We start from the raw sequence: 276,509 nt of genomic DNA, 5'->3' as shown, positions 1-276,509 counted from the left end.
TGCAGCGTGCTGTGCCACGCCATACTGTGCTGTGCCGTACCGTCCGTGCTGCACCGTGCCCCATAGTGGTGCGACAGGGGGACGGGGAATGGGCCATACAGGGGTTGTCTACCTATAGGAGCAGTTCCCATATAGGGAGTGCTGCCTCCAGGGAGGGGCTGGGCTGCGGAAGGTGTATGTATATAGGGGTGACACGACGTGGAGAGCGGGGCTGTGCTCTAGGGCCCTGTGCGTGTGTCGGGCTGTATAGGGGCTGTGCTCTATAGGGGGGTGATGTGTAGGGGGTGGGCTCTATAGGGGCTGTGATATGTATAGGGGTGTGCTGTACACAGGTGTGATACGTAGGGGTGGGGTTCTATAGGGGCGGTGACTGATCTATAGGGGCGGTGACTGATCTATAGGGGCGGTGACTGATCTATAGGGCCGGGAGGGTCCAGCCCTGCCCGCGGCTCCCCGCCCGCCCGCCCGGTGGCGCTGTTGCACTCCCTCCCGGGAGCGCGGCGGCGGGTGTTCGCGCATGCGCGCTGAAGGGGGGGCGCACCCGCGCATGCGCCGCTAGGCCGGGCAGGCGCGCGCCGAGCGGGCGGGGCCCTGCCGCCGCCATCTTGCCCCGGGCACGGCCCCGCCGGTACCGGGAATTGGGGGGCGCGGTGTGCTGAGGGGATCCGGTGGCTGGGAGGGGGGATGAAGGGGCCCTGAGGAGCTGCGGCACCCAAAGGACCGGGGGGGGGGAGGGGAGGGACTTGGGCGTGTTGTTGTGACGTCGGTGAAGGAGCGCTGTGGGGCAGCTGAAGGGGCTGGGGGACGGGAGGAGTCTGTGGGGCTCAGGGTGCCCGGGGGGGTGGGGGGAGTACCTGTGGGATCAGGATGCCTGAGGGAGTGTGGGGGGCACCTGTGGGGCTCAGGATGCCGGGGGGCGGCCCTGTGGGACCCTTGGTTGGCGGGGTGGGAGGGGGGCGATGGGGTCTGGGGGGGGCCGTGGGGGCAGGGTTAGAGCTCCAGGCCCAAGGGAGCTGTGGGTCCGGGGCTAGACATGGGGGGCTGTCCTTGGGGCTGGGGGCAGTCAGGAGGGGCAGTGGGGCTGGCAGAAGAGGGGGTGGCCCTGGGGTGACACCACCACGCCCCCCCCCAGCCATGGAGCCGAGCGCGGGGGGGCGGAAGGAGAGGCCGAAGCCCCGGGAGCCGACGGCTCGCCTGGAGAAGGCCAAGCAGAAATCAGCCCAGCAGGAGCTGAAGCAGAGGCAGAGGGCGGAGGTGAGCGACCCCAGGGCTTGAGGGGGGAGGAAGGACGACGGCAAGGCTGGGGCCGAACCCGCCCCCATCGCCTCTCTCTGTCTCACCCCCCCGCCCCTCGCAGATCTACGCCCTCAACCGAGTGATGACAGAGCTGGAGCAGCAGCAGTTTGACTCCTTCTGCAAGCAGATGCAGGCCTCTGGCGAGTGAGGCAGCACGCACAGCCCCCCCAGACAACCCCAGCCCCCCTCGCCATCTGCCGCCCATCTCCTTTTGTAACCCTTTTGTTATTTATTATCGAATAACCACTCTTTTTTTTTTTTTTTTTTAAATAAAATCTGTGGTGGTTCCACGTTTCTCCGGCTCCTGGTCCCTCAACGGCGCCGGCAGCTCTGGGCCAGTGCTGAGTGGGAATGGCGCGGGGGTGGCCGGATTGGGGCCGGGTGCCAGAGCAGCTGTGGCCGCTGGTCACCAGCTCCGGCCCTCCTCACACCGAGCCAGACCTCGGGCCTGCCAAGGGACAGGGTCCTGCCCTCCCAGTGCCTGGATTCGGCTGCACAAGGGGGGGAAAATGGCGGGGGCTGCATCCAGCTCTTGCAGCTGCTCGCGCCGCAGGAACCTCCCCGGGGACCCCGAGTGTTTCTCTCCGCCACTCAGCGCAAGGTTTGACCTTCGCTTCCTTCCTCCACCCACACGCCTCCTCTTTCCAGTCACCACTGTCCGGCATCCTCCAGCTTTCCAGAGAGCTCAAATCACCAGTTTCAAATCCCGCTTTCCCCTTCTGTCTACCCCCCCCCCCCCATGCCCCAGAGAGCAAACAGCGAGAGGGGAGGAAAATAAAACATGTTAGAGAGATTATTTCCCTACAGCGATGGGTAAAATAATAAATACCAAAACACTGCTGGTGCGTTGGGTTTCAAAACCCCTCTGGAGATTTGATCGGCGGCTTCCTTCCCCCAGGGAGGGGGCGTCCTCGTTTTTGGGGGTGTAAACCTCCCCCTTGTAATAAATTAACACTGTACAGTGGGAGAAATCCCTAAATTTCACGTTCCTCCGCGCAGGCAAGGGTTTGGGGGGGTCTCTGGAACGGGGCTGTTCTTGTAACAGGGGATGGAGGTTTGCTCACGCCCCACCCCTACGAGGGACGGGGTGTGGGAAGGGAATTTTGGGGCTCCCCTGAAGCGGAGCCTTTCCTACTGCTCAGTTACTTCCCTTTTCTTTTCTAAACAGGCTCCTGCCGCAGGTCGGATTTCTTGAGAAGAGCGAAGGGAGATCCCAGTGGAGGAGGCGGCACCCGAGAGCGAGGAGGAGGAGGAGGAGGAAGGCTTTACTAGGCGTTAGGCAAAGATGGGTTTAGGCTTTGCAGCTCCAGACAGCGAAGGGGAAGATGATGTAGGATGTCGACCAGGCGAGGCAATAGACGGAAGCCACCGCCATCGGTGAGAAGAGGACGGCCACCACCCCTACGGATTGGGAAAAGCCTTTGGGATCTGCTCCTTCCTCCTCCGCCGCCAGCTCGGTGGGTTTAATTACCCCCCCGCCTTGATTTTGTCCCCATCTTTACCTCCAGCGTAAACCAATTTCTTCCAGAGCTGGGACTCCAGCACCTTGTCGTGGGGGTAGAAACCCCGATCGACCATGAAGAGGATCATGACGATGGCGGCGACATGCAGCAGGGTGACGTTACCCCCCGTCAGCAGGAAGGTGCCCGCCAGCAGCGAGGAGGCGTAGGGACAGGGCAGCCCCCGGTAGGTGAAGGGGATCCCTGCTGGGTGCCAGATATTCAGCCGGGGAGGGGGAAATCACCCCAAAAAACCCACCCCGATGCGCCTCCTAAAAACTTGGCTTACCGCTGGAGAAGAAGCAGAGGCGAGCGAATACGGCCATCACGTAGGCGATGGCCAGTAGCCCATCCAGGACGCCCTGCGGCTGCAGCAGCAGAGCTGTGGCCAGCCCGAAGGTGGTAAAATCGGCAAAATCATCCAGTTTGGCACCTGCGGGCAGTGAGCGAGCAGCTGCCAGATGGGTTGGGGAAGGAGGGAGAGCCGGGCGGTGGGTTGCCGGAGTGGCAGGATGGACTCACCCAGTGCCGAGCAGGCGTTGAGCTGTCGGGCGACGGCTCCGTCAGCCAAATCGAGCAGAAATCCCACCAGCAGCAGCCAGCACGAGTGGTGGTATTGCCTGGGGTGGGGTGGAGAGGGCGAAAATGGCGTGACCCCACTTGACAACCCACCCTGGTTTCACCCCATTTTCTCCTTTTTCCCCACCTGTTGATGCTGCAGAGGATGGAGGAGAGCCCTGCCACCAGATTGGCCACGGAGAGCCCGTTGGCGGCGTTTTTCCGGATGAACTCCAGCGTCCGGCCCTGGCCCGCTCGCTCACTCAGGAACAGCTTCTTTGTGGACTGGAAAACACCTGCAACGCGCCGAGGTGGCCGGTGAAGGGCAGGACCGACAGCCGCTTTCCAGTCGGGGAGTTACTTAAACCCTCCCCGAGGTAGCAGGTCGGTGCTGGGGAGGGGGGGACAAAGCCCTGCAGCTCCCCTCACCTCCTCCAGCGCTGAGAAGGGGCTGGAGATTTTGGGGCCTGCTGCCAACAGTGGGAGCCTTGCTGGCTGTTCCCCTCCTCAAACCGAAGCCCCCAAAAGCCTTTTTAGCAAGCGGCGAAGTTTGTTGGGGTTTATTTATTTTTTTTTTGTGAGCCCTGCGTCTTAACTACCCACTGGAGGCGAAAATAAAACCAAATAAACCAATAAATGAAGCACAAAAACAACAACAACAAAAAGAAAAATAAAACCAAACCCAAGCTTAGACTAAAAGCCAACCCCGGTTTTAAGCTCTATTGATCTTATATACCTATATGGCTAAGCTTTAGAGAAAGAGTTTAAGGGTCATGTCCTACTAGTGGGCTTTGCACCCTGCCTTTGCCGTGGTCCCAAAGCCAGACAAGCTGGTGAGATCCTTCATCTGAAAGAAAACAGCACGTCAGAGCAAAACAAAAGCCACCCCCTCCCCTCCCCTCCCCCCTTTACCCGCTCCCGGCTGAGCCCGGGCCAACTCATTGCCGTCCCGGTGCCGCAACGCCACCAAAAACTGCTCCCGAGGTGTAAAAAAAAAACCCAACCAAAACCAAGCGAAAACCAAACATCGGTTGCAAGGGATGAAAATATATTCCTGGTTTGGGGAATCTTGATGGGGTCAGCGGATCTGTGTGCCGGCAGTGACCTTTGGACACCGCGCCCCGAGCCGCCGGTGCGGGCTGAGCTGGGCGGCTGGGGATGGAAAATCCCCCTCGATCTGCTGGTCTGGTCACTCCGCCGCCTCCGATTTTACCGGCTCCGGTGGTTTCTGGGGGGGCTGAGCATGTGCCTGGTGCCGTCCCCCCGGCTTTTTTACCTTGGTTGGGGCTAAGCCAGTTGGGTTTGGGGTCTCCAAAGGCAAAAAGAGAGGAAAGACGGTGATCTGGGGGCTTGCCGACACCCTCCTCGCCCTCCCCAGCACCGGGCAGGATCAGGCCCCCGGGGGGGTTATCGGTGCCGCTGCTACACCAGATCCAGGCACCGACGAGCATCACGATCTCCAGGCATCGCCACGGCACCCAAACTTTGCCGTTCTTGACGCTTTGAGCCCCGAAAGCAAAGAGACGGGGTGGGAGGGACTCCCCAAATCCACGCCACTGCCTGTGCATTTTATTACTACTTCTGGGGGAGAAAAATGCGGGTTTGGTTCTCCTGTTTGATCCCATATGCGTTACGGGGGGTCTCTTCCCCACCACGGCGGTCTCACCCCCCCAGGGCTGAGGGAAAAAGGGTGTTCAACTGGTTAGGTGCAGAATGAACCTATTGGGTGGGGGGGAGCTGTCTGATGTTTTTTACGCTTTTCTGCCCCAATTCACAGGGCGGAGCAAGCGGTGCTCACCTGCTGACCCTTAAATTTCCTCTTAAACCCCCCAAACCAGCAATTTTTGCGAAAGGACCGAGCGGCATCGGGGCGTTGAGCTGGCACTTACCGACCGGCGGTGACACCATCCACATGGCTGCGGTTACGGCGACCGTGACACCCTGGTGAGGGGAAACTGAGGCAGGGGCAGTTGAGCAGGCGCTGGCCCGGCGTGGCGGCGACGCCGCGTTATATAAGGAAAAGCTTGGCTGGCTGAGTCACCGTGCCGGGGGTGGGTCCGGCCAGAGGACACGGGGGTTTTCGGAGGCGGTTGGCACCACCGGCGAGGGAGGAGCTGCCCCGGGGGGGGCCAGGGGGCCATGCCAGGCTCGCAGCACCCGTGCCAGGCTCGTACCACCCGTGCCAGCCCCAAAGGCCCTGTGCCAGGCTCGCAGCACCCGGGCCAGGTGTGGACCACCCATCCCACACTCGCAGCACCTTTGCCAGGCTTGCAGCACCCATAGCAGGCTTGCACCAGCCCTGCCAGGCTCACAGCACCCATCCCACGCTCTCAGCACCTGTGCCAGGCTTGTAGTAACCACATCTGGCTCACAGCACCCATGCCATGCTGGTAGCACCCATGCCAGTCCCACAGCACCTGTGCCAATCCCACAGCACCCATGCCAGGCTCACAGCACCCATGCCAATCCCACAGCACCCATGCCAGGCTCACAGCACCCATACCATGCTGGTAGCACCCATACTATGCTGGTAGCACCCACACCAGTCCCACAGCACCCACACCAGTCCCACAGCACCCATGCCAGTCCCACAGCACCCATGCCAATCCCACAGCACCCATGCCATGCTCACAGCACCCATACCATGCTGGTAGCACCCCTGCCATGCTCACAGCACCCATACCATGCTGGTAGCACCCACACCAGTCCCACAGCACCCTTGCCAGACTCGTAGCACCCACGCCAGTCTCAGAGTACCCAGGCCATGCTCACAGCACCCATACCAGTCCCACAGCACCCATGCCAGCCCCCAGCACCCTGCTGCCACCGTGGGGCATTTGCGCCCGACCCCGGGCCGTTTCGCCGCCAGTTCACACCGCCAGTGCCGCCGGGGGTCACGGCTGGTGCTGATAAGAAACCGCTGGCTCAGCCGGGTGCTGCTGGGTTAGGCCGCCCCTGTTCCCCCTCCCTGGGGCCCTCAGCAGACAGCACCCACTTGTGCAAGGGTGTCACGAGTTGGGGCGGCCTCAGCTCCCCCTCCCTCCTTGAGCGAAGGACCCTTGATAGCGGCGGGGCCGCAGCATGCCGGGGCGGCACTGGCGGACAATGGCGGCGACACCGGGCCACCGCAGGGAGAGCAAAGGTCCCGCGGGACACAGTGACAAGGGGCCAATAAAACTTATACAGCCCCAGTGCCCTGCAGCAGGAATTTTCCATCCAGATCTCCAGGGGGAACGGGGGGTGCTTGCAGCACCCATCGCTGCGGGGTGCCTGGCTCGAGTGGGGGACCTGGGGTGCCCCAGTTGGGGGGTCCCAGGGGTGCTGGCCGCGACGGGGTCACCGGTGAAAGGGCTCTTTGTTCGCCGGTCACGCGCCGGTGGCGGCGGTTGCGAAGCGACGGCTGGGCCGGGAGGGCAGGAGGCGGTGGGAGAGCCACAGCCATGGCTGGCCCTGGCCTTGGGGCGCCTGGAGGGGGCCATCCCCGGGGCCTCGGGGCGCCTCAGGGGGGGCCCATCCCTGTGGTGATAGGGTGTCACCAGGTGCCCATCACTATGGCATCAGGGCATGTGGCTGAGGCCACCCCTTGTGTCCTCAGGGCCCATCCCTGTGGCATCAGGGTCTCTTGGGGTACCTGTCCCTTTGGCATCATGGTGCCCATCCCCGCGGCTTCAGAGCACCTCGGGGTGCTTGTCCCCGTGGCACCTGGGTGTCACTGGGTGCCCGTCCCTGTGGCATCTGGCCACCTATGGGTGCCCCTCCCCATGGCATCACGGCTCCTCGGTGCAAACCATCACTGGATGCCCATCCCCGCAGTATCTGGGCACCTGTGGGTGCTCCCCACACCTGCTTGGTCAGTGGCACCTGCCACCCCCACGCGTGCCCCCACCCCAGCACAGGGACACACATGGTTGCCAGCGCTCTGGGTTTATTTGCCCGATGCCGGGCCGGGAGGTCGCTGTCACCGCTGTCGCCGCACTCAGTTCTTGTTCATGGTCTGGAAGGGAGAAGCTGCTCAGGGCACCCCGGCAGCACGCTGGTACCCCGGTACCCCAATACCCTGGCACCATGGCACCCCATTGCTCAGCACCCCAACACACCCAACACCCTGGTACCCCAGCACCCTAACACCCTGGCACCCCATTGCTCAGCACCCTAACACCCTGGCGCCCCAGCACCCTGACACCCTGGCACCGTGCCACCCCATTGCTCAGCACCGTCGTACCCCAGCACTCCAACATTCTGGCACCATGGCCCCCCAGCACCCTGAGCAACCTGACACCTTTGACACCCTGGCACCCTTGTCCCCTGGTGCCCCAGCACCCCATCATCCTGGCACCCCAGCACCCTGTGCCCCCCGTCCCCCACCTCAGCGATCCAGTCCTCGAAGGCAGAGACGCGGGTGAAAACCGTCGGCTTCTTGGGCGCATTGCAGCCCAGCCCGGAGACGAAGCTGGCGATGCCGTGCACCTCCCACTGCCCGTCAGCCGCCTGGCAGTTCAGGGGACCCCCCGAGTCGCCCTGGGGTACAGGATGGAGTGGAAGCGGGGGTCAGCACTGGGGTGGGGTCCCAGTGTGTGTGTGCCCCCCCGCCAAGGCCCGGCATGGCACTCACGTTGCAGCCGGCCTTCTCGGCGCCGCCGGCGCAGATCATGGTGCGGCGGATGGCGAGGGCGCCCCACCAGTCGGGCTGGGTGCAGCGCTCGTAGCCCACCACGGGCAGCAGCGCCTGCTGCAGCCGATTGGGCAGCGCCCCCCCCGCTGCCAGACGGGTGTTAGGGGGGCCGGGGGGGGCTGTGCCCGGTGTCCTACTGCTGGCCCTGACCAGCCATGGCTGTCCAGCCAGCTGGCCATCCACCCATCCACCAATCCATCCATCCACTCATCCATCCATCCATCCATTCATCCATCCATCCATCCATCCACCCGTCTGTCCGTCCATCCATACAACTGTCCGTCCATCCATCCATCCATCCATCCATCCATCCATCCATCCATCCATTCATCCATCCATCCATCCATCCATCCGTCCATCCATCTGTCCATCCCTTCGTCCCTGCATCTTTCAAGCCCTCCATCCCTCCATCATTCCCTCCTTTACCTCATCCATCCTTTCTCCATCCCTCCATTCCCCCATCTTCCCCCATCCAGCCTCTCATCCATCTCCCCATCTCCCATCCATCCATCCATCCATCATCCATCCATCCATCCATCCATCCATCCATCCATCCATCATCCATCTCCCCATCCATCTCCCATCCATCCATCCATCTTCCAACCATCTCATCTGAGCAGGATGTGACACCATCCATCTCTCCCTACATCCAACCATCCCTCCATCTCCCATCCATCTCCCCACTATCTCCCACCCTCTCCCCTCCATCCAACCATCCGCCCATCTTCCAACCATCTCCCCATCCGTCTCCCTCCCTCCCTCCCTCCCTCCCTCCCTCCATCTCCCCATCCATCTCACTCCCTCCATCCAACCATTCCTCCATCTCCCAACCATCTCCTCCATCCATCCATCTCCCTCCCTCCCTCCCCCCCTGTGTGCCCCCCGGACGCACTGGCCAGCCGCCCCCAGCCGCTCAGGTAACAGGGGTACCCATCGGGCAGGATGGTGCCCGCCGGCGGCAGCCGCCCCGTCTGCACCTGGGTGTTGAGCACCGCCGGGCGCTGCAGCTTCAGCAGGGCGATGTCATTGCTGCCACAACACAGGGACACGTGTCACTGGGAGGGAGGGGGGACACACAGCGTCCCCAACACCCCCCTCTCCTGCCCAGGCACCCCGCTCACCCGCAGGCCACGCAGGAGCTTCGCCATTTGGGGTGGACGAAGATGTCAGCGGGGTCCACAGGGATGCGCTGCTCGGGGCCCTCCCCAGCACCCATGTCGTACTCGCCCAGCACCACCTCGTAGGTGCGGGAGGAGCTGCCCGCGGAACGGGGACGTCAGGGGAAACAGCGCCCGCTGGCACCCCGGGGTGCTGCAGCCCTGCACCCCCTCCCTGCACCCTGCACCCCATTTATGCACCCTGTACCCCCTCCATGCACCCAGCACCCCCTCCATGTATGCTACACCCCCTCCAGGCACTCATATTGCACCCAGCACCCCCTCTGTGCACCCTACATCCATCCTGCACAGTATATCACCCCTGCACCCCTCCCTGCACCCAGCATCCTCTCCCTGCACCCTACACCCCCTCCCTGCACCCATCTTGCACCCAGCACCCCATCCCTGCACCCTGTACCCCCTCCATGCACCCAGCACCCCATCCCTGCACCCATCCAGCACTGTACATCACCCCTGCACCCACCCTGCACCCAGCACAACCTCCATGCACCCTATATCCCCCTGCACCCCCATCCCCTCCCTGCACCCATTCCTGCACAATCTCTATGCACCCAGCACCCCCAGACCATTCCCTGCACCCCCTTACCCCCCTTCTGCACCCCACATCCCCCTGTACCCCCCTGCAGCCCTCCTGCACCCACCCCTGTCCCTCTGCACCCCCCTGCACCCCTCTGGCGCCTTACACCCATCCTGCACCTTGCACCCCCTTGCACCCCCCTCCCTCAGCACCCCACACCCCCCCCAGCACCCGCCGTGGGTCTCGGGGGGGGTGTCCCTCACGAGATGCAGTGCGCGGCCGTCATCACCCAGTCGGGCGCGATGAGGGAGCCGCCGCAGGTGTGGCGGAAGGTGCCGTCCCGCTCATACTGCAGCGAGATCTGCGGGGACACCAGTGGGTGCCACAGCACCCATGGGTGCCCCCCCCGCCCCCCTCCCTCACCCAAATCCCCCTGCCCACTCACCTGCCAGGGCCAGCTATAGGGTTTGGCATCCTCCCCGTTGACCACCCGTGAGTCCGGCAGCACCGCAGCCCGGCTGCCTGCGGGACAGGGCACCCGTCACCCACCGGGCACCCATCGCCCCCCCCGAGGTTGGGGACACGGAGGGGGGCTCGGGGACACGGCGGGGCAGGGGGGGGCTCAGGGACACCTTACCACCGGCCACCAGCAGGAGGAGGAGGCTCAGCATCGTGATCCCGCTCAGTCAGGGCATCCAGGGGCGGCCGCCGGCTTTAAATCCCCCCCGGTATCGGGGGCGCCCAAGGGCACCCCTGGGAACGGGCACCAGGTGCCCACCTGGGTGCTGGGGGGGGCGCCGGGGTGGGGAGGTTAAACATTAACCTCGGCCTTGGGGGGACGTGGCACCCGGCACCCCGCCAGCCACCCCCGGCAGAGACCCTATAGAGCCCTGTGCCCCATAGCCCCTGGCCCCCCCCGTACCCCTACAGCCCCCATACCCCCTCTGGCACTGGTGCCCCCATAGTCCCTATAACCCCCCCGTACCCCTACAGCCCCCATATCCCGCTGTCACTGGTGCCCCCATAGTCCCTATAGCCCCCCCATACCCCTACAGCCCCCATACCCCCTGTCACTGGTGCCCCCATAGTCCCTATAACCCCCCCGTACCCCTACAGCCCCCATATCCCCTGTCACTGGTGCCCCCATAGTCCCTATAACCCCCCCGTACCCCTACAGCCCCCATATCCCCTGTCACTGGTGCCCCCATAGTCCCTATAACCCCCCCGTACCCCTACAGGCCCCATATCCTGCTGTCACTGGTGCCCCCATAGTCCCTATAGCCCCCCCGTACCCCTACAGCCCCCATACCCCCTGTCACTGGTGCCCCCATAGTCCCTATAGCCCCCCCGTACCCCTACAGCCCCCATACCCCCTGTCACTGGTGCCCCCATAGTCCCTATAACCCCCCCGTACCCCTACAGCCCCCATATCCCCTGTCACTGGTGCCCCCATAGGCCCTATAACCCCTCTGTGCCCCTATAGCCCCCATACTGCCCCATGTGCCCGCGGGCTGCAGGGTCCCAGGGGGGCTCTCTGTGGAATTTCCCAGGGGTGCTCCCCCCCAGCACCCCCCGGTGTCCCCACGCCCCCTCACATCCCATGGAAGTTCCCAGGGGACCCTCCCGGTGTTCCCCCGTGTCCCCGTGGGCACGCACAGAGGTGTCCCCTGTGTCCCCACGCCCAACTGTATCCCCGTGGAAGTACCCAGCGGTGTCCCCTGTCCCCCACGGCATTCCCACGCCCCCCCCCGTGTCCCCATCAAAGTTCCCAGAGGTGCACCCCGGTGTCCCCACGCCCCCCCGTGTCACCGTCACAAGTTCCCAGAGGTGTCCCCACGCCCCCCGTGTCCCCATCAAAGTTCTCAGAGGTGCACCCCGGTGTCCCCACGCCCCCCCGTGTCCCCGTCACAGTTCCCAGAGGTGTCTCCCGGTGTCCCCACGCCCCCCCGTGTCCCCGTCACAGTTCCCAGAGGTGTCTCCCGGTGTCCCCACGCCCCCCCGTGTCCCCGTTACAAGTTCCCAGAGGTGTCCCCACGCCCCCCGTGTCCCCATCAAAGTTCCCAGAGGTGCACCCCGGTGTCCCCACGCCCCCCCGTGTCCCCGTCACAGTTCCCAGAGGTGTCTCCCGGTGTCCCCACGCCCCCCCGTGTCCCCGTCACAGTTCCCAGAGGTGCCCCCCCGTGCCCCCCCCGCAGAGGGCGCCCTCCCGGGTGGCCCCGCCCCGCGAGGGGCGGGGCGGGGCGGGGCGAGGCGGGGCGGCCCCGGGGCGGGCGCGGCGCGGAGCGGAGCGGGCCGGGAGCGGAGCGGCGGGGCCGGAGCGGGGCGATGGGGCCGGGGGGAGCGGCGGCGCTGGGCGCCCTCCTGCTGCTGGGAACCCTCCTCGGAGTGAGTGACCCCCCCGCCCCGGGTCCCGGGGGGTGTCCCGAAAGGAGTTGGGGTCACCTAAAGGGGTTGGGATCTCTCTAAGGAGTTGGGGTGTCGTGTGTCCCGTCCCCCCCGTGTCCCGTCCCCCCCCCCCCCCCCGCACTTGGGATCCTTCCGCGGAGTTGGGCTCTTGCGAAGGAGTTGGGGGGGTTGCGCTGTGCCTGGAGGGAATTGGGGTTCCCCCTTCCCCCCCCCCCTCCCTAGGCCCCGAGCGGAGGTCCCCGGTTCGTGCTCGGGTCGATAAGGGAATTGGGGTTCCCCCCCGCCACCTCCCCGGGAGCTGAAGGGGTACAGGGACCCCAACGTCCTGCCTTGTCCCGCCAGGGGATTGGGGTCCCCCTGGGCACCAAGGAGAGGTGGGGTCGCCATCCCCTAAGGGTTGAGGGGTTCCCCCCCCGTACCGGTGGAATGTGGGGTCCCTGGCACCCTGCCCCAGTCCCTAAGGGATTGGGGGTGTCCCGTCCCGTGTCCCCCCCCCGCCGTTCCGGGGGCATGTGGGGACCCCAGCATCCGGCCCCTAAAGGGAATTGGGGGGTGTCCCATCCCCCCTCGGGCATCAGGGAGAGACATGGGGTCCCCATCCGCTTGGGAATTGGGGTCCCCCATGAACCCGGGGTGCGTGGTGTCCCAAGGCCTCAAGGGACTGCCCCCCCCCCCCCAGGGCTCAGGAGCACGCGGGGTCCCCATGCCCTGTCCCTTCGGGAATTGGGGTCCCCCAGGCTCCGGGGTGAGGGGTTTCCATCGTCCCCCAAAGCCACCCATATGCCCGTGACCCTGGGGGTCGAGCTGTGCCCCCCCCCCGGGACCCCACTGCCCCCCTCGTCCTGAGTGCGGGCCACGTATAGGGGCGCGTCCAGCTCTTGGGGTGCTGCCCCCCCCCGCACCCCCCATCCCCCTCTCCTGCCCCCGGGCTAAATTTAAAGGGTGACGGGTGGCGCCGGCCACCCTAAAAATAACTCTTCCAAAATTCCCCCTCTAGGGGGGGCTGTGTCTGGGGGTGCCCTGGGGCGGGGGGGCCACACCCAGGTGAGGTGCGGGGGAGGGAGGGTGACACCTCTGGGTGCCCCCCATGAGGGTGCAGGATGGGTTTGTGCCGTGGGGCAGGGCACCCCCTATTTGGGGGGGGTCCCTAAGGCGGGTAGGGGGGCTGGTGGTGATATGGGGGGGGCCCCCCCGTGGCGGGGGGGGGCAGGGGGGTGGTTTGGGGCTGGGACGGTGCCCGGGGCTGAGAACAGAGGGGGCCTTGTTGCTCGGGGCCATGCTGGCAGGGCCGCCCCCCCCCTCCTCCGTGGGGCTCCCACCCACATCCCGGGGGGGGCTGGTGGGGACGGAGAAGGCAAGGGGGGGGAGTGTCCCCACTTTACACCACCCCCCCCAACCCCATTCCGCTATGGGACAGGGGGGATTTGGGGACACTCTGATGGGGTAGCACCCCACTATTCCCCCCCCCGGGATGCTGAGGAATGTGCCGCCCCCTAAAAAAAAAAATGCAGGGGAGGGTCCACCCACTCCCACGGGAGGGGGGGGGAAGGTGTCTGGCGAGGGGTGGTGATGGGGTGCCCCCCCCCCTCCCCGAGGTCTGCGAAGGGTTAATGTTGGGGAGGGGGAGCGAGGGCCAACAGGAATGTGCGATAAGATCGTCAGGCCTGGGGGGGAAGGGTGGGGAGTCGGGGGGGGGGCCACGCACACGCGTGTGCACGCACACGCAGCCGGCCCCCCCTCCCCGCTTGCACCCACGCTCTTGCACGCTCGTGTGCGCGCTCGCGCCAGCTTCACTCGCGGGGAGAGCGGGACACACACACACACGCACACACACACACTCGTGTGCCCCCTTGGGGGACACTTGGGGTCCCCGCAGGGCCCCCCCAGCGCACGTGGCCCCGCGCGCTCCCTTCAGCTCTTTCCCATGGCCAAAGATGGCCTGGCCGGGAGGAGGAGGAGGGGGAGGAAGAGCAGGGGGCGGCCGGGCCGCCCGGGTCCCCTCAGCGCCCCTGGGGCGTTCCCGTCCCGTGTGCCCCCCCCGCTCCCCCCCCCCCGGCCCGAAACCCGTCTCTTTTGGGATAAATTAGGCAATGCCAGCGGGGAGGAATGCAGCGGGCGGGGGCACACACATATTTTGGGGGGCCCCCCCTCCCCCTCTTAGGAGCGACTTTGACCCCGCAGCTGTTTTCACCCCCAAATCTCCGGGGGAGGGCAGCAGCGGGGCGGGAGGGGGGGGTTAGGCAGCTGCCTGGACCCCCCTGGGGACCAGCATCCCACCAGCTGCGCTGGCAGCCCCCGCCCCCCCAAAACCCGGGGGTGTCCCGGCCCCCCTTAAACCCGGGGGTGGCTCAGCACGGCAACAGGGTTCCCTTGGTCCCGGGGGACCCCCGGGGAAGGCAGAAGGGTTTTTTTCGGGGGGGGGAAAACACCTTTTAGACACGACCTTGGGGGAACAATAAGTCGGGGGGGGGGGCTGCTATTAATAACCCCCCCGGTTATTATTCCTGCTGTGCGTCACCTCCTCTTCCTCGCCCGGATGAAGTAAAGGGGGGGCACATCCAGATTTGGGGGGGCACAGCCATATTTTTTTTGAGGAGTGGGAGGCACAACCAGATTTTGACAAAGGGGCACATCCAAATTGGCCGGGGGGGGGTGCTGAGGTGTCGGGGGGGGGGGTGTGTGTGTGTGTCCCAATTTGGGGCGCAAGGTTCATCGAGCGAAATCGCACGTGGGCCAGGGTGGTGCTTCCTCACCCTCCTCTTCCTCGGGCTCCCCCCCCGCCCCGTTTTCCCCAGGGTGCGGGGCAGGATTTGGGCCGGCGAGTGGAAAATGTGAGCGGCGGCAGCGGCGTCTCCGGCCGGGCGCGGTGCCCCGGCGGCGGCGGCGGGGGGAACCCGGGCGTCCGGGTGCGGGGCCGCGGCGCGGGGAGGCTTCCGGTAACAGGAGAGGGGTGATTGTCCCCTCCCTGGCCACCGCCGGTGACAGGACAGGCAGCTGCCCTTCCGCCTGCCCGCCGTGGGGCCCGCTGCCGGCCGGAGCTGAGCACCCGCCCGCTCGGTGCATGTGTGGAGAGAGTGGGCAGAGAACCCACACGCTCGGTGCATGGATGGGGGAGCAGCGGCAGAGGACCCGCAGACTCGGTGCGTGTGTGGGGGCAATGGCAGAGCCCCCACGCGCTCAGTGCACGTGTGGGAGCCCCAGCTGAGCACGTACGCGCTCGGTGCATGTGTGGGGGGACAACGGCAGAGCACCCACACGCTCAGTGCATGTGTGGGGAGCCCCAGCGGAGCACCCACATGCTCGGTGCGCAGTTGGGGGGGCCCGTAGCAGAGAACCCACGCGCTCGGTGCATGTGTGGGGGCAATGGCACAGGACACACGTGCTCGGTGCGTGTACGGGAGTGATGGCAGAGCACGTACGCGCTCGGTGCGTGTGTGGGGAGCGACAGCTGAGCACCCACACGCTCGATGCATGTGTGGGGGGCAGCAGCTGAGCACCCACATGCTTGGTGCATGGGTGGGGGGGTGGTGGCAGAGCACCCCACCGCTCAGCGCACACGTGGCCTCCTCTGTGCCTCAGTTTCCCCGTCCGCACCCCACTTTCCACCCCCCCCCACCCCCCCAAGCAGCCGGGGCTGGGCTGGCACCCACGGGGTCCCCCCTCCTCCAGAGCCAGACTCCCTCGGGGTGCCGTGTCCCCCTTTCTTTGTGCAGGCGAGTGGCCACATCCCCCCCTGTGTCCCCCCCCTTGTCCCCCCCCCCTTGTCCCCCGTCCCCAGCGCCCGCTTAATCCCCCCGGCGCTTGTTTGCACAGCAAAGTGCTGCCCCGACGGATTCCTCGCCCCGGCGGGCGCCAAGGGGGGGTGAGGGGGGGCACCCGCCAGGGCGGTGCACACGCGTGTGCGCAGCTGGGGGGGGCGAAGATGGGTGTGCAGGAGCGGGGGCTGGTGCACACACGTGTGTGCGTGTTGGTGGCGTCGCCAAGGGTTGGTGCGTGGCAGCGGTGGGGGTGCGGGCGCGTGTGCGCGGTCACGTGTCAGGGTGGACACGCGTGTGGTGGTGTCACACGCACGGGTGCAGCCGCGTGTCAGTGTGCGCGTGGGTTTCCGTGTCTGCATACGTGCTTAGCAGGGCACACGCATGTGCACAGCTGTGTGCCGCTGTGCACCCATGGCCCCGTGTTGGGGGATGCATGGGGTGGTGCAAACGTGTGTGCACAGTCACGTGGGTGTGTGCGCATGCATCCCCGTGTTGGGGCACACCTGTAATGGTGCAAACACATGTGCACAGCCACGTGTCAGGCAGCATGCACATGTGTCCCCATGTCAGCACACACATGCAGTGGTGCAAACATGTGCACAGCCATGTGTCAGTGTGCACACGTGTCTTCATGTTGGTGCATGTGTATAGTTGTGCAAACACGTGTGCACAGCTATGTGTCAGTGCACACATGTGTCCCTGTGTTGCTGTGTGTGTAGCGGTGCAAACGCGTGGGCATATCCTCGTGTCAGTGTGCACATGTGTTCCTGTGTTGGTGCATGCATGTAGTGGTGCAAACGTGTGCACATCCATCTGTCAGTGTGCACACATGTCTCCGTGTCAACGCACACATGTAGTGGTGCAAACGCATGTGCAGAGCTGCATGTCAGCGTGCACATGTGTGCCCATGTTGACACACACGTGTAGCTGTGCAAATACGTGTGCACAGCCACGTGTCAGCGTGCACACATGTTCCCATGTTGCTGCGTGCATGCAGTGGTGCAAATGCATGTGCACAGCCATATGTCAGCGTGCACAAGTGTCCCTGTGTCGACGCACATGCATGTAGCCGTGCAAACGCGTGTCCACATCCACGTGTCAGCACACACACACGCGTCCCCGTGTCGGTGCACACCCAGAACGGTGCAACCGCCTGTGCACAGCCACGTGTCAGCACGCACACGCGTCCCCGTGTTGGCACACGCGTGTAGCGGTGCGAAAGCGTGTGCCCGGCCCGCGCTCCCCTCACCCCGCTGCCCCGTGTGCCTGCACACGCGTGTGCCCGCTGCCGTGGCGCCGCAGGAATGCGGTGGGTGGGCGATGAGCTCATCCCCCCCCCGCGCCGCGCTGACTGCACCGCACAGCTATGCGGCCGCGGCCCTGCCAGCACCCACCCGTGTCCCCCCCCCGTGGCGGTGACGTGGCCTGGCACCCAGCGGGGGGGTGACGGGTGTCCCCCAGGTCACCCGCGGCACCCGGGGCTTGGCCGAGACCTCCTTCCCCGAGGACACGGTGGCCGATCACGTCGGGGGGACGCGGGGACGCCGGTACTACGAGCACCTCTCCGATGACGAGGACCTGGTGGCATCTGGAGGTGAGGTGGCACCGGGGGGGGGGGGCTGACACTGGGCGGGGGGGCTCACACTGTGGCTGGGTGCCACCATGGGGGGGTGCCACCACGGGTGCCACTCGCATCGTTCCCATTGCGGATGGCACTGGGACCTGGGGGGATGGTGGCACTGGGTGGGTCTGTGCCACCCTGGGAGGGTGGGTGTCACCAAGGGTGGGTGCCAACATGAGGGAGTGCCACCACGGGTGCCACTCGCGCTGTCCCCATTGCTGGTGGCACTGAGTGAGTTTGTGTCACCCTGGGTGGGTGTCACCCTGGGTGGATGCCACCGTGGCTGGGAGCCGCTTTGGGGGGTGTCACCATGGCTGGGTGCCACCATGGGTGCCGCTTGCGCTGTCCCCATTGTGAATGGCACCAGGACCTGGGGGGATGGTGGCACTGGGTGGGTCTGTGTCACCCTGGGTGGGTGTCACCGTGGGTGGGTGCCACCATGGCTGGGAGCCACTTTGAGGGTTGTCACCATGGCAGGGTGCCACCAGGGGCGCCACTCACGCCGTCCCCATCGCAGATGGCACCAGGACCTGGGGGTATGGTGGCACTGGGTGGGTCTGTGTCACCCTGGGTGTGTGTCACCGTGGGTGGGTGACACCCTGGGTGCCACCTGCGCTGTCCCCGTTGCAGATGGCAGTGGGGAGGACGGCAGCGGTGTCACCTGGCCACCGGCGAGCACTACCCATGTACCCAGTGTTGGGCTGGCACCCACCGGTAAGGGGACGCCCTGGGGTGGCACCTGTCCCCTGGGTGTCACCCGTGTGTCACCGCTCTCAAGCTCTGTCTCCTCTTCATCCTCCTCTTCCTCTTCTTCCTCCTCCTCCTCCTCCTCCTCGGCGGGCAGCGCCCGGGCCCCCCCCCGCGCCGGCGGGCATGGTGGTGGCCGAGCCCGAGGACGACCCCCCGCTGAGTAAGTGACACATTTTAGGGGACACCCCCCCCCCTCCTTGCTGCACCCCCACTTTTTTCCCTCAGTGCCTTATACTGGGGGGGGACTCAAATATTAGGGGGGCATCTGGGTGGGAGGGTCACAGCTGGATGGGGGGGTCACAGCTGGATGGGGGTCACAGGGGGGTATTTTTAGGGAGGTGCAGGTGCCACCCCCATCATTTTTGACACCGGCCCCCCCCCCCCATTTTTGACACCCCCCCAGTTTATTTCCGGGCGCTGGTGAACTTCACCCGCAGCATCGACTACAGCCGGCAGCTGGAGGACCCCGAGTCTGAGGAATTTCGGGAGATTTCCGAGGCTGTGGTGGATACGGTGAGAGGGGGGTCACGGGGAGGGGGGCTGCTGGGGGTGGGGGGCACCCAAGGGAGCACCCTGACACCCCCATTTTCTGCTCCCCCCCCCCCATCAGCTGGAATCGGAGTATTACAAGGTGCCAGGGGAGCAGGTGGTCAGCGTGGTCTTCATCAAGTGAGCTGAGGGGGGGTTGGGGGGGCCCAGGGGGGTTTTGAGGGAGCATGGGGGGGTTTGGGGTGCAGGGGGGGGTTTGGGGGGCGGGGAGGTTTGGGGTGCTGGGGTAATTGGGAGGATGGGGAGGATTGGGGCTGATTGGAAGTTGGGGGAGCAGTGGGGAGGTTTGGGGGGGCTATAGGGGGGATAGGGATGATGGGGAGGTTTGGGGGTGCAGGGGGTTGTGGTGATGGGGAGGTTTGGGGGGGCTATGGGGAGGTTTGGGGTGCAGAGGAGGTTTGGGGGTGCAGGGGGAATTGGGATGGGGAGAACTGGGGGTGATGGGGAGGTTTGTGGGGGCTGGGGGGAGGTTTGGGGGTGCAGGGGAGATTTTGGGGGTGCAGTAGGGAGGTTTGGGGGTGCAGTAGGGAGGTTTGGGGGTGCAGGGGAGATTTTGGGGGTGCAGTAGGGAGATTTTTGGGGTACTGAACCCTGTTCCCACACCCCCCAGAGAGCTGGAAGGCGACGTCTTCGTGGAGCTGGACGTGGGCTCGGAGGGGAACGGGGACGAGGCGCAGCTGGGGGGGGTCCTGCGGGACCTGCTGGCCGCCGGCTCCATCGCCTCCTACCTCACCTCCCCCCACGGCTTCCAGTTCCGGCGCTTGGGGGCTGGTGAGCACCGGGGGGGGGGTGGTCTGGGGGGGCTATAGCAGGTTTGGGGGGGCTATGGGGTGGGGGGGGTTTAAACCGCCCCCTGTATCCCATCACGCTGCTTGGTCCCACGTCCCAGCGCATCTCGACACCCCTCCTTCCCCCACCACTCCAGCTTCTGGTGGGTGGGTATTTTTGGGGGGTGTCACCTGATTGTGCCCCCCCCTCCAACCAGTGACCCCCCACCCGCGCGCCTGCACCCCCTCGGAGTTCACCTGTGGCAGCGGCGAGTGCGTCGCCAGCGAATACCGCTGCGACCGCCGGCCCGACTGCCGCGACGCCTCCGACGAGGACGGCTGCGGTGAGACCCCCCAAAAACCCCCGGCACCCTCATTTACCCCCACAGCCCCCCATACACCCCCCCTGCTCCCCCATTTCCCCCATAACCCTCCATATGCCCCCCTGCACCTCCATTTGCCCCAATAATCTCTCTATAAACCCCCCGCACCCCCGTTTTGTCCCTATAACCCCCAGAACTCCCCTACATCCCCATTTTCCCTCAATAAAACCCCATAACCCCCCTGCACCCCCGTTTCCCCCCATAAACCCCCTGCCCCCCATTTCCCCCAATAACCCCCATAACCCCTCCACTGCACCCCCATTCCCCCCAATAACCCCCCATAACCCCCCAGCACCCCTATTTCCCCCCAATAACCCCCCATAAACCCCCCACTGCCCCTGAATTACCCCCCATAACACCCCCTGCCCCCCATTTCCCTCAATAACCCCCTATAACCCCCCACTGCACCTCCATTTCCCCCCATAACCCCTCAGCACCCCCATTTCCCCTCCATTACCCCCCTGCCCCCCCATTCCTCCCAATAACCCCCCATAATCCCCCCACTGCACCTCATTTCCCCCTATAAGCCCCCATATACCCCCTCGTGCACCCCCATTTCCCACTATAACCCCACATAACACCCCCCCCACCACCTCCATCCCCACAGAACCCCCGACGCGGATGCCCCCCACCACCGCCCGCCCTGCCACCACCCCCCCCCGCCCGGTGAGCACCGTCCCAGCCGCCGTCACCCCCTCCCTGCACCGCCCGTTCACCCCGCGCCCCCCGAAAGTTCTGGCGGGGGGGTGCCGAGCGGGCGAAGCCGCCTGCGCCGACGGGCGCTGCGTCCCCCGCGATTACCTCTGCGACGGCGAGCCCGACTGCGCCGACGGCAGCGATGAGGAGGCTTGCGGTGAGTTTGCGGGGACGGGGCGGGGCGGGGGGCACCCTGTGGGTGCTGACACCCACCCCAACCCGCCCCCCGTCACCCAGGCACCCCCTCCCCTTGCGAACCCAATGAGTTCAAGTGCCGCAACGGGCACTGCGCCCTCAAGCTTTGGCGTTGCGACGGCGAGAACGACTGCGGGGACGGCTCCGACGAGACCGATTGCCGTGAGTACGGCCGGCTTGGGGACACGGGCGGGGGGACACGGGCCCTCCCGGTTGACACGTGTCACCGTCACTGCTGCAGCCACCAAGGCACCCGGCGCGGCTTGCGGGCCAGCGGAGTTTCGGTGTGTGTCAAGTGGGAGCTGCATCCGGGCCAGCTACCAGTGTGACCGGGAGCCCGACTGCCCCGACCGCTCCGATGAGGTCGGCTGCGGTGAGTGACACCGGGAGGGGACATCTCTGCCAGGCACGGGGACGTGGTGGCCGGTGCTGGGGACCCTGTGGCGTGGCTGCGTGTTGGGGATGCTGCGCCCAAGTTGTGCTGGGGACGTGGTGCCATGGCACCGGCATGGGGGCACTGCACCCAGGGACTCTGTCCCGTGACGCCAGGTTGGGGACACCGTGGGGGACACTGTGCCCCATCCGTGCCGTGCTGGGGACCTTCTGTCATGGCACTGTGCTGGTGACAGTGCTGGGGACTCTGTGTCCAAGCGATGCCACACTGGGGACCCTGTGCCGTGGCACAGTGCTGGGTGACACACTGGTGACTTTGTCCCCAAGCGGTGCCATACTGGGGACCTGGTGCCATGATGTGGTGCCAGGTACCGCACTGGTGACCTTGTCCCCAAGTTGGGCTGGGGGCCCGGTGCTGGTGACCTTGTCCCCAAGTGGTGCCATGTTGTAGACCCTGTGCCGTGGCACAGTGCTGGGTGACATACTGGTGGCCCTGTCCCCAAGCAGTGTCACACTGGGGACCTGGTGCCATGATGTGGTGCCAGGTGCCACACTGGTGACCTTGTCCCCAAGCCACTCTGGGGACCTGGTGCTGGTGCTGGCGGTGCCACGCGGGGTCCGTCGGGGTGGTGACGGGGGGGTGCGGGCAGTGCCCCCGCAGGTGGTGACGCTCCCCCGGGAGTCGGTGCGGGCGGTGCCGGGACAGACGGTCACCTTCACCTGCGTGGCCACCGGCGTCCCCACCCCCATCATCACCTGGCGCCTCAACTGGGGACACACCCCCAGCAGCCACAGGTGGGGCGGGGCCTCGGGGAGGGGGCGGGGCCAGACGGGCATGGCCCAATGGGTGGGGCCTGAGGGGGTGGCCAAAGGGAGCTGGCTGTGGGTTCTGGGGGTGGGGCTTGGTGGGAAGGGGCGGGGCCTATCATTGGGGAGGAGCTTGCACTTGGGGCGGGGTCTGCGGAGGGGGCGGGGCTTGTCCTTTGGAGTGGCGGTGGTGGGTGTGCTGGGGGTGTGGCCTGGAATGGTGGGAGGGGCTTGTGCTTGAGGGAGGAGCTTATACTGAGGGGCTCTCTGGTGGTGGGAGGGGCTTGTGGCAGGAGAGGGCTGTGGTGGGAGGGGCTTGCACTGGGGGGAGCCCTGCGGTGGGAGGGGCTTGCACGGGGGGCGTGGTTTCCAGGGTGGGATTCCCAGCAAGGGGGGGAAGCTAAGAGCCAGCAGAAGCTGCGCAGTGGGCGGGGCTTGCACTTGGGGGCGGGTCGGTGCTCCCGCCTGGTGCCAAGCGTGCGGCGCAGGGTGTCGATCGTGAGCGAGGCCGGGCAGGGCACGCTGACCATCCGGGACGTCAAAGAGGCCGACCAAGGCGCCTACACCTGCGAGGCCATCAACACCCTGGGCATGGTCTTCGGCATCCCCGACAGCGTCCTCACCGTCACCCGCCCCGGTGAGCGTCCCCCGCCCTCCCCTCCCCATCCTGCCCCCCCACCGTGGCCCCGTGTCACTGTCACCCACTGTCTTCCGCAGGGCCGTGCCCCGAGGGCCACTTCCAAGTGACGGGGACATCCCGCTGCCTGCCCTGCTTCTGCTTCGGCGTCACCACCGCCTGCCGCGCCACCGCCCGGCACCGCCACCGCCTCCGCCTCCGCTTCGACCGCCCCGGCGACTTCAAGGGTGAGTCCTGGGGACAAGGGACGGGGGCACAAGGGACAGACCAAGGGCTGAGCATCTCCTCGCAGGCGTCAACGTGACGGTGCCAGCGGCGCCGTCCTCGCCGGTGCTCTCGGCCACGCAGCTCCACGTGGACACAGATGCCGAGGAATTCCAGCTCCTGGATCTGTCCCGCCGCTTCCTGGCCCTCGACGCCTTCTGGGCACTGCCGGACACCTTCCTTGGGGACAAGGTGACACCAGGGTGGGGACAGGGTTGGGGACGCCAGCGGCACAGCTGCTGACAGCTCGCTGATGCTCACAGGTGGATGCCTACGGGGGAGCGCTGAGTTACGGGGTGCGGTACCGCCTGGGACGGGGACCCCCCGAGCCCACCACCCACCCCGACGTGGTGCTGCGGGGCCACGGGCGGCAGCTGCGGGCGCACGTCGGGGCCACCCGGCCTGATGTCCTCAACTGGCGGCACGTGCCCTTCACCGAGGTGGGTGGGAGCTGGGTGGTGGGTGATATTGGTGCACATGGGTGGTGGTGGTGGCAGTGGGAGGGTGATGGTGGGTGGGTGGTGCTGGTGGTCGTGGACAAGTGATGCTGGTGGAGGTGTGTGGGTGATACTGGTGATGCGTGGGTGATGCTGGTGATGCGTGGGTGATGCTGGTGATGCGTGGGTGATGCTGGTAATGTGTGGGTGATGCTGGTAATGTGTGGGTGATGCTGGTGATGGGTGGATGATGCTGGTGTGGTGGATGGGTGATTCCGGTGATGGGTGGGTGATGCCAGTGATGGGTAGGTGATGCCAGTGATGGGTGGGTGATACTGGTGATGGGTTGGGTGATGCCAGTGATTGGTGGGTGAAGCTGTTGATGGTGGGTGAGTGGTACTGGTGACGGCAGTGATGGGTGGGTGATGCTGGCGGTGATGAGCAAGCGATGCTGGTGATGGGTAGGTGGTACCAGTGGTGGCAGGCAGGTGATGCTCATGGTGGCAGCTGGTCATCCTGGCATGACACTGGTGTCACCGTCCTGGCAGGACCACTGGGAGGATGAGGAGGGTGCCCCGGTGAGCCGGGAGCTGCTGCTGCTGGTGCTGCAGGGGCTGGAGGGCATCTTCATCCGGGCGGTCTATGATGGGCGAATGGCCAGCGTGGGACTCAGCGACGTGGCCATGGACGTCACCAGTTCCAGTGACACCAGCCTGGGGCCAGCTGGGGATGTTGAGGAGTGCAGGTGACTGCCGGGAGTGAGGTCGTGGGCTCGGTGTCACCACTGCCGCCGCGATGCCACCATCACACCGCTGTGTCCCCAGGTGCCCCGTGGGCTACACAGGGCTGTCGTGCCAGCGATGTGCCGCCCGCTTCGAGCGGGTGACGAGGGGACTCTACCTGGGGACCTGCTCTGGTTGCGGCTGCCACGGCCACTCCAGCACCTGTGACCCTGTTTTTGGACACTGCCTGGTAAGGGGGGGTGCGGGGTGACAAGAGGACAGGGATGTGGCACGCTGCCACCCCCCTCCATGCCACACGTGTGTGTGTGTACCCCAGAACTGCCAGCACAACACGGAGGGGCCCCAGTGTGAGAAGTGCAAGCCCGGCTTCTTCGGCGATGCCACCAAGGGCACAGCCACCGCCTGTCACCCTTGTCCTTGTCCCTACACTGAGCCAGCTCGTAGGTGAGTGCCAAGCCCAGGGGAACCCCCCCATCACCCCCCCAAAATGTCACAGCCCCGCTGTGTCACTGTCGTTGTCACCCGCAGGTTTTCGGAGTCGTGCTTTTTGGACACGGATGGCCAAGCCACCTGCGACGCCTGCGCCCCCGGTTACGCCGGCCGCCGCTGCGAGAGGTATGGGGGGGTGTCCCTATAACCTCCCCCCACCCGAGACCCCCCACCCATCACCCACCCATCCCCACAGGTGTGCCCCGGGCTACGAGGGAGACCCCATCCAGCCGGGTGGCAAGTGCACCCCGATTGGTGAGTGGTGGGTGCTGGTTGTGGGATGACCCCCCTCCCCCGCCACCCAGGGGTGCCCCCACCCTCACCCTCGCTGCCCACAGGCCAGGAGCTCGTCAAGTGTGACGCCCGCGGGGGCAAGGATGCGGCCGGTGGCACGTGCCGCTGCAAGGTGGGGGCAGGGCCCAGGGGTGGGGGGGCTGGGTGCTCCCGTCCCTCACAGCACCCAGTCTGATCCCCGAAGCACCCAGTGTGACACTCCCCGTGGCACCCGGTGGGATCCCTTGGGCACCCAGTCTGACCCCTGCCATGGCATCCTCCCCAGCACACATGCCAACCCCCCATGACCCCCAGTCCGATCCCTGGGGCACCCACTGCCACCCCTGCCCCCAGCACCCATTCCACCCCACCCCATAGCACCCAGCCCAATCCCCCCCCAGGACCCAGTCTGATCCCCTGTGGCACCCATCCCAACCCCCCCATGGCACCCAGTCCACCCCCCACATTTCCACTCCCTGGCAGCGCCCCTCCCCCTACCCCAGCACCCCATTTCCCAGTCCCTCAGCACCCAGTTGATCCGATCCCACCCCCTGGCACCCCCCACCCACGACACCCACCCGCCCCGCAGCCCAACGTGCGGGGACGGTTGTGCGACGCCTGCGCTGCTGGTACCTTCCACCTGAGCGCGGCCAACCCCGAGGGCTGCCTGCCCTGCTTCTGCATGGGCGTCTCGCGGCACTGCGCCAGCTCCGCCTGGAGCCGACACCAGGTACCCCCCGCGCCGGGCCATGCCAGGCCATGGAGTGCCATGTAGCGCCATGTTATGCCCTGCTGTGCCATGTTATGTCATGTCAAGCCATGCCATGCAGTTCTACGCCGTGTTATGCCTTGCCATGCCGTGCTGTACTATGTCAAGCCGTGCCATGCCGTGTACTGCCGTATTGTGTCATGCCAGGCCATTATATGCCGTGTTGTGCCATGGAGTGCCTTGCCGTGCTGTGCCATGCTGTGCTGCGTTACATCATGTCAAGCCTTGCCATGACATGGAGGGCCATGTTGTGCCATGCTATGTCATTTCAAGCCATGCCATGCCGTTCTATGCCATGTTATGCCTTGCCATGCCGTGATGTACTACATCATGCCGAGCCATGCCATGCCGTTATCTGCCATGTTTTTCCATGCTGTGCCTTGCCGTGCTGTACTCTGTCATATCAAGCCATGTAGTGCCATGCCAGGCCATTATATGCCATACTGTGCCAGGCAGTGCCTTGCCATGCTGTGCCGTACTACATCATGTCGAGCCTTGCCATGCCATGTTGTGCCATGCTGTGCCGTACTATGCCATGTCAAGGCACACCATGCCATTATATGCCATGTTGTACCTTGCCATGCCATGCTGTATTATGTCATGTCAAGCCATGCCATGGAGTGCCATGTTGTGCCATGCCTTGCCATGCTATGTCATGTCAAGCCATGCCATGCCATTATACGCCATGTCTTGCCATGTCATGCCATGCTGTGCTGCGTAATGTCAGGCCACATCATGCCATGCCGTGTTGTGCCATGTTGTGCTGTGCAATCCCATGTTGTGCCATGCTGTAACATGTTGTGCCCTCTTGTGCTATGCTGTGCCACACCGTGTAGTGCTGTGCCACTCCATACCATGTAGAGCCACGTCATGCATTTCTATGCCATGCCATGTAGCGCTGTACCCTCCCATGTCATGTAGAGCCGTGTTGTGCCGTGCCATGCCTTGATGTGCCGTGCTGTGCCCTGTAGTGCCCTGCCATGCCTACGACCAAGTCCCTTTCCACTCCCCTTCCAGGTCCTCCTCACAGCTGAAGAGACACCGCCGTTGAGCCTGGCCAACCTGGCCGGCACACGGACGGTGGGCGAAGGCGCCCGCTTCTCCTCCCCGCGGGAGCTGCTCTTTGCTGCCTTCCAGACGCTGCCCCGTGATGTCTATTACTGGGTGCTGCCTGCACCTTTCGCCGGTGACAAGGTGCCAGCGCCGGGGCCGGCTGGGGGACAAGGTGGATGTCCCCAAGCCTGGCTGAGCCTTGCTGTGTCCCTCCCCGCAGGTGACATCGTATGGCGGTGAGCTGCGGTACACGGTGACACACCGGGCGCCGGTGGGTGCCCAACCTTTGCCGCGCCAGCCTGACGTCCTGCTGCAGGGCAACGGCATCCTCCTGGAGCACTTCTCCGATGCCAAACCCGCCTCAGGTGTCCCCACCACTGTCACCGTGCCCTTCCGCGAGGTGAGGACCTCTGGGTGTCCCCCTGCCCTACTCTGGGATGGGGTTGGGGACACGGCAGTCACCCCCCGCCTGTGCCCACAGCGTGCCTGGCGCCGGGCAGACGGGCGCGATGCCACCCGTGAGCATCTCCTGATGGCATTGGCTGACGTCGACCTCTTCATGATCCGGGCGTCCTACTCCGATCAACCAGAGGAGAGCAGGTACCAGGGATGGGGAGGGGACATGGGGGACACGGGGACGCAGGCGAGCAGAGCAGTGGTGACATCCCGTCTCGCCCCGCAGACTGGCCGATGTCAGCCTGGACGTGGCGGTGCCACATGCCACCGGCCGCCCACCAGCACTGGAGGTGGAGGATTGCGCTTGCCCAGCCGGCTACCGCGGTGCCTCCTGCCAGGTGAGACCCTCGGTGTCCTCTCACCCCCGGCCTTGGGGACACCGAGCAGTGGCTCACCCTGCCTGTCCCTGTGTCCCCTCCGTAGGACTGTGACACCGGCTACACCCGCAGCACCTCTGGGCTCTACCTGGGCACTTGTGAGCCCTGCCAGTGCCATGGCCACGCCGGCGAGTGCCACCCCGAGACCGGCGTCTGCCAGGTGAGCTGGGGACGGTGAGGGGACACCACAGGGATCCCCATGGCAGTGTCACCAGCACTGTAAACCCTCTCCTTTGTAGGGCTGCCGGGATCACACGGAAGGTGCCCAATGTGACAAGTGCGAACCTGGCTACTACGGCGATGCCACCCGGGGCACTCCGGATGATTGCCAACCCTGTCCCTGCCATGGACCACACGGTGCCACCCAGTAGGTGCCACCCCCTTGTCCTCTACCTCCTTGGGGACACCAACAGGGGCTCACTCATCCCTTTGTCCCCTCTGCAGGGTGACCAAGACCTGCTTCGAGGACACGGATGGGCAGCCCACCTGCAGCGCCTGTGCCCCTGGACACAGCGGGCGCCTCTGTGAGAGGTGCCAGGGGAACCTGGAGTGGGGTGGGGGTTGTGTGTTTTTGGGTGCAACCCCCCCCTCACTGGGTTTTTTTTGGTGCTCCCCCCATAGGTGCTCGCCCGGCTATGTGGGGGACCCGCTGCGGGGAGAGCCATGCCGAGGTGAGTGTCACAGGGAGGGGATGAGGCAGTGTCTCCCGCGGTGGCACTGGGGGGCGTCCTGCCCAATGGCTGTCATCCCATGTCCCCCCACCCTGCCCCACAGAGCCGGGTGTCCCCAGCGGGCAGTGCCAGTGCGACCCCCGCGGCAGCATCGACGAGGGCTGCGACGCCGACGGGCAGTGCCGCTGCAAGGTGAGCCCTGTCCCCCTCCTCCTCCCAAGCCCTGGGAGGGGACGACAAGGCAATGACACCCACCTTGTGTCCCTGTCCCCTCCTCCAAGGCCAACGTGGAGGGTCCCCACTGCGCCACTTGTCGTCCCCACCATTTCCACCTGAGCGCCAGCGAGCCGGCCGGCTGCCTGCCCTGCTTCTGCATGGGCATCGTCCAGCACTGCGCCAGCACCACCTACGCCCGTGGCACCGTGAGTGTCCCCGACGATGTCCCCAGGGTGTCCCCAGATGTGCCCCGACCCCGCTCACCCTTATCCCCATCCCGTAGGTCCGGACGCCCTTCGCTCCCGGTAATCCCCAGGGATTCGCCTTGGTGAACCGGCAGCGCAGCACCCGGGTGGGCACTGGCTTCCGGGTGGAGCCGGGCACCCCCCAGCCCCGACTGACCTACGACCGTTTTGGGGAGCTGCCCCCCGACTCCTACTACTGGCAGCTGCCGCCCCCCTACCAGGGGGACAAGGTAAGGGGGTGTCTCCCTCCCCGGGGGACAGAGGTGCCTACAGGAGCACCCAGCCTGCACCCGCTCCCTGTGGGCACCCCTGGGTGCTCGTCCTGTGGCTCTGTGGAGGGGGAGGTGGGCACAGCCTCCCCCATATCCTGGCTTTTCCTTTCTCCTTTCTCCTTCTTTTTCCTTTCTCCTTTTTCCTTTCTTCTTTCTCCTTTCTCCTTTTCCTGTCTCCTTTCTCCTTTCCCATATTCTTCGCCTTCCCCATCCCTATCCTATTCCCATTCCTTTCTTCATCCCTTCCTCTTCCCTTCCACTTGCTTATCCTCATCCCCATTCCCTTCCTTCTCCTTTCTCCCTTCTCCCTTCCCCATCCCAAACCCTATCCCTATCCTTACCCCTGTCCCATCCTCTTCCTCTTCCTTTTCACTTTCCTCATCCTCATTCCATCCTCATCTCCTTTCTCTTCCCTTCCTCATCCCCATTCCCCATTCCCCATCCCTGTCCCATCCCCATCTCATCCCTATCCCATCTCCTTCCCCTTCCCTTCCCCACCCCACCCATCTCCCCACGCAGGTGGGCTCCTACGGCGGGCGCCTCCGCTACACCCTGACCTACACCCCAGGGGGGCAGGGAGCCGCCCTGCCTGACGCCGACATCCAGATCACGGTATGGGGGTGCCTGGGTAGGGGGGGAGGGACAGAGTGACACCAGGACCCCCTCTGACCCCCCCCTATCCACAGGGCAATGACATCACGCTGGTGGCGTACCAGCCCGACCTGCCCCCGCGGACCCCCCAGACCTTCGAGATCATTTTTCGGGAGGTAGGAGGTGGTGGGTGGCTTTTGTCCCCAATGTCCCCCATCCCCACGGTGTGCCAAGCTGGTGTGTGTCCCCCCTGCCTTGACACCCCTCTCTGCTTGCAGCAATACTGGCAGCGGCCGGATGGGCAACCGGCAACGCGGGAGCATCTCCTGATGGCTTTGGCCGACCTGGATGAGGTCCTCATCCGAGCCACCTACTCCACCAGCACGGCTGCATCCAGCATCGCCGACATTGTCATGGAAACGGCCGTGCCCCCCCAGCCCGGCCTCCCCCCGGCCGCTGAGGTGGAGGAGTGTCGCTGCCCCCCCGGGTACCACGGGCTGTCCTGCCAGGTGAGCCCCCAGCATCCCCCCTCAGCATCCCTGTCATCACCCCCCCACTTCCCACAGATATTTGCTGGGGGTTGTCACAACACTGAACCCCCCCTTTTCTTCCCTCCTTGGCAGGATTGTGCTCCCGGTTACACCCGCACTGGGGGGGGGCTGTACCTGGGGCACTGCGAGCTCTGTGAGTGCAATGGGCACTCGGAGAGCTGCCACCCCGAGAGCGGCGTCTGCTCCGTAAGTCTTGAGATTAAGCAGGTTTTTTTGGAGGGGCTGGGGTCTCATCCCAGCTGTGACCCCCCCAATTTGTGTGTGTCCCCCCCAGGGATGCTTGCACAACACAGCAGGGGATTTCTGTGACCAATGTGCCCCTGGTTTTTACGGGGATGCCACCGCCGGCACCCCTGAGGACTGCCAACCCTGCGCCTGTCCCCTCCCGTACCCCGAAAACCAGTGAGTGCCAGAGCCGGAGCAAAGGGGTGCTGGGGAGGGGACACCCCCCCACCTCACCCTGTCCCCGCAGGTTCTCCAGGACCTGCGAGAGTTTGGGAGGCGGCGGGTACCGCTGCACCGCCTGCGAGCCGGGCTACGCCGGGCAGTACTGTGAGCGGTGAGAGCTGTGGTGGGGTGGCTGACACCCCCAAAACCCTACCCCGATGGGCTCACCCCGAAAGGCTCACCCTGATATACCCACCCTGATGTGCTCACCCCCATGGGCTCACCCCAATATACCCACCCTGATGTGGTTCCCCCAATATATCCACCCCAACATACTCACCCCGATGGGCTCACCCCCATATACCCACTCCAAAGTGCTCACCCCAATATACCCACCCCAAAGTGCTGACCCTCATGTCTCACCCCAATATACCCACCCTCCTATACTCACCCTGATGGGCTCACCCGAATATACCCACCCCAAAGTGCTCACCCCGACGGGCTGACCCCAAAACCCCACCCTGATGGGCTCACCCCGAAATGGTCACCCCAATATACCCACCCTGATACAGCCATCCGGATGTGGTCACCCCAATATACCCACCCCAAAGTGCTCACCCCGATGGGCTCACCCCAATATACCCACCCACCTATACCCACCCCGATGGGCTCACCCCAACATACTCACCCCAATGGGCTCACCCCCATATACCTTCCCTGATGGGCTCACCCCGATATACCCACCCTGATGTGCTCACCACCCTGATATACCCACCCCAAGGTGCTCACCCCAATATAACCACCCTGATGGCCTCACCCTGATAGTCTCACCCCGATGTTCTCCTCCTATACCCACCCTGATGTACTCACCCCAATATTCCCACCCCTATGTACTCACCCCGATATATGCATCCTAAAGGACTCACCCCGCTGTATGCACCCCAATATACTCACCTCAATATTCCCACCCGATGTGCTCACTCCAATATACCCACCCCAATAGGCTCACCCTGCTATACCCACCCTGCTGACTCGCCCTGCTATATGCACCCCAATATGGTCACCCCAAAACACCCCCCAATACCCTCACCCCGATGGGCTCACCCCAATATATGCACCCCAATATACCCCCTGTGCCTCCCCCCCCATTACGCTCACCCCCTTTTCCCCCGCAGCTGTGCACCTGGCTATGTGGGGGACCCCACAGCACGTGGCCAGGCGTGTGTCCCCGGGGGGTCCCCGCCCCCCCTGGCTGTCCGTGTCCACCCGCCACGCACCACGGTGGCCCAGGGCAGCGCCGTCACCCTGCGGTGCCAGGCCAGCGGCGACCCCCCCTTCTATTACCACTGGGCGCGAGAAGATGGGCGACCCCTCCCCGAGGGCGCCCAGAGCCGGCAACAAGGTATTGGGGTGCCTTTGGGGGACGCATCGGGGTGTCCCCAAGGTGGAGGGGACGCGGGGTATCACCCGTGTGTCCCCCCCTCTAGGCGAGGAGCTGCACTTCGCCAGCATCCAGCCCTCTGAAGCCGGCGTCTACGTCTGCTCCTGCCGCAACCTGCGGCACAGCAACGCCAGCCGCGCCGAGGTCATTGTCACCGGTAGGTCACTGTCACCGAGGTGGGGGACAGGATGCACGGGGATGAAGCGGAGGGGGCTCAGCTTTCCCGTCTTGGCACAGAGACTCCAGGCAAACCCATCACTGTCACCGTGGAGGAGAAGCGGGTGCAGCGGGTGAAGCCTGGGGCCGATGTCACCTTTGTCTGTACTGCCAAGAGCAAGGTGAGCCAAGGGGGGTGTGGCATGGCGGGGGGCATGCAGGCACCCTTGGGTGCCCATGGGGACGTACAGGGCACAGAGATACCTTTTGGTGCCCACAGGGACACGCAGGGTGCATAGGGACACCCCTGGGTGCCCGCCTGATCACACAGGGCACATGAGCACCCTTGGGTGCCTGTGGGGTCATGCAGGGCAGAAGGACACCCCTGGGTGCCCACCTGGCTATGCAGGACATGCAAGTGCCCCTGGGTGCCCCTAAGGCCCTGCAAGACATGTGGATACCCCTGGGTGCCCAGCTAGTCCCACAGAGTAGAGAGACACCCCTAGGTGCCCACGGGGCCGTGCAGGGCACAGAGGCACTCTTGGGTGCCCACGCAGCCCTATGGACCCCCCAAGCCCCCTTGTGTGCCCATGTAACTGTGAGACACATCAACACATCAGTCCCGGAGAGTGGTGGTCAGTGGAGCTAAATCCAGCTGGCGGCCGGTCACAAGTGGTGTCCTCAGGGCTTGGTGTTGGGACCGTTTCTGTTCAACCTCTCTACTGATGATCTGGGTAAGGACACAGAGTGTGTCACCAGTGAGTTTGCAGATGGCACCAAGTGAAGCGGCAGTGTCGATCTGCATGAGGTCAGGGAGGCTCTGCAGAGAGACTGGGATAGATTGGATCGGTGGCCAACGTCAACGGGATGAGCTTCAACAAGGGCAAGTGCCAGGTCCTGCCCTTGGGCCACAACCACCCCCTGCATGGCTACAGGCTCAGGGAGGGGTGGCTGGAGCTGTCTGGAGGAGAAGGATCAGGGGGGTCTCATTGACAAGCAGCTGAACATGAGCCAGCAGTGTGTCCGTGGCCAAGAAAGCCAACGGCATCCTGGCTTGTATCAGCAATAGTGTGACCAGCAGAAGCAGGGAGGTGACAGTCCCCCTGTGCTCTGCACTGGTGAGGCCACACCTGGAGGGTTGTGTCCAGGTTTGGGCACCTCAATCCCAGAGAGATCTCGAGGGGCTGGAGCGAGGGCAGAGGAGGGCAACGAGGCTGGGGAAGGGCTGGAGAATCAATCCTGTGAGGAGCCAGTGAAGGAGCTGGGAGTGTTCAGTGTGAGGAGGAGGAGGCTGAGGGGAGCCCTCATCCCTCTCTGCAGCTCCTGACAGGACATTGCAGAGAGGCTGGGGCTGGGCTCTGCCCACAGGGAATTAGTGACAGAACAAGAGGGAACGGCTTGAAACTGTGACAGGGGAGGGTCAGACTGGACATGAGGAAAAAATGTTTCCCAGCAAGAGTGGTCAGAGAGTGGAACAGGCTGCCCAGGGAGGGGGGAGTCCCCATCCCTGGGGGTGTTTAAGGGCTGTTTGGATGAGCTGGGGGGGGATGTGGGGTGGGGGAGAACTTTGTAGAGTCAGGCTGAGGGTTGGACTCGATGACCCCGCGGGGCTTTTCCAACCTGAATGATTCTGTGATTCTGTGAACACCCTTGGGTGCCCACCTCTCCCCTGTGGGTACCCCCTGTGCAGCCCCTCCATCCCCAGCAGCTCTTCCCTCCACCAACTCCACGTGCCCATCCCCGTGGCCTCAAGCCTCTCCCTCTCTCCCCGCTAGTCGCCCGCCTACACCCTGGTGTGGACGCGGCAGAACCACGGGACGCTGCCGCCTGGTGCTGTGGATTTCAACGGCATCCTCACCCTGCGCAGCGTGCGGCCTGAGGACGCCGGCGTCTACGTCTGCACCGGCTCCAACATGCTGGACATGGATGAGGGCACGGCCACACTCTACGTCCAGGGTGAGCCCGCGGGGCGCCCCGATGCTGGGGGGGAAGGGAGGGTGACGGGCACGCTTGGCGCCCAGACGCCAGGGTGATGGGCACGCTCGCCTGAGACTGGCGCCTTCTTGCAGCCCCCTCGAAGACGCAGATGTTTTACGGACCCGTTGAGTTTATGGAGGGGCACAGACCAGGTGAGTCACCGCAGGGGGAGTCCGAGCGGGGGGGTCAGTCCATGTGCTCCCCCAACCCACTGCATGCTGGGGCTCCACCGCACACCCCGCTGCCAGCCGTGCCGCACCACTCCCCCTTCCCTGCTTCTCACCGTCCCCACCACCTGGGCCCAGCGCCATGGTGGGGGGGCCCCGGTGAGCCCTGAGCACACCCCCCCCGGGTCTCACCGCAGCCGGCACCGCCGCCGCCCCCACCGCCGCCGTGGAGCCGGCGCAGCTGAGCGTGGCACCGGGGCAGCCGGCTGAGTTCCGCTGCGTGGTCACCGGCAGCCCCCCACCCACCCTTGAGTGGCTCGGTAGGTGCCTGCTGGGGATGAGGGGGTGCACCAGCTTGGGGACACGGCAAGCGGGAGTGACAGTGGGCCGTGTCCCCTCAGGCACGCTCCCGCCGCGGGCGGTGGTGCAGGGGGGGACGCTGCGTTTTGGCGCCGTGGAACCCGCCGACGAGGGGCACTACGCGTGTCGAGCGCGCAGCAGCGCCGGGCAGCACACGGCACGGGCCTTCCTCCGCGTGCAAGGTGAGCGTCGTCCCCAGCGTCCCTGTCACCCCCTTGTCCCCATCGTCCCCATCCTCATCATGTACATCATCATTGTCACCCCCCATCATCCGCATCCTCCATTTCCATCAGCCCCGTTGTCCCCACCAGCCCCATTGTTGGCATCACCCCTGTCACCCCCATCATCCCTGTCACCCCCATCATCTCCACCACCCTCATCAGCCCTGTCATCCCCATGACCCCCACATCATCCTCATCATCTCTGTCACCACCACCTCCATCATCCCCTTCATCCCCCATTGTCTCCATCACCCACATCACCTGCCTCATTCATGTCACCCCCATCATCCCCATTGTCCCCACCATGCCCCATCAGCACCCTGTGCCACCCTGACCCCCCACTTCCTGCAGCAGCCGGCACACCCCAGGTGCAGGTGAGCCCGGAGCGGACGGAGGTGCAGGAGGGCTCCACGGTGCGACTCTACTGCCGGGTCTCGGGGTCGCCCACTGCCACCATCACCTGGGAGAAGCAGGGGGGAACCCTACCGCCGCAGGTGAGCAGGGTGCTGGCACCCTTGGGTGCTCCCAGGGGGATGTGGGTGCACTGTGGGTGCTGCTCACACCCACCCTCGTGCCGCAGTCCCGCGCCGAACACGCCGACATCGCCACACTGGTCATCCCCGCCGTGACAGTGGCCGACGGTGGCATCTACCTCTGCGTGGGCACCAGCACCGCTGGCACGGCCCGCGCCGCCATTGAGGTGGCAGTGGTGCCAGGTGAGGCAGGTGGGGGACACCAGCAGGGTTCGGGGACAGTTTCAGGGGGGCTGCAACCCACCCGTGTCCCCCCTTTTCCTCCTTGCAGGGACAGCACCACCCGTCCGCATCGAGTCCTCGTCCCCATCCGTCACCGAGGGACAGACGCTGGACCTTGACTGCGTGGTGGCAGGATCCAGCCCTGCCACCGTGACGTGGTACAAGCGTGGCAGCTCCCTGCCCACCGGCCACCAGGTAGGGTGCAGGCAGCACAGGCAGCGCGGGCAGCACCCTGAATCCTGCCCTGTCCCCTGCGATGTGACACTGTGCATGTCCCCAACCCCAGGTTTCAGGGTCCCGGCTCCGTGTCCCCCATGTCACGGCAGCTGATTCAGGGGAGTACGTGTGTCGGGTGAGCTTGGGGACCACTGTCCGGGAGGCATCTGTCATTGTCACCGTCGTGGCCGGATCTGGTTCATCCTACGGTGAGACTGGGCTCAGTGGCACTGGGGGGGACATGCTGGTCACAGACAGGTTGTCACAGCTCTGTCTTCCCCCCCCAGGGCCACCAGCTTCAGGTGTCCCCGTCCGGATTGAAGCGTCCTCATCCACAGTGGCCGAGGGACAAAGTCTGGACCTCAACTGCGTGGTGGCTGGGCAGGGACAGGCCACTGTCACCTGGTACAAGCGTGGGGGGGCCCTCCCGGCCAAGCACCAGGTAGGGGACAACGGAGGGTCATGTGCCCAAGGCGGGTGGTTGGGGTTGATTCACAGACCCATGTAAGCTTGGGTGGCCTCATGTCAACCCAGGTGGCCCTGTGCAAGCCCAGGTGGCCTATGCAAGCCCAGCTGGCACTTTTGCAAGCCCAAGTGGCTCTATGTAAGCCCAGATGGCACTTGTGCGAGCCTGAGCAAGCCCAGTGTCCCCCGTACAAGCCCAAATGGCCCCATGCAAGCCGCAGCAGCCCCATGGAAGCCCAAATGGCCCCCGTGTCCCCTCCCTGCAGGTGTCTGGCTCCCGGCTGCGGCTGCTGCAGGTGACAGCAGCCGACTCGGGCGAGTACGTGTGCCGGGTGACCAGCGGGGCCACCACTAAGGAAACTGCTGTCATGGTGACAATCCAGCCCAGCAGCGCCAGCGCCTACCGTGAGTGGGGACGGGGGGGTGACAGTGCCACAGCAGGGGGTCCCCATGTGCCACGGCACTGAGACAGCTCTCCCATGCCCGTGCTGGCAGCGCTCTGCTGTGGTCACTGGTGTCACCCTCTTGTCTCGGTCCCCAGCGCCGGGCAGCGCGACTCCCCTGCGCATCGAGTCGCCATCCTCTGCTGTGGCCGAGGGCCAGACCCTGGACCTCAACTGCGTCATTGCCAGCCCCACACAGGCCACCGTCACCTGGTACAAGCGTGGCGGGTCCCTCCCGGCCAAGCACCAGGTAGGGGACATGGAGGGGGATGTCCCCAAGGTGGGTGGTTGGGATTGACCCACAGCCCTGTGCAAGCCTGAGTAGCCCGTGTAAGGCCAGGTGGCCCCATGCAAGGTTAGGTGGCCACATGTAAGTTCAAGTGGCCCCGTGCAAGGTCAGGTGGCCTGTGCAAGCCCAGGTGGCCCATACAAGCTCAAATGGCCCTGCGCAAGCCCCAGCAGCCTCATGGAAGCCCAAATGCCCCGTGTCCCCTCCCTGCAGGTGTCCGGCTCCCGGCTGCGGCTGCTGCAGGTGACAGCGGCTGACTCGGGCGAGTATGTGTGCCGGGTGACCAGTGGGGCCACCACCAAGGAAACCTCCATCGTGGTGACAATCCAGCCCAGCAGTGCCAGCGCCTACCGTGAGTGGGGATGGGGGTGATGGGGGAGGTTACCCATGGGTGTGTGGCACTGCCCTGCAGTGTCCCCACGTCTGGGATGAATCGTTCCCTGGGGAAGCCACCCATGGGTGTGCCCATTGCGGCTTCCTGAGCTCCTGGTGTCCCTTGGAGGGTCACATGTGGTGATGGCCACAGTCTCTAACCCATCTTGGTCCCCAGCCCCGGGCAGCACGACCCCCCTGCGCATCGAGTCCTCGTCCTTGTCATCCCCCGTGGCCGAGGGCCAGACCCTGGATCTCAACTGTGTCATCGCCAGCCCTGCACAGGCCACTGTCACCTGGTACAAGCGTGGCGGGTCGCTCCCGGCGAAGCACCAGGTAGGGGACATGGAGGGGGATGTCCCCAAGGGGGGTGATTGGAGTTAACCCATGGCTCTGTGCAAGCCCAAGTAGCCCAGGTGGCCCCATGGAAGCCCAGGTGGCCTGTGCAAGCCCAAGTGGCTCCATGCAAGCCCAGGTGGCCCTGTGCAAGCTTGAGTGGCCTTGTGCAATCGCAAATGGCCCTGTGCAACCGCTGATGGCTCTGTGCAAGCTCAGGTGGCCCCTGTGACCCCCATGTCCCCTCCCTGCAGGTGTCTGGCTCCCGGCTGCGGCTGCTGCAGGTGACAGCGGCTGACTCAGGCGAGTACGTGTGCCGGGTGACCAGCGGGGCCACCACCAAGGAAATCTCCATCATGGTAACGATCCAGCCCAACAGTGCCAGCGCCTACCGTGAGTGGGGACCAGGAAGTGACAGGGGACTGGGGGACCATGCCATGGTCCTTGGGGTGACCCTCCCATCTCTGTCCCCAGCCATTGGTGTCACCCCCCCGGTGCGCATCGAGTCTTCGTCCTCCTCCGTGGCCGAGGGCCAGACCCTGGACCTCAACTGCATCGTGGCCAGGCAGGGTCAGGCCACCGTCACCTGGTACAAGCGTGGCGGGTCCCTCCCAGCCAAGCACCAGGTAGGGGACACCAGATAAGCATTTTGGGGTGGAAAAGGGATTTTTTGGGGGGGTGAGGGCTTTGTGTTCTCTTTCTCACATGTGTCACTTCACCAGGTATCAGGCACCCGCCTGCGCATCCCCCAGGTGACGGCGGCTGATTCAGGGGAGTACGTGTGCCGGGTGACATCAGGCGGTGTCACACATGAGACGTCCCTCATTGTCACCATCCAGACCGGCGCTGGCTCCTCTTACGGTACTGGGATGGGTGGGAGGTGACATGGGGACACGATGGGGCCATGGTGCCTGCCCTACTGACCCCATTGCCACTCCCAGCCGTTGGTGTCACGCCACCAGTGAGAATTGAGACCTCATCTGCCACCGTCACCGAAGGACAGACCCTGGACCTCAACTGCATGGTGGCAGGACAGGGTCACCCCCACGTCACCTGGTACCGGCGTGGGGGGGCTCTGCCCCCCAACAGCCAGGTGGGACGCTGGGGAGGTGGCATCACCCTGCAGGGCACAGCTCCATGTCAGACACTGATGTGTCCCCAACTTGTCACCTCCGCAGGTGTCAGGGACCCGCCTGCGCCTTGTCCAGGTGTCGGTGGCTGATTCGGGGGAGTACGTGTGCCGGGTGACCCTGGGAACCGTCACACAGGAGGCATCTGTCATTGTCACTGTGCCCGGTGGAGCTGGCACCTATTACCGTGAGTGCAAGCAAGAGGGCAGCGCTTGGGGACAGATGGGTGCCACCGTCGTGACAAATGTCCCTTTTCCCTGTCCTCCCCCAGCCTCTGGTGTCTCCCAGCCCCTCCGCATCGAGTCCTTGTCCTCGGCCATCGCTGAGGGACAGATCCTGGACCTCAACTGCGTAGTGGCGGGATCCGGCCCCTCCACCGTGACGTGGTACAAGCGCGGTGGCTCCCTGCCCGCTGGCCACCAGGTAGGGTGCAGAGTGGGGTCACCCTAAATTTGTCCCATCCCCTGCTCTCTGGTGCTGACTTATCCCCAAATTGTCCCCTCCAAGGTGTCGGGCACCCGCCTGCGCATCCCCCAGGTGACAGCAGCTGATTCAGGGGAGTACGTGTGCCGGGTGACATCGGGTGGCGTCACGCAGGAGACATCCCTTGTCGTCACCATCGATGATGGAGCCAACCCATCCCACCGTGAGTGTCACCCTTTGGGGAGTGGGTCCTGGTAGGTGACAGGGACCCGTGGGGACGTTTACCCTTCACTGCCCACGCAGCCACCGGCGTCACGCCGCCCATCCGCATCGAGTCCTCGGCGTCCTCTGTCACCGAGGGACAGACCCTGGACCTGGACTGCGTGGTGGCCAGCCAGGGACAGGCCACCATCACCTGGTACAAGCGTGGTGGGTCCCTCCCAGCCAAGCACCAGGTAGGTGGGGACACCAGCAGGGTGAGGGATGGTGGCCATGGGTGGTTTGGTTGATGCCACCATGCCCTGCCATCGTGTCCCCAGGTTTCAGGGTCCCGCCTGCGGCTGTCACAGCTCTCGGTGGCTGATTCAGGGGAGTATGTGTGCCGGGCAGACACGGGCAGTGTCTCCCGTGAGGCCACCATCGCTGTCACCGTCAGCTCCCGTGACAGCTCCAGCTACCGTGAGTGTGGCCACAGGGTGATAGGGGACGCCGGGGAGGGAGATGGGGGACATGGGTGACTGGTGGCTTCTCTGGCCCTTTGTCCCTGCAGGTCTGCAGAGCCCCATTATCTCCATTGACCCTCACAGCATGGCGGTGGCACCGGGCGAGGATGCCACCTTCAAGTGCCGTGTCCATGACGGTGCCCGGCCCATCAATGTCACTTGGCGGATGGGACCTGGCCAACATCTCCAAGGTATGGTGGTCCCCAGGGTGGCCCCAGCGCGGTCCCCAGGGTGGCCCTGGTATCGACGGCTCCTTCTTGCCCAGACAACGTGAAGATCAGCGCCAACGGTTCGGTCATATCCATCACCGGTGCCCACGTGGGCAACCAGGGTGCCTACCACTGTGTGGCCTCCAACCGCTTTGGTGTCGCCAGCAGCGTCGTCAACCTCCTGGTGCAAGGTGCGAGGTGGCCAGAGTGGCTCTGTCCCTGTCCCCATGCGCTTCAGATGCCTCTGGCATGGTGGTGTCCCCGTCACTATCTCTATGTTGGTGTCTCCCCTGTGCTCCAGATGCCCCTGGGGTGGTAGTGTCCTTGTCCCTGTCCCCATGCTGGTGTCCTCTGTGTGTTCCAGATGCCCCCGGGGTGCTGGTGTCCCTATCCCCGTGTCCTCTCCATGCTTCAGGTGCTCCTGGAGTGGTGGTGTCCCTATCCCCACGCTGATGTCCTCCCCCTTCTCCAGGTGCCCCCACGGTGTCGGTGATGCCACCAGGCCCTGTGACAGTGAAGGAAGGCAAATCCCTCAGCCTGGAGTGCCTTGGCCGGGGCGAACCGCGGCCGCTGGTGCGCTGGAGCCGGTTGGGCTCCCGGCAGAAGGTGGAGCACCAAACGCTGCTGCACATGGACAGCCAGGCCATCCTGCAGGTCAGCAGGGCACCCTGGGGTGCTGTGGGGCGCAGGTGGGTGCCCAGGGCTCACCACCCACCCTGGCCCCGCTCCACCAGCTCTCACCAGCCAAGCCGGAGCACGCCGGGACCTATGTCTGCACGGCACACAGCGCCTTGGGTTCGGCGCAAGCCCGGGTGGACGTCAACGTGGAGACGGCCCAGCGGCACCCCGGTGCCCCTGAGGTCACCGCACCACCCACCGTCACCGTGGTGGCCGGGGACACCGCCACACTGCACTGCATGGCCAGAGGTACGGGGAGGATGGAGGACGGTGGCAGGGGAGGGTTCTACAGCCGTGGCACCCTGATGCCACGGTGATGGGCACCTGTGTTGTCCGTAGGAGAGCCGGCACCCCGGATCGAGTGGTCGAAGCTGCGGGCACCCCTGCCCTGGCAGCACCAGGTGGTGAACGGCACCTTGGTCATCCCCCGCGCTGCGCAGCAGGACTCGGGCCAGTACATCTGCAATGCCAGCAGCCCTGCCGGCTTCGCTGAGGTCTTCGTCACCCTCGACGTGGAGTGTAAGGGGGTGGGGGGGGGTTGGGGTGCCCCTGGGTCCCTCCTGCCATCTCCGCTGTTGCCATCACCCATCCTTGGCTCCTCTCTGTCCTTCCTCTGCACGTGGCAATCTCCATCGCCGTTCCCGCTCTCCCATCCAGCGCTTCCTCGTGGACCCATCCTTGCTCCATCCCAGCACTCATCCTCATCTCCATCTCCTCTCGAGCTCTGTCATCCAGCCCTTCCCATGGGTGTGTCCATCCACTTGTCCCGTCCCCATGCACATCCATCTCTACTGCTCTCTCCTCCATCCATCCCCTGTTCATGGATCCATCCATCACTCACCCATCCCAGCTCACACCCATCTCTCCGTCTCCTCTCACACCCCTCCATCAACCTCTTCCTTGTGGACCCACCCATCTCTTGTCCATCCCAGCTCACACCCATCTCTCAAACTTCTCCATCCACCCTTTCCTTGTGGATTCATCCATCGCTCATCATACCAGCTCACATCCACCTCTCCATCTCCTCACACCCCTCCATCCATCCCTTCCTGGTGGATTCATCCATCTCATCCATCCCTGCACACACCCATCTCTCCATCTTCTCCCAAGCTCCTCCATCCATTCCTTTCTGGTGGATCCATCCATCACTCCTCCAGCCCAACTCAAATCCATCTCTCCATCTCTTAACTCCTCCACCCATCCCTTACCTCGTGGATCCATCCATCTCTGGTCCATCCATCTCCACCCCACCCTCCCACCGATGATCTCCTTGCCCTGTTGACCCATTCATTGCCCCATCCCGGCCGTGGCCGAGTGCTGACGGTACTGGCTGTCCCCGCAGCGCCGCCATACGCCACCAGCCTGCCGGAGGAGACGGCGGTGCGCGCCGGCGACGCGCTGCAGGTGCAGTGCTTGGCCCACGGCACCCCGCCGCTGCTCTACGCTTGGAACAAGGTCAACGGCAGCCTCTCAGCACGCGTCATCCACCGCGCCGGCCTCCTCCGCATCAGCCCGGCGCTGCCCGCTGACGCCGGCACCTACCGCTGCCTCGTCACCAACCGTGTCGGCACCGCCGAGACCTTTGCCCACGTGGCTGTCCACGGTGAGCCCCGCCCTGCCACGGGGCTGCCACACGCCGGGGATGCCTGTGCCAGCGGGGGTACCATCAGGGTTTTGCATCCTGCCCAGGTGATGCCGGTGATGGTGGGGATGCCAGCAGTGGTCCCTTGACAGTGCGGGTGACACCGGGGACCCTCATCAAGGGGGTGGGCGGCACCGCTGAATTCGCCTGCACCGTCTCCGGAGACCCCCGGGCACGTCTGGAGTGGCTGAAGGACGGTGGGGAGCTGCCCCCCACCCACACTGTGCGGGATGGGGTGCTGCGGTAAGGAGAGGGGGACAGGGCGGTGGGATCCCCCCTGCCTGCGCCCCCCGTGGTGTCCCACACCCCGGCTGTGTCCCCGCAGGATGCCGGAGCTGGCGTGGGGGGCGCAGGGGGTGTACGTGTGCCGGGCCAGCGCCCCGGGCGGGCAGGCGGAGGACAGGGCCACCCTCACCGTCCAGGGTAGGAGTGACACCCGTACACCACGGGACGCAGGCACCCCCTCACCTGCACCCCAGGAACACTGGCACCCTGGGAGCCCCCATCTCCCCAAACCCAGGGGTGCCTGTGACCCATCCCCTCATGTCCGTGGGCACCTCGGGACCCCCCATCTCCCTGCACCCATGGGCACCCTGGTACTCCCCATTTCTCCCCACATCTCAGAGGGCACCTCGGTACCCCCTGTCTCTCCCAACACTCGTGGGCACTCCAGTACCCCAAATCTCTCCCCATGCCCACAGGGACCCCAGTACCCCCAGATGCTACCCATGCCAATGGACACGCCAGTATCTCCCATTTCTCCCTATGCCCATGGGAACCCAAACACCCCCAGTCTCTCCAAATGCCTGTGGGCACCCCAGTACCCTCAATCTCTGCCCACACCCATCAGCACCCTGGTGCACCCCATATCTCCACATGCCTGTGAGTACCCCAATACCCCCAGTCTCTCCCCATGCCCATGGGCACCCCAACACCCCCAGTCTCTCTCCATACCTACAGCCACCCCAGTGGTCTCCCCATGCCCATGAGCACCTCATTTCTTCCCACCTCTCACTCCTCTGATTGGCACCCCAGACTGCAATGTCTCCTCCATGCCAGGAGGGCACCCCAAAACCCCCCTGTCCCCCCTAAGCTCTCCCCAGGGCCCTGATCAACATCCGGACGGCGGTGCAGACGGTGCTGGCAGGGACAGCAGTGGAGCTGGAGTGCCTGGGTTTGGGTGAACCCCGTCCCCACGTCACCTGGAGCAAAGTGGGGGGCCGTATCCGCCCCGGGGTGCTGGTCCGTGCCGGCACCCTCACCATCGAACGGGTAGAACGGGCGGACGCCGGGCAGTACCGCTGCACCGCCACCAACGCTGTGGGCACCGTCCAGTCCCATGTCATCCTCCACGTTCAAGGTGAGGGTGGGGACACAGAGCTGGGGACGTACAGGTGGTGGCACTGCAGGGTGGTGACACCTTCGTGTGTCCCCAGCCGCCCCCCAAATCGCCGGGCAGCCAGAGGTGAAGGAGGTCTCAGTGGGTTCAGCAGCTGTTTTGCCATGCTTGGCATCCGGCTTCCCGGTGCCGGAGATCACCTGGAGCAAGGTGAGATGGAGGGATGCAGGGATGGGGGTGCAGGGGATTGGGGGACACCCTATGGGTGCTGATTGCTCTGCTGCAGCTGGAGGGAGAGCTGCCGGCGGGTGCCAGGGTGGAGGGGAACATCCTGACGCTGCCGGCCGTGCACCACGAGGACGCTGGTGTCTACGCCTGTGCTGCCGCCAACCGCCGCGGCCAGGAGACAGCTTACTACATCCTCAAGGTCCGAGGTGAGGACAGACAGATGGACAGATGGACGGGGAGGGTCGTGGGGGGCAATGTACCCCCACCCCTCCTGACCCACCCTTCCCCACAGACCGCCTGGTCCCCTATTTCGGGCAGACACCCCACTCCTTCCTCCCCCTGCCCACCATCAAGGATGCCTACAAGAGGTTCGAGATCCTCATCACCTTCCGACCTGACGCTGCTGACGGTGAGCGCCAACAGGACCCCCGTGTCCCCTCATGTGTCCCCCCCTATGTCCCCTCCGTCATTTCCTCCTCCCTTTGCTCGCCCTCCCTCCCTCCCTCCACCCTCCCCTCTCCCTCCTTTAACTCTCCTTGATTCAACTAAGCTCTCCCCCAACTTGTGGAGGGGTTTCTCCTCCATCCTGGGGGTATTTTGGGGTCCCCATGGATGTACCCCCCCCCTCCCTGCCCGGGGTGGGCACCATCCTGCCTGACCCGCTGCCACTCCACAGGACTTCTCCTTTACAACGGGCAGCGGAAAACCAGCGGCGCCGACTTCATCTCCTTTGGTTTGGTGGGCGGCCGCCCCGAATTTAGGTGAGAGCCATGAGTGGGTGCTAAAGAGGGTGGGGCAGGTGGGTGCCAGCACCTACCCACACCTATTGTACCCCCCAAAAAAATAAGGTTTGACGCTGGTTCGGGCATGGCCACCATCCGGCACCCGACGCCGCTGCGGTTGGGCGAGTACCACACCGTCCGCCTCCTCCGCAACCTCACCCGGGGCTCGCTGGCGCTGGATGGGCACCCCCCCGTTAACGGGACCTCCCAGGTACTTTTTAGGAGAGGGTTGATGTGTATTGGGTGGGGGTCAGGGTGCTGGAAGTGGTGCCCACCCACTTGTGCCTGCAGGGGAAGTTTCAAGGGCTGGATCTGAACGAGGAGCTGTACCTGGGGGGGTACCCCGATTTTGGTGCCGTGACTAAGACAGGACTCAGTCGTGGTTTTATGGGTGAGTGATGCGTTTTGGGGGGGCACCGGTGGGGGGATGAGCATCATGTCACCCCCCCAACATTTCCATCCCTCCACAGGCTGCGTGCGCCAGCTCCGCATCCAAGGGGAGGAGGTGGCCTTTGGGGACATGGACCTGCAGGCGCACGGTGTCACCAGTTGTCCCACGTGCCAGGACCGGCCGTGCCAGGTGAGGATGGGGTGAGGTGTGATGCCCACCCATCCCCACCCATAGCTGACACCCATGTCACCCCCCCCCCCAGAATGGTGGCGTGTGCCAGGACGCCGAGAGTGGCACCTACATCTGCCGCTGTCCCCACGGCTTCACCGGCAGCAACTGCGAGTACTCGCAGGCTTTGCATTGTCACCCAGGTGGGTGCCCGTCCCTTGGGGATGTCACTCTGATGTTCCTCCCTGGATGGGTGCTCATCACTTGTCACCCTACAGAGGCATGCGGGCCTGATGCCACCTGTGTCAACCGGCCGGACGGGCAGGGCTATACCTGCCGCTGCCACCTGGGCAAGGCCGGGGAGCGGTGCACGGAGGGTGAGCGATGGGGACAGCGGGGTCGGGGGACATGGGCATGGGGTGGGGACCATCCCGGGGAGATGGGTGCAGGACTGGGACCATCCTGGGGAGATGGGGACATGGCTGGGGACCACCCTGGGGACATGAGCATGGGGCTGGGGACCACCCTGGGGAGATGGGGACATGGCTGAGACCATCTTGGGGATGTGGGGACATGGCTGGGGACATAGGCATGGGTCTGGGGACCACCATGGGGAGATGGACACAGGGCTGGGACCACCCTGGGGACATGGGGACATGGCTGGGGTCCACCTTGGGGACACAGGCATGGGCTTGGCACCACCCTGGGGAGATGGGCAGGAACTGGGACCACCCTGGGGAGATGGGGACATGGCTGGGGACACCCTGGGGACACAGACGTGGGTCTGGGGACCACCCTGGGGAGATGGGCCCCGTGGGCTGGAGGAGTCGTCCCCCCGGCGCGCGCTGACGCGGGGGTGCCGCAGGCGAGGCGGTGAGCGTGCCGTCCTTCGGCGAGGCGGGCGCCTTCGTCTCCTACCCGCCCCTCACCAACGTCCACCACGAGCTGCGGGTGGAGGCCGAGTTCCTGCCGCTGGCCCCCGACGGGCTCCTGCTCTTCAGCGCCGGCAAAGCCGCCCCCGTCGAGGACTTTGTCGCCTTGGTCATGGCCGGTGGCCACCTCGAGTTCCGCTACGAGCTGGGCTCAGGTGGGCTGGCACGGTGACACTGGGGCAGGGCTGGTGGCACTGGGAACCCCAGGTAGAGGTGGGGTGGCATCGGTGGGGTCTGCTGGCAGTGTAGGGGTCCCTGAGCTGCAGCAGGAGCCACTGGGGTCCCCAAGTGTGACAGAGGTCCCTTGGTGTCATTGGGGTCCCCAGGCATCACCCGAGTCCTTTGGCACTGCTGGGGTCCCCAAGTGTCACCGGGGTCCCCTGGTGTCACCAGGGGTCCCTTGGCATCATGGGAGGTCCCCAGGTGCTGCCAGGGTCCCTGGGCATCAGTGGGGTCCCCCTTGGCATCCCTGGTGTCCCTTAGTGTCACTTGGGTCCCCCTGGCTCATCACTAGGGTCTCTCAGTGATGCTGTCATCTCCAGGCAGTGCTAGGGTCCCTGGGCATCACCAGGGTCCCCAAATGTCACCAGGGTGTCCTGTCATCACTGGTGTCCCCTGGCACTGCCATTGTCCCCAAACATCACTGTCACACCACGCCTGTCCCCTGGCATCACTCTGGTCCCCAGATACTACCAGCGTCTGTGGACATCAGTGGGGTCCCCTGGTGTCACGGGGGTCCTCTGTCACCACTGGGCGTCCCCTTGATGCCACCCTCCCGTCCCCACAGGCCCGGCGGTGCTCCGGAGCTCGGAGCCGGTGACACTCGGCCGCTGGCACCGGGTGACAGCCGAGCGGGTGCACAAGGACGGGACGCTGTGGGTGGATGACACCCCCCCGGTGAAGCGCTCCTCGCCCGGCAAGAGCCAAGGCCTCAACCTCCGCTCGCCCCTTTACCTGGGGGGCACCGAACCCCCCCTGCGCCCCCCAACCAACGCTTCCTTCCGCGGCTGCATCGGAGAGGTGAGACCCCCCAAGCCCCCCATCCCGGGCATGGGGGTCCCCTGCGGAGGCGGAGGGCAGAGGTTGAACCCGGCCCCCCCTTTGGTGCCCCCCAGGTGTCCATCAATGGGAAGAAGGTGGATCTGTCCTACAGCTTCCTGCAGAGCCGCGGCGTGGGGCAGTGCGGGCAGAGCTCGCCCTGCCTGCCGGCTCCCTGCCTGCACGGGGGCCGCTGCCTGCCCCTGCCCGCCGGCCCCCCCGCCTACCGCTGCCTCTGCCCCCCCGGCTTCCGCGGTGAGTCCCGGGGGGGCAGCTCACACGCGTGTGCGGTTTGCACGTGGGCGCTGTGCCTGTCAGCGTGTGTACGCGTGTGCAGGGCATCTGCAGAGACCACGCATGTGCGCAGCGTGCGTGTGTGCGGAGCACGTGTGTGCACTGGGAGTGGAAGCGTGTGCGCTGTGAAACACACGTGCTGCGTGTTGTGTGTGCTGGGCATGCACGTGCTCTGCATGTGGATGTGTGCACGTGTGTGTTGTGCATGTGTGTGCCCTCTGCATGCACCTGTGTGGTGTGCACACATGCTGTACATGTATGTGTGCATGTGTGTTGTGCACGCGTGTGCACTGTGTGTCTGTGCAGTGCACACGTGCTGTGCATGCATCATGTGTGTACACTGTGTATGCATGAACATGTGTGTTGTGCGTGCGCACACCCTCTGCGTGCATCCCTGCAGTGCACACATGTGCCATACATGTATATGTGCACGTATGTGCTGTGCATGCGTGTGCACTGTGCATGTACGTGTGCTACAGATGCATGTGTACGTGTGCATGCATGTGCCCTGCGAGTAGGTGCATCTGCTGCATGTGTCCGCTGTGCACGCCTGTGTGCATCGCGTGTGCACGCATGTGTATCTGCCGTGGGTGCGTGTGGTGTGCTGGGGGGCATCTGCCACCCATGTGGTCGTGCCTCTCGCACACGCGTGTGCTCTGCGCCAGGTGCAGTTTGCACGTGGGTGCTTCCGCTGCCACAGGTGTGTTTGCATGTGTGCACGGGTGTGCTCTGGGGGTGCCGTGGGTGCACACGTGCTCACACGCGTGCGCTCGCCTTGCGCATGCGCGCAAGGACAGGCCCTGGGGGCGGTGGGGGTGTCTGACCACCCTCGCGTCACCCGGTGTCCCCCGCCGTGTCCCCAGGGCCGCGCTGCGAGCAGGAGGAGGACCGCTGCCTGCACCGCAACCCCTGCCTGCACGGCGGCACCTGCAAGGGCAATGCCTGCCTCTGCCCGCAGGGCTACGCCGGCCCCTACTGCCAGCACAGTGAGTGCGGGGACACTTGGGGACACTCTGGGGACACGGCGGGGGGGGTGGGGACACAGGCCACCCTGTCCCTAACCCCGCTTCGCCCACAGGCTTGGCGCTGGCAGAGCTGGAGCAGGACTGGCAGGAAGGCAGCGGGGGAGGAGGTAAGTCCCTGTCCCCATTTCCCCCTTTTTTGCACCCAAAAGCCATGTCGCGGGGGTGGCAGCTGCGTGTGCCCCCCCCTCACCCCCCCACCCCCCCTCTTCCCCCCCGCAGACGCCCCCGGACAGTTCAGCGCTGCTTTCCGTGACGGCGCCTACCTGGCCCTGCCCGGTCACCTCTTTCCCCGTGGGTGAGTGACACAGGGGACGGGGCACCCCCACTCGTGCCGTTTCACCCTGCCCAGGGTGCTGCGCCCCCCCTCAGGGTGCTGCACCCACCCAGCTCGGCCCCTCTTCTTGCAGCCCCCCCGAGGCACCCGAAGCCATCGAGCTGGAGCTGCGGACAGGCAGCGCCGACGGGCTGCTGCTGTGGCACGGGGCGGTGAGCGGGGCGGGGGCACCGCCAGGGAGGGGACCGGGGTGCTGAGCGCCCCTTAGGGTGGGGGTCAGGGTGCCCCCCACGTCGCTCATCACCCCGCTGTGCCCGCAGGAGCCCAGTGAGGGTGGCAAAGCCAAAGATTTCATCGGCCTTGGCTTGAAGGATGGGCACCTGGTGTTCAGGTGAGCGGGGGGAGCTGGTGTCACCCAAGGGTGCCCTGTGCCACCCGAGGGTGCTCCCTGAGCTGAGCCCACGTCACCCCTGCAGCTACCAGCTGGGCAGCGGCGAGGCCACCATCGTTTCCGAAGACCCCATCAACGATGGGGAGTGGCACCGGGTGGTGGTGACGAGGTGGGTGGGGGTCAGGGTGGGGGTCGGGGTGGGGGTCAGGGTGCGGGTGCTGATGGGTGCCATGCAGAGAGGGACGGCGCGGGTGGCTGCAAGTGGACGGGGAGGAGCCAGTGAGTGGAGAGTCACCAGGAGCCAACATCATGGCCAACACCCAGGGCAGCGTCTACGTGGGTACGGTGGCACCCAGGGGACATGGGGGGACACGGGGTGGGACGTGGGCTGGGACATGGGATGGAAACTCAGTGGAACAGGGGCTGGGACAAGGGTGGGACAGATGGTGGGACACAGGAGGGGACATGGGATGGGACACAGGACATGGGACACAGGATGGCCATGGGGTGGGTCATGGGAGGGGTTACATGATGGCACTTGGGATGGGACCCAGGAGGGGACATGGGGTGGGACATGGAATGGACACTAGATGGGGTGGGGACATGGGAAGGGGACACATGGTGGAATGTGGGAGAGGATGTTGGGTGGACATGGGGAGGGCACGGGGTGGGACATGGGTAGGGGACACATGATGGGACAGGGCACAGGATGGCCACGGGATGGGCCATGGGGTGGGCACTGGATGGGACACAGGATGGACATGAGATGGGACAGATGGTGGGACACGGGATGGGACATGTGGGACACGGGACGGGACACGGCATGGACATGAGCTGGGACCACGGAGCAGACGCGGCGTGTGAACACTGATTGGATGTGGGATGGGATGTGGGAAGGAGACCCAGGACAGGCCACCGGGCGAGCCCGGGCGGTTCCCCACCCCCACGTCCCCCGTGTCCCCGCGCAGGCGGTGCCCCGGACCCCCGCAGCCTGACGGCCGGCAAGTTCACCTCCGGCATCACCGGGTGCCTGCGGGGGCTGGCGCTGGCGTCCGCCGGGGCCCCCCGACACCCCATCGACCTGCGGCACGGCGCGGTGGGGGGGTCACCTGCTGCCCCCTGCCCCTCCTAACGCCCCCCCCCAAATGTATTTTGGGGGCAATTTGGTCAATTTTATTCTTTTCCAAAAAAAAAAAAAAGTCAGGAGGAAACGGTGCTTTGCTGCCCCGGGATGACTCCGGGGAGGGGGGGGCCGGGACCCCCAAAAATGTTTACACCCCCCTCCCCACCGTCCCCCCAAAACTGTGCCGGGACGGCCGGGCCGCCTGGGTGCCCCCCCCCAGGGTGGTGGTGGGGTGGGGGCGCGAGGGACAATCGGGGTGCTGGCGGGGCCCCCCCGCGGGGACAGCTATTAAAGGAGAGAGACAACCAGCGCGGCTGCCGTGTCTGGGGGGGCTGCGCCGGGCGGGGGTGTGTGCTGGGGGGGGGCATGGTATGGGGGGGTGCAGGGGGGATTATGGCCTGAGGGGCCAGGGGTAGGGACCGGCTATGGTATCGGGGTGCGGGGGGGTTCTGGCACGGGGGGTACGGTAGGGGGTGCGGGGGTATGGAAGGGCTGCGGTACTGGGCTGCGGTACTGGGCTGCGGTACTGGGGTGCGGTTGCTGGGGTGTGTGCGGGTTCGGGGGTTACGGCAGCACACCGCCCCCAGCCGGGCCCCGCTCCGCTCCCGCCCCGGGCCGTGCGGAGCCGCCCAGGCCCCGCCCCCGGCGCGTCGCGCGTCGCAGCCCGTTGTCGTCAGCGCCTCGCGCCCGTCTGGGCGTCGCACTCGTGACGTCACTGGCCTTGACGGCGGCGGCGGCGGCGGCAGCGGCGGGAGGGGCCGGGTGCGACCGGGCAGGGGCCGTGGGCCGGGGCAGGCCCGGGCCGGAGGAGGCGGCGGCGGTGGCGGCGGCGGCGATGGCGCCGCGGCTGCAGCTGGAGAAGGCGGCGTGGCGCTGGACCGAGACGGTGCCGCCCGAGGCGGTGGCGCAGGAGCACATCGAAGCGGCCTACCGCGTCCGGCTGGAGCCCTGCCAGCGCGGCGCCTGCCGGTACCGCCGGCCCTTCCCTCCCCTTCCCTCCCCCCGGGCCCTCTCTCCTCGCGGGGCGTCCCGCTGCCTCCCTCCCGCCCCATATCTACTCCCTCAGGACTGTAGGGGACTCCTAACCTCTCCTCCACCTCCCTATTTAGGGTCTGGGGGCTCCCCCGCTCCCTTCTCTGGGGTCCTCGCCCCCCGGGGCTGGGGGGACCCCACGTTCCTCCTCCCTCCCGTGAGGTTGGGGAAGCACGCTGCGCTTTATGGGTCCCTCAGGGTCGGTGGGGACCCCTCATATTCGCTTCTTTGGGACCCCCATGCCCCAGGGTTGTGAGGGGCCTCTCTCCCTGCCTGGTTTCCTAGATGTAGGGGACCCCCTTCTCCGTGCCTGTCTCCCCAGATGTCGGGGATCTCCCCGGGGTTGTAGGGGACTCCCCTCTCCCTGTCTGACTCCTCAGATACAGGGGGCCTCCCTGGGGTGGTGTGGGACCCCCCTCTCCCTGCCTGTCTCCCCAGATGTAGGGGACCTCCCTGGGTCCTGTACTCTTACTTGGGATCCCCTTTCCCCTCCCCCCAAGTCCTCCATCTCCTTGTTCACCCATAACCACTGTTTAGGGGGGGACCCATGTCTCACCCTGGTCACTCTGTTTAACATTATGGGGTCCCCCTCGTTGTCCTCATCCCCCATGATTACACCCCTCCAAGGGACAAGAGTGTCCCTTCCGCGGGGGTGACAGTTTGGGGCGGGTGCTGGCTCTACAGGAGGAACTGCCGGGGGAACCCCAACTGCTTGGTGGGCATCGGGGAGCACGTCTGGCTGGGAGAGATAGACGAGAACAGCTTCCACAACATCGATGACCCCAACTACGAGCGCCGTAAGAAGGTATCGCTCCCCTCAGAAGCATCCCCTGCCCTTCCTGGTCCCCAGGGAAAGATGGGGATGAGGCGAGGTGACACCTCGTGTCCCTCCTGTAGCCAGGGAGTTTGGGATGTGGCTGTTTGTACGATGCCGGAGCGGCGTTTTTCCGACAAAACAGCCTTAAAGTGGCCGCCCCAACTGCTGGATTTCTGCTTGCTCCTCCACAGCGACGAGTGACGACTGTTGCTTTCTCTCTTACGCCAGAACGCGTTCGTGGGCTTAACGAACCTCGGCGCCACGTGCTACGTGAACACTTTCTTGCAGATGTGGTTTCTTAACTTGGAGCTCCGGCAAGCTCTCTACTTGTGTCCCAGCACCTGCAGCGAGTACGTGGCCGGAGAGGGCATCCCAAAAGACAAAGGTGGGTGAAAGGTCATCAGCTGCAAATGGCAGTGGTTTTCCTCATTTTCTCCTAAAATTTTTCATGCTGGCATTAGCTTTGGGATAATATTTATTGGGAGAGTTGATGGGTGAAGCTACAGTCGCTCATCCAGTCTCCACACCGTTGTTTTTGAGTCCCTCACCCAGCTTCTGGGTATGAACTAACCTTTATCCAAGTTGTTTCTTAAATCGGGAGTGATCTGATCTGCTTGAAAAATCCGATTTGGGTTTGTTTCTTGTCGGGCTGCTCCCCACACTGGTTCCCACTTTAATGATGGTGGAAGCATGTGGGTTGGGGCTGGTCTGCGCTACTGTGGGGCCACACTCATCCCAGAGGAGGATGAAAATTTAGGTCCCCAGTATGAATGAGGCTCCCAGTTGCCTGCACAGTGGACATTACAGCCTCTGGTGAGGTATGGTATGGTGCTATAGGTGCGCTCTGGGTCAGGGTGGCCCCCTGATTTTTTCTGTTCCAGTTTTTATGGTATTTTTAAATGGCATTTCACCATTTTGGGTAAAAAAGCTGTTGCTACAGGGTAATTGGAGCACAGTGCTTAAACCCTTCACTCCCAGCTTATGCTTGGACTGTGCGATACTTAACGTTGGACTTGGTGACCTTAAGGGTCTCTTCTGACCTAAATGATTCTGTATTTGGCCTGTGCTAAGACTTTGCTGTCATCACTGACATGAACCTCTTCAGAGCTCGTGATAATTTAAAACAGCTTTGAAAAACATACCGTTTCTGATCGTTAAATTTACCCGTACGAAGGAAGAATGAGCAAATTACTTGGAACAATTACCTCTTGCCTGAAATTACTTGCTGTAACCTGTGCAACTTGTTGTTTTTAATAGACTATGAACCTCAGACCATTTGTGAACACCTCCAGTACTTGTTTGCCTTGCTGCAGAACAGCAAGAGGCGATATATCGATCCCTCTGGCTTCGTCAAAGCACTGGGCTTGGACACGGGGCAGCAGCAGGTAGGTTTGAGGCATGCTCCTCAAGTAATTACCTTCTTTAAAGCAGCATGAAACTGCCCTTTTATGTTGTTTTAGCATCTCTGAGCTGGGTTCTGCTGCTTGGTACAAACACAACAGGGAGAGACGGTGGCTGCGGGCCCTTCCTGTCCGTGTGGGAGATCGGGAGGAGCTCAGGGAGCAAAGGGCTGGGGATGGGAGCGGTGTTAGTGCCTGATCGACCCCGGCACTGTGCGGGGTGGGAGCTGAATCTGCCGTGAAGGTCCTTTTGTGGTTGTTTTATAGGCTGCTCCTCCAGGTGGGTGGTTTAGCAGGGGTTGAAAGGCCCTTGCAAGGTGAGAAGACGTTCTGTTGGGTCACCAGGAGCCAGACAAGGTTCAACGTGAACGTGTGGGGCAGAGAAAACATGGTTAGAGATGGGGGAGTGCTGCAGATGGGCTCTGAAGCCAGAGAGGACTTGGGAGAGGGGCACGGCTTGAAAATACACTTTGAGAAGAGGGAGATTATTGGAGGAAGAGCCTGACCACCAGCATGCATTTCCTCGGGAGGATGCAGGAGGGGAAGGAAGCGGTCACTACCGACCAGTGATACTAAAGGACAGCTGGGAGAGGCCAAAGCCTGTTTGTTTTCAGCAGAGCAGAGCAAAGGAGAGCCAGGGTGGGAGAGGAAGGCCCTGAGATGAGTGTGGGGAAGCTCCCAAGCCTTGCAGAAGGGGACAAATCCACAAGGCAGCTTGTCATTTTGGGGGAGGTTTTTATTTTTTTTTCTCGTCTCTAACACAAGCAGGGCCAGCTTGAATTGCGTACTGAGCTTTGAAAAACAAGCGTTAATGGGATAGGAAGCTCTGCAGGAGTGAGGGTTTTTTTATTTCTTCAAGAGCCCTGCGAGGAGCGGGGCAGAAGTCAAACCACCCGGCGCGGCTGGCTGGGAGCCAGGTTAACTCCCGCCGTGGTCTCACGCTGGGGGCCTCGCACTCCTTTTAGGCAAATTCCTCTTTTTCTTTAGTTCTCCTGACTGGTCTTTTTTTCTATTCAGTGCACGCAGGAGCCTCCGTGCAGCCTGTGTGTAGGGCTCCGGGTAATTTGCAGTAAATTAGCGACAAGGTTGTGATTGGGCTTTGTGACGTGGTGTATTGTTAACGGACTTGGCTTTCTCTTCTAGGATGCCCAGGAGTTTTCAAAGCTGTTCATGTCACTGCTGGAAGATACTTTATCCAAACAAAAAAACCCAGATGTTCGAAACATAGTGCAAAAGCAGTTCTGTGGAGAGTATGCCTACGTCACGGTGTAAGTATTTGGTCTTCAGGAAGAACCTTTCTGTAAATATTTACACATTTTAGAAGAATTTAAGGGGGAGGATCCGGAGCAGGCAGGTAAGCTTCTACTGAAACATTTTATAAGAGCTTCTTTAGCTTTTAGGTTTCCTGATTCTGCGCACGTGGTGTTGCAGTTCTCCAGTTGCGTTTAACCCCTTAATGAAAATTTAACAATTAAACCTGCAAGTGAGTTGATGGAACGTAAAGTCCTGTAGCCAAAAAAAAGCATACTCGGGTGTCGTATTTTCATTCCTGTGTTCTCAGAGCTGTGGATTTCACCTCAAAAGTGACATAAAGTGGTGTATGCAAGTTGTAAGCAGGTGCTCCTGTTTTTCGTGGTAAATGCTATTATCCTGTTTACACCTTCTTGCAGAGTTGTTGTGGTGTAGAGGTGTGAACTGCATTAACTGTGACTTTTTTCTCCTGGTTTTATAGCTCAAGGAGCAGTTTACTAGTGGCTGGGGAATTCAGACCCATGAACCAGCGACCTGTCCTCATGTGGTTTTGTCTTTTTTTTTTTTTTTTTTTTTTTTTTTTTAAATTCTAGCTGCAACCAGTGTGGCAGGGAGTCCAAACTCGTGTCTAAATTTTATGAGCTGGAGTTAAACATCCAAGGGCACAAGCAGTTGACAGACTGTATAACGGAATTTCTTAAGGTACGAGCTTGTTGGTTTTTGAGTCCTGCTATTCTTAGCAAGATGTTTTAATTCCTTCCTTCACTTAACAGCCTTGGAGTGAAGCAACTGAGTGGTCTCACTGAGATGCATCCAATAGGAAATGTTTTTTACTCTGGACTGGAGCTTAGCACATATGAGCATGTGCTTTAAAAAGTACTTGAAGGTCCAATGCTTAGTTAAAATACTTTCCCAGCAAAGTTGGGGAAAAAGTCCCTGGGTGCTTTGTCATGGATAGCACCGGGAGAATGGCTGCTTTTTGTGTTTCCTATGTCCGTGCTCATCTGCATAGCAACAGGAGACATTCCCCGCTATATGATGTGCTCTCAAAAATACTAGGGAGGGCTGGGAATAGCTGCAGGAACAGCTGCAAGTGCTCTTAATTCGACTTGAAGATTTGCCTAGATCTCAAGTTAAGATCTGGCATGTTACAGGTTCGGGGTGTGGATTCAACTAAAAATATTTAGGACAGAACTAACCTGAAACGTGACTCTGTACCTGAGCTGTCTGGCTGTTGGGCAGCGGCTCCGCTGATGCGCTCAGCAAACCGGTTGCTCGGCTTGCAGAAGGCCTGCTATGAAAAAAGACTGGTTTGTGGACACGCATTAAAACCCTGAAATGGTGAACTTCAAGTTTGTCTGCTCCTCCTGCAACTGAAACAACCCAGTGACCTTGTTTAGGGCAGTTGGAGTTCTCTGGCCTAATCCTGCCACTGGATCAACTTGGGTGTAGACAGTGGCTCTTACATGGTGATGTTTGTGTGGCTGAGCACAAGTAGTTTCCAGGTTAAAATGTGGCTTTACATTAACTTGGTCCACGTGAGCTCATAAAAGGGTGATTTTCCATAGCCCTCGTTGGTATAAACCAGCTCAGTCAAGCGGGGAGCAAACCTGCTTAAGCAACCTGAGAACTAGGAATAGGGCTTGAGGTGGTCTAAAATTTTTCTTAAAGTGAGATCCACCTGTTATGGCCATGTGATAAAATACATTTATTAGTGTGCATTTTTAACTAGATTATTTTGGAAAGCAGTTGGATAGAGACTTAAATGGTTAAAATAACTTTGGTGCTTTTCAGTCTCCAGCTGTTGAGTAGCTTGTACTGGTTGACTTTGCAGTGGTAACCTCTTCTCAAGACTTTTCTTTCTGTCTCCCCTCCCTGCTCAGGAAGAAAAATTAGAAGGGGACAATCGTTATTTTTGCGAAACTTGTCAGAGTAAGCAGAATGCCACGAGGAAGATCAGGCTACTGAGTCTTCCCTGCACGCTCAACCTGCAGCTGATGCGTTTTGTGTTTGACAGGTAAGCCCCTCACTGCAGTGTGTGCTGGGAAAGCGGGAGTGCCCTGGGTTGTATGGAAGCTCCCTGGGAAGTCGTCTGCTCTGTCTGCATTAATTTAAGAGACTGAGGATTGAGTGCTTGCATGAGCTTCTCTGGGGATGCTGGGTGGGTTTCAAGGAGTTATTTTGAGGGGTGAGCTGTTATTGCTCTCCCCTGAAATGAAGCTTTGCCTCCACACAGACAAACTGGCCATAAGAAAAAGCTGAACACCTACATTGGCTTCTCCGAGTTGCTTGACATGGAGCCTTTTATGGAACAAAAAAGTGAGTTTTGTGCAGTGTGTTTCATTAGTGGTACCCACCTCCCCTCAGCAGACAAGAGATCTGAATACTCTTTTTGTTGGAAAATTATGTCAAGAGTTGTTTGAAGCCTGCATTTCAAATAACTGCAGTCTTTGTCTGCTGCCTTGCAAAAACATTAAGTGCTAGGAAAGAAAAAGACGGGTGCTGTTTCATCCAGAGCGCTGTGTGACTGCTGCTTTCCTTCCAGACGGCGTCTACGTGTATGAACTTAGTGCTGTCCTCATACACCGAGGCGTGAGCGCTTACTCCGGGCACTACATCGCCCACGTGAAGGATCCGCAGACGGGCGAGTGGTACAAGTTTAACGATGAAGACATAGACAAGATGGAGGGGAAGAAACTGCAGTTGGGGATTGAGGAAGATCTAGGTAAAACCTTTAAGTTGTGAGTGCCCTTTTAAAATAACTCTTTTCCCCAAAAAAACATGGAGGCTGAATACATGGAGGTTCTGTTACTCTTAAAACAAAAGTGCTCCTATGCATGCTGTCGCATCTTAGGAGGAATGTGTGAAATGGCAATTCTGTTAATGGCAGCCAGATTTTCTTCATTTCAGCCCCGTGTGAGTGTGTGCACACACCTCGTGATCAGTTTTTCTAGTGTTTTCGCTGCCCGAGTTATCAGCATCTTATCGGGGTGAAACAGGCGATCTGCTGCTTCCTTGGCTGGTGTGTAAAAGGAGGCTTAGGAACAGATAACGAGATTACTTTCAGTTTCCTTAACACGTTATATTTTTATTTCCACTGAGGTGTTTTACTTGGAGGCAGTAAAGAGTCTCCATAAAAAAAAACTTGATGTAAATAATGGCGTGGAAGCCAAAGCTGCCTTTTTTACTTGGTACTTCTTACTGCTCCTTTGCACTCTTCTGTTCTACACCAGCTCGTCTTGTGCTGGTGTCCTGGTGCTGCCCAGATAACCGTGTTCCCTGGGCGAGACAGGGTCTTGACTTCTTGGAGAGCTTGGGCTGGGGCTGGAGCTATGGGTTTCTCAGTCTGCAGTCGAGATATAGGAGTGGTTCAGCATTAAATCAGCATGTTGAGTACTCGGATTTGCAGCCGTTTAGTGTTCCTTAGCACAGGACACTTTGCAGTACCAGGAAATGGGGAAATGCCTTTCTTTAAAGCACCCTTAAATAACAGCTTAATGAATAGACACCCTCAGACTTACTTGCTCTTTTAGTTTGTTGTAAAACCACGTCAGCCTGAGCACACCCTTGAGCAGGCACAGGCCTAGCCTCCCTCTCCCAGTTCCTTCCATGCACTCATCTGTGTGATGCTGCTTTATTTTCAGCTTTTGTGCTAGTAAACACGTTCTTGCACTTCATCACGATGTACATAATCGCTGTCTGCCACTGGAGCAGCTTTGTCATCCTGTTAATGTTTGACTACCACTCGCTTCCAACCAAATTGTGAAGCTGGCTAGACATCTAGTGGTGTAAGACAGAAAAATAAGCCCTGAAAGGAAACCAGAGCTTCTCAGCCTTTCTTTTTAACCTCCTGCGTCACCCAGTGTAGCAAAACAAGATGTAAATAAACTGCTGTGGCCTCGATCTTGTAAAGGTTTATGCTTAACCACCAGTAAGTGTTCTTGCTGTAATACAAGACTGCTTGAAGAATATAAGTAAAGTGTGTTTAGAAGCCTCTGCAGGCTGGGAGGCTTAATATATTTATCAATATATATTTACCTACTCCGAGCAAAACTGAGGCTCTTCTCTGTTACAAATGCATGCAACAACAGAAGATTGCTAACATAAAGCCAGAGGTCTGCTGTGGGGAGAGTCCTGCAGCTTGGCCACACAGATGGGAACAATTTAGAAAATATTTGGAGAAAATGCAAATAAAGAACGTTTAGGAAGTCCCCTAGATGGTGTGGTGGGAGAGGCATGTGAATTTTCCAGGATTTGGGAAAGACAGACACTTTTCTTAATATTTCAGTGTTCCATTTAGAGTTAGACCTATGGAGGTATTTTCCTTTTTTTTTTTTTAAATTAAAAAAATGGTTGATTTTTGAAGCTGCAGCTGTAGATAAGTGGTATTTCCTTGCCTGGCAGCATGTCTGGAAACAGCAACTCTTACAACACAAGTTTATATCGCACCACCAGCTGCTCTGAAATGACCATTTCTGTGGCTGTTTGCTCCATAAAAGCTTTGTTGTCCCAACAGAAGGGCACGTGTTTTTTCACATACTTGTAAATAGGATTTTTCTTCCCTAAGGATTTGACTGTTCTTTGGTGTCAGGATACCAGGACGAGAGGCAGAGGGGAGAAAGGATGTTTTTGTAAGAGCTGCTTTTGGCTTGGTGAGGTTTAATTGGGGAGAGAAGAAAGGCTCTTGTAGAAGGGTGGTTCAGAGCAGGCACCTAATTTTGGTCCCTTTGAATTACCCTGCCTCCAGACGTGCTGGAGGGATTTGGGTCTTGCTTTGGGATACAATTTTGGCTCATGCCAAGCCCAATGCTTGGCAAAAAGAGGCCTGGCAGAGTGCAGCGGGGAGAGGGAAGCCGGCTAGGTGGCAAACTCGTCCTGTTAATGGAGAATCACTAAGCGAGCTTGTGTGTTTATTATGTTTTGCCTTCTGTACCGCAGCGGAACCTTCTAAATCCCAGACTCGTAAACCTAAGTGCGGGAAAGGAACTCACTGCTCACGCAATGCTTACATGCTGGTGTACAGGCTGCAAACCCGGGAGAAATCTCTGACAATCGAAGTACCAGGTAAGTGAGCTTTGACTCTCTAGGCCTCTCCGTCTCGTCTGATGATGCTCCAGGTGGGCCAGCAGTCGGGGTTTTGCTCGAAGGCCCTTTTGTGACCACTGTCCACGAGCCCCCAAAGGTGCCGTATAGCAACTCAGTGTCATGACCAGTGAAACCCCTGGGCTTTCTTAGCACTTCAGTAATATTAACCTGCTGATCCCACCCCGTGCCTGCTCACACCTCACTGTCATAACCAGATGGGAAGGGGTTAGGAGGAGATCAGCCCACGTGCAGTGGCAGGAGTGATGGGATTTGTAGCCGGGATCCCGCAGGAACTGCTCAGGTTCCTGAAGGCGAAGGAGAGCAGCGTGGTTAAATGTCATCAGCAGCACATGTACTGTGCTGGAGGTGAATAATCCTGACAGGTGTCAGGTTTCTTCTGCGAGCGCTTAATCTTTGCCATATTGATAATAAATGGCATGAAAATAAGAGGATGCAAGCCCTTAACAGGAGTTTTGTACGAGCGCCTTCGTGTCTTGCTTTAGAATGACTGGGGGTGGCAGAAATCCCTGTAGGTTTGGCCTGTGGATTTAATGATGCTTCACGTTTGCATGCTACTTGATTAGAGAGATTAATTAGGTCCCTGGTGCTGATGGGGATGGCGGTGTGTTCCACCTTCTTCCCTCCTGTAAAGCGGGGACAGCAGAGGTGACATGTCCCCTTTGGACCTCTGCTGTTTGTTTTGGTTATCTGGATGGGGAGGGGGTAAACTGTACAGCTTTTTCCCTGCTAATAACAGCACCAAAACTTTTGCTTATACCCCCCCCCTCCAACAAAACCCACCCTCTGAGCCGCACAGCGTTGGGAATTCGTGCTAATTTCTGCCTCTGTACTGCATTTTCAGTCTGTTTCCTGAGCTCTCTTGCGTTCACTTTCCTCCTACCACTGCCCGAAACAATAACTCGGCAAAAGCCTCTCCACCCAGCTCCAAATTCCTGCGCAGCCCCGTGGTTGCCTTTGTTTCATGTGGAAGCCTGCCAGGGAACAGGGAGCGAAGGGCAGCAGTCGAGCAGTGTGGTTGCGGGGAGGTTTCATGCAACTGTAAATTTGAGGCATTTTGCTTTGATGCTGTTAAAAGCGGCTTTTCCGGGACAGTGGAGAGACGTAACTTGGCTCTGACCTCAAGAGAGTCAAGCTGGTTGTTTTTTAATACTGTATATTCTTCCAGGGTGGGTATTGTGCGCTCTGGCTGCACAAGTGTTAACTTTTCTGGAAATATTTTAGCTCTTCAAAATACTGCTAAATAGCAAAACGCTTCAGATAAGCAGTGTTTTCCCCCTCCCATACACCAGCCCTGCGAGGGAAGTGTTTTATCTTCTATTTTCCCCTGCTGAGCTTTGGTTTGTTTGGGTTTTTTCCATCGCCGACAGCAAAAATTCCCATTTCCCTCACTGTTCTGTCGACACCAGGATCTGCCCTGGCTTATCTCTTGTCTCCTGAGGGCTTTTTGTCCTTGGGTTTGCAATGTGCTCAACCCCTCTCGCTGAGATCACGTGTACCCGTGGGGCTGCGCGTCGGGACAGGCTTCAGGTGTATCCGTAGGGTGAAAAGCTCTCGCTTCTCCCCTGGGAACGACGGGTCCTTAGCAGCACAGAGGAGCTGCTCTCGGTGGGAGGCAGAGGAACAGCTGGAGCAAGAGGAATAGCAGGGAGGGACTGAAGCAGGCAGCAAGGTGTTCTGCCGCGCTCCTGCTCTGCAGCCTCTCACCAAACCCCGTCGCACTTTGCGCGACCGCCAGCGCTCAGCGTAGGCTTGTTAGCAAGCACAGGATTTCTCTTAACACCAGCAGCCAACCTTGAGTAAATTATTTTCTTTGGCGCTGTTGTGTTGTGCAGGACAGTTGCATTTAATCATCTACAACCACAAATCTTGGAGAGAGCGACGTCCATGCACTTGGCTTTCAGAAAGACCTATGTCGGTAGCTGCGTGAGGGAATTTTTAGGCTTGGTTGTTATCCCCAGATAACCAATCGCAGGGATAATTAACATAATTGGCATTTTTCCTCGAAATGACCGCTTTTTCTTCTTTCCCAACAGCTTTTCTGCAGGAGCTGGTAGAGCGTGATAACTGCAAGTTTGAGGAGTGGTGCAACGAAATGGCCGAGATGCGCAAACAGAGCGTGGCCCGAGGCAAAATCAAACACGAAGAGGTGAAGGAGCTCTACAAAAGGTTACCCGCTGAAGCTGGTCTGTAAGATATTGTGGTAGTATTTTGTAGTAGACTGTTGTTAAGATTAGTAATGTTTTGTTACTAACCCACAACTCACTTGTGTGGCCTAAACACTTTGCTGGAAGGCATCAGCTGTAGCCCTCTCAAAGAGGAAAGTGATCGCTCTCTATTGTTGTCTGTATGCTTGGGATCTGCTTTCTTGCTCTTGTTTTTCTGCCTTAACCTATTTTTCTCCTTTTTTGCTCGTTCTGATGCCTTCTGGCGTCACTAATTCCCTCTTGCTCCTTCCCCATCAGTCAGTCTCCCGTGTGCTTCCATGCATTGTGACTGTTTTCTTCTGCCTGGTGAGCAGCTCGTCTCGTTAGCGGTTAGTAGCATCGAGGCAGAATAACTGGTCGGTCTCAGATTGCCAAGTTTGGGGAGCTGTTGATCCAAATTAATCAGCAGGTAACAGTACAAGAATGCCTGACCTCCAGCAGAAAATGACTTGATTCATCCCCACCAGTCCTTCAGAGCTCCATGTCTAAGCTTCGTAGTCTGTCCAGTGAGTGACTGAGGTTAATCCTTTCCTACTGTTCCTTGTGTTTTGTCACCTTAGCATGTCTGAGCACAAGGATTTTCATTCCTCCCCCTTGTTTTTCTCTCCTGTCTCCCTCAAAACAAGCGTAGGGGCTCTTGCTCTGCTCATCCAGCAAGGGGAATTCCTCTCCACTGTGTGCAGGTCGTAAGGAAATTTGTAATTAAAGCCTTTAAAATGTATTTAATTGTGTAGCCTGTCAGGCAGTTTGATGTTTAGCTTTTAGTATTCGTTGCTCGATGCTCAGAACCAGCAGTGAGATCCAAGCAGCTGAAGAGCAGACTCCTTGGCTCCTCTAAATGTCTGCCTCTTCAATTTATGAACCCTGGTTTGCAGACAATGGGCGCTTAACTCATGAATAGGAAGGTGTCACAGCTCATCTTGCTGAGTCCCCACAAATCTGAGGGGTGTTAAAATGTCACCGTTAAATCAAAGCTGTAGTGGAGGTATGAATCTGCCCTGAGTCACCATTAAAAAGGAGCAGCAAGCACAACCCTGGTGTGTTTTCACTCCCCCTTAGCAGAAACACAATAGTTTGCTCTCGGCATTTCTAATGCGACAGTAGAATAAATCTCAAAAAGATGTTTTTTACAGGTACAGGTAAAGCTCCTCTGCCCCAATTTGAAGACCTGAAGCTATGCCCTGAGGGCACCCACGACTCATCAGCTTGCCAGCGCAGTTGAAGGCAGCGTTATCCCAGAGCTGCTCTGGGTCCCATCCCACAGGAGCTAGGGACTCTCTCTGCAGCTGTGCAGACACATTTTCTGCCAGCTTCGTGTAGCCTGCCCCAGAAAAACGTACTTTCTGGGGGAGGCAGCTTTCATCCCAAACTAGCAAACCATTTCTGACAGTGTTGCAATTCTCTGGAGGTCATGGCTGTATATCTCTGATGGCGTTGCATAAGATGAAAATACTGCTGATTTGTGCTGCAGAAGGGAAGTGGGTTTGAAGCCCAGCTTCACAAAGATCCAGTGCAAGCTGGAAGACAGAATATTTTCCTGTAGCTTCTCTGTTCCTTCATGTGAAACATTAAGAATTTGTGTTAATTTGATAAATGTAACTAACAGCTGCATTTCACCTCGGTTTCAGAGCTGCTCTCCTCACATCAGCACAAAAAGTTTAATTGCCTCCTAAATTCCCACTCATCTCACGGAAGTCTCAGTATCAAGATATGAAACACCCAAAGCTGCTTCACTCCTCATACAGACACTGACCTGCTCCTGAACCTTGGCTTTGTGCGAGGTGTTTCTCCTTTAGCAAACAAGGGTGGGCTTGGTGCTCTGTTTCAGAAGAAATTCGTGCTCATACTAAAAAAAAATTGAGCAAGTGTCTGTTTGCACTGTAAAGCTTAAAAAGTGCCAGTGTTTTTCACCCAGAGTAACAGTGAGTCAGAGTAACACTGAAATTTTTGGCACTGAAGGGACGAGGTGAACACTGACCTTGTCTCTTTGCTGTTGTTGCCTTTTATTTTTCAATTTACTCCAGTGAGCTCGTTCTGTTGTAGAAAGAGCATTTAATGTATGATCATAATTTAAATATTATTATCTGTCCCTCGATGGACAACTGGAAAACCTTCTCCTTTCCTTAACTACTCTTCAGTAAGCCCCTAAAGGTTTAGCAGTCAGAAAGCAAGTGCTTTCAAGGTTTAGCAGTCTGAAAGCACTTGCTTTCCTACTTGGAGTGCTCTGCTGTTTCATATCGATTACTTGAATTAGAAATGACTGCTTGTTCTTACAGATCTTAATTTCACATAGCTCCTGTCTTCTAAATCTGTGATCCAGAGATGAGAATTGGGTGAGGGAAGCTGGATCAGATGTTTGAAAACTTGTACTGCAGAGATTTGATCAACAGTGGTAGCCTGTTAATTTTTAAATGTACCATTGAATATCAGACTAATTATAAAATACCATCTGCTGCATTGTGTATTAGCTGACACGTACGGGCTTGTTTCTCTTTGTGGTTTTTTCCCCTCCCAGGTTCCCCGTACGACTTCATCTCTCTCGAATGGCTGCAGAAATGGCTGGATGAGTCCACTCCTCCAAAACCCATAGATAACACAGCCTGCCTGTGCTCACATGGCAAACTCCATCCCGATAAAATATCCATTATGAAAAGGATATCGGAGTACGTGGCTGACTTCTTCTACAGGAGATACGGAGGAGGGCCCCGGCTGAACGGTGAGGTGTCAGGCTAGAAAATGCCCTCTCTGAGTCATGTTCTCATGTGCTAAACATGTTTTGGAGCTGTGTTCTGGTCCCAGACCCATTTTGAGCTGTCCTTTATCATCATAACTTTGTTTCTATGCATGGCTTTTGTGCTGCACTGTTATTTCTGGATGATTTTTTTTTTTTAATATCACCTAATTACGTTAGCATTCAAACAAATACAGTTAGTCTGATTGCAGAGTCTGTTTCATAGAGTTCTGCTCTGTCTAGGGAGAGCTGTGCTTCGTGGAGGAATTTCTGAGAAAGCAGTGGAGCGCTTAGGTTAGGAAACAGAATACTTGGAAGGTTTTATGAAGTTGATTCTATAAAATAAAACTTGCACATGCAACCCCCCCCAGACTCTTGAAAATGATTTTCCATGCCTGCAGCACCTACAGATCCTGCGTGGGCAGCGTTTCATGGAGCGTGCGGATCTGTGCTGCCTCTTGCCAGCAGCCTGCGCTCCAGAGCAGCACGGATGTGTGCGGGCCAAGAGAATAATTTTACTTACTGTCTTTCACCTTTTAGCCTGTCCCGAGCTGCTTCATCCGAGGGAAGCGTGTACCTGCTAGCCTGTGTGCTTGTGTTGCAGGCGTCTGTTGTGCATTTTGATTTTTGGGGTCAGCCCAGCCCCTACGGTCTTTGGGCTTCCCTTAATCGAGCCCCAGGCTTAGTTTCTTTTATAAAGGAGCTCAATAACTCCCACTGAGACCAAATTAGCTCAGCTCCTGCTAGGAGCTTATAGGGAAGAAGCACAACCAGCAGAAGCTGCTGTGACGCAGGCAGCCTTTGTAAAAAAAAAAAAAAAAAAAAATTCCAACAAAAAAAAAAAACACCAAAAAACAAAAACCAAAACAGGTCAACATTTATTAGGCAACTGGAAGATTGCCTGCAGGTTTTTTTTTCATTGAATACGGCTGGGAGGGATGGATGGACACCCTTGTCCTCTGATTTGCTTCCCTGGATGTGACCCTCTTGCTCCCAGATGAAAATATATGCCCAGCTGTAGGATTTCCACTCCCTGTTGGTCCAGTGTAGCTTTGCAGGAGGTGGTTTTGGATTCATTTTCTGGGTTTAACTGGCAAAGTGCCATGATACAGGTTTTTTCCTTGCATGTTCCTTAACTGTCCTACCTTTTGACTCTAAGTGGCTGTGTGTTGGCGTGACCTGCCTGGCAGCTGTAATTGCAAACTTGATACCAGCCGCGGAGAGCTGTGAAACTAGAACAGCTCGCACCTCATCTGAAGCATTTTACACTTATTAAGCTTTAAATGTGGCCTGATCTGCCAGTAACCCCAGGAATCTCCTCATTTACATGTGAAATCTCCGGTCTTGAGTCCAGGGTAGTTGGTACATACCTGTCTGAGCACTTTCAAACCAGCCAGAAGCTCAGCCATGTGTGCAGGAAACTGTAATAAATTGTGTTTCTTTTTCCCCCCGCCCCAGTCAAAGCACTTTGCAAGGACTGCGTGGTAGAAAGGTGTCGAATCCTGCGACTGAAAAACCAGTTAAACGAAGACTACAAAACAGTTACGAACTTACTGAAGATAACAGTCAAGGGGTATGTAAGTCCTGACACTTCCAAACCTTGTCAGAGATATTTTTTTTTTGTCAGAAGGGCTTAAATTGATTTTTCCTAAAGATGTTACTGTTTGGGCTCCAAAGGAGTTGTGATTCACGTTGCCAACGCTGTTCTCTCTCTGCAGGAACGACGGATTTTGGGTTGGAAAGGCGTCCTTGCGGAGCTGGCGTCAGTTGGCTCTGGAGCAATTAAACGAGCAAGATGAAGACACAGAGCACAGTAATGGCAAAATGAATGGAAATGCACAAAGCAAAGGTAGTTCTGCTGCCGTTGAGACCCACCAGCTCTGATGATACCTCCTAACAAAAGACACGTCAGGTGTTCTTGTGGCTGTTTTGCTTCCCTGTATGGGTAGGGAGGAAAGGATAACAAATCAAAAGCTGCTTAAATGAAGGAGCTTTTTGTTTGATAAACTTCAAAACTGCTGGGTGATCTTTGCACCCAGAGAGGAAGATGAGGTAATAAGTAGTTTTACAAAGCTGTGTAAAATTACCCCCCCAGACACGTGATTTTTTCCTCTGCTTTTATCTGAATGAAGAGCACAGGGGAGGAAGAAACATGAAAACTATCTTGGGGAAGGGGTGAAGATGTTTATTGCGAAGGTCTATGGATGAAACGGTGCAGCTGGTAAAGCAGCACTGGCAAAATACAGCCTAGGGGAAAAAAAAAGTCATGAGTTGAACTCTTTTCTATGGCCATATCATGAGCCTGTGAGATATTTTAATTTGCTTTTTGCTGTTTAAACCTTTGGAAACTGGGTATTTTGTTGAGCTTTTTGTTTTGGAAGTGAGGGCAAGAAGCTTGTTTGAATGAAAGTGGAGATGATGGGCTAATGGCGTTGATCTTGGGCTTGAAAGCTCTAAGAATGCCACAGCCCTCCTGATAATATCTGTAAGCTGGTGCTGCTGGTGGAGCATTCATTGAGAAAAGGGTCTTTCTCTGCTGAGTTACCACACCGCCTTCTTCCTTCCTGGTGACCTCGGTTTCACAACAGGTTGCAATTCCCAGTAGTACATCTGAATGGCTCACAAGCCAACTCCCTCGTTAGACGACTTACCGACACGTTACTATGTTTATGATACTCCAAATCCAGCGCTTCTGTCTGTGGAGCTACAGTTCTTAATTATAACTTAGACATTAATGTGGGGCTGGTCAAACCCCTGGCAGGCTCCCCCTTAGTTTGTCAGACAGCATCTGGTTTAGATCAGTATCCTCAAGGCAAAGAGCGGACTAATATTTTGCCAGGAAGGTTTCTGCTCCCTGCACTTTTACCTAGGCTTGTGTTTAGGTTAAACTTGAGATCTTTGGGAGCAGTGAACCCCTGTGGTGTTTGAGCCATAACAAATGCGTCCTTTGTAATCTCACAAAGGACGGGCTTGTGCTCCATGCACTTCAAAGCACTCCTACGTGGCCTGTAGGCTGTAATCCCGCCTGCCCAGAGGCCAAGACATTTGAGAATAACAAATTTCCTCCCCAAAGTCTCCCTTGGGTTAAGGGTTTTGCTACAATTTGAAAGGCAACCATGCTTCTTTCCCCCCAAGATTTTTCCTTTCCTTGGGAGAGGAACTCTGTGCAATCTTCTTGTATTTTTCTTTATTATTGAATTAGATGAATCGAATGAAGAGAAGAAAGAGGAGGAAGAGGAGTTAAATTTTAACGAGGACATCGTTTGCCCACATGGTAAGTCTCTGTGGGGGATGGAGCTGAATATATCTGTTGTTGCCCACTGCTCAAGACATTAACCTTGTAGCCTTTGCTCTATCTAAGGCCGTCATGAATAGTTACTGAGGAAACGTGCTTAATTCTCATCTGCCTGGTGTTTCTCAACACTCAGACTTTGAGCTTTACTTGTGAGGGCTGTTCTGTTGCAGTCCGAGTTCTGTAAGGCAGCAGACGGGCTGTAAATGTGGAGATGCTTGGAGATGCTTGGATGGGGCAGGAGGTGCTGGGCTGTGGAACCGAGCGTCTCTTCCTCGCGCTAATGAAGCGGCGTGGTGGAGCGAGGGCAGCACCAAGGATCTGCAGCCCCTTGGCAGCTCTGGAAGTATCAGGAGAAAATAATGGTGTAAATCAGTCAAGGTGGGAGCTGAGAGTATCCATTTATTCTCTCAGTTTACATAAAAACAGGAGCACTTACCTAACAACTGTGGAAACACGGGCTTATCTGCAAGTGGCTGGGACCACTAAGGATATCGATTTACCAACCTGCTGTGCTTTGGTGTCCATTTACATAAGATTTTGACCCGATGTTAGTTGTTTTGCTAAGTGACGGTTCGTTAGCTACATCCTTGTCTGCCCTGTTGTTGAAATTTCACTTTTTTTAGTGTGTGTGTCGCTCCCAGACATAACTGTTCTAGTAAACTCCTGTTTGTACGCATCAATTTCCCTGCCAGGGATGCTCGATCTTGTTCCTAGTAAGAAAGAATCATGCCATAAATTAACAACACACCTCCTGTCGTCAAGGCTAATCAAGGACGTAGAGTAACGGCTTGATAAAGCCTCGTTTTAAAGCAGGGTGTTTAAGCACTTTGTCACAGCATTAGCTGTTTTTCGGAGCCTTTAACGCTGTATTTCCCATTGCTGCGAGGCTGCTGCTGTTAAATAGGAGCAAGCAACGTGGTGATGAAAGATTTAATGTAGCCAGACACGATAAAAATAGGCCTTTGAAAATATTATGCGGGTAAATTGCTAGTTGATCTGTGACTTTGGGTCATATCAGAATAAATATTAAATATGGGAGCTACTGGCAGGTCGGATTTCATCATCTTGAGCTAACTCATGGATTACTTATGGAAAACAACATTTCTACCTTTAAAATTTCCCTCTGGAGTATGTCAGCACATCTGTAGTCTCGGTCCTACAGCCTTGATTTTGCTGTGGAGGAAGTTCCTGCCTTCATGGTAGGCTCTGGAAAAGCCAGTGCTTTATCTCTGAGGTCTGGCTGGCCTCCAGAAATGCCATCCGGGCGTTCCCTTAAGAAGTCCCTTTGCATCTTTGCTTCAATTTCTTGCTCTCCACTAGCTGCCTGACCCCAGCAAATATTTTTTTCCAGATACTAAGTTAAGAATTCTTTGATGTCTGTGCCCAAAACATGTCCCTGGATGGTGGGAGGGGGAAGCAGGGTCAGCAGCAGTTAGGCTCATCATCTTCCAGATGGCAAAGCACTTGTTCCCCACACACCCAGATCTGATTTTTTCCACCTCTTTCACGCAACAGTGTAGTAATCTATGTTCATTAATCATGCGGTGTCAAGGCACTTATTTGTACAAGCTCTTATTTTTTTCCTCATCCTTGCTGGCTCTGGTCCTGCCTCCTCATATGGTAAAGCTGGGCCACTTGGTCATGTTTGATGAAGAACAAGTGGCCAAGTGCCGCATCGAAGCAGTCCAGCCCGACCTTTGTTTATTAGAGGAAAAGCAGGAGGGGAGCATTGCTATTTTTTCCCTCCGGGGCTGGCAGAAATCCAGGCTTGGCTGGAGCGAGGAAAGCTGTCGAGTCCGTGGGCCTGAGGAGCGGCTTGTAATGTTAAAGAGCTACCAGAGGGGGGGGAGGAAGGAGCCTTTTCTCCCATCTCCTTTCTGTAGCTCCTCAGGCTGTAGAGAAGCAGATAATAAGGTATCACCCCCTTTGGTGGACACTGCTCAGCACCATGACTTCGCAGTTGCTGTTTTGCTTCCCTCTGGCTGGTGAAGTCCCCACCGAGGCCTGAACATTCCCGTGCCACGTCCAAATCCAGTTTGCACCTCGGTTGTTGCAACAACTGTTCCTCTTATCCCTCGCCGTGGCGGCAGTGTGTAGTGCCACCAGGCCTTGACTTCCCAGCTGCTGTCTCGCAGTGAGATGTGCTGGTGTTTTTCCCCTTGGCCATTATCACCCCTGCCAGCGGGTGGCTGGTCAGATCCCCGAGCCCTTGTCTTCCCCCCTTTTCCCAGGCTCCCAAGGAGCTCGTGTCGCCATGTGGGGTCCAAATGCATAAGCATAACCTCTCCGCTGTGGCTGCTGCTAAAACAACAAATGCCTTGCAACTAAACCCTTCTTCGGGGTTTTTTGGGGTTTTTTTTTGAGCTGCTTGAGCATCAGGATAAATAATACAGCAGGCAAGATGTCTGTGGGACAGCTGGTAAATCTTGCTTCAGATGTTCACACCTCAGTCATTCCCTGGAGCAGATCTAGAGCACAGAATCTGTCCTTCCCATATTTTTGAGGTGCTTAGAGACGGCACGCAAAGCCATCTGAGGTTATCCAGCCCTAACTTTGTTTTTCAAGGGTGTGGAAAGCACTCGACTCCTGTTTCATTGGACTTGGAATTAGTCATTGGTAAATGGAGTCACCATAAAAATGTAGCTATGGATAACTAAGATCAGAAAACAGCAGCCCTGTGCCCTCTTCAGCTCGTCCTTGCTTTTCTGAGCATCTCTTGGTCACCACTTGTATTTGATCAGCTGCTTGGGTTCATGAGCTTGGAAATCGAAAGGACATTTATAGGAATTAAAGTAATTGGTGGTTTGTTTTTTTTTTCCTGTCTAAACAGGGAAATGATAAAGAAGTTGAAGGTTACTTTGTGTATTAGTTGCGCTCTTTTTTGCTGACATGGTGCTGGCTGATAAGTGCATGGATACCTTCCCCCCTGTTTATACTCCGTAATCTCTTCAATCTAGTTAGGGCTGCAAAACCTCACTGAAGGCATCAAGAGCAAAGCCCTTCCCTTGGCTCTCTCTCTGCAGGTGACCTGTGCATCTCCGAAAACGAACGGAGGGTGGTTTCAAAGGAAGCCTGGGAGAAACTCAAGCAATATTTTCCAAAGGCCCCTGAATTCCCAAATAACAAAGAGTGCTGTTCCCAGTGCAAGGTATTTGAATGCCAAATGACGTTACCCTTTTGTTGACTGTAAATACGTGGTCATGTTTCTGGTTTTCTTTTTAAGGTGACCCAGTGTAGCAGGGGGAGGTAATGTCACCTTCTAATAGCAGCTAGGAACTGAAGCTGTGGTGTAATTAACTGTTTCATGCAGATTTTGGAGCGCGAAGGGGAGGAAAACGAAGCTCTGCATAAGATGATGGCCAGCGAGCAGAAAACTTCTCTCCAGAACCTGTTTCATGATAAATGCAGACCTTGCCTGGGCAGCTGGCCTCAGGTATGGGAAGAAGGGCAACCGGGACAAGGTAGCAGGTCTTGAGGGAGGTTTTTATTAGGTTTTATCCCTCTCCCTAAGAAATTTTATTTCTCCTGCAAGAGAGGCGACCCAATAATCATTCCCTCGGTCCAGGCGAGACGGTGCCTGCGCCGGGAAGCCTGTGCCAGCGGCACTTACACGTGTGTTGTGCCGAGGTGTGATTTCCCCCGATTAGCTGTGCTGGCACAAAGCCCTGCTAAAGATACACGAGAGTGGCTCGTGTGCCAACATAGCTGTCGCTGGCCCACTGTCAGCTTGATAAGCAGCAACAATATTGCTGCTGTGGTTACATCTGCCCCTAGAAGGACCGAAGAAGGGCTTTCCACCGCCCTCCGTTTGCCTTCACGGCAGGACAAAATTTTGCTGCTAGTAGGACAAAATTCACCTGTGCTCCAGCATCCTACATCCCGAGAGCTTCAGGGGGAGCTTCCCTACATGCTGAAGCCCTGCAAATAGGAGCGATGATCATGCAAGACCTCTTGTACCAGCTTCTCCCCGGTACGAGCATGCAGCTCTCCAAGACTTTTTCTGGGGCTTGAAGGCGGCTCAAAAGAAATGGCACAAGCTGTTGGCTCCACGCCTTGGCTCCTGGACGTCTCGCAGCGCTGATTAATGATTGACTCTTCGATCCTGCCAAGCTGCTTTGGCAGGTGTCTGCCTCGGTTGCTGCTACGTGTGAGGGCAGCTTGCCACTCTCGGGTGCCTTCTCCAGCCGTGGATAAATATTGAGGTCACCGCGGATCCCTTTCTCGGAACCGGGGAGTCCCAAAAGGGTTTAAATGGGAAACGCTCTGTGCTGAGCTGGAGAGCTGCCAGGTATTGCCAGCTACCAGCAGTATTTAAGGGCAGTATCCCGTTGGGTCTGCTTTTGTAGCTGGAGTAGGTGATAGAAAGCTGGAGCTCATCACTGAGTCAGCTTGTAATGGAGGGTCTTTCCAGGGAATGTCCTCCACCCTTTGAATTTCCTAACAGAGCATGATAAAAAAAGAGCTGAAGACCTCTCCCTCAAGCTTTGTGAGTTTTCCTGATCCAAGACAGTTGAAGTTCTGGGGAAAAAAATAAGCGCCGCAGTTTAATCTGGAGGAGATGAAAGGAGATTTAAAAAGCAATATATATATATATATATATATATAAATTCCTCAGGTATTCTGAATTTTCTTGCGTAAAGGTGGAGCAAGCCCTTAAATCTGTGTTCAGGACGGTGATGAGGATAAGTGAGCACGGAAGTTATTTTGTCACCCAGCCCTTAGTATCTCAGTGATTTCTTGTCCAGGAGCAGACTGTCTCATGGTAAATCACTCAGGACAGGAAAACGGTGGTTTGTCCTAAAACCGCTGCCTTGTGAGGGTGCGTGGCCATGGTTTTGAATCCGTGCTGCTGCCAAAAGGAGAAACTTCTGGATTTTCATGGGTGAAGCAAATAAGGCAGGTTGGGGTGGTCTCACCCCACACCCACTGGGGTGCAGAGACAAATCTGCTTTAGACCCCAGGTACTCAGTGAGAGAAAACACAGTGCTGGGGAGTCCGTAGGTGCTCCAGGGGCATTGAGCGTTTCCTGCTGTGAATTACAGATAATTGGATCTAAAGCTAAACTAACTTCGTAATAAACACGAGATTAGTAATGTAAGTGCTTAGTACTTGATCCCGAATTATTTTACTTGGCTTTCCCAGCGCGCTTGGATGGAGTTGTCATGGCAAAAACACTGAGGTCTCAAAAGAGAATGAGCACTGCAGAAAAACTGAACAGTCATTGCTTCTCTATTGTTGGATTAATTAAAAAAGATCCTTTTTTTTTTTTTTCCCTTCTCTTTTTCACCTCCAGGAGACAGATGAGCTGTATATTGTTTCGCAGTTCTTTGTAGAAGAATGGAGGAAATTTGTCAGGTAACTTGGCTTGAGGTTTTTGGTGCTTTTTATTCCTTCTTTTGGGGGTTGTAGATAATGATTTTGCTTTTGAATCCCGGCGTGGTGTGTAGTTACCTGCTGTTTGCCTTTGTGGAAACAAGGAAGCTGATTTTTACAGGGCTCGTATCAGTTGTAATACATTGTAAGAAACTGAATTTCCTTGTTTACCATGTCTTAACCAGATGGTTGGATTAGATAGTAACCTGATTAGTTTTTTCATCTGTCTGGAGCTGTATCCTAGGCAAAGGTCACTGCTCAGTCCTGTTTCTACGGGCTGCTGGTGGTAGGAGATGGAAATCTTTGCTAGATAGGAGAGTAATTTTGCAGCGTGCAGGAACGCAGATCTGATTTCCTCATCGGCAGTAGTTTTTAATATTCCCTGTTGGAATGTCTCCTGTACACATTCACCTGTGATTTCTCCTTGGCTGCCTGCAAGAGTTGTGGGTTTTGTGAAATAACCTGACCAAGCTTTGCAGACCTCTTTCCTTTGCCCGCGCAGGAGGCCGACGCGATGCAGCCCCGTGTCCTCGGTAGGAAACAGCGCTCTTCTCTGCCCCCACGGGGGCCTCATGTTCACCTACGCTTCCATGACCAAAGAAGATTCCAAACTGTGAGTTTCTTCTCTTCACGTGTCTGCCAGGTGCCTTTGTCTCTCATGAGCTTTGGGGAAACGTTCCCGGAGGCTCGCTGAGCTGCAGCAAGAAGAGGAGCAAATGCTTTCCCTTGAGCAGAATTAACAGATGCGCTTTCTTGAGCCCACCTTAGCCTTCGTGCAAGGCAAGATCTAAATCGTTGAAGGATGCTGGGTCAGGAAAGAAAAAAAAGAGAGCTTACTTCAGCTTGGCTAGTTCCTAACAATAAACTACCCTGAATTTGACCGGGGCATAGAAACATCCGCCTTCCTTACAATTTGCTTTCTGGGAGACTTGCCCCCGGAGCGCTGGGTGCTGGGCTGGAGTTCATGCTCTGTAGCGTTGGTTCTGCAGTGATGCAGAACTAAAAGTAGTAGATCTTCCACTCCTCTCCAAATCCATCCTCCCTCCGGCATGACCGGAGCAGTACAGTGTCATTAATAACACGCTACTCTTGCCCTGTTATCTTGGGCGTACAGGCCCTCCCGTGTCGCTGGAGTTAGGGATTGATTTTGCAGCTTTTCTGTCATTAACAGACCGAAAAGAAAAGGCAAAGCTGTTCAGGAGCTCAGGGCTTGGCTTTTCCATGTCATAAAGCACGTTCTTGTTCCTTTGCACAGTATAGCTCTAATATGGCCCAACGAGTGGGAGAGGATTCAAAAACTCTTCGTCGTGGATCATGTCATCAAAATTACCCGAACCCAAGCTGCCGGAGCGGACCCCGAGAGCACACTTTACACCTCTGAGCCCCGTAAGTGAACTTTTTGCCACTGTCTTTGTCCTATTCTTTTGCTAATTGCTGCAGACTCCCTGGGAAATGGCTCTTTTTCAGGTAAAGGGTCAGATCCAGGGGGATCAGTGGTAAACAGCAGCTTGGCAGAGGCCCCTGGTTATGCGATCCCCTCCGGGTTAGCGGTGAGAGGCTTTGGGCAGGTGTAACCGAGGAGCTGAAGCAATTAAATGCATTTTCCCTTTGTGCCTCCCCAGAACTCTGTCCAGAATGCAGAGAAGGGCTGTTATGCCAACAGCAGCGGGACTTGCGTGAGTACACCCAAGCAACCATCTACATCCATAAAGTGGTGGATAATAAAAAGGTATGGGCTCTCTCCCTCGGTCTTTACTCATCCTGGCTTCGTTTCATTTAAGGGAGCCTGCACCGAGTACCCAAATAATGGCCCAAACACAACGGCTGTCACAGCCTGTCACATCCCCGCAGGGCTGGGACGTGCTGCTGGGGCTGCTGGGTGGCCTGTGGTGGTCATTGTGGGCAAAAAGCACCAGCTCTGTGGCTTGGGGAAGCTGTCCCTTCTCCTCAAGGCTTCCTTTTGCCAAACAGATCCTTTGTGTTACTGGGTATCTTCACAAATGTTCCCAGCTTTGATTATTTTAGGTAATGTTGTAACCATTTCTGTCTTCATAATGTGTTACCAGGCTCTACCTATTCTTCTCTTCCTCCAGTATTTGTCATTTCCTTTCCTGGTTGCAAAAGTGACAGAAATAAGCTCCTAACCTCCATGCTGAAATAGCAGTGGACTTAGAGATGGTTTTCAGGATCCCTTATGAGGCTGTGAATTACGTCTCTGCTTTACTGGTGTCTTAAGGGATCAGTGTCAGGTCTAGAATTGGCTTTACAGGTACCCAAAAGCTGGTTACAGTAAGCCTTCCTCCTTAGGCCTCGTTTTATGCTTTAAGGAAGAAACAGAGGCTCGTTCGCAAGCTCAGATAAAGACGTTCCCCTCACCTTCCCAGCGTGGGGTTTGGGGTTTTTTGCCTCTTATTGATTTTCCACCTCCCTGGCAATCGAAGGGAGGGACTGGAGCCTGTAGAACCGCAGGGCGCCAGAGGCTGGAGGGGTTTCTGCCTTGGTTGTGAGACATAAAACACGCAGCACGGTCTTGAGCCATCAGCGATGGGTTTTCAGCCTGTCTCGAGGCTGAATCCCAAGGCTGTATCTTGGCTCTGGTGCAGAGGAGGGTTGTTGTTTGGTTGGTGGTGTTTTTTTTTTTTTTCTGGTGCTGGACAGGACCGTGCTCACATGTGGGGCTGGCAAAAAACAGGCAGCTATTCTTTGCTGAGCAGCTGGAGTTAGAAAGAGGGGGCGAGAGCTTGCCTGCAAGCTCCCTCATTAACAGGGCGGCCTCGGCGCGATGCGAAGCAGCGATAATGCCCCGCCAGCAGTGCGGATTGCGGACGGCAGCACTCCAAGCCACTGCTTTCTTCCCTGCTGCTTTGGATTTGCAAAATGTCGGGGAGTATTTCCCATCCCATCACCCCTGCTCTTCCTCCCTCTGCAACCCCCAGCTCCCTCCTTCGGCTGACGCTGCGAGAGGGGGAAGCCACGGCCGTGTAAAATCGGCGTAGGGCGGCACTGCTGGAATCCGGAGGGCTCTGGGGAGGCTGCGGTTGGTGCTGGATGTTCGGGAGCTGAAATGGCATTGTTAATTGCAAATACATTGATGGAGAAACGAGTTCTCAGGCATCCAGGATGGAGAGCGTGCCAGTCTCCTGGGCTCCTGCAAACCCCAGCTCCAGCCAAAGCTAGCTGTGAATTCACGTCCGGCAGCTCCATGCCTCCTGGAGTGACTTACACAGAACTGAACATCATTTTTATTTATCCGTTTGTGTAAATTATTTAGATTTCATTTACTTACAGCCTCCAGACCCATAAATAATGGTGCTGAGTGCCTCTGTCAGTCTGCTGCAGGGATGGATAAGTGTCTAATTTACAGATAATATTCCTTTCTCCGTGTTAGAGCTTTTGTAATACACTTAGATGAACCAGAGAAGCAGCCAGCTAATGGGAAAGAAATCAGTGCAGGCCCCTGGAGACTTTCCCTTTGCCTAGAGAGGAGGACAGGTCCTGAGCTACAGGAAGCACCTGCAATTCAGTAGAGAAGATTGTTCTCCTGAGCCGAATCCCCCCATGGCTCCATGCAGCTGGGGAGGAGGGGGAGGAGAGTTTGCAGAGCACGTGGAACAGATCCCTGGGTTATTCCTGCTCTGCCTCGGTTCGTTGGATCGAGGTGACATCCTGGGGGTCTCTGCAAGCTGTTTGCCATGATGTGACAGTCTGGGTTGATGCTGTTGGCTTAGTTACGGAGAATGATTTTTGTGACTTCAGGTAATGAAGGATGCTGCTCCGGAGCTGAACGTGAGCAGCTCAGAAGCTGAAGAGGAGAGGGAGGAAAACAAGCCAGAGGGGGAGCAAGACCCAGATTTTAACCAGGTAGAGATCAAAAATACCACCAGGTCCCTTGGTTTTGCATCATCCTCTTGAGTCAGCATGATGGGATAGCCCTCCTCCTCTGTGTACTGCTAAAATCAGGTGTCTTAAATTGTCATTTTAATGGTTGTACCACCCCATCGCTTTGTTTTTGGAGAGGTCAGATACTGACCCTCTCGTATGCTTGGCTGATAATCCACCCCAGGCCAGTGTTAGAAGCAGGAACTGAAGTTTCAGGGTGAGTCCTTTGGTCCTACTGACCCTTGCACGCGGTGGTTTGCTTTCACAGAATCATTCAGGTTGGCAAAGACCTTCGGGATCATCGAGTCCAACCCTCAGCCAGACTCTACAAAGTTCTCCCCTACCCCACATCCCCCACAGCTCATCCAAACAGCCCTTAAACACACCCAGGGATGGGGACTCCCCCCTCCCTGGGCAGCCTGTTCCACTCTCTGACCACTCTTTCTGGGAAACATTTTTCCTCATGTCCAGTCTGACCCTCCCCTGTCACAGTTTCCAGCCGTTCCCTCTTGTTCTGTCACTAATTCCCTGTGGGCAGAGCCCAGCCCCAGCCTCTCTGCAATGTCCTGTCAGGAGCTGCAGAGAGGGATGAGGGCTCCCCTCAGCCTCCTCCTCCTCACACTGAACACTCCCAGCTCCTTCACTGGCTCCTCACAGGATTGATTCTCCAGCCCTTCCCCAGCCTCGTTGCCCTCCTCTGCCCTCGCTCCAGCCCCTCGAGATCTCTCTCGGATTGAGGTGCCCAAAACTTCGAAGGGGCTTCTCAGCACTTCATGCCTTCCCTCGCATGACCCATGCACCCGAAACGCAGTCCGGGGTACAGGGGAGGTTGTCTTTTTCCACTAATCCCAAACTTGGGCCCTTGATTTTTGCCTCTTGTTTCTAGACCAACGGTGGCGCGAAGCGCCAGAAAGTCTCACACCAGAGCTTCATCAGTTACCAAAAGCAAGGCATCAGGCGAAGCACCCGGCACCGGAAGGTCAGAGGGGAGAAGGCACTGCTTGTTTCCGCTAATCAGACGCTGAAAGAGCTGAAAATACAGGTAAGGTGGTTTTCCTCCAAGGAATGAGTTGTCTCGAGTAAGAAAACACAGAATTAGGAGCATGTGGCTGGGAGGGGATGGAGGGAAAGAGTATAAAAATCCCACGTGGCATCGAGAGGCGCGTGTTGCTCTTCTAAACGTGGTATTTTTGTGTAGCTTGGCGGTATGTTTTTTTCCCTCCGCACAAAATCAGCGTGTCTCATTCTGTTGGCACAGATCATGCATGCATTTTCAGTTGCTCCCTTCGACCAGAATTTGTCGATCGACGGGAAGATACTGAGCGATGACACCGCAACGCTCGGCAGCCTGGGAGTCATCCCCGAGTCTGTCATTTTATTAAAGGTAACGTGAGAGTGTGGCTGCTAAAATCAAGTCAAAGCAGAGAGTCGAAGTGATTTTTGTACCACCAAAGAGAAACAACGTCGTGGTGTGTGTGAAAACCGCTGTGCAGAGGACGTGCCCACCCGTGACTGCTCCATGGCCTAATTTAATGAGTTCTGCTTGGAGGAGGAAAATCCTCCTTTTTCTTTTTTAAAGAGCATTTATTAACTGTCCTTTTCTGCCCAGCTGTGTGCGTACCACCCCAAAATACAGCTAAATTAGAGAGCGAGTCCTCTCCTCTTGTTCCCAGACACTGTTTGAGAAGGAGACCTGTTCCCCGCTGCCTTCCCGAGCAGCACCATGAACTGCTCAGGCTGTGAAGTCCCAAACGAGGTTGTTTGCTCGTTAATCCCCCGCTCTGCTCTGTTTCCCAGGCTGATGAACCACTTGCAGATTACGCAGCGATGGACGACGTTATGCAAGGTGAGGTGGGGGGGTGGCCCGGAAGGTTCAGGGGTTCAAGGAAGGTGTCTCACTACTGTGATTGTGGGAGACGCTTTGGTGGCCAAGGATTGTGTTGGATTTGGGTTGTGAAGGTAGCAAATAGAGATTTTTTGAAGGTTTCTTGTCGTGGTGAATGGGAGATTCAGTGGTGCATCACCACTAAGACCAGAGATCCTTTTAGAAACTTCTAACACCCTGCCTTTTTCTTTCCATCCCCAGTTTGTATGCCTGAAGAAGGATTTAAAGGTGAGTCTGGGTGTTTTTGTTTTTTTTTTTTCCTCCCCTTTATGTAAGCCCATGTTAACTTAATCTCCATCCCATAAGCGTCATCATCTTCTGGTGGTTGTTTTTTCTCCTCAGGGACGGGTTTACTTGGACACTGATGGTTTTTCTAAACGCTGGCAACAGAGGAGCAACCGGAAGGGAAGAGGATTTTGACGTGGTAGGGCATTAAAAGTTAAAAAAGGTGGATACAGGACTGAACACTTTGACTCTTCCAGAAGGCAGAAACCCATCCTGAAATGACTGCACCCCTCCTTCCCCACCCACCCCCCAAAAATGCCTTATGTCAAAGCAGATTGCACTGAAGGACATCCTGCCTTCAAGAGAGCGTTCCCGATTTTATATTTAATAAAGCCACAGGAAGGTTGGAAAGTTTAGCAGCAGTAAAGAGCGTATTGTGTTTACAGGCAAGGGAGACGGAGGCATTCTCGTGTATTCCCTGACTCGAATCCCACACCACGCTCGTCTGTCCGGCAAGGGGTTGTAATCCAGTAGATCAAAAACATCTTGATCTGTTCTCGAGTAACTCTTAGGTGTAACCTGCTTACAGATAATCCTGTCTTTGATCCACTATTACTCTTTCAGTACAGCATGGAAGTAAAGAAATTGTTACTTGTGAGGAATGTCTAGCTCTTTCAAAAAAAAAAAAGAAAAAAAAAAAAAAAGAAAAAAAAACCCACCAAAAAAAAAAAAATCATCTATTTAACCCAAAATGTAAGCTGTGGTCTGCCTCCGGAAGCCTTCCATCGCGGGGGGGACAGGGAGCTGTCTCCCTCGCCCCCCCCGCCGGCTTTTCAGCCGCTTGCCTTCACTTCCAAACGTTTGATGATCTTTCAGTAACCACCTGGTCTTTGTCAACTGTGTTTTTTAGAAACGTGGGGTATTTTAATGACTTTTGATAACATCTTTTCCTCCAGTCTTGGGACTGCCAGGAGCGCTCGGGCCCATGGCTTGGGGGGAGCCTGAAACGGAGATGGCGAAGGGGGCGCGGGTGGGTGCTGTGTTTCCCGTGGGAAGAGGCTTTTTTTCACCTCTATTCTCCTCCTTTTTCAGGAATGCACTAATAATTACTTTTTTTTTTTTCTTTTTTACATCTGTAGCCCTCAGAAAGGATCTCTCTCCGTTGCCTATTAATAGCAGGAAATTATGTGCCACTTCCAGACTTTAAAAAAAGGGCACTGTCCTCTTTCTTTTCAGCCTTTTAACTTGTTTCCGTGGCAAAATGTTGATGCGGAGAGTCCAGTTGCTGCCACATCAGCTTTATTTTTTAAAGGATTTCAGGAGTTTGGGGCTGTGAGAAGACAGGATTGGGGGAACACACACACCCCCCCCCCATCCCAACAACCCCGGTAGCATTTATTTTAAATGTTATCTTTTATCTGAAGAATTACAGCTGTTCTCTGCCGAGCGTGGGGCCTCCGCATCCTCCTCCGTCCCTGGTGGGTTTTGGGGCGAAGCAGCCAGCATTTGGGGGACCGTGGAGCTCTTAAAAAATAGTTTTGGGGAGCAATTTGGACCCGCGTATTCTTTCCCAAGGTAAAGACAGCGACAGGAATTCAGTGCGTGGAAGCTGCTCCATCCTCTGGGAGCAGGCAGGAGGTTTTATTCTCAGACTGAAGCACTCGCTTGTGTACATATTTCCTGGAAATTCCTTTTTTTTTTTTTTTCCTTTGTCGATTTGCTGTTAATTTTTTTTAATGTTACCAAAACAACAACAACAAAAAAAATCTCTTCCTTGAGCTTATACTGTTGCAAAATTGAAGTCTCTAAACTCAGCGGGGAAGGAATGAGGGAGGGCCGGGGGGGTGGTTCTGAGAAGTGATGTACGGCCGCATCCCTGTATCCCGCGGAGCCGCAGGTACAAGATGTGATCAAAGGCCCAGTTACCGTTTTTGTCTGTTATTTGCAAACATTATTGGATTAAAATTGTCATTTGAGCTGTGGAAGCCTTATTAAAGCGCATACACGTGGTCGCTCTGGTCTTTTAACACCTCGCCTAAAGGAAAGTGTGTGTGGGGGGGGGTTTATTCCTCCAGCCCAGCCTAAAAGCGGGGAGGGGAGGGAGCGGGACCCACGCCAACCTTGGCCCGCTGGAGGGTTTTTCTCGAGGAGAAATTGGCGCCCGCCGCCTGGGCCGAGGCAGCTGCAGGGCCGCTTTTGGTGTCCCCGTGTCACGTCGTGCCCTGTCCCCCCGCTGGCACGTCATCCGGGCGGCCCTATCCCTGGGGGGGTGCCGGGGGGGGGCTGCGTGGCCCCGGCTTGGTGCCAGCACCCCCCCCACCCCCCCCCCCCTCGCTCCTTCCGCCCTGGCACCCGCAGCGGGGAGCCGGTGCCCCGCGATTCTGGAGGGCCCCGGAGCGGGGGTGTCCCCCGGCCCCCCTCCGTGCCCCGGAGGGAGGTGGGTGCTGGGGGGGAGCCCCATGGGGCGGGGATGGGGGGGACCTGGGTGCTGGGGAGCGGGGGGGGCGCCCTGGGGGACGACACCAGGGATGGAGGGGGGGTTCCCAGGCTGGGGGTGACGCCGTCCCCAGCGCCAGGGTCAGTTCCCCAGGCCGGACCCCGGTGGCCGGTTCCGGCGGCGTTTTCCCGGTGCCGTTTGGCGGCCGTCGGTTGGCCGGGGCCGGTTCCCGGTTCCGGTGCCGGTTCCCGGTGCCGGCCGCCCCCGGAGGGGCCGCCCCGCCCCGCCGCACGTGACGCGGCGCGGTGGCTGCGAGCGGCGGGGCCCCGCTCCGCTCCGCTCCGGTACCGGCCCCGCTCCGGTACCGGCCCCGGCCCCGCCGCCCCTCCGGTAAGTGCCGCGCCGCGGGCACCGGGAAACGGGGTCCCCCCCCGAGACACCCCCGCACCCCCAGTGTGTCGTGTCTCCCCCCCCCCCGCCCCGCCGCAGCACCGTCCCCCGGTGACCTTCAGCTGATGCCGGTACCGGCAGCGCGGGGGGGGAGTGGGGGGGCGGGGGGGGACACCCGGGAAGGGCGGGGGGGGACAAGCCCCCCCCATGTACCCCCCCACCTGCCCTTCCCCAATATATCTCCCCCATGAATTGCCCCCCCCTAAACCTGCCCCCCCTATATCTCCCACATTAATTACCCCTCCTCAATCTGCACCACCCCCCCCAAACCTGCCCCCCCCCCGGCTACCCCCAAAAATCTCCCCCCCTCTTCAGCCTCCCCCATCCTGGCCCCATCACCCACCCCCCTCCCCGTGCCCCCCCCTCAGCCCAGTCCCCTCAATCCGCCCCCCATGTACCCCCTAACCCCAACCGCCCCCCCCAAAGCCTTGCCCCACATTTAGGTCATAGCCCCCCCCCCCGCTGTGTGCGTCCCCCCCCCTCCCCGGCACTGCCTCCCTCGCCTTGGGTGTTGGGGGGGGCGATGAGGGACACACACACCCCCCCCCCAGGAGCCCCCCCAGCCCCACTGCCCGGTGGGGGTCACGCTGCGGCCCACGGGTGCACGGGGATGGGGCGCGTTTACTCCAGGGGGGCGTTTGCACCAGGGTGATGTTTACACCAGGGTGGTGTTTGCACCAGGGTGGTGTTTGCACCAGGGTGGCGTTTGCACGAGCGTTCGTGTTTGCACGAGGGTCGCCCACGGCCGGGGTGTGTTTTTTACACGGCGGGGGGTGGGGACCCGTTTACACCACGCCGGGATTTACACCGGGGCCGGTGTCGCCGTGTCCCCCCGTCCCGCGCGGTGCTCGGCGCTGTCCGTGGTGCTGCCCCGCGCGGCGCCTCCTCCCGCCCGCAGAGGGCGCCCTTCGGGGGGGGAGGGGGTGTGAGGGGGTGCGATGAATGGAGGGGGGGGGGGGCCTCAGTAGCCGGGCACCCCCATGTGGTGACCCGACACCCGCTGCTTCTGGCCCGCTGGCTCCTCACAACCACCAAGGTGGTGCTTGGCTTCCTGCCATCAGTAGGCTTCAGGGGTAACGCCACTACCCGAGCAGCCAGGCGTCACGGCCAGGGGCTGTTGGGGAGCCCTCGTCACCCCCAGAAAGCGCCATGGACCCCCCTGGACCTCCCCGCACCACCTAGACTTGTTTCCAGCCACCCCCTCAGTCACCCCACCCTGAGGTAAGCCTCCATGGGTGCTCCCCGCCCCAGGGTGCCCATCCGAAGGCAGGGCGACAGGCACCCACAGCCCCCATCTCCCGCAGGGCAGCAGGATGGCCCAGCAGCGCCACACCGTCCCCCCACCGCTCAAGGTAGGCGGCGCTGGGGTGGGGGCACCCAACCAGCACCCATGGGTGCTAGCGTGACCTCCACCCGCCCCAGCACCCATGGGTGCTAGCGTGGCCTTCCCCCTCCCCCGTTGTCTTGCAGACAGAGGAGGACTACATCCCCTACCCCAGCGTGCACGAGGTAGAGCGCCCGCTCCCCGCCAGGGATGGGTGCAAGGGCAGGAGGGCAGGGGGGTGCCAGAGCACCCACCTCGGCTGTGGGTGCAGGTGCTGGGCCGGGAGGGGCCGTTCCCCCTCATCCTCCTGCCGCAGTTTGGGGGTTACTGGATCGAGGGCACCAACCACCAGCTGAGCGGGGCACCCGAGTCCCCCCCCACCCCGGCACCCGGCACCCGCGCAAGGCTCGAGGGCAACCACACGGCCAAGCTCTACCGCAAGCACTTCCTGGGCAAGGTGAGGCCCCGTGGGTGCTCGGGGTGGGTGGGTTCCCCATGGGGGTGGTCATGGTCATGGAGACCTCATAAACACGGGTGCTCCTGCATATGGGTGCTCATGGAGGAGGGTGCGGGTATCTATGGGCACGGGAGCTCTATGGGTATGGGTGCCCCGTGACATGGGTGCTTGTACGTATGGGTGCTCACGGAGGTGGGTGTGGGTATCTGTGGATGTGGGAGCCCCGTGGCATGGGTGCTCATGGACATGGGTGCCCTACAGCATGGGTGCTCATGGACATGGGTTGCTCATGGGTGTGGGTATCTGTGGGCATGGGTGCTCAGGGACATGGGTGCCCCATGGGGATGGGTGCTCAGGCTTATGGGTGCTCAAGGACCTGGGTGCCCCATGGCATGGGTGCTTGTAGACATGTGTGTCCACGGACAGTGTGTAGGATGGGTCGCCCATGGGCACGGGTGCTCATGGATGTTGGCACTCGTGGGGGTGGGTGCCCCGTGGTACGGGTGCCTGCCAGCGTGAGCACCCATTGGCGCGGCCATGGGTGCTTAGCCCCCTCCCCACAGGAGCACTTCAACTACTACTCCCTGGACCCGGCACTGGGCCACCTCGTCTTCTCCCTCAAGTACGACGAGCAGGAGCACCTCCACCTGCTGCTGCGGTGAGCAGGGTGCCAGGGGGCACCCATGGGTGCTGGCTGAGGGTAGGGGTCCGCCCTGACCTCTGCCTCGCCCCGCAGCACCCGTACCCGCACCCTGCATGACGTGGTGCCCATCTCCTGCCTGGCCGAGTTCCCCAACGTGGTGCAGATGGCCAAGGTGGGTGCAACACCTCCAGCAGCACCCATGGGTGCCCCCTCACCCTGAGCCACCCATCGCATCACCCATCCTTCCCGCAGCTGGTGTGCGAGGACGTCAATGTGGATCGCTTCTACCCCGTGCTCTATCCCAAGGTGAACGGGGGGGGTGGGGGGAGGTGGCAGCCACGGGCACCCATGGGTGGGGGACACCCCGGGGTGTGCCCGCCACCCAACCTCCGTCCCCTCCCGACCCCGCAGGCGTCCCGCCTCATCCTCGCCTTTGACGAGCACGTGCTCAGCAACCACTTCAAATTTGGGGTCATCTACCAAAAACTGGGGCAGGTATGGGGTGGGGTGGGAGGGGTGAGGGTGGGTGGGTGGGGTGGGGGATCCCAGCTGGGTGCTGGCACCCATCCCCACCCCACCGCAGACCTCCGAGGAGGAGCTTTTCGGCACCACGGAGGAGAGCCCGGCGTTCACCGAATTTCTCGACGTCCTGGGTCAACGGGTGCAGCTGCGGGACTTCAAGGGGTAGGTGAGGGGGTGCTGGGGGGGGCACCCATGGACCCCCCCAGGTTCAGGGTGCCTGTCTCCCCACCCACCCAGGTTTCGGGGGGGTCTGGATGTGACCCACGGGCAGACAGGCAGCGAGTCCGTCTACTGCCACTTCCGCGACAAAGAGATCATGTTCCACGTCTCCACCAAGCTGCCCTACACCGAGGGGGACGCCCAGCAGGTGGGGCACCCATGGGTGCTGGGGGGGGAGGGATGGAGGGAGGTGAGGGGCAAGGGGCAAGGGGGAAACACATGGGTGCTTGGGGACAATGGGGGGGTGTAAGGGGGCCTGGGGCACCCCCGTGAGGTTTAAGAGCTGGTGGGGCACCTATGGGTGCTTTGGGGGTGTCTGTGGGGTGCAGGGGCTTCTGGAGCACCCATGGGTGCTGGGGAGGTGTCTATGAGGTGAAAAAGACCCAACAGCACCCATGGGTGCTGGGGGGCATCTGTGGGGTGCAGGGATCTGGCAAGGGCACCCATGGGTGCTGGGGTGTATCTATGGGATGCAGGGGGCTGTCAGGACACCCATGGGTGCTGGGGGGCATCTATGGGATACAGGGGGCTGGCAGACACCCATGGGTGCTGGGGGGCATCTGTGGGATACAGGGGGCTGGCAGACACCCGTGGGGTGTTGCCGATGGTATATAAAAGCTCCAGGAGCACCCTGGGTGCCCGTGGGCACCTCTGGGGCACAGGATCTGCCATTCCCTTTGCCCCCCTTGGTGTGACTGACACCCCCCACCCCCACCGTGTCCCCCTCTCTGTCCCCACAGCTGCAGCGGAAGCGTCACATCGGCAACGACATCGTGGCCGTCGTCTTCCAGGACGAGAACACCCCCTTCGTCCCCGACATGATCGCCTCCAACTTCCTCCACGCCTTCGTGGTGGTGCAGCTGGAGCAGGGCGGCCCCCAGGGGACCCTCTACAAGGTACCACAGGGTGCTGGGGGGGGGCAGCGGGGTGCCCCGTCACCTCTCCCACCTGCCCACCCGCCGCAGGTCTCCGTCACCGCCCGTGACGACGTGCCCTTCTTCGGCCCGCCGCTGCCCGACCCTGCCGTCTTCAGGAAGGTGAGCACCCATGGGTGCTGCTGGGGGGGTGTCCTTGGGTGGCACCCACCCAGGGTCACCCTTCGCCCTCCGCAGGGCCCCGAGTTCCAGGAGTTTCTGCTGACGAAGCTCATCAACGCCGAGTACGCCTGCTACAAGGCCGAGAAGTTCGCCAAGCTGGAGGTGGGTGCAAATGTGGGTGCTGGGTGCTGAGCACGGCGTTGCTGAGGGTGCTGGGCATCTGGGGGGGTGGGGGGGTGCCTGCGAGGGGGCTGGGCATGCGGGTGCTGGGCACAATGGTGCTGTGGATGTGGGTGCTGTGCCGGTAGGTGGGAGCCATGCATGCCGTGGGTGCTGCGCATGTGCCGGGGCCGTGCGTGCGGGGACACACATGTGGGTGCTGTGTGTGTGTGGGTGCTGTGCAGGTGGGTGCTGCGCGTGTGGGTGCCATGCACATGGGTGCTGTTGCTGCTGTGGGTGCTGTGCACGATGTGGGTGCACACACGTGGGTGCTGTGGGTGCTGGGTGTGTGGGTGCTGTGCACGCCGGGGGGGTGTCGCGTGGGCTGGGGGTGCGGTGGGTTAGGGGGTGTCCGTGTGTCCCCAGCAGCAAGGGCAGGAGGGCGCCTTGGGGAAGGGGGTGTCGCGGGGGGGTGTCGCGGGGGGGTGTCGCGGGGGTGTCGCGGGGGGGCCGGTGCAGCGCTGCGGGTGCGCAGGAGCGGACGCGGGCGGCGCTGCTGGAGACGCTGCACGAGGAGCTGCAGGCGCGCAGCCAGGCCATGCTGGGGCTCGGCCCCGACGACGAGCGCCCCGACAACGGCGCCGCCGCCCCGGGCTTCTTCGAGTCCTTCAAGGTGGGGCACGGGGGGGGCTCCTGCCCCCCCCACACCCCCTCCCTATAAAAACCACCGGGGGCGGGGGCGCCCGGCGGTACCGGGCGCTGCTGACGGGGCGCGGGGGGGCCTTGCAGCGGGCGCTGCGGGGCCGCAGCCCCTCCCTGGAGGCCGTGGGGCTGGGACCCCGCCGGGCCCCCCCAACGCCCCCCCCCAACGCCGCCAACGCCGCCGCCGCCGCCGCCGCCGGACCCCCCGAGGGCGCCCCGGGGGCCGCCTGCGTGAGTGCCCCGCCCCTGGACACGCCCCCGCCGCGTTGGCCACGCCCCCCCCGCCCCGCCAGCCCGCCCGCGGGCGCCCGGCTGAGGCCACGCCCACATGCGGGAAGCCACGCCCTCACAGGGAAAAACGCGCGCCTAAAGCGCTCTGGCCCCGCCCGTTCCCCTCAAGCCACACCCTCAAGCCGCCTCGCGCGAGCTCGAAAGCCACGCCCCAGTCGCTAACCCCCGCCCCATCCGCGGAGGCCCCGCCCCCACTCCCGCCCCTCCCCGGCGCCCCGTTCACCCGCGCGGCCCCGCCCCTCCCGCTGGCCCCGCCCCTCCCGTGCCGCCGGTGCCCCGGTGCCCCCCGGGGCCGGTGACGCGGTGCCGCCCCCAGTCGCTGCTGGTGCCCGGGAGCCGGCGGGGACGCCGCGGCAGCGCCATCGGGCTGGGCTCGGTGGAAGAGGTGGGTACCCCGGCACGGACCCCGCCCGGTGTCCCCTCCCGGTGTCTGTGTCTGTGTCCCCACCCCGCCCCGCGGTGTCCGTCCCCCCGCCCCGGTTCCCGGCTAACGGCGACCCGCAGGCGCTGCTGGTGCCCGGGAAGAGCCCGTCGCGGCGGCGGCCCGGCCCGCTCGGCTCCCGCCGCTCCAGCGCCATCGGCATCGAGAGCATCCAGGAGGCGCCGGCCGGCAGGTGAGCGCCGGTACCGGGACGCGGGGCTGGCAGCGGCCGGGGTCCCCTCCCGGTGTCACCTCACCGCCCGCTGCCTCCCCCCCACCCAGGGACGGCCCCGCCGCCGCCCCCGAGGGCGCCTGCTCTGCACACAGCTCCCCCGAGAGCCGCCGGCACCCCGACAGGTCCCGCACCGGGATGGGGGCACGGGCATGGGGTGACACGGGGACTGGGATGGGGCAGCGCAAGGACCGGGTGCCACTGGGATATGGTGGCGCCGGGATGGGGTGGCACTGGGATGCGGTGGGCCAGGGTGGCAGTGGGATGGGATGACACAGGGACGAGGGCACTGGGATGGGGTGGCAAGGGGACAGGGTGACATCGGGGTGACACAGGGACTGGAGGGCTCTGGGATGGGGCAGCGCAAGGATGGGGTGGCACTGGGACATGGTGGCACTGGGATGTAATAGACCAGGGTGACACTGGAATGGGGTGGCACCAAGATGGGGTGACACTGGGGTGACGCAGGGACTGGAGGGCACTGGGATGGGGTGGCAGTGGGATGGAGTGACATCGGGGTGACACAGACTGGAGGGCACTGGGATGGGGCAGCGCCAAGACAGAGTGTCACTGGGACATGGTGGTACCAGGATGGGATAGCACTGGGATGGGGTGACATAGGGACTGGAGAGCACTGGGATGGGGTGGCAAGGGGACAGGGTGACATTGGGACATGGTGGCACCAGGATAGGGTGTCACAGGGACGCAGTGGACCAGGGTGGCACTGGGATGGGGTGACACAGGGACTGGAAGGCACTGGAATGGGGAAGCACACAGATGGGGTGGCACTGGGACAGGGTGACACTGGAGTGGGATGACACTGGGACAAGGTGGCACCAGAATGGATGTCACAGGGCAGCAGGGGGCCAGGACAGCACAGGGATGGGGTGTCACAGGGACAAGGTGTCAGGGGGGGTGGGGTGGCACAGGGATGGGGTGGCACTTGGGTGGCCTGGGCACAAGGTGGCTTGGGGTTAGGGTGGCATGGAGGGGGGGTGACACAGAGGGGGGTGGCATGGGGACAGAGTGACACTGGGATGCAATAGGCCAGGGTGACACTGGGATGGGGTGGCACCAGGATGGGGTGACTTTGTGGTGACACAGGGACTGGAGGGCACTGGGATGGGGCAGTGCAAAGACTGGGTGGCACTGGGACATGGTGGCACTGAGATGGGGTGGCACTGGGATGCAATGGGCCAGGGTGGCAGTGGGATGGGGTGGTGACAAGGGACGTGGGGTGGGATGGCATGGGGCTGGGACATCAAAGGGACGGATGGTGTGGGGACAGGGTGGCACGGGGATGAGGTGACACGGGGATGGGACATCCCAGGGGCGGGAGGGTGTGGGGACAAGGTGGCACAGGGATGAGGTAACATGGAAGTGGGACATCCCAGGGATGGGATGGCATGGGGACAGGTGACATGAGGATGGGACATCCCAGGGATGGGATGGCACGGGGACAGTGTGGCATCGGGATGGGGTGGGACAGAGATGGAACATCCTAGGGACAGGCTGGCACGGGGATGGGGTGACACAGGAATGGGACATCCCAGGGACAGGATGGTGTGGGGACAAGGTGGCACAGGGATGGGGTGGCACAGGGATGGAATATCCCAGGAATGGGATGGCATGGGGACAGGGTGACACGGAGATGGGACATCCCAGGGGCGGGATGGCGTGGGGACAGCGCATCCCGGGGACAGCGCGGCATCGCGGTGGGCCATGGTGGCGGCCACATGGCGCGGTGCCAGCCTGTCCCCGGCTTTGGGGACTGTCCCCTGGCAGGGCCGAGAAGCCGGAGCCGCCGGATTTCTCCCGCTCCTCCTCCAGCGCCAGCAGCTTCGGCAGCGCCACCGAGGAGCCCAGCGAGCCGGGCAGGGTACCAGGGTGCCAAGGGGGGGCGGCTGGGGGCAGGGGGGCAGCACCCCTTTGACCCCCCCCTTTGCACCTTAGGAGAGCCGCTCGCCCTCGGGGACCCACCACGACGCCTTCACCGACACCCCCTGGCCGGACGACCCCCCCGGTATCCCCCCAGGTAGCCCATCACCGGGGTGTCAGGCCACCGTGGGGCTGCGGGACCCCCCTGGGGTGCTCATGGCCCCCCGTCTGTTTGCCCCCAGGCCGCCGCCCCCCCGAGCCCCCCTGCCCTGAGATCAAAATCCAGTTGGAGCGGCCCCCCCCTAACCCGGTGAGGCTGTGTCCCCCCCCCCTCCCCAGCGCACCCCAATAGGGGGGCACCCATATTGGGGTGCACCCACTGATTTCCCTCCGCACAGGGCTCGTAGTCACCCCCCCCCCAACCCTGGGGGGGGAACAGTCGGCACCGCTTCGCCTTCCCCCCCTCCCCCCCCCAACCCCGTGTGCCACCCCCGTGCCAGGAGCTGAAGCCATCGTCCCCGGTGCAAGATTTGGGGGGACCCCACCCTCAAAAATGGAGGTGTGTCCCCCCCGACAATCTCCGTCCCCCAAATACCCCTTGGGGGGGTGATGGGCCACGAAGGGCCCCCCACTGCCCCATGACCCCGATGCCACACGGAGGGGGCTCCCCCACACTGAAGAGTGGGTCCACCCGGAGCATCAACCCCGCCCTAAACAAAAGGGGGGGCTCAAATCCAGGGTAAACCCAAACTGGGGCTCCCCCCGCCCCCTTCCCCTTTTATTTTAAGGGAAAAAAGCTACGGAATGGGTTGGATGCTGCAAATGGGGGGAGGGATGGATTATTTTTTTCAAGCCCCCCCCAAATGGTGTTTGTGTTTCCCATGAGGTCCTGTATAAAATAAAGGTTTATTTATCGCTATGGCTGGGGGGTTGCTGGAGGCGGGGTCCCCCATATCTGAAGGGGGGGGGGTGGGGTGTGTGACCCCAAAACCCCAAGCATCAGCAGGGACTGATGCTCTGCACAGCCTTAAAACCACCCCAAATTCACCCTTTTTTGAGGGGTCACTTACCCGAATTTTGGGGCTTTTGCAGCAGCCAGGCTGAGCAAAGCCTTTATTTGATTATCCATATTTTGGGGGAGGCTGTAGATACCCTAAAATTTGGCAGGCGATGCCCTCACACACACACCCCCCCACACTCCCCTCAAACCCACTTTTTCAGCTCTGGTGGCCAGCCCGGCGTCGGGAGTGGCCTTTGGCCAGCAGCCCCGGTGGCCACCGGCTTTGCGCCAAATCCCTGGCCAAGAAAAAGTGGTTTATCCCCCCCCCGAACCCCCCAAAACCACGAAGCACCCCGGGACTGGTTAAACATAGCTCGGTACCGCCTGATTTCTGGGAAGCCCCAGTGCCAGGGTTGGGTCGCGGTTGGGGGGTGCCGGCGCGGGCACAAAGGGTGCTGAGCAAAGTGGGGGTGTCAGACACACCACCCCCCCCCCCCGAAATGCAGCGCCGCTCAGGTCACCACCTTCGCCCGTTCCAAAGTTTGCCGGTTTAATAAAAAACCGGAGTGGAGATTTATTTATAAAGCTGGTAAATAAATAAAAAAAGAGGGGAGGATTGGATGGGCCCACTGGGATTTTTAGGGGGTGTGGGGGGGGTGTGTGTGTGGGGGGGTGTTGTGAATGCACGCTGCAGCTGGAGTGTGCAAGGGGCTGCTCGTGCGCAGAATCTGCACGTGCGCGGTGGCGTTTGCACAGGCACGGTGACGTCTGCGCGTGCACGGTGACATCTGCACAGCCAGGGCCCCTCTCCGGGGCTACTACAGGTCTCAGTTTCCCCCCCCCCTCCTCCTCCTGCAGCATCTTGCAAGCTGCAAAAACCCCCCTCCCCTAATTACCCTCCCTAATTATCCAATCCTAATGAGGACACTCCAGCTGGTGCCACCCCTTAAATCCCTTCACTCCCCAGCCCCCAAACCACCCTAAATCCCTCCCTGGGCAGCGAGTTGCCTTAAACTGAAGGATTTAAAAGCAAAATAAGTCACCCAGAAGACAAAAACAAAACAAAACAAAAAAAAACCCACCAAGTTTTGGGGACAAATTAACCCGGTGAGTTAATTTTTTTTTTCCCAGCTTCATGTGGTTTCTGGGTATCCACACATGTGGTGAGTTGGGCACTGGGGTCAGTCCTCAGCTGAGGGACCAGGAGGCATTTTCGGACGCAGCTCCATGGTGTCTGGCTCAAAGAGGGGGTTTTATCCACCGAGGCTCCGGCTCCCATCCCAAATCCCGTGGTGGGTTCGGGATGGGGCAGGGAACGATGCTAATTATAGGGGAAGGAACCGTGTATTTACAGAGGCAGCTCCCAGCACGAAACCGCCGGCGGCTGCTTTTACTCCGCTGAGTCTTTCTTTTTCTCTCCGCTTTCTGGGCGCTGCTATCCACAGAAGAAAAAAAAAAAAAAAAAAAAAAAAAAAAAGGGGGGGAATTAAAAATAACTCCCCCTCCACGGTTTGCAAGAGGCGCTTTAGCAGAGGAGGAAGAGGAGGGCGAGGAAGGGCAGGAGGATGGTGGCGGCGGGGCGGGCGGCGGCGTTGCAGTGGGCTCGGTTGGAGCCGATGCAGGCGGCGTAAGCCATGGCGTGGGGGATGTAATTTTGCTCGTGGACCCCGTGGAGGAGGTGGGCCATGGGGCCACGGGCGAAAACGGCCACGTCCTCGCCACCGTGGGTCTCCTGGCGCAGCGGCACGGCTGATTGTGCTTGGTAGTTGGCGTGTGCTACAGGGGGCAAAAAAAAAAAAAAAAAAAAGGAAAAAAGGTGAAAATTAAGACTAATTTTTAAAAAGTGCTAATTTTAGCCAGGCTGTGATAATTTAAGGGGGTTCTGCCCCAAAATGCGCTCACCAAAGTCCACGGCGGAGACGTTTTCTCGCTCGCCTGCCACGATTTTATAGCCGGGGCCGTTGCCGTAGAGGATGGAGGTGAAGGGTTTGCGGTCCACGTCGCTCTGCATCGGGGCCAGACCTGGCGGCGGTGGCACCGTCAGCAGGACGGGCCGTCCCCAGGGTGTCCCCGGGGTTGATGGGTGTCCCCTCCCTGGGGGTCCCTCCGTGGCCCAGCAGGGACTCACCGAAGATGGGGTTCCCGCGGGGCGTGTAGCCGCCGAAGGTGAAGACGTGCGAGTGGTCGGCGGTGACGACGCTGAGGGTGTCCTGGGGCGAGGTGAGGCGGGTGGCCAGCCCGATGGCCCGGTCCAGCTCCACCGCCTCGTGCAGCGCCTGCTTCGCCTTCCCCTCGTGGTGCCCGTGGTCGATGCGGCCCCCTGCGGCCCCCGGCACCGCTCGGCATCGCCCTCCGCGGCCCCCACCTCCCCCTTGGCACCACCCATCGCCCTCCTCTTCCCCGCTTTGCATCCCCCCTGTCCCCCATCACTCCCTTTCCCCCATTTTCCACCCCACATCACCCCCTTTTCTCCATTTTCATCCCCCATCACCCCCCTGGTCCCCTTCTTTGCAGCCCCCATCACCCCCTCTATCCCTCCTTTGCATCCCCCCACTCTTTGCATCCCCCCATTGTCCCTTTTACCCCCCCTTTTTGCATTCCCCTCACCCCTTTATCCCCCCATTTTTGCATCCCCATGACCCCCTTTATCCCCCCCTCATTCCCCCATCAGCCTCTTTATCCCTCCCCCTTTTGCATCCATCACCTTTCCCCCATGCATCCCCCATCACCCCCTCTGCTCCCCTTTGCACCCCCCCACACCCCCCCCACCTTCAACCAGGAGGAAAAACCCCCGGGGATTTTTCTGGAGCATCCTGATGGCTACAGCCACCATCTCTGTCAGGGACGGATCTGTCTCGTTATTCCTGTCCAGCTCGTACACCATGTCACCCGGCTCGAAGAGGCCTGGGGACAGTGATATTGCTGGGGACATCCTTTCCCCCCCCTCCAAAAAAAAAAAAAAAAGGGCCAAATCCAGCATTTCTGCCTGCTTCTTCTGCTGGTTCAAGCATTTCACACGCCACCGGATCCAGGTTGATTAGATAGGAGCCGGGGGGATGCTCCCAGCCCTTCCTTCCTCCAGCCTGGCTGAATCCTGCAGGCCAGCTGGGCTGGAGAATTGCACCAAGGGCCAAAAAAAAAAAAAAAATTGTATCCCCAGGGCAGGGTGAAAGCATCCCTTGGAGGTAGCAGCATCCTTGGGGCAGGGGAGTAGCAGCATCCCCAGAGTGGCTACCTGCATCCCTTGGGGGTGCACGAGCATCCCCAGGGTGGCTACCAGCATCTTTGGGGGTAGCAGCATCCCCAAGGGAGTAGCAGCATCTTTTGGGGTGCACCAGCATCCTTGGGGCGGGCGGGGGGTACCAGCATTGTTTGAGGGGGACAACCAGTCACTCCAGCTGCCCCAGCACCCTGGGACAGACCAGGGGTTCCCCCAAAGCACCCAGTTGAGGCCAGGGCACCCCTGGGTGCTGGGACTCACCCAGGAGGAAGTCGACACGGCTGAGGTTCAGCGCCAGCAGGTCCCGCCGGTGCCACACGTACTTGGCAACCTGGGGACGGGGGATAAGAGGGTTGTCACCTCCCTATCGCCTCTGCCGACCCCAGGGCTGCTTTATACCCCCTTCACCAAAATATTTCCTCCCCCTGGGAATGGCTTCTTAAGGTTATAGTGGGGTGACATGCATGTACCCCCAAAAATGTCCCTGTCACCTTGCCGGGAGGCTTGACGTCGTGCCACGCCTGGACGAGGTCCCTGCGGTCCAGGCGGGTGCCCCGATGCTTGTCCTCGTGGGGATACTCCACGTCGCTGGCATTTTTGGGGAACATATATTTCCGCCCACCGCCCAAGATCACCTGTGAAAGTGGGGCAAAGAATGCATTTTTAAAAATTATTTTTAATTATTTTAATTTTTTGCCCCCCAGTTCAGGGAGAAAAGCCCGATGGGGAGCAGCGGGATATCCAGGGAAACCCTGTCACTGCGACAAAACAGGCAAAAAACCCCAAGGAATTTCACCTCACTCAAAATATCCCTGAATCTCTTCCTATTAATTAAACCCCAGGACAAAAATAACCATTTCCAGCAGCAAATCTGGCTTCCCCCCCCCACAGATGGGAGGGATGCTCCACATCGGGGTCCCCACATGAACCCGCCAGGACGGAGCCCCATCCCGCAGCTCTCGCTGTTTGCTTTGGAGTCCGATTTATTTGGCCTCTGTTATTTATAACCAAGCACAGATTTTTTTATTCCCCCTCCTTTCTCCGCGCAGAAGGTGAATTATAAAGCTGCAAAACACCGCCGCCAAAATTATTAAGCAAAAAAAAAAGGAAAAAAAATGTCTTTTCCCCACTATATAATTATTTCCAGCCTGGGACAGAGTTAAAATTATATTAAAGGGAAAAAAAACAGAAGAAGAGGCTATTAAAGAGCTAAATAACAGGCTGAAATGTTTTGCTTTGGGGCTATTTTGAAGGACAGAAGAGTATTTATTTACAGGGCTGAATTTCTGCGTAAATCCGCAGCGAGGGGCAGAATCGGGGGGAAATGGAGGGTTTGGGGTATGGGAAGTATGAGAAAGGAGGGGGCGGCTGTGGATGTGGGTGGAGGGGGGTTAAGCAGGATTGATTTGGGGTTCTCTGTGTGCTCGTGGTCCCAGCCCTGCGTCTGGTGGTCCTAGCGGTGTGTCCACTAGTGGTCCTGGTCCCACATCCACCCAGTGTCCTGGTACCCCACCCATGGGTGGTCCCAGTCCTATATCTGCTGGGGGTTCTGGCTCTGCACCCATGGGTGGTCCTGGTCCAACATCTTCTGGGGGTCCCAACTCTACACCCGTTGGTGGTCCTGGCCCCATATCTACCCACAGTCCTGGTCCTGCACACTTTGGTGCTGGCTCTTCACCCACTGCTTGTTCCAGCCCAACATCTACCGGGGGTCCCAGTCCTTCACCCATTGGTGTTCCTGGTGTTCCACCTACCCACGGCCCTGTCCCCATCCCTGAGTGGCTCCAACCCACACCCCTGGGTGGTCCCGTTCCCACCCCTGGCCAGCTCCAGCCCATATTCCTGGTGGGCCCATCTCTGGGTGGCTCCAGCCGATGTCCCTAGTGGCCTCATCCCCATCCCTACCTCGATGTCAGGGATGTTCTCCACCAGCTGCCGGGCGATGTCCTTGCAGCCACCCTCCAGCGCGTCCGGCGGCATCTCTCCATCCGAGTACCAGTCACGGTTGGCGGAGTGGGCGTAGGCGGCACTGGGTGTTGCGTGGGTCACCCGCGTGGTGGTGACGATGCCCACCGCCTTGCCTGCACCACGAATTCAGGGGACAATGGTGGGAACGCCCCCAAAACCCATCGCTTTGCACCTCCACCTCCGGCGTCTACCAGCCCCTCACCTCCATCTTTGGCCCAGCGGAGGATGGAGGTCACCTCCTGGCCCTTGGTGGTGTTGCAGCGGTCGCGGGTGACGCCGGCGCTGACACCCACCGTCCCCTCGTTGGCTTTCACGCCGCAGAGGTAGGCGGTGGCTGTGCCCGCGCTGTCGGGCACCTGCGCGTTGGTGTTGTAGGTCTGAGGGGGGGGAGATAAATAAACCACCAGCATCATCATCACCACCATCATCATGACCACTATGACCACCATCATCATCACCACCACCATCATCACCACCACCATCATCCCCACCCTGGGCCTTCATCATCATCCTCCTCCTCCCCCTGCAGCTCCCCTCCCCATGCTGTTTGGCTGCACCGGACGCCCATCTCACCTGTGCCCCCCTCTTTTGCCCCTTGCCCACCCATTTTGCCCCTTGCTACCCTCAGCACAGTTACACATCCCCCCCGCATTTTGATACTTTCAGCCTTTTTTAAGCCCATTTTTAGGCAGGGAGAGAGAAACCACCACCACGAGCATCCCCCGCGGGGCGAAGAGAAACAGCGGGGAGCAGCTGAGACTTTCAATTTAATAATTAAAAAAAAGCCTTTTGTTCAGCAAAATGACCCCAGCAGAAGCGGGGGGGGGGGGGGGGGGGGTCCCGCGGCTTCCCACGGCCGGGCAGCCTCATCCTGCCCCCCCTCCCCGTTCCCACGGGCCGGACCCTGGCACAGGGAGCGGGCATCAGCGCCAGCTCCCTTCGCCCGCCCCTGACCTAATTTCGGCTCCCGGTCGATGCCGGCTGCCTGTCCGTGACCTTGTGGTGGGTGTCGCGTCCCCCAGGGGCATCCTGGGGGAGGGTGGGGGGTGTTCAGGATCTGACCCCCCTCCCCGGGGGACTCACCTTAGCCAAGGCGACGTAGGGGAACTTGTCCATCTCCAGCAGACTCTCCTCGCCCTTGCGGTTTTGCAGCTGCCCTTTGAGGATGCGGGCGGCCGTGACGGTGGAGACACCCATGCCTGCCAGGGCACCCGTCAGCTCCCCGCCGAGGACGGGCCAGCTCGCCACACGGGCGCCGCGCAACGCTGGCGGGCACCCAGTCTATCCCAGCACGCGATTTATTGCAAACCCCACTGATGGCAGCGCTCCCTTTATCACAGCACCCGAGTTTATCGCAAAGCCAGTTTACCGTAGCACCCAACTTACGGCAAGCTGAGTTGGTCGCAGCACCCGACTTATCACAGCACCCGGTTTATTACAAACGTGGTTTATCGCAGCCCCCAATTCACTGCAGCACCCAACTCATTGCAAACCCAGTTTATTGCAGCACCCAGCTTATCCCAGCACCCAACTTATCACAGCACCCGTTTTTTTGCAAACCCAATCGATCGCAGCACCCAATTTATTGCAGCACTCAGTTTATCCAAGCACCCAATTTATTGCAAACCCCATTTATTGCAGCACCCAGTTTAACCCAGCACCCAACTCATCCCTGCACCCAATTTATTGCAGCACCCAGTTTATCCCAGCACCCAACTCATCCCTGCACCCAATTTATTGCAGCACCCAGTTTATCCCAGCACCCAACTCATCCCTGCACCCAATTTATTGCAGCACTCAGTTTATCCAAGCACCCAATTTATTGCAAACCCCATTTATTTCAGCACCTAGTTTATCCCAGCACCCAACTTATCTCAGCACCCAATTTATTGCAAACCCAGTTTATCCCTGCACCCAACTTATCTCAGCACCCAATTTATTGCAAACCCAGTTTATCACCTCACCTAATTTATCACAAACCCAAACTTACCGCAGCACCCAATCTCAGCACCCGACTTATCACAGCACCCAACTGATCGCAGCACCCAGTTTACTGCAAACCCAGCTCATCCCAGCACCCAATGTATTGCAAACCCCTTTATCACCACACCCACCTTAATACACCCGATTCACCACGGCACCCGCTTTACCACAGCGCCCACCTTAATACACCCAATCGATCATGGCACCCATTTATCGCAGCCCCCCCTTCAGGGCAGCCCCCCCTCGCCCCCGGTGGGTGCCCCCATCTCACCGTCGCCCAGGAAGAGGATGAGGTTCTTGGCCACGTTCTGGTTGAGGCGCTGGAGCCGCAGAGCGTCCCGCAGGGTCTCCTGCGCCTGCCCCCGCCAGTACTCGGGGTCCTTCTCTCTCTCTGTGGGAACCGGGCTCCATAGCACCCAACAGCACCCACTTTTCGGGTGGTGACACCCCCCCCTCCCCAAACCCTCACCTACCGGGGACCAGCGATGGTGAGCAGAGCTGGGCGAGGAGGAGGAGGAGGAGAGCCTTCATGCTGCAGTGCTGCGTGGGTGCTGGATAGGAGAGAGCTGTAGGGGGGGCGCCCGACCTGTGCCTCAGTTTCCCCACAGAGACCTTCGTCCCCGGGCTCAGCCAGGCGAGGACGGGAAGGAAATGTCCCCTCCCCGCGTGGTCACTGCTGTGACTCCCTGGGGACACGCCAGCTCCCCACCCCTTGCCACTGGGCCCACGGGGCGTCACCTCGCTGGCACCAACACGGGGCCGGGGATGGCGCCGTGGCTCCCGTGGGTGCGTGGCACAGCGGGGTCCCTGGCGCGTGTCCCCGACCCCCTCGCATGGCCACGTCTGTCTCCATCATGGCTGGGTCCCCATTGCACGTTGGGGTCCCCATCACATGGCCGTGACCCCATCACATGTCCCTGTCCCTATCGCATGTCCCTGTCTCCATCACATGGTTGTGTCCCTGTTGCACACCCATGTCCTATCACATGTGTCCCCACCCCATGCCCGTGTCCCTGTTGCACACCCGTGTCCCATCACACGTGTCCCCACCCCATGCCCGTGTCCCTGTTGCACACCCATGTCCCATCACACGTGTCCCCACCCCATGCCCGTGTCCCTGTTGCACACCCATGTCCCATCACACGTGTCCCCACCCCATGCCCGTGTCCCTGTTGCATTACTGTGTCCCCGTCATGTGTCCCCATCATGCGTCCCCAACTCATTCACACCCACAGCCCTGTTGCACGTCTGCATCCCCCTTGCACACCCGTGTCCCCAACACATGTCCACGGCCCCATCACACGCCTGTTGTCCCTGTTGCACGCTTGTGTCCCTGCCACATGTCCGTGTCCCCATTGCACACCCATGTCCCTGTTGCATACCCATGTCCCCATCACATGCCTGTGTCCCTGTTGCACAATTGTGTCCCCATTGCACACCCATGTCCCCACCACATGTCTGGGTCCCTGTTGCACACTTGTGTCCCCATTGCACACCCATGTCCCCACTACATGCCCGTGTCCCTGTTGCACACCCATGTACCCCATCGCACACCTGTGTCCCTGTTGCACACTTGTGTCCCATCACATGTCCATGTCCCCATCACACACCTGTATCCCCACCGCACACTCATGTCCCTGTTGCACACTTGTGTCCCCATCGCACACCCATGTCCCCATCGCACACCCGTGGCCTCTTCGCATGTCTTGGTCCCCGTTGCACACTTGTGTCCCCCATCACACACCCGTGCCCCTCTTGCACACTTGTGTCCCCATCGCACACCCATGTCCCCACCACATGCCCGTGTCCCTCTTGCACACCGGTGTCCCCATCTCGTGTCCATGTCCCCATCACACCCCCGGGTCCCCAATCGCACCCTCCCCCAACGTTGCACGCTCACCCCTCCGCACCCCCCCGCCCCCCAGGGACCCCCCCGCTCCCCTGGGGGTGGCAGCAGTGGCCCCGGGGGGGTCCTTGCCGCCGGGGGGGGACACACGTACCCGCACAAACTTGGGTCTCGACACCCACGTCCCTCCTGGGCGGCGGGAGGAGGCCGGGCCGGGGGGACAGCGAGCCCTTAAATCCCCCCCGCACCCGGCCTTCGCCTCCTCCTCCTCCTCCCCTTCCTCCACCCTCCCCCCGCAGCCAACGGAGAGGGGGGGGGACGGGGGACTGGGGGGGGGGGGAGAAGAAAAGGCAACAAACTGGGCTTACTGGTGCCCTCTGCCGGGTTATACTGGGAGGACTGGGAGGACTGGGGTGCATCCAAGCATGGCTGTGAGTGGTGAGCATCCTCCCCCACCAAACGCTGGGGGGTGTGTGTGTGTGTGTGTGTGTAAGATGTGTGTTTTGCCGAATTTTGCGTTATTTTCACCCAAAACGTGCCAGCGACACAAGCGTGATTTTGGGGTGGGGGTGACGGAGAAGTGGGGTCCCCCCTGCCCCAGTTTCCCCACGCAGGCTCCTGTTGCAGCCCACGAGTGTTCCCTGTCCGAAAGGGCTTTACTGTAGGTCCTACAATAAACAAGGCTTTGTCACGAGGGGGTGACGCCCCCCCCGCCTCAGTTTCCCGTGGTGGACCGTGGGGCTCCGTGGGTGGCTTCCCAGAAGGTGGCGGTCTCAGCCCAAAAATCCGCTCCCCGAAAGCTTCGGGGTGCCCCCAAGGATGCCCCAACGCCGCCCCCGACGCCCCGGGGATGGACACGGCTCCTGCAGACCCCCAAATCCTCCCAGCACCCCACTCCACCCCCTCCGGCACCCCCCCACCCAACCCCCCCAGCGCTCTCCCAGCCCAGCAACAGTTTGCATCCCCATGTGTGAGACGAGTCCGTCAGTGCTCAGCCCAGCGGCTGGGCACGGGGGGTCGGGGGGGGTGGCACCGTGTCCCCCCACACGCAGCGGAGCTGTGGGTGCTTGCCGGTGATGAACCGCTAATTAAAAAGCTCATTAGCCCGGCACACGGAAAGCCACAACCTGGGGAACTCCGCGCTGCGAGGCCGCCAAACCCAGCCACGCTCGAACCCTCCCGAAACCCCTTCGGGGGGGTGTTGAATACATACACGGGGGCCCCCCAAATGGGGTTGGGGCACCCCCAAGAAAGAGTTAACGGAGGCGAGCGCGGAAGCCCGTCCCCCCGGCGGCCCCATTGGTTTCCCAGCGCAGGTACATCCCCCTCCGCCCCCCCGGCCCCCCCGCAGGCCGCGGCGGCGGAGCGAGCAGCGCCGGGGCCCGGGCGGGTGCGCGCCCCAGCGGGGCCGCGGCCGGCGGGAGCGGGGTGGCGGCAGCCATGGTGAGTGGGGAGGGGGGGACGGGGGTCCCCATCCCGCACCCCAAAGCCGGGGGTGGTCGAGGTCGGGTCACTTGGCCGAAGCGGGGCGCGGGGCGATGCGTCTTTCCCGTGGGATGCACGTTGAGGCCCCAGGGGAGCCCCTTCTGCCCCCCCAAGGGACTCCCACTGCACCCCAGGGGACCCGCGTTGTACCCTGAGGGACCCCCGTTGCACCCCCAAGGGACCCCCATTGCACCCCCAAGAGATCCCCTTTTTCACCCCCCACCGCACCCCATGGGACCCCCATTGCACCCCAGGGGATCCCCCTCTTCACCCCTCACAGCACCCCTGAAGTCTCCCCCATGCAACCCCCCTAGGACCCCCATGCACCCCCAGGTGCCCCCCCATCGACTCCCCCAGCCAGGTTTGCGTGATGGCCAGCGGGTCCCCAGGGTGGGGACCCCAAAATGGGGGCCCCCCCTAAATCTTCCCCTCCCAGCATCCAGCCCTTGACCCAAAACCGCGGGGACTCGCACAGGATTCCCCTCTGCAAGGAGAGGGGTGCAGGGGTGCCCCCCCCAGCAGCACCCACTTTTGGGGGGCGCCTGTTTGCAAACAATCCCAAGCTGGGCTGTTTCGCCCCCCCCTTATTTTTTTTTTTTTTTTTAACTTAACCCTTTTCTGCTCCTTTTAAAGGGCTTTTTGGTATTTGACCGCAGCCAGGGCTCCCTGCAAAACGGGGTGCCCACCCAAACCCCCTTCCCGACACCCCTAATTACACCAGGGCCCCTAATTAACACCAGGAGTTGCTAATTACCCCCTGGGCATCCTGATGACTGAGCCTCGGTGGGTGACTCCAGGCCGTGGAGATGCAGGGGACACCCGTGGGTGCGGGGGGGCCGGGGCGGGCACCGCTCGGCCAGGTGGGGGTTTAGGGGTGCGGGAGTGATGTGGGGGGGGCCTTGCATGAAAACGGGGGGAATGGCTCAGGAGGGGGGAGGCGGGAGAAACGCCCTCGCCCGCGGTACCGGCGATGGTTTCTCCGAAATGGCGCCCGGGCGGGAATTGAAAGCAGCCGGCGGCGGCTCGGGGCGCCCCGATGCCGGGGTGAGGGGCTCCCAGGAGGGTGCTGGGTGGCGGGTGCCCTCCTCCCCCCAACACACGCATCCCCCCCCGGGACTTTTCTCGGGGCGTGCGGGCTCGACGCACGTGGGATTTATTGTTTATAAGGCAAAGGGGTGATTTGGGGGAAAAACAGACAATTTGAGGCCCTGCTCAGACTTTTATAAGTTTTAAAGAGGATGGAAATCGCTTGGATGGAGAGAGTTAAAGCGTGGGTACCCCCCCCCCCCCCCCCATCCTTGTTGGAGCTGGGGAAATGTGGTTTTATTGTGATTTAAGCAAACGGCGGGGGGGAGGAACAAAAACCGACCTGTTTTGACCTAAAAAAGGGATGTTCCTGCTTTCAAGCTGAGGAGCAGCAAGGAGGCGGGGGGGAAGCACCCATGGGTGCTGCTTTTCCCCAGTGCTCCCAAGGTGGAGGGAAGGAGGAGCTAGGGGTGCTAAAAATACCTCCCGGGCCCAGTTTCCCCCAAATTAAGGGTGCTGGGGGGGGTTGATCCTGGTTCCTCCCGGGGTGTTTTGGGGATTCAAGCTCAGCTTGGATTTTCTGACGTCTAATAAGGGGTTGAGCCAGCACATCCTTAATGAAATGAAAAAACGTGTGGGTTGGTTGGTTGTTTTTTTTTTTTTTTTTCTTTTTTTCCCTTTTTCCTGCTGTTTTCAGGCTGGGGATGGCAGGCGGGGTGGGAGATTGCCGAAAAAACCTCATTTCCTCAGGAAACAGAGTGAAAGCCTTGGCTGAAAGCTGGGACTCCAGGAATTTGGTGCTTTGGAGCTGTGGGGGCTTCGTGAACATCCCCCCTTGCCCTGTGCAAGTGGGGATTTATGCCCAGAGCTACAAATTTCAGCCATGTGCAAAAACAAGGAGGGAGAAAAGTGAAAGGGGGTGGAAAAAATAGAATATAAAACCAGATTTCACCAGTGATAAAATTCTGCAGTTAAAGCTTTTTCGCCTCAAGGTTTTCAGGCTGGAGGTGGGCACCCAGGGGAGATTTTGGGGCTGGAAAGAGGGAAACTGCCTTTTTCTTTTAACTCTTTTTGTTCTTCAGGTGGGTTTTGTGGCTAATTAAACCCTGGCTGTGATTGGGGGTCTGGGGAGAGGATGGGATTTGTTATTTATTGTGCAAGGGGAGGTTTGGGAAGGCCGTTACCAGAAATGGAGCTGAGCACTGGTGCTTTTGTTGCATGGATCTCTCTGCCAGGGGAAGGTGAGGCACGGCTGTGCTGGGTTTGGATCAACTCGGTGTCCCTTTGGGGACAATGGCAGCAGGATGGGGACGTCCGGATGAGCACAGACCCCCACGCTGTGTTGGGGGGGAGGGTGGGGGGCTGAAGGGATGTGACTGGTGCTGATCAGCCCATTGGTGGCAGGGGTCAGAGTGGATTTTGGGGTGCTCACCTCCTCAGCAGCAGGTGGAGGGTGGTTTTCTCTGGTGGGAGACAGTCCGGCTGGGTGGTAGGGCTGTGCCAGGGGGGGAAGGAAGCAGCGGCGGCACGATAAGGACTGGCTGCCAACCAGTGAGGTTTCCCCTTGTTTTTCTGCTGGGGGATGAGGTAAGAGCCAGGCGTGCGATAACGCCCAGGGGAGAAGGAGCCAGGAGGAAGCCCATCAGTAGCTTAAATTCAAGGTGCCGTCACCTTTGGGTGCTCACAGGAACCCCGCAGGGTGTTTCGGGGTGCGCACGGTTCACAGATGGGGCGTGGAGCGTGAGCAAGCCGGTAGTTTCGGGGTGAAAAGCCATTTTCTCCGCTACCAGCCTTTCTCAGGGTCCCAGCACACCGGGGTTCCCTGGCACAGGGGGGGTCCCTCACCCCATTGTGGAGCCGGGAGCCAGTAGAGGAGGAACCGGCTTTATTCCAGGCTGAAGGGGAGGTTGCACAACCCGGCCCCGGGGGAAAGCGAGGCGGGTTCGGGCTTCGCTCAGCTTTTGGCTCCAGCCCTCGTTGCTTTCCATAACCTTCCTCCGGCGCTTGTTTAGCGCTTTACTACCCCGGAGCCATTCGGGATTTAGCTCCCCAGAGGAGGAGGCGGCTTCAGAGGGTGCATATTCCTTCCTCGCCCTCCTTCCTCCTTCTCTTCCTCGACCCCAAGCCACTGAGCACCTCTGTTTGCTGATCTCCCCGTGCAGATGTCGACCTACAAGCGAGCGACCTTGGACGACGAAGACCCCCTGGACTCCATCGGTGAAGGCGATGGGTACCCCAACGGCTTCCAGGTGGGGCTTCGTGTGTTTTAGGTGGGGGTGGGGGGGAAAGAAGGGGTTTTTAGGTCCTGGCAAGCAGCAGAGGGCATTGCAGAAGGTTTTTCAGCCTGGGACCAGCCTTTCCGTGGGGCAAAGTCCGGCGTGGGCAGAGCAGCGTTGGCTCCTGCTGCCCTTTGCTCCCCTCCTGGCACCCGGAGCAAGCGATGGGGGAGCCTGCAGGGCCGGATCCTGGCTCAGCTATTTGCAACGTCCCGGCACCCGGTTTTGCCACCGACCTAACCCCTTTTCCTGGCGTGACCAGGGCGAGCAATTAAGGTGGCAGCAGGAGCTTTGTCCACGCACAAAAGGGGATTAGGTTAATTCCGCCCCAAGCAGTGGGAATCGGCTTAAAAAGAGCCACGGGTGGCAAAGATAGAAAACCCCGTGGCTGACAGTGTCCGGCCTCACCGGGAAAGATTTGGGGCCAGAGCAACGTTCTCGGTGCTGTTCCCACTCCTAGTTCTCTGCCTAGAATGGTGTTTTCTGCCCCAAAAATCAGAGCTCCGCTGTGTTTTTACTTTCCCCGGCGGGGCCATCTCCGCTCGCCATCGCATTGGGATGTTTCCTGGGGATGTTTTTCGGCGGAGTGGGAGTATCCTGTTACGGCACTTCCTGCTGCCGCGGCGGCCCCCACCCTGTCCCAGTGCCGGCGGTGGGGACGGGGACACCCGGAGGGTTACAGCTGTGCTTGAGGAGGGGTTCGGGCTGGCACGAGGTAGCAGGTGAGCCTGCTGAAACGCTCGCCCTGCTCCCTTTCCTGCCATTGTGCCGCCCTTCCTGGCCAGTTTCTGGAAGGCAGCTGCCTCCTTTCCCAGCCCAAACGGTGCCGGATCCCTCACCAGGGGCCAAACTCGTGCCGTGGGTTGTAGGAAGGAAAATGGGGGATGCCTCAGTAGGTTTTTCCTCCAGTGGGGAAACGGTGCTGCTTTTCCCGCAGGTGAATTTCCGCGGCTCGAGGAGCAGCCTGGGGTGCTGGGCTGAGCGGACGCGCACCGAGAAGCAGCTCGTGGTGCTGGTGGGGGTGCTGGCGGCCGTGCTGGCAGCATGTCTGCTGGGCCTCATCTTCCAGTACAGAGCCCGTAAGTCCTCGCACTGTGGGGGGATCCTACCCCCTTGAGCGGGGTGGGTTGCTGGGGGCTTCCATGGGATGCTCAGGCACGGGATGGGGTGCTGGTCTGTATCGCTTGCCCTGAAGCGGGTGCAGGGTGGGATGCTCAGGCACCAAATGAAATACTTGCTGGGTGGGATGATCCCCAGTGCGGCTCATCGTGCCACGGTGGAGGAGCTGAACCCGTCGTTCCCACCCCAGGGCCACCCACCGTGTGCCTGTCAGAAGCCTGCATCTCCGTTACCAGCTCCATCCTCAGCTCGCTGGACCGGGCGGTGAATCCCTGCGAGGACTTTTTTGGCTACGCCTGCGGGGGCTGGATCAAGGCCAACCCCCTCCCTGATGGCCACTCACGCTGGGGCACCTTCAACAACCTCTGGGAGCACAACCAGGCCATCATGAAGCATCTGCTGGGTGAGTATGTGGGAGTGGTGGGACCCCCACAGCGCTCCCGGTAGGTCTAAGGGATGGCAAAAACATGCCTGCAGGGACGTCATGTTGGGCTTGAACCCCAGTGTCAAACCAGTCTGTGACGCACGCACTGCAGGGATGTTGGGAAGCAGATCCTGCCTGTGTTTGCTCTCCTGGATGCCCCTGGGATTTTGACCACGGTGTTGTAGCTCTTTGGTGCCAAGTAGGGGAAGGGTCTCAGCCTCGGCTCTGCAAACCCCGTGGCAGCGTTCCCAGGAGCTCTGAAATTCCACATTTGCACCCCAGACTGCATTCAGAGGCTGTAGCACCCCACTATCACCCCAAGGATACGGGTTTTTTCTCCTGCTATAGCTTCCAGTCTTTGTGAGCAGCTTTTTGGGGGGGGCTGGCTGCCAATCTGGCTGTTTTGGGGGCCAGAACTCCCTCAGCAGAGGGAGGATCCCAGGCTCAGCCTCTGCGTGCGAACACCGAAGCGGGGCGGCTTATCCGAGCAACCGGCGGGGACGGTTTGTTCAAGCTTTGAGCAAACAACTGGCTCCTTATCAGCACTTTCCACTGTGCCGGGGCTGATTATCTGAAAAGAGAAGGTTTGGGAAGAGTGTTGTCTTTCAGAAGGGGGGTGGTGCAGGAACAGCTTCGTCCCCGGCTCTTCCCGCAGAAATCTGGCACTGGTTTTACCGGGAGAAGGGACCAGGCCTCCAGCCAAGCAGTCGCGCTTGGCATTTCCTTGAATTCCTTGGAGCCGAGGGACCTTTAGTTAATAAAACCACACAGCTGGGAAGCCAAAGGTGCAAGCTGTGTCATGAGGAAAATAAAAAAAAACACCCTCTGGGGAAGCAGAATTTTAGAGGGGGGAAAAAAATAAAAGGATGGTTTTTGGAGGCAGAGGAGAAAAATGGGTTTATTGTTCCTTCTTGCAGGAATAAATAATACAGGGCTGGGGAGCACCAGCACAGGGGCAAGGGCAGCACAGTGGGCTGGATGATGCTGGGAACATCAGAGCTGCTGGCAAAATGCTTTTCGTTTTGTTTTTTAAAAATTTTATTTATTTTTCTGATCCAAAGAGCCAGAGGAGTCTCTGCGGGTGGGAGAGGAGATGGGAGCAGGAGGCCAGGAAGGTCTGGGGGTCATGGGATGCTTTTGAGGTCATGGAGGGGACCGGTGGGGCAGTCCTTGGCGTCTTTTTGGAGCCTGGCTTTGCCCCAAACAGGGCTGAATATTTCTCTGGTGGAAGGGTAGGGGCTCTGGCGTGCATCAGCAGCCCCCATGGGGGCCTGGAAGCCTGTCCCTGGGGGCCCCCTGTGACCCTCCTCCCGGGTACATCCCGCAGAAAACACCACGGCCAACGTGTCAAGTGAGGCGGAGCGCAAGGCGCAGCGTTATTACCAAGCCTGCATGAACGAGAGCAAGATCGAAGAGCTGCGTGCCACCCCGCTCGTGGAACTCATCCAAAAGGTTTGTCCCTTTCTTTGCAGAAAAGCTGTCTACCCTCTGCGAAATGAGGGGAAAAAAGCTCGTTTATGGGCAGTCCCAGCACCCTCCAGACCCCATTCCTGGTGCTTCCTTGGGCAGAGCATCCCCCAGGGCAGGGGAGAGGCAGGGATTCACAGGATTTATAGGCAGGTCTTGCCTCTCCTGGGTTTTTTAGCCCCACTGCAAGATGTTTTCCCACCAGGGTGGGTACTGGGGGGATATTTAAGCAGCTCCAAGTGGTCATTCCTTAGCCAAAAAGCTGGCTGCTCTCTCCCCAGCTGGGTGGCTGGAACATCACAGGTCCTTGGGCAGGGGACAACTTCAACGCAACGCTGCGGGAGGTGACGGCGCATTACCGCACCTCGCCCTTCTTCTCCGTCTACGTCAGCGCCGACTCCAAAAACTCCAACAGCAACGTCATCCAGGTGGATCAGTCGGGGTTAGGCCTGCCATCGCGGGATTACTACCTGAACAAGACAGAGAATGAGAAGGTGAGGTTGTCAGGGGAAATCTGGCTTTGCCGGGGAGGTGCTGTGGGTGGGTGGCACCCACTATGCTGATTTCCCCCCTTCTACCACGTAGGTGCTTGCTGGGTACCTGAACTACATGGTACAGCTGGGGATGTTCCTGGGAGGCACCGACGAGGAGTCGACGCGGCAGCAGATGCAGCAGATCTTGGACTTTGAGACAGCATTGGCCAACATCACCATCCCGCAGGAGAAGCACCGGGACGAGGAGGTCATTTACCATAAAATGACGGCTGGAGACCTGAAGGTAGGGATGGAGTTGGTGAATCTCCCGGCTCCACTGTGGCTTGGGGATGGGGGGCGGATGGATGGAGGTGACGCAGCTCTTGCGAGGCAGCCCCTGGGAAGCTCTTGTGCAATTGCTTGGCCTGTGTCCTCCTTGGGGAAATCCCACCCTGCGCCGCTCCTCCCAGCTCTGGACCACCTCAAGAGCCAGTGGCCGTCCCGCTGCGGCACTGATGCCCCCTCAATGCTGCTGTCTGCGGTCCAGCTGCGGACGTCAGCCCCCAGAGGGGCCCTAATGGATTGTGTCAACATTTTTGACGCCCGCCCCACTTTCTTTTCCTTTGTGGGAGAAAATTGTTTACTCCCCTCTGACCTTTCAAGGATGCTGCTGTTATGGGAAACGGTCTCTGCAAAATCAGCCGAATCCCTCAAACAGGGGCTGATGCAGCAGCTTCCAGCTCAGGAAGCGGCTGCCATCCCCCTCTGATGGTTTGTGGGTCCATAGCAGCAGCGTGGCTTTTGCAGGAGCTGGCACCAGCCGTGGACTGGATGCCCTTCCTGTCCACGGTCTTCTACCCTGTGGAGCTCAATGAGTCAGAGCCCGTCGTGGTCTACGCCAAGGAGTACCTGGAGCAGGTCTCTGACCTCATCCTGGCCACTGATAAATGGTGAGAGCCCCCAGCCCGTGCAGAGGGGTGCCCAGGGTGGGCAGCACGTCCCACTGCCTGCTCACCACCTCTCGCTGCAGTCTCCTCAACAACTACATGATCTGGAACCTGGTGCGGAAAACCAGCCCCTTCCTTGACCAGCGCTTCCAGGATGCTGAGGAAAAATTCATGGAAGTGATGTACGGGACAAAGAAGGTGAGGGGGCAGCCCCCAGCGCCCCCAAATCACCGTTAAAATGGTGGCAGCTTTTTAGGCAAAGTCCTCACTGCATTACATCCAAAATGGATGTAGGGCAAGTTTTGGGGTGGCAGCTCCTGCACAGGGGGATGGATGTGGGCTTGATCTCCCGGCGGGGCAATGGGGTGTGAAAGTTTTGGCCATGCCACCACTGATGACTCCTTGTCCCGTGCAGACCTGCCTCCCGCGCTGGAAATTTTGCATCAGCGACACAGACAACAACTTGGGCTTCGCCCTGGGGGCCATGTTCGTCAAGGCCACCTTCGCCGAGGACAGCAAGCAGGTGGTACGTCCCTGAGCGAGCAGCATGTGAGCCACCATGATGGTGGATCGTTGGGGCAGCCCACCTTTTGCCCACCCTTTGGGTTTTTCACCGCTCTGCATGCCATCTCAGTTTCTTCCTTCCCACCGGTGCAAAGGGCCCGTGAACTCTCCAGAGTGGGAAGTTGGCTTTCCAGACTGACATTGTGCTACTTTGTTTTGTCTAGGCAGAGGAAATGATCGCGGAGATTAAAACCGCCTTCGAGGAAAGCTTGGAGACCCTGCAGTGGATGGATGAAGAGACGAGGAAATCGGCCAAAGAGAAGGTGAGGCAGTTGCAGCAGTGCCAGGGAGGAGAGAGAGGGAGATGGCGGAGGGTGGTGGAGCTGGGCGAGCCTGTCCTGCCATCCTTGGCACCAAAGGCACTTTGGTCCTTGTCACCCCCCAGGCAGATGCCATCTACAACATGATTGGCTACCCCAAGTTCATCATGGATCCCAAGGAGCTGGATAAAGTCTTTAATGATGTGAGTTGGTTGGAGTTGTCCCCTCAAGTCTCCTATTTTCCCCTCCACAAGCATGTGCAGGACATGTGCCCATCACCATAGCCTCAGGGCAGCCTTGAACCCCAGGTTTCCACCGGAAGGGTCTCACTGATGTTCTTGGCCCTTCCCTGGGGACTTCCCAGATTGCTGTGGGCCAGTCCTGGGGTGGCTGAGGCTCTTGGGATCCCTGCCCGGGAAGAGGAGGAGCCGGTTTCCGTAACAGTGATTCATTCAAGGCTCTGCAGATGTTGGGGAAGAGGAGAAACAAGAGCGGCTGTAACTCAGCTGGCTCCAGAGACTCATGACCGTGGTGGGAGGAGCAGGGCCAGGCGATCACCATGCACCACTCACATCTTGCTCTTTTGCAGTACGAGGCTGTGTCTGACCTCTACTTCGAGAACGTCATGCAGTTTTACAACTTCTCAGCCAGAGTCACTGCCGACCAGCTCCGGAAACCACCGAACCGGGATCAGTAAGTCCTCCGCTTCCCCATTGTGCTCAGTGTGGAATATCACAACATCTGGAGCACTGGGATTTGGTGTCCACACACCACACTGGTTTTGGGAGTCAAATTCAGGCAATGACTTTGCACCGTGAGAAGTGGATGGCATCAGAGCAAAGATCAGTGATGGGTTTGTGCTGCCACGTTGGCCGTGTTCCTGTCCCTGCAGGTGGAGCATGACACCTCCGACAGTCAATGCGTACTACTCTCCCACCAAGAATGAGATTGTCTTCCCTGCTGGCATCCTTCAGGCCCCTTTTTACACCCGTGCATCTCCCAAGTAAGAGCCTAGGGAAAACAGGGAGAGCAGAATTCCCAAATTTCCTCCCCTCGCAAAATCTGAGGCTACATGTCATGGCTGCGGGAAGCAGCGGCTGCTCCCTAAATCTCAGTGTTGCCCTCCTGCAGGTCACTGAATTTTGGTGGGATTGGTGTGGTGGTGGGCCATGAGTTGACACACGCCTTCGATGACCAAGGTATGGCCAGGGCCAGGCTGGGGTGGGCTGCTGGAGAGGGGTGGCCAGTGGGGTGACGAAGGATCTGCTGTGTTTTTGGCAGGCCGGGAATACGACAAGGATGGCAACCTGCGTCCTTGGTGGAAGAACTCCTCGGTGGAGGCCTTCAAGCGGCAGACAGCATGCATGGTGGAGCAGTACGGCAACTACACCGTTAATGGCGAGGCCATCAACGGCAAGCACACCCTTGGGGAGAACATCGCCGACAACGGGGGCCTCAAGGCCGCCTACCGGGTAGGGCCACGGGGCTGGGGAGGTGCAGTGGGTGGCATGGTGAGGTGGGATCAGTGGTATCCCCTGAGCCCGCTGTGCTCCCTGGCCTCCAGGCGTATCAAAACTGGCTGAAAAAGAATGGGGATGAGGAAACCCTGCCAACCCTTGGCCTCACCAACCACCAGCTCTTCTTCGTTGGCTTCGCCCAGGTAGGTCACCCGGCGGTGGGCACGGAGGGTTGGACATGCAGGGTTTTGGGGGGGTGGAGGCATGCCCAGATGATGTTGGGAGGGTGTGGTGGCAAAACTGACGTCTGAGATGCTGCGTGGTAGATGGAGAACCAGATCGGGGTGGCGCTGGTTATGAAAAGCGAGACAAAGCTGGAGCTGCATTGGTGTCCCATCACGCAAGCGGGGAGGTTCGATTTGGCCCCGAGCAGGGCCCTGTGGTTGCAGACGCCGGCGCTCGTGCCTCTTGCCCTCCGTTTGCAGGTGTGGTGTTCGGTTCGCACGCCGGAGAGCTCACACGAGGGGCTCATCACCGACCCCCACAGCCCCTCGCGTTTCCGTGTCATCGGCACCGTCTCTAACTCCCGGGAGTTTGCGGAGCATTTCAGCTGCCCCCTCGGCTCCCCCATGAATCCCCCCAAGAAGTGTGAAGTCTGGTGATGGGCGAGCGCCTGAGGGAACCAGCTGCCGGTTGCTTCGTCCTCTGCCGACAGCTGAATTTCCCTGCTCCTTTTGTAACTCAAACCACTTCTGCGTGCAACAAACTGCCCAGCTCTCAACCGGAGTGGCGCCCTGCGTCCCCCGGTATCGTCCGAGGTTCGATCCACTGTGAAAACTCTTCATCCCCTTGCTTGTTTGTGAAATGACTTCAGTTTGGGGGTCTTTTCTTTCCCACCATGACCAAGCCACGTGTCAAGGCACAGGAGTTCATGGGCTCAACCCCCATATTTACACAGACAGCGCGCCAGCCTGACGCATCGACCCGGCAAAATGCCTCTTTTTTTGGAGGTGATAAAGGGAACGCCGTGACACCGGCAGGTTTGGCTGTGTGTCTACATTTGACGTACCTTCCTCTCTCCAAAGATGCGCACATGAGGATGGGAAATATTTTAAGATATATTTTTGGGGGGAAAATCTGTATATTTTTTTCATGCGTTGTGGAATACACTGGAAAATTTCAGGGAAAATGCATTTAAAAGCCTTTTTTAGTAAAAGATTAGTATATTTATTAATTTTTTTTAAACTCGGTGCAGCTGTAGGTGACAGTCCCTCAGCCGAGGAAGCTGGATGGGGCTGCCCAGGATCCCAGGTTTCTCTGGGAGGGACTGTCCTCAGAGGATGCTGATGGGAAATTGGGGACAGCGGGCCTGGGGACAGAGCTGGAGGAAGCTGCGGGCTGCAGAAAGGCTCTGCCTTTCCTAGGGTTAGCTTTAATTTTGGAGTGCGAAGGGAAAAAAGTTGTTGTGCCAAAGATGTAACCAAGGTGGTGACGGTGTGGATGAAGCACCCAGTTCTCCCTCCTGTCCCCTCTGAAGCGAGGTCAGCCGCGATTTCCTGGCCCAAAGGCTTCCCCAGACAAGCGCAGGTGGTTCCTGCCGCTGCTTTGCTTGCCGCTGTGCCTGGCCTCTACTCCTGCGAAACTGCAAGGCCCAAAATCACTGCACGGCCCCAAACCTCCATCCCGCGGTGGCTGGTTTGGCACCAGTGTGAGATCTGGTCAGGATGGGGGTGAGGGGCTTTCTTAAGGGTTTTTCAATATTCCTTTTGCAGTTTTGAGAAGAAACCACTGACAGTAGCTCAGGTGCTGTGTGTTGTCTCATGGGGCACCTTCTTACTCTAGAGAGAAAGCAAAGACGTAGAGGGATTTTTAATATTTATATATAAAAGGGGGGATGGAGGGATTTTTTTTTTGTAACTATTTTTTCACCCTACACATGGGGCTTATCGTAATTGAAATAATAAATACTTTTTACTGGGTCTGGAACTGCTCATGACTTGTTTTTTCTGATAGCAGGAGAGTCTTGCATCCCTTTATCTGCATTTCTCTCCCCATCTGCACTGATGAGACCATCCTGTGCCGGCAAAGCTGAGCTGAGGAGGCTTTCCCCAGCCTGCGCTTGGCATCTGCCGCCTTGCTCAGAGGCTAAAGCCAGGCTTTTGTGCCCAAAAACCTCACTCGCTGCGGGTGGTTTTTTGCTTTCCACCTCTATGGCACGGCCCCGCACATCACCCCAGCAGGGAGGTCTTTCCCGGATGCTTTTCCTTCCTCCCTGGGTGAATTTTTGGCTGGCTGGGCTGCGCTTGGATCCAGCGACACAGGCTCTGCACAGGTTGCTCTCCAAAGGGCCTTATTTATAGCTCTGCGATGCCGACTGGATGCTGCCAGCTCAGTAACACAGGCCAAGGTTTGCTCTCCAGCGGATGCTCCGTGGCTTTGTGGGGCTTGCCTAAAAAATGCAAGGCAGGACCTGGACGGCAGGCTCCCTGCTGAACCTTGCCTCAGCACCTGGGAGGGCTGATGGCCATAAAACAAGCAAAATGCGGGGTGCTCATTTGCTGTGTAGTCCCAGCTCATTAGCAGGGGCTGGGTTTGGGCTGCAGGCCCCCAGTTTTGCCTCATCAGGAGTGTATTTTGGAAATACAGGACATTTTCACTGCTGGGGTGGGCAGGATTAAGCCAGTGGTGTGCAAGGGATGCAAGTGTTGTGTAATTTAGACGGTAAAATTTCCCTCTTGCTGCTTTGACTGTGTTTTCTCTCCCAGATTGAATCAAAATGTAACCAGAGAGCACTCACTTTCTGCTCACGCGACTCCATGCAAGGCCCTCCGTTTTCAGCAGAGCTAGGAAAGCAGCCGTGGCCGTTGTTTTCCCCAGGATCTAGCTGGAAATGGTGGCACAAACCCGCAGAGGGCGATGGAGCCGAGAAAATCGCTGCCTCTGCTCTCCGCTCCTGGCTGGCAGGAGTTAGCGATGCTACCGGTGTGGTATTTTGGCCTGGAGCTGGCCCCTGGTGTTTAAAACGCGGTGAAATGCCTGTGTTCCTGGGAAAAGAGAGGAGCGGTGTGGGTGTAAGGCTAAGAAGAAATAAGTGGGGAGAGTGGGGTTGGAGTGAAAGGGTGTTTTCCCAGCTGCAAGAAGCAGGGAGGGGAGCACAGCCTATCGTGCTGAGAGGTAGGACGCTGTTAGAGGTGGTTTAACCATCCAAAAGGGAAATATTTTGGTGCTTGAGGCCTTACTCAAAGCAAAGGACTGGGCAGGTGATGTCTCGGCCACCGCAGAGTGGACAGGCCCAGCGCAGGAAGGATTTCAAGGGCCTGGATGGTGGCAGGGCCATGCCACGGCCGAGGGTCCCTGTGTTGGGCTTGGAGCTGGCGGTGGATGTTTGTCTGTCTGGGAGGCTGCTGGGTGTAGGCAGAGCAGGCAGGAGGTGACTCATCCTGCTTGTGTGCCAGTGTCTGGCGTGGGCTTGCCTGATCCTGGGTGGTATTTGCTTTATTTTGTGCTCAGTCGTGCCCCGGAGGGCTGAGACATTTGCCGAGGGCTGAGCCTGGGCAGGAGGAGGAACTGGGAAAGCTTCAAGCAGGGCTGAGGGTTTTTTTGGGGGGGAGGGGGTTATGTTTTGGTTTTTTTTGCCTGGAGGGTTTTGGAAGGGGATCAGGGGGGGAAAAGCAGAAGCCCAGAGAGGGAGGCGCTGCCGTACTGTGCTGGGTGAAAGCGGGTGCCTGAAGCTGGAGCCTCCAAAATGAGTTGGAAATGGCGGTTGTTCACAAGTTTGGTGAGGCTAAGCCAGCCTTCCAGGTGCGAAAGGCTGAACTCAACCATCTGAACTGCTCTTCTCCTTCCCAGTTTGCCCCCTCCAAGCAGGATCTAACCCCCAACACATCACAACAGTGCTGGGGTCACCTACTGGGACTGCAAGATTTTAGGGCAGATTTCAGAAAAGCTGCTTCTAACAATTCCTGCAGGAAAACAGCCCTTTTCCAGTGATATCTCAATCCTTTACTCTCTTTTCCTAAGTTCACCAGCAGCCCTGGTGCTCCTACTACACTCTTCACCACACAGTTGTGAGCATCTCTGTTGTGCCAGGTACGTGAGAGACTGGAAAAACGGTTGGTGATGCTCCGAAACGAGAGCTCAGCACTGTAAACTCAAAGCTGCCCACAGTGACACATCACTTCCCAGGTGCTAATAAAGCTAGCAGGGAAAATAGGAGAAAAAATGAAATGGAGAGGAACCAGAGGCAGTAGGAAGGGTGTGAATCCAGCTGGCACTTGCTCAGGCTCGCCAAACCTGCAGGTTTTGTTGGCCAAATTGTCCTATGTGGGGTAGTATTGAAGAGACCTGTCTGCTTTGTCATTTTGCGGGGGGGGAGGTAAAATGATGGCCAGGGGAGACCTAGACTTCGGAGGAGCTTTAATACAAATCCAGGAGCCTGGCTCCTTTGCATGGCTAGCACGCTTCAGGAGCTTCAGCAGACGTGAAAATGCTGGTTTTTTTTTTTTCTTTCTAAACAGGCAAAAAGAAGGGATATATCTAAAGATACCAGAACTAGGAGGCTCTTTCACAGCTGTGTTTACAGGCAGCTATTTCTGTAGAACAGAGGGAGCCACAGATGTCAATTTGCCTTTGGTAGGAATTTTGTTCCGCATGAAGGGGTGTACCAGGAGAACTGCCACGCCTGGGAGGCGGTCGATGGAACAGGGCTGGGCACCAGCCCCCCCCCCCACCACACAGCTTTACTTGCACCCTCAAAATCATTACAGCAAAGTCTTTATGAACTGTGGAGGGGGATCTGTCTTCCCAGCAGGCTGCAGACAGGAGAGGTGTGCTGTGAACACAGCAGCTCTCCGGGATGTTTGGAGATCTATCAGTCCTTGGGCAAATCCCCTACCATGATAAAAATTCCTCTTTTGTTCTCCCATTTTTGGGGAGGGGGGGAGTACTTGGCCTTTCTTTGAGGTCATTCTAATTTCTCTCTTCAGTCTTTTGCTCTCTAGGTGGGGAATCAGCCGTCGATCTGGCAGGCAGTGGGCTGCATAGGCAAACTGGCTCAGAAAAAAAGTGTCTGGAGCCCCCTCAGAGTTATTTGTTCCTGGCTGCTGATGGAAATAGTCCCCATTCAGGACTTCTTTACAGGCTGGCAAAGCCTGATTGGGCTTTTTTCCTTCAAAAATAGAATTGTTTTCCATTTCATCCCATTTCTCACCAGCAGTTTGAGGTAGATGTGAGCTCACCTCATCCCAGGCATTTCCCTTAGCCTGGTGCAGAATGAAAAGCACAGAGGGAGGAAACTAAACAGCAGGCTAGTCATGTTTCCCTCCGCCACCAGCTCCACTAATAACTTCTGGCACTACGCAGTGCACGTGTTTGGTGTGGCTGTACCCTATAGATAGCACCTTAGTAAGTAAGAAATTATTCTGCTCGCACAGCTACTCTTAGGGGAGACCACCGTGGCAGCTCGCAGGAGCTTTTCTTCTGAGATCAGACCTTGGAGGATGCTGTCCTTGTGTGTCAGCATGGGCGGGGGTCATGTCTTAAACCTGATCTGCACAAACCAAACTGTTTAATAATTCAGAGTCTGACTCAAAAGAGAAAAGGGACTCAAGACCCTTCTGGTATTTTCTGGCTGCTGGGTGCTGGCGTGAGTTTTGCTCTAGTGAACAAGGCTGAGTCCAGATTCTCCCCCCTTCAGATCTGTATTGTGGAGATGTGGTGTAGGTTTTCTTTAGCCTGCAAGACCGTCTTTCTTCTGTCAACTTTCAGTTGCAGCACAAGTTACTTGGTAAGTGCCCGAACACACCACCAAGAGAACAGTTTACTTTAATAAAAGCAGCTTTTCACTTCTAAGAGTTTGTGATTGCTTTAAAGTGTTCTCTTCCTCCTAAACTTGCAGTTGCCCCGAAGATGCAGCAGATAGAATGCAAATAAACTACGGCAACTTGTGTAGCCCAGGCTGGGTGACGCGGGGTGGCAATACCTGCAGGTGCGGGGAAGGCGCTGGGAGCGTTTCCCTGGGACGTGCGGCGCAGCAGGAACGGTGGTAGGTGCCAGTGGGCTGGAACGAGCCCTCGGGAGCCAGCGGCAGGACAGGACAAGTCAGGACCATCCAGCAGCTGCTTGAATCTGCTCTGAGGTCTTTTTTATCTCCCCAAGACGGCACAAACCACCTTTGCCCCTGCCAATTTCAGCTTGGCGGTGGTCACAGGGAGGGTGCTGCAGCCTGGTTGTGAGATGCTGAAGATGGTGGCGGTGTGGTGAACCTCGGGGGGCAAAGGCAGCGGCGCGGGGGTGCGAGGAAGGTGCCTGCTCCCCCCAGGGTGGGCTCCCTCAGGGGCTGCTGGGCCTCCCTCGCAGCCGCCATGTCACCCTCTGGCCGCCTCGTAGGGGCTGCAGCCCAGCCCGCCCCAGGAGCCTGGGCTGGGCCTGGGGGCGAGTTTTTGGGCAGCGGGCAAGCCCCCGAAGCCCGGGCGCGCTCACGGCCGAGCGTTGCCGAAGTCTCTCCGGGCAAAGCCGAACGCGCCCGAAGCCGCGGCACCGCCGCTCCCGAGAGGCTCCGAAGAGCCCCGAGCGCCTCCCGCCTGAGCGGGAATCCCGGTCCCGAGCCCGCCCGAAGCTTCCCGAACTCCCTCCCGGGCTCGGCCTCCGGAAAGAGCCGAAGTCTCCCGAGCGCGGGGGTCACGGGAGGTGCCGGGGGGGAGCGGGGGGAGGAGGGCGCGTGCGCCCGCGAAGCTCTCCGGAAGAAGCCGAGGTTTCCCGAACGGCGCTCGCCAGCGAGCGGCTCCGGAAAGAGCCGAAGGTTGCCGAGCGCCGGTGGGCCGAGCGGCTCCGGAGCGGCCCGAAGGCGCCCGAGCGTCCGTCCTGCCGGACTGCTGGAGGCGGCCGCAGCGCCATGTTTGATGCTCCGCTACTCCAGTGAGGAAAATCCGCCGGCATCGCCCGAGAGCCGCCACCGCGAAGGGCTCCGCTGCCCCCGGGGAGGGGGACCGAGACCCCCCGCCGCCGGCGGCTCATGAGCAGCGCGGCCTGAGCCGCCTCCCCCCCTCCCCTCCCCGCCGGCCCCTCTCCCGTCCCCTCCCCGCGCCGAGCCCTCCGGGAGGCGCGTTGTCACGGAGACCGGCGCCGGTGCCGGCCCGCCGCGCTGCCCCGGCCGCCGCACCGGCCCCCGGCCCGCTCCCCGGCTCCCCCCCGGCCCCGGCCCCGCTCCCCGCCGGGGGGTGGTGGCTCCGCTTGGCGATGAGTTTACCGCAGAAGGCGGCTTTGAAACCCGGCGCGGCGGCGGCGGCGGGGACCGGCCCCGGGAGCGGGGCGGCGGCGGCAGCGGCGGCGGGGCCGCCTCCCCCCCCGGCTCCCCCTCACCCGGCGGCGGCGCCGGCGCCTCACCCCAACATCAGGGCCTTGCCGCCCCAACCGCCCCAGCAGTATCCTTTGCCCCGGGGGGGGTTGGGGGGCGACACCCCCTTCCCCACAGCGAGCGGGGCCCGGGGGGGGCGGGGGGGCGGTGAGGGGCCGCGGGGGCCCCCTCAGCCCCGGGGAGGGGGGGGGCGTGTGGGGGGTGGTGTGTGGGGAGGGGGCGGCTCGCGGGGGGCGGCGGTTGGGGGCTCACCGTTCCTTTTTGTGTGTGTGTGTGTGTGTGTGCGCGCCCCCCCCGCCGTACAAAGGGGGGGGCAGCACCTGCTGGGGTGGTGTGGGGAAAGGGGGTGCCTCACCCCGCCCCCACTGCTGTTGGGCTGGTTTGGGGGTTCACCCTCTCACCCAGGGGAAGGCAGAGGGTCCCCCAGCCCCCTTCCCTCCCACACCCCCCCATTGGAGCGGTGACCCCCAAGGGTAAACTTTTAATTACAAATCACTCCTCAGTTTTCCCTCCGGTCTTGCCCAGGTAAGTGCTTTGGTTTTGTTGTTTTTCCAGGAGAATTTAAACCCAGGTTTGGTGGTTTTTTTTTTTTTTTGGTTTGTTTTTTTTTTTTCCCTAGCCGGGGCCGATTTTCATGTGATTTTATTTAATTTATTTAATTATTTTATTTATTTATTTATTTGTTACTTGGCTGGTGGAAATAAATCTCAGGTGGAATGTCGCGCCGAGCAGCTTTCTCTGCGAGGCCACGCGTGACGGGGGAGGAGGAGGCTCCCACTCCACAAATCCCACCGCCGAAACGGCCGCTCTACAAAGAGAGGCCGGCGGTTGCTGCGAATGTTTTTTAAAGGTCTTCGGTCCTCTGCTGCGACTAGGCCCCAAGTCAGGAGGTAAATACTGCAGGGATCAGCAGGAAAGTGGGGTGGCCAGCCTGCCTGCCTGCCTGAGGTTTTGTTTCCAGCGTCGGACAGCATCCCCTGGCAAACTGGCTTTTCTGTCCCCTCCCACTGAAGTTTTGCGGGGGGAGCGGGAAGTGAAAAACAGTGAAATATCGCCTTGCTGCGTTCCCCGGGAGTGCTGTGGCGTGCTGTGCCGGGCACGGTCAGCACTGTGTTCACTGTGTTTTGCTGTTTATCAGTGGCAGTGACTTTGGTTGTAACGTGGAAGGTGCAGGGTGTTGTGTGTTGTTTCTTTTTTTTTTTTTTTTTTTTTTTTTTTTCTGAGGGCCGTTTCAGCTGTGTGATGATGTCTGTGTTCTTCAAGCAATGTGTTCCCTGTGTAAGCATTTTATCGCTCTCACTTTCATTTTTGAGGTGGGAAAACCAAGCCCTTTTATAATCAGTTTAGGTCCATTGTTTTCTTGAGCTTCCGGCAAGAATCATTCTTGCCATGACAACAAATAGGTTGCTTAAATCATGAGACTGTTGACGTTACAGATTTGTTTGGGTCAAATGAAAAACCTTTGAAGATTTCAGGGAGGGCTACAGAGGGACGTACTCTCCGCTGAGTGTTTTTTGGCTAGCTTGTGCTATTCTGTAATTCCAGCGTGTGCTTTATTTAGGAAAAAAAGTGCGAAGGTGCTGTCATTACAAAGTCAGCGGGGTGGTGGTAAGTAAAACTGTTGCTCAGGGGAAATTTTGCTCCGTTTTGAGTGATGTGCCAAGTGTTACAGTGGGAACGCCGGCCAGCGTGCACATACAGAGTCCACGCTCAGCTGATCTCTCCAGTGAGGTGCTGGTTTGTCTGGAAAGGGACTTTTTAACTGGGAATGTGATGTTTGGGTGCCTTGACGGTTGAAAAGGGCTGAAGTTTGCCTGGCTCTTGGATCAGGAGTGTGCTGGACTTTTCCAAAGCAGTTTTATTTTCAAATCATTAAAAGCAGCGTGGAGGGACTTGAGTACTTCTCCGGTGTTGCTGAGGGCGAGCTTGGTGGTGGTTTGCAAGAGCAGCTGAGCCGCTGTAGGTAAGGCAGGAGGATGCTGTTGCTTTTGGTGAGTTTGAGCATGAAATACCTTGCACGTGTGAGAACTGAGGCTTACGCTTACCTCTGAGCACAGCCTAAAACTAAAAAGCCTTGGAAGGAATGGGCAAGATCCTAAAGGATCACACCATCCAGGGTGTCCCATCGCGAGGACCTAACTGGACACCCAGAACAAGAGGCGTAGAGGAATGGAGAAGCGTTAGGTAGATCTGACAGGCTGATGGGGAGGTTGAAATGATATAGTCCGACTTTTATTTATAGCCATGCCTGTTTTGAAAACATACCGTGTTTGACCAATACCTTTCCTTAACTTTTAAACCACTAATCTGCCCCTGTCGTACATACAGACGCTGAGTTCTTGATACCTTTTATGTGAACTGTATTCAGGTGTCCTGGCTGACTTTTTCCTCTGCCAAAACTTGTGTCTGCTTCCAGGTAGTAAACCAAAGCTGTTACCTTTTCTAAGTGCTGTTGGAAAAGTGAGGCTTGGTCAGCACAGTTCATCTGTGATTTACTGGAGTGCAGAGGGTCATCTGAGTTCAGTCTTATTTTTAGCTCTGTTTGGTTACCTTTTTTTTTCCTGTTTTGATATGACTATTGAGACAGTGTTACCCCACAGCAGATAAAGTACAGTTACAGTTTTCTTCTGGCAACTCAGGGTGAGCAGAGCACTGCAAGGCCTCCTTCTCCTGGCAGTGCAAGGGTTTATTTGTTGATGTGAAGGATTATTAGATGTTAATAGGTAGACTGAGGGTCTGACTTGGGCTTTTTAAACTAGAACAGCTTCCGCATGGTGAACTTTATGTCTGTGGAAATACGTGTGGTTTTAGTACTTAATACATCATGAAATTAAACGGTTATCTGTATAATTGAAAAAGAAGAGTTGGGTGAGAGAGAACTGTACAGGAAATAGGATCGCTTACTTCATGTGCATTTGTAGAAAAATGTTAATAGGAAAAGTACAGGGGGAGGAAGGGGTTTTTTTTAAAAAATAATTCGTGAAGGAAAGTGAAGCTGGAGGGTGATGGACATGAAGAACAGAAATGTTTTGATGGGAGTTTCGTTCTGTTACGTGCTGAAGAGGAAGTTATTGGAACTGATGTAAGGAGAAATTTCCTTAACACGGTGGCTTCAAGAAGTTAAATTTCCTGTGTAAAAGTAAGTTGGGATAATTTTGTGGCTTTGGCAGTGGTGAGTATTCAGTCAGACCCGTTTTCAGGCAGAAACTGTGCTCAAAAGTTATCAGTGTTGAAAAATCCTCCAGTTCCATTCTGACCCTTGTCTGGGGGGGACAGACAAGGGAGGGTGTAACTGTGTCACTGTGAATTGACACACAGCGGGATGTTGTCAAAAATAAATCTCTGTCTGCCCACCTTTGCTTGGGTTTTTGGACTGCTTCTCAGGAACAAGTTCCAGATGAAGTCGATTGTTCTGTAGCGAGACTTCTTCCATAAAAATGTAAAATAATGAAGGTACGCTCCAGGCTGCGAGTTTGATGTAGGCCTGTGTGCTTTTAACTTGGACTTCTGATGCATGCTCAACTACACTGTGTTTCTTTACTCTCCCTCATGCTCCCACTTTTTGTGCAGAGTATTTCTTGTGTGTGTTATATTAAGATGCTCTTTAGAAAGTCTCCATGCTGTGAATAAATTTTGTGGATCGATATAATTAGGTCACTGGTTTCTTCACAGCCCCAGCCCAGACATGGGCAAACATTGCACTGTAAAGGACGAACAGATTGATTTATGTTGAACTCGGGTAATGTTGCATGTCTGCTGGCTCTTCAGGGTTAATTTAATGCTGTACCTTGGAGCCAAATTAGAGCCATCTTGGGCTCTGGGCTGGTGTCAGTAGGTTTTTGTTTTCTTTTCCAAACTTCCTTGCATTTGGAGGGAGTTCAGCTTCCTGGTTGTTGATGGTCTCTGTGCAGGCACCAGTAAACTTGACCTTAATATATCCCTGTAGCTGTTTCATTGTGGGATTGGGTATCTCTGGACACGGGTATTTTTCAGGTTATTGCAGCAGGGCAATCGCGGCAGGGTCAGGATGGGTATTAACTTAAAATCTTTCTTTTCTTCCCCTACTTTAATTCCGTTTTTGAGAAGCGGAGAGGAAAGGTCAGTGTTTGGGGGGATTTTTGTGTGAAGTACATCATTGCTGTGCATGGAAATGTGTTTTGCTAATGTTGCCTCAGTCACAGAGTGTCTGCTTTAGTTTTTCTGAGTTACTTCAGCTAACTGTGCCATAGTCCCTTTCAGAACGCGGTGTGCTGATTCCTGCTCTGTTGGGTGGCATCTTTTGGATGTGAGTGGCTTCCCAAAAGCCCAAGAGAATGGCAAGAAGTACAGGATCTCTTTCAGGAACGTAAGAGACTGTGGGTGAAGTCGGGGTGAGTTTCTGGCAGCGCTTACCTGGTGTTTGGGTGCGGGTCTGGTTGTGCCATTGGAGTAGGCCTGCACTGGTAATCTAGTTAAATTAAGGTTGTTGAGGAGGATTTGGGTGTGTGGGGTTTTCTGTCCTCTCTTAGTGAGCAAAGAGTTGAGCTGGAGGGGAAAGTGCCCAAGAATTTCTCTGGGGAGAGCATCTTCAGTGTGTGCTGGAGGATCAGAGTCTCTGGGTTGCTGTGATACCCTCTGGGAGTTGGAGCCAACGTCGTCTTCCCTCACTGCTCACTTCCATTACGAGCAGCTTTTTTCCAGAGTATGTGATGCAGTATCTCTCTGCTCTCTGGGGTTTATCTGTTGATGACTTTGAAGATGAAGACCTGAGGATTAGGAAACTGTTTGGGCATAAAAGTCAGCTTGAAGAGCACGACTGTGGCTTTTGTGTGAAGCGCCGGTGCCTCTCTGTGCCTCGGGTGGATCAGTTCTGGCTCCTGGGTGGCTTTGACACTGAACTGGAGCTGAACGAGAGCGTGGTTGGAAGTTCTCTTCCAGGTGTTAGTGGTGTCTGCTTGTGAGGAAGCGTGTTCAGAGCGTTATGGTCATGAAAGGGGAGGAGTGGTGGGAGGTGGGAAGGTGGGGAGGAACTGGCCTGAGATCAGAGGTGTTCCTTACTCCCTGTTTTTTTGAGTTCATTTTCTGAAATCGTAACTGGATGCAGGGAAAGAAGAGGCAGCTGTGTCGCCTGAGAAGTGTTTCTGTGTTCTGAGTGTCTGAAGCTGTGGAGATTGTACGTCTTGGGAGGGTTTGAGGCAGGAGGGAAGCTTTTGAAAACGCAGAGACTTTCCCTGCCGCTCTGTGGTAGGGGCTCTTCTGCAGGGGAGGAATGGCCACGGGTTTGTAAGCACATTGCCAAAAAATTAAGTGATTTTAGACCTCTCTGCCATCTCCCCTGTTGATGTTCCCCAGCCTTGGCACGTCTTAGCATTCTTCCAAGCAGAAATAGCTTTAATTTATTTAATGACAAAAGCTAATCATGTTATAGTGCAAATATGTCACTTTACCAGCTTTGTAAGATTTTTGTGGGGAAATGTCTTGAAGAAAACCTCTCTTCCAAAAATGTGATTTCAGATAGCTTATTTTCTCCTGGTATCTGAGGACATGATTGTATATGTTCGCTGTCAGAAGTCTGCGGGAGAAGGTCACTTTAGCTGTTTAAATATATATGGATTTAATGTGCAGTACTGATTTTGGAACACAGTTTGTGTTTTTATCTATGGTAAGAAGTCAGTGAGAGGGTAATAGGAGACTTAAATAACTTCCCTTTTAGATGTTGGGTCGTAGAAGGGTTTTCATCTATGTGTATGGGTTTTGTCCATCATCTTAGGGCTGAAAGGCTTTTTCATGTCATTAGCAAATGTTGGGATGTGTTGAGCTAGTGCATTTGCTCCACTTTTGTTTCCTAGTAAGAGTTAGCAGTGAAGATCTTTTTAGAAAAGTTGTGGGTAACCTATATTTTCTTTTTCTCCCTAATCCAGCAATTTCAGGGCTAGTCAACTGTCAAGTTTAGTTGTGTGTAAATCCGCTAATATGATTAGAGTTGCTGGAATTTTTACTCTGGGGAATTATAGATGGGTAGTATCACCATTTTACAGGCATTTCTTTAGTAGGAAACTTTATCTGTGACTTGAATATGTCTGCTAGCAATTGCTGAAGCTCTTCTGGAATGAAAGGGGAAGAGAAAACTGGTGTTTGTTACAGGGCATGAAGATGTGGGTGGAGGAGTTGTGTGCTCCATGCTCTGGAGGAACTGGGGGAACTAATTTTTATTTTTGTAAGAGAACATGGTTGGTGTGACTTTTCGCAGTATTGTGTTTTACTCTTGGTGGTAATTTCAAGAACTTATGTACAGCTTTCCTTTCCAAACTGTGGACTTGGTTTTGCCTCCCGAATAGGAAATGATGATGTGGAACAGCTGGAAGAAGAAAATAGAATGGGTTCTTAAAAAAGAAAAGGATCAAAAGGAGGAGAGCAAAATAAGCTTTTAGGCTAGTGAAATTTTCTAGTACATGTTATTCTTATGTTTTATTATATACATTTGGAAGGTGTCCCAGAATGCGCTCTCCCTTTTCGTAGTAGGTGATGGCACGCTGTTGCTGATGGGACTTGAGTCAAATTGCTGCTGGGCATGTAACTAGGTTAATGGGACAGCATTTTTTTCTTTCCTGAAAGGAAAATTACGCGTTCTCTATTCTGATTGTACCTTAAGAATTGTGTTTACCTTTGTTTGCTGCGTAGTCATCTGAGGTGGAGAGAAAAGGACAAGATTCCTCACACCGAGGTTGTATCAGGTTTAAATGAATTCTGCTACCAAAGATAATACGTTTCTGTTGTTGGTTGTAATACCTTTGTGTATCCTTTATCTGGATGAAAGTGAAAGTATTTCTAAAGCTTTATATATGCCTGAAGAAAAGTGAAGTGGCTTCTAAAATGTGCATCTTGTAAGAAAAACATATCCAGTCCTCAACTGATACCAGTAGCCTTCTCCAAAACCGTCAGTGAAGTGTTGAAATGGGTTAGGACTTGTTGAGATGTACAGAGCAGCTGCTCCTTTCCAAGTGGTTGCGCTCAGCAGGGATGAGTCTCTCTTGGTGGGAAGAGCTCTGTAAAAGTTGCAATCACGAAGACCATCCCCGTGCTTGCCGGGGGAGTGGACTTCACATGATACGTTCTCAGGGGGGTAGCAAGAGAGGTCTTGCTGCCAATCTTTGACTTTACTCTTGATGCTGTGAAAACACTGAGCAAGGAAGAGTTAACGCAGTGAAAGATCTTAAATATCACTGAGTTTGGAAAGCTTTTGGGAGGTGAAAATTAATAAACATTGCACCGATTCTTTCCTTCTGCAGTTGCCAGATGATGATTGTATATTTGTTTGTGTTTTGATTTGATTTACATGCGAGAGTGACTGTGCGCGAGGTACTGAATTACTAAGAGTAGTCCGATTTAAATGTCTGCATTGCCAATGGCTTTTGAAAATCTGTTTGAACTAATGCTATGACTCTGGTAATGGTGGTCTGAAAAAGAGATTTCCCTCTTTTATGCATTATTAAGAAGTCATGGAAGTTACTGTGCCTTGAAACTGGCATTTTTCTGGGCTTATTTTGTTCTTCCGCTAAAAAGCAAAAATGACAAAAATCTGCAGTCTTTTCAGACTAAGCAGGAGAGTCTTCCTATAAGCATCAAAGGGAGAGACTTTTTAGTGATACTACTTACAGCTTTGATTTTTTAGTCAGCCACTGTCTTTGAAAGACTCCTAACATCCTGAAGAAAGGACATGTCTGTTAAAAAAAAATACTCATTTCCAGTAAGAGGCAAGACCTAACTCTTCTGTCCTTGCACTACCACAAGATCTTCCACAGAACCATCAAGCCTGATGTGAAATTCAGAATGAAATCTGGTCTGAAAGCTTTCTGGAAGCCAGGAATTTTTGTTTGTGGTGATGTACAGGGTGCTTGACACTGGACACTTAGTTTTGCAGCGTGCAGCTGATGAGTTGGACAGACTCCATATCTATATTATATTTGAAGGGGAGCTCAGCGGGTACTATAGCTGAGGGTAGAGAACCTTTACCACTTATTTGGGGGGGAAAGTCAAGAACTGAAATAAAAAAGCATTTAAACCGTGTATGTTGTGACTTTTCATGTGAAATTCATGGTGCATCTCAAACTCTGGAGTACAGTGTGAAAGGGATTTCGGCAGCTGGTGATTCATGCCCAGTTTTAGCACGGCCAAGTTTGTGTGGAAGCCTTTTCTGGATGTACTGTTTCTTGAGCTGGTGAGACATCTTCTGAGTTCAACTTGCTGTAGAATATAAAGCTAGCTTCAGTTTGTAGCACCCTTTCTCACCAGTGCTTACACAGATATAAATACTAGTTATGGGACAGTCTCTCTTCAAATGCTTTACTTTTCTGGGCTCTGTGTTTTGTATTCTACTTTTCCAAAATGCAAATAATTCAGCTGTCAACCTGTCTGTGCAACTTGGGTTTTATGTTTTCCTTTAGAGTTGTGTTTTAAAGTAGGTTTCAAAGTGCTTTTATGTCTGTGTCTTCAAAAAGAAAAAAAGACCTAATTTTTGTTGATATGCAAATATTGCAAAGTGTAATTTTCGATGAGCTTAAGCTGTTCAGCTTAATTATATTGATTACGTTTCTAAAACACTTTTTTAATTAAAAAAAAAAGTTCATCTGCACAGATAAACTACTTTGTGTTTAAATATTTGGTTCTGAGGTTGTGCTCTAAGTTTGATTTGAAATGATTGCCATTTCCTCCCCCCAAAAACTTCACATTTTGTTGCACTGCCTGTGGCAGCAGTACCTGGTATTGCAGGCATTCACCGAAACAATTGTTGCTGGCACTTGGCACGGTCCCCATCGCTCCTTGCACAAGCCAAAGCACACTTTATCCACTCAGGCTGACATTAAGATCATTAAATAAATGAATGAATTGTACTGTCACCAAATTCCCATTCTGGCAGCTGAAGAACATGTGAATTTTATAGCTGGGACCTCTGTCCAGAATGTCTTATTGAATGGCTTGGATGTCAGGAGTGGGAACAGTCAGCAAAAAGCTTTCTAGTAAAATGTGTGTTCCTTAATGAGAATTACGGTGTGGAGTGGTGTAAAAGCCTGAATTACTAGACATCTGATCATCCAAGATGTGTATTAATCAATCTGTGAAGGGCGTGTAGAACAAAACTGCAGCACAGCAATAAAATGAGGGAGCAGGAGAGAACCGAAGGGGGTAGAGAGCTGCAGTCTGGTCTGCCTTGCTGTTTGAAAGGAGTTTGTTGAAGGAAGAACGCAGCCAAGCCGGGAAGTGTTGAAAGCAGTGATAACTCTTGGTCTCCAGCAAGGAGTTTGAGGTCTCACTGGTTGAGCTAAAATGCTAAAAGGTCACTCAGGGTTTGGAAGAGGTTGGAGGAGTCTACTGAACTTCCACCTCCAGGAGGAGAAGGTTGAAAATACTTTCCAAAGGGGGAGAGTTCACTCATCAGGCTTGGATTGTTTTCTCTTGTGGCCTAGCTCCATCCTTGTTTTTATTATGTTACACTTAAGAAGGTGTTTCTACTTAGGAATATGGGAGCACAAAAGATCAGTAGCATCTATGCTCGTTGCAGGTGGATCAAAAATGTCTCTGAATTGCAAAGGAAAAAGTGGAAATGTGTTTTGACCAAACAGTTTGGTGAACCCTATAACTGCGTATCTGCAGGCTGTATCTGCAGCCCTGAATAATATCCGGGGTGTTCTGATAACTGGAAATGTTTCATTCAGTCCAGTCCCTTGCTGAAGTGTAGCAAAACATTAGCATTTAAGATTGTATTCAAATTAAGACCATATTGCTTTCAGACTGGAGCAAATCCTTTTCTTAGTCTTCTCTTCCTCCCCTCCCCATACTTTAGTGCTTGGTTTGATTATTGTTAATTTGATAAAAGGCTGCTAGGCTAGCACTGGTAACCAGCACAGTCCTCGGTGCATCCTTAGCCCTGTTTTAAGAGGTGATGTCCTCATTGCTGTGGTGATGATGGAAGCCTAGTGGTCAGGTAATGTTTGTAGGTGCTGAAGTTCATAATCTTTGAAGACCTGCTGTAAGTACAGTGATACTGCAGTTTCTTTGCAGTCTGAAATCAGCAAAATTGGGGTTTTATACTAATCAGAAAAGGAGCAATCCTGCCCACTGCGGTGCTCAGAATCTCCTGGCGATGCAAATAGTCCCGAGCAACCAGAAGGCAGAGACAGGTTCTGAAATTCCCTATTCTTTTCCATCTGGGTTAGCACATCAGGTACATCTTCAGTGACTTCCATGTGTGTGTTGGTTCAGCTGTGTAGCATTACTTCAGAGGCCACTTTGCGCAATAAGGAGAGAGACATGTGGTTGGAAATCTGCCTTGATGACCACGTGCAGCCTTCCCTCTCTGTTTTACCTCTGTGTTTGTGGCCTGAATTCAACAGGCAAAGCTAATGGAAGTAAAACCAGCATTTTTTTAAATGAGATATGCTCTGAGACTAATTTATTATTCATCTTCAGACTCAGCTGGGATAAATATATTGTTGCTATAACTCTTTTTCTTCAAGCACCCTGTAGAGGTGTGTGTAAAATATGCAACCGAGAGTCCTTATGAGGAACTGTGGAGGATTGGAGCAAGGAGATCCAGAGCTCCTGTCCACTCCATATCTCTCTGTGAGCTATGTTTTTTGTGCAGCAGTGTAAGATGCATCGTGCTGTCTTCCCTAGATGCCTGCTTTTTCAGGATTTCATTTGGTATGACATGGGATTTTAAATCAGGAGGAGTCATAAGCTCTGCATGTGGCAAGAGGGTACTTACGATTTCATTTCATTTTGATAAACCACTGAAATAAAGATTATGGGGGGGAGATTGCGAGGCATTACAAAATTAGGAGTCGAAATGAGCATTAACGCTCCCGAGAAGCATACTTCAAGAATTTGTTGCTCAGCTGATGGAAAGACCATCAGTCTGGGTGACAACACTGCTGCCACTGCAATGCTTCCTGACAGATTGACCAGCAGAGCATTACATTTTCCCATGAAGTCACAGCATGAAGTATTAGAGACACGGTAGGAAACGTAGCCGAGTGAATGAGACAGTAAACTACTAGGCTGTTTGATATTCATGCTTATCGTACAGATAGAAAGCCTGGCTTGGGAATAGATGGTTGCTGCTGTCCTGAACCCCCAGGGATGCAAGCAGCGGCTGTCCCTGTAGAGAAGAGGCGTGTGTGGGTTGTAGCCTTGTAAGATATAGTAGCTTATTTGTGGTTTTAGGGTACGAAGTTTTATGTAAGTGGGCTGGGGGAGTTCTGTGTTAATGGCATGCATAAGAAGCTAAAAATAAGTAAGCTGTGTTTTAGTACGTTAGAGAAATTTAGACTCTCGTGTGGAAATTGCCACGAATGAGCGTTGTAGTACTTGTGTCTGTACTGGGAACTTTTTTTTTCTAGTCTTGTTACAACATGCCCCCAGATGCAGATAATTGCTGGTGCTAAAGGGAAGCTGGAGACGTACAGTTTTACTTTATGAATTCAGTATGAGGGAAGGTAGACTGTAATACCCACACGAAAGTTAGTTGCAGGCTGTAAGCTGAATAAAGGCTGAAGAAAAGCTTGGTAACCTTTCTCTGCAATGAGATAGGTTTCATTCCTGGTCTGTCTTCCTCTATGTGTCTTTTTAGTTATATCATCCGGCCCTCTCTGCTTCCTTTATTTGGACTTTAATATTCTTAACTGGATATGTGTTTGGAGGATAAACTCAGTGTAGAAATAACTCTGTGTGTGTTAAGTAACTGTTCTGAAGGAAAAAAAAAAACAACCACAAAGCAAACAATCCTAATCTTCGCTTGCTGGTGAGGCTGTTGGGAGTAGAGGAATTGCTCTGCCAGGTCGGTGTATTGCCTGGCATAAACTGTCCTCCCCCGGCACGCTGACAGCGGCTCCGCGCTTCACAACCCGGACCCCAAAGTGTGTTTATCAGGTTACCTCAAAGCAGCACAGGAACAGTGGCTGAGCAGGTCAGAGCCTCTCTGTGAGCGTGCACGCAGCTGGTATCAGGCCAGAAACTGCTGTTTCAGCTGCTAATCAGGGGACAGAAGTATGCTAAATTTGGGGATATTTGTTTTCTTTGAAGTGTGATTCAGTTTGTGTGTTTTGGATATTGTGGTGTGAGTTGTTTTAAGCTCAACGATTGAAATACAGAAGAATTTTACAATAAATTTTATATCAACAGTTGCATTACAGAATGTGAAAGGTAGAAGATGGGTATGGCTTTAGCTCTCCTCTTTTGTCTGTGGCTTTTTATTAAAAATAGTATTTTTTTCTGCCAAACTAGAGGTGTGCAGGCATCTGATGCAACCAAAGGTCTGGAGGACAGCCGAAGAACTGTATCTGTTAGCTTTGGAACAGACCAAAATCCAAAGTAACTCTGGAAAGGAGTGGGCTGGTATGTGTCACTTGGCCAAAGAGGAGATCAAAACCTTGTTCTCCCGTGGCGCTCTCCTCCCAATTGCTCCTTGGGATCTCAGTCAAGCCAGCTTGCTTGCAGCCTTGCTTTGTATATTTTTACAGCATTTACCAAAAAATTTGCTTAGTCTTAGTCTTGTGTAGCTGCTGTTCAGTGTAAGATTGCTACTATTACTTTTTTTTTTTTCCTCTTCAAAATGTGATAAAGGAAAACACTGCAATCGTCACAAGTTCTGGCTCTGATGTTGCCTTGTGTCGGATTTGCCTGTGTCACCCCAGCTCTTCCCTGACCACTGCTTGGGACTTTTGTGGATGTGATGGTTCTCTATGAATAATTATCTCCTATTAAAGATTGCTGCTTTTTTCCTCCCTTCCATCTTACTTTCTTGAACAATGTAGTTTCTTCACTGTGAAGACTCCTCTGTGTTCGCTGGGGGTGATGCTTCTGAGCTGCTGCCCATCTGGGATGAGCATCTTCCATCTTCCCTGGTGATGGTTGCAGTTAGTTTGCTTGGTGACCTTGCTTAATAAAGTGACCCAGGAATTTTTCCCAGCCCATCTCTTCTCCCAACCCTTCCATTCACTTCCGTCTTGAAATGTTTTAAACAAGGATTGCTTTACGGAAGCTGGTTAGGGAGGAATGGGATGGTTTTTAAACAGACAAAACTGGGGGGGTGTGGTTAGCTTTGACTATGGTGGTGGTTATCAGCTGGGGCAGAAATGTCTTCAGCAAACAGCAGCTGGAGCAGTTTTTTGGCAGCCTCTTGGCATTCATCCTCTCTGGAGGGAGGTTTGCAGTGTGCAGTTGCCTCTGTGTGCGTGTTCGGGGGGCTTTGGGAGCTAGCATACTGTTTCCCTGTTAAACTGTTTCTTACATAAACAGTTTTTTTTAACACTTACGAAATGCTTGGTAGCCAGAGGCTGGTCTAGAACTTGGTCGAAGAAAACAGTGTTAAGATATCTCTCAGGTAATAGATTTTTTTTTTTTTCCCTTCTGTAAAAATGGATGTGGTTAACAGCATCCAAAGGACTTTTTTCTTGCTGCACCATGCTGAGAAATGTCTCATTCAAGACTCTTTCTTTTTCTCTGAGCTTAGTTCAGTTTTAGATGCTGAAGGGTATTTTGAGACTTTAACTTCGTTTTACATCATGTTTATATGAACCAGACAAAAAAACCCTCTGTGCTTTGCCAAATATCTGTGGAAAGAACAGACTTTGTGGATAATCATTTTCATGTTCTACCTGGTCCTTAATGTGTTAAATAGAAGAACCTTCTCTACCCTGAAAAAAGGCTTTGAGAGATTGGCCTTCAAGTAGTCAATTGAGGCAGTTTGATTAAGAAATATACTCAGTGTTAGATTTCATTGAGATTTGAATAATGGAGTTAGAATTGTCACTCTCATAATCCAGTTATTTTTAGATCAGGATGGGTATGTGCCACTCCCCAAGTTGTCTCTATCACTGCTCTGAAGGCAGACAGCAAAATGCTGTTTGACAGAGTGGATCTTCTCCAGTTTTGTACTTGCAGCTTCACCCCATTAACACATCCCTTATTAAACGCATTGTGCCAAAACTTGGCAATTTGGAGCAAAGGAATTCCAGTGCAGCACTGAGGGTTGCTACCCAGCCTGCAGCTCAGATATGTAAGTAGAAATATTATGGTGGTATTGATAGTGGGGCTTCAGCCCATTTCATATTCCAGAAACGTTTCACAGAATCACGGAATTATCTGGGTCGGAAAAGACCTTGAAGATCATCCAGTCCAACCATCAACACAACATTAACAGTTCCCAACTCCACCAGATCCCTCAGCGCTAAGTCGACCCTACTCGTAAATCCCTCCAGGGATGGGGACTCCACCTCTGCCCTGGGCAGCCCATTCCAGCGCTTAACAACCCGTTCTGTAAAGAAATACTTCTAATATCTGGTCTAAACCTTCCCTGGTGCAATGTTTAATCCATTTTTAGATCTTGGAAGTCTTGGAGAAAAGAGGCGCAGGTATGAAATACTGTCAGGATGTGGATAAGCTGTGCCTAAGCAGGTGCTTGAGCTACTGCGCTGTCAGAAAGTCTCTCGTGCTTGGAGGTCTTATGGTGGGGTGTCACAAGTCCTGAGACTCGCTGCTGTCTTCAAAGCATGGCCAAATTCTCTCAAGAGCTCACTGAGCATCTGGGTACTGCTTAGGCCCTGCCCTCTGGGCCACCGGTGTCTTAGTGTGAGGGTCCTGAGCTTTTTGCACGTGCTAGCTTCAGCTGAGTGCCTCAAGGGGAATGGTATTTGTTAAAATTGAGACCTTAGCTCTCACTGCTGAGTGCTGAAAAGTCATCCTTTGCTGTCTTGCAAGGGATTTGTGTTGTAGCTGCTGTTTGGCTGTGTGTTTTCTCTTCCCTAAAGGTGAGAACAAAACTGTTCCTTTGCAGTAGCATTCTATCTTCAGCTCAGGAAAACAGTAAGTTCTGTAAGTAAGTGTCTGAATTAAAGCCTAAGAGATACCAATGGACCAGGAAGGGTATGTGGAAACAGCTGAGGCTGTTTGCTGTTAAAGAAAGCCTGGTTGCAGGGGGATCGAGTGGAGGAAAGCGGGGTTGCTTGCAGGGCAGGTGAATGAATCTCGATTATTTTAAAGTAGCTTCCTTACTTTGTTGACATGCTCTGGCTGCAGAGAGAATCAGAGCACCTGATTTGCTAGATTTCTCCTAAGAACAGGGAAATTGCAACAAAACAGTCTTTCCAGGGACTGAAAAGCGATTGCCCAAAAAGTAAAAATCAGCCATACCTGTGCCTGGCAAGTGCTCTGCGATATTGTCATTTTGGTTGTGTCTAGTAATAAAATCAGCTTCCCCTTGGAAACCTTCAGTGTCAGCATGGGCAGAAAAAGGCCAGAACTTGCACAAAGTTCATCTCGTGTCTTCAGGCAAGGAGTTGTTTAATCATAGACTGGAGTTTTGACCTTTTTTTGTGCATTATTCCCAGGCAGGGCTTCTCTTTGCTGTGTCCAGGATGTCCACTCCTAGGTTTTGGTTTCTGGGTTGTTACGTCAGTGTAACCACAGCGTAGGAGGAGTTGCTGGTGTGAAGTTCCCCATGAGAGACAACCCACACGAGAGGCCTCAAATGCCACATGTTGTAAGCTTTAGAAGCAGGTAGGATCAGAGGGCAGGCTCTCATTTCCCTGTCCGTGGGAAAAGCAAGGTTTCTGTGGTCATTTTGCACGATGTCAGGGGACAGGACAATATTTTTAAGATCATCCCAATCTCGGAGGTGACTCAGGCAGCTGTGAAACATGATTGAAGTGGAATCAGTGAACTGATTACAATCTCTATACTGAAAATGTACGTCGGCCCCTTTGCAGTTTATAGCTCAGTAAAAGCAAGGAACATAAAAACAGGAAACCTTTACTGCCAGTACTTTGAAGAGGCTCGTTTGGGTGACACATCTTTCGGTCATGTTGTTTGTCCCTTAAAACCTGTTTATATGCTGAGCTGTCGAGGCCGCAGTGTTCATTCTGAAAGCAGCAAACAGCCAGCAGTTGGGACTTAAATCTACCAGGTATGTGGCAGCTACACTTGGAGCTCATTTAGTGGCCTTAATAAACTTAATGAGGTTCTTTGGCTTTTCTTAGGTCTTAATCTTTTTCCACATGAATATTCAGGTATCAGCAGCATCGCATAGCTCTCATGTACTGTGTAATAGTGTATGTGAGAACTTCTGCTTTATTTTTTCCTCTTGGTTGTCTTATTGAGTAACTTTTATTATAAATTGTTTGATTTCTAAATGCTGGTATTTCATAATTGCATCTCAAAAGGCGTGTTATCTTTGATCAGTCCTCTGGACTGTACAAAGCAGGATTAAGTAGAACAAATATTTACATCTTGATTTACCTGAAAGCAGTGTACTTTCATGCAGACATTATTGATGTTCTCCTATCTATGGTGGTAACATTAAAGCTTTGGAGTAAAGAGTTTTTATTTAAGTTGCTGCTTGATGCCTGCTGTGTTCGGGAATATAAATAAATAAACCTTACCCTGCTATGTTTTGTTCTTAATCATCAACGCAGCAGTCTCGAACTTACAGTTAGGCAGGTGAAAGAGAATTTCAGATTTATGTACCATCTCTGTTTAAAATGCCAGAGTTGCAAATTGAAGCCCAAGTCATTGCCAATCAGAAATAGGTGTTTTATGGACTGTGTTCTTTGTTTCTTCTCTATTTCCATGTTTCTTTAGCCTTTGGTTTCAAGCTTGCGTATTGTAGCAGCTGCTGCCTTTGCTAGAGCTTCAAGTGCACAAGGAATTACCTGAATTTATGTTGGGTAACTTTCTTTTGTTGCTCTTGCTGCTTTTGTTCTTTCTTGTCTTTTTAGAGGGTGTTTTGGTAATTGGACAGTTGGACTGAGAGCATATAGCACCCTGGCATTGAAAAAAAAAAAAAGGCCTGATACAAGAGCGTGCTGTAAAATCCCACTTCTGCAGCGGCCACAGATATTTTGCTGTTTGCTGTGCAAGGGGTTTTGTTTTTTAAGTTCCTCTTCCCTGCTTTACGAGCTGCCTGCTTGACGTCGCTATTCCCCACCTGCAAAGAAACAAAGGAGGCAAAAAATACTCCAGCGGTCGAGGAGGGGAGAGCGGCGGGAACATGTGTGTGTGTTTCAAATGCCTCTTTGTGCTGCGAGGTGTACGGTCGGCTCCGGCTCCGGGTGCAGCGGGCTGCATGCGTGACCTGTTCGAGTGGATTCTCCCTTCGGAGGCATGTGGGATGCCTGGAGAACAGTAACTTTTTGCACAGCTGGTTATTTTTAATGAGACCTTCCACCATTTTCCAATGAAGCAACAGATCAGCACTTCTAAAAAGATCTTTATCTTAACGGTTAAGAACAGGAGTCCTTTCTGTATTGAAAAACCTGAAAGGAAATAGCATCCTGTGTGAACTGTGGCTTTGTGCATACTTATGTAATGGGTTATCAATCAAATTTAATTAAAACTGTCCTTACGGCAGTTTTACTCCCTTTCAGTTCAGCTACAACATGGGGGAAAAAAAGTTCTTATCTTTACAAGCTGTTCTTGCAGAAGTTATTGCTGTGATTGCAGTTAAGAAGCCCTTGTTTTTAAGGCAAATAGATTAGTTTCCTTCTTTATAAAAAGAAATTTCTTGCCCCTCGGCCAACTCCAAAAATAGATGTGGAGTCCCCGAAAGTAAAGTGTTTAAATGCAGCATTACAGATTAGAATGGTGGTGTTAAAAGATGGGATTTTACCAACTTTTGTCTTTCTTGTGGTTAAAGTAAATGCTGTTGTAGGAAAATGGAGTCTGCATGCTCAGGTTTCCTTTGAGCGAGCCTGTGTGCATCCTATGTGTGAGCCATGTGCGAGCTCCCTCTTCTGTAGTAGGTTCACTTGGTGATTGCCATGCTGTCCCCTTGCATCCTATGGTTAGAAGAATAAATGTTAAAAAACCAAATGCACTTTAAGTGTTTCCCGTGATTGGTTATGTGTGAGGTTCTTTGCAACAGTTCTGCCAGCATCAAAGTCTTGGCTCTGCAGTGGTCAAGACTTTGGAAGGGAGGCGAGTACAAACCTTGCTCCGCTGTAGACTCCAGCGTGCGAGTGCCCAGTTTGGGAGAGAGGAGGAGCAAGCCTAGACATAGGTGCTTGTGCCACCCTTGGTTTTTACAGCAGAGTATTTTTGTTTCTTGGGATGTGCAGTTTGCAAGAGGGTACTGGAGGTATGTGATGGCCACATCTTAAACCACATGGAGGGTCCAGCCTCGTGGATATGTGAGAACGTGCTCCTGGTGTTTGGGGCTGCGTGGCCGAGGTGAGGAGCTTTGTGTTTCCCAGATTTTTCAACGTCTGGGAAAAGAAATATCCCCCAGCAAGCATTAGTCCCTTCATTGCTCTGTGTTTCAACCTGGTGGTTGTGTGTGTCCATGTTAAATGGCACACTGGCATCAACTGCGACCCTCCTCCTTTGACCTTTGCTTAGCCACTGAGTAGTGCTGGGTTCTTATGGTAACACTAAGAAAACGAGGAAGAGAGTGTTGCTTTTATTTGGTGAAATTGATATTTAAAATTTCTTTTCTCTTGAACTGTGGAAGGTAATTATCTCAAAATGAGGAGCAGATCTTTAAATGTAAAGGACCCGGAGAAGGAACACAAACATTTCCTCAGTACCAGGAGTGGAACAATAGCTCATTGTTGGGAGGAAGGGATCGCAGAAAAGCAAGCGGACTTTCAGAAATCGGGGGTTTATTTTCTATAGCTTACTATTTATATTGCACTTGGAGGCTCTTTGGGAACTAGATGTCCAGTTCCTGGAATGTGTGTCCCTTGGTCGAGGAAGGTTGGGCGCGAGCAGAGCATGTCCTTTCAGTCGGCGTTTGTTAATAGACAATGCCAGGGTTACGGGCTGCTTGGAAAGCGTCTCTGTGTTCATGCGAGAGTTCCCTCTCTCGCTGCCTCGCAGCTTGGCAGCTGAGGAGACGTCCCCTAAAGAGACAGGACTCTTCTTCCTCCCACCCTCACTTTCTTTCTGCTATATATCGGGCCGTTGAATAGGCTTGCATTGACCAGAAAGACAAAGAAGTCTTTCAGGCTCTAGCTTTAGCCACAGCCAGTGTGCTGTGGGCTTTTGTTAATACTTTCAGTCCCCCCTTTCTCTTTCAGCAGCCCTCACTCTCATTGTTAATACATTTCAGGAGCAGCACTGATATTTCTGAATTCATTTTGTTTGCTCAGTTCGCAGGAAAAGTTGCATAAAGCTGGGGAGAGAACGTGTTGCCTCTTACGTTCTTCGCAGAGTATTTTCTTTCATGCCTTTAGCGGGGAAAAGTGGATCGTGTAAACAGATCCTGGCAAATCCATGCATGAGCAGAACGTGGTTGTGCAGCGTTAACGCCTGTGCAGGCTGCGTGCATGTGGAGACTAAATGGCTTGTTCCAGTGCTTGGGAATACTAAATGGCTTTCCCCCACCCCGGTTGGATTAGTCTCCATGTTGTCCTGTTTAATTTTGTTATTGCATTAGCCAGCTAAAGATGCAAGCTCTTATTAAAACAGCTGTTTCTGCTAAGTGGCAGTATAGAGTTGGAGAGTATTGTTCAACAGTTGTAAACTCATTCAGCATCATCCTAAACCGACATTATTTTTATGAGTGGATGTGCAAGGGGGTTTCCTCCTACCAATAGGTAGAGATGACAGAAAGGAAAGCTGCTTTTTCCAATTGCACGTTAGTAAATCTGAAAGCGACTGGTAGGTGCTCTCTAGTCATTATGAAACATCAGTATGGGAATTAATTCCTGGAAATGAAATGTTAGGAAGCAGCTGATGGAGAGCACTGGTGCATAGCAGGCATGCAGAAAAACATGTAAATGCTGCCAGGGGTAAGGATCGAGGTAGAATGATTGTTCCTTATCATGAAGTGCAGACAGTCATTTTGGGGGGGTGCACCCCAGAATCAAATGTGCTGTTGGGTGAAACAAACTGGGAGAACAGGACAGTGACGAATTTGATTGTGCGAATGAGATAGTGTCAGCAATACTGTCGCAATCGAGAGATGACCACAAAGGCCGCCTCAGGCATTGAAGCACCTCAGTGCACCATTTTTTCCAGAAATAGCTGGCTTTTCAGTACTCAAACCCGATTTTTAATAGCACGTAAAGCTGCATCGTCTTCGGCTAGCATCTCCTCGACTGGAGTGTAAATTGTGGGGTTCAGAGCAATAAGTGAGGCTGTATTTCTGCACCTTTTAAAAGATAATGTAACTCTCTCTAGTGAACATGTGACAAGCGGGGAGAAAAATGGCATTCAGCCCCATGGAGGGGCTTGAGCTTGTGGCAGAAGAAATACTTGTCATGAGAGCACGACTTATTTTTTTCCCTAATGGAGGGTGACTTAAACTTTTTAATAGATGGATGCTGAGCACACGGTTTCAAGCTGGAAAAAGCAGCCCCAGACATGACTGTTCATCACTCCCCACCAGCCATCTTGTGCTTTGCAGTTGGTAAAGAGCGATTGCCTAACTTTGAGAAAGTACCATATGTGCGTATGCTTTTGTACGCTTTTTTTTTTTTTTTTTTTTTCAAAGGACTCGAAGGTTTTAAGATCCATAGTCTTTTAATAAATTAAACCAATGCTGGATAGATACAGCAATACAAAGATGTAAGACAAGAGAATGTGCTAGATCAGCATTTCTTTGCCACCTATCTGGAGAGGCATGGATCTGTCTGATTGCAGTATACTTGATCATTTTGAGTGTATACTTTTCAGTGATGCTTTACTACAACATTTTTGTAGCTTTTTCTAGATCAGTGTATACCCCCAGGTGCAAAATAGGAACCCGTGCTTCTCCCCTTGTCTCCTACCTCTTGACACCACCCCATTAAACGGGATAAACCAGCTCTTGAAATGCTTTGAGACCACTCAGTAAAACATGGATCTGGTTCATGTTGTTGCTCTTGGGAAGGAAGCTCTCTGTCATTTCAAATTTAGCTTCACGTTTGAAAGGTTTCCTTCACTGTATAACCAAAAAAAAAAATATTAATATTTGATTAATTACTCAGAAGAGATTACTTTAGCCAGGGAAAACTTCATGACTGTTCAGCCACACAATGCAAACTCTCCTCGCGCCTTGGGAAGTGTTGTCTTAATTCTGTTGCTCTTGTCAGAGGGTCTGGTTCTATTTTTTGGGGTGTTTTTTAGCTTTGTAAGTAAATGCCTGGGGTAAAATCGCTGTGTGGCAGCGTAGCCCAATAGAGGGAGTCTGAACTTTAAATAAAGCCTTGTCTGAATTCCTTCCAATTTCCTGTACAAAGAGATGAGCCTTGCCGCGTGTCTAGAAGGCTAATAAATTTAGGCTCTTGTGGATCAAAGGGGCAATGAATTTGAAGGCCTAGGGGCCTTCACTTTACTTAAAAAGTATGGAATGTGTCCGTGAGACAACACTCAAACTGTCCTTTCTGCTAATTTTGTTTTAATTTACACCCAAACTTTCCCAACAAAGTAAAAATGAGTTGTTCTCTTCACGTTTTCAGGAAGTGAAATCGTATAGCTGCCGTGCCACCTTTCCGTTTGGTGGTAGAGGGTTTAGACCTTAGGTTTGGACCAAATCTGCTGGATTTTTGCACATTTTGCTTTAATTGAAGCAAGGTATGCTCTTCTAATCCCCTCTGCCCCTAAAGCTACTGAAACCACGACAGGCTTCAGCATCACTTGTTGCAAAAATCCACCTGATGGCTTCATTATGGCCGCAGGTTTTCTGGGCTAGGTTTTCTTTCTGTTGGGGATGGGGAATCTGCCATCTTCCTCTGCAAACCTTTCTGGAAGATTTATTGTAATAAAAATCTTGAGTTGAAAAGCCCTGGCGTACATTTTGACCTTGGGTGCCCTTTTTACTGCTCTTCTTTTCCTGTCTTTGATGTCTGAGCGCCGCATATTTGTGGCGATTTCCACAGGCATGTGTTGTGCTCAGATGGACGTGGCTGTGCTTCCGGACTTAAAACACCAGTGCTCAGACTCAGTTTTGATTATTTTGAGTAAAGGAAGGTTTTTATAATGCGTAACCATCAGTCTGGGACTCTCCAATCAGTTAATTAATTATTGGGAGCGTTGTCGGGGTGCGGAGGTGGGAAGCAGCTCTGGGATGGCTGGAGGGGGATTGATGTAGCCAAGTTAGGAGGGGTCTTGACCAAACTTGTGTCGTGTCTTGACCCTCTGAACTATACCAGGGACAGCTCCATCAGACAAGGGATGGGACAATCCCTGTTTTAGTCCCTTAAGCCTTTCCTACTCCAAAAACATAAAATCCAATTGCATGCATGTTAATACTGGCTTAGCTGAACTGGCAAAAGCACCTATGGAGTGCCTCCTGAGCAGAAGAATCCAGCGTATTAAATGTGTGTATTTGACTTATGCGGTGATAAAAAAATGCCTGCAGCTGCTAAAGCTGGGTCAATAGTCGCCTTCCTATTTGGGCTAATATTGGAGAAAGCTTTTCTGTTTCCCTGACATGGCTCAAGTAGAGGATGCAGGAGATGAGTCAGAAAATGGCAAAATGAGCTGCTGCCTCTGTTTTATCAGAGGGGCTTGTGCTAAGAGCAGCCGCATTTGCACCCAGCTGCTGGGGTAGCCCCGTGGGTTTTAAAACGTTTGAAAGAATTTCATCAACTCTCCCTTTTTTTTTAGGTCCTCACATACTCTTCCTTACTTTCCCCTCCTATCTCTCTGTTTTCAGCTCCATCTCTTCTGCTGGGAAATAAATATAAACTTGCTTGCTTTTTCACATTCTCATACTAATTCTCATAGTACTGCTTTTCATTCAGACTCTTCTGTTTCAGGTATCTGTCCTCTAGAGATCTGCTTATGTTAGTTTTTTTTCTTTGAAAATATGTACCTGCTTGCAAATAGGTACATGGAAATTTTTTTCTGTAGGGATATAGATGGTTTGGCATGGCCCCATGCCAAAAGCATTGCAGGGAGTGGGGTAGGGGACCAAAATTCAGGTGCTTGATACCTGCCACTGTTGTTTTCTCCTTTTACTAAGTAACTGCTGGGTTTCAGCAGCTCTTTTGGGGTGATGAGAACCCCAGATTTCTCCTCTCTCTTCCCAAATTTTATAAATGCCCATTTCTTATGCTTCACCATCATCCACATCTCTCAAAGAAAGAGCAAGTCAGCTGTCCCTGCTCAAAGGAGTTATTGAGGAGCGTGAGTCCCGGAAGCTGTTGCAGGCTGTGTCGTGAGCCGGTTAATTCAGTGATTGGGGAGGCCCCAAAAAAACAAGGGGAGGGCAGAATCTCGGGCAGGCAGCTCTTCTGAGCTCCTCCCCGCTGGCTGGTGTGGATGAGCAGATACATCATTAGTGCCTGCCTAATTATTTGCTGTGCAGAGTGTGCAAGCACCGGGCTCAGGGCTGAATCTTTTAAACTGGGTGACAAGGCTTTGCAACGCTCCATGTGGTTGCACCCAAATCTGTGTATGTGCTTCACCCTTAGAGGCTGAGCAGTGTTAAAAATCACCGGGCTTCAGAAGCAAGCAGCATGCCTTGGGGCAGGGTGCGAAGGCTGGGCTGGGGTTGCTCTACTCCAGCACAGAGATGGTGGTTTGCCCGGTGGTGTTCAACCAAGCCTGTGTTGCTTGGTTCACAACGGAGGAGAAGAAAGGGCGGTAGCTGAAATTTAAAAGGAACAAACTTAGCTGCTCGCTCAGCTTGTCTTTCAAACCTTGTTTCTCATGGTTCTTGTGACAGTTTTAGGAAGTTAAGAAACGCCTTGTTCCTCCTGCCTCGTCTCCAGGAGACTCTAGAGAAGATGTGCCCATAAGGTTGGGGGGTTGCTGTCAGTCACCGTGCTTCAGGTGTTGGCTTGAAATACAGGAGGAGATGTCCTCCAGTCCTGTGCTGGTGAGATGAGACCTCGGCTCTTGTATGAATCATCTGGGGTCAGAGACAGACACACGTAATCACTGAATAACAGGTCTGTTGTTCTGAGTGTGTGAGCTGGTTTCTACGCTCTTAAAAGGCATCATGAAATAGAAACTATCTTTTAGAATCAAGTGCTCCTCCGATGACGTCTGCAGCCAAGGGGATTAACGTCACTAAAGGAAAAAATGGATTATTATTATTTTTAATTTTTATGAATATGAGTCCCTCTCCTGCTGCAGCAAGAGTGTAATAGACCCAGTAGCAGCAAAACCAGGGAAAAGCTGATCATTCACTGTGTATTTGGTGACTCCTTAAAATGTCGCAGATTAGGTAAACGCCAGGTAAAGTAACCTGAAATTAAAACAATCAAAGTGGAAATTGAAGTGTGTCCATAATAAAATTAATGCTTTGAGGTAATATTTAATAGAAACTGCGTGGTGAAATGTTAACTTTTTTTGCTTGAGCTCTGTTCTGTAGCTGTAATGTTTCTTTTTCCTCTTGGCCGACAGCCCCATTTCTGCGCCTGTCGGGCAGTAAATGGCCTCGCTGTGCGTGTTTCCATATCTCAGCACATCTCAAATTCCCAGCGCCGCTCAGAGGGTCCTAAAGAGTGCTCATATTTTTCCATTCAGGAGCGCCTGCCTCCCTGGATGACCCAAAGAGCTGTGCTGACTCCTTTCCTCCGTTCGCCGGCTTTTTGCTTATGGAAACAGAAGAGGAGGGAGCCCCGTGGGTTCTGAGTGGGTGGGGGCTTTCCTCAGGTGGAGGTGTTTTGTTTTGTTTTGGTTTTTTTTCCCCTGGAAGCAGCAGTAACAGTCAAAGCTTGACTACCCCAGTCCCTTCAGTAAGGAAGACAAGTCCTAAAGGATTTCTATTTTTCAGGGCTGTTTTCTGTGCCGTAACAGGGAATTTAGTTTCTAGTGAAACAGTGGAAAGTAACTCCTTCCCGTCAGTAGGATCATCCATGGATTGCCTTGGGGATTTGCTTTTGTATTTATCAGCCAGTTTTTATACCTGTTGTCTTCACCTTCGGTGCCATGGCAGCAGCTAACACAACCTGTGACAAAGATGGTCCTTAAAGGAGTGATGTGGTTTTCCCCACAGCTCTGTTGTTAGGAGATAGTGCACAGTGTTGCAGGCAACTCCTGAGCATTACATTTTACCCACCTGAGTAACCTCATTTGGGAAACAACCTGTTCTTTATCAGGGCATTCATCCTCACTTGTCCTAGCAAGAGATTTTTGGTTTCTTATTTTTATAAAAGGCCTTGTATCCGTTCACCTTGATGTGTTAAGAAGCATCTCTAAGCGTGTTTGGTATAAGTCAACTCAAATATAAGTGTCCGTCTAAACAACAAGAAGAAAAAGCCTTTTTTAGGTAGACAAGGCCAAGTACTTCAAGCTATAGCAAGTTTGATTAAATGAATCAGAATTCAAGGTCTGGAGATCCTGTTGGGGATTTCCAGCTGGGTTTCCCCTTAAAGAGTGCTGTTGGCTTGTGATCGGTATATGGTAGATATTAATAATACGTGGTGTAAAATGGAAGAAAGGTGGTGGTGTGTAAAAGTGAAGATGACTGATGAAATAGCTGACCTTGCAAAATACTTTCTCCTGGCAATATGCTCTTAAAATGTGGAGGAACACATCACAGGATGTATATAAAAAATCACTTCTGATTATATTTAAAATATGAAAAGACATCATGCTTAATATTTCACTTAATTGGAGAAGCAGCTTCTCCAACAACCTCTGACCCCGTGCTGGGTGCCTAAGGAACCTTACACATATCCACAAGTAGCATGTGCGTTTTAGAAGCATTTGGATGTGGACATTATTAAGTAAATCTTGAAATCACATGTGTTTTTACTATAAATTATTCTATCATTAGCTATATTTTCAATTAATCCATTTAGTGAATGCATGTGAAAAGTTGTGAACAGTTTAGCTCAGCTTGGATACCTGTATGTTTTAATTAGCTGAGATGGTCTCTGAAGGGCTTTGTTAGTTATTCTGTACTTGAATGCTTTTGGATTTTACCAAACCTGTTTTCTCTGTTTTCTTGAGGAAAACGCAGTTATCTCTGCATCTTAAATTTTGCAAAACCACGGTCTGCTGGACCTTGAAAATTACTTTTTGAAAGACAGACTTAACCAGAGCGCTTTAGATTAAATGCAGGATTTTCCTAGCTTCAAGGTAGCTTTGTTGTTTGTTGTTTTTTTTTTTTTTTTCTTTCTTTTTGGCATTCTGGTTATTTGTCGCTAAAGATTGGGTGATTCATTTGGGTTGGGATGTACGGGGGTGCGAGCCTGGCTGTGCCCATCTTTGGCACCGATCACAGAAAACAACAGCTGATGTTAGAAAACAGGTACAGGGTTGTACATCAAACTGAGGATATGGTTAGTAAAACTTGTTGCTGGCAGAATTGGTATCAAAGTGCTGCAGGTATTCATGATTAGCCCCTATTTAATTTTTTTTTTTTTTTAAAGGAATATTGGTTTTTAGTCATAGGTGGAAAAGTTATAAACCCATCCCTTTTATTAGATGTGGCAGATGTCTGGATAGGACTTTGTTCAAACTTGAATGCAGAGCTTATAAAATGCTCCTGAATTGCTGTTTCTGTTACAGTATTTAAGGATATATTTCAGAAGTATCTGGGGAAATTAAAAGTTAGTTTGCTGGTAGAGGGTAGCATAACCACACTTGAAATATGTTTTCTTTATGCTGCTTTCTGATTCAGCATAGCTTTTCCTCACTTGAAAAATAAAGGCTCTGTCTGTGCTGTGCAGGTAAGAGCTGACCTCGGAAACTCTTGGCTTATGTTAAAACCACTTGGTTGCGTAAGTGGTTATTACAGTTTTCAGTTCTTGTGCCATCAAATAACATTATTTGCCGAGAAAAATTGTAGTGCATTGTAATCTTTTTATTTGCTGTGAAAATAGAGAAGGGTGAAGAGTGAAATGACTAGGGAGGAACGGGGAGGGCGGGATACTTCTCATCTTAAAGCATTATGGAAGATTATGGAACGAGAGCTCTTTATGTGATAACTGTTTGAAAGCCACATGCAGTGCTTCGGGCATCCATGAAAAATCGTTTAAAGTTAAATCTGCTTAAAAATCTATATCACTCTATATTTTCACTGTGCAACGTGGGGATGCTTTAATTGTTCCTGAATTAAAAGAGGCTTTAATGTCTCCTCATAAGACAGTCTCCAGTGCGGAGGTTCATAATGATGATCTAAATATCCTTGTGTGTGTGACCTCTCTAGCAATTGATAGTTACTTGCTGCAAGGAGGAATGCCTGAAAATACTTCTGCCTGCGCCAAGCCGGTGATCTTCTTCCCGTGTTCCTGTGGCCCTGACGAGGAGGCTCCTGGTGTAATGGTCCCGCTCTGGCTGAGGAGCTTTGCTGGAGGCTGCTCGGCGCCGGGAGCCGTGCCGTGTGTGAGTGCTGGGGAGCTGCCCGGCGGCACCACGGGATCCTGGGCCTGAAAACTGGTTCCCGCCTCGAGGGACCTCTTCAACTAATGAAGATGTGGGCCCGGTATCCAAGATAATACACCATATCTTGCATAAATTTAGAACAGAGTGCAGCCAATTTCACAAGCTGCTGCTAAATTATTCTTTCTCAAGCTGTGCCAGATAACTTCATGCACTGAAGTAGCACGAGCTGGAGCTTTCTTAACAAGGAGTTTTAGACCTGGTGTCCTCCAGTACCAGCATTGCCTCTTTCTTTGAGAACCTTCGTATGAAATCATCTGTACTACATGAAAGAGAGGAAGCTGTCTGCGTAGAAGCCCCGTATCTTTGCCATTAGGAGTTATTTTAAAAAGGCTTGTCCCTTGGTCACCTCTTTTTATTATATAGGCACATTATATATATGCTTTTGTCAGAGATGAGCTTGTTAGCAGCTAGAGGTTAGGTGCTGTTGATGCCTCGTACAGCAGCTTCTGGGCAGAAGCCTCATATGGAGGAAGGCTAAATTACAGTTATCTCCTGGTGTACCTCTGCAGGTATGAGAGATGGGACTTCAGCCTTCTGTCTCCAGGTCCAGTAGGTTAAAACCTTCAGGAATTTCTGTTAAAGAACTTCATTCTGTTGAGCACAGATGGCTGTCTCCGCCCTTCACCTCCTTCTCCTTTGAAGTTCTCAGATGGCTGGAGGTAACTGCCTACGTAGAGACATGTGCCCTGTAGCTTCTTGTGCCAGCTGGGAATGACTCATATATTGAATTTTGAGACCTCACCCGTGTAGATTTCAATGATAGATACTTGATTTTACTTTTTTTCAGTGTTGACTGTTGTCTTTTGTTTGCCATGTCCATTAAGAAGATGCTCTGTGTGTAAATTAATGCTCAAGGCTCCATTTAGTATCACTTTCCTCTAAAAACTGTGCCTGCCAGTGCACTAAATGGGATAGGGAGCGCTGCATTAATTCGTCAGCACCCAAGCTAAACCTTGTCTGTGGTCTGTCCTCACCCCCAGCTCCCAATGCTAGTAGTCTCCTTTCCCAGAGCACTTAATCCCTAAACCAGAAAATGGACAATTTAAAATTCTTCAGCATAGCTGCCTGCAGTTTGGCAGATAACGTAGAAATGCAACTTGACCCGTGAGTAACCTTGTCTTATGTTCAAGTTCTTCTAAATCCACGCCTGCACAGCCACGGTAAAGCAGCTGTACGTCACCGCTTGGGTTTTGTTGCACGTGGTGTTTATAGACACATCTTTGGTCAGGGGTCTGCAGAGGAGCAGCCTGATCCGAAACATCCATCGCGGCTTGGCTGGACTGTAGCAGCTAAGGGTTTGGTTTTTTTGGTTTTTAAAGCTACTGGGAGTGTTTGTAGGGGTGTAGTTGCAGGATTTGCACCTGCACGGGAGCACAGTATGGGGTTGTGCACTACAGGACACAGCTCGTGATGGGAGGGTGCCCTCTCCAAAGCATGTTCCCAGAAGGGAGACAAGAACTGGCATGTTCAAGGTGGTATGTAAAACATCTCCTGAAAAATTCAGTGTGTTAATGAACTAATGGCACTGAAATGAATTAGTAATTAAAGAATTTTAAGGCTTCAAATCAGGTAGTACCATAGAGAACAAATCTTGCAGTGTTCAAGGGAAGCCGTGGGAAATCTGTTCTCAGAGCAAGTGTCACTTTTCCCACTTGTTTCCTTTTTTTTTTTTTTCGTTGAATGCATGACAGGTTTTGTCTGTCCATCTTAGGGCTTGCTGGCTCATGTTGCCTTGAAGCTCATATGGTCCTTGTGGGTGTCTGCATTCATTCTTGCCCATTTGCTCTGTAAAAGAGCACTTGCTGATCTCCTTCGCCTATACAGACTCTGTCCCTGTCAGGAATAAGCTGCATCCTACCAAGATTTACCTCCCTGCTATCTCACATGAAGGGCAAAAAAAATAATAGAGCATCACAGAGCTACTTGTGACCTCAGCTGGTGTGAACATGCCCATTGCTCTGCTTGCTTTCTTTCTCATAGCTTGCAAAATTCATTTTGGCCCCTCGGGCTGTTGTGCCCAGCTCCAACATAGGCTGCAGCAGTTTGGCAGAAGTGTGGAAACAGATGAGGAAGCATTAAAGAACGTGTGTACGCAGCTCAACTTCATGCCATGCCCAGTTCCTCTACTCGAATGTGAAAGAGGAAGAGCCACTGAGCAAGACTGTATTCTGCCTTAGCTGAGAAAGGTGCAGACTTCTGTTTCAAAATGTCAATTTTTGGATGTCTTGGGTGAAGGCAGGTGCTTTGATGGATGTAGTTTCACGTTAGGATTGAAGAGATGTGCCTGTGAGCTGCAGCTGAAAGGGTGGATCTGCCGTCGCTGGGCTGTGTGTTCACGCTAGTTCTCTTGTCTGGGATGTAACGATCATGTGAGTATTTGGTGATTTAAATCAGCTCACGGAATTGACTGAAAACTTCACCCAGCCAGGAAAAAAAAATAGTTTTCTGTTGAATCACCAGGCTGAGCTGGGTCACTGAGGAGTCTTGTGATTGTTACTCCTTGCAGAAGGGGGTGGCTGGCCACTGTTTAGCAGCTGGGTTGGTTTAGGGATCCCATGAAACCTGACCTGTAAAAGCCAGGTGCTTGTGGTGAGGAACAGGGGAAGCGCCGTGCCCTCAGGGAGCAATACTTTTGTTTTTTTGCCTTTTCCCATTGATACCGGATCTACTCTGTGACCTGGAATTATTCCTTTTTGCCCCTTTAATTAACAGTGCTACCAGAAGGTCTCTAAGCGACACTCCAGGGGAGGTGGCAGGCAAGAGGTAAATAATCTTTTGAACTGCAAGCTCCAGCACCTTTGAAGTCTCTGTCTCTTTCCCCTACCTGTCCACCCAGACATGAACTGATGGAGGAATTGCTGGATGGAGGACTTGGGCTTTTTCCTTCCTGTTTCTGGTTCTGATCTGGAATTGTCCCTTGCACAGGGGAAGTGTGAGGTCTGCATTGTAAGAGCTATGTAAAATAGCAGGAGCCACCAATTTCAGTCACTTGTGCAATAAATTTTTCTGCTACAGAAGCTGATATTTTACTTGGACAGATTTTTTTCTTTCATATTGAAAGGGGTGAGCTGTCTTGTTCTAGAGGTAGGCATCCTGCAGGCTGACACTAAAGGTAATTTTATTTTTGTCAGGGTCACAAAAATAAGTATTTGGGTGACAGGGGAGCTTCAGAGCTATGTCTCATTTCAGGGAATAGCAGGGGTGTAATAGCTGCATAAAATCTTCTAATTAAAAGAAACAGCTGAGCTGTTTAGGCTTGTGAACTGCCACTAAAATGCTAATTACTTGGGAGTGTGAGAATGTCTGGAAGAACCTCTTGATCAGAAATCATGAAGGCTTCTCCTGTTTGAGTTAAGTTCTTGGGTTATATTAGTGTCCGGAGTAGCTAATCCACAAACTGTTGACCCTCCAGCATTTTGGGAGTTGAAGACCTGCTGCCTTCTTGAGAATGCACAGATGTTTGGATCGTCTTGGAGCACAGAAGGTGATTTAACAGCTGCTGCCAAGCTACAAAAATAATTTTGGGAGACATATCACTGTCTCTGGTCATCTAAAAGCCTATTACTTACCTAGTTTTGGTGGTTTTTACATTTTGTATCTATATTTGTAGCTTCCAGATTGTCAGTTGATGGTGTGTTCAAGTCTGCCAGTTAGCAGGGACAGGCTCCTAGGGTGATGAGTGCAAATGAAGGATGGCTTTTCTGTAATTGAGAAGGAAAAAACTAAAAGCTGTTAGTTATTACCTTTATCTTACTGAGGCCTTTACATCCCTCGTGTTTTAAGCCAAGTGAGCCGATGCTTTCAAAATGGATTGTGCTACTAGAAGAGATGCTCATGGGTGTGGGGAACAGCATCTTTAACCCAAAGAAAACACTTCCCAACCCACATGATGATCTTGGCGGTCTCATCTGCAGTCACCTCACAGCTTTGCAGCACAGCTAGAGTCAAAACTATTGCTTCCCAGTTTGGTGCCCTGTCTCCCCAGCTATGCAGTGTGAGCTGGATCTGAAATACCTAGACCGTCTTCACTTTGGGTGATGTCTCGGTGTAGTCCTCTCCTGGCCTCAAGTTGGAGCATTAACTAGAGCATTGTTTCCTTAGTGGGGGTACCTGCTCCTCCTTTCCCAGCACCGCCAAACTTCCCTCCTTTGAATAAATCTTCCAAGGCTTTTATGATTTGTAAAACTCTGATGGCTGTCATGCTGTGAATTCAGTTACTGAAGGTTTAGACTATTACCATCTCTTACAGGAAAATGATTTCTTAAGGGGGATCCGCTTGCATTCTCATTTGGGAGTGTGAAAAAACCCCACCAGCCATCTGGAAAAAACATTTTATGCAGCAGTTTAAAGTGCTAATAATGTTCGGATCACTATGTTATGTTTAGGTCATCCTCAGCAGCTGCCTCTGGGGTTAATACGTCCCTGCAGCTTAAGTCGTATGCCAGGGATGTGCTTAGGGAGACCATAGGAAGAACATTTTATGGTGCAGCCTCTGCATCAGTCTCTTCCTGCTTGGTCCTGTGCTTTGGGCTGACATAGTTGTCAGCATGGCTGGGTGGTGAACAAAGTTTGGAAGAAAAGGTTCATTTTAATCCAAATCTGCTCCCCGGTCTGGTTGACCGAGCAGCAGTGAATGGGCTGGCACTGGCACGGGGCACGCGGCAGAGAGAAGCCAGGCCCCCCACCTCTGGCAGTGCTGCTGCCGGGTGACAGCTTAATATTGCACCTCTTCTTATTGTGTGTCCTTCTGCCTGCAGGCGTCTGCTAGTTGGATTATGTGTTCATGACAGGAATTTTCCTTTGATGCCACCTGACTTCTTGTAGATGCTATCTGTGACTTCCTTCGCCCCAAGGAGCCTCGAGAGCAGAGTCTTCCCTGTCCTCTCTGTCAGGTTGGGGACTGGTTAGTAATAGCTCTGAGAGTAGGAATAGCTCTGAGAGCATCCAGCCACCTGAGTTAGTTTCTTTCCAAATCAGTTCCTCCCCTGGAAGGAATTTAGTGCTGGATTTGGATTTTTAAAAAGCAAAATGAAAAGTTTGAGAGGAGGAACTGAACATTGGGAAGTAAGCGTTGAGAGTTCACGTATGGAGTTGCTGTGTCATAGGGAGAGTACAATTTAAAAACTTATTTTAAAAGCTTTACCCGTCCTTGTCCTGGTATTCTTCTGGTAACCTCAGTGGTTTCTTGACCCACAGAGCAGGACAATTTAAAAGCTTATTTTAAAAGCTTTACTCGTCCTTGTCCTGGTATTCTTCTGGTAACCTCAGTGGTTTTTTGACCCACAGAGCTTTTGCAGTTGCCTGGCCGCCTAGACAGCTGGAGATGGGTTTCCCAAGCACGTAGCCCCACTTTGGTAGCAGCGTGACATCTTAGCCAGGTCACATCTGGTGTGATTTATTCGCAGCACGTGGCTGGTGGCTGGGGCCTTGCAGCTCCTGCTGAAACAACACTGGGGAGGTGCAGGTTCTCTTCCCCCGTTTTTATGTATGTATGAATCATCTATAAAGGTGCGTGTACACATTGTAGGATGCTTACAAATACACTCTGATTCCTGTGGCCACATATATTGATCAGTTCATACATGTTTAAAGAAATAAGGTAATTATGTCTTGGGGTAGATCTTAAGGTGTGACAAACAAAAAGCCAGGTTTGCCTTTAATATAGAGAGGTAAAGAGCAGAACCACCTAAACCCATCATTCCCACACCTTGCACTCTATACTTGGGCAGAAAGCAAAGGAGAGCTTAATAATTGATTAGAGCAGCACAGCCCCACAGCCCTGACCGGTGAGATCTGTAGCAATTTCATGTAATATTAAGAGACAGTTAGCCCAGTATCACATGGCATGAGCCCAGCTTCCTGGCATCACCCTGCTGGGGACTTTTGGGCTTTGATTTTGAAGCTAAGCTGTTCAGAGCTGACTGGGCGTGCACAGTGCTGGCGTAATGCATCTCTGCTTCTGATTTATTCGGTGTATTTTGGAGTGCAGGCTTCATCTGGCATCTCTCGTTGGGATGTTGGCCCACGATGGTCCTCTAACTCACAGCAGACTCTGCAGAGCTCAGCCAGTTTTAGTGCTGGTCGCCAAGGCTCACCCTGTTGAGCCTTTTCTCCCACCTTAATGTTTTGGGCTCTTTGTAAGGTCTCTCAGCTGGGCTTGTGACTAGAGGACCATGAGAAATCACTCTGAGCAGTAGGAGGGGTGGCTGGGTGGGGCAGGACTGTTGAAGACTAATGGGGCTGTTTCAAGTTCCTGAGTGTAGCTGGTTTCTGCAGTATAATGGGACTTTTAATTAACATGGACAAGTACAATCATAAATAACCCTCCTAAAATTAAATGGAATTTTAAGGCTACATCGGCATATTCACCATGATGCCATTGCCTCTCTGGAGAGGTAATACCATGACTTTCCATCTGAAGGGAGCTGATGAAATCTATTGACTTTTCCATCTCCCAGAAGAGTCCATATATTGTAAGAATGAAATATGAATTTAAAAAATATGGAAGCGGCTGGTGTTTTATGGAGAAAAGTGGACTATTAAGCTAAAACAAGTCAGCTAGTGAGAAGATTGCTGTAGCTGAGCAAGAGATGCTTTCCTGGCACCTTGTTCACCTTGCGTTACCTGTTACCTGAGCTGGCACAGACGTGATCCAGGGTGCCTTTGTGGGTTTGTTTTTTAATTGCTAATACTTTGCATGTTGGTCTAAACCTGGATTTAACCTTTTCAGGCTGTGGTTTGAAAACCCACTTCTTGGAGATGCTGCAGTTAAAAATACACATAGGACAAAGTTCCCAGTTACAGAAATATTCGGTCCGTCGCTTCCAGACCCGTCCTCCCACCCACAAACACGACGCTTCAAGGAAAATCCCAGCAGGTTTAGACAGTTTCTCCCACCCCAGACAACCTCTCCAGGTCTACACTGAAAATAGATGATTTGCGTTGATGCTGGGGCTGCAGTTGAGGAAGACAGAGATGAAGTAACAAAACCAGGTTGCCCTTAGAAACGCATTTGTATTGGGCAAAATAATTGATTGGGTTTTTGTCGCATTTGCACTGATCTGGTATATTGGCTGACAGCTCCCCTGATAACTCACTCCTGACGGCTTGCAGGCTGGGTGAAATGCATCAGGGTGAGGCGAGGTCTGGGGATGATTTACGTGCTGGTGAGCTGTCTTCAGTTCTTTTTAATTTAGCAATGCAAAACTAAGCCTGAAAGTAATGAGCTCTAGATAATTAGGTGCTTGTCTGCAGGTGTAACTATTGCAGCTGCCTACAGCTGGTGCTCTTAATATTGCTGATTTTTATTTGAAAGCATTAGGGAATGAATGAGATGCTGGAAATACAGTTAATTTGCAACAAAGAGGTGTGGGGTTATTCTGTTATCTTCTTCTCTAAACCCAGCCTTAACTTTGGCATTCCCATGTGGCTTGACTATGAGACGTATCATGTGTGGACCAAAAACTAAAAGGAAATGATGGTGCTAAGTAGCAAAGTGTTGTAGTACGCAGCAATGATGTGTGGTATGCATCAGAGATTGACGAAAGGCCTGGTCTAATTTATCATCATTAATGATTAGCCAGATGGGAAGTAGTATCTCAAATTCCTGCCTTGGTTGTGAAGGCATTGCTGATGCAAAAAATGCAGGACGGTTTGTTACCTGCATGTCAAGAAGGTGAGCGAGGAGCAAAAACATGCTGCGGAGTGGATGTACATAGGAAGAAAGACTTTGGAAATAGATATTTTGTGGAATGGATATTTTTAAAAAAGCATGTAAGTTGGAGGGTTGGGAGACGTGCTCGGGTATAAATAGAACGTGCACTTTGACTGTGGCTGCTGCAGTGCAGCTTTAGCATCTTTAGTCGGAAAGAAGTGCTGGGTTGTGCGTCAGGTCCTGTGTGCCACCCTGGAGTTCGGCGATGGGGTCAGATGTGTAAATGCAAACACCAGCATCTGCAGATACAGAGCAACATCCAGAGTGCCTCCGAAATGTGTCGGGACTCACTCACGAAGGAAGAGGAGGAGAAATCTGAATAGCTGGAGAATGCTGGGTCCCAACAGAGGTGATGTTGGGGGAAGGAGAGGGAAATCATGCTTTTCAGTAAGCATTTGAAGGTCACATTTTCCTTTCAAGCTGCAGTTTTTAGAGGAGCCTTGGAAAGCTTGTCTTCCGACAGCCATTGAGGTTCATCGGGATTTGTGTGTCCTTTTTCTTTTGAAAGCTCTTGCTGCTGCCCTGTTCCTATTCAGTTCAGTGCAAGCGCTGGTCGGGTGACATTGTGGCAGACAGAAGGGAAAGGAAGTGTTTGGGATTATTTGAAAGCTAGTACTGAGATTAATGTTATGTAATTAGGTGAAAAGCTTAAGATGAATTTCAAGAAAAGTTTTATTATGGGGAGAGTATTTGTTTAGAGTATGGCATAAGCTGGGATAAGTAGTGAAAGCCTCACTGCTTGTAACAGTTGGATCTGGACAAAGCTTGGGAGATGATACTTTAATGAGAGAGTGCTTAAATGACAGAGGTATGGACAAGCCTTATCACCTTCAGTTATCATCAAATAGTTCGAACGGGGAGCAAGGGAAGTCCTGCAGACAGTAATTTCGAACAAGGCAGTTGCAGTTCATAAAGGAGCCAGTGAGACTGTGTGAAACATCAATAGTATTTATGTAGGTGCATCTCTGGTACAAAAGCAAAAGCTAAATACCTTATTTAAGGTATTTGTTACAAGCATAAAACAACCCATAAATGAGAACTTAAAGAGAATTCGCTGTTACTGCTTAATACACAAAATAACATGAAGGATTAAAAAGGTAGTTTGCACAAACACTTCATTGATCCACTTAAAATTTATGTTTGACAAATGCCAATTCGGTGGTGAACATTGACTGCACATGTTGCAGTAAAGGAGTCTTATATTAGGCCATAAAATATTGAAACAAGCGTAATAATGGCTTGTGCCGTAAGATCCTTCTGGGTATAAGTCGTTACAGAAGCTGGTGAATCTTGGAAGTATGGTTTGCATCTATTTACAGGAATAGGGACATGATGATGTACTGCTCTGTTACGTACCTTGGTAATTTTAAACCATAAACCCCATTTTTGCCACTTTACAAACACCTTTTATTGTGTTACATTATTTTTAAAACATTTGACTAGACAGAAATGTGTCCTTAATATCAGAATTAAGTATTGGTGTAAAGCTGATGTGACCTTCTAAGGAATTCTTCACCTGCAGCTCTTGACTTTGACCGTATTTCTGAGTGCTTATGCCAGCAAAAAGTTGTATTTAATTTTCCTTGCTATGATAACAATAAACACCAAACATTGAAACAACAATCCCCCATTTCATTTTGACCTGTAATACAGTCAGGACTCTGAATCATACTTTATTTTGACATCTAATCAAATTGCACAAGACCAGTTGCACCCATCCAAGAAAAGTGAAGTAAACCCACTGTTTTAATACAGAGGGCCAGCTCATTCCTTTGAGGTTCCAGCAAAAGGCATGGCCCCCTTGGCAGGAATCTGCTAGCAAAAAAAACCCAAAACCCCTTGAACAAATGAAAAAAAAAAAAAACCAAATCCCAAACCCACCCTAAAAGAAATAATCTCTGCAAGGATGGGAGATGTTACACGTCTGGGCAGTTCCTGGGGCTGGGATATGCCGCTGGATATAGGCAGTGGAAAGGTCGGAGAGGGCTGAGCAGCAGGTTGGCATTTTATTAGGTTCTTCTTAAGTCTTTAAACATTTTTCCAAAGGCCTTGAATTACATTGGTCTTGATTTCTGTAATTAATTATCTCTGACCTCTTATTAACAAGAGCTGCTTAGCTATGAAGGGTATAAGGTGCCAGATTCCTGTAAGACAGTTGAAAAAGTGGAGACAATAGGGACACAGGGGAAAACCAGCATGTGCCTCTGTAATTAAGGGCTTGATTCTGTGTATACACAGGGGGATTGAATTATGGTCGCACAGGCAACAGTAATCCTGCTTTTTCCTAAGTTTGGGGGAGTTTGTTTTGTAACTTGACCTTTTCTTTTTTTCCCTTGGATGAAGTTTGTTTGGTTGTAGTAAGCATTTCAGCATGCAGAGAGTGGATGGCACTGTTTTGATCTTATATATATATTTTTTTTTCCCATGTGGCATGTCACTTGGTGGAGTTTGGTTGTGTGTGTGTGTGTTTTTTGTTTTGTTTTAAAGGCTGTAGTTTGTTTTACCAGCTTTCCTTCCCCAGGCTTCTGAAATGTGGCCTGTCAAAAGAGGAATTTATTTTGAAGGGAGAATTGATTCACAAGGTACTTGCTAAATAAACAGGTTCGCCGTGATGTGTGTTGCTGTGTTTGAGGGTAGCGAGCGGAAAGCCGAGGGAAACAAGTTGCAAAATTTCTTGCTGAGGAGTTTGTGCTGCTATTTAATTCTCCTTCTGATAGTCAGCATTGAAGCTTTCAAGGTCTTCATGCATTGCAGTGCAGATTTCTAAAACACGAGGTGCTGTAGGTGAGTTTATTTTTTTACCTTATGCTTTCTCTTGTAAGCCTGGTTTGATTTTTGTCCATACAAAATGCTAAGAGGAGCATGATGCTACCTTCAGTCCTTTCTCCACTGTGTACACAGCAGAAAAATTTGGGAAGCAGAGAGATTTCTGCAGCATGGGAAGCGCTTGGTACAAAACCCCACTGAGGTATTGCTAAGACCCCCCATTGCACTACCTCTTTAAGACCACAAGCGTGCTGCGAGAGCTCTGCTTGCGAGGGCGAGAGGCAGGCAGGAGCTAAGAAGTCATCCCCGGGTGGCACGGACACGGCCCTGGGCTTCGTGGCTGGCGGAGGGTGGAGAGGATCCGACGCGTGAGCTGGCTCGCTAACGGAGCTCCCCGGGAGCTCGCTGCCAGGTAGGATGGAGCGCGGCGAACAAAAGGCTTCGCCCTGCGAGCGGAGGACGGCGGAGCTGCAAAGGATGGGGTGATGCTGGGGGAAGTTTCAGCAAGCTGCTGTGACTGGCGCAGCTTTTCCCTTTTAGCCTTTTAAGCAAGCCCTTGCGGTTTCCGAACCTGCTAAATTAGGTGCTGCTGCTCTTAGGATGTTCACCTCCTGCATTTTAATTGCATGTTAAATAGAGAGGAGGCTGCAGCAGAGAAACACGTTCTTGTAACAGCTCTCTGCCGTCAAATTACCTCCCTATTCAGAGGGTTTTTAAAAATTCCTTGCACCAAAAACCTGAAAGAAGTGCTTGAATTAGATGTGGTTTCTTGCCCTTCTGTAATCTTGCTTGATGGTTTTATCTTATATTTTTTCAGTCGTTTAATACACAGTTTCGGTACAAGTGGGGACACGGATTGGAATTATATAACCCTGGGGATAGCTGGTGGGAGACTCGCTCCGTTTCTGTGCTGGGATAAAAATCATTAGTTCTGGAATGTTTTTTGTGTAACGCGTTTGTGTGTGCACCCTTGGGTACCCGCAGATATTTTTATTCATGTGAGAAGGTGCTTACTCGTTACTGTCAGCTGGAAGTGAAGAAAGAGGCCATCAGTGCATGCTCAGGATAAAATGGTTGCTAGTTGCTGAAAATGAGCTTAGGTGAGAATCACTGTTTGAGGGGGAAAATGAATCCATTTTGGAATAAAATGTAATAGTGTCTTTTTCTTTCCCCCTTCAATCTTGGAAGCAGGAACAGAGCACAAAAACCTGTACAAATTCTTGCTGTAAGAGACTGTTTTACTACATGTTTCCAGGTTGTTCGTTGCTATAAAAGCTCACAAAAATCTTAGAGTATTTCAGTTTTGTTTAGAGCAAGCAGAGAAGTGTGATGATCCAAGGGGGGGATTTCTGCAAGCAATTTCTCCTGACTTTTATTTAACTCTGCATTTGTTAGTGCCTCTGAATGCTCCAGCTGACAGGCAGCCCTGGTCTGGATTTTTTTCTTTAATGGCTTCACAGAGAAGTCACATATTCTCCCTCTTCTCAGAGCGTGGCTGTGGCTGTCTAATTAATAGATATCCTCCTCCTTTTAGGGAGACTTCTGGTTTCAAGACAAAATTCTGTTTTGTTTCTAACCGGCATTACTGCCTTTGCCTGCCTTCTCCCACTGGGTCTTTAATAGCTCCTGAAATTCCCCAGCTTGTAATCACTGCTGCAGCCAGATGGGGACTAGGTGGAACTCCCATTGCATCTGTGCCTGCTTTTATTAATCTGCCAGAAGTATCTCACTTACGTGGATTTTTAAATATATATTTCATGAGTTAATGAGCCCTAAACAGCCATGAAGAGAATCCAGAGTCAGTGCTACCTGCTGACTGCTGTCCTTCTCCTGGTTTTTGGCACGATGCTGATGGAGGAGGGAGAGCTGTGAAGAGTTGTTCAGCCTGACACAAGCGTGAAAAGCGGAGACTGTAGTTCCACTTTACTAACCTGCCGTTTGCAGATGTGATTTAAGAGGTTCCCTTTGCTCCTGCTCTCTGCTTCATCACCCGCCTTGTCTTTTCTCCCTGCAGTAACGGAAGGATCTCTGAAAACGGCGTGAGGTTTGAGTTTAGCTTTGCTTTTCCACCACCGCTCCCCCCCCCCCCGCTCTCCCTTCCCACCCTCCTGGATCATTTCAGAGCATGGCTGCACAAATAGTTGAATCGATGCAGCTGAAGAGAGTGACGTGGGTGGCAAGGATGTAGGGGGAGGAGGAGGAGGGAGGGCACAGGATCCTCCTGAATTGGATCTAAGCATGCCAGAATAGTAACATGAAAGAGCTGCCTGAATTATTCAGCATATCCTCATTTCCTTGCACTGTGGTTAATTAAGTGCTTCGTTAGAGCCAGGATGAGTTATACTTTAAGGCTTAAACTTTATGTGATGGGGGCAGTGGGAGGGCAGCGTTTGTGTGGTTTGAGTCGCATCGCAGGTTGTGCGGCGCTCTGGTACCAAAATAATCTGTGTAGTGAAAGAGGAGGAGTGCCCTGGAGGATGGTTTGCTATGGACAGGGATGAGGTGGTGCTGCTGGATGAGGTGTCACTTCCCACCTGCCTGCTGTGACCCATTCACATCCCATGGTGGAGCCTCCCATGTTTTCACTCTTAACCCGCTTCTAGAAGATCTTCACTAACGAAGAGTCTGCTGATGAACTTCTGCAGTCACCCTGGCTCACTTCTCCTGAAATAACAGCAACTCTTACTCCAGGATGGACTTGTTTGGCAGATGTAAGGGAAAAGAGGGGAGTCACTTCCACCATGTGGGCAGAAACGAGCTCTAGGAGGCTGGCAGGGAAGCAGTAACCTTTCCACAGGCCCAGCTCTTTGCGGAGAGTCAGTCTGTAGATGCCAACAGTTAGATGTGGAAATAATTGCTCTCTCCAACCGTTACATCTCATTAAGACTTACTGGAATTTATGGCATTTTTGTCCCTATCAGTCTCATGTCCAGGTTAAATCATTTGGCAAAAAAAGACCCAAAAGGTTTCTTTCTAATCTGATGGGAATCATTGCTTTCCAGAAGTGAGCTGATCTTCAACAGCTGCCCCAAACTCTGAAAATCCATCTAAACTTCTCATTCCTTTAGGCAGCTCTTCCTGGGTGCAAAAAGAGAGGTTACTCTGCTTAAAGAAGATTATTTCCTCCTGGCTTATATAAGTTCTAAAATAAGAAAATAAATCCCAACCTTCTCGAGGATGAAACAGTTTTTCCAAACTCAGGAACAATCCCGTCTTGAAGCAGTGATTGCTTCAATTAATTGTCAGAACTGCCTCGAGATTGAAAATCTCAGCTGTGACAAAAGGCTGGCAGCTTAAAACTGTGCCTCCGCCCCATCCTCCTTTATCAAGAAGATAGTTATGGGGTGAGGGTAGGGTGCTATGATGGTGGCATGCAGAAAATTTATGAGTTTTTGTTCTGTCTCGCAATGTGTTTCTAATCCTCCTCTCCCAAATTTCAGCTTTCTGTCGGTGTTTTTCAAAAGTCAGGAATGAATGTAAGATCCTCGGGATAAAGTCTAGGAGTGGTGCCTTGGCTCTGTTCAACTCTGTGGCAGATCTTCCTGTTGCTTTGCTGAAGTCAGGATTTTACATTTGATTTTGTTGTTAAAAACCTCTTTATTTTATCAAACCATACCACTTGTGTGCAAGCTGGCAAGTCTGCAAATTGAAGACAAGCCTTAGCCCCTGAAAATAAATTCTTGCACTCTTCTTTTTTTTTTTAAAAAAAAAAAAAAAAAATGTAGGCTGAGTGAGCACCATCTTGGGAACCAGTGGTGCCAGATCCTCATCTCTGTTCTCTCAATCCAGAGCTGGTTGTAGGCGTCCTGTTTTACACCTGCCAGGCTTTAACAGGCAGAGGTGTTGTGAAGGTCAGTGACGGTCTTTTCTGTGCCTAATCCTATAATGCAAGGTTTTTATCGTGTCTGGCATTCAGACATTGAATATATAACAAAATTGGAAGTTTTTAGAACAGTTTCTCAGCCTGCTTGGTGAGGGCGGACCGATGTGCTCGCTACAAAATAGTGCAATATTGTAAAATTGTTTCTGCTCTGCCTTAGCGCTGGCCCAGGAGAAGGAGATCTGGCTGGGGCTTGCTGCAGACAGTTGGCTGATGCAGAGCAGGTCGTGTCCGAACAGTCATTACTTCAACGTTAAAATTTTGTCCATTTTAAGGAAGGGGAACAGTTGGGATCATGGAGCTTGGATGGCCATTGAGTCTTCATAGTGCTGGCAGCATCTCTCCTGTCGCTCTGATGTTGGTCCCTGCAAAGGTTTGGGCAGCAGTGTTTCTTTGGAGATCGGAAGGCAGGACTCTTGAAAGACTCAGACTAATCTTCTAGGTTCAGAATTTAACTTGAGTGGGTTTTTTCCTCACTTGAACAAAACCCAAGAAGTGTTTTCATGATTTTTATTCTTTTTTTAAGTATCCGCCATCATGTTATAATAACACATGAGGTCTGTGTTGCTGGCTTGTGTGCAGGAGACTTAATCAATCAGGCTGTTCTCATTTTCCAAGAGGCTTCAATGCATAGAATTTAAACAGTGAAAAGGTGAAATCTGAATATGGCATTCAGTGGAAAATTTTTCAGCAAGTTAAGCATGGCTTTTTTTATGACCGTGAGCATCAGGTATTGAGTAGGCATATGCTGAACCTAAGGCCACAAGGTGTTAGCTAAGTCAGGAAGCTTTTTTCTTTTAAATACCTGTATCCCCTTGTTTTATTCCACAAGCAAAGTGGATTCTAGCTTATTTGTTTGTTGCATAAAGTCTCTTTCCCTTCCCCGCCCCCCCCCCCCCCCCGGATTCCCACCATACCTTTTCAATTTAAAATGATTGCAGTTTGCTTTTAAATAACCCCGCAGCAGATCATAAAAACTTAAAATCTATCTGACAGCCCCTTTTAGAAGTGATTTTGGTGGGTGGATGAGGAAAGGAGTTACTGGTTGAAGAGAGGCAAACAAGGAAACAATTATAACATGATTCCTGCGTGGTTAGCAAAACAGGCACTGCCTTTGTCAGAAAATGCCCTGCTGATCAGCAGGGTTTGTCTCGCTGAATGCAAAGGGCTTGTGGGTTTTGGGTTTTTTCCCTTACTCTTTAAAAAAAAAAAAAAAAAAAAAAAAAGTGTGGGATTCTCCTGACGGGACGAAGGTTTTTTAGGTTGTTCTGCAATTTGTTTGCTTTCGGTTTCTCTTGCTATATTTGTTGGTGGCATCTGCCTTTTGAAGCCACACTTTGCTCCTCTTTTGGCAAACCTTGAAGGATCGTCGCTGCCTGGTTTTGTGCGAGTGCCTCAGAGATGTTTGTGTGTCTGCCTGAGCGTGGAAGGTGACCGGCTGCCTTGATGGATGACATGTTGGCTGTGTCTGTTACCCAAACCACGACCCTTCCTTCGACGTTGCTTTCCTTAACTTGCTGTATTGCAGAATCCCCCGAGGTCCTGTTCAGCAGCCCCTCGAGGATCGGATCTTCACTCCGACCGTCTCCGCTGTGTACAGCACTGTGAGTATCTGGCTGGTGCGGTCGCGTTGCTTTTCACAGGAGCCTGCTTTCCAAGCATAAGGAAATAGTATCTTTTTTTAAAAAAACAATAAATTAAAAAAGCATACACTTTAAAAAAATGCAACTTTTTTTCCCCTCCTAAAATAAGCGGTGCTGGATGAGCACCATATTTTGTATGTCAGTAGGAAAACGAGAAATCTTAGGGACTTAGGGGTCCTTTCCTTTTTTTGTTAAGTGTCTATAGTTTTCTTTAGCAGAGAGTGGGTTTTCTTAAGAAAAGAGTTTCACCTGAGTAAAAATGTTACTGGCCATATTTTCAGTCTGTGACTCCATCTCTTTCCTGCCTCTTGCATCTTGAAGACCGGTTTGTTGGAGCGTATTAGTGGCTGCACTTTTCTAATAGCTCCTTATTGGAAAAACAATCAAGGAAGATTTGTTTTACACGTGAAACATTCCATTACTCAGAGGAAGACGTGTTTTGATTGTAGATTGAATATTTGGGATAGGTGCTTTTGGCTGACTGTCCTGCATGTTTGTTTATAAAGCTTGATTATCCAGGAAGTTTAGGTGAGAGGTATAGTGACTTCTGTTTGTGAACATACGATACTATTTTACTTTATTATTTTTTTCAGAGGGTAATAGCTGGAAGCCCAGTGTTATTTATAAGCTTTGCTAAATCAGCACAGCCCTGGGAAAGTAATATTTCACTTTTCTGGTGGGATAGTGCAAATATTTTTAATGCCAAAAAAATGCTTTTAAGATGCTCTTTTAATTATTTGCAAAACAGGAAGAAAAGCTATAGATGGGAGAAATTCACTATATTTTATACAGTAACAGAAGCTGCTTATAGAAAAACATAAGCTGCTGTACAAGGTTTTCTCCTTCCCCATGTTTGCATGAATAACTGGTGAAGGGGTTATCAGCTCCATCTCCTCCATGTGCGGATCCAGGTCTGGAACATCTTTGGCCCCTTCCCTTTTTGGGCTGTAGAGAACAGTTTTGTGATCACCTCTTCTACCAGAGAGACTGCTGTCAAGGTGCAAAGCCAAGCTTTGTGCAGAATTAACTGCAAAGATGCTGTCCAGGGCCTGTCAGTCCAAGAAAGGCAGAGACTTGGGTAGTAGTTATAGGAGCAGAAAGACTCAGGCTTGACCATCCAGTGGATTTCCATCCAGGTGAGATGGAAGGGTTGGGGTACAACTCTGACGAGGGTTTAAGATTTCAAAGTTTGTGGCTTTGACAGAAGTGGATCAACAGACTTGTGCTGTGGACGGATTTTTGATTTTTTTTTTTTTTTTTGCTCGCTGTGTCCTCAATATCATATACACACATACGTACGTATATACATATGTATGTATGCAGAAAAGCAAAACCAAAGGAACATAAGTGTACAAACAGTTGAAATAAATAATTCAGTTTATATTATCCTTTATATACCCCATACAACACTTAAAAACCACTTTAAAAATAACTGAATTCCTTTTGGGGCAAAAAGAAGGTTATTTTTTCAATTCTTTCCTCCAAAGACATAATTCAGATGCCTGTGGGAAAATATGACTGTAAAAATTTAAATTAATGTAAAATATAAAAGTAACTGTGAAGAATGACCTAAAATAGCTTTTTCAGTGTGGAAAAATATAACTCTTTGATATATTACAGGAATAGAAGCCAGGGCTGGGAGTATCTTGGTTTAGGTTTTAGGAAAACACAAGTTTGAAAGAAAATTTCATGTTTTAGGGAAAGGAAAGAAATTTCTCAGCTAAGTTCCTTTTGAGCTTCTATTTGAAGCTCTTGGCAGATTGCAAAGTTAGAGTAAGTCCTAGAAAAAATGAATTAGGATGGAAGAGGCACATGATCAAGGTCCTTGACAGATTCATTCATCATAAGGTCTCTGTGGTTTATTACACAAGTAGCAGCATCGTGTATTTAAGGTCTGGGTTTGCAACAAATAGGGCATTTTTTTTAGTTTATGATTTTTATATATAGTTTGTCTGGATTTTGAAGAAGTCGTGTAGTACAGCAGTGTGGAAGAGAGCAGCATCTTCAGCACTCAGGGACTGCTTTTTCACTTCCACATTTTATTTGCTCAGTCATCGTATGTGGGTTTCCACACGGATTACACATTGCAGTTTTCAAATACGTGTATTTTGGCAGAGGACAGCTGGTTTAGGAAGAGGTCTGTGGTCTGATACCATTGCCCAGTGACTCCGAGCTGCTTCGGTGTTTTCCCTGGAGGTTATAGTATGTCATATGTGGGGTGGGAGGACAAATCATTTGAAGTATGGGCAACCCACAGATGAAACCACTGTTTTTAGTTAAAGATGAATAATTTGGTTATCTGTTCCATAGCTTCCCACATGTATTATCAGGACTCAGTTGCACATTCCTGGACTCTTTTTTCTTTTTCCAGAACTATGTGTGGCTTGCCAGAAATGGGAATGGAAAATCATGTGGCTTTCACTATGAGCCCCAATAATCTCCCTTGAAATAAAAACAGAGGAACAGATTTTCCTGTAGGGCAGAGATAGGAGGTGAGGAAGAGGCGAAGTGCGATTTTTCAGATGAAATGAGAACTTGGAGATGCACAATATTGCCAACAAAACTTTGGTAGAACCTCTTTCTCAATGAAATCATACTGATATTAAAAGCAAAACCACGTAACTTTGTCATTTATCACCTCCCTTTATTTTACATAGTATACTGTAGAAAATACTGATATTTGGGGGGGTTGCTTTTTTATTCTTTTAATAAGTAAATCCAGCAGTAGAATTATTTTAAAGCAAATCACAGTTGGAAAGAACTGTTTCAGTGAACTAATCTTGTCATCATTTCCCTTTATCAATAAAGGAGAATGCCATACCATAAGAGCTACTTTTGGACATAAAGATTTGGGTTTCATCCTGTAAGCAGCTCCTTGCTGCTTCTTGGTGTTTCCAAATTGTTTGTACTGCAAAAAATTAATTCAGATTACTTTTACATCTGTTATAAGATCCCAAACCTGTGTAATCTGGAAAGGGGAATGGAGGAAAAATGAAATTTTGTTTCTGTTGTAAAGTATTTCAAAGAAGTATATTCAAAGAAGCTTTCTGGCTTGGAGTTTGAGGGAAAGACATTGACTTCTAACAGAAAGGGACCAGAGGTGACCTTAAATATTACAGGCCACCATGTGTGCCTACACCTGGAGTAATGGGGGCTGATTTCTGTTGAAAACAAAATGAATATGGACAAATGATGAGAAGCAGATGTGCTCTTCACATTCAGCATGAGGCATGAGTTGGGAATGAGATAAGAAGAATAACTGTGTTAACATACATCTAGTTCTCACACAAATAACCTTTTTTTGGCAGATTACGGTGGAGGTTCATAACTGCCTCGGTAACACGCTGTGATCTCAAGCGCTGAAGCTTGGACCTGAAATACTTTGGGATAAATTTTTATAGGCTAAGGAACAACACTGACTCTTGGATGAACTGATTAGAAAATGAGTGTTAATTTGATAAACCTATTTGGAGAGAAGTGCATGAAAATTGGTTGGGTGTAGCCTTGAGCAGAGTTTCTGTAGCGTGGGGGGATCCAACGCTGGTTTAAATTTTCTGTGTTAATTGCACAATTAATCACTGTGTCTCTTTGGAGCAGATACCACCTCATGTCAAGTAGCCTGACTCAGTGCCAGCTGATGGTAAAGAAAGTAATGGGGAAGTGAGGTGTTGAAGAACCCTACTTGCCCCAAAGTTTCAGTGACTGAGGCTTGACTCCATCATTCACTACTTTTGTGCTCATTTGGTGGCTTTTCTTCAATGGGGTGCCTGGTGGTGGCTTCCTGATAATTTCACACCCAGCAGAGGTACTGTGATTTGCCTTTGTGTCCTTTAAAGGGATCTTCCTACAATGAAGAGAATCCCGTAGAAAAGAGATTAGGAAGGATTAGCTGCTCCATCCACCCTCTGCTTAGAGGGAGGATCTGGGTCAGGAGGCCGACTTGTTTCCCTGCCCAGCTGGGGTGGAGGCTGCGAAGTGTGCAAGAGGGATGCTCAGTTCCTGGGATGCTGGCAGTGCTGCTTTGAAGCTGTCTGCACCAGCCCAAGCAAATAAATTGAATGCTGGAAGGAAAGAGGTTCTAAGTCTGAACCCTTTTTCTGGGGGGCTTTGTTTAGCAAAAGAGCAGCTCTTAATAATAAATTATTAATGATAAACTATCTCTGTATCATGGCCAGGCATTCCCCGTAATTGAGGGATGTCTGTGGCATGCCCCATTTGTTCTGATCTAACCTGGATGTTTCATGGATATAACCATATTGGAAACTAGGCACTTGGAAGCAGGGGAAGAATAATCCAAAACTTTTGAAAGATGCTAAAACCAAAAGATTTAAGCTCAAAACAAAAAGAGAGAATTCCAGCCCAAGTTTTTATTTCATCTTTCATTCATTATTTCCTTTAAAACACAGGCCTAAGGCTTCTGGAAAACTAAAGTTAGACTCTTGCTACTCAGTTAAGGAAAAAAGAAAGTGGTACCCTAGCAAATTAATACGTAATTTTGTGTATCCATTTTTAGGGGAATAATTTAATCTCTAGATTGAAGAAGGATATTTGCTTCCGTAGTAATCACAGACCAAGTTTGTTCTACAGAATCCTGTTTAATAAGAAGAAAAACCAAACCTCAGGCACTGTGAGGGCAAACATCCCGTAACACAAGTGATGAGCTAGTAGAGTCTTTATCTGGCTCACTGTTTTTAAAGTTAGTGAATAAATTCAGCAAATTTGTCTTCCTCTATCACCTGTTAACATTCAAATCTGTACCACACATTTCAGTTTATTTCTGAGTAATTTGTTGTAGGACCCAAGGTGAATGTGTAGAAATACCTGAGTTGCTGTGACTGGTGTGGAAGACACTCCATGCTTTTGCTGGTGCTGGAAGGGCAGCTCGTCTCTTTTGAGTCCACTAGGCTGGACTCGGCTAGGAAGTCCTATCAGATCAGTGATTAGACTCCCATCAGATACTTTCTCGGTGTGTTATTGCCAAAGTGTCAAGATGGTATGATTTTGTGGTCGTTCTGTTGCCTTAATTAGGCTTTCAAGCAAATGTGTCTATAACATATCTGCGACTCGTGTACTGCATTGCACAAGGGAATCTTATAGACTGTCATTCTCAGAGCTGTGCAGCTTTCCCTTCGGTTTGGCTTCCAGATTTCATACCCAGTTCAGAACAGCGTTCCTTGCAGTCTTTAATTAACCTCCAACCTAGGTTATTTGCATGTTTTAATTTCTGAAGAGGACAGTTGAACACTCACACTAACCTGGGATATTATTAGTGTCCCTGTCTCCCTTGTCAAATGTCTGTGTTGACTTGGGTGCTGCTGGAGATCAGAGGGTTTTGGATGGCTCTGGCCTTGGTTGGAATAGTGTGTGCACTTGTAAGTGTAGGGAGATAAAAGCTGGCAGTGTTTGAAGTACCACAGCTATTGCAAAATAACCTCTTTTTCTCCACAAGAAGCGATGTTCAAGGAGACATCTTGGTGATGAGTACACACTCAACCCACCAATGGGGCTGTTTATGTGAATGATTTTCTTGTCTTTTATGTTGCCTTTGCTTCTTTCTCCCCTCTTTAACTGCGTTTTTTTGATATCCATCATGATATGTAGTCACTTCTGAGCACAGTCTGCTGCACGATTGACATGACAAGTCTTTCAAGGTTGTCTTAGGATTCGTGTAAGAGACACTGATTTTCTTGGGGAGGGGATGTGGAAAGTTTGATGATGCTCTCTGTAATGCTGGTTTCTGCTGAGCTGGCAGAGGCTGCATGCACACACCTGCCGATCTAGATCAGCCAAAAAAAAGAGATGATTTCTCCCTGGGGAAGGATCCTGATGGGGACAGAGGATGAGGTTCTGTGATTTGACCCACACTTTCCTCTGATGAACACAAGGGTGATGTAAATCTTCCCACAGTGAATGATTCTGGGTCATTTCCAAGCCTCGAGAAGTTGCACGTTATGATTCTCATTGCTGGTGCAGCTGTTTGACTGGCTCAGGTAGTGTAACGGCAGGCATTGATACTTGGAATGCGATAAAATGACTTGGAAAAAGCATTTAGTCATGAACTCTGTGACTTTTGCTGTCGTACTTTGCTCTCTTGGAACTTGGTGCTAATACTCTGTTAAAGATCAAGAGCCAGGATTTTTCTTCTGCCTTCTTTAGCAATGCTGGGGAAATATATACACACACATCTACCTCCACAGTGTCCCCTTCTGAGCATTGCCTGGGTTGTGCTCTTAGCCTATAGCTAAGTGGTGCTTTTCAGCAAACAAAATCATAGAATCCTGGAACCATAGACTGGTTTAGGTTGGAAGGGATCTTAAAGCTCATCCAGTTCCAACACGGCAGGGCCACCTTCCACTACACGGGGTTGCTCAAAGCTTCATCCAGCCTGGTCTTGAATCCTTTCAGGGAGGGGGTCTGAGAGAAGGTCAGTGAGAAGTGAGTGCTGGAATTCTAGACTATGAGCTTTAACCAAATCTGCAAATATTTAGTTGTGTTGAATTGCTTGGGGGTTTCACCCCATGGTTCTGTGATTCTTTTTTTCCTTTGATTCTCTTTTTTTTTTTTTTTTTTTACTCTGGTGACGATATAAAGTATATTTAAAACACCTCCATCATGGAGATAATACAGTGGAGCAAGTATATGTGCTGTGAATCTATTTAACAACAATTTGCTTAATGTGTTTTGATTAGTATTTTTTTCATAGAAGCTGAGAAAGGAGATAAGTATATGCAAGAATTGCTTTGGTATTTCATTCTTTGCTCGGGGCAGGCCCTTCAGATAACAGGGTCTCTGTGCAGTCCTTTTATTCCTTTTTGGAGGGGAGTATGCAAATTTTCCCCTTTGTTTTTTGGGTCACTGGTAATGTGTATCCCTTCGCAAAATCACAGTATTGCTTGATATGGCTTATAATGGAAAGATCAGAAGATCCCAGGCCTGAAGTCAAAGGGATATTGCAAAGCAAGACCCCAGCAATAAAGCTTATCCAGTTCCTACACATTTCTGCTGGTTACTCCAGCTGTTGCTCTTATGTTTTGATCCTTCCCTTTTTCCTGAATCATATAAGTAGTTAACTAACTTGTACAGCATTTCACTTAGCTAAATATATATTATTTTCTACATCTATATAAAGATGCTGCTAGCCGCTTGCTTAAAAATTTGATTACAGTATCTATACAGATTGGATTACTAATACTATGTTTTACTAACAGTTTATCTCCACACAGGTAACACAAGTAGCAAGACAACCGGGTCCTCCTGCCCCATCCCCTTACACTGCACATGAAATAAATAAGGGACACCCAAATCTTGCTGCAACGCCACCGGGACATGCATCGTCCCCTGGGCTTTCACAGGTAAGACCTGGCATTGGAGCAGAGTGTTCCCAGCCTCCCTCTTTTCCTCTTGTCCGATTCTGAGGTTTGCTGCTCAAAAATTGATGTAGCCGTCTTGTCTGTGACCAATGGAGAAATCTTGGATTAGTGAATAATGTCTTTATGCGGCTCGAACCTTGCAGTGACTTATAGGTAAGGTAGCACTCGAGTTTATTAGGCATCAGTTTATTGTTGATTCTGTAACAGAAACTAAAAGCAACTTGAAAAGTTATAGGAAATACTCATTGATGAGGAATGTGCTTCACTGTTGGGTTAGGCTGCTTTGGGGCACGGCCTGACTTCCATTTTAAAAGTGCCGAATGTCCTCTGTTAGGGATTTTTCATTCCAAATGTTTTGTATAGGACACTGCAATTCTGTAATTCTCCTAAGAAGTGGGACAGTAAAATGAGTTACAAAAATGAATGCTAATAAAAGAAATGAGACAAAGGACTGATTACAAAAAAAGTACAGAGGAAGAGATTAATGGGAGTTATAATACGAATGGAGAAATAGCGTTTAGTAAGATATGTGGAATAAATTGGTCTTTTTGTAGTCTTTATTAGATTAATATTCTACAGGGCTGACGTGAGAGTGGAGAGGTTTATCTTAAAAAAAGACGGGGCAAAAGGGACAGGTAATGGGGTACAGAAAGAGGAGAGATAAAAGATACAGGATTGGGGAAAGTGGGATATGTAAAAGCATTGAGGTTTGAGATAGAGGAAAGCCGTAAGTTTCGTTTGTTCTTGTTTAATTTATGCTTGTTCAAATAAGTGGAATAAAGTAGGAAGACGTGAGTAGGTTGGCTATTAAGAAGTGGGGTTTTGTTCTGAACAAGATGTTAAGTGGGGAGGCAGGATGACAAGCTGAGGATGGGCTTGGGAACGTCTGCGTGCCACAGTGTGGTGGTGGTGAGAGCCTCGAGCGTACTGCAGTGCTGGGAAAAGGCAAGCTTTCTAGTCCTGCTGCCAGCCTGGTTAATTTGGATGAAATATTAAACTGCAACTGACCTTTTAGGCTAGGAGATGTGTGAAAACAAATAAGGTCATGTAAGGAACACTTCACCTTAATATTATGTGTTCTAGATAAAGCTTGGTGGGAAAACTGGAAACTTGTGGTCATGCTTGAAAATGTGCAAATGCTCCTGCTTTACGGAGTGGGAAATTAGAGGCTGAAGTATCATATTTATATTCATAAGTAGCTTGCAAGCATTAGTCAGCAGCATCGGGGCTGTTTCTTGCGCTCTTGCTGCATGGCTGTTGGAAATAAAGTCTGGTTTGAAGGCTGAGCCTCACATAAGAGGGAGAACGTAGCAGGGTTGCAGAGCAAACCCTAAAATGTTGTCTGGCTTGTGTCATGGATCAAGAAATTAATTCCTGGTAAACCTAGTCACCAGAGGGAAGCTAATCATGTGACAGATAAGAGGGGAAGAAAGAGAACATTCTAGGCAGCCTCCTCAGAAAAAATATTCTACTCAAGGTTGGTTTTTTTTTTTTTCCTCCTTAATATTTTCCTGTTGAGTCAGAGCATACGTAGAGCGCGGTCTCTGCCAAATCACCACTCCAGCCGGCCGGGAAAGCGCTCGTTTCCTGTTCTGCTGGCTCTTATCGTCTTGGAAATGAGTGTCAGATTGTGTCACTCCGATGTCGCTAGTAGGAGCGGTTTGACCTTGTGTCCTCCATGTCAGCTGGGGATCCTCGAGGGCTCTAGGAGGATATTTATCCTCTGACTGTATGGGGCTGGCCCTTGCATGCTTGGTGAGAGGAAGAAAAAGCGAGATCCGACGTTATAAGGCAGGCAAAGCATCGGTCATTGTGCACGTTTGGGACTAGAGAGGAGTGAGGTCTGGGGAGCTTTCTCTAAGTGATTCCTACAACGCTGGGATTCGGTAGCAAAGTAGCAAAAATAGTGGTTTCTGTTCATTCACAGCATCTGCTTGCTGCTTGGGTATTTTCACTGTTGTGTTGTCCCATCAGTTGACCCTCTCATCTGCAGCTGGAGGTGATGATGAAGAATCAAAATGGAAGTGCCTACACTTGGGACACTTCTACCAGTAAGGGGTTCAAGACTCTTGACATAAGCAGTTACAGGATAACCTGGCCCCAGAGAAAGTTTTCTGTACCCCTGAACTATTAGAGGTTTGGGTAAACTTAAGTGGGTTTTTTTGAACACTAAAATTCTGAATGTTCTTATGTATATCTCACTTCGGCCCCTGTCAGGTGTTGAGTTTCAGTATTATGTTATGGTAAGAAATTCCCCAGTTGAGCAGAGTGTTGGATGAAAGTATTACCTTTTCATTGCATCTGTCATTTGTCTCCTGTGGGTTTCACTGAATGCCCTCTTGTGCTTGCGTTAAGAAACAAGGCGAGTGGAAGTTTCTGATTTCCAGACCATGTGTAGTTTTGTGAACTTCTATCATGATTTCATTTATTTGCTTTCTTTTAGGTAAACAATCAAAACCCTTTAAATCTCTCATCACTTCAAAGTTTTTCCATGCTGTAATTGTTCTTTTTGTCTGATTCTTGGACCCCTCAAATCCTGCTATTTCCTTTTTGAGATAAAGGGGCCTGAGTTGACGTGGTATTCTGATGAATGGTTTATTACTGGTTCTTTAACAGCAATATAACACTTCACATACTACTCTGTCTCTTAACAACCCACGTTACGTTGATGATTAAACATTGAACAAAGGTTGTCCTTGCGTTTGGCCAGTTGGGCCCAATAGTGGTGTGTGTTTGTGCATGCTGAGGGGCGGGGGGTGTTCTGGATTTGACAGAGTAATTAAAAAGGTAAGGAAGAGACCACTTCTTTTGAATTAGAATATGCTTGAGGGGTCATTGATTTCTCCACCAGAACCATGACTTAATGAATACTCATAAAACTGAGTCTTTCCAAGGTAGAGACTGTTGTTTAGGCAGTAGTGAATGAAAATATTTAGGTATGGTTTTGGACTTTGGCTATCATGTAGATCTGAAAATAATTTTGCCAGTGATGGAATATGTGTTGCTTGTTACTCTGAGTGCTGTCAGTCCAGGACTCAGGGAGCTCAGTCCCTTGCTTTTCTCTAGCAGGCATCTCGCATCCCTCCTCTTAGAGCTCAGAGTTGCTTACCAGTTTCTTCAAGCCAGGACCTTGCAGAAGTCATGCTGCAAAGGAGAACAGAGGGTTAATAAATGCTGCGGTTCCACAAGTGGTTTCCTCACTGTCCCGGCTTCTCTAAAGCTGCCTGTTCCCCTACGTCTGGGCGATGGGACCTTAGGTAGCGTCTTACAATGTTAGTAAGTGATAAAAGGAAGTACTGTCCCTTACAAAAATCTTTGGGCACTGGACCACTTTATAGGTCTGCAAACTTTGCATGACAAGATGGCAGCATTGTGTTGAGTGGTTTCTAAGAGAGACTTTGGGAACCACAGATCAGGAGGTGTATGGGATATTTAGGGTCTTCTGTGAGAAGAACAGTCAGGTGCAGATGTACGCTGTACCTTTGTAGCTGGCTTTCCTTTAACTTTATTTAAATAAACAGAAACAGATGGTTGTGCTGTGCTGTGGTTTGGTGTCTCTTTCACTTATTCTTCTACCTTTTCCATTTGACATAGCCAAAACAAGAGAAGGTCTTGCTGTTCGACTTCCTCCAAAGTCTTTCCTTAATGACCAGCCTCTGGCACTTTGCTGCCCTTCAGAACTAGTTTCTGCGGCAAAATGAGAAGAGCTTGGCAGCGATGTAAAACAGTCCCACACCCCCGTCTCTGCAGCAAGAGACAGCGTTTCTGCTTCCCAAATTCCAGGGCCTTGAAATCATACTGCTGCTCTCAGGAATGTGTTGAACTCTGCCGGCGTTGAGGAATGCACAGCACATGTTGCCACAGTGATGTTATGGCCAGATGTGGCCCCATGTACATAAAATTTCATATTTCTGTTGTTCTTCGTGCGAAAGGGCCGCTTGTACAGACTGAGAGAGGAGGGACACATCTCTGCCTCCTCTCTTGGCTTGCAGACTTCAGAAGTGGCTGGTTTGGGACAATTTGCTTTCTGAGCGTACGGAAGAATGGAGAAGTCACTGAAAAAGGAGTAGAGAAGTTTTGCTTTGGGTGTGGCTATTGGAGCAAGTCATCCTGAGATCAAGTAGGGCATTTACAGTGGATTTACAGTGTGGTGGGCACTGCAGGGTAACTGCTTGCCTGAGCTCTCTCATCCCATGATGGATGTGAGATAGTCCTGTCCAAGTAGTGTAGGCAAAGAGCATTCACACAGGCAGTTAACGCAAAGCAGCTGAAACACTGTAAATCTACCCCCTGCTCTGGCTTTACGTTGCAGTAATTTATGGTGTAGCTATAAAGATGGGAATAACGAGAAAGTGGAGCTTTTCCAAAGCAACCAGGCTGGGGCTTGGAAGGAGGCAGCAGAAAAGTGCTTCCCTCTGTCCAGTGAGTGCTCAAAAGGGAAGGAGAAGGCTCCTCCAGTTGTACCACGAGCTTAGGGCATCAGGAGAAGACGATTTCAAAACACTCCTAGGTGATGAGGAGGGATGAAGGAGCCCAGAGAACAAGTGCAGTGGGTTCTGGTGTGTGAGAACACAAGAGGGGAATGGTTTGGAAAAGGTTCTTGGCTTTCTCCGCCTCAGCTTTAAAACTGCTGCCTCTGATGTGCGTGCCGAGGGATTCTTTTAGTCTGGGACCACAGTTTGTGAGCACCGACCAACAATGCTTGGAACAAATGGCCAGGGATTTCCTCTGTAATCAGGGAAAGCTTTAGCTCTCGTTAAGAACACGCTGTACACTGAGCAGATCGGCGCTTTGCCCCCACAGCTACCTCTTAGGCTAAAATGATGGAGTATCCAGTTAGCAGAGGACCCTGTGGCATCTACTGAGACCTTACTCTGAAGCTGTTGTAGTTATTGACAGCTGTGTTTAATAATCCCTTATCTGTTTCTGACAATGCTGAGATACACCCGCAGAAAACAAAAGTGCAAGAGAGCTGAATTCTCAGGATCATGGTGTACAGAGACCTTGACTTTTAGGTGGCTGATTTAAATCCAAAACAGATTGTACTAGCTGAAACTTGTTACCATCTGGTTCTTTGCCTTAAGTGAAAAGAGTTTTGTGGTCTCATTCTGGTCCTCAAAAATGTCACCATCACTAAATTAGCGTTTGTAATAGCAGTGAGACATTCTTTAGTACCTTAAGGTCTGGGAATCTGTGCCAGGAAGCAAGTCTGTGTGCCATCTGTGGCATGTTTATAGGCAATCCCCAAGCCCCTCTTTTATTATCTTGGATCCTTTCTACAGGAGCTGGAATCCTGTTATAACCATGATGTTTATTCAATACTTCCCTCCCAACATTCATAGCCCAATTTAGATTTTTAGATGCTTTTAATAAAGTGATGTTTATTAATGGATTGGAATGGAAGGAGGAATGTAATTTAATCTTAACCTCGCCCATTCGTGCCCTGTGATAAGTCAGGTGCCCTGGAACATGGTGCGTGTTATGGGAGCTCTTCACTCCGTGTGTTGGAGGCAGCTGCCTTCTGGGTTTTGTTGCCTCTGAACTACACGTTACACTCATCTTCCTCCAAGTGCAGCTACTCCGCGTTACCTCAGTCCACGTATACTTGGCTGGGATGAAGCAATCACTGTAGATAATAAACTTGGATGGCTCTTGGAGCGTGAGGGCTCCTTAATTCTATTATCTTACTTGTACCAACACCCTGTCATCACTTTCTGTGTTTGGAGAGCATCTTTTGTGGACGCCTTGGTCAGGCTCAGTTGTCTAAGCTTTGCAGGCAGCTCTTCACCCAGAGAGGTTTTCCATACAGGAACCTCCTTGTTTGATGGAAGATGCCATTACAGCAGATTTCATTCCAAAGAAAAACACGCAGTCCTTTAACTTGTAGAGCAGGTACAGTTGTCAGTCAGAATGTTAATTAGCAATTGTCTTTGTGTCACAATGACGTGGACACAGAATAAAAGATGAAACTCCCCTTGACTAAGTGAGGGGCTGGACCAGCCAAGGGAGAAGTTTGCCTGTGTGTGCTGCCTCTCCAAACAGTGGATTTCAGTTTCTTGGGTCTCTGTCCATACCAGATAATGAGAATAAAGAAAATTTAAACAACTAAACTTTTGATGGTACTTTGTCTGGAAGGCAGGTTTCTTATCCACATATGTATTAATGTTTTTTCCTGAGCGGTTGAGAATTTGACCTCTTGTTACTTCTCACTTTTTTTCTTGTGCGTGGTTCTGTACAACCGGGTCAGGCTTCTTTGCAACACATATTTTTAATGCAGCTCACTAATTCTGAGCTTGCAGGAATATATGACTGCAGGTAGAGATTTGAAAATGTGAGTTATTTAATAGCTGATAAATCCAGGAGAAGTGTAATCTTCTTTTGGCCTTTGTGTTAAAGACCTGCTGGAAGTGCAGCTGAACTCTCTGTTTTGTAATAGGATTAGTAGGTTTTTGATTGGGTTAATAATGCTGGGAATATTTGCTCATATAACATATTTCATTATTCTTGATTCATTGCTGTGCCTTTTACCTCCTTAGTTTAAATCTGGGCAAATCTGTGCTGGAGACATAAAGCATGTCTGTGTCTCAGCACCTGCTGTTGGTGCCTTTCAGGCTTTGGGGTGCTTTTGTGAAGAGATGCTCAACTTCATGGGTGTCTTCTAATTTGGGGAGAGCAGCTGGGGGCAAGAGCTGCAGGAAAGGAGATCTGGGGTAGTGGGAAAGGCATAATGTAGCTTTAAATGCTGATTAATGCTATTGACTTTAATAATTATTTAACCCTGGAAACAGTTAACTTTCAAAAGGCACGACGTAGGTGGGATGAATGAATTGCTTTTAATATCTGTGCACTTAGGAAGGACCAGAAACAGCTTTTTTTTTTTTTTTTTTTTTCCTAACAAGGAAAGGAAAGAAAGAAAAATCTGTTTTATCATGTACATGTGCACAGGAAAGATTGCAGCACAAATGCTGGGTCTAGTTAGGACTAGGTCTGCTTGCAGACCCACGCCCTTAGTGCCGCTACTACATTTTACAGCGGATTACTGCTTTGAGAGGTGTGTTTAATACTTCTCTGTGTGGTCTTGTGTGCCCCGTGGGAGAAGATAGGTGTTTTTCTCACTGCTGCTTGAGCTTTTTCTTTCAGGAGTAACCTTAGCCTGGCTTGGAGTCTTCCCTGGCCTGTCCAACCCGCTATAAACCAAGTTATTTTGAATAAAAAAGCTCTCACAGTAGGTGTCTTGGCCACACAATACATAATGTAGCGGAAGAGTTTTCTTCTGGCTTGTGATATTATTGTGAATCAAAAGCAGTTTTAAAATTGCCAGTAACTTTTTTTTGTTGGAGGGGTGGGTGTTGAAATAGCATTTTTAAATCAAGCTCCTCTATAGCTGCTTTAAAATTGTACAAATCCCTTTCTTTAGGAGTTTTCCATGCAGTTTTCTGTTCTCACAGTCATGTGGATTGTGCTTTATTTTGATGCTTTTCAGACTTTACCACTTGTTGAGCCACATTTTAGTTCATAGTATAAGAAGACAAAATGTGAGGCAACTTGGCATTTTCTTATGTTTAATAATTTCTATTCTGGTATTCCTTCTGTAATAATACCTTCTGTTCCATGCAATTTAATGGATGTTTTCCTGCATGCTCCAGAAAATACGTAGTTTTTAAACAAACACAATGTGTTGCAGAAGGCAATATGTCCTGATAAACACCAGAGTCAGCACAAAAGTCAGAGCTTTACACAGTCTGCATTTTGTAAATGTAGAGGGCATAAAATACCCCTGCAACTAGATAAAGCTGGGGAGAAGGAGCCATTAAATTACTGGAGTCCACTGCTAGCTGTTGTGTCAGACCGGGGAGCTAAAGAGTAACCTCTGGAGCTACTTACAACTTCAGTAGGGAGGACCTACCCAGCAGGGGTGGAGGCTTGAAATTAATAACCAGTGTGGTTCTGCTGTGAGCTCTGAAGTCTTGGTGTGCTGCCTTCCCCTCATGACAAAGAGCACAAAAAGGTTTGATGGTTACAGAGCAGTAATTCCACTTTTGGCTCCTCGGAGCCTGGAAAAGGTTGTGCCCTTGTTCTCCACAGACCCCTCCTTATGGTGCTGTTAGCAACCAGTAATTGATGTAGTTGCTTTAAATTGTCTGAATTTGCAGAGTTACACGCAATGGTATTTCATGCAGTAAAGTTTGAACATTTTATCTGATTGCTGCCGTAGACTCATAAAATGGTTACGGTTGGAAGGGACCTCTGAAGATCATCTAGTCCAGGTGCCTGCTCAGAGCAGGGTCAGCTAGTGCAGGTTATGATGGACCGTGCCCACTTGGGTTTTGAATACCTGTGAGGATGGAAACATCCTGTCTACAAGCTTTTAGAGCTTTTTGTTGGGTCTTGGAGGAAAGTAGGAGGAAGGGCTCAAACTTGCCGTTGCTCTTTTTGCAGCAGCCTGGACTAGGGAATATCAGCTGGCTACAAGTTGTGTTCCTGAGCAAAAATGTTTATCCTCAAAGTTAATGTTCTGGTTAAATTGGGATGAGATTTTATGAGACAAGTGAAAGGCACTTTGTAAACTCAAGGGTGTCACTGCTGAGAATAACAGGCCTACTTCCAACAGTGGAGATGCTGGAATTTCTACCCCCAGCACACACAGGTGCACACACAAACACTCTATATTTTAAAGTACCTTTATTATGGAAAATACCAGTTAATTATGTAATGGTCATTACCAGACCACCCCAGGCTGCAAGCCATGTGCTGCAGTCAAGGCAAGGACTGTCATTTCAGTCTCTGTAAGAAGCCAAGTAAATCCATACTAGCATTTACAGATGTTATGAAATGATAATCTACTGTGGCATTATTCTTGCCCTTGTGCCTTTGTTAACAACAGTTTTGAACCAAGGCAGATTCTATGTTGATGGATTTAATAAACAAGTGTGTTTGTGAGGAGGACGGCCACTAGCAGGACATCTGTCCACCCCAATGTCTCAAAATTACACTTGTTTAAATACTTCACTCTGTATCTTCAGCTGACCATATCACTGCAGTCTGAAATTTGGCGTGGGCTTACCAGCTTGAGTGTCTTATCTTTTTTTAAAAAGCAGAAAGATTATTCTTTCCTCGCAAAGCTATATGTTATATTTGCCTTTGCATCGTGTTAAGGGATGGTTGCATTCAGCAGCATAGCTGCTGATAAAATAGTTGCAGTTATTATGTTAAAAACATGGGGTAAGCCTGAGCATCGGGGAGGCAGTGTCAAAGAGGGACCCTTTCTGTCTTTTCACCCTCCTCATTCGTAACATCCCTACAGGAATAGTAACCACAGTGTCTTCAGCAGGAAGGAAAGGAGTGAGTATCTTGTGTCTGTATTGTCCTCTGCACAAACTGTCTTTGTCCAGGGAAGAGGAAACCCTGTTTCCTTCTCCGCCTTCCCTTGGTGGGAATCTGATTATTTATGTTAAAAGTAGAAAAAATGCCTGTAGTTCTGCAGGTGTTACTTGGGACTCTGTTTCCCTGTTGGGCTTTCTGCCTTTGCCCACTTCAATGTGTGATACTAAATCACATGAAGCCATAAAAAAGCTGGTTAAAAATTTAGCAGGACAGGTAGTGACACAGATGATATACCCCAAGACAAACTGCTGCAGAGGAATAAAGATAAGAATAGTTGAGCCACATTTGCGAGAGAAGTAATTCCTCTTGGATCAGGATATTTTTATCCTTTTAAAGACTCAGTTTAATATTTACCAGTACGGGGAATTCTCCTGAAGGGTGGGCTTGTGGAAAGAGGGGGGGGAGTGGAAACTGGTGTGCTTGTGAGGAGGAGGAGAATTGAGGATGCTGACTGCTGCAAACAGTGCAGGCTTTTCTCTGCTGCTTCTTGCCTGCAGTTTGGTGAATCCCTAAAACACGGCAAGACACCTGGAGCTAACTATCTGGCATTTTGAGGAAATGGCTTTTGAGAAAACCTACATATTTAAATAAACACACCAGTCACAGTTCCTGTTTATTCTTTGCTTCCATCCAGATCCAAACCATGAAGCTTCCTATAGTAAATCTGATGTGCAAAGACTTCGTACCAGTGTCACAAACTGGTCCCTTCCCAGGCCCTTTCAGCCCCTTCGTCAGTAGCAGGCTATTTGCACTGTAATTGTGTTAAATTCTTGTTTAAAGTGGAAACCTTTAATCTGCATAACTTGTTCAGTGTCACAGAAGAGATCTGGTACCTGCATCATTGATTTTAATGGGACTTTGAATATTCCAAGTAAATATATGCAGAAAAACAGTTTTCAAGTTACTGATGCATCTTACAAGGTAGCAGCACTGGCTTACAGAGAGTCAGCAGAGTACAACTGCCATGTATTTTTAATTTAGAGGCACGCTGTGATGAGAATGAGCCTGATTTCGGTGGTGCTGGATAATTTGCAAATGAGCTGCTTAAAAATTTTGAAATTATTGTGTGATGTATAGCAAAAAACCTGCATATTTGGACACATAGCTGTGAATGAGGACTTATATTTAATCCGATAGTGTGTCTAATGATATGCAGTTGAAGTATAACTGTGAATAACGAAAGCCAAACTACAGGCATTTAGAGGGGAATTGTCCTTTTTTATTGGTTTAATTGTGCTATTTTTAAAGCTGTAAAGCTGGGATAGTTTACAGGAGTAGTGTGCAAATATGATTTTATGCATTATTTGAGAGGGTACTGTGTAGAAAAGCCTGAAATGAATAAATTTAGTAATTCAGACTTCTCCATCATCGTTTGTAATATTTGCAGATGAGCTGGCTCTATATATTACAGATAGCCATTACAGATATTACAGAGTTTTTTTTTCCTACCATACTCAAATTATTCACATTATACAAGTCACTGCAGACAACAGCTTCAAAGTCTGCCGTGATGCTGTTCTACTGACTACAGGGCACACTTGGGAAAGGAAAAAAAAAAAAAATAAAATTTTTTTTTAATTATCTAGTTACCAAAATAGTAATAAAAATCAAGTACCTTGAAAAGAAATACAGGAGCTGAGTAATGCCATGTTTGTGTTCAGATGCAGGAACTAACCTGAGATGGTTGCAGCACAGGTTTCCAGGTATTGTAGTGACACTGGTACAGGTCCAAGGGAATGTTTTCTGATGTGTCAAGCATGGTTCACTCCTGCTGGGTTTCTATGAGCTGTTTTGGCACTTCTCTTTCCCCACAGGACTTTATTGCTTGTACATGGAGCCGTTGGGAGGGCTGCTGAAATGATGTAGGTGGTGTATTTTTGTTAGGCATTTGTCACCAAGGTGGGTGTTTCTAGCTCAGTAACTTAACCCTGAGCAAAATGGAGACTGGAGGGGCAGAAAGACGTTGAGAAGGTCTCATGAGGCTGGTTTGGCTTCTCGTGGTGTTGACTTATGAGCACAGGTGGATTAAAAGATCTGATTCATAACTATCTGAACTCTCAGGTTGCCAACTCCATGGTGAGGTAGCTGAATCCTGGGTGCCTCCAGAGATGCGACTGTAGTATTTTTTTGTCCATTGGCAACATACTAATTTTAGGTCAAAAGCTGTTTCGCCTCCCATTCATCTCTGCTGCAGGTGCTGCAGCGCCTAGGAGGATGGCGAGGGAAACAGCAAGAACAGGGATCTCTTTATCCCTTTCACTTGATGCTACTGGTGTTTGTAAGTCAGCACCTGGATGGAAAAACGAGCCTTCCATTAGCGATGTGTCTTGTAGGCTGTAGGAGGAGGAAATTCTGGGCTGTTCCTGGATGCTCTGGCGGTAGCTGTTATTTCTGCCTTGCAAAAATACTGCTTTTCGCATCAGATAAAAAAAATACAATCTTGCTGTAACATTCAGTCTTTGGAAGTTTTAAACATTTTTGCAGTTGCTTGAAGCCAGCACTGCTGCTGAAAGAGCACAGGAACGGGATCAAACAGTTGTGTTTGAGGGAAGGCAGGAGAGCTCCTTCTCCCAACACTGTGAGTTCGTGCTGGTATACACCTTTCTTAAAATTGAGGCCATTCAGAAACCAAAGCTTGAGGAAAAATAAAGGTGCTGGTTTCATAGGAAGGGCAGTCTGAAGAACTGCTGTTCTGTTGTGTGCTTGCCTGTGGGTGAGTTTAATAGGTAGAAATGAAGATACAGGTTTTAAATTACAATCCTCTTACTTTCTAGGAGCAGAATGCTGAGAGATTTCTGCTTATTGGATACTGCACAGTTTGCAGTTCTTTAGGTAGCACAGTGATTTGATTTCAGGCTGTGGGAGGGCAGAGCAAACCCAACTCAACAAATAAACGATGATTCAGAATTAAAAGCCACATTCTTGCTGGCACCATCTTTCCACACTTGTGAACCAAGTGACGGTTTATGTTGCTGCGGGGGATTTCTTCACCTGCATCCAAGGCCAAACTACTGCCATCCAGGCCAGTGATCCCGGGGAAAACTTTCTAAGAGGCAGTAACAGCAGCCTCAAGGGCTAGTGCATCAACACAGCCTGTCCTGTTGTGGTTTTCCTTGAGGAAAATAGTTCAGCAGCTGGAAGGAAAACTGAGTCTGGTTGTTAAAAATGGGGATAAAAAAGCAACACCTGTGCAGTGATTTTTGCTGATGACTCTTGTAGTGCTCTCTCCTGCGTGTTGCTCCAGGGGCAGCTGCATTTTGCGTCAGGTAGCTTGTATAAAAAAGAATTTATAAATTTAGCGACGGGGCCCCTCAGGATAAAGTACACTGAGTGTTACTCTAAGTGCTACCTGGTGTGGCTTTAATCAGTATTTAGCATTTAACTGGGTCAGTGAATGTCTTGGTAAAAGACCAGTGTTGTGCAGAAATACGTATACATCCAGAGAAATAGGTGTGGTTTTGTTGGGGGGTTGTTTGGGGGTGGAGATGGATCTTGCAGTAGTTTTATCCTATTTCTATCCGATGCGTGTTTTTGATATTTTATGTCTCAACATAAAATGGTTAAAACCCTTTTTTGAACGTCCATACAGTGTGACACTTTCAGTAAGCTTTTATCTGGGTACTCCCTGTTCGTGGGTGTAGTGATCTGAGGGCTCAAACGAGATCTAAACCACTGCGGCAAGGTATCATATGTTTTATTCACATGGAAGAATTACATTGCTTTCTGTTGTGGCCACACAGGAAAAATGACCTTTGGGGTTGCTCCAGGATAGCCCAGGGCCGCCTGTGGCCCCAGCATACTTCGTATTGTTATAAAATGTTTTGCTTACGCTGTCATGTTCCTCCCAAAGAGATTAAAGCTTTTTGCTGGCATTCAGCGGAGTTTCAGCTTGCCCCAGACAGAAGCGCCGTTGCTGTGTTGGTGTTACTGGGAAGTAACTGGAAGTCTGAAGGTTTTCTCGTCCAAGGTCATAGCGATAGCGATGGTAATAGAGCGGCAAGCTCCTGAGTCATGGTCATGTGTTGGAACTACAAGACCATTTCTTCTCCTCGTATGTAACTTCAGTAAATATAGACCCAGCCAAACTTCTTCCCTAAGTCAAGAGAGGATTCAAGAAACTGCGACAGGGTTTAACCCCTTCCCACACCAAACCCAGCCATGCTGCCAAAGGCAGAAAGGTCAGCAAGTGACACCTTTTTGCCCGGGGATTTAAGAGGTTTGTTCCAAAAAAAAAATTTCCACCGGCTGCAGGAGGCAGAGAGCTGTGTGACTCAGCTTTTTCTGAACCTGATGTGTGTACTTTGCCTGTTTATTCCCAGTACAGTCAGTACCGAGGGAGTCATGTTACGCAGCAGGCTCAGTGTTTATTAACCAGCTCGGGAACTGATCTAAGAATAACTTTTTTCATTTGTTTTGTTGGTAGTGATTTTTTTTTTTTTTTTTTTGTTTCGCACAGTCAGCAGCCCAAGGTGGAGACTGCACAGAAAACAGATAGAAAGGGTTTTCCCCAGCAAGTTGCGGGAATACATAAACACACAACTATTACTGCCTTCCCCCCATGAATAGCCACATCTGAAATATAAAATCACTAAGATGAAAGCTTTAAGGGAAGCGGATCGCTCTGCCTCTGAAGTGGAGCAGCTCAGCAGCCATCCGTTCTGTTCCAGCTCAGGGTGCTGCAATTATTTGAACTTCAGGGATTTCAATGCCAGCGTTTAGATGCTTCTGAACCAAAATTTTTATACAGAGCGGTATTTGCTTCCCTGCCTTCTCCTCTGCAGTAGTTTATTTTAGAGCATTTCATCTCCAATCTCTTCATTTGCTCACCTCATCCGCTGTGTTTCAGCCACGGTGCATAAAAGCCACATATTTCCAGCGTGACTGCATGTGATTATAATTACTTTGTGTACCTATTTAGATGCTTGGCACAGAAAAAAGTCCTTTTGACAGATGAATAGTTGCAGTACTTTTAATCAGCTGACTTGTCTGAAAAGCAATAGAGTGCTGTGATTTATTCTGCTGGATGTTTTGATAGTTTATTTAGGCTACTACATACTTATACGTGACCTTAATACCTGCAGAAATTAGTAAAGCACTTTTTTTCCTCCCTTTTCTCCTCTCCCCCTTATGGTTCTAACACAAATACCAGTTAAGGCACACCTCCATCTGGTTTGAAGCATGCTGAGCAGAAGCGTTTGTTGTTGTGTAATAGTTGTGAAACATGTTTATTTAGGTGATGTTTGTTGTCTTCAGTGGGATTTGTATTTCACTCATTCCTCAAGGCTGCAGTTATGAACCTAGCACCCAGAGCGGTCGTCTGGGTTAGAAATTACCTTGTTTTGATGACAGCTTAATAGCAGAAACCCCTCAGTGGCTGCTGTTTAAGCCTTCATACCCTTTTTTCTTTATTTATGACTCAATGCTATCCTTATTTTGGTATGGTTTAAATACCGAAGCAAATTTAACGTGAGGTTGCGTCGTCTTGTATTTGCCTCTCAGCCCTACTAGCGTCAGAAGTGACATCTGTTATTAATGAGGTGTCTGTCTTTGGCACTGTATTTAAAAAACTCTGCTTTACAGTCTTTCTGCTAAAACTCGTAGTTTTTTTAGGCTTAGTGATGGCTGCACTTCCTTTCTTTCAAATTTCCTTTTGCTTGGGTGATTAAAGGAAAACTCGGGTTGTTCTGGAGATGGTTAAGGACTTTGGGGGTAGCATGGAACTTACAACTGACTTAGGGTTTGCTCTGTTGCATGCAAGTTAAGCCTGAAGAAAGTGTGTTTTCATGAGCTTGAAGAAGAGGGAAAATAGCAGCTATTTTCCTCCTTTTTTGCTGAGATGCTGCGGGAGCAGCAGTTAAAACCTTTTGGGATAAGGTCTCTTCTCTTGAGATGCAGAGCTGGAGGCACAAGGAGCTGGTGGTCAGCTGGTCCCTTTACATGTGAGAGTTCATAATATTTCCTGACACACTCTGCGTGCTCGCTGCTGTCTGGTGAGATGTGAAGAGCAGCATCAGGACCATTTGCAAGGTGCGTGGAGTGACACGGAAAGCTGCTGATCCTCCAAGAGGAGAAGCTTTAATCTCATGTTGGGCAGAGATCCCAGGGGCAGAAAGTCAGCAGCAAGACACTACAAATTCTTTAGGCTGTGGACAAAAACATCCCAGAGCTTCCCCGTGTCTCGTTAGCGCTGGTTTATTCTGTGCTGTGCTGCGATCGCTCATTGCTGTGGTGTCATTACCGCTGCGAGATAGGGTACATACTGTTTATTATACAGCATTGACACGAGCAGCTCAAGCAGAATCACACTTGTCAAATAAAAGGGGAAAATATTTGATGCTGCATCTGACATCTCAAAAAATTAGAAGACTTCTTGCAAATTAGCTGTTAACATGAATTAGAGGTTTTGCCAGTGGTAAGAAGGGAGGGAAGTGCTGGCTGGAGAGAGGATTAGACCAAGTGAGCTCCTGAGAGAGGAGGGGCAGTGGAAAACTGCCCTGCTTACCTGCTGCTTCCATAGCAGGAGCCAATTAAAACATTTAATTGCTCTCAAACCAGAGTCTTTTCTGCTGTACTGATATAAACTACTGCAGAACAACATTCTTCAGCTAAGTATTCTACCAAGTGTGCTTTGACATCCTCAATCACAGCAAAGAACTAGTGATACACTTGGAACCATACATTTTTATCATCTCTTGGACCCAAAAAGTGTGAAATTAGGTAGAAAATAACAGTACATCCTGCCTAGTTAGCCTGCGTAGTAGGAACACTGTCCTTAAGTGCCTGTGTATTTGTGTTTAAGTTTTGTCCTTTAATGATCAGTTTGAGTGTGGTCCCCAAGCAGGAATAGGAGATATTGCAGCAGTAGGTGTTTGGGATGGGACTGGTTTCAGGCTATGCTCAGTCCTCTCATCCCTGCCACCACATTTTGTTTTGGCTTGTTTTTTTCTAAGACTAAAAAATTCTTTGGTCAGATTGTCTCTAAATTATATTTTGATCTACCTTGTATTACATTTTGATTAGCAGAGATTAGCTGGGGATTTTATGTCTACAGATGAAAAAGAAGGAAAAAAAAGAATAACAGTGAGACTCCAGCTGTTTTCTAGACAATCTGCAAGGCACAGGATGCTGATCGGTGTGTGCTGGGGCACCTGGTGGTAGATGTCTTTCAGTGATCAGATGTACTAGGTACTCTTCCAAAATAAAGACATATTCTTGCTCCAGAACCATCCTGTGGTGGCTCATACTGATAGTGCTGAAGAGGCTGAGATGTGGGTAAGGTCTGTGACTTTGCTGTAGGACCCAGCCTGGAAGGTGAGAGGTAAATACACGCTTTACCCAATGGTCTGCTTTATTTTGAAAGAAAACCTCTTTTGAAATGGCTTTCTTTTCCTTAAAAGCATACACCCTTTATCTTGTAAGGACTGGTTGACTCTCCCTTGAAAGCCAGAACATGCCTGATTATACTTGGCGTAGCTTGCTGTTTCAGACTTGAAAGTTTTGCAGGCTTCAGGACGGGGTTTCTTTTCTAGAAACAGCACATTTTGTGTTGTTTCTACAACCACTCCTTAAGCTATTTGCCTAAAAGAAAGCTTAAGGCTTTATGCTCGATCACCTCTCCTGATAGCAAAAGTTTTATGTTTCTTTTTACTTCAATACAAACAGGTTTGGCCTACCAACTATAACTTAGTTTTATTGTTTAAAAACTTAATTATTCAAATCAAATAAAGCACAGTTCAAAAATATTCTGAAATACGCCTCAGGGCTGGTGCAGTGAAACCTGTTCTCTCAGTACCACAGACTGAAATGGTTTCCTTTATTCCTTAGACCTGCCCTTGAATTTTAATGCAAAGGCCATGAAATTCAAAGATGAGAAGGGATTCTTCAGCAAGGCTTGTGGGGTGAATATATCATCATCTGTGTATGGAGAATTATTGCAATGGTTTTAAGCATATCCTTTCCCATAATCTGTAAAGACAGCCCAAAGACCTTCTCCCAGAGGAGACCCAAGACCTGATGAGCAGCTTTATTCATCAAGTAAATCTGATGGTGTGTAACCAGGAGGTTAGTAGGGAATATGGTTACCGTTAGTAATGGCTGGCACACACAGGGCAGCACATAGAGTTGGGACTAACTCCTCTTGAAAGTAAAAGCTGTCACAGTCTAGTCACTGCCATTCCAGTAATAAACCCAGGTAAGTTATTAAAAAAACCCATGTAAGTTATAATTTTTTGATCAAAAAAAAAAGGAAAAAGGTGATCTGAAATCCAAAAAGTTATTTCTAAATGTCTCATTAAAATGCGTAATCGGCATAACTACAGCTCCAGTTTATTGTTACTTTGGGCAAATAACATGGGGGTGACCATCTGGTGGTATAAATTATTATAGCCCATTGAAATCAGTGAAACTATGAAAAATTTACACAACCCATGGTCTGCCTTACACCTGTAATGATTTCAGGCCATTTCATTGTGTTGCAAATATTTTAAAGCAGCAGTGGCTTGTATTAAATGCATTTGAGTTTGTTACGTGTTATTTGTCTTTATTTTGGAGGATTTATCCACGATACCTGCAGTTCTAGCTTTCCTTGGAAACAGGCTCAGAGGAGGCTTTTGGAAAGTACATGGCCAGGGCATCGCACAGCACAGGGTTTCAGTGGCACAGTGTTGCACTGGCGTATGGTCTTCGTTGTGGTTTCTGCTGCAGCATTTGGGGAGCTTAGGGTGGTGTTGCTCAGTTGATTGGGTCCTTGGCAGAGAAGGCCTTCTCCATCACAATCACCTGGTCTCTTTATATGTTGTCTTTATCTCCGCGTTAATCAGCAGTCCATCTGATAACGTGATCAGTTCCAGTTTTGGGATGAATGGCCAGTGGCATCCTGGCTTGCGTCAGCAGTAGCGTGACCAGCAAGGACAGAGAAGGGATTTTACCTGTGTGCTCGGCCCTGGTGAGGCCGCCCCTCGATGAGTGGGTTCAGTTTTGGGCCTCTCACCCCAAAAAGGCCATTGAATGACTCGAGCGTGTCCAGAGAAGGGCAACGGAGCTGGGGCAGGGTCTGGAGCACAGGTCTGCTGGGGAGCGGCTGGGGGAACTGGGGGGGTTCAGTCTGGAGAAGAGGAGGCTGAGGGGAGACCTCCTGGCCCTCTGCAACGCCCTGCCAGGAGGGGGCAGAGAGGGGGGATGAGTCTCTGGAGCCAAGGAGCCAGCGCCAGGCCCCGAGGGAATGGCCTCAAGCTGCCCAGGGCAGGGTCAGGCTGGCTCTGAGGAAGGATTTCTGTGCAGAAGGGGCTGTTGGGCGTTGGAATGGGCTGCCCAGGGCAGGGGGGGAGTCCCCGGGATCCCTGGAGGGGTTGAAGAGTCGGGCTGAGCCAGCGCTGAGGGATCTGGGGCAGTTGGGAACGGTCAGGGTGAGGTTCATGGTTGGGCTGGAGGAGCTTCAAGGGCTTTTCCAACCCAGATGATTCTGTGAATCGTTTGATACACTCATTTTTTTATTTATTTTTCTTGTTCCCTGGCAGGCTCCTTACCCCTCAGGACAGAATGCAGCTCCAACCACGTTGGTGTACCCTCAAGCCCCTCAAACAATGAACACGCAGCCTCAGACCCGCTCGCCGGTAAGGGAGCCCATGTTTGCTTTCTCTTACATTCTTTCTTCCTTGTTCGTGTGTTTCTTTGTGTGTATGTGTGTGTCTACAGCACTTGGCCAGTTCTCTGGAAAGCGTGCTTTACTGAACTGGAAGCACGTCCCAAATGGCAAATCTTGATTGAATTTTTCAGACACTGTCCTCATAGGATAATTTTCCTTTTAAAGTGACTTATCAGAAACGAAGCGATAGAAGAATTCTCATCTACGTTCAAATAACATGATTTATTTTTAGCACAGTTGCTTTCAGGTTCACTTCATTTTAGAGTTTAGATTCATTACCAGAATCTTTCTCTTTTCTTCTTTTTTTTTTTTTTTTTTTTTTTTTTTAAAGGAAGTTTTTGTTAAAAGGATAGACCAAAGATCAGTGAACTAAAGTGGTTCTCTGCAGCAGCACTCAGTCTCCAGTGGCCTCTGGGCAATACTTCCGAATCAGTGCCACTGGATCAGTTCTAACCATTTATTGCCTAGCACCCTGGAGGTGCTCACACATTTAACGTAGAGCTTCTGTGTACCCAGATCTTTTTGTGGTAAGCCCCTTTTTCATCCAACTTTTAGGTTTGGTTGTCCTTCGTAATCTTTTTTTTTTTTTTTGTTGGTGTGTATTGTAATATGGCTCTGCTATTGTAGGACTTTGAATCCACAAACCAGGCTCTTTTTGGGGAATTTCTGCTCATAGCTCAGTTCCACACAATGCTAGGAGACCCTCCTAGGGCATCAGATGCTTAGCCCAGCTTCTGGAGGCACAGGAGCTTACCATCACGATGTCTCAAGCCTCAGTTAGCCAAGGGAGCAGCAATCCCTGCACCTCTTACAAATCCACATCTGCATCAGGACGCTTCCCGGTTACCTCTAAAACCACCGCACTGTTCCCAGCCCAGCACTCGTTAAGATGAACGTTCCTGAAGTGTGGCAACTGAACGCCTCCAAGACAAAAGTCTTCTGTTTGTCCACATAACAGACATATATATAAATGTATATATACAGGGCAAGCTTTTCCCCCAGTGTGCAGCCACACTGATGCACTTGCCCTGCATCTGGAGGTTTTGCCTCCAGGGAATTTGCATGAGGGTTAGTTCTGAGGCCCATTAACCTCAGTGTTGATGAATGAGCCGGTTAACACCAGTTTTGATGAAGTTTCTGTGATGTGGACAGCTGAAAATTTGTAACCGGATCCCCCCCCCCCCCCCAACCTCCTTAGTCCCCTTTTCTGATCAGTAATGCAGGATACTGATGGTAAAAAACCCTCTTTTTTTCAGTAAGTATAATCATCTTTATCTTTAATTGTTGAAAAGCACAAATAAGTTTATATGGTTAGAACTGGAGCAAAAACCTGACTGAAGAGCTGCATCTCTAAACCAGTTTTTTTGACAGCCCAGCAGAACAGTGCCAATACATTGCACAGACAACTGGAAGAGGAGGAAGGTTTTGGAACAGAGTCCGGTTTACAGGTCCCTGGCTGGAAGAGGCTGGATAAAATACTGCATTGTAAGCAATATAACAAACTGTACTCCTTCTTGCAGGCAATTGTGCCGATGGCACTGTTTTTATTTCTTCCTTTCTTTCTTTATTATTTTTTTTCCCACATCTTTTTTGTTGGCTGATCTACAGAAATGCACTGATTTTGCTTCTTTGCTAAAAGCATGAGCTACCATGGCAGTTTCTGCCAGGTTCAGTGGCAATGCAAGGTCCAAAGTTAAATTGCAGTTGGGAGGGTCTGACCTGGTGTAGGACAGAGACCAGGGCAGCTTTGGGTTTGCCGCTCAACAGATAAACATCTACAGGAAATTTGGCTGGAGAATGTGTCAAATTGTAGGGTTTTGGCCCCATTATTGAGGAGGTATTGAGGAAGAATTTGTCTGCAGTTGTCAGCCATTTTTCTGTTATTTTTTTTTAACTCTCCTGTATGCAGATTTTGCCATCCGCTCTGCTAGTGACCATTTCCACCCCCATTACTAAAAGCTGCACCCATAACATCTCATTCCACCTCCCCACCCCAAAACAAATGCAAGACTAGCCCAGTGCTGAACTACTCTTGCATTTTGTTCTGGTCTTGATTTTTTTTTTTTTTTAATTACTGTTTTTTAAGTTATTTTTTAACCGTCTTTTTTTGGTGGTGAGGGGAGGGTGAAGAGGGGATGAGGAAGGTGGCAGGATGTCGTTGCCATCCTGAGGCTTCCATAGCACGGTCCCGTCCGTCACGCAGCTGGTGTGGCTGGTGTGGGTAGGTAGGCTGTTGCACTAACGAGGTTGATCCTAATCCCGCTTCCTCGAGCAGCCGGAGCTTCCTCCATCCTGTTTCTGCATCCAAGGGCCATTGGCAATTGCACTGTTGAGGCTTTTCTGTTCCTTCCAGGACAGCTGCCTTTGCAATCCAACTGGCTTCACGTTTTCTCCCTGTTAGCATCATAGCGTCACTCCGATAGCAGGAATGTCAAAGTGCAGCTCCAGCTGGGGGAAGGAAAATGAAATCATTCAGCACTACTGAAAATTATCTGTTAGCTCTTGCCGATGCCAGCCCCGAGCACCAGGTGATACTAACACAAACTGTCCAATTCAAGGAGGTCTGCCAAAAACCCTGTGATCAGAGCGGGTGTTGGAGCAATCCAGAAGTGGTTATTTTCAGAGAGACTTGAAGTGTGCCAGCTCAGCATCAGCAGATAGAGAACGTGCCCTGCTGTCCACAAAGCAGTGAGCAGGACCATAAGGAGTGCGGGTGGCAGAAATGTTGGACCCAGGTTTCATAAAGTAGTTTTCCTTTCTATCTACTATCTTCATTGGGCAGAGGAAAAAAAAAAACAACCCAACAAAATGTCTATTTTAATCCGAGCCAGCAGTGACTACAGTTTGTTCTGTTGCTTACAGTTACTGATAGGAATAAATCCTATCAACCTGAATTATTTAAAAAAATTTTTAAAAATCGATAGCCAGTGGTGACCAGTGCAAAATAGATTAGGGTATTTTTCACTAACTTCGAGGTTTTATTTTATTTCTTTCCTCTTTTTTTTTTCTTGTAATGCATATTGCTTTTCACCATGGAATAAACTTTAGCTTCTTAAGGTGTAAGCTTCCAGTTCTTATTTTAAACACAGCGAGAACAAATCTTTTCTGTGGAACAGTGATAAGAGAGGTACTTTGGCCCTGAAATTAAGCAACACAAGGATTTTGCACCTCATCATTCTCCTTTTGATTAGTTTTTTTCATTGGTGTATAACATGGAGTGTGTAGCCCAGCCAGAAAGGCTTGTGTCAGCCCTTCCAGGGTAAGCTTTATTCCCTTTTCTCAAACACAAGACATTTGAACTGTTTTTGAGGAGTTCTTCCTTTAGGAAAATAAGGACTTGAAGTGCATTCACCTCCTGAGACTCGTCCAGGTGCCCATTTCTCATCGCTGTAGGACCCACGGGCAGAGCCACTGTTCTCTTCACGCCCCAAGCCTTGGGAGAATGCTGAGAGTCTTTGAGTGCTTCTGTCCTGCGGTTGCTATTAAAATAGAAATTTTATCTCCTTAGTCTTACAAGATGATCATGTTTGGTTTTGTTTTTTTTTTTTTTTCTTTATAACATAAGGCTTAGGGAAAATTTTCGAAGGCGGGAAAAATCCCTCTTTGGTGAATCAGTGCAGGTCATTCTTTATAAACTTTTGTACTAGGAGTAGTCTGTGTGTGCCTATTTTCTCATTTCTGAAGATTTTTATGACTTTTCATCCAAGTGTTACAATGAGGTGAAGGTAGAAGGAATATGTAAACACTGGTATTAGTAGACTGGTTCTTGGAAATCTTAAATATAGGCAATTAAAATATTTATAAAGGAGGAATTCAGCTGGACCAGTGAATATTTATACTTTGCTTCTCTTGTTTGATGGCATTAAAATAGCTGAGAGGTAGGGCTGCAAGTGAACCCTGGTCCACTTTCACTTACTGATAAAAGCTCTTATTAAGAAAATCAATAATTAGTAGTCAGTTTTGACCATTCAGGCAGAGAGTAAAATGTACTGAGTCCCTGCAGTACGAATTAGCAGAGGTGGACTGTACCATGTGCTCGGGCACATGCATGAAGTTCCTAAGCCATCACAACGAGCAACAGGTAGAGGCATGCGGTGGGTAAAAAGCCACCATGGGATCTAGTTTCATTTGCTCCATTTAATTATTGGAGCTATTATCAGTAGATTTATCTGCTCTCATCGTGGAGCTCTGCTGATTACACTGAGAATTAAGTGTTTAAATACCTAACTTGGCTTCTGGAAGAGGATACCTTGTCATCTTTATTTCTATTTTCCATTTCTTGCATTCATTTTTATTTATATTTTAACTATCAGTTACTTATTGGAAAATGCTTTTAATGTTTACCGAGCATGTTAAATTCTGATTACTTTCCTCTGTGTGTAACCCAAGTGGGTGGGAAGCGATTTAGTAACCTGAGCTCAGGGCTGGGAACCAGGACCTCCTGTACTCCATCCAAGCTCTGCTGCTGCTGCCTTCAGCTCCCCAGGGACATCACGGGTTAACCTGTCTCCTTTGGTTTCAGATGGGGGTGACAAATCCAACTCATTAAGGAGGGTTATATTGTGATTGTTACAGGAAAAAAAAAAAAAAAAAAAGCTGAAAATGAAATTGCACTGCGTGTATGTGCAAAGAATTGCTGATCTTTGCCTTGCAGGGAATTTCCCGCGGCCCTCTCGCCGGCAGGACACTAGCTGTGCCTACCTGGCTCCTAACTGCTCTCCAGCCATGAGTCTCCATCCTCCACTCCCACCAAATATTTGGAACGGCTCTGAGTCCAGCTGCTTTAACCATTTACCTCCACCTTAAACAGTTTAAAATGTCTGCTGCTGCTTGTTTTAAGTTGGGTTTTTATTTTGGTTGGTTGGTTTTTTTTTTCCCAGGCAGGATAAAGAATGCCTGCATTCATACACTAGAGTGCCTTTAAAATAACTAGCAGCTTTGGCTGTTTATCTCCCAGCTCTCGAGCAGCACACTTTCCCCTGTAGCGATGTTCACTTGTTATATCTCAGTACCTGTCTGTCACTGTCCTGCAGCAAAGCTTTTGACTGTTTTGTGGTTTGGTTTTTTTTTCGTTTTTTTTTTTTTTTCTTGTGGGTTTATTTTGCATAGAGTGTGACATTTTGGTTTCGTTGTGGTGTTTCTGACTCTTTGTGCCTTTCCTTTTGTGTTTGTTTCTCCCGCCTTTCCTCAGTTTGCAGCGGGGCCTCGACCTGCCCATCACCAGGTACAGTACCCTGCCCCTTCATTACCATCCTAAACTAATTGGCTGGGGGAGGCGGGTGGTTGGAGGTGATTCACCCACTAACTCAGAACAAAGGCTTGCTTTGGAAACCAGCCGTGTTAGTAGATACTAGCACATGCATAACCCTGCTAACAAGCTGCCTGCAACGCAGAGTAACACTTTTAATTCTCAGTTGGTGTCACTGCACTCATTAACCACCCCACTTAACGCCGTTTCCCTAGGAAAGGAGAACCTGTAGAGATCGTTGCCAGGTATTGGTGAGATTTGCTTGCCTTTTCAAGTTGCTGGAAACTTTGTGGAATACTTTTCAGACTAGTCCGTGGATTAAATTGCCTGAGATGAAGATGTCAACAAGAACCAGGCATTCACAACCCTGAGAAAATCCTACTTTTCAAACTCAGAGCAAGGCCAATGACTTTCCAGTTCATACATTTCTTGCGTGATACACCTGGTTATCTGTTATCACTACTTTGCTTAATGTTGTTTTTACTCACCCTGTGAAAGCCAGATATTTAGGAATCTTTGTAGTATTCCTGTTGCATGACTTGGACTTTGTAAGGAACCACTTAATTAAGAAGAATGTAAACTAGGAATAGCTCTGGCTCATGGAACTCACAGGCAGTGCTTATTAGGGTGGCAGAAATACCCAGAGGACCTCTTCAGCATCAGGACAGATGCGCAGGGCCCCTCTGTGCTAGTCAAAGTGTCCAAAGTTGTCTTTTCTATCAACTCCTACATTTATCTTTGCCAAACCCCTTTTCCCCTGGGGGCTTTTGAGAGGCTGAGTTGATGCTGATGGGTGGGAAAGAGGAGGTGAGGCATGGCAAGTGCAAGAAAGCTATTCCAGATTTGATTGTTTCTATGTCACTCTTCAGTCTTTTGGCTTGGAAGAAACAGGTTGTTTCTACCAAGTTAATAGGGGGGAAAAAAAAAAAATTCCTTTAACTCCAGTGATGTCGGGACAGGGAATTAAGTCACAGAAGGCTTGTTCCAGGAGAATTATTTTGTTCTCACTTCGCTCCCGTTAGTCTGAGCAGTTTAATACTGTAGAGACGAGCACCTTGGGGGAAGTACTGTCTCAGGAGAGCAGGTGAGTGCGTTAAGTGGGCACAGACACCCAAAAAAGCTGATAATCATTGTTCCTTCCACCTCAGAGAGCAGCATGGAGGCAGGCACCCTTCCAGAGCAGGACAAAAAAAGGCTTAAAAATGAGAATGAGGCGTTTGCACTTGTTTGCTGGCAGGCAAACGTCATGTGAGAGAGAGAGAGAGATTGTTTTTGTGCGTGGCAAGGGATTGCATTGACAGGCAGTGGTGGAGGAATGTTTGCAGGATGACTGGGCAACGTAGGGAACAGCAGAATTAGTATCTTGTTTAGATACTATTGTTCTTGACCTTAACTTCAGGTCTGTGTTTATATTACATGATACTAAAAATGCATTGCTGTTCAGAAACTCGTTAGTTCTTTCACAGGTTGTTACTGAGGTAAATTCTATATTCACTTATATATTCAGCCATTTAATATTCTCATAAAAATTACTGAACTCACTGCGAGCAGATTTTGGACTGTGAGTCTTGAGGCAGCATGCAGCCTTGGAGGAAACAATTTCAGCACTCGGTGCTTTTACGGGTTTGACTCTACCACCGGTCTGTCATAACTTGATTTAAAACTTTCTTTTGGATCCACTTATGATCCTACCTGCAGGTTAAAACTTGTAATTTCCAAGTGTTTTCCTGATCTTAACTGCGTTGCAGTTAGATTTTTGACTCTGTTACGTTTGAAGTCTGCTTATAATTAAGTGAGAGAAGCTGTCACCGTTAGAAAAACATTTCAGGCTTTATTCCCAGTTATGTCTGTCATGTGCTGGATCAGGACAGGCACAGAGAAACCAGGGCTATAGATGAGCTGGTTATTTCTTTTAATCCAAAAGGCTCTGCTCGTGGTGAGGACTGGGGATGGAGAGAGGGATTTTTGCCACCGACCTGTGCAGGAGGGTTATGGCTGTTGAAGCGAGGTCATCCCTAGCTGAAGTGTTAGAGGTTGCTTGAGGACAGCATGAATAATTATTCTCACACAGGAAACTTAACCTGCTGAAATTGTGTAACATAAGCAGCAGGCTTTGAGACAGATTTTGTAACATGAAAAGTACTAAATAAGTAAATCAACTGCAGCAATGTTAATATTTGTTGCCACAATATAATGTGCTCTTCTAAGAAAGCAGCAAGCTGGGGTTTGCAACAATTCCTGTGTCAATCTCAGTGTGATTTTATTAAATGTGCTTTTTATTGATTCTGCGTCTTTTTCAGTCAAATAATGGATTATTCTTTAATGTTATTTCCTGTAATTATTAGATCTTTAAAGTACTCAAATTAGCATGATTTAAGCACCTGAAGTTGACTGGCAACTTTCTAAGCAGTTAATTTTCTGATGGGAATGTCTGTCTTGGTAGCTCCAAGCCAGTTGATGCTATAGAAATTGTAATCAAAATCTATGAGAGAAAATATTAGAATGGGATTTAGGATGTTATACTAAGAAAATAGTGTCTGAAGTCAAATGAAAAGAACTGCAGGGGTTCTGATTAAAGGTTAAATGTGTATCGGTAATCCTTGATTCCAGTAATGCGGCTACCTGAGAAACTGCTGAAAAGTCTTATTTTATAGGAGAAAGGAAATGAGCCCTACAGAGTGTTTTGTGGCAGTATTTATATATATACACACACATATATATATATTTATATGTATTTATTATATATATTTAAAAATATACTATCAAATTGTGTTTTTCCTAAATGCAGTAGCAAACTCAGCTGCCACCCTGCCTGGGCTTGCTACTCGGTTTCTCACTTTGTTCACAGAACAATCCTTTTTTATTTTCTAAGTGAGGCTCTTGAGTCACTTTGTTGTTTCTGATCCTCATGAAGCACAATTGAAAATAACAGTTTTCTTCTAATCTGAAGGCTGAAATGTAGAAATGTCCGAAATGCAATAACCCTTAATTTAAGAAGTGTCTTCAGGATTATTTTTAAAAGGATGCTCAGAAGAGGCCAGTGTAATTAAAACCAGAAATAAGTATAAAATGAAATGTCGTAGTTCCCTTTCTGACTTGTAATTGTCTTTGAGATTAGTTTACTGGTTATGGCAGATTAATTTAGTTTGAGGTTGCTGGTGTAGTTTGTTCCAGTTTTAGCTTGGGGTTACTTGAGTTCTTTTGGGTATAGCTTATACAACAGAAAGCTGGGTTTGGCTGTGTACTGTTGTTAAAAAGCCTTGTGATTTGGAGAGGTCATGAATTTATTCCCTGAGCTGACTCAAGACTAACCATTTTGTAGCTTTTCGGAGTATCTCGAGTTAGAAAGCAGTTGGAAACAGCTGCCATAGTCAATTCTTTGTCTTCATCTATAGGCGTGTAAAGGACCTACCAGTTTTAAATCTCATGGTTGACACAAAAAGGGCTTTTTGTTGTCCTTGTCCCCCCTCCCCTTTTTATCATTTAGTAAATAATAAAACTGGGAAAGTCTGAGTCAGGGGAGAAAAACAAGACTGGTGTTGTGCTCAAAGGGCTGCACCAGGTTGCTGGTGGCCACTGGGGAAGCAAGATGTAGACATGGGGATTTTCTGCTGCAGCTCCTGCTTCTGACACCACATCTCTGTGTCTCAAGGCTGCAGTTCCTCAGCCGAGCCCTGGTGCCTGTGTTAAAGTTTAAAAGATCAAATATAATGTGCCAGCTTTCATCTGCAAGTAGCTGTGGTTCCTGCTGTACTGCCTGTGCAGCCACCTTCTGCTCCCTTCTCCAGGTCGGGGCTAAGTTATCCCACCAGCCTTCTTGGTGAGACCATAAAGACTAAAGATTAATAACAGAGCTGTCTCAGAGTATGAGAGGCTTAATTAAAACAGATAGCTTGGATGTGTGATTTGATTTGATAGCGTTAGTGACAACTTACTGAACTTCCACTTTCTCTGCAGCCTTCTGCCAGGGCTTTGTGGACCCTTTGCAATTGCCAGCCTTGATCTGATCTAGGAAAAAATAGACAGGTGTCTATCCGTGTTGTGTTTGATGGGCTAAGCTTAGCATAGGGGTTTTTTCAGTCCTTTTTCCACAATTTTATTTTTCATTGAAGCTTTTAGAGTAGAGAGGGAGTGTTCCACCACTCAAATGATGGCTTAGAAATAAATAGAAAATCAATTAAAATGCAGTGGTGGTTTATCAGAAAGAGGTTGGTGCTCTCTTTAATCATTGATTTTCCTAGATGATGGCCTCTTACCTGGCTGGCCTTCAGCAGACTTTTGGCACAGGGTTGTGTGGGAAGAAAATAAAGCAGGAGAAGATGATGGTTAATAAAAGGATGTTGGGGCGTGTATATATAAGGAGTGACTAAGAAGTAAATGGGAAGGTAGTGCTGAGAGGGATAGGCAGGAGGTTGGTTAGTAGTGGATTTCCTTAATATTGATATTAATTACTCTGACACAAATAGGTATGTGTCTGCAGCAAACGGCGAGTGCAACGCAAGGAAATGTGGTTAGTGCAGGGATGCTGGGTGCTGTGCAAGGAGGACTGGTGTGATGGAAGCAAGGTGTAATCCAGCATTGCAAGGTGCAAGCCCTTATACTTCAGTGCCAAGGAGAAGTTTTTATTCTATAAAATAATATCAGCTGAAACCACCTGTGCCATGCAATCTTTAGATAAACCACCAAAGTCATTGCCATTTGAGGCAGGGAATTACTATGCTGCACTGGGAAGTACTGGGGAAATGCTGTCTGGAGCGTGTATGCAATTCTGCTTTTTTATTTTCCAGGAAGACTTCCTTGAGCAGGTAGGTGAAGGGCTGCTGAGATGATGAGGGCTTATTAGAGCAGGCTGAAAGAGTTGAGCTTGAGGCAGCCAGTAAAAGCAATGTCTGGTTGTGCTCCATAAATATATGGGGGATCAACCCTAGGAAGGAAAAAGTGAAAAGACCATATTGCCCAGTAGTACCGACTCCCAAGATCATCCAAGAAATCCCTAACAGAGGTGGACGGTTAAAGGGTGGGGCTGTGACTTGAGGACCACAGCTCAGGTCCTCACTGGTTGCTGAATGACTGTGCAGCATGTTTCATGCTGATTTGACCATCATTAGACAGAGAGCTGAATTTTTGAAGGAAGTAGTCAAGGCAGGGCTGGTGTAATGCAGGGTTTCTATCAGAAGCCTTGCTGTGGCCCAGGGTATCTTCATTCTGACCCTGAGTGGGTCCTGTACGTGTTCCACTCCAAATCCTGCACTTACTAGAAGAAACGGAGACAGAATATATCAGATTTTAATCTCCTGGTGTTCTCCCATGGGACATCATTAGCATTACTTGAAAATGTCATCTTTGCACACATGTATTTGACCTTGCAAGATAATTTTTTTTAGCAAATCAGGTCAGAATAATGAAACATTTCTAAGAATAAATATTGCTAGTTTAGCTTTGAAGGGGCAGGAACAAGGATGGAGCATAAAACAGGTGTCCAACCAGGTGATAATTACTTTGAACAGTAAAACCCATGTACTGACGGGATGCACAGTGCTCTGATGATACCGGATTTTCTTGAGAATTTTAGTTTTACTTACAAGAAGTGGAGCGGCTAAAAGCAGTTCAAACTTTGCCAGAGAGATCTCTGGTTGGCACTTGCAAAAGCTTCTGATGGTCTTGTTGCTTGGAATAATGGATCTGCTTTTCTTCATCTTGTATCTGTCTTCCTACTAGTGATCAATCCTGCTTTTTTTTCTCTGAATTTGAGCTACCTCTGCGATGGTGTGGGCAATATAGAGTGTTTTGGGGAGGTTGGATCTTTTAGCATAGGGTTTCCTCACTGGAGGTCCTCCTGCTGCAGAACAGCTTAGCCCTACCGTGGTGGTGTTTAATACTTGAGGGGGGAGCAAGCCTGTCCCCCCCCCCCAGTTTGGTGCACAGAGTGTGCTTTCCTTCCTCCTGTACAGCAGGAGAGAGAGCTGCCTTGCGTTTCATGAAGTTCCTTCAGCATCTCACCCCAACAGATAACATCTCATGATCTTTTAGGCACCAGTTGCCAGTGATGGAAATGAAAAGCTGTCCATAAACAAGGAGTTTCTGTTGCTGTAAGTTTTTTGTTTTGTTTTGTTTTTTTTCCTCGGTGGTTTCAGGGATGTTATTAGCAGGTTTTGTAGGTGTAGCAGAAACTTGAGGAGCAGGGTTCATGGCTGTGGCTCTCACCGGTGGAGGACTCCCATCTCTTGCGGTGAAGGGTTTTCTGTGCTGCCCTGTGGGTGTAGTTACTGTCAGTAGACAGGCAGGTCTCACTCTGCCCTCCAGCCCATTTTTACTCTACATAAATACAGAATCGTGGTGGCTATTGACTTGCCCCCCCCCCCCCCCCCCTCCACCTGGGGAGACTTCTGCTGTAACCTGCTAACAGGTTTAGAAATAGTCATTATTCAGCAATTTGCAGTGGAAGAAGAAAGGACTTTTGCACTTTTTGGTGTCTTTGGATATTGAAAAATTGCAGACTCTAGTTATTTTCACCATAAATTCATCATACACCCTTGGTTCATGCAGCACTTGTGTAATTCCCCCACATCTAGACGGCCACACAGTTTTTATTAATGCGTGAGCATGGTAATGTGTTGCTCTTCTCATTCCCTTTCTGCACCCTTGCTACTAAACTTTTCTCCCCAAACAGTTACCTTCCTCTGGTTCAGGTCACACAGTTTGCTGGTGACAATTCTTCATCCAGATTAACAGGGTTGGACATAAAAGCATTGCGCTCATCTTAATGGTGTCTGGATTTCTGAGACAGGGCGTTATCCGTGGCTTTTCTGGAGAAATCATTTGCTATGGTGAACAACTTAAGTGTCATAAAGTCTTCAGCAGCACCAGAATGACCGTATTAAGCTCATTGTCAAGTACAGAGGCATCCCAGCTTCCGCCCTACCCCGACTACCAAAGGCAGATAAGCCCAGCTCATTCCTTCATTCCTCAGTGATTACCACTCTCTTTTCTTCTCACCGCTCATGTTAGTTACTCACAGACTATTCACATCAATGAACTTCATCAGTCAGCAGTCTTCGATGTGATGTATGATGACCTAATTATTATTTTTTTGTATATTTTTTTGTATAACGATTATACATGGCATTTCTTATCCTTCCAGTCTTGGTGCAGAAGTGGAGACCAAATCCATGATTTGAGCAAGGGTTTCTACTTTATCTCCTGCCTCTGTATCACTGAAAGAGACCAGAAAGGAAAAACGTTTGATGTTTTAGGAACAGAGTAAACATAAATTCTTCCTGTAGCATCATATTTCCTGCAGTTAATCATGGTTTGGGGTTTGTTGTTTTTTTTTGGTTTTTTGTTTTTTTTAAACTTTTATGCTTCCATATAAAACTTTTCTAGAAGTTTCTGACCCTTGCCTTGGGATTCTGTTAGAAGAGTCCTTGGTACCAGTTCAGTGTCTTTTTCTTGCTGTTTCTATAAGAGATTAGTCAAAGCAGGATAGAAAGATGAATGGAATTGTGTGCAATTAGGGTGCATGTTATATCCTATTCCTTCCTATTGATCTGTAAGCTGTTCCATTGGCTTTCTTTCTGTTTCCTGCTGCTTTCTTGCTTCGTTATTGAAGGGAGGATTCAGACCTATACAGGTAATTTTAACTCCTGGTTCTGCATGGCCTAAGTGTCTCTATCACTTGTATCATAACTCCGTTAGTGAATGCGTTAACGTCTGATGCATATCTTACCGACTGAGTTTCCAAGATTGCGAAGACGCCAGAGCAAGGTCTTCCAGTGCCATGAATGCTCCATACCGTGGATGCTGATGCCTTTCCCAGTGCGTAAGGGTTAAGAACGGAGAGTGTACCAGGGGGTTGCTTGGTTTCCTGGACCTGGTCCATCTGCGTGGGGCATCACTTCATGCAAACATGGTACAAGAGTTTGGTGCCACCCTGGAAGAGGTTGCCACCTTTCTGAAAACGGAGGGCAAGACATGTCACCCGGCTCAGTTTGTACAAATGAGGCACCTCTGGCCTTTGTAAAAAAATTTTAGCTGCTCTGGAGGTATATTGTAACAGTTGCCTTCATCTTTTATTTCCCCAGCAAATTTATAAAGGTGGCTTTTGGCAGCCAACCCACCTTATAAAAAATATATTTGACAAAAATAATTTTTCTCACGTTCACTCTGAAAGTTGAGCTGTATAATTCAGTAGGTGCCAACTAATAATTATTGGAGTTGGAAGTTTCTTACCTTTTTCTACCTCATAAAATAGAAGGCTATAGCATGATCTTGCTGTTTACAAATAAACAGACATTGTCCTGCAGTTTTCTGAATGCGTGGCAACCCTTTGAAAGTAGTATTATAATTATAATATTGTAATGATATTTTGAATTATTTCCCAGAAAGTCTGACCAGTTCTTTGCTTTCTCTCTTCTTTCCCTTCCCCACCCTAGTTTTTTCAGAGGCCTCAGATACAGCCTCCCAGAGCCACCATCCAGAACAGCAGCCCCTCCATCCGTCCTGGTGCGCAAACACCGACTGCGGTCTATCAAACCAACCAGCACATCATGATGGTTAATCATCTGCCAATGCCCTACCCAATGCCTCAGGGCCCCCAGTACTGTATACCACAGGTAAAAATACATTGTCCAGGCACCTAAGGAACTGCAAACAACGTTTGTTCCATCTGGATTTTCTCAAGACCTGCCACAGAGTTGGGGGGGGGGGGGGTGAAATTAAGCTGGTAGTTGCGTATCTAGCCTCTGTCCTTTTTCTGTACAAAGTATTTGTTTTCCTGTGCATAGAGGCAGAAAAAAAAAAATTACCTTTCTAGTTTTTGAGGTCCTTCTCAAAACCAAAACTCTTGAAAAATGTTTAGTGCTATAAATATATCTAAATTGACTTTAATAGATCTACAGTTACTCTAAAATGGTTGGACTCAATGATCCCAAGGGTCTTTTCCAACCTGAATGATTCTGTGATTCTGTAAAACCTTGGGCCTCATCAATATTGCTGAAATCAGGGAAGCGACTGTTTTCTACTTCAGCTCTCATATCCTCCCTGTCTTGTCTTTAGATGTCATAGCTTACTTCCCTTTTTTATTTTTTTGTCAGTAACATTTCTGAATCTGTAATTAATTGGTTTGATAATCAGATCACTATTGATTTGGGGAGCTCTGTTACAGGGTCTCTATGCAACAGCATGAAGTTGCCCAACTCCTTGTCAATGGATGGTTATTTTTTTTCCCTCCTAGTATCGTCACAGTGGCCCTCCGTACGTTGGGCCCCCACAGCAGTATCCCGTTCAGCCGCCAGGACCAGGACCCTTTTATCCAGGACCAGGTCCTGGAGAATTCCCCAATGCCTATGGTAAGCCTTCTGCTTGGGAGATTTCATATAAAGTATTTTCTGGGTGTGTTTTTCTGTTGTCAAGCGGAAGATTTATCACAGAGAAAAGGATTAGCATTTGTTTGAACTTCAAATAGCTGCTCAATTTGGTTGTGTCACAGCCCTTATTTTTCACTCCTGAAAAATTCACAGTAACAGAGTATTGTTTGTACTAGTGCTTAAGGAAAGGCTGCAACTCACGGAGCTACCCATAATCACATGTGAACAAGAATGGTGGCTGTTTGTTATTCCCTGCTCGATCATTATTATTTATTAAGGTATTGTGAATACATCTGGCAGCCCTGGTTTCCATTGAGCTATGCCCTGAATATGTTCACAGCCATACAGCAGTTAACATTTCTTATCCCTGCGTTCCTTGTTTGGCATTTAGTGAGGGAAACGAACAAGCCATGTGGTTTGATTCACGGGTTTTGTACTGCAGAGATTAAGTCAGTCCAGTCAAGGAGTTTGTTAACCATGCACAAGCTGAAATTTGCCCTTTTAATGGGCAACTCCTGGTCTTTCCTCTCTCAAGCAGAAGAGTTGGGAGATTGCCCAACCTCATTGTGTGTGCTGTGCTTGTTTGGCACACTATATTCAGTATATTTAAGTGGTTCTCCCAGGTACTGAGCTTCAAAGCTGCACCTAAAAATCCCGAGGCTGCATGTCTAGTGCTGGCCATCCCTCCTGTCTGCATCTCAGATTTTTGACTCCTCTGGGACCCCACAACTGCCTCTCCTTTGGGTCCCAGTTTGCAGACCCCATGTAGCAGTGGGTGATTGTCCCTCCCCATGACACCTCTTCTTGGCAATCATCTTTATGTAAAATTAATTAAGTCCTTTCTTAATAATTTCCAGTGTGTTGCCACATACAGTTTTCTGTGGGATCTGTATTTCGATAGTTAAAACAAATCACGTCCTGTGATCTGTATTTGAATGAGGTGCAGGATTAGGTATCTTACAGTCATGTACATCACTTCTTTTTTTTAATTTTATTTACCTTCCCTTGCTCATTTATGGGAACATTTGAAAAATCCACCAGGATGATTCTAGTCAATCACCCTGTTTTATGGTGGGTTTTTTTTAAAGGGTTTTCGCCTCTCGATACCAAATTTGAGGTGTTTTGTTCAGTCTGATTGCTACCTGCCCACGCACGTTCTGTAATCTGTTGGGGGCAGAGATACTATCAACTTTCCATGCAGCTTTAGCTGTTGGTATTTCAGAGTGTTAGAAGTGAATGATTACCAGGGCTGAGCAGTGACAGCCCTGTACCGTTGGCAGAATTGCATGTTTGCTCTTCACAAATACAGATTTCATTTTAAAGGGGAGAAAAGCCCCAGTTGCTTCCCTGCTTAACGTTTTAAAAGGCCTGGACTTTTTTCCCTTCTTTCTTTTATTTTTGTATTTATGTGGGGTATTAGAGAGCTAATGGGACTACTTGCTTTGAAAGGTTGCCATGAAGCCTTCAAATTTGGTTATGCAATTTCTAAATAAAACGAGAGAGTGCAATTATAAGGCAGTTAGTTCCTGTTTGCTTATCCTAGAAAAAAGTAAAGAGAAGAAATACTGCAATGGCTCTTTATATCTTTAAATCTGATTCGCTAAATGAGGGCATTACCCAGTATTCCTCGTTTTTTCTGCTGTTACAGGTCTGCTTTCTTAATTTCTGCTCGCTTAGTGCCGTTTGTCTGTCTTCACTTCTGTAATTTGGAAAAGGTTCCTTTCCGGTTCCTTTTCACTCCTGAAAGCGCCTGGTTTCTTGCACAGAGGCTCGTAATCTTTCAGTCCCAGCTTGTTTTTTAGGTCGCTGCGTCTGCAGAGCATCAGTGGGCGAAGCTGGAGCCCTCCTTCATGCAGAGCATTTTCCAGGCAGAGAAGGTTTAGCCAAGGAAGAGGATGATTGCAGGTTTGCCTGTACTCATCCACCTTTCCCTCCTGTTGCTTCCTTGCTATTTATATAGGAACTGGAAATGTTCTGTCTCTCACCAGGCGCTGCTCATGGCGTTGGGAGACAACTAAATTTACAATATGGGCGTGGATAATGCTGCTGGCAGCGGCCTTTCCCGTAAACCTCGGGATTTTGTAGCCAGTGTGGCTTCTAGACATCAAAATCATTGTAGTTTGGCAGGCTGTAAAGGGGATAAGGGAAAATATTGTAGCAGACAAAACGTGTGAAGGTGGACAGTGCATTTTTTTAACCGTTTCAGTTTTGCAATTTATCACTCTCTTTTATATCAGCAAGTTTCTGTGCTACGCTGGGAAAGACCTTGAAACCATGAATGGGAAGGAGGGGGAATAAAACTTGGGTGCCGCTGAACTGGAAAGCATCAAAAGGCAGGGTGCAGAGCAAAGAACGTCACGCTGAAAAATGCGCTTGGCTTCTGGCCACAGAAGCTATATTTCTTCCCAGAAGTCACTCTTGCTTTTTGGGATTTTCTTTTTTTAAAGTGTTTTTCATCAAGGAGGAGCCCTGCCTTGCCTTACGCTGTAGCTAGCTCTCTGCCAGGGATCATGTTACAGGCTATCTGATTAGATCTGTTTTCTAGGAAGCTAGAAATCAAGATAATTAACACATTACAGGGCTCCCAGGCTTGCTCCTGTCCTCTCATGTTCTCCAAACTCATCTTGTACACCTGGCCAGCTTGGCCAAAGCATTAGTTGGAGGAGTTTGAGGCTTCATTTTTAAGGAGAGAGACAGGAGGGTTCTCGCTTCCCAAGCTCTTGGGGATGCTGACAGGGATTTTTGTGCCCTGAGGCCAGATCTGAAGTGCCACTACCTACCCTGAGGTTCAAAATGAGAAGTTTATTGAATCACATAGACCACCTTAATGGCAGCATCCAAGAGTGAGTACAGGTAGCTGAGCTTTTAGCAGCTTGATGCTGGTGATGTGCAGTGCTCTTCACGTTCAGCTACCTGCCTGCTATTTCAGCGGAGAGACGTTCTCACTCTGAGCATGCAGACAAGGAGCCTGCTACGAGTTTCTGCTTTCCAGTTCTCAGTTGGAGGAATGCATCCTCTGAAGTTTGCAAATCGGACTGTGCTGGGCTGGCTTCGTTTGCTGTCTTGGATTTCAGTGTTTGCTTGAGATAATAACAACCTCCTGGTTGGGTTACAGACACACAATACAGATTTTCATTCCCATTTAAAGGTTAGTTCAGTTGAAGAATAAATCGGATTGCTCCAGATGCAAGTGCCAGCAGGCAGTCCTTCTAGCATCCATACCTACAGGGGAAAAAAAACTCTCCACCATCTTACAAGTTTACCTGATACCTGATCCACAGACAGAAGACAGCTCTACTATGCCACCTTTATTTCTATCTGGCATGTTTTTAAAGCACACGGTCATTTTGAGCCAGTCTTATTCCACAGAGAAAAACATAATGAAGCTATATTGGATCTTATGAATGTAATCAACAACGTGGTGTAATTTTGCAATAATAACTCTGGTCGTGCTTTTTTTGTGTTGCAGCATGAGAAGAACATAGCTTGTAATTAGATTTTCTGGCTATGCTTCAAAATAGGTTGCAGCTGACCTTGTAAATTCTTTGTAATGGTTTGATTGAATTTCTTTACAAAGGTAAAAAAAACCCCAACAACAAACCCACCTGTTTGTCAGTCAGAGGAGTCCCAAGGATGGGCCACTTTTCATGCCTTGGTGATTTCAGCAGCCCCTCAGAAATGGATGCACATAATCAGTTTTTCTGTTTATGGCAGAAAAAAAGATAATGAAATAGTGACTTAATCACTTGTCTTGATGGAGTAACAGCTTCTGTTTCAGTGGAAGTGGGGAAGAGCAAAACAGACTGGTTACCAGCTGGATGTTAGGAGTCTGGTTTTTGAAGAGAGTGAGGAGTAGGTGGTCAGTTTTACCTCTTGCACTTGATTTTCTTTCATTAACAGATGAACTGAATTTTTTTCTCTCGTTTCTGTCTTGTCCTCTCTCAGGAACACCTTTCTATCCAAGTCAGCCAGTGTATCAGTCAGCACCCATCATAGTGCCTACACAGCAGCAGCAGCCTCCACCAGCTAAAAGAGAGAAAAAAACGGTGAGTGATTGTCATTGACTGATACAACCTCTCTGAGAATTGCCCTGCTTGTAAAGTTGAAGGAAATTTAAAGCAATCTTAAGCTTAAAACTGAGCTTTATCTTCACAGAGAGGCTAAGTCTTACCTTTCACACCTAAATGTAATTAAACATTGCACAACGCTGTAATGGTGTTTTACTTTCAGTTTTTCTATGGGAACTTTCTACACTGAGTTTGTAACATCTCAGCTAGTCAAAAAGGAAAATGTTTTTGCCGGTTTTCTAACAAATATAAATGAAAGCAGCATCGTCTCCCCAGGCCTGGGATCCTCAGCTGCCTGCGCTGCTGCTTAGAGTTTTACCAAAGAGCCAGGTGGGAATGAACAAACCCAGATCAGTTTGGGACAATGTTGGGAGTTGGTTCAAACTGACAAAAAGAAATTGTTTAATATCATGCCTTGGAAAAGGTAGAGAAACAGTAAGTTGTGGACCTGTTTGCAGGCTTGAAAGAACCCAAATACATGACATGATGAAAGTGGGTAGAGGTTTGGAGACCGTACTTCTTCTCTGCCTGATTCACTGGTGAGAGTTTGAGAGACAGATTAATGGAACTTAAACCCGTTTGCAAGTGGATGATGGTAGGGAATGCTAAAGCCACACCAGGTGAATGTAACATTTCAACAGAAAAAGTTAGGAGTGGGCTTGTGAATCGTTTCTAAATGATTGAAAAGGAAATAACTTACATTACTATATGTGTTAGAGTGGCTTGAAAACATTAAAATAACTGTTTCCTGGAGGGAAAAAATGGGACTTGTATGTGTCTCAATGCAAAATATTTGTATCTTTTGATTTTTGAAGATGATCTGAGATGAGAGTTGATTTGGGAAACTGGAAGAGCTGAACAATGTGTTAGCTGGGCTTGCAAGAAAGGCCTTTTTTGTAGCTGCTGTCAGCAAAGGGTGATGCAACTCTTTTGCCACCTCTTCACCATCCTCTTCAGTCATAAGGAGTCTCTTTTCAGCATCCAAAAGATGACATGGCCAGATCATTAATGCTATTTGAAATGCAAAGATGTTCAGAAACGCTCAACTGTCGTTAAGACAGTTTCATGCCAATGAAGCCAAGTTCTTTGAGGCGGAAAAGCAAAATGTTTTTTTAAATGCCTGCGATGCTTTTCTGTGGATGTACTATTTTAATTTGCTATTCTGTATTGCAGCTGAAGAAATGAGAGAAACTGAAGAGAAATTAAACATATATATATATACACATACATCCGCATGCACCATTATTTGAGTTTTCGAGTACTACAAGCTTTCGGGCACGGAAAGCATGTTTTAATGTCATTGACTGCTCGTCAGGAGGAGGAGAGGGTGGGAATTCATGCCAACTCTTAAATCCTTGTTGCTGTGGTTAATTAAATATTTTAGCAGGAAAAATTCAACCAAAACACGAGAAGACCACATCTTGTCAACATCCTAAGTACCATGTGTATATTCATTCGTCTTCATAACCTAAAGAATGAAGAAGACATCACACGATACTAAAGTGATGAATCACAAAACCCTTCTGCGGTTAGCAATTCTATATGTTGCTGATTAAAAAGAGCCAGTGGTTTCCAGTGAGACCCCTGCCCTCAGAAGGGTTCTGTCTCTTGGTTTGCTTGCGGTTGTGCGTTGGGCTTAGCACAATGGGGACTTCTGCATGCAAATAGAGAGTTCAGGGCCGAGCTTTTGAGAAGGTGGACAGACAAATGATAGCACTCTCTCCAGTTTTATGGAAATCTTCAATTCTTATATTGAAGATTAAGAACTCTATTTCAAATTAACCCAGACAGTTCGACTGTTCCCCACATTCAGTGACACATATTGGCTCAAGTATCAGTTGAGGATTCAAATGAGTGTGTTCTCAAGTGGTTTATTTTGGAAAATATTTTTCCTTCCCATTTTGGGACTGTGAAGAGACTCAAAAACCAGACTTGTTTCTGAAATGATGATGAGTTTCATAGGACTTTAGTTTGTTCTTCTTGCAGTTTCTCTTTCCTCCGCTCAGTGTTTTTTGTTTGATTCCCTTTGTTTTGTTGGTATGATTTCTCAGTGTGGAAGGGAAAAACAAAAAGAGCCGATTTGCTTTGCCCCTTTACCAGCAGCTGGGTTGGCAAGGTCACTGAATTTCCTATCAGGATAAAATGTGGCCTCTCCTTTTATTCTTGCGTTTTCCACTAACTGGCAAGCTTAGTTCTGTAGCTGAGCTGTCTGCTAAATTTTCTAAGTTGCACTAAACTTAGTTTTCAGCAGTAGAGACCGTATTCTGAATTACAGGGTCATGCACTGGGGTGCATGTATTTAGACCTAACTGGTGTGGTTGACGAGTGTTTTGATTAAATTAGGTTTTGAGCTTAAGGGATGACATACCATGCATTTCAAGTTATTGAAACAATCCATGTTCCAGCGTTCCTGCAGAGCATCAGCTCAACCCAGACCATCTCCTGCTGAGTATAACAGAATAATGTCCTGTCTATGTTCTCCTCTCCATGAACCCCAAGGACAGTGGGGTCACGGGAAGACTTGTTTGAATTATTTCTTTGCTCAATACCGTAGATCCGAATCCGGGATCCAAACCAGGGAGGCAAAGATATAACAGAAGAAATAATGTCTGGAGGGGGCAGCAGGAACCCAACGCCTCCCATTGTGAGACCCACTTCCACACCTACTCCACCTCAGGTAATAAAGTGGCCATGTTGGCTTCTCCCAGTGACGTCTGCTTTGCTTTGCTGTTCATTAGAACCAATTCCTGTATCTTCCATCCACGCCACTGATCACCTCAGACACCTGGATGGTCCTAAATTGTCAATGTTCTTCAAGGATTTATTTTTTTTCCCCTCCAAGTTTGGTGATTTTTACCAGCCTTGTAGCTTGTAAAATGTGGAGCTGCAGTGCTATTAGAAGTTCCCCATCCCTGATTTTGTACCAGTAATAGATTTTAAAGCTTGTAAAGACTTTCAGTGTTAAAGGAGGAGCTAATATATTTGTGAGAAACGTGGTGTTTCTGTTAGTCTTGTGTACCTGAGGAAAGTCCATATCATGCGTGTGGTTGATTATATATCTTCAATTGTATCGCTGTCCATACTAATGTCTTTCTGCCTTAGTAGTGCTGTTGTAGAGTAACCAGAATGACTGTAGCTCAGGAATTTTGTCATGGAACTGTGATGACGCTATCACAGATTTGGTCTCTGTGTTCAACCTTAAAAAAATGCATTTTTCTGATGCATAAATATCCAAAACCGGCATTTTCTGTAGCTCATAAATCTCTTCTTGTTGCACACCTTTGAGTTTGACCACTTCTAAGTGTCTGTATCCTGCTTCACCTGAGAAGTCCATGTGTAATGTCTGGAAATTAAACTGATTGGAAATCCAGGTCTGTTCTAGTCCTTTTTGACCCAGGGCCTAAAGAGCACTCTCAGACTTGCAGACCAGCAGTCCTGATGTGAACGTAAGTCCACCTTGAGGTGAACTGCTGAGGCTGGAAGTGGCTGTGTGATGTAATTAGAAAATTATTTCTGTCCTCTGACCACTCTTCTCCACATGCAGCAGGAAGAGGCAAGGCCTCCTTGATCTCCCCAGAGCGTCAGAGACGGAGAGGAGGCACATGGCAGTGCTGTGCTCTTTCCAGCTGCCAGCTTGGTGTAGCTGCTGTTTGCTTCATACATCGTTTTAGTTCTCCCTCTCTTTTGGGAGAGATGGTGCAAGGCCACATGCTGCTAAACTTAAAAAGTTTTTTAACAATTGGAGAAGAAATTCTGTGGTTTGGCACAAGCTTTGGAAGTTGGCCATGGTTTTTTGGAGGTTGTTTTCCACTGCTTGGGGACCTGATTAGAAGACATGAAGACTCTCCAAGTGATGGGTGGACTTTAGGTCCAGAGCCTGGCTGAGGTTGGGGTGCAGTTTCTTCTTCCAAGTTCTTCCTTGTTCAATGTCATCAGTTTTTGCTAGCTTTTAGGTGGACAGCCTTTTCAGAGCCTTGCTTTCCCCAACGTGTCCAGGTCGTGTTTGTGCTGTGCTGAGGCAAAAGCAGAAGCTTGCCCTGAGACACCCATTGTGCTGGAGCAGGAGCTTGAGGTTACCACTGAGAAGCATAACTGGGATCACTGAGCTGAAATAAGAACCTGAGCCTGCACATCTCCCCTCTGTTGAGATCAAGGCTTTTGGTTCAGTCAAACCCTTTTGTCGCATGAAGGCATCACCATGTGCTCTGGGTCACCTGCTCTCTCCTCCTGGTCTCCATCACGGGCAAGCAGCAGCAAGGCACCATGCTCGAGCAATGTGTTTTTGCAACAAGGTCTGCAATGCTTGACTGGAAAAAACTATTTCCCTGCCAGAGTGTGGTCTCATTTGCAACTACAGCTGCAACAGGAGGGAGACAAGAGCTGGTTACATATAGAATCAATTCAACTTCTCTCCAAGCATTTTCCGTAAGAGAAGATACTAATGCTATAAAATGTTGGAGTGCTGGTGAGATGATCTTCCCATTACTTCATGCTAAATGACTTTCCCCATTAGAAGTAGGGAAGAGTTGAAACCAGCCAGGGTGTCAGATTGTGTTTATGCATGGTGCAGCTAATCCAAGCACTTACCAGATCATTTTTGCATTCTGAAATCTATTTTAAGATACTACAATTAAGTCAAACAGAACGAAATAAATGTTTTTCAAGAGGAGGTTAATAAGCATGAATTTTTATCAGCTGTAATTTATATGCAGAGCACAGCAGTGATGTCCAATCATCTACTCTAAGTAAGGTATGCAAATACTTCATTGTTTAATATCCAGGCTTCATTTTGATTAGGTACTTGGAACCACTTTTGTTAATCACAGAAGAGCTCTGAAATAGAGCTCACCAGAAAAAGTTCATTAGTGTAGCATAACTGAAAATTTAAGCCCACTTAAGCTAGGAAATTCGAAGTTATTGTCCCAACAGCATCTCTAATTCATTTTTTTTGAGCAAGTGTAGTATCTTGGATGAAATTAGATAGTGCCTTAATAACTGTGCTCAGTGGCTGAATTCCAGTAATGGTGGGTGCTATAATTTGGAGCAGTCTAAAATCAGTAAACTTCAATTATTCAGCCATAACTTTTGCTTGAAATGTGCTATGGCTTTTTTTGTATTCCCTTTCCCAAGCTGATAAAAGTTGTGAACAGTCAGTGTGAGCTTCATATGTAAATACCTGCCTTTTGAAGTGGTCACAGTTTAGGGCAGCTCCTGGAATAGGTGCAAGGGGACCATCGTGACTGTTCCACCACCCCTTTGAATCAAGCCCTGTGTGTCCGGGGGGGTTGATGAGATTTCATCTGGTTGAACACTCAAAATGCAAACCTGCAATCTCCAGGCTTGACGAAACATCATCTCTGAAGTAATGAAGTGACTCCCAGTCCAATGATATTTTAGAATTATGCTAAATTCTAGTAATGGCCAGTATCTGATTCTGTAATCTCATTATTTAAATGACACAAGCATAGAAGGAGAAACTTGCTCAAGAAGTGCATGGAAGCCACTGCTGTAGACCAGTCCCTGTCCCAAATTCTACATTTGAAAAAGAAGCCATTTTCTAATAATAATAGATTTTTAAATTTTCTTTTTTTTTCCTTTAGATTTGGATTAATTTTTGAACTGACTCAAAAAAAACCCAAACCTTTGGTAACACAAGCCCAAAACACCTTCTTCTCTCAGTAGATTAAATGCTTAAAATAAAAAAAAATACTAGACTTGTTCAAAAGATGAACATCACTGCCAAGATTCAAGCCACATGGTTTTAGCCATTTCCATGCTTTTTGTATCTCTTGCTTTGTTGTCACCAGAAAGTGCTTTAGGTGGAGTCTTTCCAGCACCTCCACAGAGGTTGCTAAACTGCTGAAATGCTTTAAAGTTCCTGCACAAGAGAAGCAGGCAGTAAGTGGAGATATAATTTATATGTTTCTAGCAGGACACTGTTTTTCACGCTGCATTTTTTGCGGAGAAGATAAATAAAACCCAGGACTATGTCTCAAATCTGGTTATTTATTCAACACTAACTTTAAAGAGTTAGAAATGCTCTTATTTTCCTGGCAAACCTTTTCCAAGTATCAATGGGTTTGTCACACTGTTTGCTCAGTCTACGGGCCATGGTAGGATAGAATAACGCAGAGCAACTCTTAGCATCATAAATCATGAGTGCAATTTTGAGGGTTTTTTCCTAGAAAGTCTCTAAATGCTCCATTTTGAAGCTGCGAGCCTGTAAGGGTCAGTACTTAAGTACCATTTATATCACTTTGCAATATCATTCCCACAAAATAAATGAGCGTTTTCCAGATTTCTTAAGAAAACATGTTTGCTGACCCAAGAAGTTTCTAGGCTTACAGGTTTCTTGCCTGCTAGTCTCATTTGTTCCAGTGATTCTTATAGCAGTCTCCTTTTTCCCCCACTGCGTTCATCCATAAATTTCTCATAAAATGAAACTAATGATCTGCTGAGAGTGAGGGGAAAGCATTCTTGAAACCTCCTCGTTTGTAAAACTCTTGTTTTCTTTGGCTTCCTTCAGATTTGGCTGGAGGTAGGGATACAGTTCTTCATCCGTAGTCCAACCGATCTCACTGGGCTCGTTCCTGGAAGAGGAGCAATCCCAAATAAAATTTCAACCCTTCACCCCACTTGCTTAGATTTTTGTTTTTATTTTTCCAGATGTGCTTTTTCACAGTCCTCCTTTACCTTTCTGTTGTCTGAAATGGTGAAAAATACCGTATTGAAGATAATTCACTCTTTAATTCTGCATGAGAAGCAGGTTGCCAGAGGTTTCTTTTTTTAGGGAAATAAGTTTTGCATGGGTTTCTGATAGCCTGTTGGAAAGAAGGAATTGAACGCTCCTATCTTGGGTGCTCTGCTTTATTTTGATTGTTCACAAATCCCTTTTCCTGTAGATCTTCTGAGAAGTCAGCATGGATGTATAGCTAGATAAGAACAGATACCTGCAGAAAACTGCATGGCTTCCCACTTTAGATTATTAAGTTTAAATTTAGCCCCCTTTTCTTCTTTACATGGTTCCTGATGCGTGTTTAAGGGGATTTTGTAAATGTGAATAGTTGATTTGCCCCCTCTGTGTTCACTCTAATGTACACAAGCGCTTTACCTGTAAGTTTGAGTGAGTTTGGTGTAGTTACTTAGTCTTAGACGAAGTCTTCCTTAAGTTCTGAGATGAAATTTAGAGGAATTTTTTTTTGTCTTTATCGAACCTTTGTGAACAAAAGTGAAGTGTTTGTCCCATTAGTGGTGGGGACATAATTAACAAATGTGGTCTCTGCAACAGGCTTTTTCAGTCTTGTGACTTTGCTGGTCTTGCAGTTTTGAGTTTTATATATAGAAAATCTCAGGCTCACTCCTGAGTCCTTGGGAACCAGCTCCTCCTGCTCTCCTTTAGACTGATGCATAATTGGTTTTATTCTCATATTACCCAGAAGGTACCATCTGTAAGTCTGTTTGTAGAAGGCATTGGATTTTTTTACTTGCATATGACCACACAGGTATAACCAGTCTAGATTATTTTCCCACTGTGGTAACAAGTATTATTATGAGAGAGAGATATGTCCATATATATTTTTTATATATGTATGTGTGTGTCTACATGTATCATAATACATAAACACTTCATACATACATCCACAGACCTTATCTATATGTAAATAAATATCTAAAAATTGAAATAAATATATATAAAAATATCAAAGGTGTTTGAAATAACTGATCAGTTGAGAAGGGAGTTGAGTCCAGAAAGCAAACTTAAACTATGGAGAGGTCCAGGAGTCTCTTGGTGTTTATCTGACTTTTTACAGACTACGTGGAGAAGCATTTCTGCTGCTTCTGGAAGAAGCACTTGGAGAATGAAGTGTGTTAATAACTGTGCTCTGTTGTCTCTTCCTTGCTGTTGTTAACAGTAATCGTCTCTTTTTCCCCTTTTCCTGCTGACTTTTCCTCCCTCCCTTTCCCATGTACTTTTTGAATTTATTCAACTGGTCTGTGTATCTTTTCTCTTTATTTTCCCTGCCTTTTGTTTTCCTTTTCTGTTCCACCCTATTCTTGTCTTCCCACTTGCTTGCTTGTGCTCCATGTTGCTAGTTTTTATGTTCGCACGCTCATTATCACCCTTTTTTGTACTTCAAATCCCAGCAGCTGTCCAGCCAGGTCCCTGAGCACAGCCCTGTGGTTTATGGGACTGTGGAGAACACCCATCTCGCTGCCAGCACCCCTGTCACTGCGACTAGCAACCCGAAGCAAGGTTTGTTGATGGATATTTCCTTCCTGATTATTTTTAGTCTTTTTTTATTTTTTCTCCTTTCTTGTTTTAGTTTGAATATTTTTGGCATGGAGACAAGCAGTCAGCAGAAATAGGAGTGGAGGGACTTCTTTTCCTCCAGTGGAACATTTTAACAATGGGTTGCTAAGGGAATTAATTGAAATTTGCCAACGTGAAACTTGTTAAGAATAATTGTATTCCAGCTTATATGTCCTAAATGTTGTATCAGTGCACCTGGAAGCAAGAACCTCCTCTGGCCCATGTGCCATCCTTCAGAAACAAGTGTGTTGTCAGTAAAATGCTCTTAGCCAGAAAGGCTTTATATAATTTGGACGATCAGCCATGGTGATGGCACATAACCGTCGTATGACTCCTCCAGAGCTGCTTGTGTATCCTGTCCTGCAGGACATGGGAGGTTTTAATTAGGAAAAAGAAGTTAGAGTGCAAAGTGTCTCATAAGAAATATTGCTGACTTGAGTAAAAATGGTATGGATGGAAAAAGTTTCTTAAAGTGATTACATTTCCTTCTCATATCTAAGAATATACATTTGAAGGGAGATTTTTTTTGAACTGTTCAAAGAAAAGGTGTTCCAGGAGGGAAGATGGAGCATGCCAAGTTTCTGCCCACGCTGAAATTTTATAGCCACCTAAAAGCTATTAAAAAGCTGTAGTCAATAATGTGTATTCTGCCTTTATGTTAACGGAGTTGGTGTTGGAGTACAGAGTTGACACGGCTGTTTGCTTCCCGGTTTATTCACTGCATTGCAGCCTTTGAGGTTTCTGCCTAGAGCAACCCGTCCACCAAAGTTGAGAATTGCCATCTTTTATTTGTGAGCATGGCCTGTAAACTTTGAGCCTGCCGAGGCTTTTTCTTTTTTTTCAGAGTATTTGCTAGAGGAAAACTAAGCCTCAGAGAAGCACAGCTCTAGAAAAGAGGAAAAAAAGCTGCCTCTGATGCTTCAGATGTCATAGATCCAAACAGCAGGATGGTTGCTGTTTGAAAGTAAAGGGAAGTATCCCTGAGGCTAATTTTTATCATTCTAAAATTTACTGAAAATGTTGCTCTTTTAAAGTCATAGCTGTAAAAGAGCTCAGGGTTTTCCCCTCGGTGCAAACTGTTCCACAAATAAATCTCGGCTGCTGCAGTGTCTAGAAATAGTTGAAAAGGGCCCTTTTGCAGATTGTCTGGTCCCATCTCTCACTTGAAGCAGGACTGTGGCTTTGTCTGGATCTTTGAGCAAAAATTAGATGTGTCTGTCACCTGAAAAAGCTCTGTGTAGGTTTAATGTACATCGAACCAACAGTGATTGTGCTGGCTGAGCGTAGCCCGTGGGCTCACTGCTGCTCCATGTCCGTATCCCCCCTGTGCTGACATGCCCAAGTCCCCCTCGCTGCCAGGGACACGGGCTGAGCACACTGGGCTGCGTGGTGGCACTGGGACTTGAAAAAAACTGATGACCACAATGCACCAAAACACATCCGCCCTTTGGAGCGAGTTGATGCTGAACCATAAAATCCAGCACTAGATCAGATAATTCAGCCCTGTGTGTGCAAAGTTGTATTTCCAGGACAAACGAGTCTTCTCCCTCTTCTCTCTCTTTAACTTAATCCCTTCATAGGCAACTGTAAGCAAACTGGAAGTAAGTGGTCTTTATATAGTTAATTACACAGGTCTGACTGTGCTGGTTTAAATATAAATCGGGGCTTGAACTGGGATTTAACACTGATGAGCTTTCCTGTGTTTATCTCCATTCCATCCCAGAAAGATTCAAACATTTGTTCCAGTCCAAAAATTGCTAAAGAGCACATTTATGTAAGCATTGCAGGGAGAGAGCAAGCCCTGAAATAACACCATTAGCGTTCGACTGTGGCCTCGGGGTGCGGGAGAGCAGAGGTGGTGTCAGTCACAGGACAGAGCGAGTAAAAGGTGAAGGAAGTTTAGACACCATTAAAATTATTTAACCTGAGCTAGTGACTTGCGGGGCACATCTTTCCAGAAATACATGTTGACGTATCAAAATAATTTTTCACTTTGTGCCTGATGTTAGGGGTTTTTGTTCCAAAATAAGAATAGGGATAGATCAGGTTACGTGGCTCTCTTAAGCAAATTTTTATTAAAACCAGTATTATTGCTTCCCTTAAGACCCCTCGGCCCTGTTCATCCCGTGGATCAGATTCTCCCTTGTGCCCTTCACCTCATGCGCTCGTTTGCATCAGTTGAAATTTGGTATAAAGCTATCATTCTAATTTAGTGATATTCAGCGATCGTTTTGCAGTTATTTATAACTGCAGGCAGCATTTGGCCCGTTCGCGGGGTGGGGGATCAGGAACGGAGCACATGTGCTCTGCCGGCAGACCCGGCCTCTGTTATTTCTCACCATGAGTATCTTCAGTCCCTGTTATTTTTGCGTTGAAGTCATTAGCAAAGCTGAATTTGGGATTGCATTGCATTTAATATCCTTGCTTTTTCTTTAAAAGACAAGCATTTGGCATTTGCTGCTTTTAAAGCAGAGTCTGGCTTTTCAGGCTTCAAAATTCATCTATGATTTGGAGGAATATAGGAATTGCTATTGCCATCCCATGAGGAGTGGCACTGTTTAGGGGTGAGCAGTTAGCTGTCGTTCCTATAGGTGCCCCTGGTGCATATGTATCAGCCGGGCTGCAGAAGGCAAGAATATTTGTGGAGTATTCAGGTCAAGCTGATGGCAGAGCGTGCTGGAACCTGGCTGCAGGCCAGGCTGGTGCAGAAGTTGTAATGGGGTATAATTGTGCATGAAATCAGAGCTGTCCACGTTTACTCAGCTTGCACAGGTTCAGTGGGATGTTTGGAGTATTTTTATTATTTTTTTTTTTAAACCTCTTTCCAAATCCTGCAGTATATCACACATGGAGAATGTATAACATGGCCTGTGGAAAATAGATTAATGTCAGATCCCAGAGTTTGGAAAAAACTTTCAGCCTCTCTGCTGATGTTCTGACTCAGTAACGTGTGCTCCAAAAACTGCCTCTGAAGCCAACGTCTGTACCGCCTCACCAGTGTTTGCATCGGGACAAAAGATGGAAAAATGGCAGAAAGCCCAGTGATAATTTTCAGATAAACACTGCAACGCAGAAACAAATTCCCATATCCAGTAAAATCTTTCCCCATCCACCGCTCTGGGTAATCTTTGCCACTGCGACCACCCAGCAACCCAGCTCCCTCTCTGGCTTTAATGTCTTTGCGTGGAGGAGATAGCAAGCATCTGTCCTGCGGAGTTTGTGAAAGTACCTCTCATGAAGAGTAATTCTGCAAGATTTGTATTTATCTGGAGATTTAAAAAAATATCTATCGGTGGAGCAAGCTTTCCTCCTGAACAGCCTCGCGCTTCCAGTAAATACTTTCTAAATATAATGTGAGGAATGATCTTGGCATATTTAGGAAAAGGGATCTGATTCAGTTTGGATGAATTGCATTGATTTTTGTTTTCTCTTCCCAACTGTATGTTGTTTCACGTGACTGTTTCTGTAATAGTTGGCAGGGATGAGTGTTCTGTTGCCAGGACTTGGAGATCTGTTCTCCGTGATGGTTGTTCAAGTTAAGATTTACTTCTCATTAGCCTAATCTGCTCATTGTTCTTCTGAAATCCTCCCTCCTCAAATTACTGTTCTCCTTGAATTTTGCACACAGTGCCTGTATTGGTGGCTAATATATTGGCCAAATAAGGTGTAGTTTGGAGAAAGTGTGTTTAACATGTTTAAACCACTGGTTTTAAAATGTAATTGTGTATTTTTTGCTCTGTTTTTTATCTCTTGGAATGTTTTTCTAGACACTTCAAATGCGCTGGGTTTTTTTGAGCAATCTCATTTTGACTCAAGGGAGAGAGTATCCAGGCAGTTGTTTATAGCAAGCTGTAAATGTCAAGAATGCTCCATGAGTTGTCTGTAAAGGATGTTCCAGAAATCGGAGGTGACGCATTTTCTTTTCTAAACCAGTTCCTGGGTCCTTTTTCTTCCATGGAGCCTTCAGAATCAAAATCAGCTGTTGAGACACTTTCTCCCATCTTTTCCCTCATTTGTCATTCTCCTCCAAAGCTGTCTCCCTACGTGCCTCATTAAGTTGATAAACTACTGCTTTGGCTGTGGTCCTCCCTGTAACGCTGCTGGGGCTGTCAACAGCTGGAAGCAAATTCTTCATTGCTCCAGCTATTCCTAAAGATAGGACACTCCAAGCGGTTTCAGATGGGTTCTCCTTCAAAAACTCTTTCCCTTCAGCCTATCTGTTGAGCCCCAAATGGAAAGCCAGCAGAGCGGGAAAAGACCAAGCAAAGACATGCCTCTCCAGTTCTACCTGAATTTTGATGAGTTGGCATGGGTTGTGGCTTTTGATTTCCTAACCTGAACAGGGAGGTTTGTGCCTCTGGGTTTTCCAGAATTACTTTTTGCTGTTGCGACAGTGTCCCAAAGGAATTCCTTGTTGCTTCAGTGCTCAGAAAGCCTCGGGGCATTCTGTATTGGTGGAGCAGAGCAGAGCTCCCTCCCTGAGGATGGATAAAGCTGACCACCTCATAACGGTGATGAGGAACTGGACTGCTGAGTCCCTGCTCGTTGGCTTTTGGTACCTGTCTCATCCATCTTGCAGAGTCATAGCATGGAGACACTTTCCTAAGCAAGATCTTATGTTTTGTCATCAAATCGGAGGTGGGGGAAGGCATTAACAGAGATCCTAAGAGATCCTGTAGAGCCAAGATCCTAAAAGATTTTTGTTCTTTGCTCAAAAGTAGTGGGAATAAGCCTGTTAAATGGAGTTGCACTAGACCTTCAGAAGCTGCCTGATGGCCACGGCAGGAATGGTATTGCAAAGTGTTGCTCATCACAGGATAAGTACAGAGACTTCTCTGTGCACAATATTTTGGGGTTTAGTTTGATACATGTGCCATGTTTTGCTGTGCTTTCCCCAGTCTGCTTGATACCCTTAGCCCACAAACGTCAAAGGGGGATGATGTTCTTTGGTGGCAGCTGTGCTTAAATTCCTTTTTGGTTTTCCTTTCTTTGGGAAAAAGGTATGTGCTGAAATTTAGAACAGAAAAAGGGGATTGTGTCCGTTAGTCCGATGTGCTGGTGGAGTTGAGAAATAATAAATGGAAAAACAAACTAGAGGCATCTCTCGTATTAGTAATGGCATGACACATGACATCTGTAGAAGAACAGCCCATAGTCGTGGAGTAGTTTCCCTCTTTTACAAAGAGGGGGGACTGTGGCAGGGAGTGCCTGCAGGCTGCCGATGCTCTTGCCAGACTCTCTGGGAACATGAGTGTGCCCAGGTCTTGGTGTTGAAACCCTGGGCTCCTTTGAGGCAGAATCCAAGCAAAGCATATTTTTGCTTCTGTAATTTCTGTCAAGAAAAATTCTGTTTTCAGCTGCAGTGTTTCTGCAAAAAATCCACATTTTGCAAAGTATTTTTATGCCTTTTCTATAAAGGATGGCCGTTTACTGCAAAGCCAACCTTTGGAAAAACAGAAGCAGCAGTTGCGTTTTCAGATTTGCCAGCTGCAGGCTGTCTGGACTTTTCCTTTAGATGTAAGGTTAGCTTCAGGTGCCTCTGTCTTCCTCAGAGCTGTTTGAAGCGTGGACAGAATGCAGGCAAGGAGGACCGAGCGGGCTTAGAATACAGCAAAGGAAAATGGAGTTGGAAAATGGAGTTGACTTGCTGTTTGTAACGTTGCCTTTTTTTTTCTCCTTTCCCAGAAGAGAAGCCAAAACCAGATCCAGTATTAAAACCTTCTTCTCCAGTCCTCAGACCAGAACCTACTGGGGAGAAAAAAGATCAAGCTGGCCAGACGACCGAGGCCACCTCAGTGGAAACCCCACCAGAACTTCCTCTTGCTCCATCGCCAACCCCGGCCGCTCCCGTCGCAGTTGTTTCTACTGCTGCTGTTGCTGCTGTTGTCACCGTTTCTAGTAAATCCACATTCACAGCTGACTCAGAGGAGAAATGTGAACTCGCTTCCCCAAAAGAGGAGGCAATGCCTATTTCTAATGCCGCGCCCTGCACGGACACATCAGACCCTTCGCCAGCAGAAGAGGCTGATGCTGAGGCGTGCAAGGAGCCTAGTAGTGTAGCATCTAGTGATATTCCAGTGACTGCTAGTACTAATCTAATTAATGAAATGAATGGAGTTAGTGAAAAAGTAACTGCTGCAGAGAGCATAGTAGATGTAGCCCAGACGGAAGTTGCACCATTGACTGTTGAGTTGGAGACACCAGAAGCACCTCCGGCAGAAGTGGAAAGCGTGCCATCTTCCAGTGCTCTTCACGCTGCTCCCTCTCCTCCTCCCACCCCACCTCCCACCCCTCCGCCTCCTTCTCCTCCGATTTCTGTTGCTGCTGCTGCTGTTACCACTACAACTCCTTCTCCACCTCCTCTCCCATCTCCGAGTGCCCTCCCTGTTGTTCAGGGAGATTTAGAAGGAGAGGAGAGCACAAGAACTACTCTTAATGAAGAGGTAAAAGATACTGAAAAGAAAGAAGAGACAGAAGCAGATGGGCAACTGGAGGAGAGCACAGAGGCTCAGAGTTTAAACTCGAGCAAGAGTCCTGTCCCAGGTAAGTGTTTGGCACCGTGGTCATGTGCAGTAAACCAGAGGATGAAGGAAAAGGGTCTTTGGGGTGATTCTTCCATCAGATGTTTCCAATCCTATTTGCCAAAAGAAAATCTGATTGTGTTGCATGACCATTATCGTGATTGCAAAACGCTAATCTTTGTTTGCAGGGACAAAAATTACCCTCATCATTGTTGGTAAAAGAGTTAGAGGACTCGGATGTGCATCCCAGGGCTGGGTAGGTTCATGCAAGCTGCCGGCGTTTTGCTTTCCTGGTGGTACAGGGCAGCACTCCCGAGTGCTGTTAGTGGGAGAACTCAAAGGACACTGCTCTTGTTCTCTCCAAGATGTTGGTTTGAGGACCTGTTGCTCTGGGTTTATCAGCCTGTGCCTAAAACAAATCAACATTCAGACCTTGAAGCCCTCAGAGTGAACTTCTGAGCCAGAGGTTTCTGGAAACCAGCGGGATGTGTTTTGGGTTTTTTTTCCCCAACTATAAAAATGTGTCATGGTGTTACCATATGTGGGTAAATGAAATGGACCGTTAAAGCTTTTCCAAACGACTGAAGTCCCTTATGTGACACACACCTCAATCTGCCCAGCCTTAATTACCAATGCATCTGGTTTCCCTCTGCAAAAGTATAATGTAAGCAAAATTTCCCCTCTCTCCCCTCTTGTCTCAGCTGTTCTCATTTCACTGTTCTTGAAATGTTCAGAAAACAGGGTGCTTTGGTTCAGGAGGCATAAGGACTTGTTACAAATTGCTAAAAATTGAAATTTCTATAGCTGCCTTTTAAAATCCAGGCTCTTTCTCTAAGTGTTGTTATCTGCCTTTGGTTTCAGTGTCCTATTACATCGCTGGTTTAGCATTTAATGGATTAATATAGACCACTGTCTCTTTATTTGGTGTATTTTCTATAGCAAACTGCTTTTTTTTTTCAGGACTTCCTGGAAATGAAACTGTGGAAAAGAAGTTAAATCAATCAATTACTTGTATTTAGCTGCTGGGGGGAGTATAATGGTGGCTATTATGCATGCCTAGTAGTGTTAAAGCATTTAAATGTGTCCCATCTTTTACACCCTGTTTTGCAGTCCCTTCAGAGCTGCAAAGCTGAGGCTGTTTGTTTAGATATATCCTTTGAATTTGGTGAAGTTTGAGCAAGAAACAAAGGAGAAAACAGTAGGTTGTGATTTGGTTTTTGTAGGTTTTTTCGAGAAGTAACATTTAAAATAGGGTGGTTCGTTGGTTTATTCTTTCATAAGCAAGCAATATATGTGTAACGACATCAGTAGCATCTAGGGCTATACTCTGCTGTGGATTAAATTAAATGAAAAGCTGAGGTTGGCCTTGTTCCATATTGGTGTAATGCTGCACTAGGTCAATATGCTGGATCTTAAATAAAATCCAATATCTAGAGAAGATCAGAAAGATCTCTTCACTGTACCAGCCACAGAGGGGGTTTTTTCTGTTAATCTTTTTCTATTTTTATTTTACTCGGGTCATTTCACTGCTCTGGCACTTGTTGTTCTTTCAGTCTGAGCTACTTCATAACACAAATTAATTTCCTTACAAAGTAGAGAAATGGGACTCTTTCTGTAAATAAGGTTTGACACAGACAGGTTCCAGCTTGCAATATTATTGCTTGCTTTGTAATGTCCTATAGTTTAAATTTAAAAAAAATTACTTACACCATTTTGGGCTTTTAATTATGCCGAAGATTAATTTTAATGCTCTAATGTCATTAGGCTAGACAGCATACATTAGCCAATACACTGGCTTTGGCAACAGAGAAACAAATATTTCTCAAGTCATGTAAAAGATCACTTGAAACTCTGATTACTAGTAAAAACTCTGTTCTTCAAGGAAAGCAAAATACTCTCCAAGTCAGTTTTTTGTGCTTTACCTCTTCTTTAATGATGTATAACTGTGTTGCATTTCTCTGCCAATCCTTTTTGAGCAATAATTTTCCAATTCTTCCTTGGAGAGAGGAAGAAAGACTTAAGTAATGTAGGTGAAGGTGACTGCTAATTCAGGTGTCTGTCTAGGCTGGGCAAGGAATTGCATGTCTCTGCCATACACTGGAAATTCAGATGCTGAACTTCAGGAGCAAGGATAAAGAGCTGTATTATTATATTTTTTTCTTGGACTAAAGGCCAAGAGGTTTTTTTGTGTTCTCTGGAGAGATGATAGAAATTGGGATAAGGGAAACTTCTCGAACACGTGGTGGTAAGTGTGAGCTCTGTGACTTTTAACAATATTTCTTTGGGGTTTTCTGCAGAACTGTGTACTTATTACAGAGCACTTTGGTTGGCCACAAATCATACCACTTTATTCCCTTTAATGGTAGCTGATCTGATTTGACTGGGAGACTCCCAAGGCCTCTAAGAATAATCTAATTGCTGCAGCACTTGTTATAATCTGGCCTGCCTAAAAATGTGGGGGTTTCTGAATTGACAATAGTTTACCTCCTACCTGACACAGCAGGGCAGGACTGTTGAGGCTTGCAGGTGTATCCTGTATTTTGCGATGAGGCGACAGCTTTTCAGGGATGAATGAAATTATTTGCTTTCTCGTCAAGCACTTTATAAGAATGCATCTTCTATCAAACAGTCAGAGAAACAATACTTTTATCTTTTGCTTCATTAAAATAGAGCAATAAATGTGTTCAGACTGCAGAGGCTTTCCCTTAAACATCTTTCTTCTCCAGTAGTTCATTTTTAATGCTCAAGAAAACGAATTTTTCAGTGTTTGGAGGAGGAGACCGGAGCTGAGCAGAGCTGACCCTTTCGGGATCCAGGAGAACCTCTATTCTTTCTTTTCCACCGGCATTAGGTCTCCAACCAGATTTCCAAGGTCTACAGGAGCACCTGTGTTGTATTCTAACTGTGCAGAAATCAGAGTATATTTGGTTCTTCTTTTTATTTTACACTATATTCTATCTACTTTTGTGTCTTAAGTTGTATTAGCCTGCATAATGAGGATAGCACTTCAGTGGTTCAATCTCTGATAGTAGCCAGTTCATTTGTAGCCTGCTCCTCAGCATCATTGGTCTTACTTATAATCCCCTACAAAAAGGGGAGGATTTGGTGGGTTTCAGAGCATTAAACCACTGAGAAATGCAGGGATTTTTATCCTGCAGCAGGATGTTGTACCTGGGTGTGAGGTTTCTTGCTGCTGACTGTGTTTCTGTTCTGAGTACTCGCCAAAACTTGGAGTTGGAGGAGACACACTCACCCTATTGTGAGTGTTCAGGCAGCAGATCTCATTTCTGACTGCTCAGGAATGATTATCTTGAGGTTTTCAGGATGGGCAGAGCTGTTATCTGCAAACGGCAAGAGCACGCAGCATTTATAATAATTAATTCCTACTCATCTTCATTACAAGGAAAAAAATTGCAGATATTATCAAGAGAGGAACTCAGCTCTCAGCCTGCAATCCTTACTAGGATTAAAAGTTAAAAGTCATCAACGACATGCAGTTGTGTTTTTCGTGTTTTTTTTTTTTTTTAATTGAATTCTGGTTTTTCTCTAGTAACTTGTCTGGCTGCAGTGAGGGACCAGCACTTCTTGGGGAACAAAACAGGAAAAATGTTGTTGGTGGAGTGGAATTTCTAAAGAAGGCAGACCTACCAGAGACTTGGAGCCTTAAGGACATGCTCTGAATGCCTGCCTTTGATGTAATCTCTCTATCATGGCTATTACGAGAAGCAAAGAGGAAAATAAGAGATTGATGTCTGTCCCAGGCAGAACTCCTAAGGAACATAGGAAGCCAAAAGAGCTTAATACGTGTTGAATTCAAAGGGCTGTTTCTTGCAGAGTTAATTTATGAGATGTATTTCAACATAAAGTAACCCAACTGACTGCAAGTCCCTGGGTTTCTTAGCTGTGGAGGCTGTAACAAGCAACTTGGGGCGGTAATTGGAAATCTCTTGGAGAAATATCTCCAGCACCCAAAGCTGGAGGGCCGGAAACATAAATCAGGTATCACCTTTTTCTTGATTTGCTGCCATAGCCCACTGGAATATATTTTCTTTCCCATGAGCTGTAAGGCAATGGTGAGTCTTTGCTTTTCTTTTTAATGGCACATCGGCTAAAAAATCAAAATATAAGAGCTGGTATTAATTTATGCTTAGCAGCTGGCGCCCACATCAGAGAGGATACTGCCTTCTGTCTCGCTTGATGGATTGTGGACTTGCTGGGGTGGGTATCTCCTGCAGAAAGATGTTCCACTGAAGAACATGATGTAGCTGGAGAAATGGGTTGAGGTAGTGTAGGGTCTGTGAGCAGTTTTCTCCAGTGGTGATATTATCACCAGTAGTGATAATCTAGAAAGAAGGATTTTGTTACTCTTGCCAGTCCTGATGTGGATCGGTATTGTCACTACTGTCATCTCTCTTATTTTTTAAGCAGTGATAAGCAGAGCTCACCGTGTTGGTTAGGCAGCAGCACACTGGGTGCTTCCTTCTCCAGCGGAAAGGAATTGCCATCTAACACGTCGAAGCAGGCTGGAAACAAGCTCTGGACATGTGTGAATGCAGGCAAAAATGAACCTCTGTTTGAGAAAGAATGTGATTATTGGTGTGCACGCAAACTGCTTGATCGGAGTGGGGACAGGAAAATTCAGAGAAGGACCAGAAGTGTCCAGAGACCTCCCTTGCTGAGAGACAAACTAGATGTGTTAACTTTTGGTTTCTCTATGGCTCAGCGTTGTGCCTCGCAGCTGAAACTTGATTTTCAGATTGTCCTGGTCAGGTTTTGAGTTTGGGAGGGCTGGCATCTAAACTTGCTTTAATTTTCTAAGCATACATTATCATAAATTCTCCTATTGAGTCAGTTCCTGTAGCAGAAATGAGAACTCAACAGCAAAAAAAAAATTAAAAAAATAAAAATCTGATGTCTGCTATTTTAAGAGGGGAAAAATTGAGCAATGTCTCTGGAGATCTTGCCGGCGTACCCCAGTCAGCTCTGACACGCGGTCGGGTGTTAGTACAGAGTTACAGGCTGCAAAACTACAGGGCAAACTGAGGGCTGCTGCTGTGTCTTGGGATTAAAGGCAAGTGTCTGGCCAAGCATCCGTATGCAGGGAAGCCCCAAAGCAGGAAAAGGATCTGCATGATTAAAACAAGGTAAAAGCTGTGAGACTCAATTCAGGAGGCTCGGCAGGATTGCATCCTTTATATAGCTTTATTTTGCCAAAAAAAAAGTGGAAGAAATGTATTATTGAGAAGCAATAATATTAACATCCTGACAGCTGGGGAAGGAAACACCTTAAACTTTTGCCAACCCCAAATCCATGACCCTGAGTTTATTTCTGTGTGTTTAAAAATGAAATGTTATTTTACAATGTGCATGCTTTCCATAGTGTAGTTTGAGCTTGAGTGGAGTGAAATTCTGTCAAATTAAAAAATTGGAGATTAATCAATTAAATTACTTGGCTGTGGCAGTATTTAGGTCATTACTGTGCAAACATGACCCCCTCCTTGAAGAAATCCCCCAAAAGTGTGGAAGTGGCATCACCAAACCAGGAGGCTTCATATTGTGTCAGTGGGGTTTGATGTCCAGCCTTCAAACAGTGGGTTGACTTCCGAAAAGAGCTGTATTTTCCCTAAATTTTAGCAGGTTTCATGCTGGAGGGAGCTTGTGGAGCCTCACTTGAGTCCATGCTTTGCTAAATCACAGAAATTACCACCTGCATGGACACCCGGTCCTTACCCAACCCTGATCTCACCCCGAGATGGTGAGAATAACTCGACTGTTCTGTGAGGGTGCAGTGAGCTTCTGTTAGGAGTAATAAAAGCTAATCCCCGGTTGTGTAAGGCAAAGCCATTTTGCAATCCATGCCTGGCCGTTTCTCTACTCTCCTTTGAGCCTCAGGAAATTCAAGGTTACTACAGGGGCTCTGCCCTGCTCTTAAAGCTTAAAGTTTCTCTGTAGGGTGCTGCCATGGCACGTGTGGAACTTGAAGTTTGGGAGACCCAGATGATTTTTCCAGCTGCTTCACGAACCGTTAGTTCCGCAAACGACCAGATGAAGTTTGAATATTTGATTTAGACTTTTTTAATTAACTTTGGTGGTGTTTAGTGTGAAGATAAAAATCTTTTTATCAGCAGTGATATCTCCTGTTGCGCTCTGGGTTGGGGCCAGCGTGCCAAGTGTCCTGATTTCCACAGCCCACGGTGTTTCTGCAAGTCCGTAGTCGCCCTCCAAACAGGGAAATGCTGTTAAGAACCCGCTGAGGCACCTACATTATCTTTAGGGCAGTGGGAACTTAGCAAATCCAGTTTCCTCTTTGCCCATAGGAACAAAGTAGGCCATTATTAACACTTTTCATTTATCCGTAGTTGAAGAGCCTTTCAAAATTGTATTTTATTGTGATAAAATAAGTGCATGCTGTGTTTTTCCACAGTATCTGCTAGAAACCAAAGGCTCAAGCTGGAAATCTGTTTGCAGTAAACTTGAATCACAAAATCAATTCTGTTTATGCTCTATGTTAAGTATGCATATGAGCCTAGTATCAGAACTTAAGCTGGTAGCACTTGTGACAAATTACGAGCATATTGGATTAATGCTTTTATCTCCTCTTATTTTATTATGTGGTTTCTTTCACTGTTTGAGGGGGGGAAAAATGATTAGAGTAAATCACTGCTGGTCTTAGAAATATTATATGGTGTTTTCTTTGAATCGGTTGGCCGGGGAAATTAATGAATGGTAGAGTTGTTAACCTGCTTTTAAATTGAAATATAAATCCAGCTCAGGAGAGCCAGTAGTGCTTCAAGATTGAAGTAGTTGTCCTTTTGGAGGCGATACTGGAATTTTTGGCATGTTTATGATTACAGTGCAGATGATGGTTAAGTTTTATATATTTTTTTGAGAAAAAAACGTGTTGAGAACAGCCTTCACACCTAGTCAATCCTTGATCTTTCAAAAAAATTCAGTTTCTGAAGGTTTTCTTTTGCCCTGCATGATCTTGATACTGTTGGTAATAAACTTTTCGCTATCACAAGGACCATTTCGAGCTTGAATGAGCAACTTGTAAAACAATTACCGTGTTTTAATGTCACACTAACGACTGTGTTATTACTGCATTAAAACAAAAAGTGGTTATATTAAGCTGAATCCTCCACAAGGCTGCGACTGCTTCATTTTCCTGGATGTAAAACCAATGTGCGAGAGGGAAGCGCATCACCCACGGCCAAATTTGCTCCACGTAATTTAGTGTTGTAATAGATGTACACTTATATTGCAGCCCAAACAGCTGTAACTGCACCAAAGACGTGGAAGAAACCAAAAGACCTGACCCAAGCCACTGAGGAGGTGATAGAGGCGGAAACAGAGGTAAGAGGGAAACACGGTCTTGCTTTCTCCAAATTTAATGATGAAGTTGCTTTCTTTGAACTGTATTTTAGACATGTTGCTTCCTAGTTGTCTCAAGGATCCAGGGCAGAGTTTTGGGGGGAGGGAGAGCTGTGATATTCCCCAGCATTTTAGTCTGTTGCCTGTTGAAGCTCTTCAGTTTTCTTCCTTCTTGCCTAATTTAATGACTCCCAACATTCAGGAACGTGTAACTGCTGTCATTCCAGTGAAGGATGAGATAAAAGTGGGTTTAAATGCTTTAGCCTTGCCCCATCTGGGTCCCAAGTCACTGTGGTGACATTTGGCAGGTTATTTTGCTGCACGGTGATGTCATTGTGATGCCACAGCCAAAGGTTAGTTTTCCTGGTGACCACCTGATGGAGAAGCTGGGGAAGGAAAACGTTGAAGTTTTCAGGCAAAACCACCTCAACAGTAATTAGATGAGTAAAGAAAATCTCCCTTGCTACCGTTCTGGTAGGGATATTGCGGGAGGAACCTCTTTGTTTAATATCCGGGGTAAAATTGGGGTTAGAATAGATCACAGAGGGAGTAAGAGAGTAAAAATGTAAATATTCAGAATGCCCTGTGCATACATATATAAAATGATGTTGGCCAGATGTGACACAGAGCACCATTGCTTCTTCACTCCAAATTTTTCTTATTATTTGTCTGCTCCACAGACAGGAATAATAATTTTCTCCACAACTTTCCCTTACCACAAACATCATTGAACCTTTCTGCTCCAAAAGGATGTTGTTGCAGAGTAAATTCTGAGTCTAGTGGACAGTACTTCATCCTTTGTATAAGCAAGTGTTTGCAGCAGATAGGCTCATTTATGCATTATGAATGGTACATAAGTGCTTTCCCCTTTGTTTCTGGGGGAGTAGATGCTTAAAATGCTCACGTGCAAGGTATCGCGCTGTGACAGCTGGTCTGTGTGCAGCGGAAAAGCTGATGATTGGGTAATCCAAGGAAATTAAAAGCATCCCTGTGCTCGTTTTCAAGCCAGAGAGCGAAGGATGTCGCTGGGCTGCACCAGCAAGTTTATACTCTGTGTGCTTGCTTCGCCATTTATTGGAGGGGTCTCGTCTCCGGGATCCACTCAGCAATTTCACTGATGCTAATTTTTCAGGGTATTACCTTGAAAAATCTGCAAAAAGCATTTTAAGATGCAGGGCCCTCAGGTAGGGAGGCGAAAGGATCAAGAGCCTTTTCCGGAGCATCCTCAATTCAAGTCTTTCCTTTGTTTAATGCTGAGACGTGTTGGGGTTTCTCCCAGGAGAAGCGCGTTCCTAACGCCTCCTCTGTCTGAATGCAGAATAAGGCTCTGTCCTTGGAGAGGTCTAAAATTAACAGCCAGGGATACTATTACTGCTTTTTCCTGAAACAGGGATGCTGAAACTGTGGCTGTATGTCACATTACCTTCTTTATTGGGATCTGCTGCAATTAGCAGTGTAATTTAAAGGAAGGATCCCCCCAAAACGAGCACGACGTGCCCTTTAAGGTGGCTGGTGAGCTGTAGGAGAGGAGAAAAGCGAGTTTATCTTTCTAGGCTGGGATTGCTGCTGGCTGTCGGGCTTAACAATTCCTTCCATCCCATCCCAGTAGCTCCTGGGGATTTCACAGGCTACACTAAGTCTTTCCAGTTGCGCTGTTAATTCTTGGTGGGTTATCTCCAGGAATGAACCGATCACTCCTCGGGTGGTTCTGTGCCTTGTTCCCTGTCGCTGTTTAAGATGCATATGTCTTCCTGCGACATGCAAAAATGCTGTAGGAATAAATGAGGAGCCGTTTTGCGTGCTTTGAATTTTGGCAGGGTGTTCTTAACGTAACCTCTGTGTTTCCATCTGTGCTTCAGCCTAAAGTAGAAGAGGAACTTTCAGGTGACAAAGTACTTGAATCTGAACAGGAGAAAATGAGCCATGGGTTTCAACTGGAGAGAGACCCCTCTGAGCTTAAAAAAGCAAAACCTGTGGAAGAAAACGGAGAGCAGGAAGCAGAACCTGTCCGGAATGGTGCCGAGAGCGTTTCAGAGGGAGAAGGAACCGATGCAAACTCAGGCTTCACTGAGAGCTCCAGCGAAGGGCCAGTGTACCAGTATAAACCAGGTAAATCCTGTTTCAGGCTCTTGCATGCTCACTTGGGTTTCTGCCTCCCTCCTTTAAAGGGGGTACTGCGTTTCACTGTGTCTGGCTCCACTGGGATCCACTAACCAGCAGGCTCAGAGAGACCTTCTAGGGGAGCACTAAAGGAAAATAGTGGGGGTTTTTTTCTTGCTGGTGGTAATGAAGAGAAGAGAAAATCCCTGATTCTTTGAATTTATTGCACATGTGGATGTTGGCTGCAGCACAGTGGAAATGGCGGCAAATTGGTTCCCCTGTGATCGACAGCTGAGAACCATCCAAGAAATTCTATATAAGCGGACATACTTCCTAAATAAGAGATTTGAAAGTTCTGATTGGGTCCTAAATACAAGTATCTGTGTTTATATAGATTTAATTTCCTGGCTAAACAGCTGCATAGATCTTCAGATTTCTAGAAGAGTAAGGAAAAGAAAAGAAAACAGTATGTGGTTTTTCAATCCAGGCTCTGCTATTGAACTGCAAGCATGCAGTTCTTTTGATAGAATAAATCAAGTGTAGGCTCACAGGATATGGTCCTTTTGTTGCTAGTTAGCACTGCATACAGTTTACCTACAGGGTGGTTTTGTTCTTTATTAAGATATATAATTTGTAGACCTGAACCTCTGTTAATTCACTTGATTAAGAGGGACCTTGAGACCAACTTAATTCTTGGTTGCTTCCAATTTTTAAGCCATTTCTTATTCGGGTGAAGCTTCTCCAAAATAAATTAGTCATTTTCTTAAGAGCTCAGAAATTAAAAAGTATTAAAACAAAATAAGAAAGGACTTGGAGAGCCTGGACAAAGTATCAGGAAGGAACACCACTGTTAGGTGGTTACACTGCAGTTGTTATTTCAGTGTTGCTTTGTTCTGACAAAGACCTGAGTTGCTTTGCTTTGATTAATTTGGTACTATCGTATCATTAGGAGAAAACACAGAGGCCTCTTGATAGTTTACCACGCACCTACAATAGCTTAGCAGTTCATTAGTTAAGCACATCTTGAAGTTAATCCATAATTCATCAGCTGTCTCTCTGAAACACTAGATGCAGTTAGAACGATCCCAGTCGGATCTGGACATCCTTCCACTCAGCTGGAGGGTGGGATCGATCCCTCAGAAACCAACACGCATCAGACTTGTCTGCTGCAAAGCAGACCTGGCCACTTGATGCAATAATCCTCGATTTCAGCTCCACTTTTTCTAAAAAGGGGGATTTTTTGCATTTTGGTCAACCATAGGAGGAATTGTGTGTTATGTCCCAGCCTCTCCCCTCGTTGGGGATCCAGAAAGCCTGCCTGTGGTCTGCCCAGCTGCTTTTCACATTAAAACAGCTTGTTAAGGTCTTTCCAAGAGAAGGAAGCTGTACATATGAACTGTTTCTTGTTGCCGTCAGTACTTTTCCATGATAAATGGAGGATGGTGTGGCACAGTGAGTAGGCAGCTGGCTAGGAATTCTGGCTGGGATGCAGCTAGACAGCCAAACCATTTTCTGCACCCCTTTATCCCGAAGCTCTGTAGAAATAAAACTGCACAAAGAGCTAAAAAGCAGAATCACTTTTTTGTATTTTCATTTCCAGTTATTAAAACACATCACTTGAAATAAGTTCCCGTTTGTGGCCTCTGCAGGTATGAGGATGGTGAGAACCAAGAGACCCAAAGCCAGTGATCAGGGACTGAAATAAAGAAATAATAGAATCCCTTAACAGCAAACCTGAACAGCTGGATAAATTCAAAGCAATGCTGTGTGGAATCAGTGAAACACAAAGGCGACATCTCATACAGATGTTTTCCTTCAGATAAAAATGCACTGCCCACTTAGGGGCCTGACGAGCCAACCTGGCCGCTGAGCAAGTCCACGTTTTCTAACTTCAAACAAACTGTGTGGCCAGCGAAGAAAATTCTGTCTCTAGGCTACCAGATGCTAATTTTCCTTGTGCTGAAATGGCTGTAGGTTTATATTTTGACTTGCATCAGTCTGCGTCCTCTACACTGCAGTTCAACTTAGAAAGCCCTCTGAAAAAATGGGTGAAAAGTTGTTATTTTTAGAGCATGGCTTGTGGTTTTGTATTTTCTTTTGGTTCCCACTGTTATCTCCAGCATGGGTTGTTAGACTCAGTGTTTTTACATTTTCAAAGGATATTTTTGTTCTGCACAGTGCTCTCCTCAGCTCTGCATTTATCGCTCCCTTTTACACAAAACCAGCTGCTTTAAGTTTTGCATTTTCACCCGGAAACTGGCAATCGTCCCTGTTTTATCGTATCACATGAGAGAGTGAAAGTCAGAGTTAAAATGGGATGACATGGTTAAAACTGGAATTAGTGATTAGTTCCATGTGTGGTTGCTGTATTTGACCCCCATTGTTTACCTTCTTTTAATGCGACGTGTGTTCTTCTTCTCGCTGCCTTCAAAATAAAAATAAAGTTAAATTAAAATTTCCCACGCAACTGTATCTATCTCTTCCCTTTGGATTTATTGGAAACACATCTCGGAGAGTGGAGGTTTTTGTTACCTTTGAATCTCAGGCACCTTTTTTCTTTATAGAGCAGTGGAAGCCCCTGGACCCCGAGGGGAAGAAGCAGTACGACAGGGAGTTCTTACTGGATTTCCAGTTCATGCCTGCCTGTATCCAAAAGCCCGAGGGGCTGCCTCCCATAAGTGATGTGGTTCTCGACAAGGTGAGAGGAGAGCCGATAAAACAGGTGCGTGCAGGGGTTTTTTAATTAAAATAAAGATCCCTAACATATGCTTTGTTCCTTCCTTGACCATTTCGATGCAGGCTTCTGTCAAGAAGGGGAAATATATGGCCAATGTCACATCACAGAATTCTTCAAGTAGAGGCGTTGGTGCCTAATGAATATGCACAGATGATTTAAAAACTGAAGCATTTTTAACTGTCTTTATCTGGATTAAGTTACACCAGGTTGTTATTAAGATTTAAAATTATATAGACATGAAGACCTAGGGATGTAAGCAGAACAAAACTGAACAGAGAGGCAGTGTCTTTTATTAGATCGATTCTACAGTTAGAAAGCATTGTCAAGCTTCTGGACAAACTTTTTTTAATATGAAACAGTTGTGTCACTATTTATGAGCTGATCTAGTAAAAGATCTTTAAAACCTTGACTCTCAAGAAGTTTTGTGATTTCTATCCAGCCTTATTACAGATGTGATTTTTCTCTGCTGTATGTCTGCACTTATTGAAATACTTGTTATTTCTGAAGTGCTGACACCAAGACCTTGCTCTCGTCTCAGTTAGAACTATGTAGTGCATTGATTTTTGATGTAACCACTACAGACTTGCTCTTAAGATTCAAGCACAGATCGGGATACAGGTGATCCTCATGTGCAGAAACATTTCCACTCTGAATTTCATACCCAGACAAATTGTAAAGCGCAGCTTTGTTCCCAAAACGATTTCATCCACCTGCTAGTTTTCCATGATTGCTTCTCACTGCTCTGTCTGCTTTGGAGCTTCCTTTGCTTGGTTGGCCATCTGTCTTGTTAACACAAGGGACATTTGTTTGAGGGAAGGTGGCAGTTTTGTGATCCTGAACCAAGACTATCGCCTTCATTTTGCGGAAGACGGGCCCGTGTTGCCATAATTTTGTCCTCCATAAGTCATGCTCAGCCTTGAAATGTTTCTGAACTCAACCTATTTCCGTAATAGTCACCTGCAGAAGACGTATTTTAAATTTAATGCATATTTTTAGTGCAAGCATGGATGCATAAAACTTGCACGGTTTGTTGAAAGTGTTACTGTGGATATTCTGCTTGAGCAGAGATTGTCTGTAGACCTGTGCGATCTTTGGTAGCTGCAGCACCCGCTGAACAGATCCTGTTTGTTTGTTCTGCTCCACCATGCAGGTCAATCAGCCAAAATTGCCACTGAGAACTCTGGACCCTCGGATACTGCCTCGAGGACCAGACTTCACGCCAGCCTTTGCTGATTTTGGGAGGCAAACCTCTGGTGGAAGAAACGTATCTGGAAGTGTGAGTTTACCCCAACTTGCTAATTTAAAAACTGGCCTTAATGCCAGAGAAGTCCATCCTCATGCTTTTGGGCCTCTTCCGATGCTCCGGTGGTTCTGGTTTTGTCAGGATGAATGCAGGGGTGATGTTTTCTTGGCTGTCAAAATGTAGGCAAATTAGAAAAACATTGTGGATGTTTATAACTGGTATGTATTGGTCTGAAATGGATTTGATTGCTTTTCCTTCTGCAAGAGGTGTGGAAACATGTTTCCACACTGGAGACATGGCAGTCACGTGTGTGTGAACGTTTCTTGTACAACAACCCGGCGCTGGTGTGTGTCATCATAGGAGTCTATTTTATAAAACATGGCAATTGAGCAAATAGATTTTACGAACCAAAAACCAAAAAGAATATGCACAGTACCTGTGTATGTTCTTGCTTTCTCTATGCTTCCACATGTTGCTTTGCTTTGGTCGCTACATTCCTTGTTTTCCTGCCTGTTCCTCTGCTTTTCTTTCACTTTTTCTTCTTTTCCCTGTGTCTGGCTTTGCCCAAACTCTGAAATCCCCCTCTGAATTCTTCCTTCTTGCCTTTGCCGTCTCTTTTTCTTGGGGTGCAGGTGCCCCCCAGCATGGTGCCGCCCAGTCAGCTGCAGCTGGAGGATGGAGGCTGCTTTCATTAGGTGCAATCATTGATTTTTCATGTATCTATCACGATACATCAAGTGTATCGATCTAGATATATCCAATGACATAGCCATCATTTATCTTTCAAAACCGCTGGTTTCAGAAGAGTTCACTGAATGACCTTGACTTCCAAGTGTGCAGATTTCCAGGAGGCTCGGAGTCAAACCTGGTGATTTTCAGTTGATGTAATATTTCTGGTTTGAGAGCGGTCTCATGGTCATGTTCTGGGGCACGTGCCCGTGTCTTGGAGTAGCTTCGGTGCTGCAGTTTCTCTCGGAGCACCACTCCTTCTCAAAACCTCGATGCTGTTTGAGGTCGACATCGCTTCCTGTATTTAGGACTTGCAGGTTGTACTCCGGCGCCTCCTTCTCTCCTTTCGTGCGCTGAATGTCCTGAGCCTCTCGGCATCTTGGTAACGTCCCTGTCGCTCTTTCTCTTTCCGCAGGCCTGCAAAGTGCAGAGCAACCCTGGATTGCCTTCCCTGGCTCGGTGCGGTTCCCCAGCATGCCCTCTCTTGGTCTCGCCTCACCCACCATTGAGGAACCTGCCGATAGGGGTAAGCCAAATCCCCCCCTTTCCCCCCGAGTCTTTGCACCTTTTTGTAGAGTTGTCTTTTTCCCTAACGCCCGCTGTTGATAAAGAATGACTGGCAGAAAACTTTACAAAAAGGTGCAACATTGTTTAAAAAAAAAACGAAACAAGACTTGCATTGTACCCCTCTAGGCAGTCTTCAGTGGTGGGTGGGACATCACCAGCTGAGGGCATGCTGGGACGTTGGCCTGAGCGGGATCCGCGAGGGGTCTGCACTTTGCAGACCTGTGGAAAGGGGGAGAAAAGGTAAGTCCTGCTTACCCCGTTCATTTGGAGCATTCAGCACATAACATACATCTTACATTTGCGCCTTTACAGAGTAGAGCCTTCCTTTGCGTTCTCCTCGAGGAGGGTTGGAAGGTGACGTTATTTAACGAGCTCCGCTGTCCTGTGACGTCGGCGGTGATAGGATGAGAGGGTTTTCAGCCCCGAGCAAAATCAGACATTATCTTCTCGTAAAGCATGGCAAAAATCTGCGTGTACGCTGTCTGTCCACCCGGTCATTCCACCTCTACACAGGCCATGCCCATAAACCATTAAACCCCACTGCCTATTCCTTGCCCTCGAAATAATGTCGAGCAGCTCAGCGCTAACAAGCTTTCAGCACGTTGAGAATCTTTTGTTTTGCTTCCTTGGCTTTTGTCTTTATTTCCTTCTTTTCGCTTAAACGTGTTGTATGACTGTTTTTATAACTAACAAATGTCGCATCAAACAACACAAGGGGTGTGATTACACAGGAAAAAAATACAGCTAATAAACGCTTTCTGATGTAGATAAGAAGTTAGATGAGTGCCGTGGGTAAGGAGATGCAAATAGGGTTGGAGAGGGCCGGTCCGTCCCTGCGCAGAGGTGGGATGAGTTTGCTTTAACCTTCCTGAGAGGTGATGGAAACTCAAGTCGCCTTGTTTCTTGTGCTTCCCTGGAAGGCAGAACCACTTCTAGCCTCTAACCTCAATTTTGCCTTCTGCATTTGAAGTCTGTTGTAGAGGGAGAAGCAGCTCTTTAATTTCTTTGATGTTTTTTAAAACGTTACCGTGACTGGTGTCCTAAGAGTGGAGAGCACCAGGTTGTACTGTGTTGCTGCGAGTTTTTTGCTCCTCTGCGGGAGGCTTGTCCCTGTTTCTTTCTGCTTTCCTTTTTTTCCCCCCTCCCTCTTCATCCGAAAGACAGGTACTTCAGATTAAAGTAGTAGCATCTGGTAAGCACTTCTCTGGGCTTTGGTGGAAAATATTATTTCAGTGCAGGCTGTAGAGCTGTAATTGCAGGTACTACAGAACCATTATTATTTTCTTGGACTGGGTTACAAGGAGGAGGCCTGGCATGAGCTTAAGTGCCTGTTTAACTCGCCACTTTGTAGATAGGAACCAAAAAACCACGGATTTTTTCTGTTCGAAGTTTGATCCATGTATTATTTTATTACATGTTCAAAAGAGGCTTCTCTTCACTGCTTTTAAAACCTAATCAAACAGGTTTGAACCAAGTTTATTCACGGATATTAAAAAAATACAATCTTAAAGGAAGTCTTTGTTCTATTAATGCACTTAAAGGTCTGTTCTCGAAGGATTCGAGGCGGCTGTGACATGTAACACGTGGACATGCAGGAGATGCACAAGTGCTCCTTGCATCCATTGGTTCTGCAAGGGAAGTAGCCCCCTCCTTCAGGGAGGTCCGTTTGCTCTCAGAGTCGACGCTTCGGCTTTGCGTGGACCCGTACCCGAGGAGGCGCCGTGCCTCTGCAGCTCTGTTCTGGCGCCTTACAGCCCGACTGCGTTCTGGAAGGTCCTTCAGACCAGAGCTGTCTCTGTGCAAGAGAGATGGGGTGGCCACAGGTTCCCTCTCGCTGGCTTTTCCCTGGTTCCTGGATGAAATGAGGCCAAAGGTTTTGATTTTCAGGGCACGCTGCCGGCCAGGCTCTGACTACCAAGCTTTCTGTGTGCAAGGAGTTGTATGATGAAGTCTAGTGTGCATGGCTGAAACCAGTCGGTTTTCTGTTGCGTTATTGTCTGGTTTTTCAGCTGGAGGGAAGTTTCTTCTTTCCGTGGCCATATGTTTGTGGTGTAGTTAGAACCCGGGCAGCAAAATCGTGTGACATTGTGTAAAAACAGAGGTCCGTGTCTCAACGCAGGGCTGTGAAGCAGTCTTTGCTGTGTCCTCTAGTGTCAGTCGAGGGCTCTGGGTGGGTGTGGAGAGGACTGACAGCTCTTTTAGGAAAGTGTCCAGCACACAAAAGCCTTGTGAAGGCTCTCCCCGTTCTTGCTTCCTCCTTCCGCTGTTGCTATCTCAGGAGCCATTGACTCGTGTGGTTGCGTTACCGTTACAGCTTGCGCCCCCCAAAAAAGTTTGAATGATCCGATGGGTTCTTTCTGCACCCGCCAGCGGAATCTGGGTGGGGAGGCCTTTGTGGGCAGTGGGCAGCACACTACCACGCTGCCCCACGTAGCCCTCTTCCACGCATCGCCTTGGCAGGAGGTCGTTGTCTTTTGACAACCCCTTACTCTGTTGCTGCTATTCCATAACGAAGCGCAAACGAGAACTCCAGCAGCAGCCGTGATTATGTTCATTTGCTTTCCTCAGCAGCACGTATTTATGTCGTCAGAGCCAAGCGGTTCAAATTGCCTTTAAGGAGGATTTTGGTTTTTAATAGTGCAAAACCGGGTTTGGGGCTGATACACGATGTAAGAGGCACCAGCTAAGAGCACTTTCCTCCTGTACTTGGTGAAGCTGTTTGAATAACTGAGATGGTTTTCCCTCTCTGATGATCATTGAATCCCTTTGTTGAACAAAGAAATGTTTTAACTGGCCCATCTTTCATGTGGAGGCTGCCTACTGCCCACTGAAGAGATGAATTACTTCTGTGGAAAGCAGCAGGGTTTGATAATGGAGTCTTGTCGCTGCACTAATTTTTACGTTGAGATTGGACATTTCTAATAAATGAGTTAAGAAATATGAGAGAGCACAGGGGAAGAATAACCTCCTGATAACATTTGATACCTTTAGTCCTTAATCAGAAGCTCCCAAATGATGAAGAGGGAGTTTGGGGGTGTCTTGTGCCCTATCACTTGTACAACTGATGAAAAACTCCCCGGTTTCAGCAGTTTTCATACCTGATTTGACCAGAAGGTGCATCATGTTAGACAGGATTGCAGAGAGGCACTTGATGCTGTTTGAAACAAAGTACTGTGTTTCTGTTATGAACTATAAAGAGTTTGACCCACATCTGTTATGATCCGTATTTCTACAATGCAGGAGCTCCACTGGTGCTCCATTCAGTGTGTTTTACATAATTCCTGGCTCAAAATGGCTGTCTGAAGCAATCCCCAGTAAAACTTAATGGCTTTGGCAGAGTTGCTAAATGATAACGTATCATTAGCTAATTGCTTGGGATAGCACATTTGAAATACACCTGTAAGGACTTAATCCTTAAATAGGCCTTTGCTCTGATGTCTGTTGTGCAGTGGCTGGCTGTCAAGAGGCCGTTTTGGTCAGCAGGGTTCAGCTCTGCAGTGTGTGAGCAGCGCCCGGAACAGCGTCGATGCGTGTAGGCAGTGGTCATCCCAATATCTGTTTCGGGGAAAAGCTGCCTGAGAGAAACGTGTTTGGTGTCTTCCTGTTCCCTTTGACCAACCCGGACGCTGCGTTGGGTCAGAGGGAGTCCTCAGAGCCCTAGGAGGAGTTGCTGATTGTCGGCGTTGCCGTCAGCGGGTGTTGGCGTTGCGCCCTGGAGTGTTTTATCGAGATGCGAGCTTAAAAGGGGATATAACAAGGAATGTTTTTGTCCTAGTTGTTGAATGTTGGACCGAGGAGATCTCAGCCAGGCCAGAGGAGAGAGCCCAGGAAGATCATCACTGTGTGTGTGAAGGAGGATGTGCACCTGAAGAAGGCAGAGAACGCCTGGAAGCCGAGCCTGAAGAGAGAAAACCAAACTGAGGACCCAGAAAATGTCAAAACCCAGGTGAGAGCATTAGCAAGTGCTTCTGAGTACAGCAGTCTGCAACAGGAGGAGAATGGTAATTTGCCTTTGCTGTTGTGTAAGACAGTAAAAAAGGGCAATGAATTCCACTTTGAATCACAGCTTTACTCTACCTTGATTTTTTTTTTTTTTTTAACTTGTTTATTCTTGACCTGGAGTCTAAATGGCAATCCTGTATATTAAGCGAGTCTAAATAGGGAACACCAGACAACCTACTACCTCTCTTCCAGGATTGTTTTTCTACTGCTATTTCACTAGAATATTTCTGTCTCCATTTTAAAGCAAACAACCTCAAACTTCCATCACAGAACTTGCTTTTCATCCCCTTTTAGACTGTGTTTCTGCCCTGAACCTCAGCAAGACTGAGGTTCCTCTGTCAGTTTGTCCTGCCCAGCCTGACAGTGCTGTCTCTGAAGCTTTCTCTGTGTCTTTCTCCCCCTCCTCCCCTCCATGGGGCAGCCACTCTGGGCGGAGGTGTTTGCCTGGTGGTCGGACTTGTAATTTGTAGGATAAGTTGGGACAGTTTTGAAGGACACTGGAATTCTGTTCTCAAGGCTAGTGGCCGTGGTGTTGACCTAATTAACATTCTGGATAGGAAAAAAAGGTGCTTTAAAGTAAATATAGGAGAAGTTGAATACCTCTGGTTGAGGGAGAAGTGGTCTACTCCCTGTTAATTTATATCTCGTGGCTAAACTGATATCAAGAAGAATGTTTCTGTTGGGTGACAGCAAGGGCTTTGTGCTGCTGTCACACTTGAAAAAAAGCACTTGGCTGTTTCCAAAAATCCTGCCCTGCAGCCTTGGTCTTTGGTAGCCAGTAGCTGAGCTAGAACTGTGCATAAATATGTGTGTGTGTGTAACTCAACTCCCTAGGAGTTCCTATAGGACATCTTCCTGTTCACCCCTAAAGTGTGTCCTGGCTTGTTCCTGAAATCCCCTTGTGCAATTTCAGTTTTAAGGTACCGTTTTCCTGTCATCTAGGAGCTGTTCCGCAAGGTACGAAGCATCTTGAACAAGCTGACGCCCCAGATGTTCAACCAGCTCATGAAGCAAGTGACAGACCTGACGGTAGATACAGAAGAGAGGCTGAAAGGAGTCATCGACCTGGTCTTTGAGAAGGCTATCGATGAACCGAGCTTCTCGGTGGCGTATGCCAACATGTGCAGGTGTCTTGTAACGGTAAGAGCCGCCCAAGTCAAAGGGGAAATTCCTCTGCACGGGTGAACGTTCTGCACATTATCCCCGTGAACTGATTGGTGGTTAAACGTGGCAAGAGCAGAGTTAAATGTTAGTTGCTGAACATAAATAAAAACAATTTACATGACAGATTTCTTCTGCGGGCAGAGGCTTTGCCTGGAGTCGTGTGTTGTTTGGAGCTGAGGATACTTTGCTCTGCCTGGTCGCAAGATGCCATGAGTCACATTTGGAAAGTTCAGTTTCTCTCGTTTCAAAGGGAGCCCAAGGTGCCAAGCCAAGCTTCGGGCAGCTAGTTTTCAGATGGTGAATCTGGGACAAAATAACCTCCTTCACCCCCAAAACCCTTCATGGCACGCAACAAAGGAGCAGAGCTCCAGAGTCTTAAGCGCATAACAAGAGCGGTTTTAGGCAGTGTGTCTTTTTAAAGGATCCTGTGAATGGAAATGTAATCTGTGTCTGGGCGGAGGTGGTGTGAGCCAAGTTTTGAGTGCGACTTTACATATGAAATGTAAAACTCTGCTGGAAATCATGACGTGATGCTTAACTGTCATAGCCTTGCAGACTTGCGTTGCTGAATATGAAGCGTGTAATAAAATGTAATGGATAGCTTATAGGAAACCTCACTCGTATGTAAAGTTTAGCCATATTTCTACTGATGTTTTTCTTCCTTCTCCTACAGCTGAAAGTGCCCATGGCAGACAAACCTGGGAGCACAGTAAATTTTCGCAAGTTGCTGTTAAATCGCTGCCAGAAGGAATTTGAAAAGGACAAGGCTGACGACGATGTCTTTGAAAAGAAGCAGAAAGAACTTGAAGCTGCTACCACTGTAAGTGGTATTTTTCCCCATAAATTCTCAGAGCTCCCTCTGAAAGTGATCTCTTTTGAAGATGACAGTCGATTTGGGGGGAATTTTGTAGTTGAGAGTTTCATTCTGTCACTGTGGCTGAGTATAATAAAAAATACTTTTCTTGGTTAGCGGGTTTATACTCGCCTCTTTTTGGTTTTTAGGCAAAAAAGAGTAAACAGGGATAACAGCAGTTATAAATGTAAAACTGGATCTTTTGAAGAGTTCTGTGCTCTGTGAACATGGTTTTTTAGAGCTGTTTTTCTGTTTTACAGCCAGAGGAGAAGACGCGGCTCCATGATGAGCTGGAAGAGGCCAAGGACAAAGCCCGACGGAGATCCATTGGGAATATAAAATTCATTGGCGAGCTTTTCAAACTAAAAATGCTGACGGAGGCTATCATGCATGACTGCGTGGTAAAGCTGCTGAAAAACCACGATGAGGAGTCCCTCGAGTGCCTTTGCCGCCTGCTAACTACCATTGGCAAGGACCTGGACTTTGAGAAAGCAAAGGTAGGGCAGGACCGGGAGTGAGACACAAGGCTTTCAAGGCAGGGATGGAAAAATGGGTGTGGGGTGTTTTTATTTGAGGATTTATTTTTTCTTCACGAATGAGGCATGAGGAAATCATCTGCTCTTCTGTGGATGTTTCATCACGACCTGGCCTCGCTCCTTCCTCTCTGCCCCTTTCTAATAGAGTCTGTGTGATTTTCAACTGTGTTCTTCACTAGCTACTTGTTTCCAAATATTTCATCCAAGCACACTGTCTAAAAGCACTCAACATATCCTATGGGTTTCTTTTTCCAAATAGATTTTTACCTCTTGTCCGTAGTTTCCAAAACATTAAGATTTACAGTTGTTTCTTTACCATTGGAGGCTTATATTACCCACAAAAGCTAACCACTGAATGTATTGTTCGGGTTAAATCTTAAAAAAAAAAACGCTCATTAACTGGCCTAAACCCCCACCTGAACCTTTGTAGATGCCTTTGTTTTGTGTCATCATCATCTCCAGCTCTGATGGAATGAAGCAGCTGTTTTGCAACTGCAGCACTCCAGCATCCTCCTCCCCATTTTCCAGCAAATGTATACATAGCGTGGAGCATTACGCACTCTGTGAGCTTCTCTTGGCGCAGACAATTTGCTTCTCCTTCGCAAAAGTCAGGCTTGGGATGAAAAAGCATTTGAGGGTTTTGCCAGAAATCAGTCGGACTCAGCTCTGGAAACAAACTGAACTAATTGTTTTCAGCTGCTCGGGGAAGGGAGTTCCCTTACAGTGCGCTGGGTTGCAGGGATCACGGCGGATCAATCCTGATCCTTACGGGGAAAGTTCCCCAAACTGTTTTGCGAAGCATTGACCAAAAGAGCATAGTTTACCTCTAATCCCCCAGACTAAATACCCTGCGCTGTTACGGCAGCAGCCTCCGCATTACTGAGGCAGGTTTGAAAGTGCCAGAAGCGGGGATTAAGTTTGTCCACGTGCTTCGGGAAGAAAACAGGGTCTGACTTGTAAGCAGTAGCTGAGGTCACCGCTGGACGAGTCCTGGATGCTGTTTTGGTCTTTGCGAGCATGGAAAGACTGTCAAAGCCAACATTTTGGTGCACTGGCCAGTTCTGCAACCTCGAGCCATGGCACCATGCAGCCTGGGGCAGGCGCGCAGCAGGGAAGTGCTTGCACATGTCATGTTACACGTTGTGAGAAGCTGCCCGTGTCCTGACTTTGGGATTTGTTATTTCTATCAAGATCGAGTGATAATCCTTTATTTATTTTCTATTAATGGGGTAGACGTTTTATTATGTGTTTTTATTGAAGCTGAAGCGTTAGTGATAGTTATAATTAAAGCTTCTGGACAAAGTCCATTTTAAATATTTTCCCCGTCATTCCTAATTTTGGAAACATTTGCTCTCAGAGCTGAAACTTTCCAAGGCAAGGCCAGCACCAAATTTTAATGGGGTTTTTCTTGTTTGTTTAAGGGTTTAGCTAGTTTTTAGTGAAGAGAGTGAAAAACATTTTATAAAACTGTCCTGAAACTTTTTGTTTAATAAAGCTAGAGCCCCCATTTTGGGCAAAAAGGCTTTTTGGAGCCTGGCAATTCAAATTTAGACCTAACGGAGGATTCTCTAGCGATACCATTTTATGACTTAGTGCAAACTGATTTGGATTCCATCACATCACAACTTTTGGGACGAAAAGGAGCTTGTGGAATTTTATACTACAGCTAAACCTGTCATACAGATTCTTGCTGAGAGAAGCAGCTCTTCTGCCCCTGCTTCTCTTGCCTGGCCCTGGCTGAGACATTTTGGAGAGGTAAAGCATCAAAATGATGTGTGCAGGGTTAGTTTTATGCCATTTAGTTTCCTGAGCCAGTTTTTCTTGGGCTGAGGTGAGCACACACACTGATATGAAGAGGAAGAGCTCGGAGGTACAGCAGGACTCTCCTTTTAGGTGGCAGTTAGCCAGTAGATAAGCTTAGCTGGACCATGAAAAAAAAAAAGGATTTTTTTTTTTTTTAATAGATAGTAAGTTTATTATGTACATGCAGAGAGTGTAGATTATTCAAGTAATTAAAAATGCTGAGAAAAGGGTGTGCTAAACAAAGGAGGTGCCTGTAGACTTCTGCCTCATTTCCTGCACATCTTGCACTGTGCACACTCAGGTCCAACCTCAGGGGAGCGCCTGAGGCCCAACACTCCCTTCTCTGGAGAGCAGCTCTGTCCCCAGATGCATTTCTGGCACAGAAATGCTTTAATGCGGAACCCACTGACTCCCTGCCTGAGGGAGCATTTTCATTTTCTTCCAAGACACGTTGATGATGATGTTTCTCTTGTGTAGCCTCGCATGGACCAGTATTTTAATCAGATGGAGAAGATTGTGAAAGAGAGGAAAACATCTTCAAGGATTCGGTTCATGCTTCAGGATGTAATAGACCTAAGGCTGGTAAGTACCAACTCAGGTCGGTAAAAGAGCATGTTCCCTTCATGTCCAGGCTGGCAGAGCTCTCATGATTTACAGCAGAAGTGGGATGTTAGGGGGAGATCTGCACCCCTTATCCCAAAAGTCTGGCTGTTTAAAGACAAGAAATCTATTTTACCTTAATGAAGGCCAAGGTTGTAGACAGGCGAACTGCTTGTCGGGGTGTTTTGGTTCTGCTTAGACACGTGCCCACAGGGGATTCTCATGCCGCTGGTCCAGCCCCGTTGCAGCAGACACGCTTGAGCTCTTTTCACAGAGAAGTTTTGGTTGGTTTCTCCCCCATGGCATCCCCTGTGCTCGTCCCCGTCATCGCGCTGCTCTGCCATCTTCATTTCTGTGCACTCTGGGGTAACTCAGCCATGGGGCCGAAGTGCTCCGGGATGCGTTCCTGACCGGTTGGTGTAAAAACTCTTGGGGGCTTTTTCATGGCAGTGTGGGTCTCATCAAGAGACAGTTCTGTATTAGCTTGTACTGCTAGCACAACCAGGCATCTGCTAGTTGATAACTGGCCATATTGTGCAGGGCGAAGCCAATGGAGTCTGCGCTCTGTCGGGGTGTGACGATGGTGAGTCCACACCAAGTTCCAAAAATGAATAACCTGGTGTAGACAAGTGCACAGACCATGGGGGGAGGGACCTGCCCCTGTTGGAACCCAGCAGGGGTTTTGAATGTGGCCAAGGTGTTAAAACTGGAGTCTCCTAGAGTGAATGGTGACTCTACGCCGTGAATGCAGCTTGCACAGCCCTTCCCCAGCACCTGTAATTTCACTGATGGCAGCACAGCTTCAGCCACAAGACCTGACTGAAGTCCTGAGCAGGTTTTACTCACACCTCAGATAGCTGTTTGGAAGCTGGTTTGGGGTTTTGTGGTGGCTGAAGTCACCGTTTTGACTGCAGGGTACACAAAGATAATTATCCCCAAAGTTGTAATGAGGTTGTAGGAAGATCAAGAGACAGTCTGGTTATTCTGGGGATAGATGGATCTGCGCAGCGTATGGTTGAATAGACACATCAAGCAGTGGAAATGTTTTGTGGAGAGACAGCTCCACCTCTCTCTGCAGGATTCCTGTCTCAGCCATGACAATCCCTGGAGTGGCAAAGCACCATCTCCAGATAAAATGCAGTTGCTTTTTGCTTCTTTATTTTCCAGGTGTCATTTTTTTCCTCAAGCTTTGAGGAAGGGCTCTGATGAACAGTGTCAGTAGGATAGAGAGTGTCAGCAGCCTCCCTCTAGTCGGTGTCTTTCCTCTGAACCTAGAAAAATGTGCCGGATGCTTGGGGTTAAAACGGCTTGGATTCAGTCATGCCTCTCCAAAGTCCGCTCTCACTCCAGCCTACATTCTGCATCAAAACTTAGGGTATATAGCTTTGACCTGTGGTGCTGCAATAACATGAACCAGCACCACAAAGTCTTCCCCAGTCCCTCGGGGAGCAGCCCCTCTAACATGTTACAAGGGTGAGAGGATTAGGCCTCGTTCGTAGTGTTCAAAACACCCCATTTACGGTGCTCTCCTGCAGATATCTCTGAGCATGTGTTTGGTTTTTTTTTCTAGTGCAACTGGGTATCACGGAGAGCAGACCAGGGCCCGAAAACCATCGAACAGATTCATAAAGAAGCCAAGATTGAAGAGCAGGAAGAACAGAGGAAGGTCCAACAACTCATGACCAAAGAGAAGAGGAGACCAGGTAAAGTAAAAGCCAAGTTGGCTGCTCATTTCACTCATTTTGCATCCAGTGGCCATAGAGGGAATCCCACATAAAAGAAAAAAAACTTCTTTTTTTTTTTTTTTTTCCCCTAAGTGTAATCAGCACAGGGAATTGGGGCCTGATTGTGGCTGAGGCTGGAGAAGGAACAGGCTTGCCATGGATTGACTGTGTGGATTTTTCAGGGGCAAATCCTTTGGGTAAAAATAAACAATTGCAGGCCAATAGTGCTTAAGTTTTGCATTCATGCAAACCATATTTGATTTTGTGACAGGCTGCCAGAAATCTGTTATAACAAGTTACTACGTAGGAGTCAGATTTGCCATCCATTCTTGCATACAGCAGAATCTGATTTCAGGAGAATAGCATCTAATTTCAAGAGTAACCATGTTGTCTTTATCTGTTAAAGTTGTGAGGTGTTAATTCAGCCTGAGAAAGCATCTTGGCATTACCTTAAATTGCTGCCAGCCCTTGAGGCTGGCACTACCCGAAGGTGAATTCAGAGTGATTGGGACAGAGGGGGACAAGGAGAAAGTCATCTTTGGGATTCTTTAATACTAAACACTGTCAAATAAAAGTGCCATGAGGACAGGACATAAGGAAAATACACATGGACTTTGTTTTAATTATCTTAAAACTGACATCAGGAGAAGGTAAGGAACTTGGGACTGCCTCAGTGCTTCTGTGTCTAGACTAGCCTAGCACTGCTGAAATCTGGGCTGCAAATGTGGCCTTGGGTTGGCAAAGGCACATTGTCTGCTCCTTTGGGGAGCTTGAGAACATACAGTATGTGCCGCCGTGTCCAGATCACAAAGCCCACGCTGAGAAATCGAACCAGGAAGAATCACTACCAAAACCAGCCCTTGAAAACAGTGAGATCTTTTCTGTCAAGGCTATTTTATAATAATAAAGTCAGGCAAGCTAATTGTGTCATTTTAGTCTGAAGAAACACTCCAGAAGTCATGATTTCTGCACAAAATTGTGCTGAGGCTTAGCAGAAACATGCCATCTTCTTTTCCTCCTCCTGTCGAACTTGGAGACCATCTCCGGCGTTCTCCTGGGGTGCCACGGGAGCTGCGGGGATGGGCTCAAGGGCCTTTGTGTTTGTCGTCTGGCAGGTGTCCAGCGGGTCGATGAAGGCGGTTGGAACACTGTGCAGGGGGCAAAGAACAGCAGAGTGCTGGACCCCACCAAGTTCCTTAAAATCACCAAGGTAGGTGCCAGCATGAGATTCGTTCAGAGCAACAGGAATGCTGAGGTCTTGCCTTACGGTGTCTGTCTGTCTGGCAAAGACCATTATGGTGTTCACAGGTCAAAACTTGGGTCTGGGGACATTTTAAACCCCCGGAGTTAATACTGTCCCTAAATAAAGCACAAAGGAAGACTCTGTTGTCTTCTGAATGTTCCCTTTTTGTTTATTTTGAGGGAAAGGAGTATGTATACGCTTTTTCTCAGGTTCATAGTGTCCTTTTAGTGACCCAGAAGTTCTCTTAGTTAGAAAATCTTCATCCTTCATGATGAAAAGAGACTGAGTGGGGTGTCGTGTGTGACAGTGATGCAGCACATCCCGTGGCTATTACAGAAGGCATCTCAAACAACTGTCTGGTAGAAATCCTTTGCTCCCCCAAGTTCTTCTGACGCTGCTTCTTAGTAGAATGAGGATGCCACATTCAATTTGAAAACAAAACGTTCCTGACATGTCACAGATGGCAGCACTCCAGACTTGAAAGGTTTAGTACGAGAAGAGCTTTATAATGTTTCTGGACTTCTGTGTGGTGCGATTGCATCCCTCAGAATGTAATAAACTTTCACACCCATCCTCCAGATGAGCATCTTCCTGGTTTTTTTACCATTAAAGTGGTGATTTGGGGACATATATTTCAGGTTGCAGATTAGGCAAGCTTGGAGATTTCTCCTTTTTTAATGATCTTCAGAACAGCTTTGGGATTTCTTGCCAAGAACTCTCGTCTTTCACATAAATCATGGCAATTCCTAGACATTCCCTTGTCCCAATTAATGTCACTCTCCTTGTGTTTTACTCAGTGCTTGGATGCTTGGAGGAGCTGTAAAGCAGAACGTGGACAGACTGTAGCCCTTCTGCAGATCAAACGAAGTTATTTCCTTGTGAAAGTCGCAAAACAGACTCCAAAACTTAATTAGCAGGAGGGAGTCAGCCTCCTTTTGTCTGGGCTTACAGCTCATCTGGGAAAAGTCCTTCTACTCCGTTTAGTACAAATACAGTACGAATAGAGCTCGCTCCACAACAGCTGCATTGTTAGGAGGAGAGAGGTGCTCACACAAAGAGATCTGCAGGGTCACAACCTCCCTGTCGATAAATTCACCTACTGAGCATTGTAAAATCAATGTTCTCTTCTTGTCAGACACTACTTTTTCCCCTCCAAGTTCTGCAACCTGTTGTCGTTCTTGGCCCTCTGAATTGTGTTTGTTACTGTGCAGATTCCCCCCAAAGCCGACTGGTAGGTGGAGTGGACAGCAGAACTCTTTCACTCATCACAAAACCTGAACATCTTCCATGTACTGATAACACTGTTTTTTCCTCCTTACTGAGCTGCAGAGTTCTCAATAAAAAGAAGCTCCTGGTCACTGTGAATGTCTTTCACTGACCCTTTGGAAGAGGCTGTTTGTGATACCCTTTGTTGTTTGTGTCCTCTGTCTTTGGCTAGGGTTTGGTCTTTCAAAAACGTGTTAAAGTGCCTTTTGGTATTCACAAGATGAGGGATTGTTGCCAAAAAATACCCCATTTATAATTAAGATGTGCCCTTGTAACAGTATGTCTTGATGTGTTTTACAGCCCACAATAGATGAGAAGATTCAGCTTGTGCCTAAAGCCCAGTTGGGCAGTTGGGGAAAGGGCAGCAGTGGTGGAGCGAAGGCAAGCGAGATGGGTAAGTCAGGAGCGTCCTCACTCTCTGCTTTGCTACCAGCCCTCTGTGCCACAAGGGGATCTGGGGGGAGATGCTCACCCCTGTGTGATTGCCTGTGGGGCAGGACCAGCCCTTTCCCTTCAGTTCTCTCCCCATCACTTGGAAACCAGCTGTTAAATGTTGTGCTGTGATGCCAAGGTGTCAGCAGCTACTGACCTTGTCGCTCTTGTCTGTGTTGTCTTTACGATCTCCCAGACTCCTTACGACCAAGTGCCACTAGTTTGAACAGATTTTCTGCACTGCAGCCTCCAGTCTCATCTGTATCTGCCTCATCCGCATCTTCAGAATTAGATTCTCGCAGGGCCTTAACTAGGTAAGCTTTGGCCCAGCGCTGACTTGCCCTTCTGCTCTCTGTACACCCGTGTTCTTCACTTGCTGCTCTAGTTACCAGCACACAGAAATAAGAGAATTTCATTGAGTTTCCAGGAATGGCTGGAGCTTTTTACCCCCCGCTGTGTACTTTGAGTTAACTTAAAACACATGCATATTTTATAATATCATAGGAGAGACAGGTGGTATTAATTTTTAAAGTCATTACAGTGAATGGTTTATTTTCCATGTTTTCAGTCACCCTTTATCTAAGGATACATTTGCTGGTAGTTTATAACAGGTTAAAAACTTCAGGTAAAATGTAATAAACAGGTATGCAGGTTGGTTCCAATGGTTGTGGATTCAGCCAGGTCAGCGGGTTTATTTCTCCAGAAAAACATGCCTAAAACCTTGTAGAAATTTAGGAGGGCTCTTAAAACCCTCTGGCTGGGTCTGACCCTTCCCATCGGGTGTGACCAAGCCCACCTGAGGTTCCACATCATGCGATGCCTACGTAAGGCTGTGCCGTGCTCTCACACACCCCAATTTCATCAGGGCTACAGCCACTCCAGCTTGTAGCATGAAACATGTATTAACCCTCAATAATTTATCAGCTCCAGACACAGTTTATAAACGTAAAGTTCATTTAAAGCGTCACTGATTCTCCCTTCCAATATGCAGGAGCTGCTGGACTTTTTCTTGGGTTTGTCCCTCTGATTATTTCACTCCTATTTCACCAAAAGCTCTGGCTGCCTTGGAAATTATTCCATTTTGGTATCACTGTGTCTGTCTTACTCATTAACACAGTAATTAATAGGGCAGATCCTTGTCACCTGGTGCTGGTAGCCTTCCCCATTAAGAAGCTATTTCTCAATAAATGGGTAAAAAATACACCACTTATAACATTTGACAGTAAAACAGGGCCTTTACATTATAAAATCCACCATTCTACATCCAAAATGGGTGCTGTAAGACCTCACTGCTTTTCCAGGAAGCGCTGGCTCGGCCTGTCCACACTGTGGATATTTGTGTTTGCGCATCTCTCAGACTTGGGTTAATTTTCATTATAACCTGTGTAGCTACAACCATAAAAAATTGAGACGACAATCGTGCTGGGTTTGGGTTGTGTTTTTTTTCCCTGCAGTTGCTCTGAAGCTATCCAGTATCTTTTCTGACATTACCAGCATTGTGAGCGAGGGGTTACTCGTGCCATAACCTTTAAGCGCGGGTGTTTTTGTTCCGCAGTCGCGGGAGCACGGGCAGGGAGAAGAACGACAAACCTCTCCCACCTTCCCTCTCCCGTCCCAACACCTTCCTACGGGGCAGCAGCAGTAAAGAGCTGCTGCTCGACAATCAGGCACAAGAGGAGCAGCGGAGGGAGATGCTGGAGACGGTGAAGCAGTTAACAGGCGGCATGGAGCTGGACAGGAACAGCACAGAGGCGGAGAGGAACAAAGCCAAGGAATCTGGTAAGCGGCTCTTCCGTGCTCAGGGAATCTTGCTGGATGTGTGAAAAAGCATAAGGGAAAAATCTATCAGAAAAAGCAACAGATTTCCGTGCAGCGGCGTGAGGATTTGGCCCGCAGTGACGCATCGTCAAGCGGCAGTAGCTGTGATCTGCCTCCCAAAGGTTTGTAACACAACTGATTCATCCAGGCCTTGGCGTCAGCTCCTCTCGCCGGCTCCTCCTTAGGATTCAGCAGAGTTGAAAGGCTGCAGATAGCAGCAGAACGTCACTCCACGGCGTTGGCTTCCCTGCTCATATCCTGCCGCTGTTGCCGCTGCTTTACAGGCTCAAAAGTCCCCAAAATCAGTGTCAGTTCTGCAGAACCACTGCTTCAGTGCCCAGTAAGGCCATAATGGCCCTTTCCAAACATCTCCTGGGGCCAGAGCAGTGATTTGGGTCTGGGACAGACCACGCATGGCATCTTTTTAGTGCTGCCTTGTTGCCAGCCCCGCTTGCGATGGGATCTCGGGGCGGTGTGGCATCAGCACCCGCTGTCACCATGTCAGCGCTGCCGCTCCCGCTTTCTGCCCCTGCCAGCCTGAGATGAGTTGTTAGTGAGCAAATACTGAGGACACTTAGCATGATGTTCCCGGTGGACAGAACCTTTGCAGTAAGTAGAGTGTTTTGCTCCGTCCCTGGGAAGCATCTAGAAACTGCTACCGTGAGGAATTCATCTTGACTGCCACGGGCCAGCACACGCTCGTCATGAAGCTTTGGGGCTTTGTTAAAGGGCTTTATGGGGACCAAGGTTTTGGGGATGTGATCAGGAGATTGCTTTGGGTTGCTGCCCGTTGCAGTCAGCGTGTTTTAAATTTGCAGCATGCTGTAACAGCTCAAAGTTTAATTATTTAATGTTGATAGAGAGCTTTGAAGGTGTTTCAGCCTGTGTCACTGCCAGCTGTGTTTCTACAAGAAGGTTGATATACAGAAATATTTAGGAGTTCATAGTGGGAGAAACGTAGCCAAGAAAAAAGTGGCCTGTGCCTGACGATGGGGCAGGGAACACACCCTGCTCTGGTGACTTCTCTTTTCAGAATGTCGGGTCTGAAAATGATGCTGAGTTTCCTTTTCCAAATGTGGGGTTTTTTTCTTCTGTTCCTACCAGCCAAGCCAGAAGCTCCCCCAGCTCCAGTACAAGAAAAGCCTACGTTATCAGAAGAGGAAATAGAGAGAAAATGCAAATCTATCATTGATGAGTTCTTGCATATTAATGATTTTAAGGTAAGCAAAATGAAAGCTTCACTTACTCAAGTCCCATAGACCTTTCTGCTAGGTTTTCTCTCCAGGAACTGTGTCTCTGTAAGCACCCAGCTAGCACAGAGGTAGCAGGAATGTGGGGCCCGTCAAAATTCGGGCAGCAGCAGCTCCGTGAGCATTTTGAGGACGGTTGTCTTCCAAACTTGTTTTCTGCCCTGGTAGTAATAGGAGAAATAGCCCAGCTTGTGTGTTTTAAGTAGCAAGATATATCTGTATCTGTCATGAATCACTGAGCAGCTCCATAATAACAGCAATTTTGGAAGCAGAAAAGCTAGTGGGAAAATAAACTGAGGTTTTCATTCAGTTATCAAAGCATGTGCTGTTCTGATCTGGAGGCAGATAAAGCAATACTAAATATTGAACAAACCACTCCAGAGTATTTTTAATAAACATTGAAAATTACTGAGCAGCTGTCATCACTTCCTAGTTAAAGGTTGAAATTTTGTTTCCCTTGTAGATGGATTTTTAGCTTGTCCAGGGAGTTTGCAAAATGTGTTACATTCACTGCAAAGCTGATTGGTTTGATCTTTTGCTGAAATAAATTTTAAAAACCTGCCAAGTTTGAAATGGCAGCACTGGTTTCTAGGACTAGAGTTCCTGGTTTGGCACCCTAAAAGCAGAGTTGCTGCCTGCACTTCACAGGGCTTCCAGATAAAATCGGAAAGAGGAATATTCTCATGATGGATTGTTTCGGGTTCACGTTTAGTTATCAGGATAAACTATTAAATCCCAGTTTGGAGGGGGAAAAAAAAGCCAAACACTTTGATTTGAGGCATCCCCCAGCTTGCTGGCCCAGCAGATCAGCAGGAGGAGTCAGGGGCAGTGGGGCTGGATAACAAAGGAATCTCCAGTCCTTTTCCTTTTTGCAATAGACTTCAAAGTCTGACCCCTGGGTGTCTGGGGTTAAGGGGCTGCTGCAGTTTCTCTGCTTGCAAATACAATGACATTTTTTTTATGGCTGGATGGAAACAGAGTTGAATTGTGATTTCAAAAGTACATCAGATAGAGGCAGCCTGTTCGCACGAGGGGGTTGCTTGATAATTGTAAATCCTCAGCGCTCTTCAAACGCAGCAAAGCTTCTGACTAATTCGGCTTAAACTCACGGTAACGCACGAGTGTGTTGGTGTAGTGTACGGCAGAGGAATAGCTGTTTCTCACAAGTTTAGTCTTCAGTGTTGAACCTGACTGTAAATTGAAACCGCTGAGCTGCACACCGGTGTCAGCGACAGCAGCGTCCACCCGCGGCACGGTCACCGCTGTCCCGGAGACACCGACAGAAGAGCCCTGACCCCAGCCTGCAGTCTGGGGCTGCCAGGCTTGTGACCTGCAGAAAAAACAAGTCCTTCAGGGCCTGTAGAAATGCATCTGGGGCTGCCAGTTCTGGATAACTGAAGGCATAACCTAAGACAAAGAGCAAATGTCTAGTCAGGAAACCTGCTGAGATCTGTTGGGCTGAACAGAGAATGTCAGTGGAAGATCTTTGCTGATGACAGTGGAGATTTTTGAAGTGTGATATTGAGCACTTCTCTGAAAGTCTCTATTTAAGAGTGTTTTATTCGCTTAGGTTACAAAATGTACATGCCAGAAAGTAGAGGCTTTATAAAGAGGAAATTCTCCTCCAAATGCTACCCACCTATTTTCTGCTGCTTTATATGCTGTGGGTTTGTCACACGGGCATTTCTGTGCCAGATCAGCTCAGCAATGAATCTAACCTAATGTCCTTTTTTTGACTTGGCTTGATATTTGATGAAATAATAGGCGTTTTGGTGGCATCCAGAAGACAATTCCTGTCCTTTCACTGAGCAGTCAAACTGTACCCTGGAGCCTGATTGTGTATTTTAAAAATTGTTGCCTGCATGGTATAAATTCTCATCTTTTTTTTTTTTTTTATTATTATTATTGCTATTCAATTGCCATCTCAGTGGTGATTTGTGATGAGGTTCCATAGCCTGGTTCACCTTTGCCTGGAAGCTTCACTAAATACTCATTTCCACACAAAAACAAGGTTAGCAGTCTCTTGATCTGCCATCAGAAAAATCCCCGTACTGTGTGCCAGGCGCTAAACAGCAAACGCTAAACAGCAAACCCTGAACTATCTTAGAGTAGAAAACGTTTTTCTGCCCCGTTTTTTGACATTTTCAGTTGAGCCAAATGATCCCGTGTGTCGTTCGAACAGGAAGCGATGCAGTGCGTGGAGGAGCTGAGCACCCAGAATCTGCTGCCTGTTTTCGTGCGAGTGGGAGTGGAGTCGACGCTCGAGAGGAGTCAGATCACCCGGGATCACATGGGCCAGTTATTACATCAGCTGGTGCAGTCGGGAAAGCTGAGCAAGCAGGATTTCTTCAAGGGGTTTGTATTCTGCCTGTAGAAACGGATGGTTTGCTTCACCGTGCATTGCAGATGAACGCTGTAGTGGAGAGGGATGAGTTCCCACCTTGCTTTGATATCCTACCTTCTCCACACACCCGTTTTGAAGGAGTATTTTCACCTGGGTGTATTTATAAGTAATATACTTATTGTAATACTTCAAAATGTATTACAATAAATGTATTTCAGATGCTTTAGCGAATGTAAATATTTTCATATTTATGTAAGTATTTATTTCTAAGCAAATCGGCGTCTATTTAAATGTGTGTATTCAGATTTCTGTTTTTTGATGCATTTGTCAGTGTTTGCCTTTTGGCAAATCACTGAACACGATTAAAAGAGGAGGAAGGAGTCAAAAACCTTCACATGACCTTAATGCCTGGAGGCTCTGTAGCCTGGAGTCCTGTGACCCAGAGACCCGCAGCCACGCTCCCACTGGTAGAACAGGCTTCACCCGACAGTGCTGTTTCTCAGGACAGGTCACCCTTAAGGAGCAGACGTGTCCTCCAGGAGCTGAAGAGGAGAATATGTGCCAGATGTGGTATCAGACGGGCTAGACCTTCCTCAAGAGGTCTGAGTTTCAGCTGCTGGTTCATTCCAGCTCTCTGGGTTTTGTCTTCCCAGCTTGGATTTGAACTGATGTCCAGTCATAAAACAATCCCTGCTCCCAGGGGGGTCCTCAGCACCACTCAGTCCTCGCTGGGGCTTCGAGCAGGATGATGAGAACAGGGATAACCGTGAACAGCAGCCAGCAAACGAGCAGATGAAATAACGCTTTCAGATACTGGGTACTTAGCCCTGTCTTGCTGCTTTTATTTGAATTGTGCCTCACGGTGGTACCGCTGACCGCTCCGGTGGTGATCTCCCCATGCCTGTGTCTGGCAGTGAATTTTGTCATGATGCAATCCCAGGGCTCACAGAGAAGGTTTAGGCAGCCTGAGTTCAAAACCATATGGAACAGCAGTAAAAACAGATATATCCACAGAGAGTACACTTGTCTGTGTCCACGCGGTCACTGATGGTCAAAACGACTCGTTTGAAGAGATACATTTCCTTAATGGATTGTGATTAAAACCATTCCTGTGTTTCCTGGAGCGTGGGTAAGTGGTTGTGATGCCAAATAAGCAGGATCTCAATGAAATAGTGGGACACGTTGTCTGAATGTGGCATAAACCAAGTGAAACAGCTCCTGAAGATGATGAAAAGGCAAGTGGTTGTTCAGCGGGTGCGTGAGAAGAACACCAAAAGCCACTACACTTATTCACACAAGATAAATTACTGTGTAATTAGGGGTTAGGGGCTGAGCACTGGTCACAGCACGAGTCTGGAGAGACACACTACAGGAAACCAATTTCTGGCAGAAACACTTGGACAAACCTAGGTAGCGCGGGATGTAAAGAACAAAGCAAAGGAGGTGGTTTCTGGGTTTGAAGCACAAAGGAAAATACGTGTTTATAGTCGCTAAACTGGACCCCAGAATATCTCAAGGTTTTCAAGAAGACATGAATCATGATGAAGACTGGCAGGAGAGCCAGAAAGATGATCATCATGTACCAGGCATGGGAAGTGAAGCCACCCAGAAGGCTTTTATTGGAAAGAAGAGTTTTGAGTGATTCTGGAAACTGTATCCACTGTTGGGGAGATATTTTGTAATTTATCCTGCCACCTTTTTTGTTCTGGACGGAAACCTCCCTCTGGTGTACTGAACTTTTTTCTTGTGTCGCATACATACTTACAGACATTCTGTTGATTACCTTACATTTGGACCTAGGTTATTATTAATCCCCTTTCTGTAAATGTTTGGATACCTTTAGAGAAGGCTCCATTTCCATTTAGTAGACTTACAGACAAAATTGCTTTTTAGTTTTACAGGTTTTGCTAGTTAGGAAACAATTTGTTACTGTGATATAAGAATTATTGTCAGTGGAGCTTTCCTGGATGTATCTGCTGGTTTTATGGAAGGCGATGTGCACGTATGCTCCATGTTACTGCAGAGAGAAATCCACTCCTGGCAGTTTTGAAGCACTAAAAGCATAAGATGGCAATTGGCGTTTTTTGTTACCTTTGTGATTCTCTTTGCTCCTCTTTTCTGTAATAAGGGATTTTTAAAGTGCAGATTTGCTCTGCAGGAAAAGTCTCAAATTAAATTGTCTTTAATGTTTGACATTTTCCTTTCTTCTTTTAAAGCTTTTCAGATACCTTGGAGATGGCGGACGATATGGCCATAGATATACCCCATATTTGGTTGTACCTAGCTGAGTTGGTGACCCCCGTGTTAAAAGAAGGAGGAATCTCTATGAGAGAACTTATACAGTAAGCAATGCTAGTTTTTCCTGCTGTCAGTCGAGCCGTGCTGCCTGCCTGGCTGTGCTATAGTATTTTCACAGCGTGGTTCCCATCAGCAGATAAAAGATGAGTAGCGTTGGAGGCTCAGCTTCTCCTACATGCTGATGAAAGGTTTGCTGCGCATCGTTCGGGACTTGCCCCAGAAACAAAGCTGTGGTGGGAAGGGAGCTTCTTGCTCCGTACTCACCGTTCAGGGGTGAAATAAATCTACTTCCATCCTGTGTGTTTCAGCTGAGCTAAAAAATAACCCCAGTGTTGTACAGTCGGAGTCATTTGAGAGCACACCGAGGCTCTGAGAATTAGACTTGGAGAGCAAGGTGTCGCTCGGGAGACTTTATGTCTCAGAGTGTAACAGCTGCCACCTGGGTGTTGCCTTAAACAGGCACAAAACCTTCCCTGCAAGACTGGAACCTGCTTCCAGGACCAGAGCTTCTGTATTTTGTACATATCCTTACATATTCAGGGATAAACTAGAAGCCCGTTGAATGGTTCCCTTTTCCTGTAAGTAGTGTATTAAGAAAAGAGCCTTTTCCCCCAGAAGGGTCCTGCTACCTGAATGCAGCATCCCACAAAAATGAGTAGATTTGAGGTTACAGAAAAATAAAATCTTTGTAATTAGTCCTGTTGTGGCAGGTGCACTGCATCACTGAAGTGTCTTTTATCAGCAGTGCTAGACCACATCCTTTACCCTGGGCAGAAGTCGAAGGTGATTTCCTGCCTCACTGTGATCACTACCCCTTGCCTTGCGTTCCAAATTCAAATTATAAGGAAAAATATCTGGTTTTCTTTCATTCTAGAGAATTTAGCAAACCTTTGCTTCCTGTGGGAAGAGCCGGCGTCTTGCTTGCTGAAATCTTGCACCTTCTATGCAAACAAATGGTGAGTGTCCAGGCGTTGTGCTGCTAGCGGGAGCGTTGGTGCAGGAACCCCACACGTTCCCCACGTGAAGACGTTTAGGGATGGGTCAGCCAGTCCAGATAACCCAGGAAACCTGACTCTTCATCCTCATGTCAAACCTTACAAGGTTCCAGAAAGTTAACTTTTTTTTTTTTTTTTTTTTTTCTCATCGCTTTTCCCTTTTGCAGGTACCTTTGCACCTGGCTTCTTCCAGAAGCTAGAGTGCTGAAATACTGCAAGAGGGACATTCTCAAGGTATTTCTGGGCTGACCAGAAGCAGCAAGTGCCGGAAATCTTGCGAGAGGGCTGTTCTTGCAGACCAGAGAGGTTCTGTGGGTTCGGATAAGCTTCAGATGGCCTCTCTGGGTGCTTATCCAAACTAAACCTGCCAACTCTTAAGATTCACCCATCACTAGGGGTAGTGACACCTTTTCACCCTGTAACTTCTAGAGCTCTCTTACACATCTCACAGCTGTGTGTCCAAACAGTTTGGTGGTTTCCCTATGACTCTGTCTCCATTTTTACTGCACTTTGGATATCCAGTGTCTATTTTCAACCCTGTAAGATCCCTCACTTGCCTTTTTTTTTTTTTTTTTTTTTAAAGCATGCATTCAAATAAGGTCGAATGTTCCAGGAGCATTTCAGTCTAGCAGTGCAAACAGTGACTTTTTATTTATTTATTTTAGTCTTATGCTTGTTTAGACAGTCGACTTGCATTTATTTTTCTCTGTTCTGTGAAAGACAAGCTGCTGTGCTCTGGGGGTTGAAGCACAGCCTTGGGTTTCTGTTTCTGCCACAGCTTTCTAATTCGATCTCGTCCAGGCCAGTACTTGGACTCGGGTATTTCAATGGAGTATCAGTCATCTCATTCAGATCTTGATGAATCATAGCCAGAACTATGCACAATTAGCACTTAGTGATTTGCATTGTAAACTTAAAATTGTATTGTGCTTTGTAAACTGAAAACCAGGCTGCTTTTATCAGTGCTTACCTTAGGCTACGCAGCGATCTCTCTTGTTGCGGGTGCTATAAGGTAAAAGTTTTGGCAAAGCGTTTGGGTGAAAAGAGCTGGTTGTTAGCAGTGGTTTTATTCCTGTCAGAATTGTCTGTGTGCTGTCTTGGGCAGGATACTGAAAGAGCAGTGTGACATTAGGGGGTGCGGAAGGTTGAACTCTATGTGCTGGAAAGGCGCTTTTCTCAAGGTTCCAAATAAATTCTAGGAACTTGGTATTATGTACCTGGATTTGAGGCTTGATCTCTGCACAGAAAGCAGCCGTGTAAATAATTCTTTTCTAAAAGTACCTAATTTACTGGTGCCTTAATGTCAAGGCAGGGGGAGAATGAGTCACGAAGTCAGTTAATGACAGAGTCAGGAGAAGAATCGAAGTCATCTAACTGCCAGCTCTGTGTCACGGCCGTGGGAAACTCTGCCTTGTTCAGATGTGCCACTTTTCCAAGGCAATCTCTGGCTGAGGTTGTTGCAAACCCCCGTGTCACATTATGCCTTGTTTATTACCCATCACCACGGTGTTTGACCACTTGACAAGATGTGTAGACCTGGATGTACCATTTCTCTTGCACGGAGTTTCCAGACGTTTCATTCCTGGGCATCTTGTTTGGTGGCTGAACAGTTCTTTATTTCTCCTGACACAGCTGCACCACTCTGGCTTGTGTAAGCTCCCCTGGTTGTCTCTCAAATCTTTAAAATGAACAAATTGTTTGTGTTTTAGAGCCATAAGAAAGTGGGAGCCTTATGGAGGGAGTCTGGCCTCAGTTGGAAGGACTACTTGCCCGAAGGGGAGGATGTACATACCTTTCTCATGGAACAAGTGAGTTCAGAGCAAGCATCTGCTTCAGGATTTTGGCCCCACGTCCTGTTAGTTCGCCCATTTCCATCCTGTTCTTGGGTATATTTGGAATGGGATGTGGGGTGAGGTGCTTCCCTCACTGCCTCGGGGTTAGATTATTTCAGCACCTCCTTTCTGCAGTGCCGGGAGGACGGGCTCCGATCCCGGGCACACACATCTCCTGTTCACTGCAGGGAATGAACTCGAGAATGAGTTTTGCAGCAAGGACAGACAGTCTGCAGAAGGGCCAGAATAAGTGGTGGCAATTACTCAGCCCCCTTTGCATTGGGGTGTCAGAAGGGCAAGGATCCAGGCTTGATGGAGGGCACCTGGCCACTCTTCCAGTGCTAAGGAAGAGGCTGGGGGTCTCCCCGTGCAGCTCCAAGCCATCCACTGCCCTGGTTTAGCCCTTAGGAAGTGCTGCACTGCAGGAAATGAAATGGATTACCAAGGCCTGGGGCTTGGTGAGGGGACTGTAGATCCTCTGTCACATTTTTGCTGTGAACCGGGGCGTTAGCTGCAATTTTCTTTGAGTGATTTCCAGCTCTGGTAATTGCGTTCCAGCTCCCCGTCATTTCAGTTGAGCAACGTGCACTTCAGTTTGTGCGCGCTCCTATTGCGCAGGGCTGGAGCTGCTCTGAGGTGCCTGATTGTCTTTGCTGGATAATGTAGTTCCCACGTGTTTGTAAAATGCTTCCTAATCTTCGGAACAGAAAAAGCGTATAAATCGTTGTAACGCTAACTTAGCAGCTGAAAGTTGCCAGAAAGCAGAATGAAGTGCAGCTTGCTGCCTCAGTTTGGTAAATTCAGCGTAGGAAAGTGTATTTAACTAATTCTCACCATCACTTCTGATGTTGCAGAAGTTGGACTTCACGGAGTCCGACTGTTCCAGTTCCTCAGAAGCACTTTCAGAGAAAGAACTCTCTGCGGAAGAGCTGAACAAGCAGCTAGAAAAACTCATTGTTGAGGACAAGGCGAATGACGAACAAATCTTTGACTGGGTAGAGGTACAAAGACTATTTTCACCCTCCCTGCGCACAGTTCCTTAACTGCTTTTGTAAATACTTTCTCACCTAAAGGAGCATCTCTGCAGGCTCCTCCTTGGGCATAGGACACTAAGGTGATTAGGTCTGTGCAATCAACACTTCTAGAGAATTAAAATCTAAAATATAATCAGGCAGTTATTTCGTAGTAAACTTCAGGAATAAATAATTTTGGCCATATTAACATAAAACTGTGTCACTGCCTTTTAAGTACTGTAGACTTTTTGACACTGATGAATACACTGCTTCTGGCTACTTAGTACATTTTAGATGCAGAACACTGCTACATTCTTTTTTCCCAAAATATGGGATAAAAGCTTCTCACTGTTTTTTGCAACATGACTTACACAAATTCCCCCTCCCCACACCAGCTGCATGCCCTGCCACGACGCAGAAACGTCCTGGGCAGTCACTGAGGGCGCGTTGGGCCAGGCACTGTCAGAGGAAACACAGCAAAAGAAAGAAGAGGAAAAATTCAAAAGCCCTGTCAATCCACTGATGTTTTGCCCTCTATCTCTGGCTGCACCCTTTAAGCCAGATATTTAATCTAGTGTCTGAATGTATACCTAACTTGATTCATTTAGATCTGTGCTTACAGCTAAGTCTTGGTCAGGTTCATTTCCGTTATTTCTGTTGCGGGAGCGATGCATTAGCAATGTCATTTTTCTACTGCTGTTAAAGAAGTTGTGAGTGGAATGAAAGCAGAGCTGAAAATCTGGGGACACCCACAGGCTCTTTGTAGTCTTGGACAAGTTACATAGGCATTCTCTGAATTTCTTCTACAAAGCAAATCTCCACCCAAGGAGCACACTGTAAAATTTGTTGAAAAAGCCTAAAACTCTTAGAAGATCTATGAGGGCATTGCAGAAGCCAAGCGTGGTTGCTTTGGTGTGTTTCTCAGGACAAATGGCTGCTGGTGGGAGTAGCCGGGCGGTGCACTGAGCGCACGAGGGCCGTGGCTGCGTGCTGACGTACCTGAGCGAGCGTGGGGCGGCGCGTGGGAGAGCTGGGCTCTGCGAGAGGGGGTGAAGGGGGTTTCTCCTGCAGCAGCAGCTTTCGCTGAACCAGAGCTTGCTGCCAGGTTCAGCAGTGGGGTCTGGAAGCGGTTGCTCTCAAGCAGCGGCCTGTTTTTAACTGGTCCATTTACTCCTGATTTCAGGCTAATCTAGATGAAAGCCAGATGAGTTCACCTACATTCCTTAGAGCTTTAATGACAGCAGTATGTAAAGCAGCTATTATAGGTGAGTAACTTGCAACGGAAACACCATGCAAACAAAACACGCAAAGAATTATTTTCTATTTTTTTAGGCTTATCACACGCTAAGACTTTTGCAGGGTATTGAATCCCAGCGCTGGGATATCCATTCCCCCTGTGCTGGTTACGGTGCTTTCGAGACCCCGGCGTGTCCTGGTGACCTTGCGTGAGCAGACATTTCAGACGACTCTGAGTAATACCAGATTGTTCATTGATTTTTCTAGTGAAGGTGGAAATGTGCTAGACGTTATTAAGATAATTAGCATTTCCACTCCTGTGTCAGCAAGTACGCGTGGGCGCTCCACCACCGCATATCGCCACGTGCGAGTTGGAAGCGTGGGTTGCAGAAGAGAAGCCAGCCTGTGTGTCTCTCTTCTTAATAGTTTTATGTCCAGAGCTGCAGTTCTGGAATGATGATTTATGTGGCTGACTTGAATGTACAGCCCTCGGCTGGAAATGGAGGAGAGAGGGGTTCCTGAGTCGGATGTACGAGCCTCAGACCCTCGGGGGGTGCTTGAGTAAAGCGCTGCAGCCAGAAACAGCGGCTCAGTTCACTTTGTTTTCTTTAACTTTACTGTTGGCGTCTGGCAGGGCAAAAAACTGCCCTTGTAAAGCACCCGGGTCTGCTCTTGGCTGCGAGAGTCACACTCGGTGGACAGAATGGTCTGAACTTGATCTTGTGGTGAGGGGAGGGACAGCCCAGCCCCGTTCCTCTCCCAGAACAGAACCTTTCTGATGCCACCTAGTGTTAACGGCGGAATGACACAGGGCTTGACTGCCAGTGTTTAAGGGTTCCTGTATCAGGAACATCTTCTGGTTTACATTTTGACCTTGCCTCTAATTGAGGGTTGTTTTTTTTTCCTTTTGTTTTCAAAATATCACTTAATTGTGTTGCATGAGCTACTTAAAAGCTGCTGCATAATTTATCCATGTTACTGATGGACTTCTAACCTGTATTTTTTATATATTCCTGATTTCCTGTGTCATATGCAGCTTATGATTCTGTTTCTGCCGTAGTATTTTTAGGAAAAAAAAATAATTAAAAAACCTGCTATATAACTGAAATTTTAGGGAAAAAATATATGACTTTTTAAAACCCTGTGTAACTGAAGTTTTAGGGAAAAAAGATACGATTTTCTAAAAACCTTCCATATAACTGAAGTTTTAGGGAAAAAAAGGTAACCATTTTCTAAAAACCTTCTATATAACTGAAATTTTAGCCCTAGCCATTGTACACATTTTGGATATCCAGTTGCCTGTGGAAACACAACAATGTGGCTACAATTCTCTGTGTGTGTCAGCAGGCTGGTTAGGGCCAGGGTGGCTTCATACACAGGCTGAATTGGGGGGACTGGAAGAACCAAGCCATCTATCAGAAATACTTCCTGCTGTTTCTCATCCTGTTTTCTCTCCATGCTGTAGATAAAAGTGATTGCTATTTGAATAAATGAAGGCAATTAAAGATCCACCCCTGCATCTGTGTGCCAACACTGACCCTGTTTTTCTTCTCTTCCCCTCAGCGGACTCTTCTAGCTTCCGTGTGGACACTGCTGTTATCAAACAGAGAGTGCCGATCTTGCTCAAGTACCTAGACTCAGACACAGAGAAGGAACTACAAGCACTTTATGCACTACAAGCATCAATAGTAAAACTTGATCAACCTCCTAGTAAGTGTTGCCTCTGTGCTGGGGATTTGAACCCTGATGGTATAAGGAAAGGTGGTTTTGCAAGTGTAAAATCTAGCGCCAGAGTCTGGGAAGAGGATGTGCTTTTCCTGGGAGTAGAAACAAAATTTTACCTTTGTATGTAGCAGATGAGAGAAAACAGCATACAGTGGTTTCTGCTAGTCTGGGTTCTGGCTTGTAGAGCAGACAGTTCCCCTAATGCTTGGCCAGAGGCCAGCTCTTGATTGCTCCTTTAAGCAGCCATGCAGAAAGAAGGACAAACCTCTGTTGATCAAAAAAGAGAGGAGGGTAAAAAAATAATCTGTGGACTTTACAATACCTGGACATGTGAGAGCACCAGGCATTGTAATTGCATTGCTGCACCACAGATGTCTGTGAACCTGGGGGGAGTAAAATGAGCTGGATAACTGGTGAGTCTTGTCCCAGAGACGCTGCAGGCAACTGCTGCTGGAAAAGAGGCGAGGGAGTTGCCAAAGGAACAGGGACTCTCAGGGAGTCTGCAGCACAAAATCAAAGGGTGCCCCAAACCACCCGACTGGATTGTCCTTAGCTTTAAGGCGCTAGTTGTTCGTTATCCCTCCTGCTGAGCCGCGAAAAATCAGGTGTTGGAAAGGAGCCAGCCTGCTGGGCTGCACGATCCAGCCAGAGATGGGCTGCTGGGGATTCTGCTTGCCAGCCCAGCCCTACAGAATACGTTCCCTAGATAATACATTCCCACGGCTGCTTTCCCTTTTCTGCGGAGCATGTGTTACCCAGCGGCGTCGGAGGGACCTGTTTTCCCTCTCAGCTGTGTGTAACCAGCCAGGAAGCAATAACTCGGTAACGGGCCTTCCCTTCGCTTGTATCTGCATCCCTCGCATTAAAGGTCACGTTAATCCCCTTATCCGTAACCGTGTCTTTGTCCGCTGACTGAAACGGCGCAGGACTAACAGCTGTTCTCTCCCGTTATTCCATTATTGCAGATTTGTTGCGGATGTTTTTTGATTGCCTGTATGACGAGGAGGTAATATCGGAGGATGCCTTCTACAAGTGGGAAAGCAGCCAGGACCCAGAGGAGCAGAACGGGAAAGGAGTAGCGCTCAAATCTGTCACAGCATTCTTCACGTGGCTACGGGAGGCCGAAGAGGAGTCGGAGGATAATTAAAACTTAAAATACAGAGAGAGAGAAAGAGGAAAAAAAAAAAAAAAAAAAAAAAAAAAAGAAACAGTTTAAGTATTTTTTTAAAAAGTTTCACGTCTTCGCCAATCACAGTGCAGCAAGGCCAATTCTCGCGCAGACCCCCCCCTTCCCCCACACATGCACGAGTGGGAGAGGTAAAAATAGATAAACACAAAGGTGATCATGGAGGAAAAAAAGGTACTTGAAAAAAAAAAGTAAACTTCAAACCTGAGGGCGGGAGCACTAAACCAAAATACATGTATTATTTATAGAAAATATTTTCTGTTTTAATCTTTTTTTTTTTCTTTTCTTTTTAAACAAGGACTCATACTTACAAAAACACAAAGCGAAACAAATCTGTTTAGCAAAAAAAAAAGTTGAAAACTTTTAATTTATTATTTTAAGGACTGCAAATGCCAGTGTAATTTTTAAATTTGCAGTTTCTGTAAACAAATTGTATAATAGAACAAAAGCAGAGAAATAAATTTCCCTCCCCTTCATATGCACCTCAGTTTTGTTTCAAAGCATGATAAATAGACAAAACTTTCAAGGGGGTTGGGGTAAGCTAGATGAGGAAGAGATCAATTTTTTTTTAATTGTCATCAGATTTTTCTGCCTGCCTCTCAGCTTGCTTCAGAAATTTAAAAAGAAAATAGTAATCAAAACGTACATAACCTTGGAACAGAAGGAAATGCATTTGAGAAAACCGCTGCGGACCAGAGTGCTCCGAAAATAACTCATTCAAAACAGTGCTATCCCGGGGAAAAAGTACTAGTGATACTTTCAGAACCTTTAGAGCAACTTTAAGGCTTGTAAATACATAGAACAAATATTTAAAAAAAGAAAAAAAGAAATTGACTCAATACTATTTCTTTTCACTTTCAAAATATAAAGAACAAAATAAAGACAAACATTGCAAGTTTAAAAGAAAGTAAAACGACTTCTCCTTTGACAGCTGCTGAATGTGTGCACCATCTCTGAGCGGTGCTGGCTTCCTTTTCATTGTGTAGGTCCTCGGTTCCAAATTGTGTACATATAGTGTGTGTATGTATGTGTGTCTACCAAAAAAAGAGAGGTGAGAGCAATTGGTTTTTTTTAAAAAAAAGGGGGGGGGGGAAAGGGGGTTGCTGCTTGGGAGACCTTTTCTGCAGAGAGAACTTAATGGCCGATGAGCAGCTGGCTGGGCTGCTGGGCCACGTAGGTGCGCTCGGTTCTGGGAGACGACCCCGGGAGCGGTCGGTGCCCGATCCCAGCTCGGTTTTCCAGCCGCGTGGCTGCGGTGTCTCTCGTGTGACTCGGATCGCTGGCGTCGTCCCGGGGACTTGGGACCCTGGTGGCTGCGGAGGCCACAGCTCGCCCGAGCAGAGACCCGACAGCCCTCCGCCGCCGCCCAGCGTCTGCCGGTGCCCGTCGCCGCCACCGGTCGCTTCCTGCGCCCGAGGAGCCCGGAGACCCGCGCGGGTGAGCGCGAAGGCGCCCGACGTGACTGAAGCGGTGGAACAAGCGCTGCGGTGCTCCTCCCGCCTCTGCCCGCCCCGTGACGTGTCTGCAGCCCGGGCGCAGATTCACAGAGGTCACTTACACATTGTCTGTGCCCCAAGGGACCTCGCCTGCGCCCCAAGGCCGCACCGTCCTCAAACTGAGCTGCCGCCCAGTACCTTAAGTCTCTTGTGTGTCTCTCTTCAACAACCAAAGATGACCTGCTGGCTCTCACTGTGAAGAAGCATCTACCATAATACACTCTGCAAAGTTTGTGAAGCCCTGAAATGTAGTTTGTGAACTGTGGTCTGTGGACCACGAGTAACCTGTGGAGCGTTTGCTGGTGGTCTGTGCAGCACTAGCTGCTCACACGATGCTGTCTTTTTCTTTCTAGCTGCTAAATCACTTCTTTTTTTAAAAAAAAATACCAGGAAAAAAAAAAAAAAAAGGCTACAGATACATTAAATACTTTCCTAATCTTACTTTTACATGTAAACGATTGCTGTACTTGCATAAGGATGTTATTTGATCACCAAGGGGAAGGGAGGAGGGTGCCTGGTTGTGGCTGGAGGGGAGATGTCCACGAGACGCTTGCCCTGTTAACGTGTTCCACGCCATGAATCTGAGCTAGAGAATCCATGGCCTAAAACACTAGAGCATTGTTTGGTTTTTATTTTTTTTTTAGTAACAATAAAACACTTTTCTCTGATGTTTTGTTAAAAAAAAAAAAAAAAAATCTCACCCTTAATATCTGCATATGTATGTATCTGCTTGTATGACATCCAGCAACTCGTCCTCAGCCACTTGCCCTCCCGGCCTCGCCCTTGGGCGCTCCCGAGGTCTCCGAAAGACTCGGCCGCACGCAAACCCCCACCAGCGGCTCTCGAGGTGCTTTTGTTAAACTTCTGCAGAAGGTCGTGTGGGTGCTCTTCTCGCCAAAGTACTTTTTGAGCCAACAGGTGAGCAGGGCCGTGATGGTTTGTAGCAGTCGAGTGGTTGAATTAAATGGATACAAGTCTGTATGTAAATGAGACCAAATATTTGTGTGCGCCTGAGGAATTTCCCTTCCACGGACGGGCAGGGTCAGACCCTGCTGGGAATGGGAGTGTGCGACGCCGGGGCCATGCCATGCAAAGACTGTGATTTATTTTTTTATTATCTTGAATTGGAAATTGTTGGAGCCTTTGAACAGCCACATGAATCGAAGTGTGTCAGGGCAGGGAAGTTTGTCTGGGGAGCTTGAATCTTTTGGCTGGAAGAGTTGGAAAACCACTGGCTGGAGGGAATGGGAACAGTGAGCGTGGGGGTAGAGATGAGAGTCTGTCCCCTCCTTGTTTGAGCTTTCAGTCATAGATGTTTAGGGGGGTGAGGACTTGCCCTGTTAGTGTCCTGCAAATGCCAGGGAGTTTTCAGAGTTTTTAAGGTGGTGTTTTCTTAAGAGTTACCCAAAGGCTCTGAAAAGGTGGGTTTTCAGCATGGACAAGAGGGAATGGCCTCAAGCTGCCCAGGGCAGGGTCAGGCTGGCTCTGAGGAAGGATTTCTGTGCAGAAGGGGCTGTTGGGCCTTGGAATGGGCTGCCCAGGGCAGGGGGGAGTCCCCAGGATCCCTGGAGGGGTTGAAGAGTCGGGCTGACCCAGCGCTGAGGGATCTGGGGGAGTTGGGAACGGTCAGGGTGAGGTTGGACTGGAGGATCTTCAAGGTCTTTTCCAGCTGACATTATCCTGTGGCAAGCTTTGTGTTTTCTGAAGCTAGATTAGTTAAGCTGCACAAGGAGTGCTGTGAGCAGTTTATGCACAAGACTGTGAGCTCTCCAGCTGGGGGTATGTTATGTTGGCATTCAGCTTCCCACAGCTGTCTGCAAGGAGCGTATCTGACACCAGCCTCAGACCAAAACTGCTTCCTCTGCCCCCCTTGTGCCCTTTGCCACGTGCCGCTGGCTTACCTGTACCCATCCCAAGCTGGGGTAGCTTTTCAGTCGCCCCCTAGAGCAGCACAGGTTTGCAGGCAGTTGTGGTTCCTCGGGATGTGGCCCATGGTCCTGGAAGATCTTTGCAACACATCTTCTCCTGAAGGGTATTAAAATATTAAAATAAGTAAGAGATAGATGAAACGGGAAAGGGGGCAATTAATTAAAAGAGGTTCCCATGGGAATGTGATTTGCGGGAGCCTCATTTTACTTAAGTGAGAAGACAAGAGCTTTGGCGACTCCTACAGCAAAGCCTAAGCAGGGAGGACAGCAGATTTCCACCATGCTAAAGGTTTTGAGTGTGTTGGGTGTTTTTCCTCCCAGTTTTGGTGCTGAGGCATTTAAACACATCTTCTGAGCAGGCTGGTGAACGTGGCAGGGAGTTAATGCAGCTCAGCGGGGAAGAGCTGCATTAGAAGCCATTTCCACTGCTGGGAGCCCTTCTCATGCTGAGGCTGTGCGCACTATCAAAGGCGCAGGCCAGGAGGAGCAGATCCAACGCTTGCGTCCTCGTTTCTCTTTATTGCTGAAAATGTCCCCAAACCTGAGCCAGTCAAACAGACAATTTCCAGGCCAGGTGTCTGCCTAGGGCTGGTTTCTTTCTAGGAAAGTGTTTTCAGAACTGGATCAGCTGCTTCTGTGAACAAGGTGGGGGAATACACTGATACCAGACTCTGCTCTCTCTGCCTGTGTTCAGGTTTTAACCTTGTTTCCTCAAGAAGCCTCAGGGTCCAGGAGCAGACCTTGGCATGTGGAAAAACCTTTTGCCCGGGATCAGCCCTCCCTGGTGCAGGAGCTGCTAACCGAAGAGGCGACACGGCAGGAGAGGCTTGGGAGAAGGGATTCCTCTGCAGATGGTTTTTGGTTTAAGCCAGTAGTAACTTACACTGGTCATTGCTGCGTTCCTGGTAACCCACAGAGCTTCTGGTTCCAACCCTATAGACGGTTTCTTCTCATAAAAGAAAAACGGAGCCTCTAAAAAGTCGCACTAACTCTCTGGGCATCCCAAAAACATGTAAAACCAATTGCAGATGTTGGCATCTCATTGCCAAAAGGGTGGCTGTGACTGTTTTTGCTGTGTTTCGTTCCAGCATGAGTTGTTTTTACAGACAAAGGGACCTGACACTGGTTGCCTTGTCAGAAGCAGCCGCTGCAGAACAGAGAAGCAGTTTGAGCTGTGCCCCTGCTCGCTTCGTTTGGTTTACAGACACGAGAGGATTTAGCTTTGGGTGCAGTAAGCTCAAAATCAACCCACAGAATGTTTTCAGGCGCTTAGATCCAACACCTCTGGCCTTGAGGGCCTGAACGGCCTTTAGTTGAGCTGGCTGTTAGCTGCAGGTCGGTGTGTGGTGGTGGTGAGATGCCCCGCGGCAGGAGCTGGGTCAGGACGGCCGTGCGTGGCGTGGGGACGCAGCCAGTGGGAGATGTTTGGGCTGGCAGGTGCTCTGAGCTCCCGCTGCGCGCAGCCAGTCCGGCAGGGACACCTTGGCACTTCTGCTCTTGGGAAGATGTTGGTCCTCTGCTGCTACCTGATCCTAGGCTGGCTGAGCAGCATCTCCAGCCGTCAGCAGGAGCGTGAGCTCTTCTCATGCCACTTTCTTCTAATCAGGTACCAACCCGAAGGCTTGCACGAGATGTCACACGCTGATAGAAACCCCAGGTGAAGGTATGATGTGGCCTGGGGGCCACGTGCAAGCTGCAGCAGCCACAGGATGGAGCCTGGGGCTGAGGAGGCTTCAGCCCTGCTTGGCTCCCATCTCCCAGCCCAGCCCAGCCCTGTGGAGAGAGAACCCGCAAGGAGCTGCTGCAGGAAAACCACGGTGATGGGCAAGCAACCGCAGCAGGAGACTGATTAACCCACTTGGCTTCCAGCAGCGTGACTAAATCCCTGCTGATATCCAAGGAAACTTAAAGTCGTCTACCCCTGTGTTTTCCAAGAGGCTCCACTTGCCACTTCAGTACCATCCTGGAACTGTGGTTTGCTGAAACAATTCCTGCTTGTTTCAGTGCTGCCCTAGGGAAACCCGGCAGTGATCGGTGGAAAGCTCTGGTCATGTGGCACCAGTTTCTCTTCTTCATTTCCAGCTGCTAAATTGTGCTGAAACGGCAATAGAAATAAAACCAGCTTCTGCTCCATTCACTACTTTCCAAAAGGGAATTTGTCCAAGTGTGCAGTCGCTGTCCCAGCTGCAGGGATGGTTGCGCAGTGGTTGCAAATTGGGAAGGGGAGGGGGCACTTGGGGAAGGCAATTGGTGCTTGCAGTTAGGAAATCCTTGTATTAATGAGTAATGAGTATTAATGAGCAAGCAGAGAAAATGGTAAAGCCTGGCTCTTGCATGCTTGGTTGTCCTGTTGCAGCCTGCCTGCAAGGGTTAATAGCAGATGTTGTCACAAAGCAGAGTTTTACTAAGCTCAGGGGGCACAGAGCATTAGCAAATGTGGAGCAGAGCACTGTTAGGAATGTTTTATCACAGTGTTGCAGAGAGCAGCTGGAAGGGAGCTGAAAAAAATCATCTTGGCAGATGCAGCTGGTACCTTTAGATCTCACCTGTGAAGGAAAATCCATCATTTCAGGGTTGCAGAATAAGCTGTTCTGAAATAATGCCTGGTGCAAATGCTCCGTGCCATTAAAGGCGGCCTAAAGTGAATAATCTGTTGGTCCTGGCCACATCCCGTTTGCGTGTGAGTGTGCTGGGAAAGGGACTCCTTCACCAAAAGCATCTGGCCTGAGAGGGGAGTGGGCACTCGGCCCCTGCAGCGCTCTGCAGGGTTGCGGCACCGCTGGTGCGTGGATTTATGGTGATGGGAGCAGCGTGTGGCTCTGGTCTCCTACTGCAGAGCCCTGCGTTGGGTGTTTTCATACACCCTGATCATCAGACGCGAGGAATTTCACACACCTCTGCAAAACAGGGGAGTGGAGTGTTGTACCGATCCTCCAAGGGAATGCATCTGACTCTTCAGGCCTCCTCCAACATCACAAGGTGGATATTTTGAGCAGGAGCCTGAGCTGTGGCTGATCCATCTCAAAGAAAAGCCAGTCGACAAGATTTCCATGGAGAGACGAGTGAGCCAGGGCTAGGGCTGACCCTACGCTTCAAGGAAGAGCCATCGCTAAAAATGCTTTACATTCCTGCTGGGCCCGAAGGTTTTCTGACTCCCCAGTGAGGCTTGCTGGCATGGCACTGCTCTCTTGTGGCTGCAGGACTGGTGTGGAAGCCAGAGTCCAGCCAGGCCACTGAGCATGCCGGCAGGCTGCTGGTCACAGGGGTGTACAGTGCATGTGCAGCAGCCAAAATAAAGCTTTTGTGGCCCCAAAAGCACCCAGCCGAGAGGTGTTATTGACGGGACGTTATTACCTGCCCGGGCGAGGGGAGCAGCTGCCGTGCGCTCCGTGCTGCAGCTTGCTGCCTACCAGTTTTAATCTGAAATGGTGCCTGGCTCCAAAAGCAAAGGAATTTAGCAAATTCTCACTGCCAGATGTTAATGATGGGGACTCGCAGCTTTGGGAGAGGCACTTTGTCCCAGTGTGAAATGCTGGGCTGGGGGATTTCAGCTTCTCCTTGCTTAGGGGAGCTGCCACTTGCCTGCTTGGGTAAAATAAATCACTACTGTAAGGCTGAAAGCTCTATTAAAAAAAGAAAAAACAAACCAACAAACAAAAACCAACAGAACTTCCAGCCACTGGTATCCCAGTGACAAAAGCATCTGCCTTGTTAGCAATAAGGATCTATTTCAAATGAGAGTGTCTCCCTAAAAGCAGCAGCTGGTGGAGGCTGCTTAGTCCACAACATTTTCCTGCTCCAAATTTCTGTCAGCTCCAATGGCTTTTCTATCATATGTTTGCTCTAGAACAGAGCAAACTTTGGTATATTTAAGCATATTTTTATTCGCTTGCTAGGAACTGACATCAAGATGGGTTGTGGGGTTTGAAAGCATGCAGATTATCAGAATATCCCTTGGAAAAGGGGAAGTGGTTTGAAAAGATAAACCTGCCTGGGTGAGCCTTAAGGGTGGGTGTTAGAGGGGCAGCAACAGATCAGCTGGGAGGTGGTGTAGGGTGACACTGGGAAAAGTACAGAGAACAAATTATTAGGAAGCTGATGAAGAAGGAGATCAAAGGTGGTGTCTGGAAGGTCACAAAGGGGCAAGGAATATGCATTTTTGAGTCGAAAGTAGGAAATTAGTGATTTTTGCACAGAATTACAGGAGCTATAGGGCTGACGGTAAGACTCTGCTGCTGAAAAGAAGTAAGTATGAAATGGAAAAGAGTAACTTTTTCTGGTGAAATGTGTCTTTAGTAAAATGAACCAGCAACAAAGTGGAAAATTGTGGTTAAAGGATGCCACCTCATCTCTTCTAGAAGTCCTTATTTCTACTGGACATGTAAAGGAGGGGGGAAAAATCCAGAAGTAAAAAGCAGCTCAAGCATAAAGCCAAGAATTATGTGTGGGACTGCAGGAAGGGTGACACTGCTGCCCAAGTCCTTCATCACTTAATACTTCTGTGTGCTGCAGGCAGAAGGCCCCTGGGAGTTTGTGTGTGGCTCTACAAGTGGAAAGTGAGAAACCCACGTTAATTAAATATTTTGATTCTGTGATGGTTATACTCAGCATCGCCCCCTGTGCAAATCCACCGGGTCAAGCTGAAAACCATGACTGTCCACTCAGGGCTGGACATGCCACCGGCTGAACAGAAACTTCAAGGCAGAAAAGCAAAGGTCGTGCTCCAGCAATCCCACCAAACCAAAATAACCTCCTGCAGCTACACGCTCAGGGATAACCAGATCTAAAGGTAAGAAGCTTCTCAGGGAATACTTGATTTGTTTTTGAAAGCAGAAGAGGCAGCAGCAGAATGTGAAGCTTTAGGGATGAAAGAGTGAGGTGAGGGGACGGAGCTCCCCAGCCTGCTGGTGATTATAGACACGGGATGAAATGGGTAAAGGCTCAGCTTCTCCCTGAGCCAGGTAGACTGTGGGCCAAAAATGTATAAAAGGCTTGATAAAAACAAATGCAAAAATTGAGGTAAAAATGGAAAAGGAAAAAACTCACCAAAACTTGGAGTGACAACACCAGAGGCAAGGCCTAAATATAATCAGAGCTGAAGTTTGGAGCTGCAGGTCAATATTTTAAAAACAGAATTTGGTGACAAAGACGCTGCGCTTGCTCAGCCAGCGGGATCGAGGACGTATCAGCAGAAGCTGGTTTCAGCATATAAGGTGCACAGTGTGACAAAGGTAATAAAAAAGGTAATAATAATCTTGTGTGTTGTACCCTATGTGGCAGGTAGCTGTTAAGCAACACAGGAGCAGCGCTTATTAAAGAAAAAAAATGCACCCACTTTAAGTAAAAAATGTGACAAAATATGGAAAATATGAGTTGGTGTAGGGTAAAAAAGTTAACAGAATAGCCCCCAGAATGGAGTTTCTGTGAGAACATGTATTTAAAACAGAAGCACAACAGGTTTCATGTTTCTAACAGAAGAGCCAGAACACACGGCATTGCTCTGGATACCAGGTGGAAACAGTCAATGTCTTGACACGCAAATTTTACAGCCACTCCTTGGGAACAATAGCAATATGTCTAAATGATGTGGTTGAAACTGCAAGCTGCACTGTACAGTCAAAACCCAAAGCTGTAGGCAAATCTGTAAAAGCTCTAGGGCTGCAGAAAGATGTAAACAAATGGAATGATTTTCAGGACAAAAAATTCCACAAACCAGTCGAAATCCTACTAGTGCATGGCACCTGTGAAGGCAGGAGAGGTATTGGAAATGCTCAGTACTTACTAAAAGCATTTGATGATGATGATGGTGCTCTACACAATCACAGATCAACTCTGACTGCAGCCCCCCACTGAAGTAAGACGCCCTGGTGATGAATTTCCCTGTCCTGCACCATTTCTTCCTCCTGTGCTTCACTCCTGTCACTGTCCCCCACAGCGTGCAGCACTGAGGGAACAGGGAGGGGGACAGAAATGACACAAGCCCACCCAAAAATGGGGCAGAGGAGACTGAGCAGTGGGTTTTGATCCTGCTGTGGATGCAGCTGCCTTCCCCAGGTGTGGTGGTATTCTCACAAGAGCTCGCTGTGGTCAGGCAGGCGGGTGGCTGTTAGGGAATTCGCGGGGCTGGCAGCTCTCCTCTGGGGTGGGTTTTGAGATAGGATAAAAAACAGGGAAGGAGACAACAAAAGCTTTTCTACTCCTCTGCTTGCATCTCAGTGTAGCTCTGTGGTTCAGCCAACACAGGTGCTGGGGTTTTGCACAAAGGCTTGCAGTGAGCAAGGGGAGGGCAGCTGGGGTGATTTCATCTTTTCCTTCTTAGTGTCTTAAACGCCGGCAGGAAAGGAGCACATTCCCTTTCGCTCCCCTCTCCTCCACCTTCCAATCCCTCCCCTCCTGCCAGAGAGGCACCGCAAGGGGGGAAAGGCCAAAAACCACATTTTTCTGCAGCTGCAGGGTTGCTGTTTTACATTCACAGGCAAGACAGGAATGTTTAGCAAAGTGGAG

General features: G+C 50.5%; 9 protein-coding genes across 31 annotated transcripts; 6 read left to right on the top strand and 3 right to left on the bottom strand.

Moving 5' to 3' along the window:
* Window positions 1-417: 417 nt before the first annotated feature.
* On the top strand, window positions 418-1,590 carry SVBP (small vasohibin binding protein). Its single transcript, XM_074924743.1, has 3 exons — window positions 418-628; window positions 1,133-1,254; window positions 1,358-1,590. Exons 2-3 carry the CDS (start codon window positions 1,135-1,137, stop codon window positions 1,442-1,444), a joined length of 207 nt encoding a protein of 68 aa, XP_074780844.1. The 5' UTR covers window positions 418-628; window positions 1,133-1,134; the 3' UTR covers window positions 1,445-1,590.
* A 469-nt stretch (window positions 1,591-2,059) lies between these two features.
* Window positions 2,060-5,355, bottom strand: TMEM269 (transmembrane protein 269). 2 transcript variants are annotated; one of them, XM_074924741.1, is made up of 7 exons: window positions 5,243-5,318; window positions 4,156-4,200; window positions 3,502-3,649; window positions 3,318-3,415; window positions 3,085-3,228; window positions 2,799-2,999; window positions 2,060-2,697 (listed from the first exon to the last, which is right to left on the bottom strand). In XM_074924741.1, the coding sequence occupies exons 1-7, from the start codon at window positions 5,265-5,267 to the stop codon at window positions 2,588-2,590; spliced, it is 771 nt and encodes a 256-aa protein (XP_074780842.1). In that variant the 5' UTR covers window positions 5,268-5,318; the 3' UTR covers window positions 2,060-2,587. The 2 variants fall into 2 exon arrangements, with proteins under 2 accessions (XP_074780842.1, XP_074780843.1); XM_074924742.1 differs by lacking the exon at window positions 4,156-4,200 and having other exon boundaries at window positions 5,243-5,355.
* Window positions 5,356-6,719: 1,364 nt separating this feature from the next.
* Window positions 6,720-10,391, bottom strand: CELA3B (chymotrypsin like elastase 3B). The gene is made up of 8 exons (XM_074925136.1): window positions 10,358-10,391; window positions 10,166-10,242; window positions 9,984-10,081; window positions 9,147-9,281; window positions 8,918-9,054; window positions 7,966-8,111; window positions 7,719-7,871; window positions 6,720-6,869 (listed from the first exon to the last, which is right to left on the bottom strand). Exons 1-8 carry the CDS (start codon window positions 10,389-10,391, stop codon window positions 6,720-6,722), a joined length of 930 nt encoding a protein of 309 aa, XP_074781237.1.
* A 1,603-nt stretch (window positions 10,392-11,994) lies between these two features.
* Window positions 11,995-50,765, top strand: HSPG2 (heparan sulfate proteoglycan 2). The gene is made up of 93 exons (XM_074925135.1): window positions 11,995-12,105; window positions 17,346-17,478; window positions 18,136-18,219; window positions 18,350-18,415; window positions 18,659-18,768; window positions 18,866-18,924; window positions 19,415-19,575; window positions 19,790-19,915; window positions 20,562-20,807; window positions 20,888-21,007; window positions 21,087-21,218; window positions 21,889-22,033; window positions 22,534-22,682; window positions 22,763-22,909; window positions 22,975-23,138; window positions 23,210-23,386; window positions 23,932-24,128; window positions 24,208-24,355; window positions 24,443-24,570; window positions 24,655-24,741; window positions 24,812-24,870; window positions 24,954-25,021; window positions 25,478-25,644; window positions 26,710-26,851; window positions 26,931-27,110; window positions 27,192-27,310; window positions 27,393-27,504; window positions 27,590-27,703; window positions 27,783-27,910; window positions 27,988-28,074; window positions 28,165-28,218; window positions 28,334-28,406; window positions 28,496-28,636; window positions 28,714-28,905; window positions 29,467-29,559; window positions 29,634-29,714; window positions 29,817-30,047; window positions 30,162-30,275; window positions 30,364-30,491; window positions 30,562-30,648; window positions 31,652-31,878; window positions 31,964-32,074; window positions 32,155-32,255; window positions 33,849-34,029; window positions 34,415-34,537; window positions 34,601-34,759; window positions 35,150-35,292; window positions 35,379-35,523; window positions 35,603-35,748; window positions 35,840-35,978; window positions 36,057-36,211; window positions 36,501-36,630; window positions 36,776-36,957; window positions 37,180-37,303; window positions 37,493-37,674; window positions 37,929-38,067; window positions 38,149-38,300; window positions 38,397-38,535; window positions 38,616-38,767; window positions 38,853-38,991; window positions 39,076-39,227; window positions 39,312-39,456; window positions 39,531-39,682; window positions 39,743-39,905; window positions 39,997-40,140; window positions 40,215-40,349; window positions 40,631-40,812; window positions 40,893-41,085; window positions 41,176-41,355; window positions 42,179-42,467; window positions 42,548-42,721; window positions 42,804-42,901; window positions 43,572-43,838; window positions 43,915-44,027; window positions 44,104-44,251; window positions 44,338-44,454; window positions 44,722-44,806; window positions 44,894-45,038; window positions 45,119-45,218; window positions 45,298-45,407; window positions 45,481-45,589; window positions 45,665-45,763; window positions 46,252-46,473; window positions 47,106-47,338; window positions 47,434-47,611; window positions 48,514-48,636; window positions 48,729-48,782; window positions 48,895-48,970; window positions 49,083-49,161; window positions 49,270-49,340; window positions 49,426-49,509; window positions 49,577-49,680; window positions 50,309-50,765. The coding sequence occupies exons 1-93, from the start codon at window positions 12,046-12,048 to the stop codon at window positions 50,470-50,472; spliced, it is 12,666 nt and encodes a 4,221-aa protein (XP_074781236.1). The 5' UTR covers window positions 11,995-12,045; the 3' UTR covers window positions 50,473-50,765.
* A 445-nt stretch (window positions 50,766-51,210) lies between these two features.
* USP48 (ubiquitin specific peptidase 48) lies at window positions 51,211-81,662 on the top strand. Of its 7 annotated transcripts, none has more exons than XM_074924696.1 (27): window positions 51,211-51,432; window positions 52,180-52,300; window positions 52,601-52,697; window positions 53,570-53,697; window positions 54,856-54,980; window positions 55,557-55,665; window positions 56,847-56,980; window positions 57,200-57,282; window positions 57,509-57,688; window positions 59,902-60,027; window positions 62,103-62,252; window positions 64,789-64,989; window positions 66,463-66,577; window positions 66,723-66,853; window positions 68,207-68,278; window positions 71,323-71,447; window positions 71,610-71,732; window positions 73,593-73,654; window positions 74,175-74,285; window positions 74,928-75,058; window positions 75,295-75,401; window positions 77,429-77,533; window positions 78,438-78,593; window positions 78,810-78,935; window positions 79,349-79,397; window positions 79,638-79,664; window positions 79,779-81,662. In XM_074924696.1, the coding sequence occupies exons 1-27, from the start codon at window positions 51,299-51,301 to the stop codon at window positions 79,799-79,801; spliced, it is 3,051 nt and encodes a 1,016-aa protein (XP_074780797.1). In that variant the 5' UTR covers window positions 51,211-51,298; the 3' UTR covers window positions 79,802-81,662. The 7 variants fall into 7 exon arrangements, 5 of the variants coding, with proteins under 5 accessions (XP_074780797.1, XP_074780796.1, XP_074780800.1 ...); XM_074924695.1 differs by having other exon boundaries at window positions 52,541-52,697; XR_012635003.1 differs by lacking the exon at window positions 79,779-81,662 and having other exon boundaries at window positions 52,541-52,697; window positions 78,829-78,935; window positions 79,638-79,665.
* Window positions 81,663-82,358: 696 nt separating this feature from the next.
* RAP1GAP (RAP1 GTPase activating protein) lies at window positions 82,359-91,344 on the top strand. Of its 3 annotated transcripts, none has more exons than XM_074924693.1 (23): window positions 82,359-82,488; window positions 83,610-83,769; window positions 83,853-83,900; window positions 84,019-84,057; window positions 84,144-84,329; window positions 84,893-84,987; window positions 85,066-85,144; window positions 85,225-85,278; window positions 85,384-85,467; window positions 85,556-85,656; window positions 85,732-85,861; window positions 86,454-86,609; window positions 86,679-86,750; window positions 86,826-86,912; window positions 87,445-87,582; window positions 87,699-87,824; window positions 88,219-88,287; window positions 88,407-88,516; window positions 88,606-88,680; window positions 90,341-90,434; window positions 90,509-90,590; window positions 90,676-90,743; window positions 90,832-91,344. In XM_074924693.1, exons 3-23 carry the CDS (start codon window positions 83,862-83,864, stop codon window positions 90,838-90,840), a joined length of 1,893 nt encoding a protein of 630 aa, XP_074780794.1. In that variant the 5' UTR covers window positions 82,359-82,488; window positions 83,610-83,769; window positions 83,853-83,861; the 3' UTR covers window positions 90,841-91,344. The 3 variants fall into 3 exon arrangements, with proteins under 3 accessions (XP_074780794.1, XP_074780793.1, XP_074780795.1); XM_074924692.1 differs by having other exon boundaries at window positions 87,699-87,842; XM_074924694.1 differs by lacking the exon at window positions 87,699-87,824.
* A 1,577-nt stretch (window positions 91,345-92,921) lies between these two features.
* On the bottom strand, window positions 92,922-100,721 carry ALPL (alkaline phosphatase, biomineralization associated). 2 transcript variants are annotated; one of them, XM_074924797.1, is made up of 12 exons: window positions 100,605-100,721; window positions 99,078-99,170; window positions 98,876-98,995; window positions 97,705-97,820; window positions 96,824-96,998; window positions 96,559-96,734; window positions 95,145-95,288; window positions 94,915-94,984; window positions 94,203-94,337; window positions 93,562-93,753; window positions 93,336-93,455; window positions 92,922-93,209 (listed from the first exon to the last, which is right to left on the bottom strand). In XM_074924797.1, the coding sequence occupies exons 2-12, from the start codon at window positions 99,133-99,135 to the stop codon at window positions 92,959-92,961; spliced, it is 1,557 nt and encodes a 518-aa protein (XP_074780898.1). In that variant the 5' UTR covers window positions 99,136-99,170; window positions 100,605-100,721; the 3' UTR covers window positions 92,922-92,958. The 2 variants fall into 2 exon arrangements, with proteins under 2 accessions (XP_074780898.1, XP_074780899.1); XM_074924798.1 differs by having other exon boundaries at window positions 99,078-99,155.
* A 1,074-nt stretch (window positions 100,722-101,795) lies between these two features.
* On the top strand, window positions 101,796-113,927 carry ECE1 (endothelin converting enzyme 1). Of its 2 annotated transcripts, none has more exons than XM_074924912.1 (18): window positions 101,796-101,893; window positions 105,124-105,210; window positions 106,175-106,316; window positions 106,547-106,759; window positions 108,108-108,232; window positions 108,529-108,741; window positions 108,833-109,024; window positions 109,528-109,670; window positions 109,751-109,865; window positions 110,083-110,193; window positions 110,396-110,494; window positions 110,617-110,694; window positions 111,081-111,184; window positions 111,384-111,494; window positions 111,623-111,690; window positions 111,773-111,963; window positions 112,056-112,151; window positions 112,434-113,927. In XM_074924912.1, exons 1-18 carry the CDS (start codon window positions 101,891-101,893, stop codon window positions 112,608-112,610), a joined length of 2,268 nt encoding a protein of 755 aa, XP_074781013.1. In that variant the 5' UTR covers window positions 101,796-101,890; the 3' UTR covers window positions 112,611-113,927. The 2 variants fall into 2 exon arrangements, with proteins under 2 accessions (XP_074781013.1, XP_074781014.1); XM_074924913.1 differs by lacking the exon at window positions 101,796-101,893 and adding an exon at window positions 105,018-105,035.
* Window positions 113,928-118,818: 4,891 nt separating this feature from the next.
* On the top strand, window positions 118,819-266,603 carry EIF4G3 (eukaryotic translation initiation factor 4 gamma 3). 12 transcript variants are annotated; one of them, XM_074925090.1, is made up of 37 exons: window positions 118,819-119,369; window positions 162,491-162,566; window positions 169,829-169,957; window positions 188,875-188,970; window positions 190,374-190,487; window positions 194,194-194,226; window positions 201,860-201,880; window positions 202,683-202,862; window positions 203,483-203,597; window positions 207,561-207,661; window positions 210,237-210,359; window positions 215,828-215,936; window positions 221,679-222,536; window positions 229,779-229,867; window positions 231,745-231,994; window positions 234,550-234,707; window positions 235,873-235,998; window positions 237,110-237,220; window positions 241,037-241,207; window positions 242,206-242,403; window positions 243,101-243,247; window positions 243,541-243,777; window positions 246,097-246,201; window positions 247,790-247,922; window positions 249,059-249,153; window positions 250,753-250,846; window positions 251,081-251,198; window positions 252,440-252,663; window positions 253,807-253,922; window positions 256,135-256,307; window positions 258,513-258,638; window positions 259,469-259,550; window positions 261,299-261,397; window positions 262,276-262,422; window positions 263,618-263,699; window positions 265,234-265,380; window positions 266,361-266,603. In XM_074925090.1, the coding sequence occupies exons 1-37, from the start codon at window positions 119,185-119,187 to the stop codon at window positions 266,540-266,542; spliced, it is 5,550 nt and encodes a 1,849-aa protein (XP_074781191.1). In that variant the 5' UTR covers window positions 118,819-119,184; the 3' UTR covers window positions 266,543-266,603. The 12 variants fall into 12 exon arrangements, with proteins under 12 accessions (XP_074781191.1, XP_074781190.1, XP_074781189.1 ...); XM_074925089.1 differs by having other exon boundaries at window positions 169,814-169,957; window positions 215,831-215,936; XM_074925088.1 differs by having other exon boundaries at window positions 169,814-169,957.
* Window positions 266,604-276,509: the final 9,906 nt, after the last annotated feature.

Source organism: Athene noctua, chromosome 22 (assembly GCF_965140245.1).
Source record: "Athene noctua chromosome 22, bAthNoc1.hap1.1, whole genome shotgun sequence".
NCBI classification, from domain to species: domain Eukaryota; kingdom Metazoa; phylum Chordata; class Aves; order Strigiformes; family Strigidae; genus Athene; species Athene noctua.
The sequence above is the reverse complement of the archived record's forward strand: the minus strand, read 5'-3'. Positions and strand labels throughout refer to the sequence as shown.

What these genes read in the sequence shown, in the direction of transcription:
- SVBP (XM_074924743.1), top strand. Translation starts at nt 1,135, where the DNA reads ATGGAGCCGAGCGCGGGGGGGCGGAAGGAGAGGCCGAAGCCCCGGGAG. An exon ending in AGCAGAGGCAGAGGGCGGAG is followed by an intron (nt 1,255 to 1,357) that starts GTGAGCGACCCC and finishes CGCCCCTCGCAG; the next exon opens with ATCTACGCCCTCAACCGAGT.
- TMEM269 (XM_074924741.1), bottom strand. Translation starts at nt 5,267, where the DNA reads ATGTGGATGGTGTCACCGCCGGTCG. An exon ending in ATCCTCTGCAGCATCAACAG is followed by an intron (nt 3,416 to 3,501) that starts GTGGGGAAAAAG and finishes ACCCCACCCCAG; the next exon opens with GCAATACCACCACTCGTGCT. An exon ending in GAAATTGGTTTACGCTGGAG is followed by an intron (nt 2,698 to 2,798) that starts GTAAAGATGGGG and finishes CCCAATCCGTAG; the next exon opens with GGGTGGTGGCCGTCCTCTTC.
- CELA3B (XM_074925136.1), bottom strand. Translation starts at nt 10,391, where the DNA reads ATGCTGAGCCTCCTCCTCCTGCTGGTGGCCGGTG. An exon ending in CCTATAGCTGGCCCTGGCAG is followed by an intron (nt 10,082 to 10,165) that starts GTGAGTGGGCAG and finishes GTGTCCCCGCAG; the next exon opens with ATCTCGCTGCAGTATGAGCG. An exon ending in CGGCTGGGGGCGGCTGGCCA is followed by an intron (nt 8,112 to 8,917) that starts GTGCGTCCGGGG and finishes CCCGTCTGGCAG; the next exon opens with CGGGGGGGGCGCTGCCCAAT.
- HSPG2 (XM_074925135.1), top strand. Translation starts at nt 12,046, where the DNA reads ATGGGGCCGGGGGGAGCGGCGGCGCTGGGCGCCCTCCTGCTGCTGGGA. An exon ending in CGAGGACGACCCCCCGCTGA is followed by an intron (nt 18,416 to 18,658) that starts GTAAGTGACACA and finishes ACACCCCCCCAG; the next exon opens with TTTATTTCCGGGCGCTGGTG. An exon ending in CCGTTAACGGGACCTCCCAG is followed by an intron (nt 45,039 to 45,118) that starts GTACTTTTTAGG and finishes TTGTGCCTGCAG; the next exon opens with GGGAAGTTTCAAGGGCTGGA.
- USP48 (XM_074924695.1), top strand. Translation starts at nt 51,299, where the DNA reads ATGGCGCCGCGGCTGCAGCTGGAGAAGGCGGCGTGGCGCTGGACCGAG. An exon ending in ATGCGTTTTGTGTTTGACAG is followed by an intron (nt 56,981 to 57,199) that starts GTAAGCCCCTCA and finishes GCCTCCACACAG; the next exon opens with ACAAACTGGCCATAAGAAAA. An exon ending in AGGAGGGCCCCGGCTGAACG is followed by an intron (nt 64,990 to 66,462) that starts GTGAGGTGTCAG and finishes CCCCCGCCCCAG; the next exon opens with TCAAAGCACTTTGCAAGGAC.
- RAP1GAP (XM_074924692.1), top strand. Translation starts at nt 83,862, where the DNA reads ATGGCCCAGCAGCGCCACACCGTCCCCCCACCGCTCAAG. An exon ending in CCGTCCCCCCACCGCTCAAG is followed by an intron (nt 83,901 to 84,018) that starts GTAGGCGGCGCT and finishes GTTGTCTTGCAG; the next exon opens with ACAGAGGAGGACTACATCCC. An exon ending in CCTACCCCAGCGTGCACGAG is followed by an intron (nt 84,058 to 84,143) that starts GTAGAGCGCCCG and finishes CTGTGGGTGCAG; the next exon opens with GTGCTGGGCCGGGAGGGGCC.
- ALPL (XM_074924797.1), bottom strand. Translation starts at nt 99,135, where the DNA reads ATGAAGGCTCTCCTCCTCCTCCTCCTCGCCCAGCTCTGCTCACCATCG. An exon ending in CCTACGTCGCCTTGGCTAAG is followed by an intron (nt 96,999 to 97,704) that starts GTGAGTCCCCCG and finishes CCCCCCCCTCAG; the next exon opens with ACCTACAACACCAACGCGCA. An exon ending in CCGCGGGAACCCCATCTTCG is followed by an intron (nt 93,456 to 93,561) that starts GTGAGTCCCTGC and finishes CACCGCCGCCAG; the next exon opens with GTCTGGCCCCGATGCAGAGC.
- ECE1 (XM_074924912.1), top strand. An exon ending in ATCCTGGCCACTGATAAATG is followed by an intron (nt 109,671 to 109,750) that starts GTGAGAGCCCCC and finishes CTCTCGCTGCAG; the next exon opens with TCTCCTCAACAACTACATGA. An exon ending in GCCTCAAGGCCGCCTACCGG is followed by an intron (nt 111,964 to 112,055) that starts GTAGGGCCACGG and finishes CCTGGCCTCCAG; the next exon opens with GCGTATCAAAACTGGCTGAA.
- EIF4G3 (XM_074925088.1), top strand. Translation starts at nt 119,185, where the DNA reads ATGAGTTTACCGCAGAAGGCGGCTTTGAAACCCGGCGCGGCGGCGGCG. An exon ending in TCTCCGCTGTGTACAGCACT is followed by an intron (nt 162,567 to 169,813) that starts GTGAGTATCTGG and finishes TTTTACTAACAG; the next exon opens with TTTATCTCCACACAGGTAAC. An exon ending in AACTTGAAGCTGCTACCACT is followed by an intron (nt 243,248 to 243,540) that starts GTAAGTGGTATT and finishes TCTGTTTTACAG; the next exon opens with CCAGAGGAGAAGACGCGGCT.